General features: G+C 45.2%; 1 protein-coding gene across 1 annotated transcript; it reads left to right on the top strand.

Moving 5' to 3' along the window:
- Positions 1-99,907: 99,907 nt before the first annotated feature.
- ca10a (carbonic anhydrase Xa) lies at positions 99,908-255,084 on the top strand. Its single transcript, XM_080021764.1, has 9 exons — positions 99,908-100,162; positions 114,162-114,236; positions 161,743-161,885; positions 231,330-231,515; positions 241,899-241,994; positions 249,509-249,581; positions 251,032-251,186; positions 251,822-251,996; positions 254,955-255,084. Exons 1-9 carry the CDS (start codon positions 100,102-100,104, stop codon positions 254,975-254,977), a joined length of 987 nt encoding a protein of 328 aa, XP_079877890.1. The 5' UTR covers positions 99,908-100,101; the 3' UTR covers positions 254,978-255,084.
- Positions 255,085-288,358: the final 33,274 nt, after the last annotated feature.

Genomic DNA, 288,358 nt, shown 5'->3' with positions numbered 1-288,358 from the left:
ACGTTTCCTGGGGCTGATGTGTCGCCGAACGACATGCAGCACCCATTAGTGGAGTCAATCTGATCGCCCCGCCACGCTTATACGTAGGTAATAGTTAATCAATGCTTCAGGGCTGGAAACTGTTCCTCTCACTGGCAACAGACGGGCAAATACCAGTAGAGACGTAGAATACCCTTTACATAGGAGACCTGAGATTTGGGATGAGGATTAGATAAGAGCTTGGTGAGCCCTGCCCGGCCTCCTATTTCCCTCTGGAATGTCCCCGTAGCCAGGAAGCCAATGGTGAAGAGGACTTGCGACATGAGGTGGTCTCTGGTGGGAGTGAATTGTGGCTGCAGGAAATTACGTACAAAGAAGGACTTCTCTTGACAATTGAAACCGGTTGATCAGCCATTTATCACTCTCTGCAAACAGATCTTGGGAAAAGCTAAATAATCTGCTTGGAGATGAATGTGAATCCTTTGCATAGCCCTCATAAGTATATGCTGCTGGTTGACCAATGACCAGTAATGATCAATGAAGCCTAAATTAAAAAAAAAAACATGATAACCAGTGTCGAAACTTAATACGCATCAGATTGTTTAAAGTACTTAGTCTTATTTCTTTAATTGTATTTTATTTTATATTGAATATTAACCCATGTTTCCTTTCATGTTTAGTTCAACTTAGTCTTTTAATTTTTCTAGGACTTTGGGTCCTTTGTGATTTGTGCCCATGAGTGGTCTGAGGCTGTTCTAAATGTGTTCCGAAAGTAAGAACAAATTTGAGTAAGTGCATATTGATGAACTCCCAAATGTGGGTATTAGTTAGTAAATAGTGCCTGATGTATTTAATGCAGTGCTACAAACAAACAAAAGTTTGACCATGACTTGAACGATGCACAGTGGCTTTATTAAAACTATGCACGCTGTTTGTATTTTGAACATCTAATGCACAAGCTGAGTGCTCTGAGTGGTCTCCGTCAGGCACTATTTATTGTTTGGCTGAAAACACCGTCCGTGTTCTTGGATATTGTTTGCCAAGAATCAAAGCTTTGTTTGCACCCTGATTGACCCACTGCACTTGTGGAATAACAAGTCCAAATATGTTGACAATAAGGGATATTGTTTTCTTGCATTTTACCAGTAGCGCTGAGCTACAGCCTTGCCCACAATGGCATTCCTTTATTGGATCCGGGCATGTTGGTTTTCACATCCGTCCATGAATCCTCAGATAGCTGCGGCGCAATTTATGATGTGCCACAGATCAGAGGCTATATTGTCATGACTTACCTGTGGCAGAGCTTTGTTTTGTGCCCGCAGCTTCACTCCTCTGCCCCTGCACAAGTTATCTGTGCTGCTCAGTGTACTAGGAGAGGTATGGCTGGCAAATCAGCGCTCATCTAAACTGATGAGAGTCGACATGTAGAGAATTGATATAAAAAGGTTTTCCCTTCCTGTTGATTGTGACTCATTCAGATTGAGATCTAATGTACTGATTCTAATAGAATTGCTTTTCCATATGCAAAACCAGCCACCAAAACAAACTCATCAATTCATCAGCTTTAATTTGGCTTAATGGCTGGCCATTAGTGATACCAATCACTTTGCTCGCTTCTTCCTTGACTGTGATTCACTTTGTTGTTTTTACATATTTTCATATACACACACACACAAGCACACATTCATACATACACACTCACAGAAACACAAACACAAACTCTTACCCTCCCTTAAAATAGCAAGCAAACTTCCTTCCATTCTGTAAATTTACGATGAAAAGCATTGCATTAATGGGGGGCATGGAGGGAGTGTGTGGGTCTGCTCCTTCCATTTCTTTTAATGTGTGTGTGGGGGTCTCTGCCCACAGGTAGGGGTTTAGGGAGGGAGACAGTCATTTCTTTCCGTGGTTTGCGAACATGGCGATTTTTTTATTTTTTATTATAAGGATGAACAACAAGGCTCGCTTGCCACAAGTATAAATAATAATGATTTCTGGCGCAGGAGGAATGACGCTCCAATCTTGCTCCTGGTCGGCTGACCAGCCTGTGCGCCGATGCAAGACAGACAAACATTAAGAAAGTTCCCTGCCCTGAGTCGCCCGAATCAGCGGCGTGTGGGCGCTGATTCGGCCGATTCGAGGCATCTTGGCGGCCATGGGAAAGGGAATCGTGCTGTCATCTGCAGCCAGTGCTTGACCACGCCCCTTGGTCCGCCACAGTGTGGAAGGGAGGTAGAGGCGACAGGCCCGGCCGAGCCTCCCGTAGTGTGCAAGAGTCTGACATAACTTAACTAAACACCTTGAACAAAGGAATTATCCCGGCAACCTGCTGGAGAACCGCATAAAACACAGGATGAGTTAAAACAGTGCCCTGTGTAATTTGTATCTTAGCAGCTCGACTCGGCTCCCCCTTTCCATAAATCAGATTGAGGCAGATGATGTGAAATAACCACATTTCTATTCCCACGCCGCTCCAGGAAGCGGGCTGGATATTGCGCCTTATCTCTCAAACCACTTACGCTATCGTCGGTTAAATGCAATTTTCGACGGAACTGTCTTGTTATGCACGGTCGTAAATAGACAAACCATCAGTGTAATACAGTTCTACTGTTGTTGTCTTTGATAAGTAAATGTAAGTGTTTATGCAGATTTGTGGAAAGAGTCCATGTGATAAACCCAGTGCTCTGGTGGGTTTTAGACCCACAGCGCTGTAGAGGCCAAGCACATCCTTCTCAATGGACCATTTACAGCATGTGTCCTGCCGCCATTTGTATTCTCATGAGACCCATCAGTGATTATCTAAAGTACGTATTGAATTATGGAGATAGTTTGGCAATGGAGAGCATAAGCACCCTCAACTGTTATTGCACTGAAATTAGTATATTATGCCAAATTAGTTGGACCCTTAATGCTGGTATATTTTCTATATTTACAATTGAGGCTCCTAAGTGCCTATGAATTGGGAATAATTCCGATTAAGTATTGATCATTTTATAGTATGAGTATACACCCATCAGCCACAACATTAAAACCACTGACAGGTGAAGTGAATAACATTACTCATCTCATTCCAGTGGCACCTGTAAAGGGGTGGGATGTATTAGGCAGCAAGTGAACAGTCAGTTCTTGAAGTTGATGTGGTGGAAGCATGAAAAATGGGCAAACATTACGACTAGAGGTCACTAGACGACTGTGTCAGATCATCTTCAAAATGACAGGTCTTGTGAGGTGTACCCGGTATGCAGTGGTTAGTACCTACCAAAAGTGGAAGGCAGGACAAGGAAGGACAACCGGTGAACCAGGTACAGGTTCATAGGCGCCCATGGACTCATTAATGCACGTGGGGTTTGCTGAAATTGCTGAAAAACTTAATGCTGCTATGATAGAAAGATGCCAGAACACACAGTGCATTGCAGCTTGCTGTGTATGGGGCTGTGTAGCAGCAGACCGGTCAGAGTTACATGCTGATTGCTGTTCACCAGAATACAATTATATAATTCAAAGGAATACGGTGGCCTGGTCTGATGAACCCCATTTTCTTCTACATCATGGCCGGGGTTAGGGGCTGATGCGATTGAGCACCTGGGGGATGTGCTGGACACCTTCAAAGGTCTTGTGGAGTCCATGCCTCAAGGGGTCAGAGCTGTTTTGGCGGCACGTGGGAGAGCTACACAATATTAGTGGTTATTTGTGGTGGGTTTTAATGTTGTGGCTGATCGGTGTATAGCACTGTATAATCTTTCATCATGATGAAAGCCAGGTGTTTTTTTCTTAATAATACTTATATTACACTTATATTCCTATGATTGCAGTGTGTTGTGTGTGAAAAAAAATCCTGCACTGTAAATCATTAAAATGAGAGCCTTTCTCGAAATAATGACTTAGTATCTTAAAATAATTACTTAAAATCTCAAAATGATGACTTAGTATCTCAAAATAATGACGTAGTATCTCAAATTAATTGCTTATTATCTCAAAACAATTACTTCGGGCCAATCCCAATTCCCCCCTTGGCTCTATATCGATAGCCATGTTCCGTTTACACTGCCTCAGTGCGCAAAGCATTCTGGGATGTTTATTCTGCCAGTCCGTTTGAAGTCTGCATCTGAAAAGGCTCCATTTGGAGGGCTAGAATACCACTACCCGTCACCCATACAAGGTTGCGGAACAGAGGGGTACGGCCAAGTTGTAGGGTCAAGGAATTGGGATTGGCCCATAGTTTCTCAAAATGATGACTTAGTATCTCAAAATAATGAGAAACATTATCGAAATAATGACTTAATGAATCAAATAATGAATAGTGACTTGAAAATATTAGAAACTTGGAAAGTGAGATATACTGTATGCTATTGCTTTTGATTAATGCTTTTACCATTTTGATTGATTTTAATAATACTATAATATCAATAGCCTATAATAATTGCTAATGCAGATCTGTTCAGTGAAAGGTATTGTCCCACGATTTGAGCTGTGAACAAATACTAGGGATGGGTGGATTGATACTGTGGGATCGATATTTCGATCCTCACAAGCTACTCATTTGGTATCGATTCCTTTAAAAAAGTATAGATGATAAAATTCTATAAATAAATACAAAACGTGGATGACTGCATCACTTCCAAACGGTTTCAATAATTTTGTATAATGTTTATGCCAATAAAAAAAACACTATTTAAAGCCCTGGCATATTTAGCTGGCCCATGTCACATGACTGTGGTAACCTATGTGACACATGTTTTTATTTAATCATAGTATTTCTGTAAAATACTGGACTATTTTTTACACGTATTAGCACAAATATTTTAATGTAATTGTACTCATATTGACTTTTGTAATAAATTAGTTTGAAGTGTATTTTTCTTTTTTTTTTTTTTCTAAAAATTTCCATTATTTTAAAAAATCACATACTCATTTAGGAAATGATCGGTATCATTAAAATTGCAACAAAAGGTATTGGTATCATGTCGAATTTATAAGTTTGGTATCGCTCATCTCTTATAAATACCCCCTCCTGCAATGTGTTGCCTTTTGCACAAACTCAAATAAATAAAAGAAATATTGATAATAGTGCCACAAAAAAACATTTACAAAATATTTACAATACTTGGTATGCTTTGTATGTAGGAATCAATACAGGCAGCGTTTGTAGTAGATTGTGGTGACTAACTGATAACTGGTGACAAGAGCCAGTATCGAAAACCATTTACAAGGTGTGGATGGTATTCACTCAACCACAGTGCCTGCCTTTAAACACACACACACACACACACACACACACACACACACACACAGACATACACACACACACCATCACACCTGCTTCAAGTGCACCCCAGCACCCTCCCGGTTGCATTCCTCTCCTTTCCTCCCACATTGCTGACATAATTATGACAGGAAGAGGCCACGTGACCATTTGTATTTCCAGTTTTCCTGGACCTAATTCACTGTTTTTCAATACATATTGTCATCCAATGTTCATGTTTTTGTGTAAATGTTGTTTGTTTCTATGTTTGTTTGTCTCACCGTGGTGATTCTCCCCCTCTTGGAGTAGTGATCAGTTGTTTATAGACCCAAACATGATGAATAGTTCTTCAAAGAGAGGGTTTGGTGGTGGCTCTCCATAACCAAAAACTGTGCTCTTGTCATCCTGCAGGTCATCCACAGGACAGAGTTATTGCAGCACTTCTTGATGATTTAAGAATTAATAAAGAGTTGCAATGCAGGTTGAGAACTTGAACTCCACTTGTAATCAAACTGTCCTGAATGCAATAGCATACAAATACTCTGTGCTGTATGCCCAGCACGCTGACAGCACAGGTAAAAAAAAAAAAAAAAAAGGCAACAGGGTCATAAAATCTATATTATTTTTACCATTTATTTTATTTTATTTAGTTGTGTATGGATGTGTGGCGTTTTGAGAGAAAATACATCTATGGCAGATCCTACCGCTTTCTGCAGAGAGATGCATTTTTAAACACACATAAATGGAGGCTATATTTCAGAATCTGACACCAGACATATTTTTTACACAGATAAAGGTTCATATACACAGCCTTTTCTGATAACAAAAATCAATTATTAAGACGTGGCCTTTCTCGCATTTTGGAAAGAAACACTTCACCAATGAAGAGTTTCGTCATTATTTTGAGATAGTAAGTCATTTTTTTGCGAGACTAAGTCATTATTTTGAGATACTAAGTGTTGTGCATGTGGCCTATTTACAGAACTATGTTATTAATAAAAACACTGGAGAACGGAACTAAGTTTCCTCGCTCTTTTCTGGTGAAATCCAAACTGAGCACACGCATATAGATCAATACGCACCTAATAGCGCATGCAATGATGTGTTACCAAACCATAAAGTAGTAATTTATTTATAAACCCTCATCAATCCCACAAGGGGGAAATTCGCACTTTCTCTACCCATCCTAGTATCTGACGTATCTAGGAGCAGTGGGCTGCCATGTAGAGGCACCATTATAATGTAGGCTATACGTTACACTCCCCCCTTTTTATTTTAATAGTGCAACAACCATATTTTTCTTTTACGAGGGCACTAAACTAAACAAATATATTTACTTAGTAGCTTAATGATATCAAATTATAACAAAGTAACTTTACAATATAAAATTATAACAAGCCTTTTTTTTTACTTTTGGTCTAAGACCCATTTAGAACTCAAGTCTCTGGGGAGTTCTCCTCTGCCTTTTCGGATAATGTCTGTCCTGAAACCGTACATCTGGTTTGAGAAGATCCATGCGAGACCTCAGGTTCCTGTACAGAAACATCATCGCTGGAGTCTGATTAGTGGTTGCATGTATTGCATTATAATAGGCAAGGAGGAAGTTGTCTATCTTATGTTGCAGTGGTTGATGTTCACTGTCCATTGCTTTAATGGCTTTCTTGAATGTCTGCACAAATCTTTCTGCCAAGCCATTTTTCGATGGATGAGTTCTTGATTCACTGTTCTTCACAAAACTTAGAATTCCATTGTCCTTTGTCTATGCAGATTCGTTCTGGTATGCCATTCCTGGCGAATATGGTCCTCAGAACCGTGATGGTCTTTTCCAATGTGCTTGTCTTCATTTTGATGACCTCTGGCCATTTGGAATGTGCATCAACGACAATTAAAAAGATCGAGTCCGTGAATGGTGCAGCAAAGTCGATGTGCACTCGTTGCCATGGTGATGAGGGCCAATCCCATGGATGGAGAGGGGCTTGTGGTGGTGTGTTCTGGATCTTTTGACATCCAGAGCAGTTCTTGGTCAAGCCCTCAATCTGTTTATGGATTCCTGGCCACCACACATAGGCATTGGCAAGACTTTTCATCTTCACGGTACCCAGGTGCCCTTTGTGCAGTTCCTCCAGCACTCTGGTGTGTAGCTTGGGAGGAATCACAACTCATGAACCACACATTAGTGTTCCCCGACACACTGACAACTGCTCCTTCCTCGCTGAGAAAGCTGGAAACATTGATACGAGAGGTCAGTCAACAGAGTAAACTTTTGACCATACAGGTAATGAATTGAATTACTTGATTCCCCACACGAGGCTTAGGGCCTCTCTTTCAATCTGTGCGTAGTTGCGTTCAGCTGAAGTCAGCGTTCTTGAGGCAAAGGCAATTGGTCTCTCTGAGCCATCTGGAAACTTGTGCAACAACACAGCTCCAATCCCATGGGGTGAGGCATCACATGCCAGTTGGATTGGTAAGGATGGGTCAACGTGCACGAGCATGTGTCTTGAAGCGCTTTCTCACAGCTCTCAGTTCACGACCATTGGGTCCCTGTCTGTAACAGTGCATTTATTTGGTGTAGGACTATGGATCGGTTAGGCAAGAACTTGTGATAGTAGTTCACCAGTCCAAGATATGCTCTCATTTAAGAGACATATTGAGGTGGTGGTGCCTTAAGCACCGCTTCTATATTGTCTTTAGACATGTGTAAGCCATCATTGTTTATCACACGTCCACAGTATGAGATTTCCTCTTTGAAAAACTCACATTTTGTTGATTAGCTCTGAGCCAATCATTGCCGGTGACAATGGTGTCATCCAGGTAACACTCCCTGGAGTCCCTTGAATCCCCTGCAGGACCTGGTCCATTGCCCTTTGCCGGATTGCAGGGGCTGATGCTATCCCAAACACCAACCCGTTGTACTGGGAAAGTCCTTTGTGTATTTATTGTCAGGTATTTCTTGTATGCATCATCTATTTCCATTTGGAGATACTGTCTTCCTATTCCTTTCATGAACACTTCCTCAGAGTCAGCGAGTATTTGTGACAGTCTCTCAGGTGTGAAGTTGCTGCCCTCCTTAGCTGACACAAATAGTGCCTTGATGGCGTGCCAATCCAACTGGATTTTCCTGAGCCATTCACGTGCCAGCAACGGTGGTCCTCCATTTTTCAGTGCATATAGGTTCAGCTGCTGTGTTTCGTCTCTGTAGGTCACTGTCTCTTTAATTTTACCTTTGGGACGCACTCTCTGTCCTGTGTAAGTCTTTAGCAGTAGTTTAGTTCGTTTCAGAGGTATATGTGAAATCAATCGTTTGTTGTCGTGTACGTGTCTGTTAAAGCTGAGCCGGTGTCCAACTCCATTTTCAGTCTCACGCCTGCCACTTGTGGAGTGATCCATATTACTCTTCGATCATCTGTCTCTTTCACGCAGTGAAGTTGCAGAAAAGACAATTCACTTTTGTCTAAGCCATTTTCATCAGAAGTACTTTCTGTCATTCTTCTGTACATTTTCTATTTTCCTTTCAAGGGTTTCTCTGTATTTTGTCCTTTTTCTGCTGTTTACTAGCTTTGCATTCTCTTCCGATGTGGCCCTGTTTGCCACAGTTTCTGCATTCTTTGTTTTAAACCAACATTTATCGGGTTCATGTGACATGCTCCGACAACGGTAACATTTATGTCTTGAATTTCTATTCAGGGACATTTTATTTGTTGTATATTCCAGAGTTTTTTGTTCTATCTCTGAAGCACCCCGTGCTGCTGTTTCCATTGATATGTCTTCTCTAGTGTAAGGTCTTTTTCCCAAAGGAGCTTCTTCTTTCTGGTTTCACAGTGCATGCCACACACAATCCTGCCCCTCAATGCATCAGAAAGACCAGCTCCATATTGGCAATATTCTGATAATTTGTGGAATTCAGCACAATATTCAGAAATGCGGTCACTTTTGCTCCGATTCCATTTGTGAAATTTAAATCTTTCAGCAATGACCAGTGGTCTGGGGTTTGAATGCTGTCAGAGAGTGCCTACTATTTGCTTGAACGTTTTGTCAGATGGCTTTTCAGGGGTGAACAAGCTCCGTAGCAGCCCATATGTTTTTGCTCCCATAACACTGAGTAAGACACTGGTTTTCTTTTCATCCTTAATGCCGTTAGCATCACAATATAACTCCACTCTTTCAATGTAGGTTGCCCGGTCTTCAATGCCAATATCAAATGCTGTAATTGTTCCAATCATCGCCATCTTTGTTATGTTAATTTAGTCCAGTTTTTCTTGTTTTCTCTTTAGCTAGCTCCTTGCAAGTCACTGCACATTCCACTTGACTCACGTATCCTTTTGCTGGCGCAACGAGCGCACTCCGTCTAGATGTGTTTGTCGTTACTTTTCATCTCCTTTCTCTCTCCTTTTGTTGTTATCAACTGAAACACGGCGTTCCGATAAGATGTAGGTTCATAATTCTCATTGCCAATTCGTTGTGTATGTGGCCTATTTACACAGCTATGTTAATAAAAACACTGGAGAAGGGAACTAAGTTTTATGTTTTTTTACTGGTTGAATCCAAACTTAACACACACATACTGATCAATACACGCCTAATAGCGCATGCAACGATGTGTTACTAAAACATAAAATAGTCCCTTATTAAAATATAGGCTACACTTAGCCATTATTTTGAGATACTATTGTTATTATTTTGAGATACTAAGTCATTATTTTTTGATACTAATGTAAGTCATAATTTTGCGAGACTAGGTCATTATTTTGAGATACTAAGGCATTATTTCGAGAAAGTTTCTCATTATAATGGCTTACAGGATTTTTTTTCGTCACATTGGCGGAAAGGGGCCTCCATAGATAATAATAATAACAATAATGATTTAGCTGCAGGCAGCAGTATACGGGGTCCATTTCAGTTGTTTTAGGTACGTATTACAGTTTTCCTGGTTCTGTGAAACACAGTATAAGGTACAAAAGTTACAAACACCGTAGACTTACGACTGGACCAATCAAGCGCACTTACGTCACTGCATGTTGCTCTTCTGCCGTTCGGTTTCAATATCCCTGATGAAAAGTGTTTTAAGAATTACGACCGTTCCTGGATGAGGCAGTGCCGACACAAAAGAAAGGTCGGTTCCTCCAAGGTTTTTATAACTTCCTGCGGTGAGAAAACATGTCCTTTAAAGGATTTTAGTTTCTGGAGTTTTGTAAACAGGGCACGGGTTATAGTTTTCCGAGTTCCCTTTAAACGCAGGCCCAGCTCAAGCTGTCTGTCTAGAGCTGCTTTCACACATGAACTCCGGACAATGTCCAGATAATCAGGTCCAGATATTGTCCAGAGTTGCCCTTTCACACATGTAGCACACAATTGACAGACACTGAACAGAAAACAGAGATTGTCCGTGTCAAACGTGTTTTTCACCTACTGGAAATACTCTGTTTGGTTTTGGCCAGGGGCGGAGCCTGCGTAGAGTGTGCGGGTGACGCATGACGTCGCCAAGTTCTACAGGACACCTACCGACTTATCAGTAATAAAGAATAAAAGATAATAAAATAGAAAAAAAATGCAGAGCAATAACATTATGGATCCCTTATAATAATTATAATAATAATAAATAATGATAATGTTGAAAAAAATAACAATACTAAGAATACTAATACTACTGCTTCTAAAACAAATAAAGAAAATAATAATTAGGCGTCCAGCCCGCAGGGAAGGGAAGACCGTTGAGGCAATTTTATTAGTTTCAGGAGCATCCCACTTTGTGACTTCATCATCCAAAGTTATATAAATCAAAGCTTTGTCTCTTGGAACTCATTTGCTCCAGCGTCTTGCAAGTGACACCTAGACAGACAATTTGAGCCGATGCTCAAATTGCGTTTAAAGGAAACTTGAAAGACTGTAACTCCTGCTGCATTTTACAAAACCCGGAAATCGTTAATCGCTCACAGAAGGCGTCTTCGCACCACTGGAAGATCTAAAAACCTTTGGAGCAACTAGAGCTGGGTTAGGGTTAATTCTCACGATAAAATCTTTCATGATAGCAATGACAAATTTACGAGATTTGTTTTGGATACCATACCGATACCGCTACGTATCTTTCATGACTAAACTCAACCCCATGTATTGCTGCCTGCGACTACTGTTTATTTACTATTATTATTTGCTGTGTAGACTGCATACTGGAGTTGCCAATGTAGCGTTCAATTGAAACTTGGAAAATGAAGCTATATTTCTAATAATAATTATCAATGGTCATAATAATAATAATTATTATCTGACTGCTAGTACTACTAATACTACTACTACTACTAATAATAATAATAATTAATCAACATCAGCGAAGACTCCCTGCTACAGTACAGCAGGCATATGATTTTCTCTGCCTTGTCATTCTGTTCTATGTTTGAGGTGGTAATTTTCACATCAGTGTGTGTCAGCTGCAGAGGCTGCCTCCCACCAGGTTCCTTCCCTGGTTCCCTGGCGAGGTCCCTGCCTCCCCCACAGCAGGAATCGCTCACCATTAGCACTAAACTATTCATGCATCCAAGTTTTTGGGGAGATTTAACAAACGCTAGCTCCTCTGGCTTGCTTCTTGTATGTACAATATAAACCTTCACTCCACATCTGTGGGGGTCTAAAATTGAACAAGCTGCCGTTGTCGTTCTTTTCATTCACGTTGTCTAGTTTTTCCGTCTCTCTAGCTCTGACCCTCTATACCAGGGGTTCTCAAACTTTTTGGCTGGCGACCACAAAAAAATGTCAAAGTCTCTTGACCCCCGGCATTTTGACTCACCGATGTTAGATCTAACGACAGCATAGTTAAGTACACGTCCAAACCTCCATGTAGTTGGCATACCATGCGATTTGAATTTTACTAAGATTATTACCATTCGTGCTGCGTTCGTGCTGATTTGTGCCGTAAAAATTACAATTGGAGCAGCTATGGTTGTAAATATTTTTAACATATTTTATGAGCTGCTATGTAACTTTCCACCCCATCATCGTCCATATCACTCGGTAGGTGACCAAACGTCCTGATCTGGGTTGAGTTCCGCATTTTGACCAACTGTCCCCTGTCCAGACGGAATGTCCCACATTTTGATCAATCGAAGCTTGTAAATTGAAATATTTCTATCATATTGACATTTATTCCCATGCATGGTGTGCAGCAGCAGCTTTCCTGACAGCAAAGTGGCTCCTCTCCCCCTGCACTGTTGGACCTAGACAATAGTGGGAGAGTGAGTTGCTATGGTAACAGGGATGCACACACAGGTACGCACTCTGTCTTTCAAAGGGAAAATGTAGCCTACTGAAGTTATTCATCGTGCATCTATTGAATAATTTAACTGCGACAATTATTTCTGAAAATGTATTTTTATTTTGTGTAAAATTTGTGAATTAAAAAAAAACACATTTTCCCTTTTTTTGTGTATGTGCAGAAATCACCTGGCGACTCCGAGAAAACATTTGGCGAGCCCCTCGGGGGTTGGGACCCACAATTTGAGAACCCCTGCTCTATACCATCTCTTTATCTTTTTATATCGGCGAATGTATCTACTCTATTTTCACTCCATCTCCGATCGTCTCTTTGCCTTCAGGTTCGTCCTCATTGTCGTACTTGAGTGAAGCCGATTCCGAGGATTGTGACGCGGATTGTGTGATCGTCTCTCGCTCACCCGTCGCATTGTAAATCCGCAAATGGTGTCTTGTATCAGGACGTCCGCAGCTTTCCACCACACACGGAGGAGTAACACATAATAAAAACACACAGTTTGACTATTACATGTGCACTCTTGCGTGTGCGCGTATTCACCAACAGAAGCCCCACACCACATCCTTCTGTGAATTCTGTGGGAACTTACACTGATAACAGAAGAAAGGTGAGGGAGTAATGCTGCATTGAAGTCGAAACCGGTAAAAAAAGACACCTCCTAGGGAAAGTGTGAAGGAGTGAAGGAATGTTATGTTAACACACATTTTTTTAGCTTGTATCATTCACAAGCTTTGCCAAACAAATCCACATCAACTGCGGACGTCGATTTTTATCATTTTTTAACACGTTTAGCTCGGAAGCAGGACCTCGGAATGACTGATTTCCAATTTTTAACAAAATGCAGCATTTAAGATACACTGTAAAAAAATCCAAAACGGCTTTAAAACAATATGTAATTGAAAGAGTACTCAAGGTCCCCTGCCCCCACAGTCAGGGAATAGAAAACATTTGTAAACCCACTTTTTTATTTAACACATGCACCAAGAGAGAGTGAGATGTTTTATAAAATGAGAGCTCTGAAGGGAGTAGTAACATGCCTGGACAGGTGACGTTCACCTTTCGACGGATGAGGATGGCGATTTGAATTGACAGTGCAGACGTGCGTGCGCGTAGACTGAGAACCATGCATGTGTGTGTTTGTGCGTGCACGCCGTGGTTCCTGATTTTCCAGGACTCTAAACATCGTTAACTACTGACCACACCAGTGCTTAGCTTGTCAGGATGCATCGACTTTATCCGGTCACTCATGAATATTGTACCTCCATTATGTTAGCAGACATAGATTGCAGAGACAGAGCCAAACTACTGTATGTGTTGTGTATTTGTGTGTGTGTGTGTGTGTGTGTGTGTGTGTGTGTGTGTGTGTGTGTGTGTGTGTGTGTGTCTGTGTGTGTGTGTGTGTGTGTGTGTGTGCGTACGGCGTGCGTGCGTGTGTGTGAGTGTGCGCGGACGCGCATGCATTCTGGATGCTCACGCTTGCACGAGGGGTTCACGGAGGGACCCGAGTCCTTCAGAGTAGATCAGGGTCTCTCTGGCTGACGGGGCGTCCTGTCTCTGGGGTGGTGTATAATTCTCCTCCTCCACTCCTCCACTCCTTTAACCCACTCACTGCTCTACTTTATCCTCAAACACCTCAGGTGTGTTGAATGTTTCTGGGTTTTTTTTATTTTTTTATTTTTTATGGGGAATGTCCCTGTCTCTTTTTTGAGTGTCTGTGAGTAAGTCTGGTTGGCTCTGGCCCGGCCTGGTCTAAGAAGGTTACCAAATGAATAAGTAAGTGAGTAGCTTTATTTATGCAGCATATTCCGAAGTGGCTCATAAGTCATGAACCAAGAGAAAAATGGACAAAATATAATATAGCGAGCGAATAAAACATAATTCAAGGAGCAAGTAAAAAAGTGTGTTTCCAAAATGTGTATTTTAAGTGTGTTTTTTATGAATAAGAAAGACATTTAAGCGTCTAATTTTTTTGTGATTGTGGAATGGATCCAACTCACTGATAACTATGACGACTCCGACTCCTGCCGTCATTTCATTTCATTTCTCATCCTCGAGTGAGTTCCTCGCACTGTCCTAAAAATTGTAATTAGAATTAAATGAATGAATAAATTAATATTGATTAAAAAATTTTTATTCTGTCATTCTTCTTCCTATGTTCTTCTCCTTTCTTTTCAAAGAATACTATGAGTAAATAAACAAAATTAGAGTCCACCCCCACCCAAATCCCAATTAAACCCCTGGGTCTGAGAGATGGCCAGCAGCCCCTGCTCAGCACCGGCCGACCCCATTGTGAGATTCCTTGCATCTATACCAAAGTTGGCAAGAAATAACTCTACATATATATGCATTTCATCCTGCAGAAATTCCTTAAATATGAGTTTGTTGGACGATGAAGCAGCCCTGAAAATCAGACATGGCCGGGGCAGAGGAGCGTGCACAAGCGGAAGGAGAGCAACCCAGGGCGACCAGCTTTGGAATGAATCCTGCATCTGCCGAATAAAGCATTCAGTCAATCTGGCTTGCTGCTGGAGGGTACCCTCGCCTCATACCTGCCATTAAAACACAGCCATAATGATAAGACAATTAGGAGGCTAATTTCAATTACTGGGCCTTAATAGGTCATTAACAGCCGACAGGTAATGGTAATGATTACTGGAGGCACGCAAACAGAGTGACATAAACGCTTGTATAATTTAAATCCGGGTATTACAGACTCTTGGGCGTAATTAATGAAAGCGGGGCCGATTCAAACCACGCACAGTAAATTAACGGGAAATTACACCGGCCTGGTGACCCCCGCAAATCGAGCGAGGCAATGTGATGTTTTTCTCCCCATAGGTGGGAGTCCACATCTTTAACATATGAGCGAGGCAAAGCAAAAGTGGCAATCTCTTCTCTCTCTCTCTCTCTCTCTCTCTCTCTCTCTTCTCTCTCTCTCTCTTCTCTCCCTCTCTCTCTCTTTCGCTCCCTCTGTTTCCCTTCAGAGTGGACGTCTGCTTTAATTGAATATCGATTTGCTTGTTTCACTTTTGTTTCTGAACTCAACCTCGAAAAATGTAATTCGATATTTTTGCGCCCGGCACGGGCCACGCACGTCTGAGGAGGTTTGTCAAAAGGGCCGCCGACCCCCCGGAGTGATGGTTTTATTTCGGACGCAGGGCGCGAACGGGCGAACACACACACCAAACACAAACCCTGCTTTGACTTAAGCATGCAGCATAATGTGAGGGAGAAAGGGAGGGAGGGTGAAAAAAAGAGAGAAAGGAATTGGGACGGAGGAAGGGAAGATAGACGGAAAAAAAGGAAGAGAGACAGAATGAAGGAAAGTTAGGCACGGGGAGGGACGGGGGGAGGGAAGATAGAAGGAGGGAGGGAGGAAGGAAGGAAGGAAAGAAGACAGGGAGGAAACAGAAAGAAAGGAAGAATGGAGGGTGGGAGGGAAGGACGGAAAGTAGGGAAGAAATGGAGAGAGGGAGGGAAGGAAAACAGAAAGACAAGGGAAAGAAACTGAGGGAGGGAGGGAAATAATGAATGAAGGGAGGAATCACAAAGAAAGGAAGACATGGAAGGAGGGAGGGAAGGAAGGAAGGATGGATGGAAGGATGGAAGGAAGGAGAAAATGAAGAAAGGGGGTGGAGGGAGGTAGGGAAGGAAGGAAGGGAGGAAATGAAGCAAAACGGAAAGAAAGGAATGGGGAGGGAGTGAAGGAAAGAAAGGGGGCAAGGAAGGAAGGAAAGAAAGAAATAAGAAAGAAGGGGAGGGAGTGAAGGAAAGAAAGAGGCAAGGAAGGAAAGAAGGTGAGGGAGGGAGCATATTTAAACACAAAGCTTTCCGTCTCATAACGTGTTTGTTGAAGATTTAAAATGTGTTAATGTGTTTATCTGCTCAAGGATTTATAGAGAGCAAGAACAATTGAATTGAAATCGAAATCTAACATCGATTTACATAATATTCACTGTTTTATCAGTTTACCAACAGTATAATAACAATCTCCGTTATTTTTAATGCCCTTGCCACCCAAACAAAAAGGAGGTTCCCGAATCTGCGCTCTGTGATTATATGTAGAGACGTTTGGAGCGGGAGGGCCTCATCCCCGCAACGTGCTGCCGGTCGGCACCGGCGCTCCTGATTTGCGATTGGCTGTTTGTGTCACATGATTGTTTCTATGCTCTGTACGATTGGCAGTACATGTCACGTGTTTGAAGTGACGTATTTACCGAGGTTTACGAAGGCAATCAATTTTACGTTATTTAAGTGGTGACGTCTTTCCTTGGATTCAATTTTCAATAAGTTATGTTTCCATTAAATACACAAAAACATTGTGGTATTCCTGTGAGTAATTAGCATATCATTTTTCCGATGCCTTTCTGGATCTTGAACGCATCACATATACACACTTCGACTCTGTATGTGGATCGATTTGGATAAAAGTTGAACTACAAGAGGTTTGTGACATACCGGTTCAAACGAGAAGTGCCTGTGTTCATAACTTCTGCTGTTGTTCTGTTTCAGATAGTCTTACCCTGAACATTTTTGAGAAATGTTCCCGAGCAATTTAGAGAGGGGATCCAGCCTGCAGGATCCCATATTGATCCCCTATAATAATAATAATAATAATAATAATAATAATAATAATAATGATAATAATAATTATAATTATAATTATTATTATTATTATTATTATTATTATTATTATTATTATTATTATTATTATTATTATTATTATATATACAATAATAATAACTAATAAAGCTGCAGGCATTAATATACAGGGTCCAGTTTAGTTGTGTTAGGTACAATTTTTTATAAAAAAAACAAAAACAAACGGATCAGACAAAATGATCAGCACTTAGACGTAAATCCAGACGCAGCTCCGCCCACCCACACCCACCCCGACGCAATGTTATTAGTGAGTTAAGATCTCATCACTTTTTAGTGTAAATGTTGGATTTATGATATTCTTTCCATAATGCCGTGATCAGCATTTAAGTGCCTTTACATTTAATGTTTTTGAAATAAATTGTGTATAAATTGACATGTTTACTTTGAATGGAGTATCACATTTACATTTGGACCAATCCCTGTCCCCTTATTTATTTGTACACTTATCATGAATTTTCCTCTTCTGTCGTTTTAGTTTAAATACCACTCAAGAACGTGTTTTAACAATTACGGTCATTCCTGGATCATGCAGTGCGGACACAAAAGAAAGGGACGGTTCCACCAAAGGTTCTTAGAATCCTGCTGTGTGAAAACACCTTCTGTGACTGATTATAGTTTTCGGGGTTTTGTAAAACACAGCACGAGTTACAGTTTTCTGAGTTTCCTTTAACACAGCATCTGGACTTGGACATCAATTTTGGATGATGATGTCACAAAGTGGGCCGCTCCTAAAACTAATCAAATAGTCTCAATGCTCGTCTACCTCCATTAAAATGACAAGTTTTTATTATTTTCTGCTCTATATGGGGATCGATATGGATCAAAGAAGTCTGGAATGTCCTGGTTCTAGTGTGACATCAACCATGTTTGTACATATTGCCATTGTCGTGTTTCAGATACTTTTAGCCCAAAAATATTAAAAATAAAAACATCCCAGCATTAACAGCCCTGCGGGCTGGACCCCTAATAATAATAATAATAATAATAATAATCAGTGCATACATGTGCTTGTGCATGAATGCGTGGTACACTTAATCCCATGGCATAGAACTCCATTTGGCCCAGTTTTTCACGTCATTTAAAAGTGGAGGATCAGAACTTGAAAACAAAGTGTCACTTGTGTGAATCAAGCAAATATTTTCAAAGCTATGGCTTGTTAATGTAACAAGGATGTGGCAGACTGTGTTTCTGAGATAATCACCCTCAAAGTGTCCTCAAACACTTGGCTTCATTCAGCCAGCTCCCAGAATGCAAATGGGTTGAAGGACCCATCAACCTCAGTGGGTCATTTAATATATAAATGTGCGTATGCCAAATATCTTCAAAGTTCTTGGAGTTATTATGTGGGCTAATTCCAACCCTACCCCAGCACTTTCAGAGCCTGTTTGGGGTCTCTATTCATTTTCCTTTCGCCCCTGGCTGCATTTGCAGGTAAATTTGAGAATCTTGTCCATTGCTACGTGTTCATAATCTGCATCACCAACCTCAACATTCTGTTCCACGTCATCAATTTGTCGTAACAACAACGGGCGTGTCGTCAGTCTCCTCCGGTTGTTCTAGAAAATATTCCATATCATTGTAAAATTCTGGTTGATCACTGCTGTTTGAAATGTTCTCCATGTCCGGGATAGTGCCGATATCAGATTCAGCATCGCTGTCAATCTCGGCATCGCTGTCGGAGAACTGGCTATCATCGCGGAAAATGAAGTCCAGTACGCGCTGCTTACACTGACCTGGATCTATTGCACTGGTCAGATTAAGGTCTGCGATAAGATTTAAAGCTTCCTCCATCCGCTTCTAGTAATTTATAACAACACGGAGATGAAAATTTTCACAGACAAGTGAAACCGAAGGCTCCTCATCTTGTTTACAGAAGTGATTTCGGCTTTTCTCCTCTGTTGGTATACGCCACCTACACAACAATGTATCTGGGTGTGTGTATAAAACACGTAATATTTAAAGGTTGACTCTATCAAAATGGTTTCACATTGTGACTTCACATCACATGGAATATGGGCGGATGGTTTTCACCTGGACGGTCGCTTTAAAGGATTGATCGACGTTCACACTGTTCATCTCGGTAAGTTAACTGTGTTTCCCCATGCAGTCTAAAAATATTTAACTCGACAGTTTAACATTTATCTACTATTTATAAATCAAACTTGGTTTTGAAAATACATTGAGAGATAAAAAAAAAAAAAAAAAACACAAAGGAACACGAATCTGGAAAAACCAAATTTTACTTCTAGAAAGGTTTTTTCAACGATTTAGGCGCCTCCTGGTGATTTTAGAAATGCGCGACAAGTCGGGTTTCGCTGCGGTGGGTCACATATCCTCTATCATCGGTGACTATTTATTTCTATTCTATTAAGCAAAAGGAAAAAGAACCCGCCACCCGTCCTGTAGACTCATCCTATATTTAAAAAGTAAATCCTGCATCTCATTTTGAATCAATACACCATTTAAATCTACACTACGTAAAATAAAAATATAAAATAAAAATATTTGAATGAACAATTTAACCTGACAAAGATTTTACTGCGACTTAAATTTCAATGTTGCCAAGTGTGGGTGGGATCATGCATCTGTAATGTCTGTACAATATAGTTTGCAGTGCACGGACTGAAATAACACACCATTAAGGCAATGAATGAACAAATCTTTGAAAAAATAACTGTAGGAACAGTTCAGAACCTTTTCCGCAAGTCCTTTAGGTTCTTTCACCCATTCATCCGTGAATTAATTCTAGCAGTATCTATTGACGGAAGGCAAAGACTCAAGCAGAGACTTAATAATAATGGAAGAAGATGAAAATGCTCACATAGGTGTGCACCTTGGGGGTTGCGGGGTGTCCTCGCGCTCTCTGGGACTGGGCTATGCTCCTCAGGGCCAGGCGTGGCTGTTGCTCCGCGGGCTTCCGGCTCTTTTGGTGGGTCGGGGGGTCTTCTGCGGCTGCAGGGCGGGGTGCTTGGGGCTTTCCTGCAGGAGTGGGGTGTCTGTACGGCTGCGGGACTCAGGGGTGACTCTGGGGGCATTTCCGCTGCTTGGAGGTGCTATGATATAATACCAACCTTATACACCGGAACCAATTGGGACAAGTCCTGTACACTCATCGGTGAACACGCACACACACATACAGGCGGTCTCATCGTATGCACACACACACACCACATCACCTGCTTTGAACACTCCCCCTAACACCCTCTTGGTTACATTCCTCTCCTTTCCTCCCTCATTTACTGCCATCACTATGACAGGAAGAGGCCACATGCCCAGTTGTATTCAAGTTTTCCTGGACTTAATTGACCCTGTATTTTGATACATGTTGTCATCCGATGTTTATGTTTTTCCGTGTTCATGTTGTTTGGTTCTATGCTTATTTGTCTCACCCATGGTGATTCTCCCCCTCTTGGAGTAGTGATGAGTTGTTTATAGACCCGAACACAGTCAAATAGTTCTCCAAAGAGGGGGACTAGCGGTGGTTCTGTATAACAAAAAAGGTCGTCCACAGGACAAAAGTTATTGCAGCAGTTCTTCCTGAAGAGTCGCATTGCAGGTTGAGAACTTGAACACCACTTGCAGATTAACTCTGTCCTTGATGCAATAGCATACAAATACTCTGTGTTGTATGCCCAGCATGCTGACAGCAGAGGTTAAAAAAATGAAAAAAAAAAAAAAAAAGCTCACATACAGTTTTCTTATTGTCATCCTTCATTCTCATCGTGTGGAGTGTGAAAGTCACATGGTAGTCATTGAGTTAAGTTTTCATCAAGCTCAATATTTTGGGTTCTTAAACATCCAAACGTGCGCCTTGAACATGTCGGCCTGTCACTGAACATGGACGTGCAGCTCGCCAGGATGGGTTAAGTGCAGAGGCCTCATTTCACCGGCCACCATCCAAAGCATGTGCATGTGCGTGTGTGTGTAGTGTGGTGTGTTGTGTGATAATTAAAGATTCTTCTTCTTTCTTCTTCTTCTTCTTCTTCTTCTTCTTCTTCTTCTTCTCCTTCACTGCTTCAGCCTCATGTTTCAGGACCTTGGAGAGCTCTGCATTCTACTCCATTCAGCTCGCGAGATATAATTTCCTTTTGAAACACAAAAGAGGAACACTCTGAGAGACACACTCAGACATGAGCGTGTGCGTCAACTATATTTCTCAGATTTTACTCACTGAAAAACCTTTAAAATGCAGAAATTGGAGAATTTTTCTCGACACAACCTATGACAAAGCTATAATAATAAGCCATAAATAATCATCGTAGCACTTCACTCAGATGCTATTCTCGAAGCTGGTTTGGTGAGTAGCTATTTATACTTTTTTCAGTTTTGTCCGTTTTGTAAACACATTATGTGCTTACTTTGTGTTGGGTCTCTATGTATAGCAGCTGTTTGCTACAAATGTTTAGTGCTAAAAAAAAAAATCCATGCATCATAGGAATTGTTTTCTTATTTGTTTTTTAACACTCAGCGCAGGAGATGTTAATTTGCCACCAAATTGCTGAATGGAAATTCGATCAACTATCCAAGAGTGTTAGTATTGAGGAGCGTCGGGAAGCGCATCTTGCAGTGTCTTAGAGAGCCGAGGATGTGATGGCGTAAACCACAGGGCGGCTGATCACAGAGAACTTTAAGTCCTCCATCACCTGTATTGAGGCTTTTAAATCCATTGACATGTGTTTTTCATGACATAGCAGTGGCAGCAGAGGCTCATTACATACACCTTGTGTATGCAATGAGCCTTACATCTCATGGCATTGTAACTGGACACTTACTGAAAAAATAGGAAGCGGGGAAAATGGACGTCCACGTCCACTCTGGGTGGCTAAGAACCCGAAAAAATGTTTTTCGAGATTTCGAGCTGTTTTAAGCTGTTGCAAGGAAAATGTTGGCTTCACGCCTCAAGCCATTCTGAAGAAAAATCATTTCATTCATCTAACAGGTGCAAATGCACTTAACACACACACATGAGGGGAGCGGTGAAGACCACAAAAACACACACACACACACACACACACACACAGGGAGTGGTGACTGGAGAGATTCAGACACTGCGTTTCTCCCGTCCCAGACGTCCTTCCTCCAGGGGGCAGCCAGGAGCAGCGGGCAGCCCTCACTTGGATGGGGCCCCCGGGACCAATTCCAGGTGACCAATTTCCCATAATTAAGTTGAGAAATTGATCATCCCATACAGTTTATGTTTAGTCCAGAGTGTGACCTCTGCGGTCAGTTCATCACTTTACAATGGAACTACTGGTTCTTCGGGAGAAGTCAATGGCATTTAAGTGCCGTCTCCTCTCACTTCGCTGTTGAGATGCACTCGCGTCTTATTGTCTGACGTAAAAGACCGGAAGCCTGTTTCTATGTATTTCAATCACTTCTATTTCCTGACATAGATAAAACAAGCAGAGTTTATTACTTACCCTTGGTTAAGAAAAGGACATTTTTCCCCACGTTATTTGTATACTGTAATCTGGATGAGTTACTGAGACACGAGACAACCCATTGTATTTCTAATTGCCAATTCAGGAAGGTTCCCAAGCCAGATCCACGGCGCATGTGGAACCTCCCAGAGACTCTGGACTTGAAGGAGGCTCTGGGAACGGGGAAAGTGTTTCCCTACGTTGAACAGGCAGCCGCCAGATAATGAGCAGAGTGTAGGTGGCGGGGAAGCAGCGTCGGGTTATTTCTGGTACATTTCGTCTTGGTGTCTCTTTTGTCAACGTCCCACGACGTCAACAGACGGGTCGACCAGTTTACGGCAGAAGCCTGCTGTAAATGGCGGCTCATGGCAGAAACACGTCTCGGGTTTGCTCCACTGGGGTTCACTCGTGTGTTTCTCTAAAATCTGAAAAGGGTCTGTTTTACCACCGGGTGCTCTAGTGGTAAAACCAGCAAATGTCCGCTTTCCAAGCCTTCCACAGCAGGAGCTCGGATGTGGCGGCAGCGGCGATATAATGAGTCGTTTTAGGAAGGAGCGGAGGCCGAAAATTAACTGATTACGCCGGTGGCAGGACACAATTAGAGGGGGGAAATAATATCAACAACACAGAATAACAAATATGCCCCGTCCTCGGAAACGGCTCAGAGCAAATAATTACTGCTCTCGGTAATAAATTAGTTTTCTCCTTGTTAGAATCCGAGTCTGGGGCCAAACGAGGGAGGAATGCTTTGACAGGGGGAAATAAGCAGAAAGGCAAATATGATGGTAAGGTTTGCAGAGAGGGAACAAGTCGGAATATTGTTGGAAAGGTCGTCTTCAAAGCTGGATTTGTAACGTCTGGAACATGAAAACGATAGCGTTGATGTCTGTCTGAATGAAGCTGTAATTCAATGCCAGTGTCTCTACGGTGTGTTAGACCCCAATTTCTTCCTTGTAGCCTCGGGAAACCTGGGGGACCATAATGAGTCCACATGAGTCCACATCAGTTTTTTCTGCGGAGAAGTGAGATCTTTTTCTCGGGCGCCATACGCCTCTTTTGCGATCCGGTTTAGCCGTGGATGTTTCAGGGCCTGTGCTTTCTGATTTTATCTCAAAGAGGTGCTCTATCACCACTCGCAGCCCTTCCCTCGTCCATCTGTTTTCACATCCCGGAACACAGAGTCCTCAATGCTTCCTCATGAATTCTTAACCGGCTTCCAACCCTTACAAGCTTTTTTAAGTATTCATTTGAACATGGACCACAACATTCCATTAAAAGGGTTGAAAGGTAGTTAACGTAACGTAAGAGTACAACCTCTGCATGGCCTGTTTCGAAGGCTGGCCTGGTTGCCAGGCACAGCAGTCAAGTGAGTTCCCGTTTCGGCCAATTAACAATAAGAGACAATGTCTGGAGCGGTTGAGTGTTTCGTGTTGTGATTGGGGAGCATGAATTGTTAAACAGCCCTAGTGCATTGGGAGTGGAAGGGAGCGGACAAATGCGATCGCCGCGTCCGCCAGACATGCACTAATTCCAGTCTCCGCAATCAGGGGAGCTCATATTATCACCACATTGATCCAGGCCAGGGAGAAAGATGAGCGCCGACGCCCGGTTCCAGTTCTGACGGCTCTGTTAGCGCGGCGGCCCGGGTCGGACTCATCACAGCAGAGAAAACTAAAGACGACAGCGAGATGAGAATCAATTTTACATGATCATCACCCCTGATGATCCTGCGGGTAAAGGGCAATAAAAATATGAATGGGGCAATATAGATATACTGTATATGCTCGCGACTAGAACCACGCTGTGCACAGTGATTAGCGCCCTGTATGCTACTAGTCACATCAAATCATATCCAATACGTCGACAGGAGGAGTCCACTATTCCCCCCGGCGTATGCAGAGAGGCACAGTGGGGAACATGTTTAAAGTTGACACCGCGTGGCATGGAGTCACACTAGATGACCGTATTCTACTGTTCAGACAGAGGAGGTTTCTAACTTTTTTATTATACAAAATGCACGAGGAACAGCTTTTGTTTGGCTCAAAAACTTAACAAGGTTAACAACCTGGATGTAATGTGTGCAATGGAACGTTAGTATCATAGTGGGTTTGTTTATTTAATAAGCACTATGGATTTGGATTTTTAGAAGGAGTATTGTTTTTGTTGCCTTTCAGTGGCTTTCAACAAATAAATTATTTAAACAGTAGATCTTAGAATAATAATATTATACATATATATACATATATATATATATATATATATATATATATATAAATATATATATATATATATGTATATAAATTCAGTCTCATAAGTCAATAGATGGAGGACTCAATTTTCCTGAAATTCCCATTCGGTAATAAAATAGTTTTATCGTATATCATCTTATAATAACAATAATAATAATAATAAATAGAGCTGCAGGCGACAATACACAGGGTCCAGTTTAGTTGTGTTAGATACAAAATACAGCTCTCCCGATTCTGTGCAATGAAGCATGAGTTACAATTTTTAGAATTTTACGACCACTCGTGGTCGTAAAAACTCAACGGACCGTGGATTTATATTGAATTGGTTCATGATATCACAAAGAGACTGTGTTCTCAACGTAAAGCACGTTCTTCAATTTTCAGTGAGTTTTAAAAGTTCTATCAATATTTCCAGTGCAGTCCCATTGATAGAAATGTAGATCGGTATGAATCAAACTAAGACGGCAACACGTGTGCAACGTTCCCATTGTTGTTTGGGAAAGGAAGTGGGAAACATTTTGCCTCATTGGTTCCATCTCCAATAACGGTGCAGGGTTGCTCCTTCTGCTGGTGATCAAAGTGCTGCTCTATTACCTCCTGTATAATATCAACTGGTTGGAAACGTGTCCATAAACATCCCATGTTGTTGTTTATCACTTCATGTTTCATCAATATTTTCATCTTTTGAACTTAAATCTGCATTTTCAATATTATCAATGCACATAAATGTATTATTGTTGTTTGTGGTTCTTGGATCTTCTAACATTTTGGAAAGAGTAGTATTCCATTCATTGTTAAATTCGACATCCTTAAACCACTTGTTATGTATTCTCAAATAAGCCACGCGACTTTCGGCATCTGTAATAATAACAAAAACAACCTTTGTAATTACTTGGCATCACAATAATAATAAATACATGTTGTTTTATTAAATATAATAAATACTGGTTAGTTGTAATTACTTCTTTATTGTATTTTTTTTCTGTTAATAATGTACAATTGGAAAATTCAGTTGTAGAGATTACTTGTCTATAGGCATTCGAGTTATTATGGAAGAACTTGTCAATACTTAACACTTTCTGTCTTTTAATTTAAATCTGCTACATTTGGCCGTAGGAAACTGTTAATACATTAAGTTTCTCAGAAAACAACCTTATTTTTCTTACTTTAAACCAAATATTTTCATTGGTATAACTTACCTTGTGGTGTATAAGTACATCTGGAGTGTCCATGATGGTGAAATACCATGAAATACGAAAACTTGGTGTTTCTGTGAGTAGTTACCATTGCAGGGCTTTTATTTTTCGTTGGTTCTTGAACGCATCACTCAGTCGTAAATTCAAGTGGATTTGACTCGATGTGGCCACAAGCTTATGTGGATCGATTAGGAGGAAACTTGAACCACAAGGTGTTTGTGACATACAAGTTCAAACAAGACGTGACCGTGTTTGTAGCTTCTGCCGTTCTTCTGTTTCAAATAGTTTTGGATTTAAAGTTTTAGAGAATTTTCCCCGAACAATATTAATAGGGGCTGGACCCCTAATAATAATAATAAAATTATTATTATTATTATTATTATTATTATTATTATTATTATTAATAATAATAATAATTAATAATTAACAATTAATAATTAATAATTAATAATTAATAATTAATAATTAATAATTAATAATTAATAATTAATAATAATAATAATAATTATTATTATTATTATTATTAGAGTTCCCATGGAACATAGCATCAGTTCGTGCTGTTGCTTCTCTTTACACAACAATGTGTAAAAGTGTCTGTGTAAAAGTAGTACGATTTAAAGGTTGAACTCTATCAAAACGGTTTCATATTGTGACTTCACATTGCAAGGAATATGGATGAATGATCTTCACCTGGACTGTCGCTAGGATAGACATTAAAAATGATGAACCTATCCGTAAACAGACTTTTGTAGCTGCTGCTGCTATATAATTATAGAACCCAGAATCGCGAATGGGGCGCCGCCCCTTGCGGCCGCCTGCGCGAGCACCGAGTGTCGATTACGCACATTTGAGTATTTTTTGAGCTTATAGAGCTTGTGCGTAATCACTGGGTGTCTTGACATTTCACTGCATATATGTACGACCGTATGTATGTGACAAATAATCTCTTGAACGTAAACTTGAAACTTAAATAAGCATTACGCCTAAAACGATTTACAATTTTCAGAGTTTCCAATAAACGCAGCATCAGCTCACGTAATGACGCTGTGACGCTAGTTTTCCGAGCCCTGGTGACATGCAGATTTACTAACACAAGGACACATTTGCGTGTTGCGTGTTATGACCGTATCCTAAAATCTTAAATATATATATATATATATATATATATATATATATTATTTTTTTTTTTTTCCTTAATTTCCCCCTGGGATTAATAAATTATCTGATGTTATCTAATCATAATAATATGATAATAGGTTATCGAAGGATTTGTCTGTTCACTAATATGAGGCTGCCTAATTAGACAAATAGGCAAATAAGGTTACTTATAATCAGCTGTCAAGACAGAACATATTATAGAACACCTTTAACACGGACAGATTTTTCATCATGTCTGAATGACTCTTATCTGGGGCTGAAAATTGCTTCCTCGTTTTCTGTGGTTTGCCAGTATCCAGATAAATATTTATGACGGTGGCTGTTGGCCACGTGGGGTCAACACAGGCCATGGCCTGCTCTTCTGACAAGATTGTTCCAGTCACGATTATTCATCAGGTGAACAGCGGTAAATTATGAAGAAATGTATTCATGAGTTTACGCTGTTTCACGGTGCCAGAAGTGTGCAATTCTGGCATAAAATATTATTTTTTTTTTTTAAAGTGTAAAAATGAAGTAAAGTAATGAAGTAAAAGGTTGAACTTGGCGCGCAAATACGTTTGTCATAACCCCTCAAACAGGAAGTCAGATCAATGTGCCCGTCGGAGGAGGCAAATATTGCGAAGATCAATTCAGCTCTACACTGCGATGACACCGGTCCAGTTGCCCAAAGGACAAACAAGACCCGCTTTGAAAGAAGGTGCTGTAATCACCTCTAACACCTAGTATTCCTGCAGCTCATCCTGAAATACCACCATAATAGCTCCATTTCTGTCCCCAAGGTGCTGTTCTCCTGCTTCGCATAACCTGCGCTCCAATGCAGCCCACCGAGGCAATTTTACCTTTTTGGCAGTCGAATGGGTTTATGAATCCTAGCGGTATCATGGTAGTATATTTATTTATTATATTATATTCCTTGATTATAGCACATTAAATGTCACATCTGGTTGGCAATTTCCCTCTGGGGATGAATAAAGTGTGTCTCTCTAAGCGTGCTCTGTCCCTTTTCCAAGCCGGCTGGACGACAGCCCACTGGCAAGTCAAATAACTTTACTTAGTTCATGGAAATCTCCGATTTTACAAGTATTTTAGTTAAATTGAAGGCAACGATGGCTTACCTGCATTGTGGATTCCCTCACCAATCCCCTGGGTAATCTTCATCATTGTCAATTCATCAATTGATCCTTGAAAATATTGCCAAAAAAAATATACCTTTTCCGTATGCCTCATAGGCTGAAGCCCTGGGTCACGGTGCAGAGGTGAACTCGAATGGCTTCCCTTTATGGACTTGAGCAAATTATTTTTAACTGTCCCCGTACGATGGGAGCCCACCTGGCTGCTTGCCCGGTAATGAGAATCCAATAGAACCAATCAATGGAGCAATAATGGTTCTCACTGGCCCTGTAATTCTCAGATAATTGTACAATATACCAAGGGGAGTAGATTTGGCTGTTAGACAGAAAAAAAGAAAAAAAACACGGTATATTCTTCGCCTCCTATGTACACGCACAATACACATTATGTTGTAGGTACCTCCGTGCAGAGGCGTGCAAGCCCCTTCTGGCCAATCGCAGCGTAGTCCTGTATATTACCTCTGTGATGTAAGAAATGCTTCCCTCCAGATGTGTCGGGCTCCCATCTCAACCCACTTTGTTCAAGGGAAGAAAGAAAAGCAAAAACCGAAGCAAAAAGCTCGTTAAAAACAGATGACTTGGCTGCTCTATTGACTTTACATCTCCAACACGCTAAGGAGCATCAATCTCTGAACGCACATTGATGTTATTTTAATTTGCTGTGGCCTCCGCGCGCCGTCCCTCCTCTGCTCTGCAGTGCACAGAGAAATTAAAGGATTCATTAACCATGTCAGAGTTTTCGTCCGTGCTGTTTTTTTGCGGTTTTCAGAGCCGCAGCTGCCACACTAAGCCTCTGCAAAAGGGATACAAAAAACAAAAACATTCACATGGTGAAGGAATGGCGAATGCTAAATTCTTATAAGGACTCTAACGCTAGAGGCAGTACATCTTAAAGCGTATTATCCATATAAGCTTAAGGAACCCTAACCCTAACCCTTAATGTCTAATATGTTTCATGCAGAATAGTGGAAGGGTATAATATGGGGCATTCTCTCCTAGAGAGGGATCAACACCGCACCGCCTCTTCTTCCCGAGGCTGCAGAATTCGCAGAGTCGGCGGGAATGTCGTCTGTTTGGCTTCACCTGAGCCGGTGTGCTCCCTCAGGTAAGAAATACACGGCATATTTATTTATCTCCGTCAACCATAAGAGTGAACAAGGTGCTTCTCTTCATTGATCATTCCCAGGGAAAGGGCAGGTAAATATTTGATTCCTGGAGTAATGTTTGAGGCGTGACATTTTGCCAGTCAACTATTTTCTGTTTCATTAAGATGAACTTAGATGTGAAAAACCCACCCCTATATTGTAAACAAAGAGACTCGAAAGAGCCTAGATTAATATACTACATATAATGAAAGCCTTCATGGGGGCCTTTTGAAATATTTCTGAAAGAAAAACAAAAGAAAATGTACATCGTGCGAGAGGAAATCCACGCTGAGAGATTTACGGCGCCAACGATTCCCCGCTACCTTCCTCTAATATTCAGCGCCGATGGTGTCGGGCCAATTTAAAACGCTGCATGGCTCAAGAAAAAAAAATCCAAAAAAAACCCATCATCATTCGTCGCCTTCTCCCCGATCTCCTAACCTCCGTAATTGCATGAAAGTAATCGCTGTCCCACTCTCTCCAGCGAGCTAATGAGTGATGATCAAAGTGAAGTAATCACACAACACGGAGCCAGGCTGGGCCAGGCATCCAAACAGGATTAGGCACCAATTACAGAGCACCACGGGTCAGGCCTCCCTTTCGTTAAAACGGCCGGCAAAAACTCCTGTAATGAGACCAGCGTCCCACGCTGCGATTTAAAAATGTCTGGCACCTTGGCGCACCGGCGTGGTATTATTATTTTTTTTCCGGTGGTGCCATAGCACGCTCTGCTGCCACAGCGGTCGGCAACAGCTTTGCAAACCTATTTCTTCATTTCAATTCTAGCTTTTTTTTTCCATATTTGCTGCAGTAACAACAACAACAAGTACAAAAACAATATCAATAATTAGTGTTACAAAGGAAAGATGAATACAAATACGCACAAAGCAATCAACAATTAAAGATCATTTCAACAATGAAATGTTTTAAACCCTTTTAAATAAAACATAAAAAGCACCCTTCAGTGCAGTGGGCTTCCCTTACCAATTTCCCCCAATTGGTAAGGGAAGCCCCCCTGCACAGAAGTGGTGGAGCTGGGTAAAATATCGGGACTGGCAGACGGTTATTGAAACAGAGTTTGCAACCTGGGGTTTGCTGGGCGATTGGGCCGGTCGTCATTCACGCCCGTGAATGGATTGCTCAGTGAGCAGACGGATGGTCCAGTCAACCTTGAAGGAAACAGAGAGGCAGTGCAGCAAGCGGTGTTATATGGTTGCTCTATTTCTTCACTCTCAATTAGAACACACTGGAGCTACGGCCAGTGCTTCTGATGAAGAGTGAGTTGCAGTCGTCCCGCCTTACGGAGATGAATAAGCTGTGGGGGATTTTTGGCCCGTGAGGGGGTCTGCAACGTGGAGAAACGTCTGTTTTGCCGCCGTTCAGCTGTAGGAAATCAGTTTGAACCGGGCCTTCGTGTCCTCTAGGCTGGTTACGAGGTGTGCCGCATCTGCATATACAGAGCGTTCCCCATAAAGCGCAAAGTCATCAGCGTCACGTGAATAGCACAGCTACGGACAAAGGGGGCGGGGCAGAGGGTGTGCGGGGTCCGAGTGCTGACCCTTTTGTTCAAGCCAAAGTTTGAGAGACCGATGGTGACGTGGGGGTTGTTTTTGGGAAGTTTCCGACACCGTGCGCTGTTCATTTTGTCAAATCGATCACAATGGTTCAGATCTTTGACTTCACAACAAATGTGGACCCTGAGGCTAGACCCGTTGAGAGCCGGCGGTTTAGGAGGATGGTGTGGTCCAGGCTGGGCCCCGCAGCATCAGCCGCCGTCAGTCGGTCCTTTGTGACGCCGACCAGAGTGGAGCGGAGCCCTTCTGTGAGAGGCGGGTGTTTTTTGGGGATGGTTCTGAGGCCAAACCGTAAGTGAGATTGGAGATCAGGGCGGACTTCCTGAGAAGTGGGCGGACGACAGCCGTTAGAGGCGGACTGATTTGTCCGGAAAAAATGAGAATTAATTTGCTCCAATATCCGCGATTAGACGAACCGTCTGGGTTCACTCTGTACAGGACGTCGGCACTTAGAGGAGGTTAAGGACGACAGGGTAAACGGCGTCCCACTTTAGTTTGCGCCCTATCAGCGGTGTCACAGAAGCAAAAATGTAGCGGTGACAATTTTCTCTCAACCTCTGCATTCTTCGATTGAGAGGCATTCAATTTGAACGCGTGGAGCCGCGGCGACGGTCGGAGAAAAAGCCCTTCCACCGTGTGGTATCCTTTAGCAAAAGGATGGGAAGGTTGATTGCTTCTGTGTGTGTGTGTGTGTACCTTTCAAAAGGTTTTAGCGGGGGGGGTGCCGGTGGTAGCGGGGAAAGCGCACGGCCCTCACAAACCATCCTGCCGTCGGAGTTAAAGGTCCCTGCTGTCAGGCTCCCGAGTGAAAACCCAGCCGAAAAATAATACAGAAAACAAACACCGACAAAACACATTCTTAATGAAGACAATAGAGGGGGGAATGGCCCCTTTTTCATGAGCATAGAAACACCGAATCGAATAAGTACCTGCCAGACCCCTACACATTTTGTGTAACAACTACGCAATTCTTAGTTGGTTAAAATACGCAGGTACGAAGTGCCAGCTGAAACTACGCAAAAAAATATATATATATATTTATATATATTATTGTAATTTAATGACGGAAATCAATAAATCAATCAATACAAAACAATACCATACACTCATTGGGTGCATTGTTGAGATAAAATGGGAAATGGGAGCGTTATTATAAAAAACAAAAATGAGACCGCGATGTTAGCATGTAAAACGCGAGACGCACCGATCGGAATTGGTTGGTTTTCAGCGGCCGGTCAGTGTCGGATATATGTGTGTATGTCTGTGTCAAATGTACACACCTGTGCTCATGTACTGTACTCCTAAAATGACTCCGATACTCAAACCCGATACCAATGTAATGTAACGCAGTTGCGTAGTTGACGCTCAAAAAAGAGCGGTACTTCAAGGTAAACGAAGAAGATTAGATCAATTATTTATTTATCACCTGACAATATTCCAAAGTTTTGCAGACTGCGCATCTATCGCTGTCACGTCACAGTGGCTCTCAGATCGTGATGGAAGGTTTTTTGAGACTCGGTTCTTGGCGAGTCACTCAGTAAAACGAGTCGTTCCATTGGATTGAGTTGGTTTAACGCACGGTGAGTTAAGGAGGACTTCCAGTGAACGAGGGCGAGAAGAGTCGGCCATTTACTTAATTTGTTAATTTTTTTGTAATGATTGAAATTTATTTGCAAAGTATAATATGCTGTAAATGTATATTTGCATTTCAAGTTTGTACTGGACATTTCCATGTTAGTTTTATGTTGTGACCTACTAAAACTTAGAAAGAGTGACAGGTTGCATTATACTGAAACTTGGTGATTTTATTGGAACACAGGGACAGTTTCATGTTCTATTGTTGTTCCACAGTGAAAAATGAACAATAATAAACACACAGTGTCAAAATCAGCAATCTCACTATGAACTGAAAACTGCAGCGGTAGTCCCTACGTGCAGCCGTCCTATCACGTGAGCGGGATCGGATCATGCAAGGTATTTGCCACCCACGTGGAGCAGATCGGAAATCTGAATCTGACAGACTTGAAAAAAATCGGAATCGGAATCGGCCAAAAAAATTGCGATCAGTGCATCTCTAGTTGGGAAACATGTTCGGTAACTTTACGAGATAATGCATTTCAAGGGGTTTATCTTAATGACATGAATCTGTATACTGTATATATTTAGCCGTGGTAGCTCGCATATGAAGTAATTGTCCTCATTACGTGACGGCTACGGTGTGAATAACTAATTGAGAAATTTAGCTGCGGTAACTCAAACGCCACAGAGAGAACTCCCTGCTACACCACGGCGGTACTCTCAATATTTTTCCCGAGGTTGGCGGGTCTGGTACTGTGATAGGGGGATAAGACCTAATTAATCATGTTAATTAACGAAGAAAAAATTGTTCACAACAAAGGAATGCAGAAATACAAATGCCCCGCGCTCCATCCAATTATTTGGATATTCAGCACTCTGGAGGATGACATGGCAGTCTTGATGCGGACGATTTGCTTCCGTGTTGCTGCTAATGAGGCCACGGATGCAGGCTTTGGGCAAGGAAACACTAATGTTTTCTTTCTCATTCCAACCTTTTTTTATTATTTTTTCTTTCTCCCATTTCAAACCATGCAATGAAGTTCATTGCCGTTTAAGCCTGTCTTGAAGAATATTAACAGGGGTTGAGCGAGCGGGGGGGGGGTTACAGCTCGCGCGCGACCGCCGCTCGCGGGGTCCGCCGGCTCCGCCCGGAAAGCGTTCGGGTCGAGAGAGAGCTCCGTCGCCGCGTGAAAACACCACGCCCCCTGGTGGGCGGCAGATCCGTCATCAAAGTGGTTTGGACGTTGTCGCAATTGATGGGAGAATTGTGTTTGAGGCATGGGGTTTGTGGGCAGAATTGTGGTCACGCGGAGGCTCTCTGAATTGAAAACCGAGAAGTGTAGCCTTGGAAACCAGCCGGACAGAACATCATTTGACTCCCATCTCTTAGTAAAAAAGGAGCATGCTGTCTGAAGGCGGAGGCATATATAAAAAGAAGTTAGAACTTTTTGTCTTTTTTGTGATGATGTGTTTCCGACTGGTCCAAAGGCCATTGCATCATGGCAGGGGGACGGACTTCAACCTCCTTGTCGCTCTGGAAATAGTTTCCACGGAGTCACTCTGCGCTTCCCGGGCATGGAGTGACATATAAAGAAGTAAACCACGGTGTTCCGGGACCGCGTCTTTTGTCCCGACGTCTTTTAAAGTATTTCAAGTAAAGTATAAAAACCGGTCGCATTGGACGGCTCCTTTTTCCTGAAAAGAAGCACTTCAGTCCCTCTTTTCTCTTTTCCCTCCCTCTAACCTCCCTTCCACCCGTTCTCCGCTGTGTTCTTTGTTAACTCAAGTACAAAGAGGACCCAATCTGTCTCCGCTTGCGCCCATCTGTTCCCTCACTCACTGATTTCCATTTTTTTCCATCTCTGCTTACCGTCTCTTGATGTTCTTTTTGGGGAGGACGGAAATGGAAACCGTCGGGCTGTGTTGGAGGGAGATTGGATCCTTTCTGATATCGCTCGACGGGGAAAGCAGTGGTGGGCAGGAGTCCCGAGGAGAACCCCGCGTGGCAGGGGACCGGGGCCTTGCATCGGGTTTCAGGCCTCCGTCCCACCGCACCTCTCGCTTCACAGTTCTCCGATGGAATCGTGGTGGGAGGGTGTTGGCTAAATCCTTTAATCTGCTCGGGTCCTGCCTTCGCTGGCAGGTGGTATCGCGAAAAAGATCTCGACGAGGCGCCGGTTGCGTTCCAAATTTAACCAACGCCCTCGCCTGTGAGGGCATTTGTGAGACACCACGGGAAATCTGTTCCCGACTCGCAGCGTAATAGACGTTGGCTCGGCCCCCGGCGTAACGGGAGGGCGGGAGCTGGAGGATCTGCTTTCTATCGCTCAATGGCTGTTTGAGTCAGCAGAGATCTCTTCCACAGTTAGAGATCAAAGAGGCATCCATCCCACTGTACAGAACTTGGAGTGTTTTTGGACAAAAATAACATTATGTGGGCCACAGCCGCAGCCGTGAGGCGCTCTATCCTTTGGGCAAGGCACAAACAACACAGTGTGGGTTGGATGTGAAATTATTATTTGATAGAAACCTTCGGATCGCGGTGGAAGGAAATGTGTGCGGGGAAAACGTCAAATCCGAAGAAAAAAAACAACAGTAATAAGAATGTTTTGCGGTCTGGTTCAATTCGTAACGTTCTGTTCTTGCCGTTCTATGAGACGGAATTGTCCTTGGCTTGGGTCAGAAAGATCCCAAAACACTGAAACACAGTTGGAACTCGCAGTGAACTCCACTTGGACTTGCATGAGGAGTTTCAACTTACTTCATGTTTTAGTCCGATGTGTGTGTGTGTGTGTGTGTGTGTGTGTGTTGGAGACCAGGATTGGAGAAAATGTAGAGCGGGAAAAAAAATATATATTTCCCATTCCACACTTACCTGTAAAGGCAATCAGCCGTGCTGTATAGGTACTAAAGGGAAGATAGAGTTCTAAATACAGAAAACCTAAATATTACAATATTGCTTTATTAAAGATAACATTTTGCACAAAAATGCGTTGAGGAAAAAATATCGCACACATATATCTTACGTAACGAAACTCCGCCGGCCAAGTCCAATGCAAATAGTTATTTGTGTGCGTTCACGAGTTTTAAGGACAGCAACAGGAAGGCCTTCGTTCTCCGGACGGAGAACAAAGGGAGCGTGAGGCGCTTGTATCTCCAGAGATGGTGGCGCGGCCATTAGACCTCTTAAGTCCCCTCCCCGCCCTCCGCCTTTCAGCCGCGCTAATCCTGTTTCTTTGGCCCAGCGCGGTAGCAGGGCAGTATGTAGGCGTGATGCGGGGTTACGGCGCGAGGCCCGCGACGGGCGCCGCGCGCGGCAAAGGCGCTCCCGCGTGACGGCCCGTGTGTTCGTTCCTTAAGGAAGTGCCGTATTAACCTCCTGGGCGTTATGCAACGTGATACTCCCCAGCTGAGGAGACGTCTGATTTCATGCCGCCTCACGCGGTAACAAGTCTACGCAGCCGTTGAGGTTGAGGTTGACTAATTGATTTGGTGTTTATGTTCTGTCGGCAAAATTATAAAGCGCCGGGGCCCCGCTCTCCCTTCAAAGGCGTTAGGAATAAAGAAAAAAAAAAAAAAAGACTGGTAGAGCATGAAAGAAGGAGCGCAGAGAGGTATATTGATTATCCAGATGGAGCGCACGCTGCATAGGCCGGCGTTGCGCGGAAAAAACGGGGCGAGAGCCAACGCCAGTGTGTGGTTTTTTTTTTGTTTTTTTTGACGGACCTCGTGGTTGCAAACCAGCGGCCGAGAAATACTCTAATTAGTGACCCCCACTTGCTTTTATCTGGAACTCCTGCAAGTAGCCTTTTTCTTTTCCGGAACGGCCTCAGCGCGCAGAAACGCGAAAAGAAAGCGGAATCCTGCCCGGTGCCGCAGCGGCCGTGACGTCTTCGGCCGCGGGACGTTTGGGGGTTTATTTAGCCGGTCAGGCGTCCAAAGAAAAAAACAAAAAAAACGACGAGGCCGGTGCGATTTACGCGCTTGACGCCTTCCATTCAAAACCCGTCCTTTATGTCTCGGTGCGTCCCGAAGACAAAGCCGCCGAGATGTTTAGTCGGAGTTGGCGCCGATCCTTTTCAGGGCCTCGCTCATTCACGTGCGCCGCTCCCTCTTTCCCGTCCGGAGCGTCTCTCGCTTTGCTTGTTTCGTACGGATGAGCGATGAGCCCCCCTCCCCCTGCCGCCCTGCCCCCCTGCTTCAAAGCCGGCTAAGCGCTCGTCCCCATTTCGTCCGTCCATTTCAATGTGCTCAGCTATCAAGCGCCCGCTGTCATCTCGGAGCACCCACATCTCGCCTCCTCCCGTGTCACGGCCCCCTCGCGCTCTCCCCGCCAATTACCCACTTTTCTCTGGCGGGGAAGCCTCCGCATTCACTCCAAAGACCTGCTTTCTCAAGTGTCAAGGACGACGGTTCTCCACGACATTCCTCGGCGGAAATGTTTTCCTCTTTTTCCGGAAAAAGGAAAAAAAAGAAAAACCACATCGTATTCATTCAACTGCAGCGACGTTTGCATCGGCGGGAGAAGATCCCACGCCTTTAGGTTTTTCGACCTCAGACGCGATTTTTCTTTTTTTTTCTTTTAAGGGGCCGTCGCAAAAAAAAACAAAACCGAATTAGAAATCCTCAACGGCGAAGGACTGCGGGGCCGGGTGGAGCCGCCCCGACCCCCGTCCTTTCTTTCATCCTGGCAACTCTGAGACTTTGATTGAGCGGTCGCTGTTCAAACGGGCGCTTTCTGTTTCGAGGCAGTTTGGCTCTCGAATAATTCCGATTGTTTTGCCCCCGCAGCTCCTCTGCGCACCAGCAGGACTCTCTCGCGCACACACACACGCGCACACACACACACACACGAAGAAAAACACACACACAGGTGAAGAAACCCACTGGCCTCCCTCTCTCTCTCTCACCGACTTTCTCAAGGTTCCATTATTTTTGGGTGTGTGTTTGTGTGTGTGCGTGTGTGTGTGTGTGTGTGTGTGTCTGTGTGTGTGTGTGTCGCAGGAAATTACCAGCACAGTCATTTGTCCTCGGCCGCATGGAGAGCCATGGTTTTACATTGCAGATACGAGAAACAGAGATCTCATGTGTCGAGTGTCTCGGCTCGGGGTGGAGCAGGTAATCTATTTTCATCAACATGGAGATGGGGGGGGGGGGGGCAGGTAGGGCGGGGGCGACCCAGCTCGACTTTGGAGGGTTTTTTTAGGGGATTGAACATGCAATGCAGCGCAACCAAAATTGTGTTTCTGTTCAATTTAAAAAAAAAATGTGCCTGCCTGCCCGCCTGGCCTGCGAGTCTGTAGGTCGGTCTGTCTGTCTGTCTGTCTGTCTGTCTGTCTGGCGGAATTTTTACGCCTGTGGAAGGCACTGCAATCTCTTGCAAGAGCGACGCTGGAAGAAACATGTTTCCTGGAAAGCGACACGGTGGTTTTTTTGTTTTATTCATCGCGTATTTACGGAAGAGAAACTGCGCGGGGTGCGTGCGCCTCGCGGTAAAGTCGTAATGAGATACGTCTCCGAGATGTTGACAGTCTGGAAAAGCGCCGGGAGCCAGCTCGGCGACACGCGAGCCGTCTTCCACGTGTACGCCGACGCCGGGTTTTCGTGCAGCTTGGAATGTGTACGAGTTCAACGCAACTGAGAATAATGCGTGTGTGTGTGTGCGTGTGTGTGTGTGTGCTTGCATACGTGTGTGTTTTCCTGTGTATGTAGTTCTGTGTGTGTACAAAGGAAGGTGGGTGTACTTAAGCCAATTTTTCCACATCGTAGGCTCAGGTGTTTGCATAAATGGGTTTGGGTCAGCACTATGGTTGGGAGGTGGGTGAAGCTTTGTGTTTCCACATGGGGCTCGGGCTCCGTTACTCAGATTGATTAAAACGCAGACACGGATATCACCCTGGGGGTGAACGGGCGTAGCCGCCTTCACCAGGAACCCCAAAATAAGATGAGCGCGGGTCAGATGATGCTTATCGCCAGTGCAGTGCAGTCCAGTCCCTTCACAACACACAATGATTTGCCACCATCTCGAGAGTTTGCAGAGCTGTTTGCAGTGAGGAAACCCCGACCCCCAGGACTCAATTAGAGGGGCTCATTTTTTTTTTATTACAGCAACCGAGGGGAGGTTCCTTCTTGTGAATCCCTCAACCCTAATGTCTTCCACAATTGAGGCAAGTTGGTGGCAAGTCGTGCATCTGACAATCAAACCCCACAGACGGCTCCCACGCAAAGCAAAGCCTCAAGTTTCAAGCGAAACCAAAGAATAGAGAACATCCGTGAGTTCTACGGTACATCCGTGAGTTCGAGAAAAACATCCCGCCCGGGTGGAGGAGTCCCCCCCGCCCCCCCTGCTGTGCAGCAGCTCCTTGTTCGTCGTCGCTCCCTGTCTCGACTCCAGGAGCAGGTTGTAGTTCTGTGCACTTTTTTGCATCAACACAGCTACACGCGGGCTGACCTGAAAGCAGCCCTCACTGTCTGCTTCAGCAGCTACTGGCGACCTTTTGAGACTCGTTTCTCGCGGAGTCATTCAGTAAAAAGAGTGTAATAAGAAGGGTCGGCTCGGGTCTGGGCTGTGAATGGAATCCTTCTGAAAATCATTTATTTCTGAAGAAAGTATTTAAATCGGGGGGAAGAATATATACTTTAGCGTAATTCTCTCCAAATTGTTTACTTTGGCTGAGACATGGATACTTATTCACCTCAGATTATTTATTTTAGTGGAATGCAAATGCAATGCAATGTAAATAAAAAATGGGAATTATGCTGAAAGCCTTGAACCTTTCTCCCCCATTCATCATTACCCTCAGTAATTATTTTGAGAAGTGAGTTGAGTGGAAATTTAAGGAGCTTGTGGGGCTCGTTGCTCGGCTGCTTGAGGAGCATGTACAACTCGCAGCTTTCAGCTCTTTCGGCTCACATATAGAGTCGAGACTGTTTGCCTGGCTGCAGTCACCAAGTGTCAACGAACAAAAGAAAGGACTCTTTTGCCGGAGTGAATCCAAACTCATGAGCCATTAACAAGATTTGTTCGCTACGAACAAATCGTTCAAATCCAGAGACTCCAGCGGAGGATGCTGGGATGCCAAGTGACATCATGCAGCTCCCCGCTTCAGTGCAAGCCGGTTTTTGATTTCCAGCCTGCCAGGTTGCTGATGAGAAGTGGAAGGTCACATTTGTCATCGCTCCAGGGCTGCCCGGAGAGAAGCCCGAGCCCAGAAACCACTCACAGAGAGGGGAGGGACGGGGGCGGGGGAGGCTCATGCTGGCCGTGCACAAGCTCAAGGCTTGCACTCGCATTCCCAGCAGTGGGGGATGCGAGGCTCTCGCTGGTGCATGAACATGTGAATCCTGCTTTATTCATTATCCAATTATGCAGTGATTTGTTTTTTTGGGCAGTTCTCATGCCATATAAATAACTGTCTCTGCTCATTTCCAGTTGCTGAGTGGATGCAGTGGATTTTGTACCTGTCTGTCAGTTTTTGTGAAAGAGTAGAATGAGTCAGAATTTGTTATTTGTCAGCCTATAATGTGTATGTACTGTATTTGGAAGCACATTAGGCCATTGAAAATGTTTGATGAAAAATGGCCTCCGTATTCAAGATGCAAGGGTACAGTGGGCCCACAGCTCGGTATATATCACGGGTTTTGGGAATTTTTATCGGGTATCTTTATATTTAAGAAAAAACAACGTTTTAAATTTTAAAAAGTTAAAAGGTGTAAGGTGTTTTTATAGTAGTCTGCCATAAATTCTTAGTGTAAAGCTCTGTGTGTATGACTGTGGCAGAGGGGGGATACGGGGGTTTAAGTCCATTGGTGGGTTGTTATAATTTGCAATCAGATAAAGTTTATCGGATGGGGGGGTGGGGGGGTGGGGTAGCGGATAGTGGGTAATTGGCCCAGGTGTCGAGGGAACAGGTTTTCAGGGAGTGTGGAAGGAGAGGAGAGAGGGAAAGTGAGCTCCTAGTGCAAGTTAGTCATGGGAATTACGGCTCTTTAGAGGGAACCGGATCTTAAGGCTTTGTTTCCGAGAGCCGTTCAAAAGAAAGGCTCTTTGTTCTTTTTGTGTCTGTTGCCAATCTGCGTATTGGCAAATGGCATTAATAACATGTGAAAATATATGAAACCCTACCTAAGTATGTATATTTTATTCCTTTAATATGTATTTATTTATTTATTTGGATAATATTTTAAAGTTTCACAATAAAAAATGACTAAAACAAGTGCTATAGTGAGTTATTTTTGTGCAGAACAAGTATGAAACAATAATTTACAGTATTAGGAGATGGAAACCTAAACAAATTTGTCTGTAAAACTTGGCAAAAAAAAAATAACGGCTCATCTGCAAGACTCCCTTCTTCTCGTCGATGAGCCGTTCAAAAGAGCCGCTCAAAAGAGCCGCTCAAAAGAGCCGCTCAAAAGAACCGAACGTTCAGGAACGACTAGTGCGAGTGGAAGTGAGAGAAAGTGTCTGAAGAGAAGTTCGTAATAAAAAGGGATTATGACCATCACTGGGGGTTATTTTCTGACTGGCCACCTCAACCTTTGGGGAGTTGTAATATATGTTCGTTCTTTGTATATAAAATGGGTCTTGATGAATAAGCGAATCTGACAGCAGCTCTAGGTCTACTGTACGATGTTGCCTCACACAAAACACATGCAAAGTGATTGCACCCTTTACAAAAACATCTCTATGTAGTTTCTTGTGTTTCTATTAAAAGATAGACCTTTCACGCAAAAATAGAGAAATGCTGCGCAGCTCAGAGCAGACCCTGTGCAGCTGACTTGACCAGTGGAGCTGTAACAGTGTATTCAATAGGAAGTGTGCACTGATGGCACGCTGCTCCTGCCATGGCTACACCACATTCAGTGGACTTCTACCCTTATATCGTAATGCCGCAGTTCACATGTGCCTATTGAACCGTAGAGGGTTCAATAATATAGCGTGTAGCGGTGCATCCCTACTCTGTATTACTCCCGAGTAATGCATGAGACTGCAAGATATCGGACTGAATCTGTGACACTTTTTTCTGCTCTTTCCTGTGCCAGCCTTCTGACTACAAATGATGCTGTGGGGATGGGGGATTTAACCCGTGCTCATCGCCTGCTCAGATGAGCAACAGGTGCACAGCCACTCCTGATCTCGGGCCCAATTAACTAGACCCAAGACAGTTGTGGCTGCTTAAATCACACCACCCCCGCACCACAGACGCATTCAATCCCCTGCTGTTTATCTCAGACTGTTCTGGAAAAGTGAATGACTACTATTTTCATCAACAAACATGTTAGCAGCACAGAGCCATTTCCCAACAAAGCTGCTCCAAAGGTAAGTTTGTGTGCATTAAAGTATGACCCCTGTTGAGTGGGAAAGCCAAAGGGTGATTATTTAGCAGCTACTGTAGGGCTCAAAATACTGATGAAAGGCAGCTTGGTGGATGGTCTGGAACAATGAAAATGTAAAAAATGCGCTCAAATTGTGAACTTGCTGAAGGAATACAGTATTTGTATGCAACACATTCTTTCCCATTCATACAGTGCAAATGATGCATTGATTGTGGCATCCTCTTCAGCTGATTTATTTTTACACAGCGGAAGGAAAGCAGGGGGACTGACATTTCTCCCAAAGATGAAATGGACAGTTTTTCTTCACAAAAACGCACCTTTGTTCCATAATATGAGGGTTTTTCATCACTCTGTTGGTTTGTGATTGATTTTTTTTGAAAAGCAGAATTCTAAATGAGAACTCAGTTCATTTATGCAAAAAAGAAATTGGCAAAGAAATAATAATTTATTTATTTATTTTTGTAAATCAAGAACATAGCAGCCAATTCAGTGTTCGAGGCGAAAAAAACCAAAAACGAAGATAAATAAACCATGAATAATCTATTAAAAATAGACCATGAAAAGCATAGAACTCACATAGATAGGGAATTATAAATGTATGTTACACACAATAACAAAGTGTGTACCACTGAGCTGTATCAATCATTATATTATTCAACCAATATATAATATGTATGTACAATACATAAACTAGTCAATTTCAGCACTTCTGCCTTAGACTTTGCAAATACACACATTATTGTTATTAATGCATCAACCGTTCTATATGCTGGAAATCCCATTAGTTTCCCAGACGCAAATGTCAAGTCAATTTCTTAGACCGTAAATTCTTATAATGAAAATTTACATTTGTTGTAATTTCTAAACGCTTGCTTTCAAGGCAATGTTTTGCACGGGTGATTTACTCTTGAAAAGAGACCCTCTATTGTCCAATGAATGTCACAACATATCTCTTTTCATTTGGATGCATTTAATAAAGTCATTTTCACTGATATGTTTACTTTCTGTATTTGATTTTATTTTCTTTGTTGTGCAAGTTGAATTTACAGTCCAACGGGATTCAACACATTTTAATTTGCAAGTCCTTGTTGAAAAAGAGCTTTCTTTGAGTTCCATCTGGAACGTACTTAAGTACAAATAATATAAAACCTGTCACTGTACCACGGCAGTGGTAGGCACTGCAGAGTATTCATGAGTGAAGCCTCTCACCCATATGCCCAAGTTTAGAATAAAGCCGCCATTAATGGGAAACATTGACAAATCTAATTTTAATCTAACTTTGAAACAAGTGTTTACAGTTGTACACTGCATGAAATTGTCCTCACAACAGACCCCTATTACAACACTTCCCATGTACCTCAAATTTGGATTTTCAACTTACAAATAGGCATTGGTCAGGGTGTTTAATGTGACAACAATCAAGAAGGATTTAAAGATACAATCAGTAATATTTTGTTTGCTCTTTGTGTAATAGCTGCAGCAGTTCGCAAATCTTTTGGTCAGTGCCACTCACTCCACTGTTTCCTTGATGGCTGCTGAGATTTCAAGCTCTCAAAGTCTGGACTCCATGAGCAACGCTCCTTATTTCCCTGAACTGGTTTAATTTTGCGTTCCCTCAAGCAAGAAAATTTGGCTCCAAACGACCGATATAGTAAAAGCCTTGTCCTACGAGGGCTAAAGGGTGCATCACACCAAATCCGTAATCCGGCAGTCAGAGCCATCCCCCAGTGGCAGTCGGATGAACTGCGTCCGGGTTTTGCATCACAAAATACTATATCAGGGAAAACGAGAGAGCTTGTTTTTTTGCAGTACAGCAGCAAGTAGTTTGCTTAGCTGGATATTTCCCATGTTCCATGGCGTTTAAAACCGCAAGGTGCAAAGCGATTCTCATGGAGGAAAAGCACCAACTTTGGTTGGTGCTTTTCCTGGCAATATTGGTGTAGTTTCTACGGCTTCCTGTTTCTCCTAATAGTTCACTATACTGGTTTGAAGGAGAGTGTATAAACAAATGGTAGAATGACAGTTCTTTGGAAAACAGTGTCTCAAAGATTTGTGCACAGCATGGTGTGTTTTCCTGTTATTTTACAACTTTGTGCATCTTGAATCATCAGTTTGCAGCAGACCCCGCTATGCTCCGGATGCTTGAATCGCACAGAACATTTCTGCTGAACCTGTTTTAAAGGTGGTTTCATTCATAGCATCGCTATGCAGTGCCTGTACATTGCAGCAAGCAACAGCAGGCCCAAGGACGCGGCGAGAAGAGGAAAATAAATAAATAAATAAATTCACTTAAGAGAGAATGAGATGAATAAGATGTGAAAAGTGTGAGACATGTCCGATGAGAGGCCAGGAATTCGCCAGTAACATTTGAACTCTGAGACAAACTGTTGTGAAGCGAGAAAGTGCAATTTCTACATCTGTGCATAGGTGGAATTGTCGATTTCCACCCACAGCCTTTATTTGAAGTCTCTCCCTCCCAAACAGCAAACAACACAAGAGGCTACTCGCCCCTCTGATCTCAAGCCCTGTCCTGGATTTATCAACCAGTTGAAGGAAACGCAAACATTCAGACAGTTTTCTTAGCACTGTAATTCCCCCCTGACAAGGGCTTACAGTACAGTGTGCTGCTGATTGGAGCCTGATAGGTCTTAGCCACAGAAGATGATGGATTTTTCGATGGATGGATTTCCTGCGTGCAGTGGAAAGTCCAACAATCCAAATTGATTTGCTTTGTGTTTGACTTTAAAAGCATTTATTTATTTATTTGTGTTGCCCTTTTGATGTGTCCAAGGAGGAGCTAATACCAGGCAGACATCATCAAACAGAAAGACAAAGAGGAAATCTCACATGGTTGCCTCACTAGTGTATATGGTTGCCATGGTTACCGTGAAACAGGTAACCATGGCAACCATATACTGTTTTCAGAACCTAGTTCAGAGAGATAATTCACTCAACCCCCACATGTTTTTCAATGCCCCTGGTCCCTACAAGGATCATGCTACTTGTTGGTTTTATGGCAGGATTTTGGAGATTTCTCGCCGTCCCAGGGTGAGGCCGATGGAAATCATCAAGGATCGATTTTTGTGTTTTTTTTGCAATTGCTTTTTTCGGATACTTTTCTTAAAATATCAGTTTACGCAGTAGACTTGGAATAGCATGTGTTAATTTTTTATCAAATTTGTTCTACTTTCTTTCTTTATACTGTTCATTCAGACATTGAACTATAATAAGCAAACATTTAAAGAAAAATCATTTGTATAAGAAATGTATTAATCTCCCAATTTAGCACTCAAAACTTCAGTCATGGAATTTCTCTACAAATGTTTCTCAAGCATATCTTTTTTGTTGTAATTATGATTAATACTATTATGAATGAATACTGAAAAAAACACCAACAGAAAATTTGCCCCACTGAGTCACAGTGACTTTAATGTGAAATGTCATGCCACGCATTGAAATCCCCCCATCACTCCCAACAAATCCCAGTGAATATTCTCTGCCAAGTGTCTGATTAAAACAATAACTTGTCACAAATTTTAGAGGTATCGGGGTTATGCACGGCTCTTGTGGCCCTGCTGCGAAGTCGAAGAAATCTCAGCGGTCAGAGGAAAAAGAAAGAAAACTCTTGCCAGAAATCCAAAATCAATGTGTCAATATACAAGTTTCCTTTTTCGAATGTTTGGGTCATGGTTGTCATAAAGACCATCCTGGGTAGGTACGATAGATAGATTCCCAACACAGCCTCAATCTCAAACTCGAGGCTTCGGAGTTCGAAGGGTGACATCGTCCATTATTTTCCGACGGTCTGTGCTTCATACAGTGAGGTTGTTCCATCTGGGGCTATATTTAGTTGTTTCTGTCAAGCGAGGTCGCTATATTACGCCCTCGGTGTCACGCGGCCGCAGGAGGTTGGAGGTGGGATTAAAGGGTTCAATGTTTGTGAATGAAGATTTCCGCAGCGTCGTCATTGGGGTGTTTTTTTTTTTTCAGGTGGTTGTCTCTTACTCACATTTGCGCCCGCTTCCACCCACCTGTTGAAAAAAGAAAGCCCAGAATGAAATCGAATTGGTTTAAAAATGATCTGCCAAATGAAAGGAAAAAATAAAAAGTAAAATGCAGCAGAGGTTTTGTTCTGTTTTCTCTCGCCACGTTCACTATTTTATCATTACCATGGCAATGTGATTGTGTCTCATACTCAAGCAGCCATTTGAAAGGGCTGAAATTCAGAAGCTCTTGCTTAGCGAATCCCAGGACCTACCTTTGACAGAGAGAAAAAGGAAAAACAAGAAACCATCTCCGCTCTCCAGCCCAGGATTCGCGGGGAAGGCTGACTGACACCTTGAATTGAACATCGACAGGAAATCAATCTTATGTCAAAGTTGTGGCACTGGGGACAAATTGTTCATTTGAATTAACAAATGAATTCAACATCTGAGTGCCGTGTTTTTTTCTCCACGCATGGCGTTGTTGACCTTGAGGGATTGACCTATCTAGACCCTCAAGTTGATACTGTCAAAACATCATATGTTGTTTTCTCAATTTCCATGAAACAATGGATGCCAGATTGTACCATGTAGTGTGAGGACATGTTGGAGAGAGTGACGGAGAACATGTCCCCATCAAGCACGGTGCTTGTTTCGTTTCAAAAGGAAACGGGGTATAATGAAATTAATAACACACTGTCTTGGCACACAGATCACGGGCAAACCAACGCTGATGTGCCGTGAGCACAATCGGTACCGTCAGAGAGGGAGCAATCGTGGGGGCAGAACCAACTAGCGGGGCTATTTAAGATTGTGGGCTTTTCATGAAACATTGCTCCAGATGCCCACCCCTAACGAGGGCACTGTCGCCAACAGTCTATTACTTTAATAACTGAAAGTTGGGGGACAGGTGTCCCCTCCCTTCCAGCCCCTCTGCACACTACCCTCTTCATGTCTTCACATTATCTACATTTTCTAGACCTGTATGCGCTCAGTTCACAGGCAGTGACATTTCCCTAAATCGTGTTCAGCTCCTCATGACCCCATGACCCAATGAATGGTTTTCTATAAATGCCACGTTAATGTTCAGGACTATTAACACCCTCAATAAAGGGCTCAAGAATAACTTAAGGTTGAAAATAAAGTCCTGCTCTGTAACAATATTGTTTGAAGATGGGCCACATTGAACAAATTAAAAATCATACTTTACGCAATTAGTTCATTTCTTTATTTTCTTTTGCCTAAATTGAAATGATTGTATAGCCTCATTGAGCACGCTTTAATGATGATCAAAGCAATTCATATCTCATGCAGATGCCCAGAATGACTGATTCAGGCTCTGCCCAGTACTAGATGTGGGAGATTTAAGGAAAATACAGCCTCTGAGACATAAACCTTACAATAGCTGATGTATAACCTAATAACTGATTTCAAAAGGAGCACCGAGGACTAATGATTATAAGAGTCTCTTTCTTTCTTTCTTTATTTCTGTTGGATATAAATGGGCAGCACGGGAAGAATCGGCAGAAGCTTGACGACATACAGGATGACGTGGGAGGTCTGTATGCGTCATGTGGTGCAGAGCAAGTAAGTGGGTGGGATGACGAGAGAGAGAGAGAGAGAGAGAGAGAAAGAGATCACAGCTACCACAGGAAAATCACAGGTAAATGATGAGGGAATCATCCTGGAGCACAGCAACACCCCAAACACTTTTGAAAGTGTTCAATTTTCCGGTCAGTTTGTAAAACTCAAACTCCATACTGAGGCAGGCTGAGAGTAGACCAATCGTCATCTGGGCCGGATCTACTGACCCGTTCTTTCTGCTTTTCCAAATGGCCAGTTTTGCCATCCCTGTAACAGTGTTCGCCAGGACATGGACAGATTTGTTTGTCACAGTGTAAACCTCCCGGGGTAATCGTGGTGTCATGGTGGACCTTAAAAACCTGCCATGACTGCAGCACTGACTGATAGAAGGGAGTCAGCCCTGTTAAGTCCATCCCTTCGGTCAGCAGCAGGAACAGCTGCTTGTGATAAGAGAGGCGCCCCGCCCGCCTCAGCAGCACCTTCTCTGTGTCTAGCCAAGCAGTCCACAACTGTACAACAGCCTCTGTGTCGTTTGGAGGTGGAATGTTGTGACCTTGGATGCAATGTCAATGAGGCCTTGTCCCCCCTCCTGGACTGGCAGATAGAGGGCTTCTGCTCCAATCCAGTGCTGACCGGACTAGGAGAAGTTCACGATTGCCCTCCTCCAGCAGGCCTCTGGGTGGATGCAGAACGGTTAGTCTGTGCCATAAGGTCGTGGCAACCAAGTTATTAGCAACCAGTACCCTCCCCCTGTAGGACAACTGGGGTAGCAATCATTTCCACCTGGTCAGTCTGGCACACACCTTCTCCCCAACACCCTCCCAGTTCTGCATCTGGTACTGCTCCGAGCCCAAAAACATCCCCAAAACCTTCATTCTTCTCTTTTCCCACCCTAGGCCCCCTGGAGTCGTCTTTCCCTCCCACCTCCCCACCTGCAAGGCCTCACTTTTTTCCCAGTTTACCTTAGCAGACGAGGCTGTCTGATACATTCCTAAGCAAGCCACTAACCTCCGGACATCATACTGGTTGGTAATGAAAACATTTACATCGTCTGCGTAAGCAGAGATGGCCAGCGGCGGCCCTAGTGGTAGCCCCGTAGGGATAGCCCACTCAGCCTGTTTCTTAAAATGTGCAGAAGAGGTTGTATAGCAAGGGAGTTACACCAAACATTTCAAACCTCTCTCCTTTTCCATATTTAATATACACAATTATTATTATTACTTAATACAAAATAATGTATTACCTCTCGGGAAAAAAATACATATCTAGCCTTGCCATCTGTCCCTTAAAATAAAGTTGAAAGTTGAAACCTGCTCAACTTTCCTTGTCGCTGTGCATAGCTCCGCCCCCTTGTGGCTCCGCCCCCTGCATCCGGATGAAGCCGAGCTCCATTTGAAATGCATGGCGGCCTGTAGCTTTTCAGTCATGTCTGCCGGCGGTGCGACCCAAACTTTCAGGAGTGAGTGAATGAGTGAGGTAGTGAGTGAAGGAGAGATAGAAAGAAAGTCTGTGTGTGTTTGTGGTCTGGGAGTGTAGCGGAATTAATTTGCCAAAAACACCTAAATTATCCAGCAATTACTTATAATTGGACCATCACCTCGATTAATTTTAGGTCCTCATGTCTTAGATTAAAACAATATTAATCAAATCAATATTAGTCAAACAACCTGACGTCTCCATTGAGTCTCCATTTAGTCTCCATTTAGTCTCCATTTAGTCTCCATTTAGTCTCCATTTAGTGATTCTTGATTTACAAGGGCCTCAACTCAAAAGTCATCAGAACATTTCTGAGAAAAGCTCCACTGACTGAACTGGCAACACTACAGCACTAACCAATGATGGAAGGATGATGGGTGATGCGTAAAAAAAATAAAAATAAATATGAATGGAGTTGCCTTTAAAACACCAAAGATAAATAACTAAGCTTTTGTGATGCCGGAAGGTGTATTCCTTTCATTTCACAGGAACTAGACTAATTGTTTCCCCATTTGGCCTTGCATTGCGTTAACACAGTTAGCATGCAGCCCGTCGCTATCTCTGTTCTGGACACATGGGGATGATATGGGTATTTTGTCACGTCCTGCCTCCTCCTGACCCATGATGCATTGCAGCTCTTGTTCTTCTTGCACAGGCTGCATGAAACTGCTACAAGACGTTAGCTAAAACCAGGAAACCAGGATAATGGTGCTAGAAAAAGACAGAGTGTTGTGGTTAATTATTAACCCCCACATGACAAGAAACTGATTACATGTTATACACAACCACCAATATTCAAGTTATATATATTAAAAAAAAAACCTTTATAAATGTATGCAATAAACCCAAAAAAGGAAAGTCATTAAAAAAAACAAATACTTAAGTATTCTGCAAAAACAGACCTTAACAGAACACCAGCCAAATACAGTTGAAACAAAGAAATAGGCCAAGGTCATGAAAAGGAAATATTCCCATATATGGCATGGGTGTTCCAGGAACTGTGGGGAAAAAACTCTTCCAGGAAAGGAGAAGCTGAGAGTAACAGGACTGTGATTGGTTCACAACCACAAGACTGTGATTTGATCCTCGGGAACCACCCTCAAATGGAAAAACTGTTCAGTAACAAAATTGTAATTGGTTCACACCCCACAAGACTGATTGGCTCCCTGGGACACACCCCCAAGACTATGATTGGTTCCCGGCGCTGAAAGGGGCAGAACATGTCATTGGAGAAGAGAACATCTTGGGTATATAAGGAAGTCCAAGGAATCAGTTTGTGAGTCAGTTCCCGGAGCGCACTCAAAGTTAATTGCTGTGCTTGACGCTCAGATACACAATAAACTTTTTCACATCAGACTTTGCTTGGTTCCAGTGTTTTTTTCTCCCAAATATTTATGCCAGAGCAGATAGAAACATCGTCCAGAGATCCAGACTTTTCACTGGCCCAGGTTTGGACCTTTTTTGGTCACACCAAGAGATGCAGTTCAGGATACAGTCCCGATGTCGCCCTTAACTGGTGAGCTAGCTCTGAAAGAGTTGCTTAAGGATGATAATGCTCTCACTGTTATTTTTCCAAAACTTGACAAGACAAAGACAGTACTAAAGAAACAAACCAAACAAACAGCAGATAATACCTACTGACATAAGATCGGTGTCATGCCTAAAATGAAAGGGAAGATAAAGAAGCATAGAACTGCACTGTTATGCAGATCACTGGTTCACTCCACTCTGAAGACTGGGCTAGCGAGAGTAGCTAGCCAGAGTACCACTCCACACTCTGGACTAGACAGAGTGCGGCAGAGACCAGCATGGACCAGTTGAATTAGCCAGCCACCAACCCTACCGCTACAGAATATATTTGAACCACTGCTACCAGAGTCTACGGAGGACAACTTGCAGAAAAGTGATAAGAGACGGACCCTGAGGATCTCCCCAGGCAGGTGAGCTGGCCATGAGTCCACAGACATAAGCCCTAGGATCGCACCAGGCAGTCGAGCCGGACATGGGTCCACTATCTTGCTGCAGCAAGTGCCCAAACCAGACACTCTCATTGTGGGAGATTCTGCTATTAGGGACATATGCGGTCAGAAATTTAAAAAAATACTGCTTCCCAGGTGCAACAGTCAATTATATCAATCAGAAAATAACCACAATTATATCGGAAAGTTCAACAACTACTTGAGTCACTGTGCACACAGGTTTCAATGATATTCACAGATGATCAGAACTGAGAAAGAAGGATTTCACTGAACTCTTAGACACACTGGGCAAATTAGAAATTAAATCATTCATCAGTGGACCCCTTCCAGCGGTTGATAGGAGAACTAATGAGATTAGTCGTCTACTTGGACTGAACACATGGCTTTATAGAACCTGCAGTGAAAGAGGAAGGAACTTTATTGACAATTTTAATTTATTCTGGGGGACGCAAATATCTTTCAAAGCAGGTGGCCTACACCCATGTGCGGCATGGAACTGTTAAGGAACAATTTACAATTTTCTGCACTTCACCACCCATCTACCCCACGCCAGTCAAACACACAGCAGGCCAAATCCTCACATGTCAGACAACAGCCCTTGGAGAGAGACAACAACCCCCCCTTCACCCTCCCCCAGATCAAGGTCTTCTCCAAATCTATCCCTCTCCATCGCCTCCTCGCATTTTGGGTTCACCTGTGAAATGAAGGAACAGGAAATTGTTGGCACCAGACTCGCATTCGTGTCTATGATACCCAGCCCACGACCTTCATCACCCCAAAGACCAAGCAGACAGCCCCCACCACAAAATTAAGCAACGCATCAACAAATACCCAAGCGGTTGGCGTCGTTCATCATGGTATCTATAAAGAGAGCCTCTGTGCTCGAAATTTAGACTTGAAATGTGCTAGAGAAATTCTCAAATATCATTAACAGTAATACTAATTATTTTCAACTGTTGATAGGCTGACCAATCCCCAACACAAATACACCCTGAAATCCTTTCCACCCATAAGGGCAATAAGTTTGTGTGTTTTTTTACTAATAAAATTGAAGGCATTGGACAAGCCATCATTATTTCTGCTTCAAACAAAAATGTTGGATCACCACCATGTATATATAAAAGTAATGTGGCAACTATGACACGATTTAATATCATAGACTCCAAAACCCTTGAATGTTTTCGACTGCCTTGCAAAAGACAGACTGCAAATAGTCAACAGCTCTCTCAAATCAGGCAACTTTCCAAAAACATTGAAAACTGTAGCTTTTAAAGCCACTCTAAAAAACCAGAGCCTAGATGCTGCTATCATCAACAACTACAGACCTATATCAAATCAACCCTTCATTAGTAAAATCATTGAGAAAGTTGTCTTCCAGCAACTTGATTATTTCTTGGCCTCACTAGCTGCTATGACAACTTCCAGTCAGGTTTCGATCCCTCCACAGCACTGAGACTGCATTTATCCAAGTTGTAAATGATATTCTTCTTAACACTGACTCCAGCAAAATTTCAATATTGATGCCTTTCGACCTCAGTGCTGCATTCGCATTGTTGATCGCTCTATACTTTTGGACTTGTTGAGAAATTGGGTTGGGCTTTTCGACACAGTCTCAAGCTGGTTCAGGTCATAAACTTAAGATAGGAACTATTTTGTCTCCATTGGCAACTATGTATCTGAACTAACTAACATGACTTGTGGAGTCTCCCAAGGTTCAGTCCTAGGACCTTCTATATTCAACCTCTACATGCTCCCACCCTGCCTTATTATTGGAAATAATAATATTGATTACCATTATCATCGGACGATTCCCAAATCTATTTAGCTATATCACCAAATGACTATCGTCCTTTTGATCTGATGTGACAGTAGATTGAGCAAGTTAAGGACTGGATGTGTCAGAATTTCCTTCAACTAAACAAGGACAAAACTGAGATAATTGATTTCGGTGAAAAAAAAGGCTTGAAGTTATCTTAAACCTTGAGTCTCTATCCTTGAAAACCAAAAACCAAGCCAGAAATCTTGGTGTTATTATGGATTCAGATCTAAAATTCAACAGCAGCATCAAGTCTGTAACAAAATCGGCCTACTATCACCTTAAAAATATAGCAAAACTAAGAGGACTCATGTCCAAACAAGACTTGGAAAAACTTGTTCATGCCTTCATTACCATTAGGTTAGATTATTGTAGATTATGGTCTCTTTGCAGGTCTTCCTAATAAATGCTCTAGGCAGCTACAGCTTGTTCAGAATGCTGCTGCTAGAGTTCTAACTTCTTCTTCTTCTTCTTCTTCTTCTTCTTCTTCTTCTTCTTCTTCTCTTGGCTGCTAACAGAGCAGACCAAAAAGTTTGAACACATTACACCAATTCTAAAACCCTTACATTGGCTCCCAATATGTCAGAGAATTGATTTTAAATTACTGCTGCTTAACTATAAATCAATTAATGGTTTAAGGCCCAACTATATCACTAAAATGCTTTCGCTATATGTACAGTCTAGACTGCTAAGATCATCTGGGACCAGTCTGTTAAATGTTCCCGGGGTCAAAACTAAACATGGAAAAGCAGGATTTAGCTACTATGCAACAAATAGCTGGAATAAACTTCCTGAAGATTTGAGACTTGCTCCAGCCCTGACTTATTTTTAATCAAGACATTTATGCTTACCTTTGCTTTCTGCCAAAATGCGAACTACATCGCACTTCGATCTTTATTCTTCAAGTTTAAGTTAAAGAGATTATTTGTCGCATACATATATACAGTATATGGTCATACATATAATGCACTGAAATATCAAGACACCCAGTGATGACGCACAATAAGCTCTATAAGCTCAATCCTATAATCAAACAATATTCCTTTTTCTCCCCTGTGGGGGGGGGGGGGGGGTTGCCGAGGGTGCCTGAACACCTGCCCCTTTGCCCCTTGATGTCCATGGTGCCTTTTTATCAGGCCCTTTTTTTTTTAAGCGCCAATGGGCATTGAGGTAGCAGATTTTCTGGCATATGAAATGTATATTCATGAGGAACACGTCCTCAGGCCACCCATGATGGCGCACAACAGGGCACCCGTGAGCGCTCCGCTGTGTTTCCAAGTGTCTCCAAACAAAACAAATTAAAACAGTGTGCTCCGTTTAGAAAACTGTGTAACTGGGACACTTCCTCAGTCACTCACTTGCCTAGAGCGACAAAATGGCCAGAACCGGGGCTGGTTCCATGTGCCTTTTTATTCATATATTTTTAGTCCCGTTGGCCGCATGGAGTTTGGTTACGTTAGCATAGCTGCATGCTAGCAGGCCGTGTAGTGCCGACCAGGGCAGGAAGAGTCAGCAGGGGGCATCGGAGAGCTTGGAGTCCCACAGCCAGACAGTGGCCCTTTGAGGTGAGCAACTAGACAAACAGGACATTGTTTAGAAGAACATTTCAATGTGGAATTTACTCCAATGTAAACGCTTCTATATTATTACACAGTTAACGCGAATGGCCATGGTTTCAGTGTCTTTAGTGGACACGCCCCCAGCATCTCAGAGCAGAGGGAACTGCCTTTTTTTCCAAGATTTAGAAACCTAATTTTATGTACTTCGCAATTTTTTTAATCATTCAAATTTGGCTGGGTGGTTAATAACACACTGTTCTGTGGTGTGACAAACTCAGAACACAATTTTAGTTTCACTTTTACAGGTACTTTAAAGCTTTATCTGATAAGGATCTGGAGGAGATGGATGGATGGATGGATAGATAGATAGATAGATAGATAGCTAGATCATCCATATATACATATACATCCACTCTGTAAATAAAAGAATTGTGGCCATCAACGCTCTGTAACTCCACTCTTTATCTACCCCCCATTTTTCATTATTTTTTATTTCCCTCTCCGCTCTTATTGGCTTGTCACTGATCTTGCTCTGATCATACTACCGTGCCCTCACCAAGAGAAAAAACACTATCGCCAGCTTCAATGAAGAGTGGCCCTCTCCGGGGCCACCCCACCAACGTAAGGTTTGGGTTCTAATTCGAATATGAGGCGCTGAGGGGACGTCGCCTCAGCTAATCCCAGTGTTCAGGAACGGATCATTAGTTTTTGGAAGACAGGGCGAATACTTAAATAGCCCTGAGCCCTTAATTGCGTCTAGAAAAAGCAAAGGAGGAACCGTGGATTTTTGCGGGAGGGAGTGGACTATTAATGAGACGCTGCGACACTTGTCGGGTTTTAGGTGTCGGAGGAAGCTCGAGGCACGAGAAGGACAGAAGAGGAAGCGGCATCAGAGGAAGAGAAGTCAATGAGGAGACGAATAGGTGTGTTCTCGGCGTGGGGTCCGTCATTATCATAACCATGTGATCATGTGAGTCTTGGTTGAAGCAATATTAAATATTTAAATCTGTGTTCTACTCAGTTGGCTAAGCCCAGTGAGAATACAAACTGAAATGTCCCGTTGGAGGAATAATTCCAGAGGAAGAGTTCTGCAGTTCAGTCATTAGTTCAGGGTGTTCACACGTCCTGTCCCTCATCAGCTCATATCGCTTTGAAAGGAGATGTCTGCATCCATTGATAAGTTAGTGTTGGTTCATTGGCATAGTCATCCCCCACCCCCCGCATTACTTTTCCATCCCTCTTTCTATCACTCTTTCATCCCTCTTCCTATCGCTCTTCCCATCCCTCTTTCTATTCCTCTTCCTATCCCTTTTTCCATCCTTTTCCCATCCCTCTTTTTTTTTTTTTTTACCTGTGCTGTCAGCATGCTGAGCATACAACAATGAGTATTTGTATGCCATTGCATTCAGGAAAGAGTTAGTCTGCAAGTGGAGTTTAACTTCTCAACCTGCAATGCAGCTCTTTATTAATTCTTAAATCATCAAGAACTGCTGCAATAACTCTGTCCTGTGGATGACCTGTAGAATGACAAGAGCACAGTTTTTGGTTATGGAGAGCCACCACCAACCCCCCTCTTTGGAGAACTATTTATCATGTTTGGGTCTATAAACAACTGATCACTACTCCAAGACGGGGAGAGCCACCACGGGTGAGACAAATAAACATAGAACCAAACAACATTTACACAGGGGGAGGCCTGCCCAACCGCAGCCGACCAGGCGCTCCACCGAGCTTGAGCGCCAAGTGCCTATACACATAGCAGGCCGCCAGATATACAGGCCCTCCACCACCCCCAGCACCCGTAGAGCCCGCCGCAGAGAAGCCGCGCAGCAGGAGCAAAAGGCCGACCGCCGCCCCCCACACCCCAACCCACATCCACAAATAATCTCTTGAATTTGAACTTGAACAGCAACAAGTAGCCCCCCCAGGGGCCCTGGAAGATTCCAGCCCAGCCGGCAGGGGGGGCCCACCCGGCCGCTCCCCCCAGCCAGCCATCACATCGACCCGCCACATCGACCAACACCATCCCTCTTTCCAACCCTCTTCCCATCCCTCTTTCAATCCTTTCCATCCCTCTTCCCATCCCCTCTTTCTTTCCCCTCTAGGGATGATTGAAGTGATGGAATCATGGGAAGCCTCTTCTAAATATGCCCAATAAAAATTGAGTTTTATTTGGGCATAGTTGATGTAACGTCAGAACAGGGGGGAAATTAAATCCTGTTACGGTGTTGCCGAAAAAAAGAAGAAGAAATTTGTTAAGGTATTCTAATTTGAGATTACATTTGAAGGATTTGGCACGTGGAGGATTCAATGCATGTCCTGATGTAATGTTGGATAACTATTTGTGAATTTCCCGGATCCACCCACCGCATTTAGAGTAGATTCTATTCGGTTAATCCCGGAGTCTAACTGACATTTTCCGACCCAAATGCACTGCTGTTTCACAACACCCGTCTGTACGAGTGTTGTGAAACAGCAGACGGCAGAAATGATTGCAGATTTTTTTTTTTTTTTTTTTATCAGCGAGGTAAACATGTCTAAAGGCTTCGCTTCTAGTCACAGTTGACTTTTCTTTTGGTGAGAATTTAATTGAAAACTGCTTTTTATTTGTTTATTTCTGCAGATGTTGGTGGACCAACTTCCACATCTCCAAAGTCTTCAAGGTGAAGGGAGCCGAGAGGTGGTTACAGTAAGTCAGTGCCGGTTTACATAAGCGTCTTTTAAAACCCAATAAGAAAAAGCAAAAAATAGGGGGGGGTTTGCGAATCAGGAGAGACTTTTGAGGAAGAAATCATGGTAATGTTAGAGGCAGAGACAGATTAAATGGACAGATTGCGCTCAGCACAGGCATCGCAGTCCAAATATATTTTTTAATGGCCATTTAAGTACATTCCCGCTCACTTATTCATAGACCTTGTCACAAGTATTTCAATATGATGTGTAGGATTTGCAAAATAGGGGATGAATTGCTCAGATTTCAGATTTTTTTTAATCCCAAATAATTACATTTATATTTTTAAGATAGATAGATAGAAAATATAAATAAAAAACGTTCTACCCTAGAATCGAAATAGTATAGGGGCTCAAGTTGAGGAGAGAGGAGAGTGAGAATGCCCTGATTTATCGAGATGGATGAGGAGCTCAGACAATAGCTCTAATCCATATCCTTTCAGGGTTACCTTAACCTGCAGGACTGCTTGAACGCTGGGTAATGGCACCATGGCGGGTGCACAACAATATTGCATCTTACCTCTTGTTTTTTGTTTTGTTTTTCTTTTCATTTCAAGTGTCACTTCAGATGTCAAGGTGTGTAGCCATGGCAGTTCTCCCCAGTGAGCTCAGAGATACGGGATATGGGATTGGGACTTAAAACACTCACCTTGTTGTCTTCAGGTCCTTACATCATCATTACATCATTACTGCATCATTACTGCATTATTACTACCTGCATGCATCAATGGAGAAGAGTTTCACAAAATTCTATTTGGATTACATCCTTATAGCACCAAATATAAGCATGGAATCATATAGATATCTTGTAACAATATTGATAAAAAATATGGATTCCCTAATTTAATCCTGATACCGGTTCCCAAAATTTAAACAACACCACCCAATACGTAATTTGCAGTCATTTTGTTTTTTTTGTTTTTTTTTATGGTAGAGTGAGTAAACGAGTGTTTCGAGAGTATTATAAGAGCATACAATTTATATTTCAACTGACACTCGTGGATTTCTGAACCACTGTTTGACTTTTAGGGTCCGAGGCCTTGTGACCCCCCCTCCCCAAGTTCTAAGAAAACCCGTCTGGTCTTAAAAATTGGCAATCCAGATGATGTGATTGCATAAAGGTCACCGTATGTTTTTGTCTACACAACAATAAAGAGCAGCTGCTCCTTCTTCAAGCTGCGTGTGAAGTATCGGGAAAACTTACCAAAAAGAATTTCGAATAACCATTGAAAAGAAAAGGGGGGGAAATTATTTATCGCAAAGGGGAAGGACAACACATTCCAACGACTCAGAAAGCTCCTGAATCATGAAAAGTAAAGTACACAGCAGAAAAAAACACAGTAATACACTGCAAATATGCACGTCCACACTGAAAGAGATTGAGTAATGCCCTCGCTGAACTCTCACTGTGGAGGATATTTCACGGCATTACGGAGAAATGTATGAGAAATATAGCGAAGCAAAACCGGCCCAGTACACACACACACACACACACACACACACACACACACACACACACACACACACACACACACCTTCAAGAGCCTAACTGGTCCTAAAGTGCATTCATGCACAAATAAACTATGTCGTTCTATTGACAAAAACACATCCATATGTACACAAACACATACTTATATCTAGAGTACATACACGCATCCACACGTATATGCTCACATGCACAATACACATACACACACTTTTCTTTCTGCAGTACATTTAAATGCTATATCTTTCTACTGACACACACATATGTATACACACACACACACGTATAGGGACACAAACACACTCTCTCTCCCATTACAAGATGCTGCAGAGCTGGACGAACATGCCTGCCAGAAGTCAATTTTCCAAAGTTATAGACCCATTTCTCGACTGGTTCTTATTCAAGATCAAGTAGAACACATAAACATAATAAATCTCTGGAATGAGGGTGAAACCCTACCAACTCTATTTATTTTCACAATACAAAATATATTCAAGAGTCAAGGAATATGGGTACATGCAGATATCGACTTATCATCCCCACCCCCGCTCTAACATACAGTGAACACCCACCCCCACCCACATCCTCCCGTCCACACAAACAACCAAGAGGAGAAAACAGAACAGGAACACAAAAGACAAAACTAAACAAAACTAACCAGCTTTATCCTTTACTCATTTGGCATTTGAATTAACCAGTTTACAGATATGACACATACAGATTGTTCAGTAAAAGGATAGAGTTTCAAAATAACTAATAAACGGATACCAGGTTTTGTTAAACGTTTGGTGTGAGCCAGATACGGTATATCTGACCTTCTCTAATTTCAACATTGACGTCACCTCCTAAATCCACTGCATAAAGGATGGCATTTTTTTTTTGCCTTCTTATTAAACAAAATGAGCTAACGGGCCAGCGGAGAGCCCAATGCGATTGCATTTCTTTGGTGACCAAAGAGACCGTCCTCTGACTGGCCTATCCCAAAAATGGCAGCAAGGGGGTTAGGATTCAGTGTTATATTGCGTAGCGATGATAAACACTCAAAGATCAAGGACAAGAAGCTGCTTAGAGTTGGGCAGGATCAGAACATATGGCCTCGAGAGACTGGGGTATGATGGCACCTCGGACACCGGGCGGACAGATGCATAAACTTTGGACAATTTATCATTGGAAAAATGCCGGTGATGAAATATTCTGAATTGTATAAGATTCAGAGGCCGTTTCTCAATACCAAGTATGCAAAGTCGGGACTTTGCAGACTTGGTAGTTCAGACTTGGCAAGTTCGACTCGGGAGCACAGACTCCCGGGGATCAATACCATTACCACTGCTTGGTGTGAAATGCATTCGGGGATATTTGGCTGTCCCAAGTCCACACAAGTCACCACTGATGCATCCTCGATAAAATGGGCGGCGCAAGTTCACATCCGGGCATTTTGACTGGACTTGGCTGGATGTGTACTTTGAATTGGAACAGTACTTGAGCTGCGACTGATGATGTTTCACAAGTCCACAAGAACACAAGTACAGACAAGAACACAGATTGAGAAAGGGCCACAGACTAACAGAAAGATGAAGGTGAATCTGTGAAGTAATGGAGTCCCACGCCTCATCTGAGACTTCCTCTCCTACGTCTGATTCCCAAGCAGCCTTTGTGTTTTTCCCATGTAGGGGAATATATACGGTATTCTGTATCACACTCTGGAAATTAATCCTTTGTCATCTGTTTTAAGATTAAGAATGCGGTGTGCTGGGTCTTTCTGGGCGGGGTTGGGGGGTATGATGAAAAATGTTTGGAGGCAAAGCTGAAAGTATCGGAGAAATAAAAAGTGACTATATGGAATTTTATGGTCTTCCCACAGAGAACTGAATGATGGGAATGAATTATCATCCAATAAATCAATGAAAAAGACCAATCCACGTCTTTACCGGGACTTAAATGCCAAGTGTAATTGTAAAGGTGGAAAGAGGTGATTGAACGTTAACGGTTAAAACGGGTTAACGGATTGTTTGTGTGAAACCAAAGTTGTTTTTTAAATTGGGTCCAGATTTTAAGTGAGTTTGACACCCTGTGATTTAAATTGTACATTTTCGCATTCAAAGGTAGGAAAACTAGACTCTAGTTACATGGTTGACCATAGAGGCCCCTCCTTATCTGCAAATGTGGTGATCCAGTATGTCAGTTTAGAGATATTAGTTTACAAGTAGTAGTGTAAAAAGTTGGGTAGACCTACCCCACCTTCTGATTTGGACCGTTACAATCTCGCTGTTTTAATTCGAGAGTTCGATTTATTTCGAATGAAGGTAGAAATGAGACGATCTACTTGTTTAAAAAAAAAAATCGCCCAAAGAATTGGAATAATTTGAAACAAGTATAACTACTTAGGCAGAATTGTCATTTTGGCTGCGCCCCCGCAAGGGAGATGGGAAGGTTTGACCAACATTCTAGGTCTCCTTTGGTGTGCTCCGATAGTGACTTCAAATTATACTTAAAGAGTGCTTTCGAATGAACTTGTAACACATACTGGATTCATAGATAAGTGGAACATTCCTGTTCCACTTTCAAAAGGAAATCGGTTTTAAGTACTTTGCTTTGTGAGCTTGTTAACAGGAAAAAGTTGAGTTTTTGATTAGTTTGACGGATAGCCTGAAAGCCTTCCAAAAACTTTAAGGAGATCCAGGAGGTGAGGTATACAGTTAACTGGATTGGAAATAAAGAGGAGCAAGTCATCCACATACAGCAATCATTTTTGAGTGACTCCAACCCTTTCAAACGCGGGAATTCCTTGGTGGGATCGAATGGCAATAGCTTAGGGTTAAATCGCGATATCAAACAAATATAGGGATAGGCAGCAAACTTGCCCAGTCCCGATGTGAATGTAAAACAGTCAGATATGCTGGAACACCATTGGTACGCACAGAGGCCATATGGTTTAGGTATAGTATCTTCATCCAATAAGGATGAAGGTTGGCCCAAACCCAAATTTCAAATGCTTTCTCTGCATCAAGAGTAACAATTATTTCAGATTGGAATTCCGAATGGGCAGAGTACAAGACATTCATTAGGCGCCGCATTTCGTAGAAGGATTGTTGGCCAGAAATAAAACCTGTTTGACACTGATTGATAATAGTGGGCATTATTTATTCAAAATGGGGCGAAGGGGCCTTGATGACTTTCTTGTAATCTCAGCAGAGGAGGCTAATTGGTCTGTATAAGCCACATTCCAGGTTGTTGTTGTTGGTTTCTTTAATCCTTCTTCAATAGCAACGAGATTGTAGTTTTGGAGTTGGTTTGAGGCAACCTCGCTGAGGAAAGAGCTTGGTCACACATCTGTTTAAAGAAAGGGGTCAATTCGGTTGAGAATTCCTCGTAAAATTCCATGGGTAGCCAGTCTGGACCTGGTGTCTTCCCACTTTGCAAGGATTTAATCGCGTGCATGCTTTACTTTGGTGATATAGGATTATCTAAGGGATGTTTTTACGTCCGGAGTCAAGTTCAAGATATTATTTGTCACGTACATATACATACAGTCAAACATATATGCAGTGAAATGTCATGACACCCGCACAATAAGCTCTATAAGCTCTAAAAATACCAAAAAAAATACCAAAAAAGTGGGGATGTCTAAGGCGTCAAGAAATGAATTCACTCTGGATGATTCTGCATCAGAACGATATAAAGTGAAGTAGAACTGTTTCAACTGGTCATTTATAATCTGTGGATTAGTTGAAGTTGAATTTCGCCCTATACTGTATTCATCTTCGGTATAGCATGTCTAGCTGCTTCTTGCTTTCATTGATGTGCCAACAATTTGCTGCTTTTTCTCCATGTTCTTATAAAGCCTGTTTACATTTTAATAAATGCCTCTCTCTCTGTATGGTAGAGAGATCGCCAAATTTAGTCTAGAGTAAGAGCACTTTTGATTCTTATAGGCAGTGTATAAAATGACTTGCCCTCTAATATAGGCTTTCAAAGCCTCCCAAATTGTGCACTGTGACATTTCTGGGGTGTTGCTTAATTAAAGCACAAAGTAAATTTGTCGACCAAGAAATGTTTTGAACTTTTTTGCATGAGGGCAGAAGGGGATCTTAGCACCAACTATGTTCAAGTTCAAGTTCCATAGATTATTTGTCACATACATATAAATGCGGTTGCACATATATGCAGCGAAATGTCGTAACACCCGGTGATTACGCACAATAAGCTCTATAAGCTCTAAAAATACTAAAAATATTAAAATGTGGGTAATCCACACAAGGTGCAAGCGACCACAAGGGGCGGCGCCACAATCACGATTCTGGGTTCTATAATTACATAATAGAATAAATTGTCTGTGTTGTCCTCCTAAATGAAACTACTTGGAGGCGTTGTCTGGAAATATATTATCTAAGTATATCAATTTGGACTGGGCTATGATCTGATGTGACAATGCTGTGGTATTGACTGTTACAAACAAATGGCAGTAGTTTATTAGCCATCAGATAATATTCTATTCTTAAATAACCATGGTGAACAGGGGAGTAAAGGGAATATTGTTTGATTATAGGATTGTTTCTCCTCCATGGGCCAGAAAAAATGTATGCACATATAAAATAATTGATTAAAGATGCAGATTTGGATCAGGAGCTATTTAGTGTGTGTCTAGATCTATCTAACTGAGCATGAAGAACACAATTAAAGTCGCCTCTTAGTATTAATTGGTGAAATGTCAGGGAGATTTGCAATAAACTTTCAAAAGAATTGTGAATCATCCCAATTGGGTCCATATAAGTCGGCCAGGATGAAAGGAGTGTTATACAGTTTACCAGTTCCAATAACACATCGACGGTTGGTATTTCAAATAACATTGGTGGCATCAAATGAAAGCCCTTTTCTAAAAGTTTTCTAAAAGTTTTGTATGCTTGTGTTGTTGCTAAAAGTCTTGCTTGATGGTTGACCTTTAAATTAATTTCCTGAAGTATATGAGATTGTGGATAAGAGATTTTAAGTGAGCAAATATTTTATTACACTTTAATTGTTTATCCCTCTTATGTTCCAGTTAATGAATAATGGGCCACCTGGTTCTTTCTGGGGCATTATAGCCATATCTCAAATTCCTTGAACAATAACATATAGGCTGGTTTTAAATTTCAAATGTAACAGGATGCAGTTCACATTGTATTGTAGAATTGACAGAGTTGCGTGCAGGGAAATTACAATAAACAAATGACAAAAACAAAGAACAAAACCCCCGTTGACACCTGAGTTGGTCTTCCTCCAAGTACAGACCGCTCCACCCCACACAAGTTATGTAATAATAATAATAACAATAATAATAATAATAATAATAATAATAATAATAATAATAATAATAATAATACATTCAATTAAAAAAAAACAATATAAATAAATATGTAAATAAAAAAAACAGAAAGGAACAAATAAAAATCTCCCCTCAGTGTCCAGTAACCCACTTACCTGGAAGGAAAAAATAAAGAAAACCTCATGCTGGCCTGCTCATCAGAGAGCCATTGCCCAACAAAATCAAACAGTCAACATGCAAAAGTCTACCTCTCCAAGTAAAAATAAAGTCATCTGGCATATCAAATGTATGTTAGTTCTTAGTGTCCATAGTTCATTTTCTTAAAGAGATATAATAAAAAGCAAATTGTCAATGTAACAAGGAGAGGAAACCAAATATATTAACCAAAGTCTTCGACAACAGTCAGTTAAGAAAAATATTTAGATTTAGATGCTATGCCATGAAGCGTTTGTTGTTGTTGTTGTTGTTGTTGTTGTTGTTGTTGTTGTTGTGGTAAATGGATCCCTAACTTGCAGCTTTACCCAGAACGTCCACCTGAAAGTAGTGGAATTTAATCACGATAGGACTGGGTGGGTTGCCATCTCTACGCTTAGGCTGCAGGCTTCTATGAGCCAGATCCAGTGTTGGGGTGTAATCAAGGCCAAGCGAACCCTATAGCATCTTGGCAATTGCATACTCTGGCTGTAAAACGCGGAAGCCCTACTCCACGCCAATAATCCTGCAGTTGTCTCTCCGCTGCCTGGACTCCAGGCCATCAGTTTTGGCTACAAGCTGGTTTTCTTGGGGTGTCAGTGGTCCAGCAGCCAGATCTGAGTAGCTATTAGCCTCTAAAACCCTTTATAAACCCCAAGAGGAAATAATAATAATAATAATAATAATAATAATAATAATAATAATAATAATAATAATAATAATAATAATAATAATAATAATAATAATAATGTCATTGGTATTATTATTATTATTATTATTATTATTATTATTATTATTATTATTGTTGGTAGTAGTGGTGGTAGTAGTAGTAGTCATATAATAATAATGGGGCTCTAGTACAGTACTTGTAACAGTAGAAGTAGAAACTTTATGATTTAAGTATGTTGTTTTAGCACTTGAAGTAATGCTAATGTATTTTTAAACATAAACAGCACATAGCACAATGAGTAATATATTGTCTTTGAGTGTGTGATGTCCACATACACAAAGTGGATTGTATCTAATGTAATGTGTTTACATATTATCAAACTTTATTCAGAATTCCAAAAACACTGTGTTGATAAACTGCACTCTGACACGTATTTTAGTTTCTTAGTCTAAACTAAAAGTCTTTTTAGTCTTTTGCTCAGTTCGTACCTTTGCCACGCTCTACCTATTTTACCGTCAGGTGTTTGTTAATTCTGGTGTTCCCGCCCCCCTCAAGTATTGTAACGTCATAGCATTGTGATGACAGTGTGACAGTGTAACATGAGCATAAAAAAGCAGCCAATCAGAGACACACGGCGGCAGTTGGATCACACCACAGACTTGTACTAACATCTCCTTCCATCTGCCTTGTCATTGCACTTGAGAGAGGAGAATCTGTAAGTTTATTCATGTTATTTTTGTATGCATACAATGTGGGAGCGATGGCAATATATTAGGTTATTTGCATTTTGAGACCGATCATTAATCTACATACTTCTGGACTGTGCCACAGTTTCACATCGTTTCCATTAGTGAGACTTAAAGTCTGCTCATGTCTCCGGGTACATTTTGGCAGAATGTTTAGCTCGCTGCACAGCCACATACATCTTCACGTGGTGTGAAAAGTGAAAAGATTAATTTTACTTCAAGGCATCATATGGCCTGGAAATCCCGAGTCACTGCTGAGAACAAGGATGTCGGAACACCCTGGCTCCCCGGAACTCCAAATCTCCATGGAACACTCAGGTAGTCCAGCTTGGAGGAAGGACCAGGAGGCCCAGACGGCAGTGCAACAGTGACTGCAATTGACGAGTTCCTCATCAAGTGGCCCAACAAGTCCATCAAATCGTCCAACAGGATCCATCAGGTTCAGCAGGTCCACCAGGGCCAACGTCAGAACAGATGCACTGAGATGATGCTTGCATCGAGATGCAAGTGTCTATAGAGACCTCGACTTAGATAAGGATCCCCCCCCCCCCCCCCCCCATGCAACACAGTCTAGGGCTCAGATGGGACCTGTCCACCGACATCTTCACCTTCTGTGTAGCAGCCAATTAAAGAAACTTCACATGGCGCGGTGTGCTGTCAACCTTCAACAGTCTTTTTGACCCTACAGGATTCGCCAAACCTGTCAGCATTCAGGGCTGCGCTATCTTGAGAATGACTTACTACTGCTGTGACAAATGGCATACCCCGCTACCGGACAACAACCAGGAGGAGTGGCTGAGGTGGAGGAACTCACCACAAAATCTATAGGGGCTGAAGATCCCCAGGGGATCACTGCCAATCTCTAGAGCCTAGTAGAAAGACATGTGTATCTTCTGTGAAGCAATTGGTGCCGTTGCATACCTCAAGGTGACTAGCGTGGAAGGCCAGAGCGAGCTGGGGTTTATCTTGAGCCAGGTGAAGCTGACCCCAAAACCTGACCTTACTATCCCCAGACCCGCTCAATGCAACTGTACTAGCAGATGATTTTGAGGTGGCAACACCAGGTTTGACAGTGTCAAATTGTTCTCTGATAGCTGATGATTTTACGTCACAACAGTTAGGTTCACAACCGAGTCCAGTGCATCAGACAGTCCACACAGGCAAGCCAATGGCACTATGTTCCCATGGATCTAAACCCTGCTGACCAGGCTACAAGACCAATCCCAGCCAATCAGTTAGCCCTCTCCTGTTAAACGGACCTGCCTTCCTCACAAGACCCAAGAGAGCCAACCACCCAATGAAGGCTTTGACCTCATTAACCCAGAAACAATGTGGAGCTGTGCCCGAGTCTTTCAGCCAGGCATGGCAATGCGTGGTCTGAGGGTTTCTCTAGTTGTAGACCTCTCTCAAGAGCCATGGCCCGGCTCTTCAACTTTGTCCAGTCCTTCACCCAAGCATCTGAGAACAGCCCTTGTCACGACCAGGATGCCTGCAGCAAGCCCCTTTTCAAAGAACACCTTGACCAGGCGAAAGCTAGAATCATTCTCAGTTTGCAGACGGAAGTCCACAAAGAAGAAATCAGCTACATCCAAAGCTGAAAGCCCATTCCCAACCAAAGTCCAGTTAGCAAACTCTGCCCCTTAATCGACCCGCACAGCCTCCTTTGAGTCGGAGGTCGTCTGACAAAAGCAGAGATCGCTTCAGAGGAAGCCTACCCCACCCTGTACTGGTTCCTGGCAGGCACCACATCACCACATTTCTAATCAGACACTTCCATGAGCTAGTTCAGCACCAGGGCCAGCACTTCACAGAAAGGAGCGGTAAGGGCAGCTGGATTTTGGGTCGTTGGAGGGAAGCGATCATCGTTGGACGATAGTGACCCATCAGCAGCACAATCTACATCTGCCTGACCTGTCGCAAACTACATGGCAAGACAGAAGAGGAGAAGATGCCAGATTTACCTGCCGATTGCTTCGGCAATCGGCAGGTAGATCGGCCCTTTACATACGTAGGGCTAGATGCGCCATGTGTAACCTTTGGTTTGTTACTGCATGAAGAACACAAGGCCTGGCAAACAGAAAGTGGTGGGAAGTCATCTTCACATGCATGAGCTGACGTTCAGTACCCATTGAGGTGCTGGAGTCAATGGACGCATCCAGTTTCATTAATGTCTTCAGCGATTTTTCGCCATCAAAGGCCTTGTGAAGCAGATCAGGTCAGACTGCAGAATCAACATTGTGGGCCCCTGCAAAGAGTGCCAGATCGGCTCCTAGCAACAAGCAAGTTTGGAGCAATCTGACAAAGCATGGATGCACGTGGCAATTAAATACCCCACACTGTTTGCATATGGGCTGCAGCTTGGAGCGGAGGGTTTGAGCGAAGGGTTGGAGTCTCGGGCCTTATATTGGACGCCATGCTGCCCGCATGGGCCCGCAAAGCTGACCAATGAGGTCCTTTACAACATTAATTTCAGAAGTCACAGCGATAGTCAATGCCAGGCCATTAATAACAGTTTTCACAGACCCAGAGCACCCAACCATTCTCACTCTAGCTACTCTGCTTACCCAGAAGGTCAGTGCAGCCCTGTTACCTCCAGGCCAGTTCGATGAGGAGGATCTCTTCAGACGTCAGTTGCTACAAGTCCAGAGTCCAGGTCTGGACACCATCTAGGAAGAGTGGAAACGGGAATATATTGGCGAACCAGTAGGGATGCCACATCTGGAGAAGCGAAAGGCCAAACATGCAATAAGGGAACGTTGTCCTACTGCGGGACAACCAAGACAAAAATAACGGCTGTCCCCTGGCCCTCGTCATGAAGACCTTTCCCAGCGAGGATGGGAGGGTAAGGAAGATCGAGGTGCAGATGAGCAAGGATGGTGCAGCGAAGGCTGTTCCTTAGACCGTCTCGGAGATCGTTCCCTATGATGTAACATCTTATAGATGCCAGGCAGGGAGTTTTCTGGCCCCCTTAAAGTATTGCAACGTCATAGCATTGTGATGACTGTGTGACAAGCATACAAAAGCAGCCAGTCAAAGATACACGGAGGCAGTTGGATCACACCACAGACTTGTACTAATATCTCCTTCCATCTGCCTCGTCATTGCCCTTGAGAGAGCAAAATATGTATGTTTATTTGTGTTATTCCTGTATGCATACAGTGTAGAACCATGGTAATGTAAGTTATTCGTATTTTCATGGAGACCGATCGTTAATCTAACCTAATCGTTAATCATATCACTGAACCTCTGACAAGTCCGACTCCGACACTTCTCTCCCCAGTGCTCTGCATATTTTAAAACAAACTCAAAAGCAGTATGATTTGGCTCAAATTTGGCTCTTTTTTTTTATTTTTACTTTTTTCACTTTTGTTGCTGCTGTTCAGAAGATGAATGTCGTAGAGCCTTTTACAACTCTTTAGATCAGTGTGGCGGACAAAGGGGCATGGTCAAGCACTGGCCGCGGACGACAGCACGGTTCCCTTTTTCCTCGACCACCAAGCTGCCTTGAGTTGGCCGAAACAGCGCCCACACGGCGCTGATTGGTCCAAATCAAGGCAGGGAGTTTTCTTAATGTTTTGTCTGTCTTAGAGAGAGAAAGGGGCGCATGGCTCATGAGCAGCCCAGGAGTGGAATGCCAATCCTCCTGCGCCCAAGAGGACTATTCGTAACATTAATAATAGATCAGAGATATATATATTGTGGCCTGCGTGCCAGACACTGAACTGTACAATAAAGGTGAGGAGGGGGGAGCATGCTGTGATCTCGCGAGAAGCCGGAAGCTCACGTAGGTAGTGAGCGGAGACCCAACCATAACTAACGCACCGGTAGCCCCACCTCAGATAAAATAACGAAGTGAATTGCAAATTATATATATATATATATATATATATATATATATATATATAAAGAGGGAACACACGCAAAACCAAAGTGGAGGACCTCAAGGACTATATAATGATTTTTTTTTTTAACGCATACGTGATGGAAGACGACCAGGACCTCAATTATACCACAAAAAGGAAGCAACAGACACGGACGATCTCATACCGGGTGCCGTCGGGGTAAGTGTCTTGGATGACATTAACAAGAAGCTGACATGCTTAGTCCACTTCTCCGAGACATTACCGAGATCAAAGCCAGTCTTGATTTCGTGCACCGCACGGTCAGCAAGATGCAAAAAGACTACGCGGATCTAAAAACCTCCGCGAAGCATCTCACAGTGGAGATGGAAGTTGTAAAAAAATTAAATGAAATAATGAAAGAGACTATCCTGGATATTCAATCCAGAAGTATGCGGGACAACCTCATCTTTTCTGGGATCCCAGAGAACAACACCAAGTCCCCAGAAAATATGGTGAAAGTCTTTCTCCGCACCGCCCTAAAACTCCCGACGGACACTGTGAAGCAGATCACCTTTCACCGAGTTCATCGACTGGGACACCGTGTGGGGAACTGTCCCTGCCCCATCATTGCTCAGTTTGAACACTAGGACAAGCACAAGGAGCTGGTTAAAAGCTAAGGATGGGAGCTAAAAGGAACAGTGCTGGGCATGAACGATCAATTCCCCCGGGAGATCAATGACCGACGGAAGGTGCTGTATCCTGTCCTGAAGGAGAACCGGCAGAAGGGTAAACGCGTATCGATGGTTGCTGACAAATTATATATAGACAGTCTGATATACCGAGACTCCTCCACCACACCCTGGTTATTCTGATCATAATGTATGTATTCTTGTAATTCTGGTTATTATATACTGCAAGATTTAGGAATAGGCATGCAATCTATGTCAAGATTTAAAATACGCTTACACTCATTTCACTTTCCTAATTCCCCCTCCATACTTCTCTCATCATCTCACCTCCTTAATCCCTCTCTCCTTACTTCTCCTATCACTCTCACTTTATAATGTCTTTCACTTTATGTGTGTCTAATCCGGCAATGTTCTGTGTTTATCTTTGTCTACTTGTCATTTGTTTGTGTAGTTATGTATCCCTACAAACTTCCTACAATACTATGGTACTGAAAAGGAATATCAGGGAGGAAACCCCAGACTTACTGTATCTATGGGAATGGTAGTATAGCTATTGCCTTGGATGCACTGTGCCATCACCCCCTAACTAGCTTCATTGACACCCATTAAGTTTGTTAGTTGGAATGTGAGAGGCTTGGGCTCACCTGCTAAATGTAGCAAAATCCTAACTCACCTCACCAAGATGATCCCCAGCTTCTGACTACTGCAAGAAACCCACCTCACTGTATCTGAGCACCTCAAACTCAAAGCTAAATGGGTTAATCAGATGTTTTCCGCATCATACAACTCAAAAAAAAAAAAGGTGTATCTATATTGATCAATAAAAGTATCCCATATCAAAATAAAACCACAATATCCAACCCAGAAGGGCGTTTCAAAATGATTAATGGGATTTTAGGTAGCATCATATTAACAATAGCTCATATTTATGGCCCCAATAAGGATGACCCAAATTTCTTTCACAATATATTTTCAAAACTTTTAGAATTCTCTGAATCAATTGTCATATTGGGATTAGACTTTAACACAGTACTGGATCCAAATTCAGACCGTTCTCAAGCCAGAAATATTCCCTAATCCTGGCATTCGTCGGACACTATAAAACAATATATGAGTGATCTTGCTCTTGGGGATTGTTGGTGATCAAATAACCCACATTCTAGAGAATACACATATTATTCCCCACCCCACCAAGGTTTCTCTAGAATCAACTTTTTCTTGACAAGTGAGGTGTCTTGGATGTGTGGCATCCCAAGACAGCCCCATCGTATAAAATACATACTCAGAGACGGTGCCAATGTGACCTTCTTCACAGACACTCGAAGCTTGCGGATGACAGCGCATAAGAATTCTGAATTCCGTGAATCAGGCCAGTGCGGTTTATCCACAAACTCTTTTCAATAGACACCTGCATTTACCTATATGTGTGTACATTTAGTTATAACCAACATGATTGCTTGTTTTCACATATAGGATTACAGTAGTTCTCTTTCTGATATTGCGTTTGCAATTAGTTAGTAAGAGATTTGGCAACGGACTGACTATTCAAGACATTCACCTAATTAATGGAGTATTATTGATTTGATTGATCACATGCGGAAAAACTGATTTGATTTAAATACAGTTGAGTGCTGTGAATATTGGTTTCATTATCTGAGTATGGTTTACTTTGATTGAGGCTGTTTTAAGAGTGAACATTGATGTACATTTTGATAATTTAAGATAAATGAGTATGATCAGATGTATCAGATCTTGAACAAGTGAATTTGCTTTCGTAAGTGGGAAGCTATTGGTCTTCTTTGGGGTTGGTAAATTCAGTTGTTTTTGGTTGAGTGTGATTACACGGTGCCTTATAAATAATTTTTAAATAAATCACTTCGATTTTCAATAAAATAATTTGATACAAAAATTACAAAAGTATTCACTCCTATTGATGTAGTGCGAAAGAATCCCCTTTTTAAAGATATTGCAAAAATATCAGGAAAATGGAGCAAGCGGTGGCTTGACATTGAACAACTGTGGCCAGCTGAAGGAACTCTTAACCTGGATGTGATTAAAACAATGCAGGTGCTTGTGTCGACATATAAAGTAAATCAAAAGAAAGGAAAAAGAGGAAAGAGACGCACAGAGAAAAGACAAACTGAACTTGGCATTCCGCAGCTGTTCGTAAAGGAGGGACAGACATGGTTCAAAGCTGCAAAAGAAAAAAGAGAACAAAGTAGACAAGAAATAAAGAAAAATGAAAAGGAATTGATGGAGAAGATTACCGCACCCTTCTCACATACAGCATCTGTAAAGAAGCCCCCGCCCAATGAGAAGGAGGTGAAGTTCACTGATGTTTATCCCCAGCTCCCAGTGATTACAACGGAGGGCAACTATCTCTTCAAAGATGAGTATGAGCAAATAATAGAGATGGGCAAGGCTACAACAACCATGAAGATGTATCTGAGCTCCAACCGTTTGGGAAGCAGGCAACAAGTCAGAAGCCTGAAAATAGGAGAAGAGATTGTGAGTGACTCAGACGAAGCTATTGGAGGATACAACCCAGCAGTCAGACGGATGGAAAAGGAGCATGACCGGAAGGAAAAGGACCAGGAGACTCTCAGAAAACTCAACCAAATACAGTTGGTGGATAAAAAGAATGAGGAGAAGAAGGCCAAAGCGAAGGTCTATAGATGCGCAGAACAGAAGGTATTGGAGGTAGATAATGCACTGCAGCGCCCCCTAAGGGGAGCAGCCGAAAGAAGAGGATTCTTGGTGGTGGAATGAGGAAGTTAAGGAGCAGATATGACGATAAACACTGATGATTATCTTGATAAAGAGCGTGACATTGAGAAAAGTGTGCCACATATGACTTTAATGGTGGCTGAAGGATTTGAGCAGAAGCATATAGGAGAAAGGATGGAAGAAGCTACAGTATTGTCAAGAAAAAGTAGTTTATATGGGTCAAACAATAACCCATGGACACAGAAGCATGATTCTCGGATAAGGAAATTGTTGCATGCAATGATGAAGCCAAAGGAAATAGCTGTAGCTAAGTGTGCAGCAAAATGGACACGTCAAGGGTTACTCAAGGTAACAAAGCAGTGGTTGAGGCTGCAAAAGCAGTAACAGGAGTAAACAAAGCAGGTGAAGTTCTTCTTGTCACCCATGAGGTGGACTTGTAAGATAAAATCACGCTCAGAGATGTGATCTCGATGCAAGAAGCTGCGTCAGCCATAGATAAACAATTATGGTTGGACCAAGGGGCCACACAAGAGTCTACTGGTCTGTAGAGAAATCATGAAGGACTGATAGTAGCACCCCCGACCTACTAGGTCTGATGATTCAGGAAGCACATGGGTTAGCCCATGTTGCAAGGGGGGAGGTAAGAAGAAAAATCACGAAAGAGTATGGTTTTTGGGCACCGTACTTGCTTGAGCAAATTGATTATGTCATAGGCAGATGTACAATCGGTCTTAAAAACAATGTTCGGAGGGGTGGGAAGGTTCCACCCGGTCACATTCCAACTCCGACAGGTCCCATGCGTGAGTTGGTTGTGGATTTTGTTGACATGATAAGACCAGTAGGAGGTAAAAGATACATGTTAGTTGTCATGGATCGACTTTCACGGTGGACTGAAGCATGTCCAACCAAGCGTAAAGATGCTGAGTCAGTTGCCAAGCCAAGTTCTTGTGTCGTAGGGTCATAAGCTGGTGGGGACTTCCAGATCGCATATCTTCAGATAATGGGAAAGAGTCTGTGGATAAAACAGAAAAATTAATTCTGCAAAAATTGGGAATCAAACAATGTCTGGGAGCTGTTTATCATCAGCAAAGGTGTTTGTGAAAAAATGAATGGTATGCAGAAAAATCGCATTGTTAAAATCTGTCAGCATACAGGTCTGAATTGAGTAGAGGTGTGTAGTTAGGAGCTAACACAAGTAAAGAAATATCCATTCTGAATATCTGATTCCGTCAAATACTCAAGTCTATTTTTAACTGAGAAAATGCATGGACAAAGGGGGGAAAGGAAAATGTTAAGCATATATTGGAATAATGTTAAAGTGTAATGCAAAAGCGAAATGATTATACTGTATTTGATGTGTGTGCAAGAAATTGGCTGGTGAATTCTTCTATCAGGACCACTCTGAGGGTGGCTGTGTCCGGAGATCCTAACAGCCTAATGGACTTGAACACTCAAACAGGGACATTTTGAAATGGAGGATGAAAATGGACGACGGACCTTTAATGAGGACATCATGATCAGGAGTGTCGAGTGAAATATCATTAAAAGTGGATGGTGTTAAAAAGCGACAGTTCAATACATACATATGTGTTATGCAGGTTTTTATAATATTGGAGTTTGTTTATTACAATCTAACCTGTATTATTGATGAAAAGTCTGTCCTCTACAGCAGATATTTTTAGAAAGACATATTACTTTGATTTAGTATTGTTTTCTTTGAAGTTTTCTGTAACAGGGTGAAATTAATATATTTGGACCTCAGGTGTTTTCTTGTTTTGCGGGGTTTTGAGGGACATTTATGATAGGCAGGGATAGGTTCACTGGAGGGTCCAATGGGTTGACCAGCCTGACTTTGGACAAAATTTTAGATTTATTTCTGAGGTTCTGAATGTATGCATTTATATGTAACATCCTGTACAGTTTTCTAAACCCTTCTTCTTTGCGGTTAATTGATTTGGAGTGCAATAGGTGGTTGCCTGGGGCAGAGGAACCGTGAGAGAATTTTCCTGTCTTGATTGTTTGTTGAAAGAACTAAGAAAGGAAGCTGCCAGATGGGTTTTTCGCTCTCACACTCCACAAATTTATTGTATTTCTACTGCGGCTAAGCATGTTCAGAAGGGTATATTATAATCATTTTGTTTGTGGTATGTGTTTGTTTGTGTCTATTAAGCCAATTAACGTCGTAAGTTCAATGAGACTTTGTGAAGTTTCGAAGGAGGGAAATATGAGGTGTCTTAGAATGTGTGGCGTCCCAAGACAGCCCCATCGTATAAGATAATTATTAAGAGACGGTGCAAGGGGTCCTGAGAGAGAGAGCACATCACCAGGGGTCCTGGGTAGCCCCCCTCACCTCCCTTATCACCCCGGTGATAAGGGAGGTGAAATGTGACCTGTGACCTATGTAGGGGAACCAAATGGTCAATGTTGCCTTTGGGCAAGCATAAAAGACTCGCCCGAGTTTCATTCGGCAGAGAATCCTTCCGGCTCGGTTCTCTCCTGGATGTCCTAAGCAAGTCTGGTCTGATGCTGTTCTTTTGTAATAAACCCATTATTTTACTCAAGTCAGCGTCAGCGGTCACTCCTTCTTCATCAACACATCAAATTTATCAAGAAACGACACAAGTAACTCCGCACTGTCCAAAATCACTAATCCAGAAATCCACCCTATTGTAATTTCCGATCACGGGCCGATTAGTTTCAACCTGATAAATGAAACAAACCGGAACCCCCCCAGCAGGTGGCGGTTTAACACCTCACTTTTGACTGATAAAGAATTTAACCATTTCTTTTCAAGAGAATGGACTTCCTTCTTGTACTGAATGACTCGCCAGAAATATCCCCATCCTTACTTTGGGAAACAGCTAAGGCAGTTCTAAAAGGTAGCATTATTTAATTCTCCACTCACAAGAAAAAGAAAGGACAAGAATGCCAAAATAACCTTAAAAAGCAACTAAAGGAGTTGCACTCCCAACAAGCCCACTCATCTTCTGAGCAAATCCGAAATTACATCAGGACAATTACATCTCAACTTGAAACTATCATCAAAAGTCACAATTCCTTATGCAACGAACAAGAGCAAATTATTTTTAATTCAATGACAAATCATGCAATTTTCTGGCCAATCAATTGAAACGTGAAAGAGAAAAATCACTTTTTACAACCATCAAAGATTCACAGGGTAGAATAACATGCAAGACATCAATAACATATTTAGAGACTTTTATAAGAACCTATATCACTCGGATAATGAATCGAATATATCAAACATTCACTCACTCCTTCATGATAGTGACCTTCCTAAACTTTCAACGGAGCAGGCTACCACCTTAGATCAACCATTTACTCTTGAAGAACTCAGGAAAGCACTCTTCTCTATGCCCAACAGTAAATCACCTGGATCAGATGGCTACCCAGTGGAATTTTATAAACACTTCTGGCCACTTATCTCCCCATTTTTCATCAGAATGGTAACAGAGGTCAAGTCAACCTCCACAATGCCTCCACACATGAATACTGCTCTCATTTCGGTTATAAGTAAAACACTAACCAACAGAATTAATTCCATTTATAATTTACCCAGATCAAACAGGCTTTGTCAAAGACAGACACTCATCCAGCCTTATGCGTTGTTTATTCAGTCTGATGACCATATCTAAAAGGAACAACTTTAATACTATTATTGCCTCTTTGGATGCCGAAAAAGTATTTGATAGAGTTAATTGGACATATCTCTTTTCAATCCTCAACAAATTTGGCTTTGGAGAGTCCCTCATTCAATGGATCAGAATCCTTTACAAGTCTCCATCTGCTTCTGTCATCACCAATGGTTACACTTCACAGCATTTCACTCTACAACGCAGCACAAGACAAAGATATCCGCTCTCCCCTTTACTATTCACCACCTTTATTGAACCCCTCGCGGCGGTTATCTGTCAAAACAGTCATATTGTAGGCATACAAACAGGAAAATCTGTTCACAAAATCAGTTTGTATGCAGACGATATCCTGTTGTACATATGGAACCCAATATCATCCCTACCAGAGGTGTTCAATCTTATATCTAAATTCTCAGCTATCTCAGACTATTTAATAAATTAAAACCACAGTCTTACCACTCATTGGGGGGGACTGTAATGCTGCAACCCAGAAACTTCATTTAACCATCACAACGGGCAATATTAGATACCTTGGTATTGATATCTCCCCTAATCTATCAGATTTGTTTACCCTTAACTTCACTCCATTGCTCAAATCCATTGAAGAAGACCTAATTCGATGGAACAACGTACCCATCTCACTAATTGGTAGGATAGCAGCAGTGAAAATTAATATACTTCCAAAAATAAACTATATATTTTCAATGATCCCAGTGCAACCAACAGTACATTGTTTAATACTCTCAACTCAATAGTCAACAAATTTTATTGGAAAAACAAGAAACCGAGAATTAAACTAGCAACACTACAGAAAAACAAAAACTGTGGAGGCCAAGCAGCCCCAAATTTTAGATACAACTATCTAGCAAACCATCTTCAATTTATAATTAAATGGTTACAACCAGAGCAGCAATTGGTCCATGGATGGCGAGACATTGAACAATCTGAATGTCAAGAGTTATCATTATCAGATCTCCCATTCCTTACTGAATCTATAAGGAAACATTATTGCTTAAAAAACCCATTTATCGCAACAACTCTGTCAGCCTGGTGGAAATTCCTCAAACTCAGTGGTCAACTCTATCTCCAAACAAATTCACGCCAATCTGGCACAACCCAGATTTCTTGGTTAAAAACAGACCAATAATCTTTAGGTCTTGGCAAAGACAAGGAATTACTCATCTGTAACACATTTTTGAAAACAATTTGTTTATATCCTTCCCAACCTTAACCCAAATGTATAAATACAAATAATGTCGGTGGCCACGGCTTCCTTCAATTCCTTTAATTACAGCAGTCTCCAAAAGTTAAAATCAAACTGACAAACAACATCCTACAACCACCTGAAATGATTGAACATCTCACTCATACCGGTCACTTGAAAAATCCCTTTTCCAGAATATAAAAACTTTAATTAAAAACAGATGACACCTTATCCTTACCTACAATGAAATGGGAAAGAGACCTTGCTGTTCCCACTGATATCAACCTGTGGAAGCTTATTTGCAACAACACCTTTTCTATGCCTATATTTTGCAAAGAGCCCATATCACGGATCACAAAATGTTCAAAATGGGCTTTGTGGATGAAGACATTTGCTCTCACTGTTCCCTTGATACAAGAGATGACTACTTTCATGCCTTCTGGCTCTGTCCACCTATCCTAGCATTCTAAACCAACATCACCAATAAGCTATCAACCCTTCTGGGTCGAAGCATTCCATTCTCCCCTCCATCCTCAGTGGACTCACCACTGAAATACCACCAACCCATTTTGATCGCCTTAACAATGGCCAAGAAAACAATATTACTCAATTGGAAAAAGAGAGATAATCTCACCACATCCCAATGGTTGCAGTTACTAATAGATTACATCCCAATTGAAAAACTTTTGGCAATATCCCAAAACAATGTTGCTTCATTTAATAAAATATTGGTTACTTTTATCCCTGACATAACTCCATCATGTAATACTTGAGTCTTCCTAAGTCGGTGCAATGTCATTCTGCTTTGGGGCATGTGGGGGTCCTTCTGGTCTGCTGGGGCTCCGTGGTTGGGTGGATGCCTGGGCGGCTCTGGGGACATCTGTGGTGCGTGGGCCGGTGTTCTTGGGGGATCCTGGGTCCCCACGGGGGAGTTGGGTGGGCTGGGTGGTGACGCCCGCTCCTTCACCTTAGTTGAGCTGGCCTGTCTCCGGGGGTGGGGGGGGGGAACGTGCTCCTGGGGATTACCTGCAGCTGGCGTCCGTGTGTAGGTTCCGGGTATGGTTGTGGCTTCTGGGTCTCGGGTTGGGGGCGGGGGTGTGGGTCGCCGGCTCGGGTCTCGGGCCCTGCGGTCACCGGGTCGGCGCGCCGCTGGGGTCACCCGCCCTGCGGGCAGGGTGGCCGCACAGGGGCCCGGTAGGTGTCCGGGGGGAGGGGGTCTGCGTGGTTGCTCCCCGACCTGCTGCACCCCTGGATCGATCAGGTCGCGACTCACGCTCCTGCCCAAGCACGCTTCTCGTCCGTCCCAAAATTTTAATCCCACTCACATTAGCTTAGAACACATACACTGGCACACCAATCCTACTCTGAACAACATTCCATCGGGACAGGAGGGGTGCGAGTGATCCAGGTTTGACTTGCCTGAAGGACTTGCACCCCCAACTCTGCAATTATTAATTGCAATTACCAATAGCACACATTGAGCACTGGGGTTTGTTTTTTTTTCCAGGGTGGCCAGTTGCTGGCGGGTTGGTGTGGGGGCGTGGTTGGCTGGAGTCCTGACGGCTTGTGCCTGGTGGCTTGGGATGTGCTACGACTTGATGGGGCCTGTGGAGAGCGCCGCCGGGTGCCGTCCGGGGCCCCTGGGGGGACTGCTTGCCGTTGCGGGTTGTGGTGTGGGGGGCAGCTGTTGGCCTTTTGCAGCTGTTGGCGCAGCTTCTCTGCGGCAGGCGCCCCGGGGACTTGGGGTGGCGGAGGCCCTGTATAGTACCTGGTGACCTGCCGGCAACATCGAGGTGCCCCCAGCTGGGCACACGCTGCTACGTGTATGGACACTTGGCACTCGCCCCGGGCGGGGCATCTGGTTGGCTGCGGTGGTGCAGGCCTCCACCTTGTGCGGAGCGTGGGCGGGCATGGGGGTCCTGCCGGCCCGCTCGTGGGCGGCTCGGGCGGGGTGTCGGTCTGTCGCCGTGGGGCTGTGATCCAGGCCCGCGGTCCGTGCCTTGCGCCCATGGCTCGGGTTCTGTGCCTGCAGCTGCGTCTTGTGCCTGCATCCGGGGCTTGGTTATGTGTGTGCGCCGCTGGAGTGCAGGGTATCCTCATGCTCATGCCCCGGGCCCTCTGGCTTCGCTGGGGGCCCGGGGGTCTTCTGAGGCCACAGGGCAGGGTACCCGGGTATTTCCTGCAGCCGAAGGGTGTCCACAGGGCTGTGGAGTTTGGGGGGGGCTTCAGGGCCCCTTCAGCTGCTTGGAGGCGCCGCGACATAGTAGCGACCTTCTACCCCAGTCCCAATGGGGATAAGTCATGTACACTCAACAGGTGGACATCTTACACACACACACACACACACACACACACACACACACACACACACACACACACACACACTCACACACACGGGCACACACACACACACACACCTGCTTCAAGTGCACCCCAGCACCCTCCTGGTTGCATTCCTCTCCTTTTCTCCCTCATTTGCTGATAGGAAGAGGCCATGTGACCAGTTTTAGTTCCAGTTTTCCTGGACCTAATTCACTGTTTTTCAATACATGTTGTCATCCAGTGTTCATGTTTTTGTGTAAATGTTGTTTGTTTCTATGTTAATTTGTCTCACCATGGTGATCCTCCCCCCCTTGGAGTAGTGATCAGTTGTTTATAGACCCAAACATGATAAATAGTTCTCAAGAGGGGGGTTGGTGGTGGTTCTCCATAACCAAAAACTGTGCTCTTGTCATTCTACAGGTCATCGACAGGACAGAGTTATTGCAGCAGTTCTTGATGACTTAAGAATTAATATAGAGTTGCATTGCAGGTTGAGAACTTGAACTCCACTTGCAGACTAACTCTGTCCTGAATGCAATGGCATACAAATACTCTGGATGGAGAAAGAGCGGGAGTACCTCCGCTGCCAGTTGGGGCGTGTCCTCGCCAGAGTGAGCTACCTGGAGCACGCCGTGACCGGCTGCCGGCCTGTCACCGCCGACCGGGAGCCAGCCAGAGGTTCAGACCCACATCCGTCCCCAGGACCCAAGCGGGATTCGCCAGGTCCCAAGCCCGTGACGGTTCCCCGGATGAGCTACGTCCAGCGGATGAGCTTCTCTCTCCCTTTCTGTCTGCAGACCGATGCATGGAACAGAGGGCTGGGCTCAGTCCTGTCCCAGGAGGTTGAGGGGACTGAGTGTCCAGTGCTGCACCTCAGCCTAAAGCTCTCAGAGTGGGAGTCGAGGTACCTCGCCATCAAATGGGCAGTCGGTTCCCTCCACTACTACCTCCTGGGACGAGCTTTCACCCTCTGTTCGGACCACGCCCGCTGCAGTGGCTCCACCGCATGAAGGACACAAATGCCCGGATCTCCCGGTGATACCTAGCTCTCCAGCCCTTTAACTTCCGGGTGGTCTACAGGCCGGCGGCACAGATGGTCGTGGCTGACTTTCTCTCCCGCTCTGGGGGGGGTGGGAGGGGAGTCGGCTGTCAGCCGGCCAGACGGCTCCCCGGCCTCAGGCGGGCGGTGGGGGTATTTGGCGGACAAAGGGGCGTGGTCAAGCACCGGCTGCGGACGACAGCACGGTTCCCAGACACTGAACTAACAATAAATCGCAAGCTTGGTTGGCACACCACGGCAAGAAAGACTCCCACAATCAGGTATATACCAAGGTTGTGGATTAAGAGATATCTGGTATCTCTGATATCTGATATACTTTAAGACTAGTTTCATTTTTAATGTTTAACTACAAAAAATAAAAACACTCTGAATTAACATTTGAAAGGTCAAATGTTTTGAAATAAGAGGCTTTGAATTAAGATTTGAATGGCTGTGATAACTGGTTTGTTCTTGTCTTTTCTCCATTTTTAAACAGCTAAAAACACACAAACCAGATATTCATTTTACATAAACCTGGTATTGTATAAAGCAAAATTAAACCTTTCTTATAAATTCTAAGGTGGGTGCACAGTCTGTTGAATATACTATATTAATCGTATTCTTCTCATATTGTATACACTGTATAGAAAAATAGCATATAGCTATAGGAAATCCGACTTCACACTCAACTGTAGTATTTACATATATTGGAAATTATTGCATTAGGGCCATACGTAGAGGGCACATGATCAATGAAAAAGAATGAATTATGAATTTGTGGTATTTTACCCCAGCAGAGTACAATTTTACCTGTGTGTGTGTGTGTGTATGTGTATGTGTGTGTGTGTGTGTGTGTGTGTGTGTGTGTGTGTGTGTGTGTGTGTGTGTGTGTGTGTGTGTGTGAAATGAACTGGAACAGCTTTTTTTTACAAAAGACGCTCAATCGACCAGATCCTGCCCCTTGCACACCTGCCAGCTTTCACGTATTCTCCACAAAGTCATAAAAGTTAAAAGCCCCACTGTCTCTGTGTGGCTATATGTGTACTGTATTGTGTGTGTGTTAGTGAGTGCACCAGGTTAGTGGAGGTGGTAGCAGAGAAGTGTCCAGACATATATTGCCATCCTCCGCACAGCACAGACACTGACCATGAAATATGTGCACTTCAGAGGTATATCAGTCTCATGCTGTAGTGTGTGTGTGTGTGTGTGTGTGTGTGTGTGTGTGTGTGTGTGTGTGTGTGTGTGTGTGTGTGTGTGTGTGTGTGCGTGTGTGAGTGAGCAAGAGAGTGTTATGTAGTTCTTGGATTATGTCCTAATTTGTGTTAATGTAAGTGCCATGTGCTATGCAGGAAGCGTCATTTGCTGTAACATGGGATTAACACACATTTGGACAAAATCAAGTATTTTTGACAATGTGGTAATGTCTCCAGCAAGACCAGGACTTTTAGGTTTCTCTGCATTTTATTTAAATTTCTCCCAAATGAAGAGTTCACAATAGAAAATATTCAAATCAATAATGTGAATATTCATAAAAATTGGAATATTGATATATTAATCCAAAATATGAATATTAATTAAAAAAAATACAAATATTAATATTCATTAAAAAATAATATATAATCAATGTGAGCTACTATATCATTAGGCAAATGGCTAAGACACAAATAAATAAAATAAATCATTTTATGGGCTCCATGAAAACAAAAGCTGGTCACATTGAAGGTAAGGAACATTTAACCTTATTTATTGCATCTATTCTAATTTGGTAGATTCCTGCACTCTATGTGTAATGCTGTACAGTTCCTATTTTCTCAAAACGCATGTGGCATCGTCTTGACTCACATTGTATGTATCATTGACACGCATGTATTGTTTGCCAAACCACTCCAGTCCAACCATGGAATCTTAATGGGTCCTGTGAGTACTGTAATATCTCAAATCCAAAGACGTAACCAAATGATTGCGGGGTTATCTGGGTCCAAATGGCTGCGTGGTTACATGGGCTGTATGAATGATGGCCGACATGGCATTGTACAGGTGTTTGCCTTCATCTATATACAGTATCAATCAACCTCCATTGAATGAGCCAACAGTACAGTATAAGCGCATTATCCAGAGAAAATATCCTGACTACGTTAATAGAGAAATAGGACATTTAAGGTCAACTTCATTGTTCATTTGTTTTAAAATGTTGAGCTATTTAATGTTTTATTATGATAACAATCGATAATGGTAATGTAAAAGACTACTACGCAAACATTATACAAAGCCTTCACTTCAAAACTTCCATTTGAGTGGTCGCTATGTTCTATTTGACGGTGACCCGTCCTGGATTCAAGCTGTGTCCCAAGTCCCAACAGATATCTGTAAAACACTAAAATGGTTTCAACATCCACTACCAAAAAGTTTTCAACACAATTGAAATAATATTACAGTGCAAATATATATATATATATATATATATATATATATATATATATATATACTGTTTATAACAAGCACAAAAGAGCACCAAGCAGCTACACTTGCCCACTCACTCGCTGTGAATTGTGTGCTTTCAGGGGTGTGTGTGTGTGTGTGTGTGTGTGTGCGTGTGTGTGTGTGTGTGGGTGGGTGTGGGTGTGGGTGTGGGTGCGGGGCCGCGCTTCCTATAGGCGACGTTGTGCGTCGCCGTACCCGTACCTTGTTGAATGAAACATAAAAAGCCCCGTGCTTAACGGGGATGCTCTCTCAGTCTCTAACCACCCCCCACCCCACCATCTATCTTGCTCTGCATTATTGACACCATACCTAGTAGCCTATTAATGGTGAGAATCTAATTTTTTACCACTGGTTCCCACGGTAACTGCACGCCTATTTTCTATTTGGAGTGTGTGGTGTGGGGATGGTGTGTTTCAAGCAGCCACACCCGTCCTGGTTCTAGGTAATTAGGGCCCAGGATCAGAGTGCCTACATATCTGTTGCTCGTTGGTTGGTCTAACAAGCAACAGATAAAACCCCGGTCCCCACACACACTCAGGAGAGGAGCCCTTGTCATAACATATGTCCATCTGCTCTGGGGCTTGTTCTATCAAGCCCTATCTTCACTTTAAACTTGTGTTTTCTCAACCCCATCGTCTGTGTCTCTATGCCGGAGGGCCCTGAAACTGCCACACTGGCACCTGCACAAGGACTCTCCGGCACGGGAAGGGACACAGAAGGGCCGTCCGAAGATACCCTGGAGCCACCAGCAGCTCAACGGCGGCCCCAGCACCAACACTCTCCCGAATGGCAGCAGCAGCACCCAGGGGGTCTGGCAGAGGACCAGGGGAGAAGCAGCCGCAGCAACCACCACGGGTAAACCCATAAAGCTAGTTCCTCCGGCAAGCAGCCACCTCAGGGACCATCCAGCAGCCCAGCAACCAGGCCACCCCTGTAAGCAGCCCCTGCAACAACCAAGCCCTACCAAGCCTCCACCAGCCAACATAGCAGCTCGAGGTTCCAGAAGGGAGGAGGGGAGTCTGCATCATTGTCATGGGGAAGGGTCGCCGGAAGACAGTGCTGTTCCGGGGAACCAGGTCCCCTGGAAGGGGACCAGTTGATTTTATTTTTTGACATTTGTTGGTCTAAGGTATGGGAACCCTGTTTCAGAGTCTGTATTTCTATTTATGTAAACCCTGTGTCAGATTCCAGGCATTTTTTTCCTTTTTTTGTTCTCTGTTTGGGAGGGGGGGCAGGCTTCCGGCAAGCTTCTCCCTAGCCTCAGTTTGGTGTCTGTGGTATGTGGTGTGGGGATGGTGTGGTTTGTGCAGCCACACCTGCCCTGGGTCTAGATAATTGGGGTCCAGGATCAGAGTGGCTGCATACCTGTTGCTCGTAGGTTGGTCTAACGAGCAACAAGTTAAAACCTCCAGCCCCTCACACACTTGGGAGGGGGGGGGGCCTTGTCATGACATTCGTCCATCTGCTCTGGGGCTTCTTCTATCAAGCCCCCTCTCCACAATATACTTGTCTTTTCTCAACCCCATCGTCTGTGTCTGTGTGCCGGAGGGCCCTGAAACTGCCACACAGTAATAATGGGGAAAACAGGAGGTCTAATTGGCTGGAGGTGGCATTTAACGGAATAGCTACTAGCAGTAACAAGGTTCAAGATGTCATTATATGCTGATGAAGCTCCGTAGCTGAACCATCAGTTGTTGTACATGCTGTATACAAATAAATTGAAATACTATTTTTTTTTTCTTCCTGCCTCTAGTTTCCTCATATTTTGGCAGACTTATCTATCTTGGCTGCTGTAGGAAAATGGGTGCCATGTTTTCACTCCTGTATCGGACAAAACCAAATTCAAGAAATGTAACATTACAATATTTCCAGTTTGTGGTTAAAAAAAAGGGAAATTGAAATTATTGTGAAATTATGTCTCTTATGTCTCTAAACTATTCGGGTTTGATTGGTTTCACTTGTGTGAATATATGTTAAGGGCCAGGCCTGTAAATGAAATGCCAACATTGTACAATGTAACTGTTAGTTTGACATTCTAACCTATACCACCCCAAGTGACCTTTAGCCACAGATTGTACCAATTGTATTATGCTTCTTAATCCTAGATTATGCTCTTTGGGTTCTGAGGTTAAAAACAGATAATCTGCTTGCACTCTTTAATCAGACAAAATGTTTGGTATTAGGGTAGGTGACCCAGTTTAACGTGGTCTTGTGTCTTTTTCTCCATAGGAAATAGGTCGAAGTCACCTCATACTTCAACGTACGTGACAAGGAAAACCTTTTCATGGAAAGTACACACAAGCATGAGTGATATTGTTTTTTTTGTCTGAAACTTTGTTCTGGGGATACAATGAAAATTACATGTACAGGCTGATGACATGTTTGAGAATTTTTTTCTATGATTTCTGTGTCCAATGCAACGCTACTTTTTCGATGCAGTTTTGGAAATGTGTACATTTGTTTTTTAAATTGGAGTGTGATATGAGAAAGCCCATTGATTTTGTGGCAGAACTACTAATGAAACCACTCAGGTCCTCTGTTTCTATGGAGCACCCTTAAATACACACCACAGATGAACTGCCATGCTGGCGCCCAAATTACTTTTTTCCAGGCTCCCCGACACAGAGAGAGGCGATGATATTGAAGACAAACCATTTTATTGAAGAGAGTGGCAAGATCTTAGAAGCCAAAGCAGATGAAACGTTGTCATGACAAAGGTTGCCCCTCTTGTGTGTGGGGATGGATGATTTAACCCGTGCTCATCTATTGCAATGATGAACAACAGGTGCACAGCCACCCCTGATCCTGGGCCCAATTAACTAGACCCAAGACAGATGTGGCTGCTTAAATCACTCCACTCCCACACACATATAACTATAGATGATCTGCAACATCTAACGACACCCACAGTAAATGCCATTATTATATGGAGAACAACTTTCTGAAAACTATTAAATAACTCGAGTGTGTTGCAGTGCGATGGTAATTGACTAGAATACTATAGAATATCTTATTTGTCATTGTACAAGTAGGCTACAACGATATGAATCCTCCAACATGTTTAAATAAAGATGATACTATAAGATTTGTAACTGTTTTCAAAGTAATGCAGTGGAGAAGAATCTTTAATCATCACACAACACGCCACACTACAACACATGCTTACACACACATGCTTTGGATGGTGGCCGGTGAAATGTGGCCTCTGCATTTGACCCATCCTGGCTTGTCCTTCCTCTGGGGGGGCAGCCAGGAGCAGTGGGCAGCATTCGTCGACGCGCCCGGGGACTTTGTTCCATATGTCCATCGCTGGTCAGATGATGTGTGCATAATTTTTGGTGGGGGTCCTTACTGATGTTAGATGGAGGAATCCCCATGTGAGCACAGGGAGAAAGGGAGATAACCCGCCTGAGCACGGTGCCAACAACACCCCAGGTGGGAATCGAACGCAGGACCTTCTTGCTGTGAGGCAGCAGTGCAATGCACTGTGCCACCTATTTCCAGTCACAAAGAGTTTGTCTCTTAGAGAGAATTACTCATTAAAAATGCACTTAATGTTGTTTCAAGATAATATCATGTCAATTGAAAAAATATGCTTTAATGTTTGCTTTGTGCTTTTGAAAAGAAATGATCTGCTTATTAATCCAATTGAAATGTAAATGTAATCTTGTTACATAAACAACATATTGTATTGTAAACAAAGATGCCACGTATCAACTTTGAATGCAATATCTTCAATATATGTGAACAGAAATGGAGTTATGAAAATATATTTGAAATATGGATAATTTTGTATGTTTTGTAATACTTATTTAACTTGAATACAATGAAAAAAAAAAAGCACTTCTTCCCAGCTCTGTTTTAACTTCCAAGAATCAACCAATCCCGAGATCTAGTCCGAAAATTACTTGAATCTCATTTGATGAGGGATGTCAGGTAGTTGGTTAGCTAATGTGAGATAGCTTTGTAAACAAACAGAAGTTAAGGCAGCATTCCCCATGTGGCCGAGGACGGCCACCTCATCTCCTGATAAAGGCTGCAATGATGCATCCTAAAATGATCACCAGTGATAAAATGAAGTGCTGAGTGATAAACAGTGTCAAGTTGTTTCAGAGTGGTAGAGGCGCATATAGATGATGCCCTCATAGTCAAGTACTGACAGGAAAGTAGACTGTACTAAAAGCTTCCTATTTTTATGCAAAAAGCATAATCTATTTCTAAAAAAAGAACCCGCTTTTCACTCCTAAGCATGTATTTTGAAAGACAGCTTTTCATCAATCAATATACCAAGATACTTGGAGTGGAGCACTCTCCAAATTCAACGCCAAATATATTCAAAGTGCAAATATAGAGGTCAATTTCATTCAAGGTGCGTGATCTAGAGGATTGCATTTATTCAAGACAAGTTTAAGTTTTAATAATGAGCGCTGGATCTAATTAAAAGCTGTCTGCAAAATAGATAACACTTCCCCCAGAGTAGGACCAGATGAATACAGCACTTCAGCGTACAAATGTACCTTACAGCCATTATCAAAAGAGACAATGTTATTAATATACAATGTGAAAAGTAAGGGGCTCAAAATTTAACCCTGCGGTACACCTTTGGTGACCTTCAAAAAAGTAGATTGACTAGTCAGCAACAATACATTGGGTTATATTTGCGAGAGAGTTGGTAAAGCACTGGCAGGCATTCAGATATAGGCCAATAGAGGCGAGTCTGTCTATTAGAATTGAATGGTCAATCCCATCAAAAGCTTTTGAGAGGTCAACGAACCTTTTGAGAGGTCATCGAACAAAGCAGCACAGTGTTACCTACTGTCAAGAGCCCATACAATGTAATTTACAACAAAAGATGCAGCTGATACAGTACTGTGACCACATCTAAAACCAGACTAAAAGGTATTTAAAATGCAATTTCTACTCAGGAAGAAATAAAGCTGACAATAAACGAAAGATTCAAGGACCTTGGCTAAAGAAGATAGCTTAGAAATTGAGGTAGTTATTAGTAATGTAATTGGTAATTGGCTTTGGTAATCGGTAGTTATTAAGGTCCCTTCACTGTGTGTTTAGCCTGAACGCTGGCCAAGGAGGTCAGACGCACAAACGGTTCTTCCTTCTTCTTAACATCCTCACACAGGCTGTGGATGTCTTTAAAGACCGACTTCTCCCGAGCGGTGTGTCTGTGGACCAGGCACAGATAGTTCTCACAGCCCGACGAGGTAGTCATCGACGCCGGCATAGTTAGCAATGTGCTAAGCTAACAGGCTAACTAGCGCTAGCCGAGCACTAACCAAGCAAAAGTTCTGAAATCTGAAAAACAGTTCAGGCGAGGGTCAAAGCCAAAAAAATATGATTGTCATATCACAGTGTGAACATAACGAAATACGTAATTAGATTTCAGGTAAAGTTAGGAAGCTATTGAGTGTAATCTCACACGGACATAACTTGAGTATAATAGTACGTCTAAGATAAAATTCTAATGCCTATTTCAGTTTGCATTTACTTCAAATTATATATATTTTAATTAAATATCTTTCTTTGCACCAGTATTTACCGTAAGTAATATCCATTAACTAATCCACTTAATTGTTATGTGTTTGTAATTGACATGTAGATATCTTCACATGTTTTTTTTTTTGCTTATTTTTGCTTATCTCTGATTGTTAATTACTTTTTTTATGCCGTGTTCCCAATGATTTTCATTTTGAGTAGGTTTAATTTTTTCGAGGCGCGAAATGGTTCATTAAGCAGCAAAACACGTTGAATGCTTGATTTGTAATCAAAACACGAGCTGCTATGATTTGGAACCAGCTATAGAAAGAAAAGCACCGCAGTAAAATAAAACTGACTTAAAGGGGGCCTATTATGCTCCATTTTACACCTGTTAGTATAGGTCTCTGAGGTCCCCAAAACATGTTTTTTAGGGGTTTTTTTGCTGAAAATACCACTCAGATTATGCATTCGAGCCATTGTGACATGCCTCTGAACCTGGACTGTTACAAAACTGGTTGTTTCAGTGTGTGTAGCCTTGTGAATGAGCAGCCAAGCCCCTAGTTCTGAGCCAATGGGGTTTGATCACAAGTTTCTGGTTCTGCGAGCTCCAAGGCCTAATTATAAAGTTTGTTCCGACTTTTGTTGCCGTGCTCCGAGCTTGTGGGAGACACGAACATCGCACCGTGACTCTCACACGCGGGGATTTTTTGTTTCATGTTAACGTTGGAAAATAAAATAAAATAAATAAATACATTTGCATTAAAAACACACTATTTCAATTGGTTCGGAGAAAGGCACAGCGGATCGAATGGAGCAGATGACCGTATAAAGAAATCCGTGATGAGCTGACGTCAGCACAGTCAGCATGTGCTGAGAGTAGAAAAACTTTTGGAAACCGAGCCTTCAGAGAAGCCTGAGCGTTTTGTTCACAGCGATTACTTTATAATTAGTTTACCTCATTATTTGACACTTTGGCCACTCCTTATATGAACATCCAACATACTAACATTATTTATATGACAGAAAAAAGGAAAAGCATAATAGCATCATTTCCACTTTTTTTTCAACCTGTGCTGTCAGCATGCTGGGCATACAACACAGAGTAGTTGTGCCATTGCATCTAGGACAGAATTAGTCTGCAAGTGGAGTTTAACTTCTCAACCTGCAATGCCACTTTTAATTCATTCTCTAATCATCAAGAACTGCTGCATTAACTCTGTCCTGTGGACGACCTGTGGGGTGAAAAGAGCACAGCTTTTTGTTATACAAGACCGCCACCAATCCCCCTCTTTGGATAATGATTTCACCATTGGTCTATAAAAAAACTAATCATCATTACTTCTCCAAGAGGGGGGAACCACCACGGGGGAGACAAACAATCATAGAAACGACAAATAAATGTAAAAAGAAACAAACAAACATAGAACAAATGCAAACACAGAAACATCAGACGACAACATGTATCAACAAAATGGAATTCATTAAGTCCAGGAAAATTGGAATGGCAGTTCGGCACATGGCCTCTTCCTGTAATAGCCATGGCAGTAAATGAGGGACCATTTGGCGCTTGTGGCCAACCTCACCACAAGCCCAGAGGGCCTATAATAGGTCCCTTATATTGGACATGTTGGTGGTGTTAAATATGGCTTTTGGTGGGGTTTTTTTGGTTGGATAAATGGTTGCCCGTGACCACGGTTCTAGTTATGGGGGGTATTGGGGGGGGTCTGACCCCCTGAATTAAGAGTTGGACCCCCAAAACAAGTAAAAACAACAGGTCGGGGGGGGGGGGGGGGGGATTTGTAAACATTATAATATATTTCCGATATACATGCGGAATCTTCTAATACAGTTTCAGACACCCCTAAAGTGGACCATACCATTATGCTGAGAATCTCGCTCCGCAGAGTAGCTCCGCGGGGCCAGGGACTGCGATCCACAGCTCATATCAGAGTCATCTTTTTTCCAAACAAAGCAAGTGTTGTTTTTGTAAATGTTTTTGTTTTCCTCCTTATTCTAATCGAATGAAACAAAAAAAAAGACCTGTGCATAACCGTGAGTAACAGAAACATATTCTCATTCACTGCCCCCTCCCACCCCCACTGGAGAGAGAAGTTAAACCCCCTCAATTGTCATTGTATAATTCACACTCTGCCTGTGACAACGGTCGTTATCCGAAAACATTAACAGACAGCGGCCATTATTCATATCTGACCGCTGATTACCACTGTCGGCCAATCAAAATCGAGTATCCCACAGAGCTACAGTATATTATAATGTTTTATAACACCTACTGAAGCGTCGATGAGCAGTTTTCGTCACCGAGATCTCTCGTTTTCCCACCTAGATCTGTCAACAAAATAAAGAATAGTAACTTTATTGTTTGAATATTTCGTGGTTTCATGTGAACTTTTGATGAAAAACAAGGCTGGCTACAGGCGTGTTACAGCCAGATCTCAGGCACACAGGCGGGATCAACTTCCTGCTTGATGCAATCTTTCGGTGCTGCCCTGGGTAATGAAGCACCGTCTGTTTGCGGTGGCAAAGTGTCTGTCACGGCAAGTGGGAAGAACTCCGACCCCAGCAGAGTACAGCGTAATGAGACCTGGCCATAACCAAATTCATCATAATTAGCCCAAATTAAATCTATCAACATGTTGCATTTCTCCTCGTCTTCCATGCGACTAATCTTTCTCTCTGCCTTTCCATTCTCCATCTGTTTTGGAGACGCCATAGCCATTGAAGAAAAATCTAATCATTTTTCTGTCCTTAATGTCTTTTGATTTTCCCATTAGCAAGCCAGTCATTCTTCCTCACGGGCATGGGCATAATTAGTGTATTTCATCTGCATAAATTTGGCCTCTGAATCACAAAAAAAGCATGGCTACCTGCAATTATGAAACCCCCCTTGGCAATACAATGTCTAAAACATGAATGGCTCCTTATAATTTGATAACATTTTAAAACTACCAGATCTACAAGATGTTTTGTTTGTTATGTATTTATGAGTATAGGTATTTATGATTATAGGTATTTAATAAAACACATTAAACACATAGATACGGGCGCAATACAATGAGAGATTTCACCAAAAGCCTGTCTGAGCAGACGGCGCTGATCTGCTTTTTATAGGTGTCGACGAGAGTGAAAGGCAGGCACGGTGAATTTGATAAATAGATGTGGTGGGAAAACTGTTGGATGAAGAACAGACCAGGGAAAATGCGACACGGGGCGATGACGCGGCCGTAAGTCATTCGTTTCCAACGGGAGGTGACGACGATGAGCGAGGCACAGCGATCGCAGAAAGTTGAGCGGAGATCAACGTGAAGTTAATTAGCTGTGACGCAGGGGGAAACGTCCCGGCGTAATGCATTTCCGCCGGCCCGTCCGCTAATAAACCCTGAGCAAACCCTTGACTTTAGTGCCTACAAAACTTTTGCTGCAAAAATGGAGGAAAAGCTCATTGTTGCGGGAGCCGTTGCGTTTATCCGTACTTTATGATGTAACGCTGTGTTATTCATTCATAGAGACATCATTTTAAAATAAATGATGGAAGAAGATTTGGGAGGTAGTTGGGATCCCTGGTGAGTTTTATGACATGATGCACTGAATTAAAAATGTGAACGTCCAAATTTGATCTCTGTGGAGACTGTCCCCGTCGTTCCATATAGTTTGATTAAAAGCATTTTCCATGTACAATCTGTTGGTCAGAACGCATGGGAATATTTTTTGGTAAGTTAATCTGACAGGTATATAAAACAACTTGTATAATTTAAACTACTGCATTTGCGTTTGCACACTCAGAGAGAGACAGAAGGTTGCAATATTTTGTTATTGTATTTGTGTTGTATTTTTATCATTAGCTGAAGACTGCAAGAGAAAAGGGAAGGGACACACAGAAGGGAGAGAAAGAGAGGAGCAGGAGTGGTGCAGGGGCAGCGGGAAGACACTTGATTTGTGGGGTAATTGGGGTAACTGTCACTTGAAAATAAATATATTTGCAAACAACACATAAATATATGAATGCAGCTATGTATATGCACATTAATCTGTTTATAAACTGCTCTGGTGACTACTCAGCGATGAGTTGAACAGGAACGCCCACCAGCGACGCCGGTCCCTTCTGACACGGCTTCACCACGCCGCAGGGTATCCCCAGAATGTCAGAAGTGCTTCAACTCCCAGTATGACAGTGTTGAATCGATATTGACCTCTTCCCCATCTTACCGTGACATATAATAATTGTAAAACAGCCAAATTTGCGCAACATGTTTACCTGTAGGGGCATTGATATTAAAAACCTCGTCCATAATCGTATCTGGAATAAAATCTTTATGCAGCAATAGCATTTACTTTTAAACCCATCACTTGATACGACTTTTAGCAGCAAGTACAACTGCTTCTGTATCCAATTAGTTTATTAATAAATTAACTAATAAACAAATGAATTAATAATCTTTGAAAAAAACTATAATGGGGAAAAGAGTGTATTTCACAATGCTGACCAAACAGAACCTATTCATTCAGTCTGGTGAATATGAGCATACTATATCCCTAGTGCCAACAGAATATGCCATTGTGTGCTTTCCAGTATAAATAACCTCTGAAATCGCCCTTTAAAGCAGCTGCTTTTATAGCAAGGGCCTCATACAGGCAAAGAGATGCCGGATAGGACTTGATGGCTAAAAGCATTTTCGTAGCGAAGATACAGAGTCTGCAGGGGTGTACTTCTCTGATGTGGGAAAGTGGCCCTTGGAAGAAAAAAAAACCCACTGAGGGTACGGTATTGATTGTCCATCATTCTGTACCTCTCTCGGCTTTTGTTGCTCAAAACATCTCATGAGTCCAAGAGCAGAATGGAATGAGTGGAGCCGAAAATGCACAGTATTGTCCTTATACTTGAGCACCTTGTGGCTAATGCCGGGTGGTCAGAGAGTCATTGCAAAGTAAATAACAGGTGGAGGGAGATTTTGTGTTGAGGAAGGCTGTTTATTTTTTTTTTCAATTGGACTGGGGAGATTGCTGGATTGCTGGACTCCTGGACTTGCTGGAATTCACATCCCACCTTATGGAAGGGTTTCATCTGGCTCTCATTTTCCCTCAGAGAATATCTCAACAACAAATTGAATAGCTCAGAGGAAGATGAACAGTGTCTGAAACAGGTTCTTCAAATAGCTGCAGTCGATTTTGGAATGGACGAGGCGTGGAAAACCTTCCACAGGGACGCTGGCCCACGGCGACTGCAAAACCTGTCACAGCTGTGGTGGGTGGTTGGTAGCGGATGCCCGATCCAAATAGCTCAATCACATCTTGCATCACAGATGTTTAATTGGATTATAAACTGGTGAGTTTAAAAATTGCTGCATTAAGCCAAATTTGTTCCTTGGAAGTATTCCGGCGGTGAGTGGTAATGGTATCGTCACTGTGGCAAACGAGGGGCGCGTGGTTAAGCCACATCTGCAGGGGATGGGATTGGCTTGGCCGTGGCAGCGCAGCATTTCTGGGTCTGCCCAATCAGCCTCTTTAGCGCTGATTGGTCGGACCCGGCTGGGAGAGTCTTCTTATATGTTGTTCCGTCTTTCAGTGGAGAGCAGAGACGCAGGAGGTGAAAACACCTGCGGTCCGAAACACAACTACTAAAAACAAACTCTGCTCATACCTTTTATGTTATGTTCGGGGGGGGGAGGGTTGGGGGGTGCCGGGACCCTAAACCTGCCCAACGACCTGGAGGAGGCCGGCTGGGGCTCCGCCTCGCTCTAAAGGCGCCCCCAAGGCGACACTCACCCTCCTTGATTTTGAGTACGGATTGGCCAGGGTTTGACATGTTAATGAAGGAGGCTGGGGGACTGGGCCCACGGTCAATAGGGAGATGTGAGTGTTGCACAGCGCGCGGTGATGCTGAGGGTCGTTAGTGGTTGCAGCGGGGTCAGGAGCAGAAGAGTCCCCACCCGGTCCCAGTGGTCACCTCCACGGATGATTTTCTGCTGGAGCAGTTGCGGGACAATACCCTTCACTGGGCTGCTGAGGGGATGGTTAAAATCAAAGGCGTGTTGATGCACCCAGACGACACAACTAGTGGATAATGGCCCGCTTCTATGGACATTTGGGCAGATGTGCGCAAATGGTGCGCCGCGTGTCCCGCGTGCCAATTAGCCAATACTCTGGCTACACTAACTGCGCCGTTGAGGCCCCTTCCCCGAGTCGAGGTGCCGTTCAAAAGACTGCAGTACTTGCAGGTATATTTTTGTGTTAATCCTAGTGGTTTATGTAACCGGAAATCCCCGAAGCAGTGCCCCTGCGCAGTACTATGGCCAAAAGTGTGGCGCAAGCACTGTTTCAGGTCATCTCCCGAGTAGGGATTCCGAAGGAAATCCTGACCGACCAGAGCACTTCCATTTTGTCACATATATTTTATACGGACGCCCAATAACTTTACAAGTTCACAACTTTAAAAATTGAGCGGACGCCCAATACTGGGCATCCGCTCAATTTGGACCAGCGATTACCATTCCCAGACCGATGGCCTGGTGGAGCACTATAATAAAACGCTGAGAAACATGATTCAGGAGTTCGTTCACAAAGAGAGACATAATTGGGACTTGTGGTTGGACCGTCTATTGTTTGCGGTGTGAGAACTTACCCAGGCCTCCACGCGATTTTGTCCCTAATTAAAGAAAACTGGGAGGAGGGTCCTACCACCAGTAAGAACCAGATACAGTACGTTATGGACCTGAGAGCAAAGCTACATACGCTGCGACAACATTCAGGGGAGAATTTGCTCCAGGCCCAGGAATGGCAGCGGCGCTTATAGGACAGAGGGGCCCGACTCAGACAATATGCACCGGGAGACAGGGTGTTAGTGTTGCTCCCTACGTCCAGCTCAAAATTACTCGTCAAGTGGTAAGGGCCCTTCGTGGTCACACGGTAGATTGGGGAGGTCGATTATGAGGTTGAACGGTCAGACGGGGGTGGGGCGACGCAGATCTAACACATAAACCTCCTGAAGCAGTGGAAGGAGGCAGTGTCCATGTGTCTGGCCACCACCGTGATTGAGGGGGATAAGTTGGGGCCGGAGTTTAAAAAAAATGACCAACTCCACCCTGGCCCTTTCCAGTAACCATCTCTCGCCGGGCCAGAGCACGGATGTGGCCATGTTACAATGGCAGTTTTTTTTACTTCTTCTACCCCCTGCCGGCCCACATGTCCCTCATACACCACCATGCAGAGAGGACCCCAGGTGTGAGAGTCACTCTTGGCCGTATCGCCTGGCCAAACATAAACACAGTCGTGCAGGCAGATTTGAAGGCCATGCTGGTCATCGGGGTGATAGAGGAGTCTACAAGTGACTTGTGTAGTCCCAATGTGCTGGTAGGTAAGGCAGATGGGTTGGTCTGTTCTGTGTAGGCTACCGGAAGGTGAACACGGTTTCAAAGTTCGATGCGTATCCCATGCCCAGGGTTGACGAGCTCCTTGACCGCTTAGACATCTCTCAGTTTTTTACGACACTGGATTTAACTAAGTGCTAAGGGCAGATTCCCTTGTCGCAGATGGTGGTGGCCGACCTTCTCTCCCGCTCCGGGGGTGGGGGTAGTGTCGGGTGATGGGGGTATGTGGCAGACAAGGGTGGCGTGGTTAAGCCACGTCTGCAAGGGACGGGGCTGGCTTGGCCGTGGCGGCGCAGCTTTTCCGGGTCTGCCCAATCAGCCTCTTTAGTGCTGATCGGTTGGACCTGGCTGAGAGTCTTCTTAGACAGTTGTTCTGTCTTTTAGTGGAGAGCGGAGGCGCAGGACGCAGAAATGGCTGCGTTCCAGAACACAACCACTAAAAACAAACTTGAACGCCTTTTATGTTCCTGTCTCGCCAGTGAGCCGTTCTGTTACCCGTTTGAATCAACTCCACGCCATGTTGGCACTCTACTGCCCGAACAACTCTGTCCCTCTACCTAGACCTGTACATGTGGGTAAAGACTCTCACAGTCCTATTTCAACAACTCGAACCTTAGTCATTTGAGGTGGATGTTATTTCATCCGATGGTGCTGTACTTTTTTTTGTGAAATTGTGTACATATCAGCAGTTCACAGACCAATAGCTACGCTGCTTTATCAAATTCACCACAGTTGCCTTTAACTCGGTTTTTGAAAAAAATACAAAAAAAGGGATTTTTTTTTAATCTGACCGATTGCCACTTTAAAGAGCCCGATGTCACCATACAGCCGTCACCCCACTGCAGATCCGAGAACTCCATTGCATTCTTAGTTTCATTCAGCCAAGCCAAGGTTTTTTTGTCCAGACATGCAAATTCAGATGTTTCTGATCTCTGGCCCACTGCAAGCACATTTTCTTCTTTTACATTCGGTGAGGTCTCCAACCCCTTGACGCCTCAATCCGGTTATTTACACATCAAGCAGAGGGGCTTTTAACTTGATTCAGAGGATTTATTTCATGGAAAGATGCTTCCCTCGCATTTTCCTTCGTATTTCCAGCTAAAGTTGCATAACCGTGACGCGACACAGACAAAAAGACAAATTCAAAAGTTGGGCTTTCCTGTTGAGAAAGTTGAAAAAAGAGAGTCCACGTGTTTCACAAGGGCTCATTTAAATGGTGCGTTACCTGCTCTCTCTCTCTTTCCATCCCTTCCCATCACATTCTCTCTCTCGTCTTATCCTTTCTCTCCCTCTCTCCCTGTGATGTTCTCTCTCGACCCCTATCTGCTCCTCTACCTCTCCCACTCCTGCTCCCCTCTCTCCCCGCTGTACCTATCTCTCTCCCTTTCCCTCCCTCCATCCCTCCCCCTGCCTATCTCTCAGTAGGTTTCTCTCTCGACCCCTCCCTCTTCTTCTCTCTCCCTCCGTCCGCTCCCGTCCTCTATCTCTCTCTATGATTTTCTCTTTCTCGCTCTCTCTGTCCACCCCCTCCGTCTCTCTATCTATCTGTCTGTCTGTCCGTCTGTCTATCTATCTGTCCGTCTGTCTGTCCGTCTGTCTATCTATCTGTCCGTCTGTCTGCCTATCTGTCTGTCTATCTGTCCGTCTGTCCGTCTATCTGTCCGTCTGTCCGTCTGTCTGTCCGTCTGTCTATCTATCTGTCCGTCTGTCTGCCTATCTGTCTGTCTATCTGTCCGTCTGTCCGTCTATCTGTCCGTCTGTCCGTCTATCTGTCCGTCTGTCTGTCCGTCCATCTATCTATCTGTCTGTCCGTCTGTCTATCTATCTTTCCGTCCGTCTGTCTATCTATCTGTCCGTCTGTCTGTCCGTCTGTCTATCTATCTGTCTATCTGTCCGTCTGTCTGTCTATCTGTCTGTCTGTCTATCAGTCCATCTATCTATCTGTCTGTCCGTCTGTCTATCTATCTTTCCGTCTGTCTGTCTATCTATCTGTCTGTCCGTCCTTCTGTCTGTCCGTCCGTCTGTCCGTCTATCTATCTGTCCGTCCGTCCGTCTATCTATCTGTCTGTCCGTCTATCTGTCCGTCTGTCTATCTTTCTGTCTGTCCGTCCGTCTGTCTATCTTTCTGTCTGTCCGTCCGTCCGTCTGTCTATCTATCTGTCCGTCCATCTGTCTATCTTTCTGTCTGTCCGTCTATCTGTCTGTCTGTCCGTCTATCTATCTGTCCGTCCGTCCGTCTATCTATCTGTCTGTCCGTCTGTCTATCTTTCTGTCTGTCCGTCCGTCTGTCTATCTTTCTGTCTGTCCGTCCGTCCGTCTGTCTATCTATCTGTCCGTCCATCTGTCTATCTATCTGTCTCTCCGTCTATCTGTCTGTCTGTCCGTCCGTCCGTCTGTCTATCTATCTGTCCGTCCATCTGTCTATCTTTCTGTCTGTCCGTCTATCTGTCTGTCTGTCCGTCTATCTATCTGTCCGTCCGTCCGTCTATCTATCTGTCTGTCCGTCTATCTGTCCGTCTGTCTATCTTTCTGTCTGTCCGTCCGTCTGTCTATCTTTCTGTCTGTCCGTCCGTCCGTCTGTCTATCTATCTGTCCGTCCATCTGTCTATCTATCTGTCTCTCCGTCTATCTGTCTGTCTGCCCGTCTATCTGTCTGTCTGTCTGTCTGTCTATCTCAGCCCCCCCCCCCCCCCGTGAAATTAGGAGTCACGTGGTCATCCACCTGTGTGCCCGCATACGCGCCCGACTGCGCATGCCCCCCCCCCCCCCCCCCCGCTCAGTCCAACAGTGTGTGCGCGTGGAGACTCGCACTGAGCTCGTGGGTGCCTCGCGCCCGACTGCAGCAGCAACTCCCAGCGAACACTCTGAGCAGCGCCTGGTTGTTGTTTTGTTTTAATCTTTTTTTATTTTGTTTATACATATTTTAGTGTATATGATTACGGACCCCCCCCCCCCCCCCCCCTCTTAACCGTTGCCGTGTAGTCTATGCATTTAGTTGTGTTTTCGTTGTATTGGTTCATTTGAAGCCGCCCGTGTGGGAGTTCTCCACTGTCCCGTCGGGCTCTGTAAGTGCGTTTCAACTTTCGTGTCTCCCCCGCCTCGTTCGTGTTGTCCCCTCTAGTGGCAGTCCTCGGCGTTATGGGCGTTTTTCGGGTCGTGGCGTGTCGCGGCGTTTGTTCGCGTTCGTCCGCGTTTTAGAGACGCCGCCTTCCCGAACCCGGCGGTGAATCGACGGAAGCGCGCCCCCTCGCACCGCACTGTCCTTCTGACGCTGACGCCGAGTTCGTCCCCGTTAGAAGTTGCAGGCGCTTGTTTTTTTTTTTTTCCTCGTCGTTAATCCACAGATCAGAGCATTCCACCCGAATTTCTTTTTTTGTCTTTTTATTTATTATTATTATTATTATTTTTACTAACGATTGTCTGCCTCTCACCCCACCCCCCAGAAGCGGACCAGAGGGATGTCGGGCTGCGCGCCTGGTGCGACGGGACCGTAGCGGCGTGGATCTTCCGACTTTACGGCAAGGGCTCGTTCATTGGATTAAGGATATAGCGGAGCGATCCGACGCCTTTTCTCCAAGCTGCAACTTTCCCGGAGTCCACTCCCCTGGATTTGTACGTTTCGCGAAGAGGGGGGTCAAAGTGCGACTTTTCATTCCATTCCCGGGGTTTTTTTTTTTTTATCCCTGTCTGCTATGTGCCTGATGTGGAGATTACCTGGTGGAAGGTGTGGATCCCGCCTGGCTGTGCTCAGCATCTGCAAGTGATTGAGCTCCATTCTCCTACCTGAGCGTCATGTACCTGGGATGAAGACAGAGGATGGATATACTTTGGGAAATATTTATCATTCTCCAGGCAAATTTCATTGTCTGTATATCAGGTGAGTGGGTGTCCTTACAGCTTCGGTATAAAAAGGGTCGAATACATCAACTGGGCGGGAATTAAAGTTTTTTTTTGTTTTTCTTTCAAGATTAATTTCGTTAGGATGCCAGTGTCATTTGTGCTTTGAATTGGACTGGTCGCGTGGAAATAAAAGGGATAAGCTCGCGTGTATGTTTTCCAGGAATCTGTGCAAACGAGCGATGATCTGCAAAATGCTCAACCTATTATGCTCCTATTGTCCTGAAAATTAAATTAGTAACAAGTGACTGTGCCTCCTTAAAGGTCAATTTCAAATACTAAACAATAATGATCGCAATCCATTCGGATCAGTGTGCATGTGCAACGTCTTGTGAATGGGATCGTTTTGCACAATTAACCCGCCGTGCATTTGGGATGCAGTAACTGTCCGGAAAAACACGTGCGCGAATAACGGCGATTCCGAGGGAACGGAGCGCGCGTACGACGCGGGCGTGCCACCGGCGCGGCCCGGAGCCCAGCGCGTGTCGGTAACGCCGACGACCGAACTCGTTTTCCGTGCGCGGTCGACGACGCACCAGACCCCGTCCACATCCGTCCCGAACGGAGTTGCGCCCGCGTCAGCTGGGCGCCCGGCGAGCTCACGGCGGTGACGCGCGGATGCGGCGCTGCGACGTCACACGTCTCCCCGCCTTCCCCCTTGACTGCTGAGACGCCGCTCATACGCGATCAGCGCTTATCGATCAGCCCATCAGGAGATGCGGTTATTAATTGTGCTACGGTGGACCCCGGTGGGCGCCTGAGTTGTGTCCGCGGGTTTTACGCGGTGCTCCCATTGGAGTGAATCCACGTGAGGCCGTGGAGAGCTGCCCCTGTGGGACACGCGCGGAGTGCGCGTTGGAAACCGGAGTGACGTGCGTGTGCACCGTGGAGATATTGTCACGGTTGCGCGCATTTCCCCGTCACTGGGTGGATCCGCGACTCAATTGCTCGTCCGGCCCTCACCAGCCTGCTGGACTGGAAGGAGATTGGTGACCGGTTCCATAAACAGCGTTTTTTCTGTTTTTTTCTTCCCCCTCATAGGACCGAAGTGTTTTTCTTGCTCATATGCTTGAGATTTGACAATTGTATCTCCTCTGATTGCGTTTGCTCTTTGAAGCACAGTTTCAAGTTGTCCATGTCACCTGGGTAGTACTGAGGTGAAATGATGAGGTGAAATGATGAGGTGTTGTGGAGCCTCACTTACCAGAAAAATATGTAAATTAGTAATAGTCATAATAGCAAAAAGGAATAACATAAAATACAAATATTTTTACTTGATCAATTGAAAAAAAAAAAGACCATTTATAAAACATATATTTGTATATGTTCCCATCTTGAAAAATATAAATTATGTATTAAAGATTATGCAAATTAAAGAACCAAATTAAAGAACCTTTTTTTTTCTGATTAAGTCCTTTTTTTTTGCAAAAAGGACTCAATCAGTGCCACTATTCAGCACAAAATCCAAATACATTGAATTGGAGCCATTGTTTCAATCTAAAAATGTAGTTGTTTTTTTTCCAACTTAAAATTTGCACCTTAATTTCTCTACCAAGAAAGGAAGGAATCTCTGTCTGTATGTCCTTCGACTATTTCAATAACTGTTCATCCGATCAACTTCACGCTTGGTGGGTGTATTGCTGGGGACCCAAGGACGTGCGGTGTCAAATTTGGTGCAATATGAAGACACGACATGGGATATTGATTAATTTTCAATAAACCGCAAACAGCTAGTCAGCGGTGGGCGGGGCTTCCAGCGAGCTGGCGGGGCTTCGTGCCAGAGGCATCGTCCCATTCCCGCAGGCATGTGTGGTGCGGGCGCACGACACGTGTCATATTAATAAACTTTGAATGGCGAGTTTATCCAAAAGTGCGCCTCGAGTGAATTTCCCCGGTGGTTTCCGTTGCGACTTTCACAGACAGACATTTTTCGAACGGGCACTGTACTGTTGTGGTATTAACAGAACCTTAAAAAATTATAGTAATGTTTTTGAGTTGATCCAATGAGTCATTTCTTTTAGTGTGACAGAAGCATGTTGAAAGCAAGCTCTTGTAGTGGAGCGCAGCTTCAGACGAGCCATTTTCACTTATCCTTGATTACAGTGTCTAGTTTCCTTTAGCACTAAGCCCACTCTACCCTGGAGTGCCGCAAAAAGGCGTTTGAGCAAAGAAGTTTTACATTATGTGCCAGGTAAACAGTTTTGTCTGGCCCTCTCCATCTGTTCACCGCCGTTGAGTTGCCTTTTGCTGTCGACCCACTGAAGGCCTTCCTCCGAACGTCTTCTCAGCGGGGGAAAAAAAAAAAAAAATCCTCTGACAGCCCCAAAGCGATAAACTGGAACAGATATTATTCTGTTCTGCCTGTCAAAGCGTCGAATCCAAGTTGTCGGTTAGAATTGTGAGATGATTTTTGAATCATTTTTCCCCATCCAAACAATGCATTACACGTCCCCACAGGACGGACATGTTGTGCAGTATTTCCGTGCGGTAAAATCATCCTCCATCACGTCCCACTTTCCTCTTGCAGTCAGTGGCGGGCTGGGATCAAAACACAGCCTTGGCATTTGCAACAGAGCGGCCCTATGTTCAAACCCGACGCAAAAACCCCACCCAAATGGTAACATAAAATACTCACCGACCTCGCACCATCTGCGGGGTGAGCCTCGATCAGAAGGACACTTACAACGGCATGACTTTTTTTTTTTCCCTCCCCCTTGAGGAGAGCGAGAACACCTATTTGTGTGATGTACATCAAATCAAAGCAAATTTTGTTCTTTTTTTAAACACAAGTAAAAGCTATTTAAATGTTTGAAAAGCTGGCTTAATTTTCATTCTGTCCCCCGGAGGGAAGCTTACTGCATTTATTTTTGTTGTCCTCAATAATGATTATGCAGAGTGCTTATTTATTATACCGCTTTCCTGACATGAAAATGTGCCAACAGAAAGGCAATACAAACAATAACCTTTTTTTTTTTTTTGAATGATGATTTTCACGTTTCTTCCTGACAATGAAGGTTTGAAGCCAAGTCAATGGCTTTCAAGATAAACAAAACAGAACAAAGATGGACAGTGTTAGTGCTGGGACTGGGCGGGCCTAGAGTGCTGGGACTGGGCGGGCCTAGAGTGCTGGGACTGGGCGGGCCTAGAGTGCTGGGACTGGGCGGGCCTAGAGTGCTGGGACTGGGCGGGCCTAGAGTGCTGGGACTGGGCACGGGCAGAGTGCTGGGGCTGGGCTGGGCTGGGCTAGAGTGCTGGGACTGGGTGGACCTAGAGTGCTGGGACTGGGTGGACCTAGAGTGCTGGGACTGGGCGGGCCTAGAGTGCTGGGACTGGGCGGGCCTAGAGTGCTGGGACTGGGCACGGGCAGAGTGCTGGGACTGGGCGGGCCTAGAGTGCTGGGACTGGGCGGGCCTAGAGTGCTGGGACTGGGCGGGCCTAGAGTGCTGGGACTGGGCACGGGCAGAGTGCTGGGGCTGGGACTGGGCACGGCCAGACTGCTGGGGCTGGGCTGGGCAGGGCTAGAGTGCCGGGACCAGGCGGACCTAGAGTGCCGGGACCAGGCAGGGCAGACATAGGTTGTCCGGGCTGTGTGTAACAGGAAAGCAGGTAATTTGCACCCATAAAAGGATACAGTTGATTGGACATTTCAACAGTGGTCAATGATTGACAGAAAGGGGCTGCTGAGACACTACACACAAACCGGGCCCTTGAGCTACATACAAGCAAACCTGAACTCTTGGCTGCTTTGAGCATCTGGGACACAAGGGACACAAACAAGACTGCAGGGTAGTCTGTGAGTTGGACTGCTTGATGACATGGAACTAGACTGTGTGGTCAAGGAACTACATCACTAAGAAATAACCGTTGACTTGACTGAATTTCTGGAGCACGAGCAATCTGCGGTTCAGGTTTTTGGGGAGCTTGGTAGCACTGGCTGTGGGGCCACTCTGGCTAGGGTAGCGCAGGCTCCCTGCTTTCCAGGCTGGTAATCACACCATCGTCAAGTAAGTACAACTGACGATACCGCGACGATAGGACGCAGCCAATACACTTCTGCGCAGTTGATTCTCAGAACGTGTTAAATTTGTAAAGCCACATGGTGCCTGCAATATGCCGTCTTCACATGGTTCCCAGCCTTCCCTTGACTACAGATCCATCTGATCATGTCATGTGTGTTGAGCAGCTTAGAAAGAAAGAGAGAAATATGTTACTGTGCTGATCGCTCTGTCTTCTGACTTATCACTTCTGATAATTTCAAGTGTATCAGTCAGCTAGTGTGAGATAACCTTCATGTCGTAATTTGCAGTGATTATGTGTATCTGTGGGGGGGGGCAAAAACCAGCTAGTGAATGATAGGCAGACAAGGAAAGATGGACAGCGGAATATCGCAACAATGATGACACCAGGTTGTCATATTGCACATGTCATTATAAAGCGACCGACTCAAAAAGCATGGCATGGCTGCTGTGTAAGATAGCCACAGCCGTTTGTCCCAGTTTACTCAGCATCACACCAAGGCCCTGTCAGGGAAACCAAATCTCCAGCCACTAATCTGATAATCCTGTGTGTGTGTGTGTGTGTGTGTGTGTGTGTGTGTGTGTGTGTGTGTGTGTGTGTGTGTGTGTGTGTGTGTGTGTGTGTGTGTGTGTGTGTGTGTGTGTGTGTGTGTGTGTGTGTGTGTGTGTGGTTCTATACAGGGCACGGAGTGAGCCAACGTTTATTTAGCCTCAGACATCCCCACTCTTTCTGTTGGAGTGTAATTTGTGTTTTGCTATGATGCTCCCTCTTGTATAATCTATTACCACACCTTGCATTGCGATTTCGTGATCTCTGGTGTTGTCCGTTATACAGTATAGTGAGCCCTCTAATCCAACATGTCTTCCCAATATCATTGGACAATATAAATACAGATATATTTGAAGTATGGGAGGCTGCATATACTCCCCCACAGCGATTGGGCTGTTGGGAGGCATTGGCTCTACTAGGAAGGGGAGTAGCGCTTCGGTTAATTGCCGGTTTTTGACTGGGAAAATCTGTTGAAGTCCGACATATTTAAATCTCTCGGGTCCAGTGAAAATAATTCCCTCCGAGCACAATTTGAATAAGTTCCGGGTGGATCATTTCGATAAAGTCTGCAGATCTGTTAATTTCCTTCGCTCGGCAAGTTGCAACGTGAAGCCAATCAGTTTGGATGATCTAAAGCCGATCTGAAAGCGTCGCCTCTGACCAATCACGTTTGTCGACATAGAACTAAACCCCGAGATTCTAAGGGCCTGTGACTGACAGGGGCCTTAAAAATATAGCACATAGGGTGGGGCCCCAATGTGATATCTTTCATGGTGCCCAAAATCCCTGGCGGCGCCCCTGCTACTAGGTGCAGTTTGGCGGTCACCCAAAGATCCAACAAATTAAAATCTTTCTGTGCCATTGCAGCGCAGTTACGTAACACTTCTCTGCAAACACAGAGTTGACTAAACGCTCCTTAGGATCACAGTTAATCTCAAAAACGAGGCATAATCAAGTCTGTGTTGCAGATGTATGCGGTGGCATGGATGTCAGTGCAGAACAAACACAGCAGTGGTTTGGGCCGTTTAATTTTTGAGTGAATTTGTGTGCTTTCCACAGTAATTACCTGGTGCGTGCCAGACTCGGGCTTAATTCATCTCATCTATTCTGGGCTGTCCGTGTACGTGTTTCGAGAGAGGGAGGGTTGTGCTGCTATACAATGTAGTCAGCACAGTGTCTAGTCGCACAGAGAGGTACAGTTTTTTATGGCTCTCGGCTCAATAGGATCAGAGGCCCTAGAGGACAAAGGTACTCACCCACTTTAAGCCCCTTCAATTATTAATTGATGCTTCCCTTGCTCTGCTCAGCATTGTCCTTTTCCCTGCCTGCCTCTCTGAAAAGAAACTATGTAATGCACTTTGTTCTCATCCGGTACTCAGACTATAGCGGGGAGGGGAAAAAAAGGAAAAACACAGGCAAACTTTGTTAACAGACAGATGAGGGTGGGGGTGAGGTGGGTGGGGGGCAAAGTGTGTTCTGGCTGGCCTTGAGGTCAGATAGGGTATTATCAATAATTCCCCCCCAACCACAAATCGCTGGCTCGCCTGAATAAACTTCTAAATCACTCCTAATGAGATGCTGGGAAGAACACCGCCCTATTGGCCTTCAGTGTCTTGTTCTGGCTAAACAGTTTGGCCTTCTCTTATCTGATGTCCGATAATGTGACGATATTACAGTTCCTCTCGTCTTTTATCTTAAGCTTAGTTAATTAGCCTCGTTTTTAATTTTCCATTTTGACTTCCAAGCACAATTGACACGGAAGCTTCACCTGCGTGTGGAATAATAATGCATACTGTATGCGTATCGTGGTAGAGCCGCAGCGCTGTCCTAGGTCCTGCTTTCACCCCACTCTGGGCTCTCATGTGGCCGCCGCTCAGTGGCTGGTGTTCCTGCAGCCACCCGACAGAGATTAAGTCAGATTGGACGGCTCCCATGCAGGGCGTATTACCCGCTGCATATCAGATCTATTCACACACACTTGACGCTGAGGCGTATATATGCTGGCACAACAAGAAACCCACTTGTAAGGCGGGCGTGAACACACACACACACACACACACACACACACACACACACACAGCTGGAGCCATTAAAAGGAGGCATCAACTGGAGCTGGGTAAGAGATAATTGTCTCATAAGTCAGTAAGGCCAGCTGTTGGCAAGGTCAAGTTTGCTTTATGGACGCACATTGCCACTCTCAGCGTTGAGCATCTCTCTGGATATATTTTGTTCTTGCTCTGAGTTTATCTGTCTTTTTTTTCTGAGCACCTCGCCCTCCTTTTTCTTCTACCTTTAGTCCGTCAACCCTCTTACTTCTATTTCTATCTTTCCCTCCCTTTCTGCATGGTCGGATCCAGGGTCGCCTTTGCCCCACGAATGATGAATATTAATGGGAGAGGCTCGGATATCATAAGAAAACGAACGGTTTATTTACAGAAATGTACCGAGTGGTGGGTGGCATTGGTTGGCCGACCGCCGGCACACTCCAAAGCGTCTGGGTGAAACAGGCCTGCACTTTACTAAATGGGATTCGGGTCCAGTAAGAAGCTGCGGCCAACAAGATCACCCATCCTGCCTTTTCAGCGGGGAGGCTCCTTGATCCAAACCCACTGTCTTGGCACGTTTGAGAGTGGATGGAGGAATCTCCCAAACGGGTTTGGAGTGTTGTCGGAGCAACATAAAACACATTTAGAATTGGCAAAATATGTCCGTTTGGGTTGTTGTTCTTCGGCTTGCATTGCATGTGAAGGACGGAAGCTTTGGTCTCTTCACTCGGCCATTAAAGATGCCGCCACGTATACTGTCGATCTCGGCGTCCGAAAAAACTCATGGTCGCCGTGATCGTTTGAGAAGCTACGGCGAGCAGGCTGTTGCCGCCGTCTCCGCATATTCCTATTGGTGTGACAGAGTTTCCTCCTTTCTTCTCGCTGAAAAATCCCAACTGACTTTCAGAGCCGGAAACGGTCGATCGCGTGTGGAGCAGCTAAACACTGCCGACATCATGATGGCGGAAAGGAACTAAATGCGTTACCGGAACACGTACAATTAAAGGCACGCGCTTCAGCATGTTCCCCATAGTGTCTGATTCATTCTAAATGAGCTCCACCTCCCAAATCTTGTAACTGTAATACAAAACATGTCACTTTTCATCACATTTTACCCCCTGTTTGTTAAATGAGTTTTCTGTGGGAGGAATCCAAGCCAAAGTTCACTCTTGTTTTACAATAAGTTGTATTTCAGTGTGTAACTCACCTACCTTCAAATTTCCAGCAGAGTTCACCACATATAATTCACAATAATAATAATTTCAGGCGGTTCCGTTTTTTTTTGATTGCCGAGCTGAGGTGTAGATTACATTCACATATTATGTGAATAAATTTCACAATCAAAAACCAAAACCACCTCAAAATGTCCATAATTCCGTGCTCTCTGTACAGACTGCCTGTGAGGTATTATTGAAAATAGATTGAAACCAGTGGTTAAATCACTGACAATAGGTTAGCGTGCATGTGTGTGTGCCCGCGTGGGTGTGCACTCGCTAAAGACCGATGGCAGGCGGCACCGATGCTGCTGTAAATCAGTTATGGTCCATGCCTCCCAAGTACAGAAAGAAGTCCCCTTAGTTCAAATCTAGATTCACCGCTGGCGTTGGCTCCTTCGCTCCCGTGTTTGTTGTGGTTTCTACCTGGTGTTCCAGTTTCCTTCCGCAAGAAAAGACAGGCTTCCGCACAAACTCCTGCCATTGCCCTTGGCCAAGGCATTTGGCTCCAGATCTGGAGTTGGTCCCCGACGATGGGCTAAACCCATCCTAATTATTAGGACAGATTGGACGCAGAGGACAAACTCTGGGTTTATGTAAATGTCCTTGGCTGATAAAGTGATTCCTCGTCTTAAGGGCTTGTAAGTATACGGGACATCACAAAATTCTCACCGATTTTAATTGGTTTTCTGTCTGCCAGGAACGGAAGGGATCAAATTAGCATCCGAGAGGAAGGTGTGTGGCTTAATCCCTTGAGGTTTAAGCGAACCACAAGGTTTAAGCCATTGCACATGTGCAAGCCAGCCCCTCTAACATACATACATACATACATACATACATACATACACACACACACACACACACACACACACACACACACTACTAGTTTCACGATTGGCTTTTGGGAGCCCAAAACAATATATGGGATGAAAAATAATTGGACTCGCCAACAGACAAGATGTCCAGAAAAATACTACCTGTAAGATTTAAAGAATCCATTAGCATTTCTTTTTGTACATCCAGGTTGAAGCAGCGTGAGTCAGCTTTTGCAGAGTATACAAAAAGTAAAAAAAGCAAACTCATCCTACCAGTCCAATTGCGACATACACAGTTTGTGAAAAACACAAATGGAAAATAATAAATGGATTTGCTTGTGAACAAAAAGTTGCTGGATTACATTCACATTCTTTGTTCCATTGGCAAAATAATTACCCTTGAGACTTCCAATGAATTGAAGAGAGTTGGATAAACTTCTCTTTCAGATTGGCACCGAGTCAGACATTTTAAATACAATCAAATTCTAATATTTTGTATTTTAATTGATATTATAGCTAGAATCTACTCACTACCATCCTGATAATCACCAAGTTGAAATGATTCAAATTAAGCAGTTTGATTTCTGCTTTTACTGTTCAAAGTTCGAGTTTTCCAGACTGGAGAGGCATTCCCCACACACACACACACACACACACACACACCCTCGGCTGGTGTGGCCCCCCCACGCACATACCTATTGTGTGCGTCTCCTTTCATGGTTTGGAGGCATTTTCTTTCCGCTGATGTCAGTGTGTTTTTTTGGCCACCACTAAACACCGTGAGAAATGGGACGGCACTTGTGATGTTCTTCCTCTCCGGACCACGGGATGTAATTATACCTCCTCCGTAGGAGTCGTCACCAGCCCCTTCTCTCTATCCGCCGACGGTTACAGCGGACGCTCTCCGTGCCGGTGCTTTGACGAAGAATATATTTTCATTCAGGACACTTTCAAGAAAGGCAGCTCCGAGGGGTTAGGATGCAGATGCATATTTTTCATCGCCGTTGGAAGAAGTTGTGACAAAACAAAACGGAATGAATCATAGAACAATTAGAAGGATTTTAGCCTGGGGAAATATCACGGCTTAACAGTTTTACTTTATCGGATAATTTATTAAGCCTCTAGTGCTGACTTGACCATGAGATTATATTTGTATTTTTATTTGATTGTATTTGCCCCTATCATGGTATAAGCTCATAGTAATACTCAATGCACAAATAATTCACATCTACCTTATGAAGAAAAGCCATGCATTGACATCGAACATTGGAATATCAATAACTTGGTGGACAGTCCATTTTCGTCCACTCAGCAGATGGAAACTCACATCATTCACAATGTGTTTTTTTTGGCAGCATTTATAACGTTGGTTTAAAGCTCACCTGATGAAACCATAATGACAGGATCAAATAATTTTTGCAAAGTGTTTCAGGTTTTGATCAAACGTGACAGCTCTATACAACACACGCTCATCAGTCACCTGTGAAACCGGGGTTTGACAGCAGTAATAGTAAAACATTTGAAACTTGACTTGAATTGGGGGGAAAAAAAGGTCAACGCGAGGCTGAAAACTGTAGCTTCTGGTTTTCCTACTGTTTAGAAACCACTTTGATATATTGAGAGGCTGTTGGAAAAGGCAAGATGCAAAAGGGTATAATTAAAGAGATCACGTAACATTATTTTATTTACAAAAACAGTGGTGAGAATTGGGATCTTGATTCTGGGGGCGGCACGCCCTGAGACAGTGGTTCCATCTCCGTTCCACCACAGTCTCAACGCCATAAGACATTTGTATATACAATGATCCAACTATATCAACAGAGGCAATTTCCAGAGTCGCAGTTTGTTATTTTTCTCCTTAATGTGCAAATGCATGCTAGAGGCCCTTCGCACATTTCCCCTCGAGGTTTTTCTTTCTTTTTCTTTTGGTATAAATCCTGCCTAAAATTGGGGTGTACGCCATTTGTGGTGTACTGTACACACAGTTTATTTTTAAACGAGGATATCCCGGATTTGAATCAATCGCGCTACTAGGCATGGGACGACATGATTATCCTGGCCAAAATAAGTGTGATTCACGATATTATCCTGATAATCATCAAAATATGCTTAAAACTCTTAAAATGGCACTGAAACATACTGGAATCACTTTACCTTACACATTTTGTTAAACAGGACCTATCATGCTCCCTTTTACACAAGTTAATGTAGGTCTCTGAGGTCCCCAAAACATGTTTTTAAATTTTTTATTGCTGGAAATACCACATTCTAACATGCCTCTATACCATCCGGCTACGAAACGGGCTGTTTTTTAATGGGAGGAGCCACCCTCCTGAGGCCCCGAGTTCTGTGAACCAATGGGATTTGAGCATTGATTCTGGGTTTCGTTCTATTTATTCCGTAGCTTTCGCTGATTTCAACTTATCAGTACAGTTACTGATCAAATTCGAGGCGAGAGATAACCAACCCAGTAGCTGACTCTTAACTCATATTAGATCTACAAGGCCTCATTTAAAAGTTAGTTCCGACTTTCGTTGCCGAAAACAGCTGCGGGAAAACCGCTGTTTCATGTATTTCATTGTTTCATTTCCATTGTCTGCGTTTTCTTCACAGACAGTTAGTATTAAATCCTCTTTCTTTTAAAAGATTTGTTTGTTGAGTTACTCACAAGGGGGGCGGCTCTAATTCTGATGAGTCTCAATGCTGCGTTATACTGAGACACGTCGAAACGGGTCGTTTCAGGACATGTCTTCTGAATTACAACGCTCACAAAGTGTGTGTGTGTGTGTGTGTGTGTGTGTGTGTGTCCCACATCAGAGACCCAAATATATGGCCACAAGCACTAAAAAAGCAGGTAATCACAACGAGACACAAAATCCATTAATGAAAATAATCAACCTGATACCCAAGCATCCACAAGGTTCAATTAGTTATGTGTTGTAAATGAATAACCTGTCCTGTTTTCAGATCGCATGCATGAATGCAAATAAACTAAAACAATCAATCTTAAATAAGGTAATCATAAATTATAAGGTCTCCCTGCATAAATAAAGGATAAATAATAAAAAAAGGAAATGAGTGTCTTTTTAAATAAAATAAAGTCCAACTGGCATTGTGACAATAAATCAGGAAATTAATAGGAGTGTACGTTAATGAGCTACACAGCTTTTTCAAGTCACTCGTGAAGATGTTTACGCTCATGGGAGGATATTCACGATTATTCCGATAATGGAAATTCACCAAGATGAAATGATGTTGAGTGTTTTTTATCGTGACGAAAAATAAAATCGTACGTCACTTATACCTTATTTAACCTAATCGCTATCACACGGCTCGAAAAGGAACCAGCGGCACTCCGGGCCCTGAGGACCCACAGTTGAGATGTGGAATTTTGACTTGTGTGTGATTACCACCGTCACGATACAATAAAGAGGTACTGAATTGGCACATTGCAGCACTGAGAATGAGACACATTTTAAGAGAGAGTGAGAGAGAGAGAGAGAAGGAAGATCTGTATTGTTGTCAGCAGCTTGTAAGAGGATCATGTCCACAGGCTTTCCAAATCTCCTCCATATTATTACTTAAAGTCGCTGCGATCCCTCGAGTCCTGCTCTCGCATTCCAAAGCGCGCGCGTGCACACACACACACACGTGCACGCACACGCACGCATACAGTATATACAAGTCTCGCTATTGTTTGCGACCTAACCTCTTATTACTTTTTCCACTCCTGCCGCTCGGTCTTATAAGCCATTATGAAAGAGCCGTGAATGAGGAAGTGAGACATACTTTAACCATAACCGTTGTCCTCAATAAACGACAGAGCTGCTATGATGTCTGGGTTACTCTGGCGGTGTCTCTTCAGAGGCCCGCGCCTTCGTCACATGCAAAGAATATGCCTAAATATTTTCCCCTCTTACACAAATTCCAAAAACCCTTGATTTTCCCGGCAATACTCCGCCGGCCACGGCGGTGACTTAGATGCGCTCCGCTTGTCGTGGGGCGGTGTTTACTTTCAAGTTCACTTTACATTGGAAAGGGAAAAGCAATCTATCATTTTGTGAGACAAGTCAACAAACAGGATTGCAAAGAAGATCCTGTTATTTGCTTATTTATTTATTATCTTTGGGTCGGGCGAGTGATTTTCAGCCAACCGCCCCAGCGCACGCAGTCGCACACACACACAGAAATACACCGCAGCATCCCCCCAGCGTTTGGAGTGGAGATTACCCGAGAAGAAAATAGCATTTGTTTCGGACCCCCGTGGCCCTCCCGGTTGTGCGGCTCTGAAATTGAACCGCTCTCCGGGGCCGGCAGGGGGCAGGGCGTTGGGTTTTTAATGGCGAGGTGTTGGGCCAGTCCCGACTTCCATTAAAGACAGGCAAGGCACGGCCACCTCTAGCCCCCCTCCATTAAGCCTCGCTCCACGCAGCTGCCGAATGAACAAAAAGAAGTTGAGGTATAAGAAAAGCAATATCCCAGGGGCTTGGTGGGTTAGTCTTGGTCGCAACCCTCTTTTTTTTTTTTTTTTTGGTAGTGGGACCTTTACTCAGTCACCTCAATTATCCTGTAGCACCCTGCTCTAATCTGGGACTTTCCCCCGTAGTTCACTCAACATGACAGAATGCATTTCCATACTAATGCCTCGGGGGGGGTGTGTGTGTGTGTGTGTGTGTGTGCGCGCGCATACAGTATACAGCTGGTTCTATTATGCTGAAGGCCCTAGGAAAATACTGGATTTTGTTGATTTTTTTTTTTCTTTCAGTAGAAAACATAAAGGTTGCCTGGAGCCTATTTACTGGATGCTTTGTTTGAATTATTAATTTTATACAAATGACTGTGCATCCACGCAAATTGGTCCGTTGAATGACAAGGTAATTAAATAGGAAATTATGTGAAATTCACTACACAAACCCGGCGCCTTGATATCCTCAAGCAGATACGTGTTTTCACTTTTTGTTTCTTGCCCTGATTCAGACCAGGAGGTCCGCACCGAGTGCAACTCAAGGCTGCAGAGGGAATCAACTAGCCTCGCTCATGTAAAATGATAGAAATACACCCTCCAGCACCTCAAATGCTGATGTCATTTATACAATACACGTTGTGTCTTTATGACAGTGTAGTTAATTGGTTACCAGGTATGAACTGCGTTGTCTCACGCTCAGGGAATTACTGTCAACGAAAGTCAGCTGAACTGAACTGGCAACTGGTCAGTGCCGACACGTTGAGTTTCACCCATTTCCCACTTTTCCTGGTCAGGGTTGCACGGGCGGAGGGTGGGGGCTCAACGCTTGTCTGAACTGGGGATCTAACTGCTTCTCTTTCTGTGTTCCTCACAGCGCAGCCACATCCACCCAAAATCCATGATGGATGGTGGGCCTACAAGGAGGTGGTGCAGGGCAGCTTTGTTCCAGGTAAGGACACTAGCGTCGCGGTCTTTGAAAGAAACGCGCCTTTCTTCGCGGACTTTCGTCCACTATTGTGAAGGTGGAAATAGCAAACGTGCAGCACTTTTTTCCAGAAGCATCAAATGACAAGGTTTAATGAGAATCTGGTGAAATTGGACATGGTACCACCGTGAAACTATCTGGTATTTTGGTGTTGACCAGACGCCAAAGGGAATTCATTATCTGTCTTCCAAGTGGTGAAGGGGACTCATCGACTGCTCCTGTTTTCATTATTATTATTATTATTATTATTATTCATGGTAAAACTAGTGACTTCTTTACAAGCTGCGCCGAGATGAATAGCCGCCAAAAAAATGGCAGTTACTGTAATTGAGCGAACCAGGCGAAAACTTCCTGTGCATAACATTCCTCCATCACCGCCCCACCGCCTGCCTCGAAACCCAGAGATTTCTCGGGGAAACGCCGCCTGGTGTGCGTCGCTGCGGCTGTGTATACACTTTTAAGTGCACCGCGTTTGATCCTGGAGTTGGAGGCTCATTGCATATTTACGTTTTTTTGTCAGGCTACCTTGCCACCGGCAACATTTCTTTTTTTTTTTTTTTTTTTTTTTTTTTTTTTCCGTTCAGACAAGAGCTCTTTGCCCTTCTCGCGGTGTCAACGTTGTTTTCTCGCTTGATTGACTGACAGCAGCTCGCTGTTCTCTCCGAGCCCTTTCATCTCCTCTTGTATGTGCGTGTCAGGCCAATTATTTCCCCAGATTGTATTTTATTTCTTTCCCCTTTTTTCTGCAGAGGTGGAGTGGTTCTTGTGAAGCCTGCAGGTGCTTGTGTGTATCAGAGAGAGAGAGAGAGAGAGACTTTCTTTCTGTGCACACATGATGAAAGCGGTGTAGGCCGCATTGCTGCCGACCCTTTTACCTTTGGCCCGTCTGGTGTTTCAACCAGCCGGTCCTCGCTTTATTTCACCGAATCTAATTCTCGCTCACAAGTCCACACGGTGCCCTTCCCTTCGCTAACCACACTACCACGACAGCTGCAGCAGTAAAACACGGCTCATCGTCCTCCGATGGCTCGGTGCCACCGCACCGGCTCCGGTTAGTCTGATGGAGCAGTGGGTGAGGTTTTATCCTCTAGCACATTAAAGGAACAAGAAAGCCCATTCCCAATTCACATTCAATTCAAACAGTTAATATGCTTTTGGAGATGCAGCGGACCTATTCCTCCGACTAATATACTTTTTAGGGCCGATCGGAGTGTGACGGTTTTTCACTGCAATCTTAGCGGTTTACACACCGGCCTTTCACGTAGCTGAGGGTAAGTATCATCACTGCTATGTGTGCGATGGTGGTGTGAGTATTACCACGGCGTTGGGCTCTCCCTGGTTCTTGTGGTGGGTGGTGTGCCCTTGAAATTGCTGTCAGTAGAAAGATTGACTGTCTGTGTTATGAAACTGTGCTCCTGTTCTCGGTCAGCGCTGACCTTTGGAATTAATACTTAACCTTTCCGAGGTCCCCCCCAATTAGCTTCTGCATTTTATAAAGGTCAGATATGGGTTAAAGTTTAGTAGCAATTTCCATCCCCCACCTTCCGCTCACACAGAGGAAACAGGGCGTATACTGATTCTTGTTTGCCTGCCACTCATCTTATGCCTTTTTGCCTTTTTTTTTTTAATCTCTATTTTAATTCTTAAATAGTTTGAGGTGCATTCATATTGTATGTTTGTTGGTCATGAGTATGGGGGTTGGAAAGGAAGACATTTTAAACACAGTTCAAAAAGCAGAATTAGCACAGCGTCGGACAGGCAACAAAGCCTGTGTCATCGCTGCCTTTCGTATTCTTTCTCCTGTTCGTTTGCTCTCTTTTGAGCAGAGATTGCACCGTGACGACGAGGGGAAAAAAAACAAAACTGCTTAACTCTCCGGTTCAATCGCCCGGCCATCGACTTTTGGCCTCTGCTGGGCCTGCTTCTCTATTTCTTTCCTCCTTTATTCCGATGATCCTCTTTGTCGTCGCCCGTTGCCGTCTTTGTTTCTCTGTGTGTTGGTTGGTGCTGGGCCCTCCCCATGGTGGGTCCCACCCGGGGCTAGTTACAGGCCTGCACGGTCAGAGGGGGCTGGGGATGGTGGGAGAGAGGTTCCTTTATTTTCAGTACGTCATGTCACAGAAACTTGTTTATGAGGGAACCAAAAAACAACAAAATTAGAGACAAACCACTGGAAAATTGTCTCAACTAGGTACGCAGGGATCTGTATGAGACAGCTGTTCACTATAAGGACACCTCCCTTTGAGAGAGAGAGAGAGAGAGAGAGAGAGAGAGAGAGAGAGAGAGAGAGAGAGAGAGAGAGAGAGAGAGAGAGAGAGAGAGAGAGAGAGAGAGAGAGAGAGAGAGAGAGAGAGAGAGAGAGAGAGAGAGAGAGAGAGAGAGAGAGAGAGAGAGAGAGAGATCCATCCATCCATCCATCCTTGGGGTGGGGTTGATATATTTTGTAGTAACTTCCGAAATCATTTTTATCATGTAATAACTCCCAGTTAATAACACATTCCATAATAAGGTGGTAATTAAGTATTGTAGTAGCTACAAAAGTGAACATACATTAAGAATGCAATTTGGGTGTTATTACATATTCCTTATAGAAAGTTGCGTTGAAGATGTATTGCAAAATGTGGCTGTGATAATAATAAATGTGACATTTACAACATTTTCACAGGTTACTCCCAATGCGGCATTATGACATAATGTTTGATTACAAAGGCAAATGTTATGGTGAAGTGTCTTCCGTCTGGCTCATGACTGGGAGGACTTAAAGTCGCCTGAAGAATATGCCACCTCCGCAAGGCGGCGGCGGCAGCCTCCTGAGGTTCCGCAGTTCTCATGTCGTTCAGCGGGAGCGGGGAAAGTTGACCAGAAGATCAGTCCGTGTTTTGTTCCCCCTCTGTACCGCTCGATTTCACAGCGCCCGAGTGCGCGGCGCCTCGCTCATAACGAGCTCGCGCACAGTTTCGGGATTATTGTTGGGCTGTTAACAAAGCGTGAAGGATGGCGCTCTTAAACAAGTGCAAACATCAAATGTAATCGCGCGGCCCCCAGATCTTCTGACAGCGCGGCGCCGCACTCTGTCAAGGCTCGCGCTGCCGTCAAAACATTTTGTTTCCAGTCTCTTAAAACCGGGACGTGATTTTTATCCTGCCCCACAACCCCACACACACACATACACACACACACACACACACACCCCCCTTCCCGACACATCTTTCCTGGCACTTTCTTTGTATTTCAAGCACTTGTAGCTCCTCCAGCGGACTGTGAGGTGATTAACAAATTATTATTTTTTTACTAAGTTTACAGCTTACTGAAACAAGGAGAAAAGAGCCTTGTACCAATTACAATGTTTTTAGCCCTCGGTCGCTGCTTCCAAAAAGCAGCGTTGTGAAAAATCCCCTTGAAAAGCTTTTTTTTTTTTTTTTTTTTTCTTTTCTTTTCCTTAATACACCAGTTAAGCTCCCCCCAGAATCAATGGGGGACACTAATTGGCACGTTCTGTGTGTATGTCTGGCAGGTAAAGAGCTTCTTTCCAAGTGGCAGTCGGCTGATCGAAAACCAATTAAAGGAACACAAGATACTACCAAGAAGGGCTAAGGATGATTTGCGACCGGCAGGGTTTGTCTGGGGGTGAAAGGAGGAGGGGGGGAAAAAAAAAAAAAATGCAAATCCAATAATACTCCCTTGTCCTTGTTTCAAATGCGACTCAAAACGAACCCCCTCCCAACCCCGCTGCGCCGCCTTCATAAGTGGATGAAATGACATCCGCTTGAACGTAGGCCTGGCTGTTGTGGGAGCAGACACTCAATACAATGGTGTTTTGATGGCGTCCCTCACAAGACGGTGACGGTTCGTCAAGGCCGCCTCGGAAGAGCAAAGCAGATGCTGCTTCCTCGGTAGGGCTGCAGGATACGGGGTAAAATACGCATTGTGCGGTTGTGATATTGAATATTTTAGCGATCGTAGTCGGGGAAAAGTAAAACCTTCCTATAGAGGGAGGTCTGAGCGGAAAGAGGCAACGACGGGGATGCCACTGTAAAGGAAGGGGTCGATCCGCGCTGGTTTCTTTCTTTTTTGTGCAGAACATTTCTCCTTCCTCCGACTCCTCCTGGCTGTAGCTGGAGTGTTGGTATAGGTCGGCTGTGTTCCCCGAGTCCCCTGGAGAAGCCACTTCTTCCATATGCAACGTGCCAACAAACCACAGATGTACTACTGTCCCTTTTTGGCGCCAAATCTTCTTCTGGGACATTTTCACCTTCACCTGCACCGTCTGGCTCAAGTCCCCGTTTAATTTGAAAGAAAACCGCCCTGCTGTTTTCACAGCCCTTTGCGATGTGTTTATCGGGGAAAATTCATATAGCAGTAACAATAAAAAAAACATTGTGCAGCCCGATTTCTCAGCCCCTGACCGTCGGACTGAACAGGGTTTGCTAAACCTGTGGGGGATATACTTCATATACTTTATATCATCGTGCTGAAATGTTACACCCCGCTTCTGTGTTTTCCCACTTTGGTGCAGTGTCACCTTTCTGGAGGCTCTTTGTAGTTGAGCGCCCTTCTCACATGGACTCTGGAGCATATTTGATTGATCACTGCAGCATGATGTGAAATATTAATTCCCACCAGCAGTGGAAAATAAAGGTAACCCATAAGCGGTATTTTATAGCATTTAGTCTGCCGATGTGAGTTGCACGTATCAAAGGGAATGGGGTTTATTTCAAGAGCTTATTCAACAGCACACTGGTGATAACTGGCAAATACCACAGGGCGGTGCAAACCATGGACGCCAAGAATCCAACATTTTGAGATGACCCTTTTGGTAGATACTATCGTGCACGTGTTTTCGTCCCCTCAACCGTTATCTCTCACGCAAAACTCAGCTCGCCGACGCTCTGTGTTTGCGAGGTGAGCGACGTCAGTTGTGTGGTTGACGTCGGCAGATCGAGCGCGCGGATAGTGGCTCTAATTAAAATGCAGTAAAATAAATGAATCTTGAGAGAATACCTGTGGGACTGGATCCTCTAATTGTCAATCATAGAGAAGAATGGCCGCCCAAGGGACCCATTCGAGTTCTACAATGAGAAACCACACACACTCACTCACACAACTTGTGCATGTACCGAGCAATGCTGACACGCACGTCTGTGCACGTACACAAAGTGAATAATAATTCGAGGGATAAACACTACCTTTTCTGTTTTACAACAGTCGCTCCGGTGAGCCGCCTAATGCTTTTATTTGGGAGGATTTAGCAGGTTTATGCAGGATATCCATTAAAAAATCTTTTAGTCCCTTCCGTTAAATAATGTTTTGAGCAGATCGCGGGGAGAGGAATGCATACGTACCAGGCCGACGGAATGGTGATGGTTAAATATATAAATATTTTTATATATCCTTCAGCCAATTAAGAATGGTGCATTTCTAGTTTGAACATACTACACATAGCAGCTTTAAATATATCCACACACAGAATCATGCAAACACACACAGTGACAGCTGTGGGTATTAAGTGGCAGCATGATGGATGGGGTTCAGACAGGGTGCCCTCATAGCCTCCCCTTTATTTACCCTCCGCTGACTGATGGCAGAGAGGGATGCACAAGCAGAGAATGGAGATGGAGGAGAACCGGGGAGGAGAGAGAAGAACAGGGGAGGAGGAGTAGAGGAAAGGGATGAAAGTAGGCTGGATGATGGGGATGAGAGGCAAGGATGGACGGGCAACCCAGGGCTCCGGCGGGGGAAATGGACGAGGTCAAGGGCACTTGGATGAAGATTCTGAAGTGGGTTCTTCCTCTTTTTTTTTTTTTTTTCTTCCTTCTCCATTTTTGTTATTACTTTGCTTGGGAAACACTCTTAAGCCATAAAATAAATGCTTTAACAGCATAGCTGGCCGGTTTCCTTACATGGACCCCAGAGTGAACACTAAGAGCAGAAACCTTTCAAAACCCTATGTCTGATCACTCTGTGATGGTTAATAATACTAATAAGATCAATTAAGTGGTTCTTTTTTCATGAGATTACACAATTTCTTCATTTTCTCAAATGAAAGCTTTCCTCGGCTGTAGAGACGTATTCTTTTTTCCTTTACGGACCATCAGAGTAGTTCATTCTCAATTCACTTTTGTGCAAAGGCTTCAGCTTGTTTTCTCACGAGGCCTCTTTTTCTGCAGCTGCCCAGCAGGAGAGAGATTTCATCACACCTCACCCTGCCAAACATCGTAGTAAACAAACTGGGAACATTAATATTTAAGATTATATTCTCGCAAAGGATTGTGGGTGCGGCACTCTGCTCACGTCACATTTTTAAATTATCAGTTTTTAATCAGCACACGAACGACACTGAGTAATCTATATTCACCGCAATCGAATTTGCAGTGCACTACAATAAAAAGTAATAAATAAACAATGAAAAGCCTCAGACAAAATAAAAAGTATGTGTGTAGACGATAAAAATGAATATTAAATATTTATTCTGGAGTCAATGTGGTGATTAAAAAAGTTTTAATTGTCATGAAATCAATCGTGACAATGCTGTGTGTGTGTGTGTGTGTGTGTGTGTGTGTGTGTGTGTGTGTGTGTGTGTGTGTGTGTGTGTGTGTGTGTGTGTGTGTGTGTGTGTGTGTGTGTGTGTGTGTGTGTTTTTTCACGAGGGTCAGAGAATTTTTATTTTGAGTCTGACGCAAATATTTCATCAGATTTCAGCTTTGCTTCCTCAAGTTCCCCCTCGCAATGTGAGAGGAATATGTCGAGATCGCTCATGATTTTATTTTATGGACTTGATAGTTTCTTTCCAGTGGCACCTCTCAAGGGGTGGGAATATATAAGGCAGCAAGTGAACAGTCAGTTCTTGAAGTTGATGTGTTGGAAGCAAGAAAAATGGACAAATGGACGTAAGGAATTGCCAAATTGTGACGCTAGACGACTGGGTCAGAGCATCTCCAAAACAGCAGCTCTTGTGGGGTGTTCCCGGTATGCAGTGGTTAGTACCTACCACAAGAGGTCCAAGGAAGGACAACCGGTGACACGGGTCATGGCCGCCCAAGTCTCATTGATGCACGTGGGAAGTGAAGTTTAGCCTGTGTGGTTTCGATACCACAGAAGATCTACTGAAGCACAAATTAGTGAAAAAGTTAATTCTGCTATGATAGAAAGGTGTCAGAACACACAGTGCATCACAGCTTGCTGTGTATGGGGCTGCGTAGCAGCAGACCGGTCAGAGTGCCCATGCCAAAGCCCATGCCCCTGTCAAAGCGCCTACAATGGGCATGTGAGCGTCAGAACTGGATGTTGGAGCAATGGAAGAAGGTAGCCTGGTCTGATGAATCACGTCTTGCTTTACATCATGTGGATGGCCGGGTGCGTGTGCGCCGTTTACCTGGGGAAGAGATGGCACCAGGCTGCATTATGGGAAGAAGCAACCAGAAGAGGCAGTATGATGCCCAAATTCCCCAGATCTCAATGAGATCGAGCATCTGTTGGATGTGCTGGAGCAACAAGTCCACCTTGCAACTTATACCCTTTTCCCACTGCACCAAAAACCCGGTTACACTGGCTTACATACGGCAATTGTCACTAGTGGAAAAGGAAAAACCCGGGTTTCAGTCCCGGATCATATTACCCTGCATAAAAAACAGGTTTTAATCAGCTCCATCTCCGATCGGCTCGGATGTAGACAGGACACCTCGGTCGACATGCAAATTTTTGCCCCTTTACCGGCACGGTGCGTCGTGCGTTGATATTCCGGAGGCTGTCCAAGTCACTCCAGCATGGCCCCAAGCCGGTCCCTACTCCCTGCCATGGAAGGACCAGTGCGCGCACTCGTGCATGGAGTAGCCGTCCCCGGGTTGCTCCTTCTACTTTAGTGTTGGGTCGTTAATTACCCAGGTTTTTTTTAAACCTGGGTCAACCCGCTAATTTTGGTGTGAAAACGATATTACAGGTCTTAAAGGATCTGCTGCTAACGTGTTGGTGCCATATACCACAGGACACCTTCAGAGGTCTTGTGGAGTCCATGCCTCGATGGGTCAGAGCTGTTTTGGCGGCATGAGGGGGAGCTACACAATATTAGTGGTAATATGTTTGTATATTTGTGTATGTATGCGATGTTGAAAGCCCTTAAATCTGACTTAAGCAGCAGAGTCGTACTGGTGTAGCGTCTCCTATACTAGCAGCTCTGCTTGTCCTGCTGTTGTGTGGCTGTAGGATATGGAGATGAAGTGCCGTGTCTTCCCTCTCTCCATACCGTCCCGCACTTTGCTTATGGAGGCAAAATATTGGTGTGCGCGCTACGTGTAGGAGCCTGAGGAAAAGCCAGAGGAGACATTATGCAGAGTGGACCGGCAGACGCTGGATCCATCAAACACAGACGGATCAATGGAGGCTGAACACATAACAAACTATCACCCCCAACCAACTGGAGATGGTAAATTGATGATAAATTTGAAAAAAAAAAAAAGAAAAGGCAATGGTACCAGACTGTGTAAATTATTTTTAGAGTGAAGGAACTACTCATTCCATAAACCATTGGGAATGATACCTTTCCAACGACTTCCGACCTTAGCGATAGTTTTTATCGTGACTCTTCTTGAATTTAACCGTCATTATTACAGTGCTTATATTGTTTATAGTACTGAAGTCATGATTGCTCTGTGGTAAACCATGGCAGAGTTCAGCAGTCACAGTAACTCCCAAGCCAAGTGCGACGTCAGCGTTCCACCTGCACCCACAGTGACATTCGCGGGCGTGGTGAACATTTCCATGGTAACAACGAGCTCCACCAATCCGAGATGTCACCGTTACCCTTTAGGATTGTGGGTAGTGTCGTACTTCTCCATGACATCGGGGATAAAACATGTTTTTTTTCAAACCAGGTTGAGTTCATACAGACTTGGGGCTCCTACATATAGGAGACATGGGAGCATATTGCATCGTTCACAATCTCATAGCTCGTGGTCCGTCTACCTTGGATGGTTACGACATTATGGCTGATAATCAAAATCTCCATTCAGAATATGAACAGTGTCACGACTCACTCTGCACAGTTTATCCTGGATTAGGCAGAAGTATAGGTGCGTGGGGGGTTCACCAGTGCACACCGGTCGACAATCGATTTTCAGCACCTGGTAAAAGGCCGAGTGCAGGGTGTCGTCCGGCGACTGCTGGAGTGGGAAATCTGCCGTGGGGCTGTTCTCAGGAGCCAGTGTGCTCTCCCTTGGAGACCCCTCTGGCTCACTCAGCTCCACCGCATCGGACGACCCTGCATCTCCACTGAAGGTGTACAGAAATGTCATTATCTCTATCTGTTCAACCAACAAAATTATCCATATTCGGATAGAAGACCAGAAGTGGGCGTGACTTGTACGCGAAAGTCACGTTAAATCGGGCAAATCTCGTATTTTCCTAATATTCACCGGCAATGCAATTTTTGTGCCTTCAAAGCATCAAATTGATTTAATATTGCCATATAATTAATTCTGAAATATATTTTCACATCCTCATACTGTACTTTTCATCTCTCTCCCTCTCTCTCTCTCATTTTCATTTTTTAATCTTTAATTAAACTAGGTTTTATGAACTGTCTGAACCCCCCCCCCCTTTAACTGGGGGACATCACTCTCCTGGACACGACTCATTTACTAAAAGAGTGATTTTAACTCCCTGGTTTGAGCTACCCTCCCCCCACTGCAGCGTTTTGGGGCAGCGTCTTGATCCCAAAAAGTCTGTCGAGGACTTGAGGAAGAGCCAGCCCTGAACAGGCCCCATTGGTGAGATTGTGTAACATAAAAAAACGCAGGCTTTGCAATTTGAAAATAGCGTTGTGTTAAATTGTGATGTTGGTTGGAATTTTATTAATTGTTCAGGCCTAGTTGGGATTGACACCCTTTTTTAAATTAATTTATTTTTTTTATTTGTGAGTACTAACCTACCTGCACGCATTGTGCTTATACCAACCAGTAGCTGGCGCTGAGCCACGCTCACCATCTGTGATGCCACATTTGTAGAATAACGCTTGATTGATGTGTTACATTAAAGAACAGTCAAATATTTTAATTTACGGCTTAGAAAGCATCTTCTAGTGTGCGGTACCTTTTTTTTAACTCGTGCCATATGGCATATCTGTGTTAGAAAACTGGAGGCTACTCACTCAGTGGGGGCCTTGCTGTGGTCGGACCCTGAGGGCCCTGTAATGAGGGACGGGAGCTGTGGTGCAGCGTGACCCCCCCTCTCACCCCTGCCTCCGCGCACAAAAATCGCGCCGGATGGGAATTATCACACAGGAACGACAGCAGGAATATGCCCGGAATAGGCAGATAATGGCAGGCATTCTTCTCTCCACCTCCTCCTCTATTTTTTGTTTTCTCCATTTCCGTGTGTGTGTGTGTGTGTGTGTGTGTGTGTGTGTGTGTGTGTGTGTGTGTGTGTGTGTGTGTGTGTGTGTGTGTGTGTGTGTGTGTGTGTGTGTGTGTGTGTGTGTGTGTGAGATATATAACATGTAACAACAGGGTGTGAAGATGTGTGGGATGGTGTGATGTTAAATCCCGCAGCAGTTTCGAGATGGTGGCGGTGTTGAAGATTGGTGGAGGAAAGGGAGAGCGAGAGAGACAAGACGAGACCGGGATGTATTTTCATATTCATCTGTTGGGTCCTGATTATGAGTTGAAAATGGATTTAATTACATTAAATGCAACGGAAAATAGTCTTTTTTTTTTGGTAAATTGTGTGACTTTCATAGTTTAATGCGATAATAATACATTGCAGAAGAGCTAGTAGTGACAGAATTATGTCTAATTTGTGTTTTTGTTTTTTTGTTTGTTTCTGGAATTGGAATTTTGGAATTTCACTGGGAATGAAACTCCCGATCGCAAATTTTACAAAAACGCGCTCTACTCAACTCCTTGCAATCGAGTGCTTACGTAATAACTGCGACAGCTCCATCCCCCAACCTGTTGCTGGCGGTAACCTTGGTTACCGGCTGGCGAATTAAACACAGTCAGAGGAAAGTCTTAACGAGATAGCGGGTCGGGAAAAAATAATAAACCGTTCCGTCTTGTCTCGGAGCCGCGATTTCATTTTCGGCGTGTTTGTCCTGCCCATCTTTCTATTTTTCATATTCCCTCTCTGCTGTTTTCAACCAAAACTCAATGGACTCACAATTTTTTACAAAGTCGTCCGCTCACGAGACGTTGACTTGGGCGGAATTAATGGTGTTTTTCAACTCGCGCCGAGACAGATCGCTCCGCTTTGGGTTCGGGGCGGCTTTCACATAAAAGTTCTCCCTCCATCTTTCACGCGGCTTCCTCGCCGTAAACTTCCGAAGTCGGCGAGTGCCCTGCATAGCAATGTTGGCGCAAATCGATGGCGGCGCCAGGCAGGTGAGATTATGATATTATCTGCGAGCGGGCGATTGTACGTGAGTCCAAATCAATCACTCACCGGGCAGCTGCCAAGGGAAATGACTCAATTACGACGGCTGTCAAACGCGCTGTGGTCCAGTCAAATAATTTGTTCCCTTTTAACTCCGCCCCCCCCTCAAGAATACTAAACCACGGTTGAATTATATAGGCGTTTAAATGGATTGACACCGGAGTACAAGCGTTAAAATATCCGCCGCATCCTACTCTGAATATCCATCTGTAAAGGAGGAACAGAAACAAGGAACGGATTATCCCCAAAACGGTGTTTGTGGGGGGAAAAGGGATTATAATGATTTAAGAGACAAAAAAAACCAAAACGGAGTTCACCACAGTGTTCCATATGCGTACGCTGATAAATTAGTGGCGGCGGGTACTGATCTCTCTTCACACAGAAATTCCAGTAAAATGTAAAAACAAGTCAAATGTAAAAGCAATATTTACGGAAAGTATTTAGATACACTGAATGGTAGAGTAAGATAATAAACTGTTTACGTGTGCAGTGGTCAAGCAGCATATCCAAGGAGGTAGAATGGCAAAGGGTACTGATAAATGAATAAATTTTGAATATTTACAGTGGGTGAAAGAGGGAATTGACATGTATATGGCCACGACAAATTGATTCAGGAGTAGCTCCTTTTTCTTTTATTGTTTTTTTGTTGCCAAAAACAATTGTCTCAGAACTTTTCACGGCTTCGGACCAGACCATTTGTTTGCGCCGCCACGTCGGCATTACCTCTAAACGCTCTCTTCAGGACTTTGCATGCAGCCGGGAGGCAGCAGCCAGGCTTTAAGCGGTTGTTAGGAGCGCCTTGGGGAGACCGTGGGGGGGGGGGGGGGCGGCACTCGGGCAAAGGTTAACCTGGGTGATCTCACGTTCATTATCACCCCCGCTTCATTGGACCCAGTTTATACCCCGCCGGGTGCAGCCGGGGCTCAAACCTGGGAAGGGATCGGCGCCATGGCTGGCCTGATGTTAATTTCAGCCGGTGTTTAAATTGGTAAACAAATCTGAATCTGGGGAAGACCGCTAAGGGGGGGTGTGTGTGTGTGTGTGTGTGTGTGTGTGTGTGTGTGTGTGTGTGAGAAACCTGTCCATGCAAAACGTGTCTTTCCATTGAGAACATCACTTGATTTGCACTGACCCATTCAAGTGTGCGTGCTTGTGTGCGGAGGGGGAGGAAGGGCAAGATTGATGAATATTTCATTGGGATAAGCTGAAGCAGATTCAGGGGAGAGAGTTCAGGGTCGCTGCCTCGCCCTCCTCTCGTCTCGTACGATGAGGATTCCTTACAGCCGCTCTGTTCCCGAACCGCAGCGCCGTCGGCTCCTGCGGTTCGCCAAAGCCCCAAACCGACTTAGGCCGAGATTACGACGTTAAACTCGTTCCCACATATGCAGGTAGGATTGATTTGCACAGAGGGAGACACAATTTCTTAAAAGGGGACCTATTATGAAGTCACTTTTTCCAGTCCTTGTGCAAATACATTTGGGTCTCTGATGGAACTACTAACACACAAACTGTAATAAGACGATATAAGACGACCCAGCCAGTTTTTGTTTTTTTTGGGAGCAGTCTGAGGACAACAAAAAAGTATGCAGTACACAAGCCTGTAGGCTGCGGCCAGCGATCCGCCGTGCATTTCTCCAAACAAAACCAATAAAAAAATAGTGTTTTTATTGCAGACGTATTTATTTTATTTTATTTTTCCGATGCTTGCATAAACAAAAAAATTGTCGTCTGAGAGTCCGTGTCTCCCTCCAGCCTGGAGAACGGCAACAGAGTCAGAACAAACTTTTAAATAACTCATGACTGTAGTACAGTACTGTACTACAGTAAAATGAGTTAAAGAGGTTAAAGATCTTCACTCATATTACTGTACAGTAATATGAGTGAAGATTCAGCGACTGGGTTGTTTATTTCTTGCCTCATTTGTTCAGAAACGGATTTTGGTGGACTGATGAGGTGAAATCAGTGAATGTTTATGTACTTCCTACAACAACCTGGAACCTGTGCTCAAACGCCATTGGTTCACAGAACTAGGGGCCACAGGAGGGTGGTTCCACCCACAAAAAACAGCCCGTTTTGGAGCAGGACGGTATAGAGGCGTGTTTGAATGGCCAGAATGCATAATCCGAGTGGTATTTTCAGCGAAAAAAAATTTCAAAATTATGTTTTGGGGACCTCAGAGACCTATATTATCTCGTGTATAAAGGAGCATAATTGTTCCACTTTAAGAAGCACTTTCCGTAGCGGCAGCAAATTTAGTTTACTGGATAATATAGATCAACTGTTCTCAACCTATTCCACATCAAGGACTTTAATACGCATTCGGCAGAAGACTCCATTTGACACGATTTTTTTAAATTTGTCAGATATGATTTAGTCCAAAAATGCCATTCCTGTCCATACAATAGTTATATTGGAATTAGATTCAACTAATTGTCATTGCACAGAGTACAAGTACTGAGGCAACGGAATGCATTTCTCTGCATTTTACCATCCTAGTAACTGTCGTATCTAGGAGCAGTGAAACTATGATCAAAACACTCAAAGCACGTTGGACATCCTCTAATGGTGCTAACTTCTTGTAAATGAAGTCATTTTTAGATCATATTGTATTTTTTATATCTAATCATTTTGCTGGGGACCCCTCTAACCTCTTGAAGGACCCCAGACCCCACGTTCAGAACCACCGATGTAGATAGTGTAGAAAGGACAGCATATGAAGCCCAAAAAAGACAGACACCCCACCAACACAGTCCTATTTTAGAAAAGTTTAAATGTGCTATGGCAAGCAGTAATACAAGGGAGGGGAAAAATGTGTTTACACACCATGCGTTGTCAGACACGTTGGCAAGAAAACATAATTGGTGGTTTAACCACTCCTTTAGAGAAACTGAAGGAGAAACCTCCTGCCGAGCGCTCAGGAAGACACCCTCCCAATAAAGGAAGAATCAATGTGTTCCAAGGTTTCTCTGTCCAAATGTTGTGGCCCACTTCTTGTGGTGAAATGCAACGAAAATAATAGTTCTTTGGATGGCAGTTTAAATATTGCTCAGTGCACTCCCCTACTTCACGCCGCCTTGCATTGCTCTAACACGGTAATGATGCACGCTCACCGTCCCTGTAAAAAGCCTCTTTCGGGGGAAGCGGTGCTGGCTGCCGGCGGGGTTCGCCCTTGAGGTTCATCTTCCATGGGATCAGGTTTGGGGTCGCAGCGTTATTTGTCTTCAGTATGCATCCTGCTGCATTCATCACAAGCAAATGAACGCCTCATAAATCATTTCATTACCACAGGCTTATTAGAGAGGGGGGTGTGTGTGTGTGTGTGTGTGTGTGTGTGTGTGTGTGTGCGTGCGTGTGCGTGCGTGCGTGTGTCAAATCGCGTCCATGCTTTTTAATCTCCCTGCATAACTAATCGTTTATTTGAGTGTGGTGGTTTTTGTGTGTCTGTGTGTGCGAATGTGTGTTCATCCCCATGTACCCCTTCACTATTTCACATGTGTCGCTAGCGTGTCTGATCGGAGCATATGGCGCCGAGGAGCAGACGCTGATTTAATTGCGTATCGCGCACGTGCCGCGTCAAATGGCAAGGAGGGAGTCGGGGAAGGGATTCCTTTGTTTGCTTTGACTTCCCGTCGTGGAAAGCCTCATTTTTTGGGGCTGTGTGGATTCATTTATTTATTTATTTTCTTCTTTCAGTACTTCCGTTCTAACGTCGGAGTTTAAACTTTGTTTTGTTTTGCCTCTCGCTGCCATATGCTTGCTTTCCCCCCCGATACACACTTTCTCTGCATAATTTGTCTCAATCGTCAATAGTGCCGTTTTCCTTTGTTTTCTCTCCCTTGTTGTCTTTTCCTCCTCTCTTCCTTTTAAGACTCTTAACGGCCTGCTGCACACTCAACGGGCTGAGCCTCTTCATGCATACATTCATGTCTGGCGCAAACCCTGCAATGTCGACGGTGCAGAAATATTGGAACTTCGCTATGATCACGTCTGGGGGCCGCGTTGGAAATCAGAGACGTATTATCGCGTCAGATCAATATGGGCCGGCAGCAGCTGTACACCCGAAAGAGAGCGAGAGAGAGACGGTGAGGGAGGTAGAAAAGTGAGGTGAGAGATAAAAGGGGGAGGGAAGAGATAATTAGAGATAATGAGTCTGGTTTTTTTTTTCCCCGAACCGTTCCCCAAAGTCATCGATCCCTCTCTTATTCACCGGCAGAACTTCGAAGATTATGACGGATACAACCATTAGTTATGTGACCGGTTGAATTGGGGACGGTCGGTGCGGTGGGGGGGGCTTGGTGTCTGTCGAACTCTCTGTCCCCACTCCACAAACACACACGTAACGCAACACACACGCGTCCACGGAATTACAACAACCAAGATTCACCAACATTTCGCGCACACATCAACATAACCCCACTGTGTGTGTGCGTGCGCGTGCCGGGACCCTCAACTCCCAGTGTTTCCACCGCAGAGCAATAAGGTTCTGGGACTGCGACCTATCACTCAATGCGACTGTTCGGCAGGTCATGTAATTACATTTACATTACATTACATTACATTACATTACATTACATTACATTTAGTCATTTAGCAGACGCTTTTATCCAAAGCGACTTACAATTATTCAAACACCGACGGACGCAGCCATCAGGAGCAATTAGGGGTTAAGTGTCTTGCTCAAGGACACTACAGCATGCTAGCAGGAGGAGCCTGGGATCGAACCAGCGACCTTTGGATTACTAGACGACCAGCTCTACCTCCTGAGCTACCATCCCCTGTAATCCAATCTAAGTCTCTGCGTTCACGCCGAATGGCAGATGAAGTTACGACGCTGCGCGGAGGTTTGTAACCGCAGCTCACCGTCCTCTCGTCCTCTTTGTTTACATTGCACCGGAAGACGTCGAGATTCCCGATATTCACGCCCTTCTACTGTTCACCTTTCTGGTCCCTAAATTGCACAAGGGGAGGTCTTTCCGGGCCAACGGGTTTCCTGGTCTCCGACCTGGGCGAGGCTAATGGGTGTCCCGACGAGTTGCCGGCGGGATGGGCCTCCACACCACGGGTTGACACGGGCGTTGACACTCGGATGAGGTTCATTGTGTGTTGTGTTATTGTATTACTGTAGCCAAAATAATCAGCGCTCCCTACTGAGTCCAGAGAGAAGAGAGAATACCAAAGTAGATGTTTCAGAAGAACAGGTGTGTGTGTGTGTGTGTGTGTGTGTGTGTGTCCTTTCGCAGGAACTGCGATCTATTACTCATGGGACTGATCCACAGATCATGTAATCCAATCAAAGACATTCCAGTGCCATTCGGCGTGAATGCAGTGTCTTCGATTGGATTACATGATCTGTGGACCAGTCCCATGAGTGATATATCTGGTCCCTTCTCAGGGAGCCATACTTGCCAACCTAGTTCACAAGCTTATTAGGAGTGTGTGTGAGTGTGTGTGTGTGTGTGTGTGTGTGTGTTGAGGACCGGTCTCCGAATTGACGATTTTTTTTGCTTTCGAAGTGCACCAGGAGGGTGCACTTACCAGCAGGGCCCCAGACTAACTTTTCCACTGGTGTGACCAATTTTTCTCACTTTGTCGCACCAGCACATTATTTGGTGGCTTTTTCAATTAATGGAATTGAATGGTCTTGAGAATTAAACTCTGCAAATGGGGGGAATTTCCTCTTTTTAATAACACAGCAGAAACACCCGAAGGAGTGGGAACGTTCCCGTGGACACAGAGATTCATAGTTGTGTTTTTAGCAGAGCCAGTATACTGGAAACAGACCTTCGCCCACGCTGCGCCGAAAATGTCCAACAGCACACGTCGTTTACGTGTCATAACAACGAAGAGATGTTTCAAAGTTGTCTTGTGAAAGAATTACCTTTGTGGTTTTAAAAAAATTAATAAAAAGGTAAAGTGAAAATATAACCCAGGGCAAGACATTAACTCTAACCCGCCTGCTTGGTGCAAGTAAACTCTGTGTTCAGGCAAGTGCCATGCCTCGTGCGGTTTCGTTCCGATCGGGAAAGTGCAAAATAAATGCTCCGATACTTACACCCCATACCAAAGTCATTCGACGTGATCGCGTAATTGGCGCTCAAAAAAAGAGAGCGAAAGAAAGAAAATGTCTGCTGTTTGGAGGTACTAAACGAAGAACATAAAAATACTGAATGCAAGCTCTGCTCAGCCAGTACAATATTCCAAAGTTGTGCAGACTGGGTATCGCTGTCACTACAGCGGAGCGTCTGCTCTGGTTGTTCCTATTGATGAAAGGTTTGACTCTTTTTTGAGACTCTGTTCCTGACGAGTCACTCAGTAAAACGAGTCGTTCCATTTGATTCAGTTTGTTTAATGCACGGTGAGGGAAGGAGGACTCCAGTCAACGAGATTCAAGAGAGTCGACCATTTATTTGTTTGTTGTTTTTTTGCAATGATCGCAATTTATTTTGGGATGGCAAGTACCATATTAATATAATAGAAAGGTATATTTTCACTTCAAAGTGAAAGAGACTTTCATTTGAAGTTTGAACTGGATATTTCCATGTTACAGTGGTTACATGTTGTGTCCTAGGTTGAATTATACTGAAACTTGCTGACAGTCCCATATTCTATTTTAATGGAACTCTGTGACAATGTTATGTTCTATTTTTTCATTGGAACTCAGTGACGGCTTGGGGCTCGAATCACAACTCGAAGCGTGTGCGTTCTAATAATTTAAAGAAAAAGTGCTCTCCGACTCAATTCAATATGACATTTTACAATAGGCCCACCTGATTTGTCCACTGGGGAAGGCAGAACAGAGCAACCAGCTTGTGAGACGTGTCGCTTCTCAAGAAAAAAAGTCCCAGTACGCCAAAGATTAAAACGTAGAAGTGCCGGTACAGTGCTACATGTACCGGTGAGTACCGGCCCTCTGTGTAGTCACCGCGCTGAGTGGCACGGCATGTCCGCCCGCTGAGCACCGTTAATCAGCACCAGTGACGAATTTTAAATCTGACACCCCGTGTTTCCGTCCTCCATATGCCTGCTCACCAAAAACTTCTCTTTTCTCTGTGCAATCCGGAGCCCTGTTCCAGGTGTATGTACTCGGACCTCAATTTGGTGTGTGGGTGTGTGTTCGGGTGTGCGCGCACGTACTTCTGGAAAATGATGAATCACCTCAGGCCTCAGAGCGTCTCCAGAGAGTCGCATCCAGGGCAGGTGAACAACTTCTGAGTGATTGTGTGTGTGCGCCCACGTGTGTGTGTGTGTGTGTGTGTGTGTACACATCCCCGTGTAAGCCGAGTCACAAACTGCTGGCTGATGTTTCCTGGGTGTTTTAATAAGGCGACCCGGGTGGAGGCTGGCAGGTGGAGCTGCTTCCCTTGCGACACCTCGTCATGGGGAACGGAATAAAAAAGGAACCACTGTTCTGTCTGCTGGATTAGGTGTGTGTGTGTGTGTGTGTGTGTGTGCGTGTGCGCGCGCTGTTTTTATTAAATCACCAATATGCTCCTTTTCATGGTTGGTGTTGTGGGTGGGTGCGTTGGGGGTCGCTCTGCAGTCTAATGTGAATCAGACCATGCAGGGCTGATTCACATCACACACACACACCCCCCTGTCCTCCCTGACACCCCGTCCCCCGATTCATCCTATCCCCACACTCGCTCACTGAGCTGCATAAAATGTCTGTTGCTTTTTTTAAATTCAATTTATATAATTTAATTTATTATTATTTTTATTATTTTTATTTTGCAATTTAAATGAATTTGAGACAAATTGAGACATTTAGGGAAATCTCACTTTCCAATCGACTTGTGATCAATGGTGGAAGAAGTACTTGAATCTCCACCTGAAGTGAGGGTACTAATACCCTGACACAGGATGACCCTAGTACAAGTGCAACATTGGCATTTCTACCTCAATAAAATTAGATAGGTATTTGCTCTTAAATGTACTTAAAAGTATTCAAAGCTAAAATTCCCTGATACAGTATAACAAAGCCTATAATTCTTCATAAAGTACCTTTTTTTTGTATTGGTTCAGGGGACTGGCTTCTATTGGTTTGACTTGCTTTCCATAACGTTCATGTACCACTCGTCAGTGTAGAAGAGTGAAAAGTACAGATGTTTGCTTGGAAATGTATTGGAATAAAAGTCAAAAGTCTCTGAAGCTGAATATACTTTATATACAGTAAATATACAGGCAGACACTTCAAAAATGTTGTAAAGTACTTTGTTACTTTCCACCACTGCGTGCACATATAAACAGGACTAAGCTACGTTAACTTTTGACGCAAAATAGGATGGAAATCTACCGTGTTGAATAAAAGCCCCGTCAGATATTATCTTCCCGACAATGGTTGGGCGTTTGGTGGATATTTGTAGATATTGACGCCGCCCAAAAGAAAACAAAAACGTATAACATTGTCCTGGATGACACCTCTGCTTTTGCCTGACTGTAGCCTGCTCCGACTTTGATTCTCATCGTATCTGCATCAAAGCTGCTGCCGTGCTGTATCCAGATATTAAAGATGAGGAAAACACTTTACAAAGTGTGCGCTCGGAGCCCGTCAGAGGTTTCTTCAAACGCAGACGATGGGGGGGGAAAAAAAGGGAAAAACAAAACCATTTGCTCCGCACTTAAGACAAAGACGTCGGTGTGAGCAGAGCAGAGCGAGCGGGTTTGATATTTAATCATCGAGATCGGTCCCTTTGGTGTTGAACGTCTCTGAAGCCCAGGCTCCGCCCCCACCCACCCCCGCCCCCAACGAATCAGAAGCTTTCTTTTTTTTAAATTTCTGCCTTTATTCGGTAAGATCGTTACAGAAATTGGGGGGGAAAGAAAAAAAAAAATGGTGAGGCTTGAAACGGGATTTTTGAAGGTGGAGAATAAAGTATAAAAGAGGTTTGGGCACGCGGAGGAAAGTGCACAGACGGCAACAAATGAGCTCTCGTATAAACATTTGGGCGTGGGCGGAATGCTGAGCAACGCCGCCTGGATGTCCTCCCCGCCGTCGCTCCGCTTGTTAATTATAACGTCGCAGGGTTGCATAGTAAACAACGTGCGAGTGATTCAGAAAGCGCTCGGTTTTTCATGAATTTACTTTATCTTGAAACACAATACAATTTTTATCCAAGCGCTGTGACAAAAAAGAAAATAAATAATCCACTGATGGTGTAAATGATAGAATACCTTTTAGACCTTTAAAGTGCAGTGCTAAAAAAATTCAAGTTTGCAATGAAACACTTAATAATAATGGGGTTAAGTCTAATCGACTCCTCTGTTATTAACCACTCTCACCTCAAATGCGTCCAATAGAGCTCATGTTAAGGCTCTGTACGTTATGGCTCTGTTATGACCCAAACTTTCTTATTCTTGGGTCCGACTTCCGGAATCCGTTTCTCAAACTCATTTCTATTCATTCTCAACTCAATGGTGAGGAAATCGGCAAGATTGTGGCGCCGGGCTAACAGGCACGGCGCCGCCTGCACCCGGCCCCACGGAGCCCCGCGTCTCCCGGCACCCCCGGCAGCGCTCATCACAAATAAATGACTTCCTCGGCCGACGCTCAGGTGTTCGATTTTCCGAAAATCCCTTCCGCCACGGAAAGCCACTTTGTGATCCCGCATCCGTTGGGCGGCCGCCGTCCTGCCCCGTGGTGGCTCAAGGTGCAATCCTAATTGAAGGATTCACTCCCAGTCCTTAAATAGTAGTTTTGCCCTCCCTCACTCGAGATCCTACAAGACAAATTCACTTAAAGCCAAAATGACTGGAAAATTCTATATACGGTATGTTTCAGAGGGCGTTTGATCAGCGGTTCTCAACGCCGGCGTCCGGAGACCTCAAGGGGTCCTTCACGAGGTCCCAGGGGGTCCCCGGCAAAATGATGAATTGTTCAACTTGACCATGATTTAATTTACAAGATGTTATATCCCCTATACTGTAGACAGCTATGTCTACAGTATAGGGTGGGTGTCGTATAGGTTTGGACTAAATTAGGTCGTGGCCTATTGTATCTGAAATTGACGGCTATTTCTATGACAAAGGTTGGGAACCAGAGAGAGAACTAAAAGACACACGTAATGGGATGGAACGGGTGAAGCAGGATGTGGATTAGAGCCGTCTGTGCTCAACCTGTTCCCTCCACAAATCATTCCATCCACAAGTCCAGCCCCCCTCATGTGGCGTCTGCCACAGTGAGGTAACTGCGTTGTGAGTGATGGGTGGGGGGCCGGGGGGCTAAGTGTCGCCCGGACCCTTTGCACCTGATTTTTCCAGGTCACAGGGGCCCGCGGGATTACAAAAGCAATTGTACACCTATAGCCCTACATCAAGTGATTCGGCCAAGTCTGCGCTTCAGGCCATTAGCCATGGCCAGGCCATATGCCTCCAACATCCAAGACACACACACACACACACACACACACACACACACACACACACAGACACACTCAACGACCTATATGAGTGGCCTTTGCTCTGGTTGTCAATGTAGTTTGCAGCAGTACAACAAGCGCAATGTATACACATTGTATTGAAAATGCAAGATGGAAGTTCATGAAGCAATTCATTGGTTGTCAAATATTACCAATAATGGGTAAATTATCCCTGTATGAACCTAGATCCTCAAACGAGGAGCCGGGTTCATTCATATTCGCTGTAGTTTTATTATTATTATTTTTTTTTTACTTTACGTCAAGGGAGCTGATTCTTCTGGATTAATGATTATTCTTCTTTTTTTTTCTCGGATCCCCCTGTCATGCCGGCAACAGTGCCCCCACTCAGCACACAGCGTCCATTTCTAATGTGCTGGGGGACTTCTCAAGTGTGAAAAGCTGAAAATCAGAGAGAGAGAGAGAGAGAGAGAGAGAGATATTCCCAAATTGCCTCCAAAGCCCTTGTCTTTGAGTGTAAGTGAAATACCAGGAAGGGGCTCTAGGTGGAGAAGGGCGGAGCGTGGACCTCTGGGAAAAACAGTTGTTTTCCATTTCCTGTCACATGGTTTGGCATTGGCCAGCTGTCGCTGGATTTGCAGCGACAACCTTAAAATTGTGATTAATAACATTGGACGAATAGTTGTAATCAGACAACACTCGAATACTATGTGTTCTTTACCAATGCCACTTAAACTACACGCAACTATTTGCAGTCACACAGCCGGAAGTGCAACGTCATATTAGAGTTTTTCCCAAATTTTAAATGTAATGTATGCAACAAAACGGTACGTGTCAAAACACAGAAATGTTCCCGCTCGTGCCAAGCTGAGTTATCATTTACCATGCCCCCTTATTATCATCTACGCCTCCCCTCACAATGCATGCTGGGACTCCCGGCTCCCGGGGGTTGGAATGGGATGGGGTGGAAGGAGTGGCTCCTCCGCCCTCCCTCCATCCGGGTTCGCTTGGCATCGGGAGGGGAGAGAGAAAGAGATCCGCCCGTCATGAAGCCAGTTGATCAAAGACATCCTTCAAAAGGCAAACTGTGTTTCTGATTAAAGTCTTCAGGAATCTAATTTTACTGCCGAGATCAACAATGTAGCATTCAAGTCATGATTTACTGTGTGCCTGGTTGCCTTCAATTTCCTTTGATATATATTTGAGGGATACATATCCCAACATGTTTGATCAAACCCCTATCTAAAAGTTTAAGGGGATAGCGATGGGGGAAAAAAAGAAAAAATAGGCATTAAACTTATATTCCTTACTTGTTATTCATGCATAGACTCTAGCCTCTCGCCTCATTCATATCATACTTCAAATGCTTTAGCAACCAGGCCTCGGGGGTTGCGCTGGCGAGAAGGGGGAAGTTGAGACAGGAGAAATATTGCTCCGCGTTTCGGCTGTTCAATAATTATTTCGCAGGCAGCGGCGGAGTTGCCCAGGGGCTGATGAAAGACCGCTGGATCCCGGGGTCCTCCGAGTGCGGTGGGACTCCTTGAAAAACGCTCCCTTAATTGAGGCATCATGGGAAATCTGCCTCCTGGAAGCCGGGCCGTCGTCGTCGTCGTCGGCGTCGTCTCCGAGATCCACCCGTTGAAGCCTCGCTCGCCGGCCGCCTACTTCCGAGCGCACACACACAAATACACACAGATGCCCACACCGCTTGCGTAACCCGCCCATTACCTCCAGCACCTGTCTTGCTTTTCTCACAGATGGGTTTTTTTGCCTTTTTTTTGCATTATATTAGTTGAAATGCATAACAATCATTTCTCCCTATGCTGTTGTGGTGCCCTCATTAAATGCGAACGATTTCACTTCAATTTGACTCTGGGTTTTCTCAAGATTGATTGTTTACTCGGCAACGTTTTTGGTTCAGAGTGGTAGCTTTAATTTTTATATGTAACAAAAGAAAAATATTTCTGAAAAATATTTGATGACATATCGTATAGTCGTGTATAAAAAAAAAAAAAAAAAAAAAAAAAAGCGCACCGCTCTCCGCTCCAACTCGCAAACAAATTGGATTTTTTTATTTATTTTTTTTCCCCGCAAAATAAAACTTTTGGAACTTCGACATCTTTTCAGTGTTTGTTGTTCCTTGTCAGAATTTCACTTCAGCTTGCGCCAACTTCGATTCCAATTTACCCGTCACGAGAGACGGCAGCCGGAAGCGTGCCGTCGAAACCACTGAAGCTTTTCATAAACGTGCCACTTCCGAGCAGTGTCGCACGCCGGGCGAATCTGCTGGAACGAGTGGAAGTGTACTTAGGTTGAAAAGGAAGCAGCAGAGGGAGCTTTGTTTGGTGGAAGTGCATTTTCTTGCACATGGGTCGTTTTTTTTAGATGGCGCCTGTATCTATTTATATTGGGCCTTCTTGCTTTGTGTGGCAGATTTGTAAGGTTTTCTGTTATTCCAGCCCATCCCAAGGTGCTCGCGACCACTCCGGGAAAATACATGTTTATAGGTTTATTTTTATTTATTTATTTTTTCAAGAGGGCGTACAGTACACCCATGGTCCACTCCAAATGGGCCTGCGACCGTTTTGGATCAGTTCCTGCCCTTGGAGAACCGCTGCCTTGTCGGGTCTGTGCAAAGCTTCGGTGAAAGCGAGTTCACCGGCTCCGAATTACAGGGTTTTGTTGACTTAAGAACGTCAGGCGTCTAATAAAATTTTGCGGTGAAGGCGCTGGATGCGCACATCTGTTTGTATGTGGATGGATTCAGCTTGCTGAGCTAAGGGTTTTGTCACATAGTCCTCTCACGCATGGTCTGAATGCGGTTACCACAGAGTGAACCAGCTCAACATCCTCTTCTCTGAAAGCTGCAGAAGTGTCTTTGTATTTCTGTGTATGGTGGGCAGCTTAATATGATCTCAATTAAAGATTTGAAGAAGAGAAGAGGGTTTGTTCTTCTGACCATGCAGTCCCCCGCCTGCAGCATGTACAGCCAGAAGGCACATCAGTTTAGGGCTGTCAACAGTGACAACAACTTCTGAAAAACACGAGTTTGAACGTTATTACCACGAGGCAAAGTAAAAAAAATAAATTTAAAAAGTTAGTTTTAATTTTTTTTTTTTTTCCATATGTTGTCATGTATGAAAAGACCCAAAATGAACACTATAAGCGGACTACTTAGCAACTATATAACTATACTTTTGTATATATAATATAAAATATATAATATCTTTTACAATTTGACAAACCTTCGGGCTGTGTTATTATTACGCGTTAGGTCCACAGGAGGGCAAAGCAGTACGACACATAACTAGTGTAGGTACAATTTACAATTTTGCCGTTCACTGACCGAAGTACTTCCAAATGGGGCTTTTTGGATTGCTCGGGGTGCTAATCACTCTCTCCGCGGCCGAGCTGGCTTCCAAACTCTCTGCCGTGGTGCCGATGTTCAATTATTAGCTCTTTTCACCTCGACTCGGTTAGTGTCACCCAGCGTGGTCCGCACCACCCTAGTGACGCCACCGGGTCGAGACACGGACGGGCGTAGCAAAGCGCACGGAGCAGCGAACGGACAAAGCTCAATGCACTCACTCGCACAAAGAGGATGTATGTGGATGTATGCGTGTTACCTTTTATATAAAAAATAAATTTCTGCTGTCACACTGCATATTTTTTTTTCGGATGTTTATTTCAGATTCCAATGTCATTTTATTTTTATTTTTATTTTTTTATTTTACAATCCGAGTCGCTTGACAGCACTACAGCGTTTGCATTAAATCAATGTCTAGCAATCCTCATGGTACTAAAGAAGAAAGTAAAATGCGAAGCCGGGGGCGATGTGTTCACAGTGCACAAATAACTCCTCAAAACGAACCGAGGCAAAGTTTGCTTCACGTGTGAATGACGGTTGTGGGTGCGAGGCCCAAGAGAGCCCAGTGTGAAAATGCCCATGGGGTCCATCTATTTTCTTTTACCGTTTACGTTTCGTTTTCTACAAGCTCAAATGATAATTTGATTAAACCGATCAAGTCGGCGAGGATACTGTCGACTTCTAAAGGTCAAAGTCGTACTCTACGTCGCATGCCTGTGAGTGATGGGGACCACGGGAATCTATGGCTGTTTATTGGGGAGATATGTAAATCCGACTTGACTGATGATGTGACAACTCTTTAGGCATCCTCTTCAAATCCAATTTAGGGACCATGTGCTTGTTTCCAAGCATAACTGACACAAAATATCTGACTTAAAGCGTTATGCCTTCAAGCTATGGGTGGGGAAATTCATTTGTGGTAAAACATTAGCTTTGGAGTGCAGTTTGTGGATTCAGCCTGAAATAGCCTTATGAACCCATTAACGTCACACGTTGCATTGAGGCTTTTTGGATTCGCTGGTTTGAGTGTCGGTGTACGGGATAGTACATCTGGCAGGGAATGATGAGCTATGCAGTATACAGTACGTATTTCAAATCCGAGGACGGGAGTTACTACGCAAACAGATAATGGGCTGGTTATTCTTAGACCTGCTGTTCTTCCTGTTCAGGTTCTACTCTGTTGTCAAAAAAAATAGAAACAGATGAGACGCATGCCACCTCGTCAGCTGGAGGTGGGACATTGTTTCGTTGTTAGAAAAGGGAAGGATCAGAGTTTGAACCTGTGCTGTCAGCAGGCCCGGCATAACAACACAGGGTGTTTGCATTCAATTGCATCCAAGACAGTTAATCTCCAAGTTTCATTTGAATTTGCCTAAGTATTAAGAAAGGGAAGCTGCGGCTGAAATTTGGAAAGGCCAATGCCGTGGTGTTTAAAGGATTATTTGCATTAAAACAGTAGTAGGGAGCTCCTCAACACTCTTACTTTCATTAACCGGGAAGGGCCCAGCACGATGTTCTCAGGCATTAAATTGGGACATTTTTTATCCTTGGGCAATCTGGAGAAAGTCATCCATGCCTTTTATCTTCTCTCTGCAAACTCATTGCGACTGCTATTGCTTCCATCAAATGTTGCTTTACCATATGCATCGTATGGGACGCATAGCAGCAGAGGCCATTAAAATAAGCTGAGACAGAATGTAGGGCTGCACAGTTCTTTGATAAATTGGCCTGGAATTTTAGCTTCACGATTCTCACTCGCAACTCCTGAAACACATTTTTATGAATGAAACCTTTTTTATTGTATCCTTTTGTACATCACACAACACGTAAGTAAACACATTCTGCATGTCAAATACAATTAGAAGCAAAGCGGGCTAAACCACGTTTTTGAAAAGGAAAAGCTTGAAAACCACTTAAATCTAGAAATAAACTGTAGAGAATTTGACATGCAGTAAATGCCCCTTTTTTTTTTTTTTTTTTTAACCACAAAGACTGTTCTCACGCGTATTCCTCAACGTTTTGCATATAGAGGAGGCAACACAAGATCTAAAAAATGCGTGAAGGGATTGCATAGCGCTCAGATCTCCACTTTGCACAGCGGTGATGGCAGTAATGCCTTTTACACAATGATTGATTGAAGTGATTGGTTTGCGTCTAAGGGAGTTTCCGGGAACAGGGCTGCAGAACAATGAAGATGCCATTTTAGTTCCTGAAACGTCCTCCTTTTTCCAGACTAGGGTGTTCTAATTTAGACACATGCACTGCAATGGCCTCCAGGAGGGAGTTTTTCATTTCATCATCATATTCGTTTGGATTTGTTGTTAGATTCAGCGTAGGGGTGGCTTGATGCAAATGCCTACAAGTATTTGCCATTTACCATTTTAACTATATGGAGATTTGAATGCAGATTGCAATTGTAATGCATATACACAAGTGGCGTTGCTGAAATGTCAGTTTTATTTTTGTACTTTCCCTGCCTGTCTGGCTGTTTTAAGATTTGATTTTCGCTGTTTTCTAAAAATCCTGGCTGGGTCTGGTTTCTCATCACAGCACTGAGCTTCCAAGCCCCTGTGAAGGGAGTTGGAAGGGCCACAGTGTCTGTTTTCAGTATATAAGATTTTGCAATATTATATGTAATATAGAATACTGTAACTTTGTTTTACAGCATGGGAACACCTCCCTGCTGCGCTATTGACTCAAAGCAGTTTAGGGGGCATCTTCATTTTTAAAGTGTCAAGACCTCATCCTTCGCCCTGATGGCACTCCTAAAACGATGATTTAAGTGACGTGTTGGAAGATCTGTTCCCCTCTCTTGTTTGTGAGCTCCTCGTAAAGCTCTCTGATGGTCCTTTGCTGTTTTCAAATGACTGCGCTGTAATATCACCCTCTCCAGCTTAATCTCCCATACGCGGCTGAGAAAGCCATACCGAGCTGTTAAACCGAAGGTCAGAACTGACTCAGTGAAGCTCGGGTGAAGTGAATTGACAGCGCTGGGTCTCCTGATGTCGTCGAGGAAAATAGCCACGCGGAGCCATTTGGCTTCTGGTAAGTGGCTGAAACATTTGGATTGTGGACATTGTCTGGACACCGTTGTTGAAACTGGTTTAGAGAGGGCTGAGGTGTGTCCTTGGAGCTTGTGGTGACAAAATTCACAAGGCCATCTGAATCCTTGAGGGTCGTTTTTAGGGTAGTTATTACAGTGGTGATCTCTGTTGGCTGTGGGTAATATGGGTAAGGGTACTGAACCCTGTGGTGAACGAGAGGATGTGGCTCTGATGGTACCGCGCCAACCTGAATATAAAACGCACTGCCGTCTTTGGAGAAATGGCATATCCGAAGAACAATTTAAGGCGTGAGTCCAATATCCGTCAATTTCGGAACCATTAAATGGGGTTGGTTAAATGCAGTGGAAAAATCAACAGATTCTAATCTGGTGTAGTACATTGGGGGTTAGAGGTGTGAGAACGTACTAGGATGGCATCATCAACTCCGACATTCTTTTGGGTTCAAATGAACTGAGGCTGTACTCTGTACACGTTTTTTTCAGTGAAAGCATCAAACCCTCCTCACATTTCATGGTGACAGGCGCTAAAGCCACAGGTCCGCAGTCATTAGCTCCTGTTGGGTCGTTATTCAGGCACAGCGGATGTGATGGATGATGATGGACTTGGTAGGGCCGGCACCGTGTGCTCCTTGAGTGAACGATCAACTAGGATTGCAGTATGTGATTACTCGTTATTTGAACAAACAGCGGTATTCGGTTCACCTCCCTTTCCAGCGCCCAATCCCCGTCCCGCCCTCTTAACAATACATCACTGTTGGCCTGCGTTAACTGTAGAATCTCTGATGTTACATCATCCCGTTTCTCCTCCAAAGTCCTATTTGTCAAATCTCCTTTAAAAGGTGTTGAGAGACTCAGCAAAATGTCTGCAGTTTACCTCCGACTGTGAGCTGTGATGGCTCTGCTTTAATGAGAAAGCGGATAGACTGTGGCTGGGTCAGGCCTTTCCAAAGCATCTCTCATCCATACTCTCTGAACAGATTTTCAACTTTATTTTTCCTTTATGCCTCCTCTGTGCCTCTTCAGTTTGTTTGTAAAGTTTGGCTTGAATGACTTATTAACTCTGCCCTAGCCCCCGATTGAACGTCCCTTTTTTTCCTCAGTCAACATCCTTTCAAGGTCTTCTATTATGCTGTAGTTATTGTTGGGGAACACATTCACATTTTAGACTGGCACAATAGCTTATGCACGGGAATGTATATTCACTGCCTCCGCAGCCTCATCGAGGGCAGCTTTCCGGGAGAGCACCTCCCAATCCGTGCATTAAAACAATCTTTAAGGAAAACATAATTTGCATTCTCACCCTATTATTTTACATTTTTTATTGGCTTTTCCTTCCCTTTGAACAGGCTGCGTGGTGTTGTCATTGGCCGTGCTTAGTGGGGGCTTTTCAATTGGGCATACGTTCCTTCAGATCACCTAACACGGACAGTGGCAATTCAAATCTTATTCTGATTTCGGGTCGGATTCGGGTTTTTAACCACGGCTCTATTTGAAGATACAGCAATGTAAGGACACTGCCATTTCAGAGTGGCTTTGCGGGATTTGAATGTAACCGTGACAAAGAGAAACTGTACAGAATTCCCCGGCAATGATATAATTTGTCATCTTTCTTTTTTTTATAGTGCATGCTCCCGTCGCACCCTCGGTAACAACAACAGTGTTGCGTGCGAGCGGAATACCGACGCAAAGGGTGACCTTTTCCAGAGACTTAAAGGCAACAGAGGAGCCGTTCACTTGTAGCGTCTGGCGTGAGCTCCTCCACAATGGATCCCGGAGCCAAGTCAACATTTAGATGTGTAACAAGAGGAGGGGTCTCGTCTGTCCGCTCAGTATTCCCCGCGTAGCCCGGTCGCCAGAACCGGCCTCCGCTTCAGACGCACTACACAATGCGGCCTCGCAAAGCTCTACTCGGGAACCACGGGCCGGAGCAGACGGAGAGAAAGATAGAAAAAATAAAAATAAATTCTCGAGGACTCGTCTGCTTCTCCTCGCAGTATCGTACGTTACAGAATGGGAATCAGAATCGGTTTATTTGCTCGAGTACTTTTTCGCGCACAAGCAATTTGTCATGGGATAGCTGGTGTACTGTAGTGCAAAAAGTTAAATCATAAAAACCAGACGGCGTCGAAAAATAACGTTTTTCTTACATTAAAGGCTATGGCAAGGGCTAAGTGGCAGCAATGATTCAAGTATTGACTGGATATGAATATGGTTGGATATGTGTGTGGATGATAAATAAAAGGATAATAATAATAAACATAGCCGCAGGCAGCAATACACAGGGTTCAGTTTAGTCGTGTTTGGTATGTATTACAGTTTTCCAGGGTCTCGGAAACGCAGCACGACTTTTCAGAGTTTACGTTGAACGCCGTTTATGTTGATCTGCTCCCCCCGGTCTGTCGTCTCGTGGTTGCTCATCTCGCGGGGCAACCACTATGCGGTCCACACAGATTGACTTTGAAACAACCGTCCATGTTTTTCTGTAAACCAGAACTTCTCATTGTCAAAACTCAGGTGTTGTCCGTGGAAATAGAGCTGCACTCTCAGTGCGGGCGGCCGTTTGCTGCCGTGTCGGGGAGTGATGACGTAGTGACGGAAACCTGACTGTTTGATGTCATGTGGGGCAATGATGACGGAGTGAGGTGATGACACGGTGACGACTGACTGTGATTATTTAGGCTTTTCCGGGTCCTTGTTTTTTCCGATGCGTTTAGAGTCCATGAAATGCATCAAGGACTCCTACAGTTTGTATGTTACAGGCACAGCGCCGCATCGAACACAGGGATAGATGTGAACAGAATGCCCTCTCTTACAAAAATAGGATAAAATATCAATCGAAAAGCCGTTGTCAAGCAGCGAAGACAATACACAGACACCTACACACACGCAATCCTTAACCCCTATGGAGTGATGGAGTCTACGCCACGCAGCTCGCACAGTGCGAACAGAGCCACGACCTGCACATACATAAGGTAGTGGATGATGATGGTGTCTTACTCAACAAACTCATTTCTCTTCACCACCCGACCGTAAGTTTGACAGCCATGGCGTGTCGGCGATGGGCTACTTCCGGTCAACTTTCATCGGTCCTGTGGGCTGGACCCCTTAGAATAATAATAATAATAATAATCATAATCATCTTCTTCGGGCTGCTCCCGTTAGGGGTCGCCACAGTGGACCATCTGCCTCCAATTCCTTCTGTTCTATGCATCTTCCTCCCTTACACCAACCGCCTGCATGTCCTCCCTCATCACATCCATAAACCCTCTCTTTGGCCTTCCTCTTTTCCTCTTGCCTGCCAGCTCAGCTTCCTCTTGCCACTGCCCTGACAAAGAAACCACAGACTGCATATTGAAAACCTTGATTGATTTTATTAGATATTTTTGGGGACTGATTACCGCATTGGAGAGGAGAGCTAGTGGTGGAGCGTGCGTGCGTGTGTGTGTGTGTGGGGGGGGGGGGGGGGGGTGGAGCTGGGTGGAGCGTGAACATATGTAAGAGCTAGATTAGGTTCCATCAATGAGCCTGGCTGTTTTCAGTGAGGACACGACACCGCCGGAGATTATCTGAAGCTGAAATAGCTCACAATAATTAAAACGCTCTGACACGCACCCCCCCCCCCCCCCCCCCCGACACACACACACACACACACACACTCCTCGTCCTTCATAATTCTCCACAACCCGGTGGAGGGCGGGACACGCACGCAAGCGGGTGCTGCCGTTCAAGGGCGTGCACCCGAGCATTCATAGTCAAAGTCACCTCGCCGAACTGAGACTGTTTCACCACATGAGCGCACACACACGCACACACACACACACACACACACTCGTTCAATATGCGACGGAGGCGCTCGCAGCGGATTTAGCTTTTTAACAATTTCAGTACAGGGATAGCTTGAGGTAGTCTTTATCATGATGAACACAATGCAAGTACATGGTGAAGCAGATGTTCAGTGGCGCCATCCCAGGTTTGAAAAGAGATGGGTTTTTTCAAATGTAAATCCTTTAAACTGACAAACCGGGCGAGTGGTTTTTGCTCGTGTAATGCAGGCGCTAAAGCTTTTTTTTTTTTTTCGTCCGACGCTGTTTAAATAACCAGCGTCTCGTTACATATGACGCAGCTCCTGGCTCGCATGCAGCAACCCAACAGCTCTGCTCGCCTGTGGGGAGGGGGGCAGGAAGCCTTCCAAGGCCGCTGATTACATCAGCTGGATTTCAGCGCCGGGGTGTTGTCGTGCCCGGTTGCGTAACAACGCCCACTGAAAAGATTTGAATAGAAACTTTCAAGGAGGCTGGGAGGTCTGTGTGTCTTGCTGGTTGCTGAGATGGCCTTTCAAGGACAAAGTCGGGACCTTTCCGTCTCCAGCTCCACCGCCGTGCTGTTATATCTTACTGTAATTCTGTCGATCCGAGGCGTTCACCGCCGAGGATCAAAATTATTGCCTGACAGGACGCTGGGCTGCATTTGCAAATTGACGGCGAAATACAGGTGGTGGGAGGTGCATATGATCTAGTCCAACCCACGGATTTATTTGGTTGTAGTCGTCAGCACTGATTTCATGCGAAAATGAGCAAGTATACGTTCATGTCGGCTAATTGTTACCCTCCTGCGTGCCTCGTGAAACAACCAGTGTTCCAACAGCTTTTATAAATTTGTTGCAACAGACGACAGCCACGAAAAAAAAGGTTGTGATTAAAGACAAATTACGAGTCTCCTGCAGTCACTTGTCACGCTAACGTAGAAGCGTAGGAAGATATATGCATCAAAAATGTATTGGTGTTTCCTCCTATCTCAGTAACCACAGAGCTATGTTGGAGAACGCTGGCATCCTCTGCAGTTGCAGGCGATGGCAGTCATTGCAGAATTCAAGTTACAAACATCTGCCACTGATAGAAAGATACGTTCTTACAATACAAGACACGTCTTGTAATATAGCATTCACAATATGGCAAATTAAAATGTTTTTATTGACTATCCTTCAGTCTATTTATCCAAAAATGCAATTACTCACAATGTTTATTGGATGTATTATGGAGGAGGATAAGCGGGACTGTTTGAATCTTAACTACTCTTGAGATTCACAAGCTGGTTTAGCGCCATTCTAAATTAGGGCCGACACAGCCATTACTCCTAAATGCTCCGGTTAGGAGCTACTCTTGTTCTTCAGATGTTTAGTGAGTCCACCCCCGGGGCCAGCGGGTGCGACCCAGGACCCTGTGTCCCGCTGCCTGGTGTTGGTACACTTGGCGTCGGCGGCCGGGATTGCACTTACGCACAGCTGTCATCATCTCTCGCCTGCTAGGCATCCGGCCCAGATTTGACTCTCCACTTCAGAGCTGATTAGATTTTTTTTTTTTCTTCCACCCCTCTCTCCCTCCCCTCCTAATACCGCCTCCCCCTCTCTCTATCTCTCTCCCTCTTGCTGTATCTCTCTCACCATCGTAGGCACTGTATCTTCCCTGTCTTCCTTTAGTCCTCCATATGTTAAGCGTTGGAATGCACGTTCCGCTAACTCTTCCAATGCAATTCCAATCCAGTCCACGTGTCCGATCCATATGTTTCAATTGATTATAGTCATATGATACCTGCGTGCGTGCGTGCGTGCGTGCGTGCGTGCTTGCGTGCGTGCGTGCGTGCGTGTGTGTTGGACCCCATGTTATCTTCCGAATGACCTTTAACACGGCAGAGCCTGAGAAATCCAAAGAGCCATGTATGGAGACGTCCGCCAGTTTATCTCACGTCTCCCTCCCGTCACACTGAGCCACGGCCCCGCGGATCTGCAGCTATTTCCGTGATAAGGTAAAGCGGAGCCTTGGAACAGGGGTATACACGCAAACGCCGCTGAGCAAGCAGCTGACATATGCGCTTATTTAATATTTTGCAAACAATTCAATAGTCATTTGACTAAGGAGCAGGCGGCGGGGGAGGGGGCGGTGAAAAGACAAAATAAGACAAAATAGGTTTGGTAGTTTGCCCCCGCGTGTGTCGAGCTTCATAATGGCCATTGACTCGCCTGCTCAAGGCTGTTTAGCATTTAGAAGAGGTGCGCTGGAATCCCTGCGAGATGCGAGTCCCTCATGGTTGTTTAAGCATAAGTGAGCATAAAACAGTGACCAGATTAATGAGCGGCAAGTCGCCTCTCCACCGGCTCTCACACCCACACTGTCTTCACATGGAGTGTTCCAACACATTCCCGGTCGATGTAGGGTGATATAACACACTCCCCCTCTTCAACTCGTCTTTTTTCTGTTGAAAAACGGCGATGTAGATTAGAATGCCCGGGCTCCGAAAGAAGCGGCGCCCGGGGAATGCTTTTTCGACAAGACAAGGACACAAATGCCTGGTGAGCGCTGCGCGGAGCTGCGCGCCCTTGGTGTGTTGTAAATATTTTGTGTTTGGTCTTTCAATCCGAGGCTGTTGGGGAGTACATCGATTGCTGGAACAAAGGGGCACACGTGGATAGAAGTCGGGATCGCCAAGTTACTCGCGTCACGATGCCATCACAATCTATTTCCCACGATAACAAGGGAGTCGCGACGCAGGCGATAGTGCCTGTATGCAAGATAGATTCTCAACTCGAATCATATGCTATATTAATTCCCAATGGATCAATCGATATATGGAGTAAAATATATATACTGTAAGGCGCCCATGTATTAATTATGTATCGCGATTCGAGGAAGTATCACTATATATTGCAGTGTCTGTTTTGTTTTATTTATCCCAACCCACCCCAAGCCATTTTTCGTACGTTGGAGAGCAAAGATCTGTACTGGAACCGTTCCAAACACACTATGGTTATCCCATTCAATATATTTCAATGTAGACGTGGAGGAAGAGATGGGAGAAACCCGGCCTCTCCTCCCCGTCAGAGACCACTGAGTGGCCAAGGCTTTTGGCTCTGATGCTCTATCCATCATTACTATAGTGTGTGTGTGTGTGTGTGTGTGTGTGTGTGTGTGTGTGTGTGTGTGTGAGAAAAGGAAAAGAAGAGTAATGGTGAGAGACGCTGGCAGTTTTCTCATGCCGTCACCGCCTCGAAGCTCAGAAATGACACCCAGTCAATTTTCAGGAGACAGACGAGTTCTCTCTGAACATCGTCCCACTCCAAGATGAGTACTAACCCCCCTCCAAAAGAAAAGACACGTCTGGACCCTCATTGTCTGCCAGCACTAAGTTCCCTTTCTTTGACATGAAAGGGGACTCAATGATTTCTATTACAGGACTTTATTGGGCACTTATTTGAGAGATTAGCCTTAGTAATTCTCTCTCCCCCCCCCCCCCTTTTTTTTTTGAGTCGGAAAGTCATGTAATTCGGCCTCATTCTCTGCTCATGTACAAATGGATGGAGGAACAGAAAGAAAATAATGGGGTCATTAGGCTGGAAACCGGTCCTTCAATCAGTAACCACTTCAAAAAATGTGACGCTATTAAGGGACAGGTCTCTTTGCTTTTCTTCTGAATATCGCCCCAAAATCCCGGTGATTTCAGCTGCGACTTGGCAAAATCGCCGGGTCGCCCGACGCACGCCGAAGGAACGGCAAGCCTCCGATTGTTCAATCCGTCGGAACGGCTCCGTGGGACCGCGCTCCTGGATTTCCTTTGAACGTCTGGATTCTGTCACGGCAGATAACCACCCCGGGGACGCGCCGAGCGGAAGCTACTCAGGGGCTCTGGCAGCGAGTTAAAGTGGAACGCAGATCCAGGACGAAGGCGATGCCGCTGAAGCCGTGAGGGTGGACCGGCCCCGCCTTTTTATTTCTTCTATTTTTATTCCGGGCTTTTCTTGTACACTCTCTTTCAAGGGGGGGATGTACTGTACATTGCGTCCGCTGCGGGACCGGAGTGAGTGTCACTCTGCGTTTTAATCATTCGACTTCCTCGGGAGGCGGGCGGGATTCTCCCGCAGTGGAAAGTGCTGCCTAGTTAGGCCCAGAGAGCAGCCAAGGAGACTCAGCAGACCTGAAATAAAGAAAGGGAACAGGACGGAGAGAGATTACCCCATGTACAATTCCCCAGGGTTTAAAGCCTCACGAGCAGTCGGCGATGGTGGTACATGCTTGTCACACCCTGCAAGACCACAATGCAGTCAAACAGCAGAGCAGCCGTGACGGAAAAGGAGACGCCGAGATGTGGGGAAATTGGAGGGGAGGCAATTATTTCCTCAGCTGTTGCAGCTTGTCCCTTGTAATGTTATTTTACTTGGTTGCCTGAGTGTACGCTCTGTTGGTGTCCAAGCGAATATCTACAAAACTGCTGTTAAACAGGACCATTAAGCATTTGGCCCATTATGGTCACCTTCACCACAAGGGCGTCAAGACTGTTTTGAAATTGTAGCTGCGCGCAAAAGCCTGCTTATGCCAAGGACTGATTGGTTACACCGTGAGAGTTTTCACCTCAAAGTAACGATTACAGCTGTTTTTGCGCTTCACGCCCGCCTCTCTCACCGCGGGGGGTCGAGTTAGAAAAGCAAAAACACTCTGCAGTTGTCTTGGGAGCGAGGTGGGTATCAGCTGGCGGCCGACCACTGAAAAGAGCCCTTGAAAACGATCTGCCAGTAATTAGAAGAATCAAAGACCGACACCTTCCGTGTGCGAGTCTCCCTCCTCCTCTCTGCATTTTGTTTTTCTTCCTTCCCTCACTCACCCTCTGGCCTCTCTATCTCTCTCTCTCTCTCTCTCTACCTACTGTATCTCGTTTTGCCGCTCTCTTCCCCTCCATCTCGGAGGGATTAGAGCCTTTAGATGAATGAGAATTCTGATAAGCACATGCTCCTCATTCTGCGGGTGGCGAGGGGGCATTTGCCTGAGTAACTTCTTTCATTAACACCAGATCAGGTTTTTGGCTGTTCCCGGTAGAATACTTAGATGTCATTACGTCAAGAGGGACAGCACGGCTCGTGCTGAGCTCACTTTTTGTCAGGTCCTCTGCTTCGTCCTGTTTAATTTAATTCATTTCCTTTTTTCCACTCAGTGTGTTACTCTTACTCCATCATCTCCGTCCTCCTCTAGGAAAACTTTGCTGCTAATAATCTAGATGTCCAGTAAGTGCTGGTGGGCTAAGCAGTCTGTTAAAAATGATGCACTTTCCCAGAGTCACTGCATTTACCAGAGGGCTTAGTCGGTGGATCTCAATGGTGAACACTCATGGCTATATGTTGGCGTGAAGTTTCTGTTATAAATCCACCCCTTGTTGATTGAGTCACGACTATGTAGTAAAAACTATAGCCACTGTTGTGCAGTTGTTCTACTTAGTTCTGCAAACTGACCACATTTAGCAATTGGAAACCCTTCAAATATATAAATTGTTGTCTATGAAAACATAGGATTATGTAAAACAAATACTTGGTTGTCAGTTTCCTTTGCAGCACTATCAGCTTTGCGTGGCGTGTTCAGGGCCCTGCTGCACAGAGACACAGAAGACGATGTTGTAGACACCAGGTTATTGTAGAGAGAGGGCTAGTTGGAACAAGCTCAGGAGCAGATAGAACATGTCATGACAAGGGCTCCTCTCCTGAGTGTGTGTGGGGATGGGGATTTTACCTGTTGCTCGTTAGACCAACCAACGAGCAACAGGTATGCAGCCACTCTGATCCCAATCACCTTCCATCCAGGTCAGGTGTGGCTGCTCAACCAAACCATCCCCACACCACACTTTGGTTGTGTCTTACAGTTAATTTTGTTGATTTCACAGTGTATTGGCTTTAGAATAATGACCCCATCGAAATTTACATTCATTCCCTATAAGCCTCTATCACTATGCATTCGGACTGCCACTGGGTACGAACTCCAGGGAAAATGATAGATTTAGGGCAGTGTATCACAGGAAGTGTGTCAACCAGTGTGCAACAATTAGCGGAAATGGTGGATGGTGGAGCAATCTACTCCACATAGATCATAAACCCTTGAAAATAAAATGACTCATTGAAATCGGTTGAGAAATGTAAGTGTTATAGTGCTTTTCATCCAGAAAAACTGCAGCTCCTCCATTTACTTGTGTTTGTTTACAGGCCAGTCTTGCACGTTCCAATATCGCAGCAACGCACTGAAGCAGTCAATGCGGCAGCTATATATATATATATATATATATATATGTGTGTGTGTGTGTGTATGATTGCGCAACCAAAATATATCAAATTAAACTAGAATTGTGACAATTTAATTTGCCTCTTCAGCGAACACGCTTCTTTCTTCTCATTTCCAAAAGTGGTGTTGATCGCAGAGCGCTCTGAGGAAAACATAAAGTGATCCGGCTGTCTTTGCGACGGAGGCGCCATAGTGGTCTGTTATCCTTTTAACCTTTTTACAGTTTGGTTTAAAGCACCCCGTGGTCTAATTGTAGGCTGAAGCGCTGTCTCCACATACAGTCGAGGTTGAATGTTACGCACACGGTCATCCATACTGTCCTCAGATACTCCTAGAAGCCATTTCTGTGGCCATTTCTCTTCTGAAACGTGGTTTCTAAGCACTATGCAGTAGCTGAGTACACTTCAGTCAACAGGAGTAAGCCGGTGCGTCGCGGCTGGAGTTGGTGTTACAAACCACGTTGGCACGTGGACGTCACTAACCCCTTCGGGTTAAATGAAAAAGATTATCAATAAAATCAATCAGATAAGGTTGTCAATAAGATTGATAAAATACTATCTTATCTTATCTCAAACGTGGTTGACACCCGCTGAGGTGCTTCTTTCACTGGGAACTTTATTCACAAGCACAAAGTCAATGTATACTAGCAGTGTTATTATTGTAGGGCTGGGTCAGACAGAACAAGCTTCTTCCTCCCTCACTCCTCAGACCGGCAAACACCTTCCCGGTGACCTACCCAGTCCATGATGGCCCGCGTTGGCCCCCCCTCCACCCTACTCCCTCAAGGGCGTTCTGTATTTGTTATTCCGCCCCTCGGAGTGAAAGGTCTCTGCTGGCCGCCAGGTTGTATATCCTGGGCCATTAACAACCTGACAGGAGGGGTTAGTCTGACTGGCATGTTTATTGTTCTGGTGACCGGCCGCTGCTAATGAGGCCCTTACCCGCTCGCAGAATTAGCCCCGGCGTCGCGGCAAAAGCACATACGATTCATAGCAGGAGCGCCGAGATATTGGTGCCGAGCGCGAGTAGGACGGAGGAAAAAACACTTTGCCTTCTCTCACTATCTATCAGAGCACTTTCACTTGGCGTCGCTCTATGTGTCAAGTCTGAAAGGGGTTTCGCACCGGAACGCGGTCACTCTCCTGGTAAGAGCGATCCAGTCTTTTACCACCTGTTCCGCTAATTATCAGCAGTGCCGGTGTTGGCTTCATTAGGGACAGAGATACGCCTGATAACAGAAGGGTCTATTGATGGAGTGAGGTATGAGCGAGGTGCTAAACGTCCTCACTTACACCACAATGCCCAACAGATTAACCTCTCACGTTAGGACTAATTGCATCAACAAATCAAATGTAAGAGTGTGTTTTACCAATACCCCAATATCGACAGCCATTTCATCTTTGCAAACAACGAAGAACCATGAGTAATGTGGATATTATGACCAAGCAGGGAGAGGCAATGATTAGAACAGCTACAACATTCTTGGCCCAGAAAATTCCATTACTTTACTGTAATGCAGCCTCAAAGGCAACATTTAAGTAAATTAACGATATCATGACAACCAAAATACCAGACGATATCTAGTCTTTTATCACAATTTTGATATGATACAAATTTGGATGGCTGCATCACCGGCTGCACAGAGGTAACATACATAGCAGCATATTTGCAGTGTGTCTGACCTTATACACCATTAACATTCATAAGGCCCTAGACTACATGACATATAGGTTTTGCTTCTCATACCTTTATTATTATTAGGGATCCAGCCTGCCTGACACTGACATTGTTATTGTTTGGAATTTTATTATTGTTATTCTCCTTGGCATTTTTTGGGCTTAAGGTGTCTGGAACACGACAACACGACGCAGTTGAGGGCTTGTATGAACCGGGACGCCTCAGACATCTCGTGGTTCACGTTTCATCCATATGGATTAACATTCGAAAGCAGGGTTTTGTGACAAACTGATGAAATTTGACCGGAAGTTGCTGACCGTTCGTGCGTCGCCGACATGCCAAGGTTATTAAACTTGTGGTCGGGTGTTGGAGCGAGATGAGCTTGTGGAGCGGGACGACATTTTATCCTATTTTTTGTAAGAGAGGGCATTGTGTTCACATCTATCCCTGTGTCCCTCCCTACTTTTCCGGATTCGAGGAAGTCGTAACATACAAACTGTAGGAGTCCACGATGCGTTTCGATGAAATCATGACCGCGTCATTACCTCACTCATTCATCGATCCAAACCTCCAACGTGGCTAACTTTATGATTTATTCGACAAGCGATATACATTGTTGTTGTACTGTGTGTTGTACCAAAGATACACGTTAATGGAATCATTAAATATTATCTTCATCCAAATCTTAAGTTCATACCTCAAAAGATGAATGTTTATTTCTATTGCTGCGTTTGAGTCGTGGCTTGACCAGGGTGCTATAAATGCTCCCGCCATGTCGCTCCAGAGTGGGGAAGTTGAGCTCGCTTTTCTTCTTAAGCTGAGTTTAGTTTGTTCATTTATTTTCCTATCTATGTATGTTTATATCACTTTTTCCCGCATTTTGCTTTTTGCCCATTTATCTATCCTTTGGGACAATAAATACCACCTAATTATTTCACCCGACCTGTGTATCTCGTGCTTTGCTTGGTCCGACCCTCACACCGATATAGACGTGCTGCTCTAAGCGGTGGTGTGTTTCGAGTGTGTGTGTGTTACATAAACTATCTGTTTGACATTCTGAGTCTCCTAGTGTATTACAAAGTGTACACACTCGTCTTCTGGAAAGCTTCTTCTAATTCTCGCCGTGACATTAATGTCGTGGTTTGAATCCTCCTCCTCCTCCTCCTCCTCCTCCTCCAAGGAGCAAACAACCGAGCGAGGGGAAAACAGGGAGGCGTCGCCGCGGAGAGAGCGAGCTCCTCTTAGAGCCTTCATTATCATGAAGGCGTTGTTTGCCGTAGCTGCTTAAGCATGCATTTATGTCCGAACTGTGGGCGCCTCCTCTCGCCCCTCTCACTCCTCATGTTCTCTCCCTTCACGCTACACAAAGTTGTACTTCAACTGCGCATCAGCAATTAAAAAGGAAAGTGCTATTTATACTTTTCCTGGTGCTGTTCCAAGAAATTGATGTACTGTATGCATCTTTCAGTGATTGAGGGATGGACACACAGTGTGACATACACACACATACATACACACGTACATACATACACACACACACACACTGTGTGTTTTTCTGGGTTGCTGTGTATTTCTAATCGGTGAAGGGCACATTTCACTTCATTTAAGTTTCCAAACTCTATGGCTGAAGCTTTTCCTCCGTATCCAAGCATTTCCTCCGATTTAAGACTTTCCATCAAGGCTATCTCTGCATCTTGACATTTTTATTGTCATGTACATTCTCCTGCAGAGTGTGTGAGTGTGTGAGTGTGTGAGTGTGTGTGTGTGTGTGTGTGTGTTTGTGTGTGCCTTATTTTACTTTTATTTGCTTAGAGTAGATAAATATCACTTTCCACCCTCCAAGTCAATTTTGGATCACTGACAGCATGTGTAAATATGGTGTGTGTGATGGGAATATTTGATCTCAAACCAAGCTTATTGAGCAGTGGTAACCCAACACAATTTTCCTGGGAATTACCCTAATTACCAGTAAGATCAGATTTTTAGCCAGTTCTTTAGACATTGTACCCTCAACAGCTATCCGTATTTGAAGCGCATAGCCACAAACTTTACAGGTGACGCTGAGGTTTAGGTTACATTTCGAGGGCAGCACAGTGGAGTGGTACCGAACAAAAATGAATCAATTGTTGGTGAAGGCAAAAATGTGGTCGGGATGTTGCTGTAGTTGTGTGCTACACCTTTCACATTAATGTAATGAAAATGTTGCGTTGATCGTCACATCCGCTTCCAATATGAGCTGAATGGATAGCTGAGGGAGGCGCTGCAGTCTCTGCTTTATGCATGTATTTTCAGGCTGCAGGTCGTCAAATAGCTGCTCCGCTTCATGTTAAACGGACCAATCATGCTTATCCTGGTGATTTATTTGTTTCCACGGAGGAATGTATGTTGCAGACATAACTGCTAATTGGTACCTCGTATGTCCTTGATCAAAAATATAATATGGATGCATTTTATGGAGAAGTTACTGACTGTTCACCAAGACTGTTTTTTTTTCTCACCACCCTATTATTTAGTCATAGAATTTAATTAAAAAGCATGAATCAAAAGGAAATTTCAATTAATTTTTTTGCAGTGGTGCGGTTTGGCAAGAAAATGTAAAATACCAGTAGGCTACTTGGCATTAAGGCTTTGCTGTTCAATATTTCCTGATTTTTCTGAAATACGGCTACTCAATATTTAAGCAGCTGAGGCGCAGCCAAGCTACCCTGGTGATTAAAGTAGAAAGCTGAGACAAGATACAAGGAAAATTATCTTAACTAAGAAAGATGAACCAAATCGGACATTTTGTAACCATGATTAACATAGGAGAGAGTCAATGGTTTAAAAACATTTTTTTAAGATAGGTAGCCATTTAGCCATCCATTGAGTGTGTCCATCATGTGAACATATCTATGATCTTAATAATGAGGACCTTTTTGCCCTTCTTTTGTATTATTATAATATGCATCGCCAGTCTACTAACTAATACAATCACTGTATTATTGCTTGTGTCATATATTGCCAAGATATATTTATTTCTTTGTTGCAGTTATATTATCATAACTCACTCAGTGCAGTGCATCATTATCAGAGCAGAACGTTGCTTATCTCCTGGGGGGGGGGTGTGAGCAGCAAGATGTTAAGTCAAAAGGAGAGTAATTATTGAAGGGCCTAATTGAGCAGCGCATGTATCCTTGGACCTCATATCCGACCCTCGCCGAACCCCTGAACCATAATAAGCCGCCTGGGGTGAACCCCCCCCCCATCCCTCCCCCAACAACCCCCCCCACTCCGTGTCACGCAAAGTTTGCCGCGTAATTAGTCCGCAGGCGCCGGCTCCGTGGACCAAGCTGTGAGAATCTGCCATTAGAGAATCTACTCTCCAACTACCGTTGGATTCTTGGCGAGTAGAGAGTGAGGAATGATGGAGGATCAGAAACGAGGGGGAAGCAAGAAAGGCGGCGGGATTAGATGGAGGGATGTGGAAGCATGTAAGGTCCAGAGCAAATATTTGTATCTATCTTTTTCTATCTAATATCTCAAATGATATTTATAGTACTCAAATTGCACTAATAGCCGTGCAACACAAATTGCACAGCAGCTGATAGAACGTATAGATTGTCTATACTTTATTTTCTGTACAATTTTATATTCTTTATATTCTATTCTTTCTTAATCTATGGTCGAATATAGGTTTCTCTAACTACAGCTCACTTGATCCAAACGCTTGGCGGCTGTGACAATAGGAATTTCATGGGAGTCATGAGAGAAGACTTGGAAAAAAGAATTGATTGAACAATATGGCAACGTCGGCGAGGGGAGTCCTTCAATAGCTTTTTCATTTATTTATCTATCAAAGGTGGATGGATGGCATCCACCCCCAATTTAACCCCTGGCTAATGCCACAGAATCGATGCAGAGGTTCCTCTCGGGGCGGATCAACGTTGGTTTGGGAAACAAAGAGCTTTGGATCGAGGGGAACGGCCACTTAGTCTTCCTTCGTCTCCTCGCCCCCTATTCACTCACTTAAAATACACCCAGAACGCGGCTTCGCCATCTGCAGAAGGCCACGCCATATATCCACATCCACTTTTACTGCTTGCCAATAAGAAATGAAAGTAACTCTAATGCTTGCAGGCAGACCAAGTGATATATAGGAGTATTTCTGCTATAGGAGGGCCCCGGTAATTTATTGACAGCAGCGGTTGTGCGTCGGTCGGCGCTGAGTGATGTCCCCTGTCACCGGCGTCGCATTCGGGAATCTATCAAGGGCTAATAATTATTTGTACATTTACGACAAGGGCTCAGGCTTAATGGATCGATTCCCCTCGTGCTCCTATTCCCATTCGGGCCATGGATTTCCTGCCATTCCTATGAGGGATCTGGCGATGGAGAGAACGGGGTGGCCATTTCTCTCCGTCAGCCTCAATGTCTGTCTGTCCATCTGTTGCCCTGTCGGTTCCTCTTTCTCCTCCTCTCCTTCTGCGGCTCTCTTCTCCTCCCCTCCACCCCTCCAAGCCTCCCCCTCGGAGAGACATTCCCGGCCGGTCCAATATTACCTTCCGCGAGGGATGACTCAACAAAGCTCCAGTGTGTTTTTCATTCTCTTTCGCTCGTTTCGTGTTGCTCCATCAGACAGATCTGTTGGCTCAGATCTGGTACTTTGTCGGCTAATAATTTGTCAGCGAGCGTCGGCTGCTGTTTTACCTGAATGTGATAAGGCACTCGAGCTTGTGTCTAAAATGAAGCAACTTCACCAAGTGCACACGTGCGCGTCCATTAGTGCACGTCCGTAACCACAGTCCACCCCTATGGGATGTTTAATGCGGGCGGACCACAATGCTACATGCAAAGCTGGAATGGCTGTGTTTAACTTGATGCTATTGTTTAATACATAATATTTTTTTTATTTAAAAAATGTATATGTATGTATGTGTATGTATATCTATCTGTGTGTGTGTGTGTGTCTATATATATATATATATATATATATATATATATACATACATACACACACACACATACAGTTCCTACTGTGTCACTTTGAGCTTGTGGTTTTTATTTCAATATTACTTTGTATTTTGTAACAAGGTGTCATTGTGAGCACGTCTGGCATTTCATGTCAAAGACTGGGTGGGGAAAAATGGTTATTTTTAAAGTGATTTCTCTGTAAGTAGAACTCTTTGAGAGAGGCATAAAACTACACTAAACTTTCCCTGGCACAGCGTTGTTTCGTTCTTTGATATGAGTTCATTTGAATGATAGATGCACTTCAGAGAAAACACTGGACGGATGGCATCTAATCACCATATCACAGGTTAGAATTCAGATGAGGTCCTCTGCCGTCTGTTAGGCATTGTCTTGCTGCCATCCCTCCCCTCACTCGCCAACATACACTACTACGCTCCAACTACTGGTCTGGTTAATTTAAATGTATTTCATTAGTGAAGAGCTGAAGGATGTCAATGGACAACAGCGTGGACATTCATGTTCTCCATATGCAATATATATATAGTACAGTATATATACAATACATACAATATACAATATAAAATCTGTTCAAGTGAGGAATAATTGAACCCTAGTAGTTTAATGAGACTTAGAATTAGAGCTAGTCTAGTACTAATCATTAATTGAATCCTGTCATTTATACTTCATAGTGCAAAGTAGGACTGTACACATTGTAGCTCAACCAAAGTTGTCAGCAAATATCAGTTGTATTGGGCAAAGACTACAGGTTACAACTTCATGTTGTGACGAAGTACTTAGTGTTTTATAGATGTTACAAGATTCAATTCACGATTCAAGAGGTTTATTCGTCACATACATATACAGTACATACTGTATATTCATACATATATTCAGTGAAATATCCTTGCAACGCACCCGGAGATTATGCACAAAAGTTACTAAACCAAACATAATAGCTAACCTAATTCCTACCTAGCAACTAACTGAAACTAACGGATTCCTAAAACGTAATGCAGTAAGTGAATAGAATTATATTAATAAAATAAGACTCAAAACATAGTACAAAGTGGGGGTACAAAATAGAAGGGAATAGAGTTATGTATTCTCCTAACCGGGCTTGGCAAGAGATCGATGGGAGATTGGCACAGTCGCCTGCTCGGCCACGCCCACTAACCACGCCCCTGCCCCACTCCCCGGCCGAGGAGGTTTTTTTTGGTTTTTCTGTTAGTTTTTTGTTAAAAGACCCCTCGGACACTGATACGCGGTTTCCCAAATTAAGGCCGCAGACGAGGTGCAGTGATGAATATAGTGTCACCGTTTTCTCATGACTTTATCGCCCGGTGTCAGCGGTGATTTAGTGCTCCCTCTGTTGGGAAGGTGCAGCTCCCTCTCAGAGTCCTTAAGCGTAAACCCGCGCTGTCGAGGTTCTTGTTTGCTGTGATTCATCACGAATTTACATATTTTCACGTTAGGTTGGAAATCCTTTAAGGTGGAGTTTGCTTAGCCCGATCTAAGTGACTAATTTATGAGTGATACAATTTTCCTTAATGTTAAAGAAAAATCCTGCTTTAGGCTACGGCAGATATTGTTCCGGAACTGCGTTTTTTTTTTTTTATTATTAATTTATTTTTTATTTTTTCCTCTCCCTCTGCTGGAGTTGAGTGATAAGCCACGCTTCCCACTCCGAGCAGGATATGAGATCTTGGCGGGGACGCATACGTTTTTCCGCGAGGAGGCTGAGATGCCTATCCGCTCCACGTTCTCCCACTCCTGGTGACATTTCACGGTGTCACTTTTAGCCACGCGCTACTTGCCGCCACGCCCTCTGATTACAGTTTGCTCAGAGGAAATCTCATCTCTTCAGCATATCGCTCCTTCGGCTAATGGCTGTGACCCAAACGGGGAAGTCACCTCGGTCCCGGAGCCTCCCGTGGGCTTCGGCATAAACCATCAAGTCATACCGGAACTGTTCAAATGATACAGTAGATCTTGTACAGTCATGTATAGAACATTCAAAGCTCATGTTTGAAAATACTGTGCATTCATCGACCTGTGGGATATTGTGGTGTCAAAGCATCTTACATAAAAACAATAAGATATAGAATGATAAAAGAATAAAAAGGGTAAATAAAAAAAAATGGTATATACAGTCAACCTAACAATATATCGGAAAAATCTAAAAATAAACATTGAAGAATAAAATTTGGCAATACACAAAAAACAATCATAAACAATAAAACTAAACCTTAAAAAATAAACAATATACCTAAAGAATGTAAACAATACATTGCTGTTAATATCACCAATTAACATTCTGACAGGAATGAATCGACTGATCGTATGGAGCATCGGTCAAAAATAGGGAGCCATTCATATGTACTATCCCCATTCCTTGACTATAGAAGTGGACAACAGCGTTCGGCCGCATTTTAATGTTTGGTGTAGAAACGGCAGAGATTGCGGTTGGAGAGGTTCAAAGTGAAGCAGAAAAGCAGACTTCTAACCCTCCCCCGTGTCCTTCTGTTTCCAGTGCCGTCGTTCTGGGGCTTGGTGAACTCCGCCTGGAACCTGTGCTCCGTGGGGAAGAGGCAGTCGCCCATCAACATTGAGACCAGTCACATGATCTTCGACCCCTTCCTCACGCCCATCAAGCTCAACACCGGCGGACGCAAGGTAAGGGCGTGCACGCACGCACGCACGCACACACACACACACACACACTTTGGCAGATACAAAACTAACATTCAAGCATTCTTAACATGTAAACCCTCTCTCTCTCTCACACGCACTCACGCACACACACACACTAGGAGGGTAACCCTCAGGCTTTATCACAATATGATACCCATTAACAAGGCTTTGATATGATATTGAGCAATATTCTGCCAAGATATGGCATGATTGAACACCACAGCTCACATTCGATATGTAAGCTTAAAGGGGACCTATTATGCTTTTCCTTATTTTCTGTCATATATATATAAGGTTACAATGTCGGATGTTCGCTCGGGCTTCCAACCGCTCTGAACGCTCGGTTTTCCAAAGGTGTTTTTCTCCCTTGCACGAGCTGAGGTCAGCTCGTGACGAATTTCTTTTCATGGTCATCTGCTCCATCCGATCAGCTGTGCTTTTCTCCAAAGAAAACCAATTAAAACACTGTTTATATTGTATATGTATTTATTGTGTTTTATTGGTTCTACATTTCTATTGGTGTCGTGTCTCCCACAAGCCTGGAGCACGGCAAAGAAAGTCGGAACAAACTTTTAAATGAGGCCCCCTAGATCGAAAATCAATGATTCAGATTCAGCGACAGATAAGGTGAAATCAGTGAAAGTTGCAGAGTAAATGAAAGAGTCCGGAGTAAAGCTCAAACCACACTGAAACAGCCCGTTTTAAAATTCCGGGTTTAGAGGCATGTCAAAATGGCTAGAATGCATAATCTTAATGGTATTTTCTGCAAAAAAAAAAAAAAAATCAAAAACATGTTTTGGTGACCTCAGAAACTTAAATGTGTAAAAGGAGCATAATAGGTTCACTCAACATTTGCAAACAACAGGTTTAAACAGATTTTTTTTTTTTTACTTTATATTTAAAATGGTAATATTTATTTGCTGAATCTGAATACAAAAAGCACAGTTTCATTTCAAGCTATCTATGGCAGCAAATCCATGTATACCAGAACCCCAAACTCACACATGAGCTTTCTGGCATGCTGTGTGCAACACACACACACACACACACACACACACACGGAGTACATAATGTTTCCTCTGTTTGATGGATGCTGCTGCTTTGTTGATGTGCCTGTGTTTGTGTTGGCTGCTCTATCGACATGTTAAGGGCAGCCTCGCACAGCGGGGCGGCCATTGTCGGGCTTTGTTTTTTCAGCTGCGCTATTGTGCAGGTTTGGGAAGCATCTTAGCGGTGCATCACTGATCGATGCTTCCGACCACTGTTTCTGTCTGCAGACAAAGTAGGCTATTTGTTCCGAGGAAAGCTCTCCCGAGGAGATAACATGCAAAGCACTTTCTGAACCAATTCAACACCGCATTACGGTTCCAGACACCTGTGACTCAGGCGAACCTAAAAACCTTTTACATACATTAAGACCATATTTAAAGTGGAATGTTACATTGCATCTTTACAGCAAGGAGATTTTTTTTGTTTTTGTTTTGTATGAACCATCAGATCATGCCAAGGGCGGTACAGTATGTACAGTACATATGTCTGATTCCTTCCTAATTGGGATAACTTAGCAGATGGGCACAATCTGACGAGGTTCGAGGGTTAATGCTGTGGTTAGCTTTTGTTGTTGTGCGCCGGGCGGCGAGCACATGCCCAGCCATGGGCAGCGATGGGAAGCGGCGTCAAGCCGGCCCCGACGCAAAACATCCCGTGGCAGCAGAGACGACGTGAATCCCTGTTGGGTCAGCTTAATTGTCCCCCAGAATGGACTAAAAACAAAAAAGGGCGGGGGCAACTGGTCGAGGGGGGACAGCGGGGTGTGCATAGGTTTAAGCTCAAGCGTTAAGGAATAATGTTCTAGTCATGGAGATCCAAACACCGGGTGCGTTGATGTTTTTTGGACGGCGGTATTTATGTTGTTTTTCTTTCTATTGCTCACTTGTGTGTAGCTGATTTGGCAGGCTTGGGAGTCCCTGATTTATTGGACGACAGCCAAGCAAAAGCTAAGCACAACTTTCCCATTCATCACAGGAAAAGTTTATTGGTGCACAAAAGCCATTTTGGACTCTCTCTCTCCCTCTCTCTCACTGTCTCACTCTCCTGTTTCTCTGTCTCTTTCTGCAGAGGCCTAAATGTAATCTGTGTCTCCATCTCTCTGAGCACCTGAGCTGTCAGCTGGTGAACACGGCGCTGGCTTCACCTTGTCAGCGCCGATTCATCCCCGCTCTGTCTCTGGCTGTTTGGCAGCCAGTCAGCCTTGGCCGGGCGCTCGCAACAAAGAGCTGGTAAAAGAGCTTTCTCCCACGGCTCCGGTGCAGCCCCCGCACACTGCCTCAACACAGAAAGCCTAAGACCACTTTGGGTCCTGGGGAGCGAGGAGAGAGAGGGGTGGAAACGGCAGAGATTGTCCGGCCCACACAGAGGAGGGCAGGGAGACTGTACAACAGAGAGAATTAACAAAAGAGTGGGAGCGGGAGAGATGGAGAGATGCACCATCCATTTAATGGCTTTGTGTGCAGCCCTCTATGGCAGGCTAATGAATACTTAAAGGAAATTAAATTGATCTCGGAATGGAAATATTAATTAACGAAGGGGAGACATGCGTCAAGGTTATGCTCACCGGATTGCAGGAATCAGTTATTTAAATGTCGCCATTAATTGAATATTTACTCGCGTATAGATGAGCCGCAATTACTTTAAGAGATTCAAATGAATTTAATCACTTTGGCGCTGGGGAGGAAAAAAAATTGGAGAGGTCAATTTTGGAATTGGGTACATCCCTTCATTAAGCGGGATGCTTTATTTTTGGAATGTTGCTGATGAAATAGTGCTGGGCGTCTCTCATTAGTGCTCATTTTACAAATGCTTTTACAAAATGAATGCAATGGAATCATTTTGCGCTCTTGAACCGATTTTGGTTGCTCACCTCGGCGATGTGAGCAGACCGGGGTGCTTGCGTTTGTTTTGCGATAGCAAAAGAACAAAATTCATCCGCAATCAGCTCTTGTTTGTGCCCAGGACACTTGAGACACGTCCGGTCCAGATGTGGAGCGGTAGTCTGTACTGTAGTCCACAGCCGGCACGGGGACAAACTGGAGACAAGTTCTGAAAGTCTTCATGACAAAAATTGGGTGACAACCTCTTGACATTGTGGATTTTCTCCGCCTGCTTGCTGCGGCTTATCGGCCTGCTTCTAGAGGCCTCCTGTCTGTCCTCTGGAAGGCCAGCTCAACTTGACTGGGAGAAATGACCAGTGATTGCAGCAAGGAGCAAATCTTGCTGGCTTATTGTGTGTGTGTGTGTGTGTGTGTGTGTGTGTGTGTGTGTGTGTGTGTGTGTGTGTGTGTGTGTGTGTGTGTGTGTGTGTGTGTGTGTGTGTGTGTGTGTGTGTGTGTGTGTGCATCTGGAAATCCACACGCCGAGCGTTGGCTGCCATGAATCTGTCTGATTACAGGATTATGTAGAACAACAAACTGCAGGTACTTGGATGGCCGCTGCGTCTCCACCCTCGGGGGAGCTGAAGTTTCCCGTTTTCCTCAACCAGACAGACAGCCAGTCAGAGAGACAACCAATCAGATGGCCAGTCAGAGAGACAACCAATCAGATGGCCAGTCAGAGAGACAACCAATCAGATGGCCAGTCAGTGAGACGACCGATTGGATGAAAACCAGCCAGTGAGTTTTCTGTCTGTCGCTCTCTCTCTTTCTTGCTGCACATGGCTTTAATACCCTGTGTTGGATAGCAGGTGTTTGATATCACCCACAGTGCAGCTATCTGTGAAACTGTCTGCAGGCCAGGGGTGTCCAGCTCTACCACAGTGATTTGGCGTCCTTTCCAAGTCGGCTGGCTGTGGATGTTTGGAGATGGCTTGGGGGACGTGTGGCTCTCATAGCATCAATAATAATTTCGGTTGGGATCCATGGACAAGGCACAATATTCACAAGCTGTGTTGTGCATTGATGACGTTTCTGACATTATCTGGCTGACTTTTCAGCTACCGCAGTCATAACCTTGAAACATTGAAACCGTGGCGGACCAGGGGGGCGTGGGCAAGCTGCCGCCTTGACCGCCGGGAATGGGGCGAATCAAGCGGAGGAGCTCTCCCCTGGTTCGTCCGACCCCAGACCAGGAAGTTACTTCGGCTCTGTTTTTCCCCGCAGTGATGGGATTGGTGCGTTGGGGAGACGCACCGACAGAACTAAGCCCTGGACTTCTATATACGTTGATACATGTGTACATTTCTGTTATTTGCCGGTGAGCCTTTCTGTTTTCCCTTTTGGACCACGTTCTTCATTTTGTTTGGACTTATCAATAAAATACACACCGGACGGCCTTGTTTCCTGCCTACGCCAGACACCCCACTACAAAACCTTTAACCACTCTGAAGCAAATTTGCCTGTTCCTTTTACCACTAGCATCATGACATTTCAATACTACTTATTATTCAATACTACTTAGTGTACAATTGGTTTGTGATACCTCTCCACGGAAAGGGAGAGTGTCAGTGAATAACACAAGGGGGTTTAATGGGTATGACCATATATTTGAAGCACCGAATAGTTGGTCTCCGTTCCCCTAGCATATATATCTGTAGAGATAAAAACCTTGTATATTTAATAAAGGTGTATGTGCAACATCTTCAGCGCTGAGGCCTATCGCTTCATCTTTTCATATAAGCCCCACAGCTTGGAACCGTACACAGAAGGGTTTTGTTGCACAAATCACAGCAGTGCATCTTTGTTTGGGACACGAGCTGATAAAGACAGAGATGAAGGTTACAGGTGTTCACATGATAAGGTAGCATATCTACACACACATGCATGCACACACACACACACACACACACACACACACACACACATGCCCATACACACACACACACACACACAGTTCAGCCACAACATTAAAACCACTGACGGGTGAAGTGAATAACATGTCTCATCTCGTTCCAATGGCACCTCTCAAGGAGTGGGATATATTCGGCAGCAAGTGAACAGTCAGTTCTTGAAGTTGATGTGTTGGAAGCAGGAAAAATGGGCAAGCGTAAGGATCTGAGCCACGTTGACAAGAGCCAAATGGTGATGACTAGACAACTGGGTCAGAGCATCTCCAAAACAGCAGGTCTTGTGGGGTGTTCATGGTATACAGTGGTTAGTACCGACCAAAAGTGGACAATAAAAGGACAACCAGCGACAGGGTCATTGGGGCCCAAGGGCTCATTGATGCCTGTGGGGAGCAAAGTCTAGCCCGTCTGGTCCAATCCCACAGAAGAGATTCTGTAGCCCAAATTGCTGAAAAGGTTAATGCTGCTATGATAGAAAGGTGTCAGAACACACAGTGCACCACAGCCTGCTCCTTTTGGGGCTGTGTAGCAGAAGACCGGTCAGAGTGTCCATGCTGAACCCTGTCCACCGCCGAAAGCGCCTACAACGGGCACATGGGTGTCAGATACCACAGGACACCTTCAGAGGACTTGTGGAGCCCATGCCTCGACGGTTCAGAGCTGTTTTGGCGGAGCTACACAATATTAGTGGTGGTTTCTGTGTGTGTGTGTGTGTGTCATAGCTAGGGAAACGGGTCTGGGTTATACCAGTATTACTGTCCCAGGGAGGTGCAGTTAAGGCTCCAAGGTCACGAGCAGTGTACAATGTCTGCGGCTGCATCAGTTCCATGGTCGCAGTGCTCGTCCCTGTACTCGAGCTCAGGTCCATTCTCAAGTCCTCATTTTAAAGGACACTCTAAAGAACACATGACTGGTTCCAGAGTATTGCAGACTCTGAATGTTCTGTCATACAGGTCACAATCTGAACTCAGTCCCATCCCAGTTTTGTTATACAATCAAAGAGCATACATTGGGTATAAAATATTTAATCCTAATATCCAAAAAAGCCGAAATAAACACGAGAGTAAGGTCAGATTTTGGCCGCGGTGATGGTGGCAGACCGTCAGTGTATTCAATTTGACTTTGACTTTTTGACTTGACTCGTATCCGTCTCAGCCCCAGTTTTATCTAAGTCGTCCGTTGCTCTACACGTGGTGCTGCTTTGGGTGGTCTGTGCTGCTTGACTGGAGGACGAGAACCACGAGATGTGCTGGATCTTGGCTGTCTTCAAAGCGTCAGTGAAGAGAACTAAATTGGTTGTTTTGAAATTGAAAATAGGACAAAAAAAAATCGAATAAGCGCTCTCTCGCGCATGCTGCAACTTGTTGATATCCCTTTTTGCAGAGCTAGTAATGAGCCAGTGATGATTTCTTCAGGGATGAAGTCTTTATTAGCCTCCTGTCTTCTTTACTTAAGTTTTTTTCACAGTATCCAAAAGCGTCTTTTGGATAGTATCTTTTTTCTTATCCAAACCATTTATCAGTTTATCTACTACTGTGTGTGTGTTTGTGTGTGTGTGTGTGTGTGTGCTCATATCTGTCATCTTTTTACATGTCTATGCTACTCTAACTGGGTCACCTAGTGCCTGATACCTTTGTAATGTGTCAGACCCGTTTGGCCCGATCCTGAAAAGATCTTTCCCCCGCGGCGTAACTGATGAAGTTGCAGCAGCGCTCTTAGGGACTCTCTGTTGGTCTTCGCTCGCCGATGAAGACAGATTATTCAGCCTAACAAGGTTACCACCAGACTTCCACTGGAAGTTGGACGTGCGAGCCACTAATTAGGCTGCAGCTACCGGCGCGGCCTCCTCCACGGATGAGCTCTCATGAACACAGACATTCACACGTGCACGCAGATATGAACAGTGTGTATAGTCATCCGGGAGGTGGGGATGGGTGTGCGGCAACAGAGCTGGCAGCTGCTACGGTGCAGGCAGCTTGCTGACAAACTGGCAGATGAGAGCAAAAAGGATAACGGGGACGTGTGTGTGTGTGTGTGTGTGTGTGTGTGTGTGTGTGTGTGTGTCCGCCACATAAGTCAATCCATCCATCTACATTGTTCCTCGGGCATACGATGAGACGGAGGCTTCTGAAGAACAAACAGGGCTAAAGAAGCCATCTGGTCAGAGCACAAACCTACCGCCTTTATGGTTAAAATGTTCCGGGTGGAAGGCTTTGCCACACACTGATTGCTGTTGGCACATGACGATTGTCTTACAAATTAATTGAGATTATTGGGGGGCGGGGGTTTCATTGTTTTGCGATATCATAGTATAAGCCAGTAGTAGTGTAGTAATACACATCCAACCCATGAGAAAGAGGCTTTTATTAGGGGTTTCACCAACTAGTCAATTGCAGCCGAATATAAGGTGGCCCTGAGAGCTCAACGCACTGCAACTTAAGAAAACACATGCAAATAGACAAAACACAAGCAAGTTATGAAAAACAGAACCGCATTGCCAGAAAACACAACCGCATTGACAGAAAACACAACCGCAAAACCCCATTACGGAAGTGAGCCACACGATTACGGAAGTGGGCTGCACCAAGCTTCTTCCGGCTCCGTGACGGTGTGGTGAAGTTCGCGAACGATTTGAATCTTTTGGGTGAGGAGGGGGATTCGCTCACTTGTAACCGCAATCCCCGTGATTCTGAACCACGTTCGCTCAGCTGAACTGTCTGATGAACGGATCGTTCCGATTAGGTAGTTCCCCTAACTAATTTCTGGGGTACATGTGTCGCCAGCAGATATCCGGGCCTCGACTTCCTCTTCCTTGCGGCCGTCGTTGTTTCCAGTCCGATTAGCAACTTGAAACGCTAGGTTGGAGTTCAGAGACTACGTCTACGACGGGATTGTTTCACAAGTAGTAAATAGTAAATTAAAGAAAAGATAATAAAAAGTGAAATTGTCTTCAGACCGATAGCCGATGGGTTTATGAGATTGCCTAGAACTCCTCTCTCTGCGTCTTCCTTACATGATAGGTAAAAGACGAGTAGTCGACTACTATTGTGAAAAAATTGGCAATTAGTAAAAATCCGTCGTCGTGAAACCCCTAGCATTTATTGACATTGACATTGAACATTTGGTTAAGCAGTTCATTTTCCTCAACCAAATTGATGGAAACACACTTAATTACCTTTTTTTTTTTTTTTTTTTTTTTTTGTTGCAACAGTTCTCACGTTGGCTCGGAGAATTCCCTTGACATTTTGATTAAAAAAAAACAAAAGACGATAATCAGCTCAAATAATTGCGATGAAGCGATCATGTAATAAATGGAGACAGCTCTGGGCACTCCCCAAAGACACCTTCGGCAATGTGCTTCACCGTTAACCGCGCCATTGAATTCCACACGTGACACACGTACAATATGAATGCTGCCGTGGACGCTTCCAGGACCCTTTTGGCGGCGCATGCTGGTGGTCTTTAGGAAACCCCCCCCCCCCCTCCAAGGTTTCCGGCCGGTGTCCTCCCTCATACCGCGACGCTCCCTCAGAGGCCTGCACGCTTGCCATCTGAATCTACACGCTGGTTTTTCCACTACTTATGTCTCATCCATCACAGTAGCTGATGGCAAGCCCAAGGCTCCCACTCATATCCGTCATTGGAAACAAGATGGATGAGGGTCCACCTGCTCCATCATTCTTCTCCTCCACTCGTTCCCTCAGCTCGCCCCTCTTTCCTGCCTCCCTCACCTTTACTCCCCCTACTATCCACAGCCATTTTGCTCAGGCCTCTCAGCGCCTCGTTCATTGGAAGGCTCTGATGGTCTGGTAATTACACAAAGTGAAGACAGGGCATAATGGACAGTAATTTGGACACTATGGTTCCCTTTATTTATGTATTTATTTGTTTTGATATGTTTGGATCCTGCTCTGATCATCATGTATGACATGCTGTGTCACATTGGGTGGAATCACGAAAGGGCGCCAGCAAAATGACCCGGTCTGGTGTAGCTCTGGACAAAACGAGGACAGGGTACAAAAATTCTCCCAGTCTTCCTGCTCTGGCTTACCAGATTCCCTGTTTCGTCCATCGCCGATTTTCAATTTACTTCATCGTTGTCCGAAAAAACTTGACGTGCCTCCGGCAGAATTGGTACCAAGGTCACAACTGACGTGGTGAATAGCAATGCTTGTTTGGTCACAGGTTCATTATACGAAACTTTTTGTGTGCACTTGGAGCTATGTGTCCTCAAAACTGCTATATATATATATATATACAAATTGCTACCTGCCTGCAGCTCCGATCAGAGCGATCTTTTCTCCAAACAAAGCAAATAAAAACTCTAAATGGATTTAAGTTACTCAGTTTCCTGCTGCTACGGAGCAGATCACAGGTTGCTCCTGGAAAGAATCCCACCCGTGTTCTCACGGTCCGGTGGCAAAAAAAAAATACCCCGCCCGGCACGATCCGCGAGTGGACGGTTGGGGAACCTCTGCGCTGAGGGACATTCTGTCGGTGATGGTCCGGTTTATTTCGCCACATCTGCGGAATTTCTGGACGTTCTGGTCCGAGGCGCACTCTCCCTTGTGCACGCAGCGAAGCGCCGGAGGAGAGGGAGACGCGCCGGTGCGCTCATGCGTCTCCACCGCGGACGTTGCGCACGGTTACCGGGAATATTTCTCTCTAATGTGCGTTTGCTGTGCAACAAACTGGATGAGCTTATGTCGAACTATATTGGTTTTTTTTGTCGTTTCTTTGTAATATTCAAATTCTATTCGAATTTGGTTCCTGCAGCCCTAGTGCGAGGTGGGCGGCTACAGTGGGTGTTGAGGGATGCAGCGCAGCGGAGCCACCCACAGCTCTCCAAACTCCGGACCAAATTTCATGAAAGTCATTTTGGAGGCAGATGAGCTGCAGTCGACACCCCCCAGCGCACGCTGCATTTGTTTACCGGTGGATCTTGACACCCCCCCCCCCCCCCATATGGCGACCATGACATCTCCCAAAAAAAATACGGGGAGAATTGCGAACCTGCTTATGATTTCGAAGTTCAAAAGCAACACTCATTTCTATCGATTTTCGATTTTTGAATCGGAATCATGAGACCCCCTGATATAAAAATGAATATATTCTCTTCACCCCTTATTTACTGCCATAACTATGACAGGAAGAGGCCACGTGACCAGTGGTAGTTACAGTTTTCCTGGATCTAATTCACTGTTTTTCAATACATGTTGTCATCCAATGTTCATGTTTTTGTGTAAATGTTTGGTTCTGTTTATTTGTCTCACCGTGGTTATTCTCCCCGTCTTGGAGTAGTGATCAGTAGTTTATAGACCTAACATGATAAAGTTCTCCAAAGAGAGGGGGTTGGTGGTGGCTCTCCATAACCAAAAACTGTGCTTTTGTCATCCTGCAGGTCATCCACAGGACAGAGGTATTGCAGCAGTTCTTGACGATTTAATTAATAAAGAACTTGCAGGCTAACTCTGTCCTAGATTCAATGGCACAAATACTCTGTGTTGTATGCCCAGCATGCTGACAGCACAGGTTAGAAACAAACAAGTATAAATTCTCAGCACTTTTTTTTTTTTTTTTTCTTTTTCAAATCCAAGCTACATTTTCGCCATACACACTCGGTCCCAAACACACCGACGACATGACTTTTGGTGCACCTGGAGTTCCCCTGTGCAGCCTATCGCCGTTCAGAGCGGCTCGTGTAACCGCCCTGCGCAACTGTCTCACTGCGTTGCATCGAGCAATGTTGATGTCACAATGATACATTTGGCAACGTCACCGGAGCTGTAGCCATGCACTTCAGGGACTGACAACAGCGCCCAAAAGGGGATTAAATATGAACGCGCAACACAGCGTGGATTGCTAAAAATAATGTTTGAAATATCGAAGTGGCCTCGAGTCTCTACCCCCTCCCCCGCCCCCTTAAGGCAAGATAAAATATTGTACACACAGATTCATGGAGGTCGACTCCCTTTATAGGTTGCTTGACCGGAAGCGTGTCGGAAGCTTACTGTTTGGAGGGGCGTCTCTTACGGGAATGTGAAGCTCGAAATGGACGGACGTCCGTCGTTTGCTTCCCGGGCCGCACGTTTTTTTTTTTGTTTTTTTTTGGGACCAATGGCGTTCTTCCAAATGACTCGCTCTTCTCACACGTCGAAATGACAACTCGCCCCTGGCGTTTATGTACGCTTTCCCTTCCCCTGACGGCGTTAATGTAACCGCATCGGAGGCTCTCCTCACTTTCGCCTCCCCCTCCCGACAGTACCTTCTCTGCTGCATCATCTTTTCCCTTCAGCTTTTTACGTGGTTAGCGTGCTGTTGTTTTTACCCTCGCCATCAATTCAATATTTCTCCATCTACCGTGTCGGCTTTCGACGTAGATTGAAATGCATTACGGCGGAGCTCCAAAATCTGATTGTGCAAACCTGTTTTTTTTGGGTTTTTTTCCTCCGAAGCCTTTAATGCACTGGAGGAAACTGCTTGATAGATGACCGCTGATGCTTTTAACATCTCTGTGAGATGGTTTACAGGTAACTGGAAAGGCGTACTTTAAAGCATTCAAAGTGTGCGCATCCGCTGCTGACCTCCCTCTTCCATCTCAGAACCCGCCCTCCTCCCCCCCGATTAGCCTTGATTAAGTTGTAGATAACCGCCGTGCTCCTCAGCCCCCTATTTCTCCCTCCGACTCCCCTCGCTCCATCATTCTCAATGCTATTGTACCCTCTCTCTCTCTCTCTCCCCCTCAAAGTCTCTATTATTCCCTCCCTCCCGCCTTCTAATGATGCCGAACCAAAAGTTCCACCGCCGCCCTCCCCTTCCATTTGAGTGCGGGCCATTATGGCAGACAGTGAGTTAATGAACAGCAAATGGTAGAGGAGAGTGGCATTAATCATCCGCGGACCCTGCCTCCCGCTCTTATTATCATACCGCCTCTTTCATCTACCGATAACCTTTCGCCGCTCCAGCCGCACTCGCCTGCTTTTTATAAACCGTGAAAAGGGGAAGTTGAACAGGTTTTCCAAGTGGGACGATTTTGGCAGGAACGGGGGTGGGGGGTGGGGGGGTGCGGGGGGGTTCTCTCCGCTCACTTTCTTGTTTTTGATGGAGCGGATGGGGGGGGGGGGGGAAGCCTACTTGATCACTGAGGACTTCTTGTTCTCCTCAGAGCCCATTATTGGGCTCTGAGGCTTTGGAGCTGGATTTACTGTGTGTGTGTGTGTGTGTGTGTGTGTGTGTGTGTGTGTGTGTGTGTGTGTGTGTGTTCGTGTTCTAACAGCACAGAAACACATTATCACATGTCCCACTTCAGATCAGAGTGCCTCTCTCTCCGGGATGTGACGGTGTGAGATTTTGATGTTTCTGGATATAGTCTGAGGGTTTATTCATCAGGGTTTGTTGTGGTTGGTTGGTTTAGCGTGTGACACTATGGAGGGGAAAATGACACAAAACCATACACTTCATTGTAATACCCCTTTCCCACTGCTCCAAAAACCCGGTAACACCCGCTAACATCCGGTGTTTGTCATTAGTGGGGAAAGGTCACGACTGGGTTTCGGTCCCGGGTAAAATGACCCTGCAATAGACACAGGTTTTTATCGGCCCCACCTCTGTTTGGCTCGGACGTAAACAGGACCCCCGGGTCGACCCCCTGAATTTTGGCCCCTTTACCTGCGCGATGCCACATGAGTTGAAGTTCTGGACATTGGCGCTTTAATAGACAGGAATATACACTCACCGGCCACTTTATTGGGTACACCTTGCTGGTACCAGGTTGGACCCCCTTTTGCCTTCTGAACTGCCTTAATTCTTTGTGGCATAGATTCAACAAGGTGTTGGACACATTCCTCATAGATCTTGGTCCATATTGACACGATAGCATCACGCAGTTGATGCAGATTTGTCAGCTGCACATCCATGATGCCAATCCTCCCGTTCCACCACATTCCAAAGGTGCTCTATTGGATTGAGATCTGGTGACTGTGGAGGCCATTGACGTACAGTGAACTCATTGTCATGTTCAAGAAACCAGTTTGAGATGATTTGAGCTTTGTGACAAGGTGCATTATCCTGCTGGAAGTAGCCATCACAATCATCAGGCAATATTTTCTTTTTTTTGGACCATTCTCAGTAAACCCCGGCGATGGTTGTGCTTGAAAATCTCAGTAGGTCAGCAGTTTGTGAAATCCTCAGACCAGCTCGTCTGCCACCAACAACCATGCCACGTTCAAAGTCACTTAAATCCCCTTTGTTCCACCTATGTGGCCAGTGAGTGTATATATCATTTTGGTCATTTTATATTCGATTTTAGAATCCAAAATCATAAGTTAATTACTTCCCCCCCCCACACACACTTTTTTTGCCCCAGCTCCGGGCTCGGGCTCAGAACTGCCCCAGCACCGCCCCAAGCCCGTCTCTGAACCTGAGGAGTGTCTCCGCTCCCGGCCGCCGAAAGGACGGCTTGCGCACCCCGCTGCTGGTGCACAGGTGGATACTCTCGCTGAGTGATGAGCTGTTTTATTTTCCAAGTTTTACATTTTTATGTCGTGGTTTGTTTCAGTTGCTGCCTCTTCTCCTCCACACTGTCCCCCCCCCCCCCCCCATTCACGCTGGAACAACGACACGCCCCTTTTCCGACGGGTACGTGACGTCAAACGTGACGCACCAGGAAGAAACAGCGTTTCTCCTGGCATTGGGAAAAAAGGTGTCAGTTGCTTATTTTTTTTCCAGGGTTTAAAAACACCGGGTCAACCCGCTCATTTTGTGTAACAAAACAAAACAGTACAATTACACATTTTCGCCGAACATTCATTTGATCCTGCAAATAAAACACGCAGGCCTACTTTATCTTGAAAATATGCAGGTTGGAAAAAGTGGGCGCGTTTCAGAATTGGTTGCATGCTTCTTTGAAACTGCATATATTAATAATCCAACTTTTCAAGTATACTTTAGTGCCAGTGGGTGGACTGATGGTAAGCAACCATACAACCCGCTGTATATCAACCAGTTACAGGACAAATGTTATTTGTTTTGTATTCACACAAAATAAACGTGAATGATGATGGCGGTTCGGAGGACAGCACCGCAGGAAGCCTCTCCTGGTAGAGTTTGGCCCAGAAGCCCAGCTTAGCCGATGGGGCCCGATACATGACCCTGAGGTTCACCTGGAGCCGCAAACACTTGGCCTAACCCTAACCCTAACGCTCCGACACTTGCTCGTAATTGCGGTTTTCCCTGATCACTGTTGGAGCTTGAGGCTGGATAACCTTACCTCCAAAATTCTTACGGTTCGGAAAGCGTGACGTTTTTTTTGTTTTTTTTTATAAGTGTGGTTAACACTGGAACAGATAATCACATCGTCCATTCATTTGTTCTACCAAAAAAAAAAGCAGGTGTGGGTGTATGAAACACACACACACACACACACACACGGTGCAGCCCGCTAGCTCTCCATCTCTGGAGCCGGAAGGTGAAGGACGGGGTCAGGGAGGAAGCCACGGGGCAGACGTGCTCGCCGTGCTAATGATAACAAGACTGGACCTTGGCGCCTCATGTGCACGCCGCGGACAGAAAATCCACATCGCACGCCGCCGTCCCGCCTCGGCTCCTCCTCCGCGTCCTTGTTTGGCCCAAAACGCCATTGAGACTCGCCCGTTACTCCGCCTTTTTCTCTCTGTTCCATCACCGTCTGTGCCTTCTTCCCCCTCGCATTCTGCCCCTCTTTCTCACTTTCCACCCCTATCCATCCTTTTGTTTCTATTTCCGTCCGTCTCCCGCTGTTTCTCACCCTTTCTCTCCATATACAGTATGTCTATTTTTTTTGTACTCCTTTTTTAGCCCCACCCCCTCCCTAACTTCCTGTGGTGATCTGAATTGCTTCAGGACTATTTTGGCTTGTCTGCTTATCTGCCAATGGCTGGAACCATCAAAAATTAATGCATGAATCAATGCAATGCATGAAATGAATGAATATCCTTTTCCTTCTCCTCCTGTTTTTTTTTATTATTATTATTTTTTTATTTAATTCGATTTGTAAGAAAATGCACGATGCATGAGAGGATCGTCTCAGACGGGGTGATCTGAGATGAGTTAGCCAATGGTTGGCTTTGATAATCCTGCATCGGAAAGGACAAAAAACAGGAGCCACAGCCACGTTTTTATTTTCTTTTTCATTGTTGACCTTGTCAGTATCTCCTTTGTATTTAATGTTATATATTTGTTTCAGCGGCTGCACTGTGCACACCATGAACTCACACATTCAGTCCATAATATATTTGCATTTGATTTTGTTTTATTTTCCTAGAATCCCTCTGTACACAGCACTTCTCGGAACTACCCCTGCGTTGAGCTTTTTAGCACGGAAGAAAAAGGAGGAAAATATAGATGAATTGCGGCCGGGGCGCGCACACATATCGGTAGAGTGCTACTGTATAGTGAATGTAAAAGTAGTAGCGCAAAGATGAGGGCACTACATGCTCACACCCGCTGCCTCCCTCCCTCCCTCCCTCTCTCGCTCACACACACACACACACACACACACACAGACACACACACACACACTGAGACTGAGAAATCGTTCCTGTTCCTTGTCGCCCACTGAGATCAGAAACAAGCGTAGATTGTAGTGTCGGCCTGTAATCCTGCGGAGAGTCCCGGAGAAATGAGAGGCATCGCCTGGAAGCCACATCCGCGATGACAAATGAAGGGCAGCAAAGTAGGAAGGCAGGGAAGCGGGGAAGTTGAAACGCTATCCTGCTTCGGCCTCACGTCCTCCAAAGTGGAGGCTTATTTTTATCCTGTTAGCGGGGTTTTTTTTTTTTTTTTTTGTTTTTACTATTGTCAGATTCATCTCTCGCTGATGTTTCGGGTTCTTCCATCCATCTTCTTCCATCCAACAGGGAATGCAAAGTGGATAACCGTGCCTTTGATACTTCAGAGGTTGTGTAAAAAAATATTCTGTGTGTGCGTGCTTCTGTGTAGGTGTGTGTGTTATTTTTTTTTTTCTTTCAACAAGAACTTGTGTTGAGCCAGGAAACCGTGCTGTATGAGAAAATGCAAACACGGGCGGAATATCAACATATTAGCAGGAAATCGCCCTCTCCCACTCCCACCCTCTCAATGCTTTTCATGTGAGAGGAATCCATTCTGTGGACGGCGAGCGGTGCATGAAAGGTGTCAGCAGTTTTTGGTGGAGAACGGGCAACAGCTTCCTTTCTTTTCAGGCACGGATGAGACGATCACAAGGAAGATTTTTCTTCCCACTGTGCTGAGTGCTTGACTAGTCGTTCTGTATATTATTTTTTCATTTTTTGTCCCCCCCAACAGTAGTATATAGTCAATTCTATGTTATTCTGAAGCGCAGCTCTGTTCCACTGTAAGCAATTTAGGGATACTTTAGCTTTTGAAAATACCATCTGGTTTTGCACCTTCTGGCATAAAACCCAACCCTGCCGATGCAGCGCGGTGTGACTACTAAGGAGTTTAGGTGCCATTGGCAGCAATGATTATTCCACATTTGCACCATTTGCATGTCGTTCCGCAAAGAAAAGGAGCCAGGTCCCCGCTCTGCACTGAGGCTCGGGGTTATGTTGCAATTGGGCTTGTTTCACTTGCAGCCGCGCTAATTCATTTCAGCGCGTCGGTCTCTTTCCCGTCAATCCCAGAATAACACCTGGCCCGTACGCCAAGCGGAAAGGACCACATGTGTTCTGTTCTGACACAGTTCCGCCACGCGCTGTAGCGTACCTTCCGGTCGGTATCAGCTGTGGATTGAGCTCTGAGCATTCTGCTCCTTGTCTAATTAGATCAAATACAGAGGCAACTGTGTGTGTGTGTGTGTGTGTGTGTGTGTGTGTGTGTGTGTGTGTGTGTGTGTGTGTGTGTGTGTGTGTGTGTGTGTGTGTGTGTGTGTGTGTGTGTGTGTGTGTGTGTGTGTGGTGCCACCTTTGTTGAGAAGACGTTGGCACAATATCATAGATTGGTACAAAAAATACCAATACCATTCCTGTCTCTGGAGATTCTCTCTTTCGCTCTCGCTCATCTTCGCTTACACCTTGTCTCCCTTTCTTTCTTCTCGCTCGATCCCACGTCACCAACTCAACACAAAGTCTCCCCTTCTGTCTTGCCGTCCAATTCGTCTCCAACCCCTGCGGTGGCTCTCCCCTGCCACCCCACACAGTATGCGGAACCTAACTGGGGGCTAGTTGCGCTACGGTTGTTTTTCGGCGATGGGATCGATGTGGAAACGTGCGTCAACGGTGAAAACCTGAGTATTAAGAAAACGAGAAGCCGGTTTGAGTGTGCCGTGCATGCTGGCCGCATACAGCGGCTGCCTTGGTATAAAGAGAAAATGAAAACACCTGTCTCCTGTTTTCACCAAGCCTCCAGCTCCTCCCTCCCCCCGACTCCATGCGGCTTCCTGCGCTAATGACCCAGGTAGGGGGGAGGTGGCGGGGTGGCCAGGACCTTGTGGGGGACAGGCAAATGTGACCTTTACCAGACCTATCAGTCTCTCTGTCGCTCTTATCCGTCTCAGCGTCCCTCCACCGCAGCCGCTGCTTCTCTCTCTCTCTCTCTGTATTGTCCCCCGCGGTCTCCCTATCCATCTGTAGCCTCCGCCTGCGGGGGGCGGGCGGAGGGTGGGCAGCATTAGGGTTAGGGAAGTGGGTGGGCAGAAGAAGAGTAGTGTACAAAAGGTCATCAGTCACCCACCACGTACACACACACTGCAGCAAATTGCCTGGGTGGAAAGTTTGGATAACGATGGATGGATGCATGTATTAAAATCAAATCCGTACATACACTGTGTGCACCAGCATGGGGGAAAAACAAAACAAAACAGAATATTCATAACAATATAATATGTACAGTATTGCAATAGATGACTCATTCAAATATAAATATATATTTATACACACCACGTTCCAAATTATTATGCAAATTGGATTTAAGTGTCATAAACATTACATTTTTTGTTTTTCAATTAAACTCATGGATGGTATTGTGTCTCAGGGCTCTTTGGATCACTGAAATCAGTCTCAGACACCTGTGATAATTAGTTTGCCAGGTGAATTAAAGGAAAACTACTTAAGAAGGACGTTCCACATTATTAAGCAGGCCACAGGTTTCAAGCAATACGGGAAAAAAAAAGGAAAAGCGTCAAATAGTGCAATGCCTTGGACAAGGTATGAAAACATTAGATATTTCACGAAAACATAAGTGTGATCATCGTACTGTGAAGAGATTTGTGGCTGATTCAGAGCACAGACAGGTTCGTGCAGATAAAGACATAATGCGGATGGTTTCTGCCAGACAAATTGAAAAAGCAGCAAACAGGTATTTTAAGCTGCTGGTGCCTCTGGAGTCCTGTGAACCTCAAGGTGTAGGATCCTCCAGAGGTTTGCAGTTGTGCATAAACCTACTATTGGGCCACACCTAACCAACGCTCACAAGCAGAAACGGTTGCAATGGGCCCAGAAATACATGAAGACTCATTTTAAAAAAGTCTTGTTTACTGATGAGTGCCGTGCAACCCTGGATGGTCCAGATGGATGGAGTAGTGGACGGTTGGTGGGTGACCACCATGTCTCAACAAGGCTGCGACGTCAGCAAGGAGATGGCGGAGTCATGTTTTGGGCCGGAATCATGGGGAGAGAGCTGCTAGGCCCCTTTAGGGTCCTGAAGGTGTGAAAATGACCTCGGCAAAGTACATAGAGTTTCTGACTGACCACTTTCTTCCATGGTACAAAAAGAAGAACCGTGCCTTCCGTAGTAAAATCATCTTCATGCATGACAATGCACCATCTCATGCTGCAAAGAATACCTCTGTGTCATTGGCTGCTATGGGCATAAAAGGAGAGAAACTCATGGTGTGGCCCCCATCCTCCCCTGACCTCCACCCTTTTGAGAACCTTTGGAGCATCCTCCAGCAAAAGATCTATGAGGGTGGGAGGCAGTTTGCATCAAAACAGCAGCTCTGGGAGGCTATTCTGACATCATGCAAAGACATTCAAGCAGAAACTCTCCAAAAACTCACAATTTCAATGGATGCAAGAACAGTGAAGGTGATATGAAAGAAGGGTCCTATGTTAACATGTAACTTGGCCTGTTAAGATGTTTTTGATTGAAATAGCTTTTGATTTCAGTAAATATGTGCTGTCCTAGTGCTGCAAATTCAACAAATGAGCATTTTCAGTTCTTTACAAACAGAAAGCTGTGGTCAGTACACACACACACCCCACACACGTTCTTGTACTGGTATCAATGTGAGCTGGTTCGTGAGGATCCATGCCGCCGGTGCACTTCGAAACCAAAAGAATAGTCAATTCAGAGACTGGTCCTCACAGGTATAGTAGAACACACACAGACATCACATATAGGGTGAGAGGAAAATCTATGTTGTTCGGTTAATATCGTGATGTTTTAAACTGTCTGCAAATCAAATTTCCCTTGTGGGATGATAAAGACTTTAACTAAAATCCATTAGTTTCAGTGCCACTTATATTTTTGACCATTCTTTGTTCACTTTGACTCCCGAATCAAGGTTAACACTGTATCTATGCGAGCCAGAGAATTGTATTGATTTGGTTTTTCATTACATTACGTTTTGGCTCAATTGCTGCTTCTCAGCTTCTATAATCAAGCCCGGATCGACCATTTGGGCAATCTGGGTACGTGCCCCGGGGCCCCTCAGCGCAAAAGGGCCCTTTATGATCAGAGAATAAAAATGTATGCATATTTTTTATTTTTATTTTTTTTATGTCAGGCTCCACAGAAATATGACACAAAGCTTGACCCATTCTCTCATCATACGGCACCCGAAATCCATGAGATCATTGCGTCAGATCGATATAGGAGGAGGGGGAGGAGGAGATGTCGACCCCAGCTGTTTGCGTGTGCACGTGTACGCGCGCCCGCTTGTGTGTCTGACTCCAAAAACTAGGCGTAGCAGCACCCTATTAGCGCCGTGACTTCGCGCGCGGCCCTCTCTTTCTGACCCGCCTCCTCCTCTCCGGTTAACCCACGGCTGCCAACACCAATACTAACAAGCGCTCGTCTCCCCTCTCTCCTCCGCTGCTCCGTCCCTCCACAACAGAGGGCAGCCCTCGGGCCATTTGAAGGCCCGGCAACTTCACTCCATTAATTGCTGAGTGCTGCTGCTGTGCTCCCCCTCCCCGCCCGCCCGCCCCTCTCCTGCAGCTTCCCAACAGAGACACCCTCCTCGTAGTAACGGGCGGGGGAAACCCTCTCATCAGCCGCCCAGACCCGCCTTTCCGGCGTGGAGCATCTGTCACACTTAAGGTTAGAAAAGAGAAAAGAAATCCTTGAAAGCGCCAAACGCCATGGGGGAGGCGGCGCGGCGCCACCCCTCCGGCTGCATTTCCGCGCGTTAAAAGATTGATGAGCGGAGTGGCGAGAAAATAAGCAAAGCATATGATTTCCATTTGACTCCACGGGATTCTATTTTGGCCCTGGCAGGAAGCCCGGGGAGCGGCTGGGAGGGAGGAGCACTGACCTGGGTGTTTTTCTTCGGGCGCGGTTGTACGTTATAATGAAATCCATATTTCTATTTTTCTGTTGCCGCGGTGTTTTTGTCAAGTCAAGGCTGGTCAAGTGGTTTTTTTTGGGAGGGGAGTATTTATATATATATATTTTTAACTAAGCAATGTCACTCCCTTGTAACGATACAAAATAGGTCCAATCCTCTTTCCAAGAGATTTGACCACTTTCCATAATTCCAATGCCATGGAACAATCGGGTTTGTGTGCATGCAACCTTAAATCAATGCCCTGAGGCTGGAAAGCATCCAAAAATGTGATCGGAGTCCCTTTTTTTTTTTTTTTTATAATAGGCCAACATTGATAAGAGCCCAAAGTGGAAGAAAGACGAAGTGATCCCCTACTAAACTCGCTTTTCCTCTCTCTCTCTCTCTCTCCCTCTCCTCTGCTATCACCTTCTCCCAGATGTAATTTCTCTCTCCTTCGTCCTCCACAATGAGTTGCTGTGGGCACGCCTCCTTTTTCCTCCTCTTCGCCTCATCTCTCTTTCTCCGTTTCTCTTCTACCTGTCCATACCGGGTCTCCCACCTGTGCTATTGTGTGATGTGATTAAAATGTAAAATGGTGCAGACGCTGTGTGTATGTGTGTGTGTGTGTGTGTGTGTCGCCCCCGCTCCTCCATCATTCCCTTATTGCGATGGGCCTTGGCGGTTTTGTAGGCTGCACTCGGTGAAAAGGAGCGCAGGGGGAAGATTGAACGGCGCCGCGGTTGAGCACGCCATTTCCTCTAATGTATGGCGGTGCAGGGGCTATCAGGGAGATTAATTCGGGGTTTGGGCTGTTTGGAACGTCGACATTCATCCTCCACCAAAGTTCCTCATTCCCACCCATGCCAGGACTCTTTCTTTCTTTACCCCCCCCCAGCTATCAGCGCACGACGAGCTGTTATTTTTCTCGCTCCCTTGGCCTCTCTCTCTCTCTCTCTCTCTCTCTCTCTCTCTCTCTCTCTCTCCCTCTCTCTCCTCCCTTCCCCCTCTCTATTAATCGCTCCCTCTCTCTGGTTGTCTTCCCTGTTTGGCTGCTTGGGGGTGGGGGTGGTGGAACAGAAAGGGTGGGGTCTGCTGCCACCGAATAAGACTGGTCATCCTCAGCGGACGTGGGATAAAACACCAATAAAATGTAGAAGGGGTTGGATTGTCTTCGGCCGCAGGTGAGCCTATTGCTAAGTAAACAGATGAGAACGATATCGAAGGTATTTCTGTATAGGTCCCTCCGGAAGGGTTAACTTCAAAGACTCCCGTGAAATTCCCATTGAAGGAACGGCCAAAGGTTTTGTGTTCTACTGTGGCTAAGTTTGCCGTAGTCGGCGAAACCTAAGTTACGCCATTTTCGTTGGGCGACGATGACTGTTATTACGGTAATATCGCCATCACTCATTCTAGAGACGGAAAACCTTTCTCAATGGGTGTGCTGACAATAAAACTGGATTCCCCCAAGCCCAACATTTTTCCTGGTGCACTAAGATTCCTCCGGATATGTTTGACCTTTCATATAAAAGTCACTTGAATGGGTATTCAAAAAAATTTAATTGGGGTCCAATTGTTTTCCGCAGGAAGGTGTGCCTTGTTGTTGAAGGCTTGAGCCCATTCAGCCTCGGACGTTTGGGGTTCGGCGTCACGATGGAGCGCGGGGCGGGTTCTGCCGACGGGGGCGTCGGTTGCTCACAACGACATCACGATCACCACGACACTGGCCCAAGAGACCCCCCCCCCCCATAAAGAACCATTGCTTTCTGCTGTGCCAGCATCCTGTAAATTGTTTTGTTTTTTTTTTCCTCCCCTTCTCAAAAAAAAAGTTCAAGGTACACATATACTCAATTATTTTTTTATTTATTTTTTTATCCCCCTATGGTTTCAATTTGCGGCCATATTTTTTCGGGGTTGCTGACATGAGTGGGTGGTTGCATCAGGGCCCGGCAGCGGAGGCATTAGGTCTCCCCCCTCCCAGTCGCTTTCTTTCTCATCAATCAAGTGTTTGGGCTCTGCCAGGGAGGCACATGTTAACGGATTTCACAGTAAATCTCACTCAATATTGCCTCATACTCAGTAGGCCTTGTGCTCTCTCTCTCTCTCTCTCTCTCTCTCTCTCTCTCTCTCTCTCTGGAATATGGAAAAAAGCAAAAACAAGAACAGCAACATGATGCTGTGTTTGAAATTGTAATTGTGCATCTCAAGACAATGGAAGTACGTGTAGATGTGACAAAGGATTTTTATTTTTCTCAGAGAAAGCATTGGGGATGCCTCGCCCCGAAGGTCTGCTTTATAGAACCACACGCGCACAAGCACGCACAAGCGCGCGCGCACGCGCTTCTCTATATAAGAATGTCAGTGGATTTGGACGATTACGAAGCTGAATCCACCAGGCTGACACTGAGCCACTGAGTGAAAGTATAGACAGAAACGAGAACTAGAGAGAGAGATGGAAAGACACTCAAAAGGAGGAAAGATGGGTTAGTAACAGATTTTTATGAAAGAATCTAAATATATCCAGGCACATTTACATACACTTGGAATTTGTTCTGGTGAGGGTTGGCGTCTTTCTCCACATACAATTGGCATAAAAATAAAAATAAATGGCACAAAATGAACAAAAAAAGCTGAACAGTCTGAAAAAAGATGGAGGATAAAACGGAATATAAAGTGAAGGCAAATAAAAATTCTCAAATATAAAAAGAAATAGCCAAAAAAGAGAAAATAGGTCGGATATATAAAAAAATACAGAATATAGAAAATTGCGATGCACAGGATCCTTTGTCATGGTTATATTGGGTATACATTATAAATATAAATGGTGATAATGAACCCCTCCCCATACACACCCTCAACACAGTGTCCAAGGCCCCAACACCCCCGTCCCATGGGAGGGATGGAGGGAGGGAGGGAAGAGAGGGAGAGAGAGGAAAATCACCGCGGTGGGGGGCCGCGGGGATCAACATGGCTTACAGCAGCATAAGCGACTGTGACAGGCTAAATTGGGACATGAAGTTTGCAGTCTGCTTCAAAGAGCAGCGACAACAAAAGGCCCCACGTCGAGCTGTAAGTACAGCAGTAGGTGGGGGGGGGGACTCATTTATCCCCCTACCTCGCTCCAAACTGGCTACTAGATGATAGTTCAATGACCAAACTGTGTTTTGGCACTTCAGTCAGCACGCCCACGTTGCATCAGCCCTGATTGTTTTCCTGCTTTGTTTATTATAGGGATTGACCGTTGGATGAAGCCTTGGCGAGCAGCTAGTCTTCCTGGGCTCCACCCAACATTACACTGTGACACAATAAGATAACAATGTGCTGAGAAACCTTAAAATGATTCACTAGTTGCCCTGACTATGGTGAGACACAGATTCAGAAGCAGAAATATACTGTATACACCGATCAGCCACAACATTAAAGCCACTGACAGGGTGAAGTGAATAACATTGCTCATCTCGTTCCAATGGCACCGGTCAAGATGTGGGATATATCAGGCAACAAGTGAACAGTCAGTTCTTGAAGTTGATCTGTTGGAAGCAGGAAAAATGGGCAAGCGTAAGGATCTGAACCACTTTGACAAGAGTCAAATTGTGATGCTAAGATGACTGAGGCAGAGCATCTCCAAAACAGCCCGTCTGGTCCGATCACACAGAAGAGCTACTGTAGCACAAATTGCTGAAAAGGTTAAAGCTGCTCTGATAGAAATGTGTCAGAACACACAGTGCATCACAGCTTGCTGTGTATGGGGCTGTGTAGCTGCAGACCAGTCAGTGTCCATGCTGACCCCTGTCCACTGCCGAAAGCGTCTACAATGGGCACGTGACAGTCAGAATTGGACCATTGCGGTTATTAGTGGTGGTTTTAATGTGTGTGTGTGTGTGTGTGTGTTACTGATATTACACTGTACATACTGTAATAAGCTGTTGGTAGATAAAAATAATAAATATTCATAATTTATACTCTATATAGCCATAACAATCATTTATCCTGTGAATAGTATCGCATTTTGGATATTCTATATTTTTTTATATATCTGAGTGTTGTTTTTTGGTCGGGGCTATTTGTATATATTTTAACATTTTATTTTTATTTTGACTGATTACAATTACAGTGACTGATGATTACTAAAACTCACTTGGTCACCGGTGAGGACCTTCTTTAAAGAATGATGTTTTGAACATTTTCGCATTTTACTGTGCAAGGACGGTGCATTCGGCACGTGCCCACTTTGATCTGAAGCGCGGTTAATCGAAGGCTCGTGTGCAAACGCTTGCTTGACCTTATATACACCCCCCCCCCCCACACACACACACACACACACAGACACACACACACAGACAAAAGGCCTTTTTTGTTATCTCTTCCACACCAGTAAATTTTCTGGCCGTCTGTGTCTGGCCGAGTGTGTGTCCGTATGTGTCCCACAGGGAGATATTTTGACATTTTATTTCCTGTTTTTCAGTACTATTGTAATATTAAAATGTCTTGTACAATGTGAATTAATTATGATGGAGAACATGAGCTAAATTGTGCCTTTCTGAGATATGAAACATTATTCATTTCATAATTTGAAAAACGAGTTGTGATTACTCTGTTTAACAAGATAAAATTTGATTAGATACATGCTTTATTCATCCCTGGAATGAAACACAATCACAATAAAGTCATAAAAATAGAAAATAGAACAAATGTGGCCCTATACAATAAATGGCAATATACAATAAATAAACCCAAAAATCAAGAAATAAATAATGATCCAGTCAACCGCTCTATCAACAATTCTAGATTTAGAGGCAGGAAACTGTGCATCTGTCTACAGATGACAAGTTCAAAATGCCGAGTTCCTTATGCTGTGTGCGTGGGTGTGGTCTCTCTCCGTTCATAATAATGTGTCTAAATGGTCGGTGAGGACGAAGTAAAAGGGACATTTTTACGGGGAAGGTAGAAATGTCAAGCGTTCTTATCAAATCGCTCTCACGACTTGTTATGCGCAGCACGGCGAGGCCCGGCAGGGCCCGGCTCTACGGCAGCTGTTTCCACCCTGCGCCGCAGATGGAGCAACTTTTTCACGTGGCTGGGGCTGTGGAGCGAGTGGGAGATGCGGTGTGTCTCCGACTCCCAACACACACGTGCGCGTCCCAGATCCACGGCAGCCGTGACCTTGCCGCCGTAAAAGACACGGCGACGAGACAGATAATAGTCCCTCACCCGCACGCCCGCCCACCCACCCACGGCCCATCAAATCGGGCGGCGTGAGGCGGGGACAGGAGTAATGGCTTCCACGTAACGGAATCGTCTCTGCAACTCGCCGCCGCCGCTCCCCGGCTTCGGAAACGAGGTTTTGGAAATGTGAGAAGACGCCGCGCACCGTTCCCTCCTTTGTCGATCTATTGTTATGCTATTTATCGTTCCTTTTAAGTGGCTTTCTCCAGCACGGGGGTAACATAAGCTAGGACAGGTCCACTGGCCACTGCTCCCCTCCAAATGATAAATTGCAGCAATACGAGCCACAGAGTGCCTCTCTGCCGCTGCCTTTAAAGCTTTCATCTCGGATTTGGCACAAGTGCATGCTCGATAAACCAGACAACCATTAAAAACGTGTTTACTACGGGTTGCGTGACCGTAGTAAACGTACCTGGGCGCTGGCTCGCCAAGCCATGAGCAGATGGAGGGGGCAAATTTTTATTTTTATTTTTCTTGCGAGCAAATGCATTTCCTATTTAAATAGTAGGGGGTTTTTTTGGTTTCTTTCTGGGCCAGGTTTGTTTTCAATGCACCAATTTGAATTTTTCGGGGAAATTTAAACTTTTGGTTATCGCCGCCGAAGGTGAGGCATTATGTTAAACGTAGAGGCACTTTCGTCTGATTTTTCCTGATACACAATCTCAGGACTGTACGTGGGGACAGACAGAGCAGTTTGGGGGGTGGCGGGCCTCTTCTCTTCTCTTCTGGCCCGGATGACATTTTGGGCTCTGGTTGCCTGGCTGGTCAGCTGACACCTGGACAGACTGCAGTCCCAAAGGGGACGAGACAGAGATGAGAGTGCCCGGCCTCATCTCTCATCTCATATGCACACGTACGCCAGTGCACACAAATAATGGATTTCCATCTTGGGACCGTGCACAAACACTTCCAGGTGCATGCAAACACACAAATGGGCACAAACACACACACACACATACTCAACCACATGGGATGTACAACTCAAGACCACGCAGAAACACAAGTACACACACAATGGTGCACTCATCAAGATCGCATACACAATTTTCAGCTCCTGCGACAAGGTCGGTCAAGGTTGTCGAGTTGGTCAAGTTTTTTTGTTTTTTTTAATTGGACCTGGGCTTAAAGCTAAGTAAATAAGTCACGTATTTCAAGATGATGTTATTCACGTTACGTTGGATGTGAATTGTCATTTTTATTTTTGTTCGCACTTTGCAAACACTATACAAAGGGGGTCTGGTGTGGTTTAAGCAGCCACACCGGTCTTGGGTCTAGGTAATTGGGCCCGAGATCAGGGTGGCTGTTCACCTGTTGCCCGTTAGAGTAACCAACGAGCACCAGGTAAAACCCCCATCCCCACACACACCAGAGAGGAGCCCTTGTTATGGCAGGTGGTTCCATCTGCTCCGGGCGTGTTCCAGCTAGCCCACTCTCTACAATCAAACTGGTACTTTTCAACCCCATCGCCTACGTCTCTGTGTCGGAGGGCCCTGAAAACGCCACTCGGGTGGTGGGTGGCAGGCAGAACTGCCACATGGAGTTTCGAACTCTCGTTCAGGGAACATGGTAAATGTCCAGCTGAGCAATCTACTCGTTGGAAATAATTAGCTCTCCCAATTTCCCTTACATACTGTATTTTGTGATGCGAAACCCAGACATAGTTCACCCGGGGGCCACTAGGGGGAGAATCCGGCTGTCAGATACGATTACACATTCGATGTGAAGCCAGCCTAAGGGACAACCAGCAAAAGGCCACGCCAACCTGTCCGTCACCGATCTGTTTGTTTTCAATGTGTTGCCCATTTGACATTGTTTATATACTGTTCAGGCATGTTTTATCATTATTAGTACCACTGTTGCCATTGTGATCCTTGGTTAATATTTTTGTTATGACTGTATGTTTGCTTGAGCAATAAAAGGAATTTCTTTTTGGGGCCAAGATAGCCCTTTGAATACAATTGGGAGGTGGAGACGGGGAGAGGGAAAGACGGGGGCGAGCGAGATGGGGAGAGACAGGCGCGGTATTACAAAGGTCCATGACCAATCCCCGCTATGATTTGAGGGAGAAACGGGCGATGTCCACATCTAGGCCGCTTGATCCCCCCGCCACGCCGCCAGCCCGCCTCGCATCCTGATCCCAGAATCCCGCCGTAGTCCGCGGGGGGATTGCAGGACCCACGAGCGTGGAATTCGGCGGCGGATCCTCAGCAACGCGGTACACAGGCTTGACCCACACACCCCCCCCCCGTGCCGTGGAGCACGTTGGATGTTGGCTCTAGTGTCGAGGTTCATCGGCGCGGCTGAGAGGAACGCGGGCGTCCAGTGTGTTGGAACATCGCGCATTTGGCACATTCATCAAGGGCACGAGTCGAAAAACGTTAAAACCAGCCAAAAAAAACACAACAGCAGCAAACCCATCAAAGCAGCAACACAAAGCTATAAAAACTGCTTACACAAAGGGTTTATAACTCGGTGCTGTCAGGCGTGAACAGTCTAGTTTGTTTTAAGGATGGGTTTCAATTTGAGCCGTCCAAACTCGCAGCCTCACGCCACAAGGGTGGAAAGAGCGAGAGAGAGAGCGAGCAAGGGAGGGAGGGGGAGAGAGGATGGAGATGAAAGCCGGTGCTTCTAACCGTGTTAATAATTTACATTCATTCGCATTGACAACAAACAACACATCAACTGTGCCGCTACAAGGCGACGGAACGTTGGCCCCGCCTCAAAGCCTTTTACCCACACATAGGCCTCGATGCGTGCACGCACGCACGCACGCACACACACAGACACACACACACACACACACACACACTATTCTCCACTATTGTAAAAGTATTCAGGTCTTATTCGGCTGTATATTAGTATATTTAGTATATTAGTATATTATCTCCATATATAGCTGTGATGGAGTCGTACACTGTTTATTACGTCGGAAAAAGTACAAATACCCAAAACACATGATACACAAGATACAAGTATATACAGTAAGTACCTGCTGTTATGTGCGTAGAGTCTTTACAGCAAAGTGCTTTAGTACCAGCGTGGTTGTGATTAAACAGAGCCTATAATACGGCGTGAGGTGCTATCGGACCTTTTCATTCCGCAGATGGGTGCTCGTGCCTGTCTTGATCATTTTACAATATAAATACAGACGTCAATAATTCCCAATGACGAGGATACGAACGGTTTGATGGATCCAGACTCGGAATTTTTTTTCCCCACTCCTTATCTACACAAGTAACGCGCCTTGTGGGCCGAAAGGTGGTCGGGTGAGAGGATAAAGGTTGAAAAGTATAGACGTCAGTACGGATCAACCTGAAAAATGCACTCGACTACAGTAACTAATGTAAAGTAGTTGTACTTGCTTCCCCACTCTGATCTCATTAATGACTAATATGATGACACCCCAGCACACACACTCACACACAACTCCCACTAGCTGTTAGATTAGAATTAATAACTAATAACCCCCCCCATTAATATGATGTTTACAGCCCTGGTTAATCCCACCTCTTGAATTTCATAAAGGGCAGCCGGTAGTGTCATCAGTCATTTATCGGCGACGCCCTCGTGGCGACGGAGCGATTCCTCGGACGCTCATTTCGATAGGTTTTGAAAAGCGTTTAGTCGGCGCCGGAGCCCGTCACGTCCTTCGCGCCGACGGAGAAAAAGCAGATTTCGTGAAAGCGGGGGTTTCGGGAACGCTCGTCCGCCCTCCGACACTAATGAAACCGAATCTGAGGCGCTACATAATGTAAATAAAAAAATAATAAGTAAAAACATTCCACCTTACATGTCGCTGTGCAGTTCTGCGTATTCCATCGTGGCCTCTCTTTCCGCCTCCGCCGAGCCTTGTGGAATTAGGTAGAAATGGGAAAGTAATTAGCGGAGAATATGCACTCAGACCTCGGAGTAAAATGAAGGTCTTTGTACTGCTGCCTGCAAACCCGTGTGCGCGTGTGCGCGTGTGTGCGTGTGTGTGTGTGTGTGTGTGTGTGGCAGTACAAGGCCATGCGCATTAAGTGCGTAATAGCCAGACAGAGAAAATCCGAGAAGAAAGTAATGAGGCACACACACACGCGCGTTGACAGCCCGCTTTCAGTGATTTAATAAGACACACGCTCGGTTTCTAAAGTGCGAGGCCACAGACTGAACAAACACAAACACATCGCAGCGCCGCCGCCCGTGCACTCCATTCCTCATTCCACATTTTGAAGTTGCTTTGAGGAACTGCAGCGCGGAGATATTGTTTCAGCGCAGCTTGTCAAGGAAACTTTCACGGGAGAAATACCGCTGATTACCGTCGCACCTCGCTAACCCCGCGTTTTTGAATCCGACATTTTCCTGTGTAGCTTTGAAGCGTATTACACCAAGAAGCATATATATTTTTTTCTACTCCCGACAGCCTAACCGCACATCATTTGATTATTATTATTATTTTTTTTATGAGTTTGAATAATTCTATGCAGAACTCATTTTAGTTGTGGGCCGGGAGGTCTGAATGCCACTTCATGTTAACGCGGTTCTGTTTTCGTGGTCCGTGTGCATGTGCGTCTGTTCAGAAGCTGCCTTGGGCTGACGAAGATGGAATTTTTTTGTTTATTTGGGGGGGGGGGGCTTTTACCAGAGGTGGAAAATCCCAGGTTCAGAAAGTAAAAGTCCTTCCGTGTTTTAGCTCCAGGCTGATTTCACTCATTTCGACCTCTGAAAACCAGATTTGTGAATCATGCACAGTGCATGTTGTGTTTATCAGCTCTTATGCCTGGAAAAACAAGTTATAAAGTAAGGAATTTCAGGTGGAAGATGGAGAGTGAGGCGTGTCAATCCCTGTAACAATGGTGTTGCACTCCTGACTGGTGTTTTGAGGCTGAATGATACCCGGCTTCCATGGCGGTGGGACGGGCGGTGACGCTGTCGGCCCCCTCAAGTTGTAGAGAAGGCTTAGGTCGGCGGAGATTATGGAATTGGTGGCTCCCTCACTGGATTGATAAGTGGATGAATTGATTAGTGGGTGGGTGGATGCAGAGTCGGCGTTGAGATGGGTGTACAAATGAACAAATTGTCACAAGCAAAAAGGCTCGTTAGATTGAAAACAGCAGGTTAGCAACCGCAGGGAAATAAATCAGGTTTATCCTTTATAAGGATAAACGCACAATTTGCCAGGGCATTTCTCATTGTGAGCATCTCAAGGTTTTTAAGTTCTTGCAAGGACAATTACTTGTGCCGTTGCCTCTCAATTGCCCCTCCCCTCCTCTTCACACTCAAAGGAAGCTAAATTATCTGGCTTTATGAAATGCGGGATTTTATCTGAAATTTTCTTTTTTGCTTCCTCGCTGTCATTTTGTTTTTGTTTGTTTGTTTCATTACTTAAATCACGCCATTTTTCTTTCATTTTTTCCCTCGCCCTCTTCTCTCCTTCTTTGCCCTTCTCTATATCTCTTGATTTTCAGGTTCTACGCTTGTACTTAAGCCTGCATAGCCCTTCCACCTTGCCAAAGTCTGATAATGAGGTCATTTATCACAGCAATGGAGAGAAGGCCTCTTTTAATGCATGTGTTTTCACCTTCCTGGAAAAGACATGTTTTCAGACAAAATTGCTTTTCAAGGCCCTGATAGCGTTAATCCGCCCCAGAACAGTCATTTTGAAAACACCAGACGCCACTCCATCCCAGTTTGTCGAGTGCAAAAGCCATTAAAAGTTGGGAGTTGTAATGGCATTATGAGCGAATGAGAGGCCTCCGTCTGCCTCTGTCTCCCCCAGGACATCGCCCACAGCCTCTCACGCTCGCACTCACACAGCGAGTGTGAGAGGCCGCTCCCGCCGCAGCGTGCCTACCGGCCTTGTACACATGCGCATGCCAGCTATGAAATAATCATGCACCGGCACACACGCGAAACACACATGCACGCATATGCACCCACCCACACAGAATCACATACAAATTCACACAAATGGATTACCCACCCATTTGCACAGACCAACGCTGCTCTGGTGTAAACACATGTAAGGTGCTTAGAACATACACAGTAGACGGGTGAAATCTTGGTCACACTCTGCAAAAGCAGTGTGAGTAGAAATGGAAATGATGGAGGCTGTAAAGACCATCAAATTGTAGGACTTCATGACACATTTCATGTACAACTACAACCACTTGCATGTCGATATGCTGCAAGTATCATCCGACGTGCACTGGAGCCACTCTAGCGCTGGGGAACCAGGAGAACTGATTTGCAATTTGCTGGCGTGGCTGCCTGTGAAGATGCGGAACCATTGCAAACAACCAGCACAAATCATCAGTCATCATTGGTAATTCACTGTTTGTTCCCCGTTTTGGCATTAGACAATAGGCTTTGAGATATGATTGAGGCAAATTACTGGTCTAATATTAGAAAATGATTTGGAGTCGTTTCAAAAATTCTCCATTCAGCTAAAAGCTGAAATGCAGGCATGTTTGCAATGACAGAGATTTCTGAGTGATGCATGTGCATAGCTTACACACAAAATGTGGACTTTCAACTACACACTTGTAATTTTCTTTTCAGCTATTCAGACGCAAACACAAACAATGGGCTCCAGACAGACAGAGGTAAATGCAATACTCCTCACAAATAAAAAAAAAAAAATGGGAGAGTGACTGACTGGCAGGTGGAGCTGGAGAGGGGGGATCAATAGCAGCGCAGGAGACACAGGCACAGCTGTGTACTGGCCGGCATCCGGCCACCATCCTGGCGTCAGATCTTAATCCATAAAACTAGATGAACACTCTTGGCAAGCTGAACACAGAGGGGAGCGACAGGTACCTTCCCCATTCTTGATCTCCCCACTGGGCGCAAGAGGAGAAGGAAACCCTGGTGAAATTAATTTGAGAATCACTTCTGGCCACTAGATCGTCATTATAGAGATTATAGAGAGTCCGTGGTGCAATCAGTGGAAAGGCCTTAAAATTGTCACTTGGTGCACATGCAACCGTGCCACGTCTCTGGGTTTCGGAGCTAGAAGGCTTAGCAGAGCAAAGCAGACAACCTTTCTCCAGGAACTTCCTCCATCTCTTCCCATTCCAAGGCCAAGCTGAGAGATATGACCCCTCCAGCGGCTCCTGGGTCGGCCCCTGGGTCTCCTCCTAGTTGGTTGCCCGAGGTACACCTCCAAAGGGAAGCGTCCAGAAGGTGTCCGTACCATCTCAACACCTCAACCAGCCATAAGCTCCTGGTAGCAACAGGAAGAATAAGGCCCGAGATGCAGCCGGCCAGATTAGGGCGAGGGAGGGTGGGGTGATTCGGGAGGGCCTCAGAGGAGAACCCAATGCTCCTCCACATTTAGAGGAGCCGGTTGAGGTCATTCAGCATAAAGTTTGGAGTGTGTTTATAAATGGATATTTGATCCGTGTGGATGACCCAACCGCCACACTAGAGCTCCCCTCCATCCCTCACCCTGAAACTTTTACCTCGCTGTACTTCTCAGTTTTTGCTCCATTAGCCCCACTGCCATCATCCACACGTTCCTCACCTCGTGTGTGTGTGTGTGTGTGTGTGTGTGTGCGTGTGTGTGTGCGTGCGTGCGTGCGTGCGGCTGCATGTGTCGCCGTAGACGCACAGAGAGACAGGCTCATGTAATATTCAGCAGACCCGAGGCCCTCGCCGTGCACGGCGCTGGAAAAGAGGTGTCGGCCCTCATCTCGCCAGGTGACTGCCAGGGGAAGCGGCCATGGCCATAACCACTTTACCCCCTTTACAACCTCTTCCTCTCCTTTCCTCAGCGTTCTCTCTCTTGCTCACTCACTACCCCTTTATTCTCCTTCAGCTCTATCGACTGCTCATCTCCTGCGGCTCTCTCTTGCTCATATGCATACCTTGGTCAGTCAATCATTTTGTTGTTTATGCTTTTACCTTCAGGGATCTTTCCATAAGTCACCACCTCATTCCCAAAGCATCTTGGATACTCTTTTTTTTACATATCTTCCTCTCCCTACAACAAGACTCTACCCCATCGCTCCCCTGTCTGTTTGTCCTCAGCATGGTAGAATTAGCCTGTCTCCCTCAATCCCTTCACTTGATCCCGCAGGAAATGACAATGTTGCAGTCCACCGCCATTATTTCACAGATCAAAGCGCTGAAATTGAACCCGTCTCTACTGGAAGGAAAAAAAAAAAAGGAGTGGGGGGGGGGGGGAGTTGAGCTACCTTTGCATCAGCCTGCCAGAGGTGTGTGTGTGTGTGTGTGTGTGTGTGGGTGTGGGTGTATGGGTGGGTGTGGATGAGGGGCTGCCTGTGTTTGTGATTGTGTGTATGTGTACCTTCAAAGGGGTGTTCGTATGCACAAATGCTGGTGGGTCATGTCAGAGTTTTTCAATCCCAACACTCCCCCTGGTGGAGGCCCGAGCAGAAGCTGGAGACGACCAGCAACAGGTACGGCGTTGCTGCTGCACCGTGCTTTACCAGTCTCGGCCATTTGACTTTCTTGGCATGGGCCATAAAGACTGTGGCGTTATACAATCAAATGCGATCAAATAAAAGGATTTCATGAGACGGTGTGTTAGCTGTTTGTTTCATTGTGATATAATTTCACAAGGAGACGCCAACCTGCATATTATACCTGGGAATTACAGCGCAATTACATTAAAACAAAATGGATCTTTTGGATGCTGTGTGTGTATAAACGCCCACCATGTTAGAATAGGCCAGCATTATATTTCTAATCAACTGAGCCATCTGGACGCCTGTTAAAACAGCAGATCAGGGCCATTTACTGAGCAACGGGCTGCCATTGTCCCTGCAGTAGCGTTGGCTGCCAGTGGTTTTCATGAAGATTGGGAGACGCCTGCCCACAGAGAGAAGACAAAAACGACAAGTTTGTTCAAAAAAAAAAAAAAATGTTTACTGTTACAACAAGGAAGAGAAGGAGGAAATTATCTGTGATCTCTCAACAGCTGCTGCTGCAGGTGGAGTATGGGAGCAGACAGGGATGGGTGGGGAAGTGTCAAGTGCTATGGGGGTTTCAAGACTAGTGGATAATGTTCCTAAGACCCGCTACTTAGCAAGGGGCGTGCGTTTCTGTGTGTGTGCACGCGGAAGCATCGTGTGTTTGTAGGGCGGCGGTGATGGGGGGGCGGGGGGGGGCATCATGTCAGACAATGATGCGTGCGCTTCGGCATGCAAACGCACATGCAGGCTCCATGGTGTCAAACATCTGGGCGTCTTTTTGATGTGCCCAGGTGTAAGCGGAGGAACAGCTGCGCCGCCCTTCCCTCATCTCCTTCCTGAAAAGAAAAAAAAAGACAGAAAAGAATGATGAGTGGATCTGACAGGCTGAATGTCCCTTGTGATCTATGTCGACCCCCCCGTCTCTCTCTCTCTCTCTCTCTCTCTCTCTTCCCTTGTCTCCTTCTGTCTGTCTCTGTCCTTCTCTTTCTGTTTCCCGCCTCTCTGTCCTCCCTAGGCCATGGGAAGGGAGAGGAGATGGATGGAGAGATAGGGAGAATGGTTGAGGGAGATTGGTGCCGGGGTGGGATGGATGTAGGCAGATGGAGCAGCTCAGTAGGAAGATAAATGCCAACAAGTCCCCCCAAGGAGCCATTCCCATCAAAAGTGGGTGAGGTAGAAGGAGCGCAAACACGCCATAGTGTAAGTGGGTGGTCGGCCATATTGATGAAGGCTGCGACTGACTGCGTATCCTGCTACAGTTCAAGGCAAAGGGGAGAGAGAAGTGGCGGCGAGGGCAAGTGCAGCTGTACGTGGTGTGAGAACGTTTGTTAAACCCCCATAGCAACCAACCCCGGAAGCTGCAAATCTGGTCTGACTGGTGCTGCTCCGCTGCGAGTGGTCGTGTCTCCAGATCAAACCCGTCGCAGATCCACACAATGATCTACTGGATTAAAAATGGGCACCCTCATTTTGCGGCTGTGGCCCTACTCCAGTGCATGACAGACTTGATTATTACTGTAGTAGTTTACATAAGGGAGGAAGATGCGCAGAACCGAAGGCATTGGAGTCAGATGATCCGCTGTGGCGACCCTTAACGGGAGCAGCCCAAAGAAAAAGGAAGAAAGTAAGTTTACATAATTATTGGAAGTGACTTGCAATAAGTGGTTGAACCGACTGTTGATCACAGTCCTCGTCAGCAAAGCCTTCAAGTACTTGACATTAACGTAGTCAAATCACCGACAAAAGACAAAGCATACACCCGCACAGACATTTAAGCTTCTTTAAGGGTAGAAGCGGGATGGGGTCATTGCAGGTAGGGCCCAGATACAACCTGAAGAGATGCCTTCACTCTGGCAAAAGATGGATATCGATTCAGTCATTCTAACAGTAGAGCAGAGCTGGACCCACCACGCAGTGACTGGGAGGACCGACATTGGAGTCTCCGCGCGATGGCAAACCCATCGACCAAAGAGTGGAGGAGCAAAGTGAACAAAGAGCAGGTGAACAAATATATCGATAAAATGCAATATATTTGCCTTGGAACCAGTTTTGTGATCAATCTTGTATGGGGAAGTTACTGGAAGATCCCATGAACGTCCTACAGAAACAAAGGCTCTCGTAACTTGACGCTTTTGGGCAACTGAGAAGACGCACGCGATGATTTAAGGTCCTCACAGGCAATGTGGAGAAGGCAAATGACACCGTACGATCTCTCAGTGACTGCAGCGAATTGACATCAGAATCATGTTTGTATTACTATGTAATATGTTCTGTAATATGTTCAAGAGGTCATAAGGATTTCCCTTTTACAGCTCAGACTATGGTGTAACGGTGATTTCTTTCAGTATCTTTCATTCAAGTCCTACTTGCTGAAAGTGAGTAGAGGAGGCTTCATAAATACATTTCATGTCCCACTCCAAGGTACTCCTAGTCAAATTTTCAGTTTGATTCTTGAGAGTGATTGTCAGAGTTAGGCCACAATGTGCCGCCTACTTACCTCGCCGTCTTATTGACATTACATACAAATGGATCACAATTGGTGTATTTGTATGAAATGACATCACACCTCATGACTTCTTTATATCTTCAGATACTTAGTGAGGGAGGTAAGCGGCTGTAGAGAGGCAAGAAGGCAGGTCTGTAGCTCAGTCCGCCGCTGTGGATGCGCCCCCCCCCACACACACACACACACACACACACACACACACACACACACACACACAGGATGCATCTACACACCTCTAATCTAATTTACCAATCAGCCGGTGTAATTACGCCCTAAGATCTGCTCCGCCAAGCAAAATGGCTTCTGTCTTCTGCTCTGCTGGCGCAAATAAAACCACTAGCCCATCACTCCCAATGAACAGAGAGAGAGAGACGCATACAGGCAGTCAGGAGATCAAGAAGAAGTGGGGGAAGGGGAGCGGTGGAACAAATTAAAGCCTTTACCGATTAATCAGGAAGGCCTCAGTTGTGTGCTTCTTGTAATTAAGGAAGAGATTAATGATGATGCTAATATGTTGCGGTTGTAAAAGAGTTATGGATTATGAAATGCTGCGTACGGTGATTCCCTTACCCCCTGATTTTACATTTTGTGGACTGCACATTCTGGCTCCGTGATTCATTGAGCACGTCTTGCATGTATGTGCAGAGTTAATTCCCGCTACACATCCAGCCCTATGCTTCAAGAGAGGTCCAGCAATCTCTTTCAACTCCCATCCGCATTCGCCCACGGGCGGTGCTCCTCCCATACTCACTGATGTGGACTTTGTTTGGCCAAATATTCCCAATTCTCAACACCTCCCTCAATCGTTAGTGATAGATAGACAGCACTGGTGTCATCGTGCTGGTGATCCGAGTTGACTGAGCGAGATAAGGCTCGGAAGGACACCCGAGCGTACGCTGTTGTTCGGCCTGTCGCACGGAATAAAACCCGCCAGACGGTTGAGGTCACTTCAGCGACCGCAAAAGCCAGCCGCCGATCGAAGCTGCGGGCGGGGGCAGATGATATCTGCAGGGAATCGTTAGCAATCCTTTAAAATAGGGAGGATAATCTTTTCAGCGGGTACAGTCGCAGGTCAACTCTTATCAGACGCTGATCCTCGTAAGACCGCCGCCGTTGCGAGCCCGGACCCCCGTCATTGTCATCTTTGACGGACGGGAGTGCGACTCGGGATGGCGGTATGGCGTCGCTTCCACTTCTCCCACCTCTTCCTCCCTCTCCCTTTTACTCTCTATATGTCTCTCTCTCTCGCTCTCTTCCCCCCTCGTGCCGCCTCTCCTTTCTCGCAGCTGCCCCTGTCCTCCGTCAAGTTGGCTTGGCTCTGTCATCTCTCCTGCCAGGCAGATGTCTCATCCCTTGCCGCACCAGCTGCCAAGCACACACACACAAACACACACACACACACACACACACACACTCCACCTCTCCTCATCTGCTCCTCTTCCTCCTCTCATCGTGCACTTGTTTTTGGCGACCCCCAAACCTGCAACTGGTGACACTGTCAGCGCTCCACCTAGAAATGACAGTGTGGGAAATGGACGAGCGAGAGACACACACACACACACACACACACACACACACACACACTCCTGAAAGTAATCCTATGATGAAAAACAAAACAACTCGCACTCACCAAAGGCAGCGAGCGGAAACGACACGAGCGAAGTCACGTTGCCCCTGTCGCTCTCAGCGCGCTTGATATGGAAAACCAATATCCTGTGTATTTACCAAACTGTTTTTTTGAGGTCAAAATTTAATCGCGGCTTTGCCACCGCTTGATCACAGCGCGACTCGGTTTGGCCCCCCTCCCCTACTTGTTTCGGTGGGCTAGTAAATGAACCAGGTCCATCCTTAGGGTCTTTTAATCTCCAAGGGGAGCTGTCGGAACCCCCCATCAACCCCCACCCGGCCCAACACGGAGATTTGGATCTTGGGAGGAAGGAGCAGCCGCCGCAGCCATCGGTGGTGATGTCTCTGTCTATCAATTTGCCGCCACTAAACGACCCAGTGGGTTATTCATGCGTTGGCGGGGATAGGCGAGGTGTGATGAGGCGCGGGACGAAACGACCGAATCAATCTGCAAACACCACCCACCCACACCCACACACACGCACACACGCACGCACACACGCACCCTTCTCCTCATTTCCCAAAGCAGATAGGGTGTGTCATAAAATCCAACAACCTCCCTCTCTCTCTCTCTCTCTCTTTCCCCCCCTCCCCTCACCAACCAAAATGGATGAGACGGCAGATGCTCCAGTGCTGGTGAAACCTCTACATGGGGTGAGGTGGGGTGGGGAGGGGGTGGAGGGGGCCGGGTATTTTGGGCCTGCAATACCCTTGAAACGATCAGATTAACACTGCTGTCTGGATAGAGGTGGGGAGGTTTTTTGTTTTTTTTATCACGTAGTATTTAATAAATAAATAACAAAATAAATCTGTGTCACCGCAGTGTCAACATGGCGGCTTTTGGATTTGTTGCCGGGGGCAGGAGCGCTTACGGAGGCGTTTGAGCCGGCTTGGGGAGAAAATTGTTAACGGCGCCCCCGGTGGACGCCAGAACCTCCACTTGAAATCTATCTGTCTCCCTCTCAATTTATCTCTTTATTGTTACTTTATTTATGCCCGTACATTTATCTGTCTTAAATGATGTTGTTCTAATTTCCAGTGGTAGATTTGGAAATCACGCCTGGCACCGCTGCCAGTGGATTCTGGGAAATTCCCAGTCAGATCTCCATCAAGAAATGAGAGAAACGCTAATGATATCCTCCATATGTCGCAGAATTTAAAAAAGGGGGGGGGGCAGGGGGCTACGAGGTCTCACACATATGTCAACGTGCAGATCTGGAGTTTTCCCGTCGGGCTCCTTGTTACGTTCCACCTTTAAGCCACATCGTGACGCTTACGTAACGGACGCACGCGCCGGCGGGAACAGGCCGAACGATCGGAACAATCAGAGGGAGCGAGTAGTGCATCCGTGCGAGCCCACATGAGTCTAATTGGACGGGGCGGTGTTTGCGTTCCTGCACATTGTGTTAATGTACATTCCTCGCATATGTGCATCTCTCCCCCCCTGTCCTTGAGGGATTAGATAAGCAGCGGAAGCTTTTGGAGCCACGATCCCGGCTCAGCGTACAGCTATCGTTATGTATGAGATTCCACTGCTCGCCCGATGAGCGTCCGGTGAATACGCCCATTATTGTTGGCGACGCCGGCTTCCGTGTTGTATTGATCGACTGTGATTTGCGTCCCTGAGTGTCTTTTTTTTTTTTGTTTGTTTGTTTGTTTGTTTTTCCTCTCCCTTTGTTCTCTACGTATTGGAAGATGGGGGGGATATTATGGGTGTTTGGTTTTTTTTGGTTGGTGCGTTGGGGAAACATCAGCCGTGATATTCTTCATGCCATATGCTCTCGCAGGCTGATCTGCAGAATAGGCATGCTGGGATACGTTCTCATTACTGCTGCGGCAGCCGACGCGAGGCTGTTTGGCAACGCTCGGCGTCCGTGCGGACGCGCACTGTGCGTAGATCCACATATGCATCCGTTTGTGCTCCTGTTCGCTATTCCCGCATTTGTATATATGCGTGCGCCTGTGACAGTTTAACTCATGCACAGTGGATTCACGGCCCTTCCTCTCCTTCAAATCAGCCCACTGCTGCAAGGTCCCTAAATGTCATGAGCATTCACTGTGAAATTGCAATTAAGAACGTAATAAATAAGCGATCGCGAAACACTCTTCTCCGCGCCGCCAAACAGACATGGATGGACAGAGGGACGTGGAGCTAATTAAGATTTTATGATCAATTAGAGCCGTTTTAGCGGTCTGGGAGAAGAAACATTCTGCAGCCCAAATGACACAGGGACGGAGGAAAAGTCAGAAAATTAGTTCTCCGAGCGCTGCACTGCAAAAGGATAATGGCAAAAACTGAAGAAATAAACTACATTAAAAAAAAGATGAGTTAAATTTAAAAAAACAAAATTTTTTTTGCTAGCTGAATAACCCTAAGGAATAGATTCGCTATTTTTCAACCCGGGACATATTAAAATGTTTATTCCCATCCTTTATAATATTTATAAGTAACCTACCAATGTGCTGCAGCTTCTCACTGTGCTTAAACACAGCCCAACAAGTTCTAAACCTAAATAAAAAACATTAAATCTCAATAGTAGAGTGTTCGGCGAGGTTGTGCTATGCACAGTTATAAATGATGGGAACCAACATTTTAATAAGGCCCGGGTTGAAAAATGTCAACCCTATCCTTTCATACACACAACTCCAAGCCAGTCAATTTATATTGAAAGGGAGAGAATGAGATAAAAAGAAAAATATTTTTAAGGTTTCCCAGCCTTGCTTGGGCGGCGTGATCCCTTCTTTGTGTGTCTGCGGTGTGAGCGTGTTTGTGCATGGTTCAGTGGTAGAGCCCAGGGATTTGTTGGTCTAATATCAATACCGCCGTGTGTCAGACGAGAAATTGTCTGGGATTTTGGTTAACATAATATTGTGCTGTACAAAACTTAAATGTTGCCCTTCTCCCACTGTGTTTTAGAGGCTCTGCGTGACCATGCATGAAACTTGCTGCTCTTAAAAAAAAAAAAAAGATTCTGATCACACCAGTAGGACGAGCTCATGCATAACATAAACAGGACATCAGTCACTGGGGTCCTCCAGGGTTAACTTTCTAGCTTTCCGTGGGTGATAGATGGATGGATTGATGAATAGATTTGATGGATATATAGTAAGATGGATGAATGGATAGTAAGATCGATGTATAGGTGGGTAGATTGATAGATAGATGGGTGGATGGATGGCTGGGTGGATGGATAGTTAGATGGGTAGATGGATGGATGGATGGATGGATAGATAGATAGATAGATGGGTAGATGGATGATGGATAGTTAGATGGGTAGATGGATGGATAGATATATGGATGGATAGTTAGATGGGTAGATAGATGGATTGATTGATAGATAGATGGGTAGATGATGGATGGATAGTTAGATCGGTGTATAGATTGATAGATAAATAGATAGATGGGTAGTTAGATGGGTAGATTGATGGATGGATGTATAGTTTGATGGGCAGATTGATGGGTCGATGGATGGACAGATATATAAATGGATAGTTAGATGGGTAGATTGATAGATAGATGGGTAGATGGATATATGGGTAGATTGATGGGTAGATGGATTGATAGATATATGGATGGATAGTTAGATCGGTGTATAGATGGATAGATTGATAGATAGATAGATGGGTAGATGGATGGATAGTTAGATGGGTGTATAGATGGGTTGATTGATTGATTGATAGATAGATAGATGGGTAGATGATGGATGGATAGTTAGATGGGTAGATTGATGGGCAGATGGATGGATGGATAGTTAGATGTGTAGATGGATGGATAGATATATGGATGGATAGTTAGATGGGTGTATAGATGATAGATTGATAGATGGGTAGATGGATGGATGGATAGTTAGATGGGTAGATGGATGGGTGGATAATTAGATGGGTAGATGGATGGGTGGGTAGTTAGATTGGGAGATGGATGGGTGGATAGTTAGATTGGGAGATGGATGGGTGGATAGTTAGATGGGTAGATGGATGGGTGGGTAGTTCGATTGGGAGATGGATGGGTGGATAGTTAGATGGGTAGATGATGGATGAACAGATAGATCGATGGATAGACGATAGTTGGATGGGTAGATAGATGGATGGTTAGATGGATAGATAGATGGGTAGATGGATGGATAGTTAGATAGATGGATGGGTAGATAGATGCTAAACTGTGGAAAGATGATAGCGTCGTAACGTAAAACAGTTGTAAACGAAGGTTGTAGTTTTTTTGTTTTTTTTCCCTCTGTGTAGTTCTTGAGAATCGTGCTTAATTCCATCAATGCTTCGGAGTCGGCACTATATGGGCAAGTAATCTCTCTTTCACACACACACACACACACACGCGCGCGCTCACCACACCCTCTCTGCCTGAGCATCTCCGGCCAAGTTGCCGTGGGAAAGGGCTGCAGAGATCACCTGGCGGGATTTAGACGGGATGAGTGGTCCCGCCCCTCAACACCCTCCTCCTCCTCCCCCACCATGCCTTCCCCTCCTCCTCCTCCCCCACCATGCCTTCCCCTCCTCCTCCTCCTCCCCCATGCCTTCCCCGCTCCTCCCCCATGTCTGCCCCCCCCCCCCCCCATGTCTTCCCCTCCTCCTTCTCCAACATGCCTTTCCCTCCTCCTCCTCCATGTCTTCCCCTCCTCCTCCTCCTCCTCCCCCATGTCTTCTCTTGATTGTTTCTCCCTCTCAGATGACGACAAAGCAGGAGACAGGGTTTTGGAGACACGGGGAACGGCTGAAAGACAGACAGAAAGATGGATAATTGACAGAGAGGGGGTGGGGTGATTGGAGCGCGGTTCCTCCGAGGCTCATGACACTCGACCGTGATGCCTTTTAAGGTTAGAAAAGCCAGTGCATCGACAATTAGGGAAGAAACTCGGTGAACAGTGTTACCCTGCGAAGACCCACCCCAGGCGGAAGTGCAACCCCAGCCTCCATCAGCACCGGCCGTTCGGATCGAGGCTCTAAATTCCTCCCCCCCATCTGAAATTTTAACAAAACCAACAGGAATAATTGGATCACTCTGTCGCCCTCTCGGCCCAGCTCGCTTCCCCGGCGCGCTGCCGCCCCGGTCGTCTCGCTCAATATTACCAGCTGCCTCCCCTCCCATCCTCTCGCGCTTTATGTGAAATACATTTCCCGATACGTGTCGACATTTTATCTTTTTGGCGCCAGTGTACCGAGGACACAAGTAAGTTTCTGGAAAATGCTGCAGAGGCGGGGCGGGGGGAGTTGACGCTAACCAGTGTGACAGATTGGCCTCTAAATAGACTAATTGTAATAAGGCACTTTCCCCTTTTAAAAATAAATAAGGAGTAATGAGGCAGGGACACAGAGGACAATCCAGAGTGTAATGGCGTATGCCAGGCACCGGATGAGGCCTTCATTTATTTTTTTTTATTTTTTCTTTTTCCCCAAACGGGCCTGGGGACATGTCACATGCCGGGTACGACCTGATGGGAAGCCACAAAACCCAACGAGCTTGTTGCCACTGCTCTGATGCTGATCCGCCGCGTGCTAACAGCCGACGCTCGATTTGGTGAACGACTGGCTGGTGCTGCTTCTATAATACTGCCGTCGTCTGTTTTTTTTTTTTTTTTGGGATCCCCGCTCCGTGAGTCCAGCCGGCGCCTGCAGATGTTTGCCCCATTATAGTATCGCTCCTGAATTAGCCAGAGGCCCGCCGAATACGCTAAAGATGTATCTCACGGCACCGTGAGGCCGTTTCAGGCGTCGTCTTTCGGCCGACTTTGATCCAGTCGCACGCACGCACGCACGGAAGCACTTTGTTACTTTATCAGCGCAATTACGTGTCACCCGCACCAGGCTTGAGCAACGAGACGGAGCGGACCGTCTCGACTGGCGGCCGCCCTTGAACTCCAACGGCGGCCTGCGATTGCGATCGGAAAATAATAGGAAACGGACAAGAACATCCCGCAGCCGGGGAGAAGGGGAAAAAAAAAAAAAAAAAAAAAAAAAGCCTCAAAAACGTTGCCAAGCCCAATTAGTCGGCGGAACATCCAACCGTCTAATTACGCCCAATGAGCTGGCTCAGTGGATTATGAGATCAATTAGTTGTTATCAAAAATCACACGCCGCCACCGCCGCCGCGGAATGTCGACAGCGCCTTATCGTGTCACATCGGCGGCAGGGGTGAGGGAAGGGTGACGGGGAGGGAGGGGAAAACAGTTCAGATACTCGGGGAGGAATTGCAAAGGTGAAGGAAAATTAGAGCCGTGAACTGAGCTACGCATCCACATGTGCCATGAAGGAACGGGGAGAGGCTGTTATGTGCATCACCTGTGACACATTGAGAACACACTGAATGTATTATCGGGGTTTGATCTTTTACACCAAAATTTGCGGGGTTTCTTAAACCCCGGGTAAACCTGCTAATTTAATGCGATTGACGCCAGGAGAAATTCAGGTTTTTTTTGTTTGTTTTTTTTTTTTGGTGCGTCACGTTTGACGCGACGAACATGTCGGAAAAGGGGCGTGTCACGGTGCCAGTGTGATTGGGAGCAAAAGAGGAGAGGAGACAGCAACTCAAACAAACAACGACTACAGTAGAAGCAGCAGGGAGTATCGGCTGGATTGCGCACCGGTCCGTCGGCGGCGGAGACCTCCAGTTTGGAAGGCCGGCTTGGGGCGGAGCTGGCCGTGGCTCGGAGCCCGGGGGGGGAGCGTGGGGGGTTCTCCGCGAGAACAATCAGGTGCCATCGATTGCCATTGAAAATTCACCATGAAATGGACCCCGCACTTGATCACAGTTTGCTCATCGTTTATCATTGCTCCTCCCTGAAAACGCTGAGCCAGCGTCGCACCTAAAGCGCGGTGACGTGTGACGGGGCGGGAGAGACCCAAATGGACTCAAAGCTGTTCAGCTATTTTTTTTGTCATTAATTGATCGACAGATTCCAGTTTTCCCTGTGCGCGCACCGATTCACTTTCCTTTGCGTGAGGTCCAGCCGCGCAGTGCGTCACATTTGGAGGCGAGGGAAACATGGCACTGTTACCATTCTGTGTACAACTGAATGGAAATCAGAGAGAGAGAGAGAGCGAGAGCGAGCTAAAATCAATCTTGTGGTGGACTGGAAGCCCAGCATACAAATGAGGTTTCATTCAGTCTCTATCTGTTCTTTCTCTAGCATGCAAACACTCTCTGACACACACACTTGGTCTGAAAGCTCTTTCAAAAGGCAAAAAGCCGCCGATTCCACGAGTTCCGAGTTCGCGGGAGGAGGCCACGGGTTACTAAAAAAAATGACGCAGGAGAAACTATTCTTCGGCGTCTGCAGACTGACCGCGCACACCTCCCGACCGGGAACGCCGGTTACTGACGGTGATTCTCGATTCACCAACGCTCCCCGTCTGAAATGTAGAGGAGAGAGGTGACAGCGGAAGTTGAAGCGAAATAGAGAGCGCGTTCGGGGAGGGCTTGTAAGGAACGGCATTGAATCACTGTGTTTCTTTCCTAAATTAAATCAGCTTTAAAGAGCAAATGTCAGGCGAGCACTAGGAGCGGCAGAGTGGCGGGCATTGAAAAACCTTCAAGGTTTCCATCTCTTTCTTTCAACATTCCTCTCTCCATCCAGCTCTCTCTCTCTCTCCAAATACCTTTTCCTCTCTCTCTCTCTTGCTGTTCGTCGCCCTAAGGCACGACATTGGAGGAGTCTTTAATCATCTTTACTACCCACTCCATAATCCCCGCTAAGAGACTAATCCGCGATCTGCCACAATGGAGGCCCACCCCACAGAGTCGAGGGGAGCGAGAGAACAAGAGGGGGGGGAATCCTCCCCTCCCCCCGCCCCCCCATCTCTCCCCAAGGCTGGAGAAAAAGCCAAAGCAACAATTGCATTTGGGATTTTTGATTCCTCGCGTCCAGCTGCGTGGGATGCCGCTGCGTAAGCGCGATGGCTGGGGGAAAAAAACGCAACTTGTACGCGTCGTCCAGCGTGGGCGCGCACGACGTCTCCGCCGCTCTCCTTCTTTTTCACTTTCCTTTCCCCGCGTCCCATAAGTGGCGGGCGGGGCAGAGTGGGGGTGCCCTACGTGTCCTGTTTCCCCGCCGCCGAAGGGTCGACGTTGTCACGTTAAAGGGACCTCCGCCTCGTCGAGCCTCGATGGCCTGAGAGCAAAGCTCGGCCACCTCTCTCGCTCTCCCTCCCGCTCTCTCTCTCTCTCTCTCTCTCTCTCTCTCATCACAAGACACAGATGCATTATAACAGCTGTGCACTCCTCTATACTTCCTCCAGAATGGGGGGGAAAAAAAGAAAAGGTCCCTCTTCAAAGTTTAACCGTGTTTGGCTGCCGCTTCCAGAATGTCGCGGCTCCATCCATGCATATCATCCGGGTCGCCCTGGAGAGCGGCCTGTCATTGGTTGCCGTTGTACACATCTGGTGAGTAAGGGGGTCACATTCTGGGTGTGTGAATGAGTGTGTGGGTGTATGTGCGGAAGAAAATATCCCTCTTTTATTTAGCGCTGTGTGTGTGTGTGTGTGTGTGTGTGTGTGTGTCTGTGGGTGTGGGCTGACAGTGACAGCTGGCTGGTGCTTGGCACAGGGAGCGAAGCCAGCCGATGCAGCGTTGACAACACACGCATATACGCCCCAAATGTACACACACAACCACTTACACACACACAAATGCGCTAAATGCAATGATGCTTATCTAATGCGGGCCGCTCACCAGAGATAAAGGTGATAATGCGGCAGGATGAAATGTGTGAAAACATGTGTCCGGATACTCGCATAAAAAAGGAGGGTGGAAAAAACAAGGACGTTTGAACTCGGATAGCACCGGGCGCAATGTTTCCCCGGCTAACGGGGAACACTTCCACGGGTCCTTTGAAAGAGGGTCTGTAAATATTTCAACATTTTGATGGCGTTCCTGCCGAGGTGCCAAAAGGTTCTGCGGATACATGGCTTTTTGATGTTGTGTGTGTGTGTGTGTGTGTGTGTGTGTGTGTGTGTGTGTGTGTGTGTGTGTGTGTGTGTGCCCGCGCGCGCACGCACAGAGTTGCAGATGCGTTAAAGTCCTGTACTTCTCCGGCGCCTCTGACTCACCTCTCTCTATCCCCGACTCTCCTGTAAAGAAATGAAAATGTGAGAAAGAGAGAGAATCGGGAGCCGAACCATATTTCCCAGCGGCATCCGAGTGAGACTCGGTCTCTGTGTACTCTCCCTCCCTCTCTCTCGCTTGCTCCCTTTATTCATTCCCTCCCTCGCTCTGCTCTCCATCTATCTCCGAGTAGCCGTGACACACAAAATGGAGGCTGCATTAACTGCTTTCTTTGCGTCCTTGTGTTTTCAACACGTGGGAATGTGCGATTTCACTACGTTTGGCGGCGGGGGATTTTTTTTTTTTTTTTTAGGATGGCAGGGTAACAGTAAGGGTTGCCCGGTTACCCTCTGCAACCAGATCGAGTCAATTGGCATCCATTTTGTGACTTCTGGTTACCCCGTTTGGCAACCACTTTCTAACACAAAAAATAGGGACAGCAAAGCGCAAAATTTGCATCCCAAAATGAATACATTTGTTGTGGAAACTGTCAGCTACCCCCATGAATAAATTTCAGACCTTTTTTTTTTTTTTTTCACCATACATGTGTTTGCGTCCCTGTACAGTTTAACTGCAGCTAAACTTAAAACTAAAACGAGGTGTCAGGGGGGGAGAAAACTAACTGAAACAATTTTGTGTACTTCTAAAACAAACTTAAATAAAATTAAAAAAATATATACAGGAAATGTCTTTAGTTTTAGTCTTTTTTTCGAGTAAATTTGGTCAGATTTGTCGATGTATAGCTGTTACAATAATACCAGCTGTTGTCTTTGTAGACAGATAGCATTAATAATGAGCATGGCTCGTATGGAAAGACGCAAATTAGAATTTACCACTGTCAACAATGAGGCGACATACAGGACGGTTGAGATTCTTATTGTCTGTAGTGAACATATACATGTGGGTGTAAGAGAGAGAGACAGACGCAGGCTAAGCGTGATCAGGCCAAGTGTGACCAGAGGAGTTTGTGTAATCACAGCTCTGGTCCGTCTTGACGTTTCCTCCCCTCTGAAGATTCAAATTCCGTAAAGTATCAGATAAAACTGTAACTACAAAGAATTTTCTTTGGTTACTGTAATTGAGCTTTTAAACATTATTTTATGGCACATTTTCATTATTTAGCTGACGTATAACTGCATAGTATCTTAATTACTCCAAATATAAGGTGATAAAAATGGCAACCATATTTTCAGTTTCGGCAACCAGAAGCTGATGCCTGGTTGCCAGCCTGGCAACCACTTTTAAAAGATAGTGTTGAGCCCTGGGATGCTTTTAACGCCGGGTCCCAGCAAGTGTGTGTGTGTGTGTGTGCGCCTGCGTGTGTGTGTGTGTGTGTGTGTGTGTGTGTGTGGTTTGGTGATGGGGCTGGGGCTGGACTGCAGAAAGCCATGAGTTTCTTAAGTGCGTTTTATCCTTCACAGGGATTGATTTTGGTGTTATTCTCAGGCAGGTTTCAAGGGGTTCAAAGCCTACTTGGATGAAACGTGTGTGTGTGTGTGTGTGTGTGTGTGTGTGTGTGTGTGTGTGTGTGTGTGTGTGTGTGTGTGTGTGTGTGTGTGTGTGTGTGTGTGTGTGTGTGTGTGTGTGTGTGTGTGTGTGTGTGTCTACCCCACCGTCCATCCACACGCCAGAAGAAGAAGACACTGATGTTTCACTTTCCGATAGGTTGCCTGGAAGTAAAGTACAGGCGGAAGGGGGAGGTAGGGCGGGCATGCTGGGAAAGGATTGCAACTCATCCGAACGCCAATAAAAAGAGAGAGTGGCACCGTAATGGATTCAAAGTGAGGCTAGACGTAGATGGCGCTCGATAATGCCCGGAGTAGGATGGCAAAACAAGCTGAGCAAAATGGAACGCGGGGCAATGCGTCACCAAGCGTCCGGGAGTTCCGTTTGTTTCTTTTGATTGCGACATGAATCACGTCCTGACGTCGTCAATGGTGGCCAACATTGGACACCAGAAAATTTCTGTTAAAAACAAAAAAGTATAATAAAGAAAGAAGGAAAGTACGACTAAAACAGAGAAACTGTAAAAAAGCGGTAATTATCTTTACCATAATTAACATCTATTACTGTAATTTTACAAGAAATCTCCCAAGAATTCCATGAAATCTTTTACTTTTAACGTATATTAATTGTTAGAATAGAGTCATACACCTCTAAAAAACATAATTATCTTTAAAATTGATAAAGAAAAGCTTAATCTAAATCTAAGCCCATTTACATTTAAAACATAAAGAAAAACATGTTTTATTTTACTTTGCAAAAGCCCAAGTTAACTTGTCTGTCAGGAGTGTTGCAAAAAAAAACCAATTTTTTATTTTTTTTTAATTCAAACATGTTAATAAACTGTCTAAATAAATGCATTTTCTTTCTCTAAATGCACTCTAAGAAATAAAATGTGACATTTACGTTATTTAGTTATGTCAACCAGTCCCACGAAACTAGCTTTTAAGAAAAACCTCACCAAACCGTCAACTACTGTCAACCACCAAATTAAATGCTGCATCATATAGTTATCTTAAATTTACTAAACACAAATAAGATGTATTTATGTTGTAGGGTTTTGTTGATTGACATGACGCAATGTCATGTCATGAGGGGGGAGCGGAAAATCTCCGCTGTGCAACATCGTAGGCGCAATGCCAGGGGCTGCTGGGGGTGGAGTCACCCACGGGATCGGGTTGGCAGAAGTTCACCGTCCCCTTGAAGACGCCTTTTACTCCAGGTGTTTAATCCTAAAACAGCGTTTTATCCCAAACTCCGGGCTAATAGCTTAGCTTATTTTTTTTCTTTCAAGAAGTTTATTTGTCACATAAATATACATACATTCATAAATATATGCAGTGAAATGTCTTAATGTCTTAATGTATTTCACCACTGAAGCACGTTTCCGGTGTTTATATAGTGTTTGGGACGGGGCCATGCCAAGTATGACTGCTCTATGTCATCGGGTCCTGATTTAGCCCCGCCCCAAAAATCCGGACCACAAAAATGGTGGGAGACAGTTTAACGGTCTAACTCCACAATTCAGTACTACATCGTTCAGTCTTTTCACATGTTTTCAGCAATTACTCAAACATTATCCAAACAAATCAATGAATTCACTTTACAGGCACTTTAAGTCAATTCACTTAACCTGACTTGAAAAAATGTATATTCTGGTCGGACAGACATCTTTGGGACATGAAACAGTGAATCAAGTGCCAAACAAACAAACCCCGAGAAGTATAGACTTTTTTGAACAACTACTCACTCCAACTGCTTAGCAGTTTACACTTTAAACATTCAATAAATAATAAATGAAAGAGAAAATACAATAAGGACAAATATGTACAAATAATGACTTATCAAACTGCAAAAACCGCCCCCCCCCCCCCCACAAAAAAAGACAAATGCACATAACAGTGATTCAATGAAATACCCTTTAAAGTGCACTCATCCCACGCCTGAATAACTTGGTCTTTAACATGTCAAACATGGTAACATATAAAAAATGTCAACAATTACTAGAGTCAGAGGTGATGTCTTCAAATTACTTGGATTTTTTTTCCAGGACAAACCATCTAATAACGCAAAGATGTTACATTTCCACAACAAAAAAACAAAAAAAACTGAACCGAACTCTCTCAACTGAAAAAACAACAAATATTTAGCACATTTGTGACCCACCGCATACTTTAGGGTCATTTGGCGGCTTTTGACTTTTTTTTCCACGAACCATTTAAAAGAGGAGAATCAGAGCTTCCAAACAAGGTGTCACTTGTGCAACTCAAGCAAATATTTTTAAAGCTATGACTTGTTAATGACAAGGGTGTGGCTAATTAACATACTGCTGAATGGGCCAATCACTGCTTTGCTCTTGTGTTTTGAGGGAACGTCGAACAGCTCAACAACACACAACTAGTTTTGTTTTTTTTAAAAAGCTTTTATTTAACAGTAAGAACATACATGTTTTATAAAATTGGAATTATTTCATTTTATTTTTTAAATCAGCAACCTCAACGGACTTCATCACATCATCAATTTCTCCGGGTGTATCGTTGGTCTCCTCCGGTGGTTCTTGAAAATATTCCATTTCATCGTCATATTCAGGTTGAAATCCGCTGTTTGAAATGTTCTCCAAGTCCAGAGTAATATCAGATTCAGCGTTGCTGTTGGAGAACTGACTATCATCGCGGAAAATGAAGTCCACTATGCGCTGCTTAAACTGACTTCGATCTATCGTACTGGTCACATTAAGGTCAGCGATATGATTTAGATCTTCCTCCACCCGCTTCTCGTGATCCATAACAACACAGAGTTTTCACAGACAAGTGAAACCGGAGCCTCGTCTGGTTTACAGAAGTGACGTCAGTGACACGCCCCCTCCACAACGTTGTCTCCGTACGTGTGTGTAAAAGTAGTATGATTTAAAGGTTGAACTCTATCAAAACGGTTTCACATTGTGACTTCACGTCACATGGGCTATGCATGAATGATCTTCACCTGGACGCTCGCGTTAAAGGAAACTAACGATCGGTGTTGTTCAGCGCTGTTCCGCGTGTCGTTAAGTCAACTGCGTTTCCCCATGTAATCTAACGGGAATATTTAACTCCACGGTTTAACATTTTTCTACTTTTTTTAAATCAAACTCGGTTTTGAAAATACGTTGAGAGATAAAAAAAAAAAAAAAAACACAAGGGAACACGAATCTGGAAAAATCTAATTGTCCTTCAAGAAAGGTTTTTTCAACTTATTTGGCTGCTCCTGGCCATTTTAGAAATGCGCGAGAAGGCGGGTTTTACTGCGGTGGGTCACATTTGAGAGATGACTGACTTCTCTGCAAAAACTTTGATTTACTCTTCTACTAAAGGTAAATCAACAACAACAAAAAAAGCTGTATCGAATATAATACTGCTCAAGATAATAAACAACCACACAACTTTGTAAGTACTAGTAACTCCCATCACAAAGCTGCACCAGTTGTTTCCATGGTCAACAGTTTCCAAGTGTTTAACTGCAGTCTACGCACACCTCCAGCTCCATTCTTCTGCCGACCAAGTCATCTCCTGGGCTCTGCACCTTGATTTATTTTCTCCTTGCAACAGGATCAACATTCTCAAAATGGAATTACAGCATGGTATTAATGAAAATCTGTTTAAGAGAACTGGGCCTGCCACGTTTCATTTTCAGTATCAATCTTATTTCGAATTAATTTCATTTTCTTAATCGATTGACTATTAATTGTCACACAATAATAAAATTAGCAGTAACAATTTGGAAAAGTAACAATTTCCCAAAGCGTCGTCTTTTGTCCAACTAACAGTCCAAAACCCAAAGACGCTCGATTACGATGATATAAAAGAGAGAGTAGCAAATCCTTATATTTGAAAAGCTGGAACTGAATTATTGTTTGGTATTTTGGTTAAAAAAATGACAAGCACAATATTGCCAAAAATAGTTACCAATTACTTTGACCAACTGACAAATCCGATGAATGAAGTAATCCTTTCAACTCTTAATTAGAGAACTGAAAGATTTAAACTCGCATTGTCATCATTGGCCAAATCAAATCGGCACAACATGCAAATACACTTGGTGTTAAGTGACAACAGTTCTTACGAGACCCTGACCAAAAAAAAGTGGCGAGGCCACAAATGTCACACATCTTGGTCACAGTTCATTATAATCAACAAAAAAATGTTAGGGGATCTTTGTCAATATTGTTTGGTTATGTTATGATTTATGTAAAATAATATGTTAATATCGGCTGATAATACCAGATTAAATTAGTTTTTCTTTTGGCCCACGGTTCATACCGTGTGCTGCAACTTACCAAGTAGTTCCTTTATGAAGCTTTCAGGATTTTCATCGAGGTAGACACAAAGTGTTTTGACGTGTGTGTTTTGATTTTTGATTCTCATCGTGTTTCAACAGTGGGATCCTGTGGGAGGCAAACAAACCTTTCACAATCTAAACGCAACGATAGAGTATACAGAATGTGCTCATTTCAGCTACTTTATACACTGTTGGGGAGTTTATTCGACAGCGATGCATCATATTCTATAAGATCATCAAATGTTTGTAGTGTCGCTGTCCTGCGAGAGCCTCGCATCTCCAAAAAGTCAGCTTTTCAGGAGCTGAGAAAAACAGCCCCGTTTTCAGCTTTGTGACAATTCATTTTCCAGGTACTCCAAGGGGGCTTTAAAGGTGCAGTCTGTAGAGTTAACAGAACAGACTTGGCAGAAATGGAATATCATATTCACAAGTCTGTTTTAATTGGCGTATGATCCCATAAAAATAAGAATTGTGTTTTTGTCACCTTAGAATGAGCTGGTTTTATCCTCACAGGGAGCGGGTACGCTTCACGGAGGCCGCCGTGTTGCACCGCCATGTTTCTACAGTAGCCCAGAACGGACAAAGCGGACACCGGCTCTAGAGAGGTCCTTTGCCCAACATAGCAGCCTCCGTGGAGGAGGTGGTGGCCGCGAAACTCGCAATGGTCCCTCTCTAGAGCTAGTGGTGGCCTCCATGGAAGCGTACCCGCTCCCAACAGTATGCAGTTAAGAACAGCTCACTCTAAGGTAACAAAAACACAATTCTTATTTTCGTGGTATTGTACACTAATTAAAACATGCTTGTGAATATTATATTCCATTTCTGCTAAGTCTGTTCCGTAAATTCTAACACTGCACCTTTAAGTAAGTAGCAGAAATTCAGAATCAGGTTTATCGCCAAGTAGGCTCTCACATACAAGAATTTGCCTTGGCGTTTTGGTGCATAACAATAAACATAGTATTAAAAATAAAAAGCTAGTAGCAATAAAGTCAGGAATAAAATATAAATAATAAAAAAAAATCATACTCTTTTTTTTTTTTTTTTTTTACAGTGCACAGCCATCACTTCCACATTATCAAATATGTCAAAGTGAAACCACAATCACGTGCGCCCTCCCATTCATTGGGAGGGCATTCAACCGCCATCAGGGACGCTGGGGGATGCCGCCGAATATTGACCCGGCATTAGCGGCGTATTGACCCGGGCCATTTGGGAACGTCCCACAGATCACCGATGGGCGCCTCGGGGCATGATGAGAAGCTCATTGCTTGAACTCCCGTATGGAAGCATCTGCATTCGTAATCCGTAACCTAATTCGTTTCTCCGCCCGTTTGTCCGGGTTTTTCCTTTAATTTATCGTCCGTCTGTATATCCCAGAGTAAACGTAGGGGGAGGAGGTGTGCGAGAGAGAGGGAGAGAGGACGGCAACCGTTTCATTTCGGTTTTAATTCGTGTTCAAACAGATGTTGACCTGAATTATTTACTTTCACAGTTAAAACATTTTTGCGTTCCTTGACGACTGCCCGAGCGCGCGTCCGGTAAACCGCGGCGTCCCTTGATGTTTTCTGAAACCCAGGCTTTCATGTAATGCGTCTGAGGATTTTTTATTTTATTTTGTTTTTATGTTTTCTTTTCTTTCTTGATATTACCCTTTCCGTGCCGACGCGGAATCCATTATAAATGACTTGGCGTGATCACAAACGGAGCTGACGTAAGAGTGAAGAGGCCGCGCAGATGAATTCGCACCGACCCTTTTTGTTATGCCACAGGGTGTCATTTCTTTACTAAATATACCGTGTTCAGGTCTAAAATTAAAATGGCCGCACCTCCCCTGAAATCGAACCCGCACACAGTAGTCGTTCCCATGCCGGGGCTGTAAAACACCCTGTTTTTCGGCACCACCACTGCAGATGAATTGTATTACCTGAGGGTCTTATTTTATGTGAGAGCACCCGTGTTCGTACTCCGGGAATTCATTTGGATTATCGTTGCTTCCATTGGTGCCGGCATCCCTCCACTTTTATTCCGTGCCAATCAAATTCCTGCACACGATATATATATTTTTTTTCTATGAATCTGGGCAAAGCGTCGCACCGGAGGCCTCGATGAAAAGGAATAACGGACGGGCGAGAGGCGGGAGGGTGTGGGAGAGCCTGCACGGAGGCTCCGTCTGCGTTTCCTGGGAAACATGCGTCACGTGCAACTACCAACTCCTCGTGTTTCTGGGCGATAAGGAGTCCGGCGTCCAAAAAAGACCTTTGACCCCCGCCGATCCCGGCTTCGGTCGAAACAAGGCTTTGAAAACGTTCAGTTCCACCCCCCCCCCCCAACATGTAGTGATCTAGACTGCATTTTTCTACAAAGCAGCTTAGACTAATTACTTGGCAGTAACGAGGCCAAGTGTACATCATCATCGTAATCATCCTTCAAGAAGAACGAGTAGCATTACCACTCTCAAGTTATTTATTTTCGATAAGAGAAACAGATGAGGGGACGATTAGAAAGTGGTGCCGGGGGGGGTCTTTTTTTTTTTTTGAGGGGGGAAACGAGTTTGGATTAGGGCGGAGCAGCACAGCGCAGATCCGCACGCGCGCAACCTCTTTCATCTCTATGCGCGGAACTCATTCTGCCAGACGCTTCTCTCTCTCTCTCTCTCTCTCTCTCTCTCTCTCCCTCTCTCCTCGCCCGACTTAATCTGGCCTCCTCACCTGCTCCGTGATCCTGTAATCCTTTAAAAGGAGGTGTGCGCGCCGCGCTGGCCGACGCCGCTCGGCCCCCCCCGGGGAGAAGCGCTCTCCAAGAAAACAATCGCTCTCTTCTTTTTTGCGACTCCGCGCGTCCCCCGGAGCACCCGTGGTCCCGCAGACGCTTTCGTGCACTTCCCCCCCCCACCCTCCAGATGGCCGCTGACTGGCCGGCTGTCAGAAACTCTGCGGCGGTTCATGGTTGGAGCGTGGCTTCCCCCATCTTTACACAAATCCTTGGCGGATCACCGCCTCACCGCCAACAACTTAATAATTTGGGGGGGGGGGGGGGGGAGAGAGAGAGAGAGAGAGAGAGAGAGAGAGAGAGAGAGAGAGAGAGAGACTTATTTTAACACATCACATCATGAGGACAAGATTTAGTGCGATGTTTCTCTCTGACGTCGTCGCGCCGCTCTCCCTCCCTCCCTTATTAGATCACTGTGCCGCGGATGCGTTTAGTCATTTTTCCTTGTCACGCAGCTTGTTGATTAATTGTTGACAAAGCTCTCTGTGTTTTCGCAAGCTTGGGCTTTCTCCCAGTATGTCCGTGGGGAAAAAAAAATCCCGCTTTTTAACTCTATCCCTTTTCCTTGTTCAGTCCAGCTGGTAGCCCTTCCCTTTCAAACAGGAACTCCTAAGAGTGTGTCCCTAATCGTGCGGTAGAGTTTGGGTCGGTCCCCGCCCCGTAGCACTGCGGGGGCCCTCGATCGCCGGAGCGCTCGACTTGAAATACAGCCGCCGCCGTTTTCTCTCTCGGTCGTCTGCGGTCGGAATCCAGATCGTCGCGGGGGGAGAGCGATAAGATGGAGCGGCGCTGTATCTGCGGGGAGCGTTTCCCGTACGCACGGCTCCGCTTTGAAGCGCCGCCCGATGATAAGTAGTCTGCAACCTGGCCATCCCCTGCGGAATGCTGATGAGAGCACGGCGTCCAGAGACTCGGAGCGGAGAGAGCCGCCAGTGGCCGAAGCCTTCCGCCGCCGCTAATTCAATTTTATCCTCGACCCCGAGCGGCGGGGTGTGTTGAAGTGTTTATTTGTTGCCTGGGGTGGAGGGAAGCTGTCTGGTCCTCCACCAACAAACCCCACCCTGGCAAATGGTGGGGATCTGGGGGGCGGGTTCGCTTCTCCATATGCCACTGTGAATTCGCACACCTCAGCTCACCACACGTTTGGCTCGGTCTGTGCTTGCGTCACTGCTTGTATCGTGTGTGTGTGTGTGTGTGTGTGTAACATGGGTTATGCTCCTGTGAAGATGCACGTAAACATCTTTGCCGACCTTACGCGGTGAACGGAGGAACATCACTCGACGCACCCCTCGCTGTCATTTTTCCTCGGTGACGTGAGCGTGCGGGGCGGGGGGAGGACAACAAACCAAAAAAAAAAAAGCAGATGGCATTCTGGGAGGCCTTCCAGAGCGCCAGCCACTTCCTGCCGCGGCCCCACAGCGCTGTCATCTCGAGCTGGCATGGCCTCCATCTTAATCAGCGCCAGCAGACGGCCGAGGACGGCGGTGCGGTGCCCGCGGGTTTACGGGCGGTCGGAGAAGCCCGTCTTCTCCCGTTTACCTTATTTCCTCTTCCTATTCGGCGTTTCGTGCCCCAGACCCAGAGATCTGAGGAGGGGTGGTTAGAAAAATATTCAGGTAAGTTTGGATGGGATGTCAAGTTGGAAAGGAAAGGACTGCTGGATCCGAATAACCCTTATTCTGATAATGAACCATAGACATTATAGAAGGAAGGGTTATTCGTACAGCTCACTTCATACACAAGGTGTATGTTCAAAGTGCTTTACACAACACATTATAAACAAGCAAATTCAAATTAAAGCACAGAAATAAAACGTGAACAACAGATAAAGAGTTAAAACCTCGGGACCGGGCTGACTGCTCCTATCATAAGGACGCCGCATAGCATCTGGAGTAATCAGTAACTCCCCATCGTCCCACGTTATGGTATGTTATCTATATTTAGGAGCCGTTCAGCACCTTGTTTACGCTTTTATCTGTGCATTCATATCCCTCCTCCTCTGTGAAGTGCTGCACTCCGCTGCTCTACTGTTCCTCTGTACGTGTCGGGTTCAGGAATCTCGGGGGAAGCGCTTGTCATGTGACAAGCGAGAGGAGTTATGGTTTTAGGCGTTCGGGTGTACGTTCACACTGCCGCTACGATGTGGCCTGATTCTGGAGGGTTTATTTTGGTTCTCGCACGCAAATGACACGGATCATTCATAACGGCTTTGGAGTTATTTCTGTTGGGATCTGATAGAACTTCTTGGGAGCGTAAACAGCGGAACGTACCATAACATTATAAGATATGAGGATGAGGCCTCTTATTTCTCGATATGAGGCCTGACCCTCTTTGCCATCTGTTGGAAGAGACTTGATGCTGCATTTACTCCTTCATGTCATATATGCTACATGTGCATTAGGCCACATTGAGTGCGACAAGGATGATTAGCAGATTCTGTGTTATTATAAGTAAGTAACAGGTTTTAGACACCAACCCTTTTCAATAACTGCTGTATGTTAAGTAACTAAGTAAGTAACTATTAAATATTTTATATATTTATATTATAATATTATATTTATATTATATCTCCAGATTTTCATTTGTTACATTTTACATGCCGCACTGGCTGATGGGTAGCCAATAAGGACGAGTAGAGACTAGAGGGCGGCGCTAAGGTTGGAGGTCAAGGTATCATTCACAATTGTTTATGGGATGAATAGCTTCTTTTTATGTACACGGTCTTGTATCTTTTACCTTTTTTTCCATTTTCCGAATTGTTTTTTGCTCCAAATCAAATGTTTTAAGGCCATGATGCATCTGCTAGTTGGTTAGTTTGGTTCCAGGCTTAAGTCTTTGGTATTTTCTTAAACTTTTGAATAAACGTGAAATTCACTTCCTGAAATGGAGCAGTTCAAAAAGTGTGGACGGTCACTGTTGAGCTCTATAACCAGACAATGTTATAATATGTATAATACAAATACGAGGCTATATGTACAGTATATCATAAATAAATGCTGACATTTATATACATTTAAAGTATATCTACGTCATGAATGAAATTCACTCGCACCCCCGCAACCTTCCCGTGGTCATGGTGGCGTCATAAGGGACATGGTTAGTTTTAGTTTTTGTAGAGGTCTGGGGCAAAAATCTGGAAAAAATATCGGAGTATCCATACTACACCGCAAATACCCTGTATTTGTTGTTTTGACGTATAAATAACTACTAGAGGGTGCAAAATTAATTGGTTTAAATTTTGTTCTGTGTGACACGAAGAAAAAGTCGGACAATCGTGTTCCGGGACCCGATTCAATAGATAAATTTTCGTGACTCTGAGCACGAAAACGCGCGATACCAGGTTGGTCTTTCTCGAGAGAAAAGATGGAACATCTCCTTCTTGACGACGCTGCATCAACAGAGACAGACAAACGAATAAACACGCTCAGCTCGACAGCGAGGGAGACGGGTAGCGATAGAGACGCGCCGACAAACAGAGAGACAATCTAATGAACGTCATGGCGAGGCAACGGCAGTAATGGAAACCCTCCCTCGCCTCCCCTGGCGTGGCACGCTCCACCGGACGCCTCGCGGCACTCACAGGCAGATACCGTCTGCCGGGTGCAGGGCCATCGGGGGTGGGGGTAGATGAAAGGTTCAGCAGTTCTGGATATGGGGATCCGGGCACACGGGGAGAGCGGGTACGATTACGTCGCCACTACTCAAAACCTATAATCGCGAGTTAAAAAGGCGCGCTGGTGGAAAGTGGCCGAAAGTGAATGAGAGAAAAGAAAGGGGAAGGAAGAGGAGAACCTGGGGCCAGACTGTTGGAGCAACGGGGTGGGAAGACGGATTGATGCGAAGGTAAAAGGCGTTAGAGGTAGAAGGGGTGCGACGGAGCAAGACGTTCGTTCCGTTCCCACGGCGTTTATCTTCCCGCCTCAGAAGACCGACTGTAACTGATCTGCTGACAAATGTTGTAGAAACACGGCGAGGTTTATGTGCCTGCGCATGCCGCATAGAAGAACCTCTTAAATTCCTGTCTCCTATCTCCGCTTTATGTCGCCCCGCTCCGGCATCACGATTAGTTATCCTCTAACGCTTGTCTGGCGCAAAGGGTGGGGGGGGGTACCAAGAATATTAAGGCTGCGGCCAGCTTTAAAAGTTCAGGATAGTGGGGGCACCCCGGTGGCTCACCTGGTAGAGTGCGTACCACTTTCAAGGCCAAAGTCCTTGCCACAGCCGGCCCAGGCTCAAATCCAGCCTGAGGCCATCTGCTACATGCCATCCCCTCTCTCTCTCTCTCTCTCTCTCTTCCCTGCCCTTCCTGTCTGTCTATACTGTTAAATAAAACTTCATGGTTTATTTAACCCGGTTAAATGAAGCATGAAAAATGCAAAGTAAAAAACATTTTCCGAATGGTGCTGGTAAATAAAAATGCAACATAATCACAAATAAAAAATAAAACCACCGGTGTCCCAGTGGCATCACCAGATATTTTTCATGGGGGTGGCCAGAAAGCACCCAAAACCTAACCTGCCGTTAACGGCGAACAAACAACGTTCATTTGAACTCGTTCATTTTCAAATGTTTATTTGAGCTACAGGGAACCAGGGAGGGCGTGTGAGCGGAGCCGACCAGCGTTCGTCCCGCCTGCTTGGGTTGATGAACTCCACCAGCCGCCCATCAGATCTGGGGCGGCTGCGGGGGGGTGGGGGGGCAATGACGCGACCCCCTAGAATCGCAACCGCAGTGCCCTCCTGACCATAGTCGTCTAATGAATCTAATCCATCAAGTGGTTAAAGGTGGAGAGGGATGTTCTCCTGTTTTCCAAAAAAAAAAACGGCCTGGGAATATTCAACACAACCAAGAGCCTGCGGAAAAGCTATTTGTTAGTCTTATTGCGTTGCTTTTATGGGAAGAAAATGCCCTCTCTGGCACTTTGGAGATTGAAATGCCCGGCCAGTTTGAAGTGAAATGTGCCTTAAATGCAAGGCAAGGCAAAGATAATTCAGCTGACGATGCAGACTGGGGGGCCATAGTATAATATACTATATTATGTCGAGGTTCGGCTCGTTCACAAGCATTCACATTAGTGATTTCTGGGTTGAATATTGAGTCCTTTACCGAAGGGAGCATCATGGGCACCAAGGTTTTTTTTTTTTTTGTTTTGTTTGTTTTTTTCTTTTCGAGATTATTTGGAGAAATCATCTCGCAATCAGGTTGAGCGGGGAATCCGAGTAGATTTTTAGAAACCGGGCCCTCCGGGGGTGCAGGAGTCTGATTAAATTTGCGCACGTTTCACAGGCTGTAATTAATTGCCACTCACTCCATCTATCGATAGTACCGGTCCATTTTTTTAGTGTTGAGAAGCTTCCAGACGAGAGCTGTTAAATGTTCGAGGAGGGTTGCATGCCTGCTAATGCACGCTGTCATTTCCCCTTAATATGGCACCGCAGCACATGGAGGGGTTGAGAACTCCGTGGCACATGTTAATTACTGCATAATAGTTTAAGCGGAAATCACAGCAACCACGCAGTAGTAATAAGCCGTACAAATTTCTGATGGTTATTTTTTATTATGCAGTTTGTTTTTCTTTTTACTGTTCCATTGATGTACCCAAACGGGACTTTTCCAAAGTACCTTGATGGGAATACACTGTACTGTGTGGGGTTGGACCTACCATAGAATACAATTGTTTTGCAGTATTGATAAGCAAGTATCCACTGATTTTTATTAATAATAATGATACAGGGAGTTTTGTGCAATTTTAACAGGGCTTCATTTTTATTCCCCGGTGGTTTTCTCGTCTTGTCTCCGCCCGTCTCCGCCCAGCTTCTACTGTGAAGCGCCAACTCATTCAAAGATGGTGGAGAAAGGAGAGAGAGAGAGAGAGAAAAAAAACAGGCTTACTTTACCTGCCCAGAACTCACACAACCGTCCTATATTTAATTCATCAGTGGCTGGTGCCTCTTCCTCCCCATCCCCCTCTCCTCCCCACTCTCTCTCTCTCTCATACAATCTCTCCTCCTTTATCCACTACATCTGCGCACCTTGAATTAAAGAGGCCCGACCGTATATTTTAATCGAATACGTTATGGTTTCTCCATGATTCAGCGCTTCCCGCCGCAGGTCGGAGGAGAACATATTAAAAACCGGAGGATTCCTATAGCACGGCTTTCACGCTGGCTGGCTAATGTATTCATCGTTCATTATCTCCGTCTCGCTGTTGGCCTCGCTTACGGTGCCTGACAGTAAGCACAGGGCCCATGACAAATGAAAACTTTTTCTTTCTTTCTTTTTTTTTAATGCTTGGGTGTCCTTATTTCCGTTAACATCGTTTCGTGTCAGACTAATAGCGGCACGTACAGTGCAGAGCAGCGGGTGCTTTGTTCTATAGATCCCTGCTCTCCTTGCTGGGGTTTTCTCATTACGCACATGCCCCCCCGCCCCCCTCCCTCGTCTTTTTCCTATTAGCTCATAGCACATAACCAAACCCCCACGACAGACAGCGATCTCTTTTATGACTTGTTTACTTTCGCGGAGCTATTACCCCTAATGCGCCCTTGGATCATGACTACCAGTGGTAAGAGGGCCGGCGCTCGCTGCAATTGCCCTTTCAAGCACCTTTAATTTGTAGAGGCTGTTCTGGACAAATTAAAAGCATGCTTAGGGCACTCGTACAAATTCAGTAATATCAGCGGGGTGAGCGGGGGAAAGGATGTGGAGCGTTATAGGAAGCGTAGGAACTGGAGACGCCATTGATGGATGCGGGGCTTTTTTTAATTTCGCCCTTAACAACACATGGAGGAAGGGAATCCCTTTGGGAAGCTTGCAATGGAAGCCAGGCTGCTTATCATGTGTGCGTGGACTCCGCCGGCTTTCTCTCGCTCACACACACACACACACACACACACACACACACACACACACAAAGCGGTATCGATGGTTTGTAAAGACATCGAGAAAAATCTTTGAAAATTTTTACTTGGGAATATGTTGACTTAAGCACTAATTAGAATACAACTAAATCAGGAGATGCATGAGGAGCATGTAAATAATGTCTACACACGTGTATATACTGTATATCATGCAAATCAACATATATATACACACACACACACACACACACACACACCAGGGTTTCCATTCGAAAGAATTGGTGCCGGTCAATGTGTCCTGGAAGATTTCAATGTCCCGGACGAATGTGAGAGATTCCGGTCAAGTATTTTCTGTGTTTATTGAGCTTAAAAACTATTGATAAGCAGGCTTTATAGAGAATGACATCATCAAGGCACGTAGATGTTTAATATTTTTTATTGAATATTAAAAATAAAATAAGTCCCGTCAGTTAACGGCATTTTGAAAATTATTTATGTAACTATTATTAAATGAAAATTATGAATATTTCTACTTGAAATCATAATAATAATAAGTAACAAGTGCAGCCACTTTAATTAACATTTCACTCAAATTCAATTTTGATAAAATCAAAAACATAATAAATATGCCAAGTAGGTCTAAATAAATAGTTTAAGTTTATTAAATATATTTAAATTTAATGTTTGTGGTGTGGCACATCTTGGTTGGGACATCCGGTCATCATATTTTACACAATGGATATTTACTGTCTGCTGTGGGTCGGAACTTAAATATATAAAAAAACTGTGGCGGCTGTGTCCGCCCCCTGTGTGTTTTACAAGCGCAACCTGTCTGGAGGGAGGGGGGCGGCACTTAGTTCTATATCGACAAATGTGATTGGTCAGAGGGGAAGCTTTCAGATCAGCGTTAGATCATCCAAACTGATTGGCTTCCTGTTGCAACTTGCCGAGTGTGGAAATGAACAGATCTGCAGACTTTTTTTTTTTTTAATCTAAATGATCCACCCGGTACTAATTCAAATTGTGCTTGGGGGGAATTATTTTCACCGGACATCGGAGATTTAAATATGTTGGACTTCAACAGATTTTCCCGGTCAAAAACCGTCAATTACCAGATAACGGAAACTCTGATATAAACACGGATCAGCCACAACATTAAAGCCACTGACAGGTGAAGTGAATAACATGGCTCATCTCGTTCCAATGGCACCTGTCAAGGGGTGGGATATATTAGGCAGCAAGTGAGCAGTCAGTTCTTGATGTTGATGTGTTGGAAGCAGGAAAAATGGGAAAGCGTAAGGATCTGAGCCACTTTGACAAGAGCTAAATTGTGACGCTAGACGACTGGGTCAGAGCATCTCCAAAACAGCAGGTCTTGTGGGGTGTTCCTGCAGTGGTTAGTACCGACCAAAAGTGGTCCAACGAAGGACAACCGGTGAACCAGCGACAGGTTCATGGGCACTCAAGGCTCATTGATGCGCTTGGGGAGCAAAGTGTAGCCCGTCTGGTCCGATCCCACAGAAGAGCTACTGGAGCACAAATTGCTGAAAAGGTTCATGCTGCTATGATAGAAAGGTGTCAGAACACACAGTGCATCGCAGAGTGCCCCTGCTGACCCCTGTCCACCACCGAAAGCACCTACAATAGGCATGCGAGCGTCAAAACTGGACCATGGAGCAATGGAAGAAGGTGGCCTGGTCTGATGAATCACGTTTTCTTCTACATCATGTGGATGGCCGGGGTTAGGGTCCGATCTGATCGAGCATCTGTGGGATGTGCTGGAACAACAAGCCCGATCCATGGGGGCCCCACCTCGCAACTTACTGGACACCTTACTTACAAGGATCTACTGCTAACGTCTTGGCGCCAGATACCACAGAACACCTTCAGAGGACTTGTGGAGTCCATGCCTCAGCCGTTGTTATAGGGCACATGCGCAGTCTGTTCAACATCTCCATGGGAAGGCACAGGGCTACAGTGCCTTTCTGCGTAAATGTACGTTATGAATGGAGACTTCATATTATTTCTTAAGTATGTGCTTGGTGGATTGAACAAGTTCACATCACTTGACGGCATCACGTTGTGGCAGTTTCGCCTACCACACGCCACCCAAGTGGCGTTTTCAGGGCCCTCCGGCACAGAGACACAGGAGATGGGAGGATATAAACACCAGTTTATTGCAGAGAGAAGGCAAGGTGGAATTTGCCCAGGAGCAGTGTGTCATGACAGGGCTCCTCTCCTGAGTGTGTGTGGGGATGGAGGTTTTACCTGTTGCTGGTTAGACCAACCAACGAGCAACAAGTATGCAGCCACTCTGATATCAATCACCTAGAGCGAGGCTTCCATTAAAAAAACACTGATGCTTTTAAGTGACTGGAGACACCTGGGCTTGTAAATCTTCCCTGAACGAAGGGGCAGGAGTTTTTCCACCGAGTGGAACACCAAAAAGTACTGGCTGCTTTGGGTGACGTACATACAGTACTTGTGGTTATCGGTGTGTTGACACCAGACTTGAGGGCTTCACGGCTCCCAAAATACAGAACCGAACCCATTTGGACCTGGGACATTTGTCCTGAGGTCCGATTAGAGCTAACCATTAAAAAATGTATTAATACCTGGACCCATTTTTCCCTAGATATTACAGAACCCACCCAATGCATATCTGAGATGATAATAAAACCTGGACCTGAACCAAGTGCGGGACCCGGGTCAGGTCCTGGTGGTCGGGTGCTGGTTGACCCGGGAAGACCTCAACCCCAGACCACTACTGGTCTGATGGTCAAGTTTGCATTGTTGACTTCCACTGTGGATGACGTCTGTATTGACGTGGATTGTTTGCTGCTGGATCTAGAACTGGATGAATAAATGATGAATTGCAAGCGGTTGGACAATGATGCTGCGTAACTAAATAAAATCAATCTATGCTGTATTATTTTTTTGCTGCCTACCAAGACTGAGCACTTATGGCACGTTAGTGCTTTCTGTTGCTGACAGGGAGTGGATGTTGTTTGTAACTTGGGATGGACAGTTTTTTGGCAGTATAAATAGATTTGTGTGTGTATGTATATATGTACATATATACAGTATACTGTATGTATATACAGTATGTGTCTGTATATATGTATATATATATATATATGTGTGTGTGTATAGTATGTATGGGGGATCCTGTTTCAATGAGGTGTGTGATCAAATAGGTCGTCTGTCATGTCTTTTTATCGTTATAGTTTTTTTCGCTCTTGATTTGGGTGTTGGCTTGATGTGTAGATGTCAGTTCCCATCGTCTGGCATAGTTCACTTGGGATGAAGGATTGTTCTGCTGGCAGGAGGTGTGTGTGTGTGTGTGTGTGTGTGTGTGTGTGTGTGTGTGTGTGTGTGTGTGTGTGTGTGTGTGTGTGTGTGTGTGTGTGTGTGTGTGTGTGTGTGTGTGTGTGTGTGTGTGTGTGTGCGCGTCCAATTAGCCCGATGTCTGTGATGGTGAGAGCCCTTGTCAGAGAGCTGCACTCGTATATAACATTTGACTAAAGGAATTAAAGTGCACCAAGGCATTAAGTCATCTGATATTTGGATTCATTAATATAAATGGACACCGAGACGTGGGATGAGTTGATGAGCGGAGGTTTTTACGTAAGCGCGGCATCCCGTCATCGCAACGTTACTTGGCTTCTCTGATGAGCTGCAATTGCTCCGGTAAACAAAGAACGCAGCCGATAAACAATACGCTTGCTCCCCATAACTATTTTAATCCCTTTTTCAGTTCGAATTATTTTATCACCCAACAAATACTGGCGCCGTTATTAAATAAGGACACTAGAATATCGCAATTTTGTTTCGTTGGCAACCTTTCCACCGCGCTGGTTTGTCTGGTAATTTTGGCACTTACCTAAATAGGCCGTGGTTTGATCTGTTTAATGGTTTTCGACATCATGTTAGTGATTTGTTTGCTGATAACATTCTGCTTTCACAGAGGTGTGACTATTCAAAGTATTTATGCATCAACCGGGATGACAAAACACCACTTGGATTTCCACTCGATCCGACCGCGTTCAGCGATTTGATTCGGTCGCGCCACGCGGAGAGAGCAATGTTCTGCAGTTCTCGGAAGAAGCCGGTCGTGTATACAAACTTTCCTGTCTTTGCCGGAACGTTATCTGGACCGGCGTGACGATCACGTAGTTTCTTAGGTCTGTGGGGTGAGACGAGCAAGACCAAGAAAGGAGGACGAAAAGTAGAAGCAGCACTTTTAGATAATAGACGCTTGGGAAAGCGATACTTTCTTCCACGCCTACTATGCTGCTCTCGTTGATCTCAGAAGATGAAAGGGCGCGCCCTCGCGTCGCCCGTACCGTCGGAGATGCGGTGTGCAAATGGCGCCCCAATCGCTCCCTCTCTGCGCCCCAGCCGCCTATCTTGCCTTTAGGTAGAGCCAGTCCACCACCCCCCACCCCACCCCCCGCACGCCACTGCTGGCAAATAGTCGAGTCGGGTACAGCCATGAAAATGGCTCGTGATCGTCTAAAAACACACTGTTTCTATTTGTTTTGTTTGGAGAAACAGGGAACGCAGAGCTCACAGTTCCGCAGCTTGTGCGGAGGTGCCAGATAAAATCGAATAGGTGCCGGTCCCTCTCTGGGATGGCCCTGGAACGTGTTCCGGCAGAATCCGGCACAGATTTAGCCCTGCTGCTCACGTTCCCTTAGCGATGGCTAGGTATGTCAAGTTTAGTGTTAAAGGCAAACGCGATTACTTTCCCGCCACACTTCGCTACCCCTGTTTCTTGGCCGACGTCTGGCCATTACCCTGACACGGGCAATCAGCCTGAAAGACTAATATTGACTAAGGATTGGGGGGGGGGGCGACGACTTGTCATCCTGGGCGCTCACAGTTGGCTACACAACGTGCGATGCACTTCGTGTGGAGATAAGCCAAGAGAGGCACTCAATATGCGCTCCACACCTTGTTTCCCAGGCTTCATAATTATCTTCGAGGCGCGGTAATCCTGCGTCTTTGCAATTGCGGTGCAATTTCGTCCTGCTATCTCATGGTGTCTGTCATTACCTGAGTGTACTTTTTTTCTTCTTTTTTTAAGAGATTGTAGAAGAGCGACTCACACACATACACACTCAATGGGGAGGGAGGGAGTTCAAGAGCATGAATAGGAGTTGAGAAGGTGTGGTCTGGATGGGTTTGTGGAGGGGTCTGGTTGGGGTCTTGAAGGGGTCTGCATTGGGGTCTTGCATGGATTTTGGAGGGGTCTGGGTGGGGTCTTGGAGAGATCTGGATGGGGTCTTGGAGGGATCTTGGAAGGTTCCGTGTGGGGTCTTGCAGGGGTGTAGATGGGATCCTGGAGCTCATGGAGCCCCCGCTTCAGTCCACTTGTCCCAGTTTTGTTTTCCCCTACCTTTTCTTTCATGCATTGCTTTTGTTTTCCAATTTGACATGTCTCTCTACTCAAGCACCTGCTTATCTTGCTTTGCATCTCTTTTTCTCTCTCCTCCCTACCTCCGTCCCTCTCCTTTTAAATCATTTATTTTTCAAAGGTTCTATAAAATATTTACAGTGTGTGGGCAGAGTTCTTTCTCTGGGAATTTGGGGCATTTTGAAAGCCAGTGATGAAAAGGGAGTGAGGGATAGACGGGAAGAAGGAAAGAGATGGAGCTTGGAAATCACACGGGGGGGTTGAAAGACTAGGTGGAAGAGTGAGAAAGGAGAGCGATAGGAGCTTGCTGAGGCTCATCCAAAGCCGTGCCTGGAATGGGAATGGGCTTGGCTTTAAAAGTGTCTCCCGAATATAAATAAATAAACACAACCGCAGATGTTCCTCCTCCGTGAGGCTTCTTAGCCTTCGTAGCAGAGGGGTTTTGCAACACCTGTTGTGCTGAATGTTCGTCCATGCTTGAGCAAACTAAAATAAAACCAGCTCGGGGACCTATGCGGCATAGTTCAGGGGGTGGGCTTGAGCGGAGAATACCAGGCCTGGAAGGATGAGGGGCATTTCCTCCTATAAAGAGTCCGGTGCAGACTGCCTGTTTCGAGAGCTTGCAGACTGGCACTGATCAACAACATTTGGAAACTCTCAGTGCTATGCATCATGGTTAATTTATACAATGAGCAATTTAAATATCACTCATCGTACCTTTAACACTCACTGTGATAGAAAAGATACGGTTGTTGCTTGGTTGTTACTATGGCAACATAGTCATTTTCAAAACCTTTCCATCGTCCCCAACGCTCCCTTATGAAACGCAATTGGAGTAAATCTTTGTAAGGCACCGTCATGTGAAGTAATCCCTGTGGCACGCTGATCAATACGACAGTACCTTCCTATCACTCTACCTCGATCAAATATCACAGTTCTATTATAGGGTGGATAAGGTAGGGGTCACAATGCACCTGTTGGGAAAACAGCATCTATAAGTGATTCTCAAGCTTTTTCGTATTGACGAGCCTCAATTTGATACACGTTAGGCCACGGATACGATTTTGTCTCTGAGACCCCAATGGGAGTCTGTACTCCAGTTATGGAGATGACAGTAAAACTAGGATCAATACATCCATTATCATTCAGCATTCTCTGATGCTGCTAACGTCTCATAAATCAAATAACTGTGAACTGTGTGTAATTACTAATCACTTTGCTAAGGAACCCCTTGAAGGACCCCTGTTAAGAAAAAACACAGGTATAGGGCATTGGTTTCATGCCATTTGGCATCAAGAATCTCATCTAACGCAGTTTCATCATAACAGAGGACTGCTGTTGTTCACTCCCAAAACCTCCATCTTGTCCTTTTCCAGGTGGGCGGGACAATGTACAACACGGGCCGCCACGTCTCCCTGCGGCTGGACAAGGAGCATCTGGTGAACATCTCCGGTGGGCCCATGACGTACAGCCACCGCCTGGAGGAGATCCGGCTACACTTTGGCAGCGAGGACGGCCAGGGATCGGAGCACCTGCTAAATGGACAGGCCTTCTCCGGAGAGGTGTGTTTCAGTGGTTTTGTGAGCTTGGTTTTCGTGTGTGTATGTGCGCGTGCGTGTGTGCCTGTGGCTGTTTGTTGTGGGTGTCTGCTGCGTGTGCATGTCTTCCCGCTGGTGTGTCAGCGTGCAGGCGTTTCGGTGGAGAGGTCGGAGAACTCTGTATTATAGACCAGGCTTAGTCTCGCCTGCCGAGCTTGTCTCTCCACACCTCGCTTCACTTCATTTCATTGCTGTGCCAGCAACAGGAGAGAACTCCGCCGTAAGCTGTTTGTCAGACCAAATTTGCAAGGGGGGGGTTAAGAAAAATATCCGCTGGCATTGATGTTTTTAGCTTCCATCGTCTCGGAATCCAGTCCGCCAATCGTTTCGTTTAACACAATGTGTCACAGAGATGTGTGATTTAAGGAGACCGTCTGTTGCACACACGACTGCGTTAAATTAGAAACTCCATCAATTATCCTCAGTGACAGTTTGTCCGTCAGAAACAATATCTGTATTTATTTATATTTTAACATAAAGAGGTATTTATCCCACACGCACAAAACCAGGCAGGCAGCGTTTTCTTGTGGGTTTTGAAGAGCCAAGCAGCTGCCACCGCTTTCATTTGTTGTCACTTCCATCGCCACGTTCCACCATCGCCTTTATTATTAATTACCAATTTGTGTGGCAACAAAATAATTGCTACCCTGACAGGCAAATTTATTATAATCAATGATAATCGTTTGTCCCCCAACGGAGAGCCTTTTGTTCTGGTATTTGAAATTGTTATTGACACAAAGGGAAGATTTTTATGTTTTTTTGATTTCGTGATTTTATGAAAGTGACACGACCCGGGCCGGAGAAGGTTTGGACAATGAAAACCCATCAAAAAGCAGAGTTCAAATACAGTCCCTGCCTCTGAGCTGAAGGGAGTTATGGGATTAGCGTCAAAATACTTCCGATATCTGTTCATGTAGATTCCAAGATTCAAGAGGTCACAAGGTTTATTCGTCACATACATATACATACTTCCATACATATATGCAGTGAAATGTCAATTCAATGCACACAATAGCTACCTAAAAAAAATTCTACTTGACCAACTAACTGATTCCTAAAAGACAATGCAGTAATGTGAATAAAGTGAGGTAGTAGTGTGTGTGGAGATATACAGTACAGTATACAACAGTACGGCAGAGCAATACACAACACCGAACAGAACAGCAATACAGCCCAGTATGCAATAACCCAGAACAGTGATACAGTATGCAGTACAGTATGCAGCGTACAGTTAGGCAGTGGAGCCTAATTGTGTGACTCAGTGAGGACCCCTGGTGATTTCAGCGTTAACAGTTCTAATGGCTTGCGAGAAGAAACTCTGTCTCAGTCTCTCTGTTCTCACTGTATGACTGCGGAGGCGCTTGCCCGACCGCAGCAGCTGGTTGTTGGGGTGGTGAGGATCCTTCATGATCCTGCGGGCTCGGCTACTACACCTCCTGGTGTATAAGTCCTGCAGGGAGGGGAGGGTAGTTCCAGTGGTACGTTGAGCTGAACGCACCACCCTCTGCAGGGCCCGCCTGTCCTGAGCAGTACAGTTCCCAAACCAGGCTGTGATGTTTGTTGCCTGTCAGGATGCTCTCCAATGCTCCACAGTAGAAGGACTTGAGGATCCTCACCAAGACCCGGAATTTCCTCAGCTGCCTGAGGTGGTAAAGACGCTGCCTCGCCTTTCTCACCAGAGTGTCTGTTTTTAAAGTCCATGTTAAATCCATGTTTACTTCCCTCGTCACCACCAATTCTCGCACGATCAGAGGCCTGTAAACGGGAACCAGCAAAATTGTGGCGTGATCTGATTTCCCGAAAGCAGGGAGCGAGACGGTCTTGTATCTTCTTGTAAGGTGTGTAGCAATGGTCCAAAGTTCTATCTCCCCTGGTGGCACACGCGATGTGTTGGTTGAAATTAGGCAGAACTTTTTTAAGGTTTGCCTTGTTAAAGTCCCCAGTCACCACCACAGCCGCGTCGGGATGTTTGCTTTGAAATCGGCACAACACATCATACAGGTCCGACGGTGCTATGTCCGTGTCCGCTTGCGGTGGAACATAAACGGCTGTAATGGTGACCGTGCTGAATTCCCGGGGGAGATAAAATGGACGGCATAAGATGGTCAGCTGTTCCAGGTTCGGCGAGCAGGAGCGGGAGAGAGTCCTGATGTTGTTGCTGGGGCACCAGCGGTTGTTTACCATGAGGCAGATGCCTCCACCTTTGGATCTCGCAAGCCATAAGAACTGTCAATGCTGACCTCACCAGGGGTCCTCACTGAGCCACACACATATGCTCCACTACCTTACTGTACTGTATGTAGCATACTGTACTACATACTGTGTCACTGTCCAGGGTTGTTCGGTGTTACCGTATTGCTGCGCTGTACTGTTGTATACTGTGGTGTATATCTCAAAAACACTACCTCACTTTATTCACATGCCACTTTAATGCACATATCTGTATATACATAATTAGCCTATCCCATATACATAAGTCTATCCCATTTACATAAGCCTATTCCCTTATCTATTTTATTTTATTTTATTCTATATATTTTGATTTTATTCTATAGTATTAGACTTACTGCATTACATTTTAGGAATCAGTTAGCTGGTCAAGTAGAAATTCTTAGGTAGCTACTGTGTTCAGTCTAGAACATATTGTGTGTAATCACCGGGTGCGTTGCATTCACATTTCACCGCATTTATGTATGAAAGTATGTATATGTATGTGACGAATAAACCTCTTGAATCTTGAATCTAGTCGGTTTCGGCAAGTAGTGCTTCAGCCTTCAGGAAGTCCATAGAAATACCATAAACATGTTCCTTGAAAATGATGCAAAGGGGGGAGGGACACAATTAACTCTGCCGCTGGAAATGAAAAAGGTAGGAGAGCTTTACATCCCTCCATCCCCTCCGTACGAGTGTATGAAGGTCCTTGCATTGTTCCTTGACCGGCTGTGAGGGATACAATTAATGCAGAGATGCACTGCACAGTGAATTTAAAACCAGCTGAGTTGGGAGCGTGCGTTCGCCTTCCATCCGAACAAAGCTTCACGCAGAGCGAGACGCTTGAGTCTGAGTCCTTTGGCACTGCGATAGACCTCCGAGGTGATGGGAGTCTGGACCGGGTGATGGACCGCACCAGAGATTTGACTCCTGTAGGAGCCTCCTGTGTGGCCCGCAGGTGATCACTGAAATAAGTTTAATATCAATATCCCCACACCGTCCTTCCTGCCTCCTTATCCATCTCCACGAAGCGACAGGCTTCATAGAAATGTGCCCAGCCGCCGATGCAGTGCAACAATCAGTCAGGATCTGCCTGCCTGTATATATTATAACAGTGATTGATGGGTCGGCGGATTCGATTCATTCATATGTCCGTTTTCTGTTGGTTTTGGGAGAACCTAAACGCATTTTTTCTAATTATTATTGAGCTTGTCTCCGGAGAAGGGTATGGGGCTGGGAAGAAGGTGCGTCTGATCGGCACTGTGTCCAACGCCGCCCACCACAACTGCCGAGCCTCACAAATTGATTGTGAGACTCATGCCTATCAAGCAGTTCATACGCTCACATGCCACATTTATTTCCTTCTTTCTTCCTAATCTCACTCCGAAACTCTTGGTGAAACTTGGCAGCCCTGCTGCCCACTAAGAAAAAATCACGGCTGAAACGTGAAAAAATGTGTGATCGCTGACTGACTGATGAAACACAATTGTTTGGGGTTAGGGGGTTTTGTCTTGACTGAAACATTAATACCTGTGTGCCTGTAAGCTGTCGGGCGCACGCGCGTATGCAAGGCAGCCCTCTCTGCTGAAAATACGTTCCCGCGCGCACGCATTCACATGTGTCTTGGGTGATCTGATCACAAGTGGACAGCTCTATAGCTGTCTACACCTGGCATTGGAATGTGTCCACATGCGTCTTGAGTGATCGGGTCTCGCTTCCTCGCTCTATACAGTACGCAAATAAACACGTACATCATTTCCGTTTGCAAAGATAAAATGCGAAGACCTTGGCACGCAGGGTAGTACTCTGTTGGTATCGGTATCACTTTAAGGTACTGGTAGGGGTATCGTAAGTTCTGGAATTTTCAGGCCTTTATTTTTTGGTTTCATTGAGACCGCCTGCATCCCAGTCGCTACACTCGACAGCGTGTAATACAACACGAGCAATGACGGTTGTGCAACACATTGCTTTTCAAGAGGAGTTGTTCTTGTTTTAGTTTTCTTTAGTTGCTTTTGGGTTGTTTTTTTTTGGCCTGCTCCTCTCCCGCACTTCGTTCCTCAATCATGGAGCTGGCAACAAAAAAAAACTTCCTCCTTAAAACATCCGCAGCCCACCACCACATATTCACGGAGCCAAAGCCGCGGCTTCAAGGTTCGCCAAGATGAAATGGAAAATATGGAGAACTGTCGCTCTCTTTCACTCCATCTGTTTTTCTCTCTCTTTCTGTCTGTCTGTCTCTCTCCCTCTCGCCCTCGTCTGCAAATGAGTGGTGGCTGTGCATGTCCTTGAAACAAGAACAAAGAGAAAAATATTAAAACTTAAAAAGCAAAACATCCCTGTGAAATGGCAGCCTGTGGGAGGATGTGGAGCGAAATGAGAGATGTGGGGGGGTTCAGCATTAACACTCCAAAGAATTTGTGTCTAAAAAAACCCCCAATATATCTTCTAACTCATCTTGCTCTTTATTTTCTGCCTTTTCCCAACTACCCTAGTAAAGGCTTTTTAAGTGTGTGTGTGTGTGTGTGTGTGTGTGTGTGTGTGTGTGTGTGTGTGTGTGTGTGTGTGTGTGTGTGTGTGTGTGTGTGTGTGTGTGTGTGTGTGTGTGTGAGAGCCTGTATGTGTGTGAGCCTGTGTGTGTGTGCTGTAACGGTTTGATTGTTATTGTTCAGGGGTCTTACACGCTTCCACCATCGCGGGCATTCCAACACCTCGGGGTTAATTTATGCTCCGCTCCCTAGAGCTGATTCACAGTCAAATCTGCAAATGAAACACCTTGGTTTTTTAATAAGTGCTAAAATATTCCAAATATTGTTCCCTCTCCAGGTTCCCTGTATTTTTAATTTTTTTTTTTTTTCATCTAATCACAGGAGACCTAGCTGTCCTCTTCCCTGTGCTAAAATGAAGTCTAAGGTTACTGTTACCCAACTTTAAACACTTTAATCCCTTAATTGAAATGTGAAGCATGTGGGTTGTTTATGCGGTAGGTGTCGTGTGAGGAATCTTTGATGACACCACGACACGGAACGTAGACAACATGGAAATGTGAGCTACAGTATGTATGTGCGGACGCTTTCCAGTAGTCTGGCCCACGACCCAAAATGAGAGACACCGCAGCACCGATGCAAGCATTTGCGTCTATAACCTGCCTACGATGCAGCATTTTACACCAAAGACCCCTTGTGTAAAGTCAGCGAGCCAATGAATTTCACCGTCTATCCACAAATAAGCTTTTGGATCATGGTGTTATGTAAGGAAGGAAGCATTGGAATTGCTTCGTTTCAACATAGTTGTTGGCTAATTAGTGTAACCATACGGACCTTGTTTTCTTGGTTGCATTGATTTTTCTCTGCAATATTCTCCCATACAGCATTTCATTCACAGCAAAAAGATTATGTGGATTTATAATTATTTCCTTTCTGGCTACATCCTCTTGATAGTATTATGTTCTTGCTCTGAGTCACATTGCACTTGACATGGTTTCGATAGGAGGTCCAAGTAAATCAGCTGCTAAACTTAGGAACAGCTGCAGTCGCGATAATTGTCCTTTTGCGCACAGTAAAATTCCGTGCTTGTTCTCAGTAAAACTCGCCCGCTTAATCCGCTTTACGCTACCACTGGGCATTATGAAATGGGGGGTCGGTTTGAGTGAATGGATTCCACCTGGAGGGACTTGATGTCTTGATTGGCGATCATCTGTCGTTGCGATGAAATTAAACGGCAGACACACTTAAAAAGGGATGATTAAGATGTGCATTATGGATTCAAGATTCAAGAGGTTTATTTGTCACATACACATACGAGCATACATGTATGTAGAGAAATGTCATTGCAACGCACCCAGAGATTATGCACAATAAGTACTAACTGACACAATAGATAACTAAGTAACTAACTAACTAAACCAGCTGAACTAACTGAACATAATGCAGTTAGTGAATAGAGTAAAATAAGATAGAATAAAATAAGAGTAAAAAGGTAATATTCTGTGTGGGAATACAAAATAGAAATAAGAGGAATACACTGTTATGTGTATACAGAGCTGTGCAGTAAAGTGGCATGTGAATAAAGAGAGGTAGTGTGTGTTGAGATACATAGTACAGTTATTACAACAGTACGGCACAGCATGCAGTTCAGTAAAGCAGTGGGGGCTGTGTGTGTGTGTTTCAGTAAGGACCCCTGGTGAGTTCAACATTGACAGTCCTTGTGGCTTGCGGAAAGAACCTCAGTCTCTCTGTTCTCACTGTATGACTGGAGGCGCTTGCCCGACCGCAGCAGCTGGAACAGTCCGTTGTTGGGGTGGTGAGGATCCTTCATGATCCTGCGGGCTCTGCTACTACACCTCCTGGTGTATAAGTCCTGCAGGGAGGGGAGGGTATTTCCAGTGGTACGTTGAGCTGAACGCACCACCCTCTGCAGGGCCCGCCTGTCCTGAGCAGTACAGTTCCCAAACCAGGCAGTGATGTTGCCTGTCAGGATGCTCTCCACCGCTCCACAGTAGAAGGACTTGAGGATCCTCACCGAGGAATTTCTTCAGCTGCCTGAGGTGGGAAAGACGCGGCCTTGCCTTTCTCACCAGAGTGTCTGTAAAGTCCATGTTCTCTGTGATGTGGACTCCCAGGTACTTGAAGCTGCTCACCCTGTCGACAGAAGTCCCATTAATCACCAAAGGTGCGTGCGTCCTCGGTTGTAATCCCCTCCTAAAGTCTACAATCAGCTCCTTAGTTTTGCTGACGTTCAGGAGGAGGCTGTTGTCCTGGCACCAGAGTGACAGTTCAGCCACCTCCTTACGGTAGGCCGTCTCGTCGTCGTCATTGATCAGGCCCACCACAATGGTGTATTCAGCAAACTTGATGATGGTGTTGGAGCTGGACCTGGCCACACCGTCATGTGTGTACAGGGAATACAGAAGGGGGCTGAGAACCCAGCCCTGGGGGGATCCTGTGTTCAGGGTGAGGGAGCTGGACATGTGCCTCCCCACTCTAACCACCTGGAGCCTGGTTGTGAGGAGTCCAGGATCCAGGCACATATTATAGATAATGAGTATAAGGAGATTGAGTGAGTATTACATATAAGAAATCAGCTATGTTTAATACTAATCTTGTGAAGTGTAAGAATGTGATCACCATAAGCAACCATTCCAAGCTCCTTTAAATCCCTGTCAATCAACACAACTTCTGTGTGGATTTGTCTGAATAGACCTGCACATTAGAAACTCACACTGAGGTAATATCACCATGGCAGATTATCACTTATGCAGTACAGCTTTTTATTTTTTCATCCGCAAATGATTATCATTAGCCACTAAACTGCACACTTCACCCTCGTCGCGATGCTCTAATTTGAGAAGGGCTTGTCGGTTAAATCTACATCTAACGCTGACATGTTGCCCGTAATGAAGGAAAGAACAATTCAAATACCAGAATTAAGTACTCACAACCGCAATAATTTGAATTAGTCGATTAGTCACTCAAACTGGCGACCCGGGCTTTGTGATAATGTTTAATAACTGATACCGCATCTGTCATGAGAGGTACAGTAGGTAGGACAACAGGTAGATAGGTTGGTATGTGGTAGGATTGATGTAGGTAGGTAGGCAGGTAAGTGGGAAGTTTGGTTGTAAGGTAGGGGCGGTAGGAAGTTTGATAGGAAGTTAGGCAGAAAGGTTGATAGGTAGGTAGATATATAGCCGGGTATGTAGGTGGGTAGTCTTGGTCTTTGTGATTGTGCCAATAAAGGTAGATTGATTGATAGCCGGGTAGGTAGGTTGATGGATAGGGTTGGTAGGTTAGTAGATGGATGGATGCGTTTGTTAGCTTTATGAGAACTCACTTATATCCATGTGAAGGAGGGGAGCCAGGATGGAGAGCCAGGCACCGAGAGAGTCAGTTCCAGCTCATCGCTCCCCGTTAGCGCCGCACACCTCTCTTCCACTATCGACAAACTGTCGTCATATTTCCCTACATCCCCCGGGAGCCAGGCCACCCATCACCACATAAAGAGGCTTCATACCGCTGTTATGCCACCCCCCACCATCACCTTTGGCAATGTATTCACTGCGGTTTCAATATCACTCCCATCCATTGCTGGCAAGGCCGCCTGAGCATCCTGCGTGTCTGGCAAACATCACTTAGGAATTCATTGTGGAAAGGGTGGGGGGGGCGGGGACAAGCTTACAAACCCACAGAACAGCCGCTGTCTCTTCAGACTGCTTGACAACTACATGTACGTCTTCCGCCAATTAGCAAGTGGACAGAAACTTGCTGCCTTGCCAGGGAAGTTAAAGGAGTAATTGGGCCTGGCAGATTGCAGGCGATCTCAATGAAAATCTTTGCTGTTTGAGGCGTTTCGCTGAGAAAAAAATACAAGGCAGTGACCAGTGGAAACAGTCTTCAAATCAGCCTTGCCAGTTCCTCTGCCAGATTCGTACCAAATGGTATAACATATATACTGTATATATATCCGTTTGCACGAGTGGGCTTCTGTCTTTTTGTCTCTGGGTGTGCATCCATCCATCAAAGGGGGCTGGTGTGGCATACTGCTTATCAAACTGAGGGTCCTTTATATGAAAAAGGTCAAGCATCACTGCTCCATATAATGTCCTTGTCTCTGATCTGTTGAGGTTGGCGTGCCTCTAGCTCTATGTATGTAATGGTCAGGAATTGTTGATGCAGCTCTTCAGTGAACACACAGAAAATGTGGTAAATATTGAGGTGCTGTGGGGTTCAATTGGTCTCTACCCTCTGGAGCGCCTCTCAAGCGCAGCTTTGTCTTTACTCTGGCTCTATTTATTAACTTGATTTTAATGAGCTCCCGCATCCACCGACTCCTTCTGTCTCTTTCCATACGCCTGCCTTCCCCATCTCTTCAAGGGTCCTTCTTTTTATCCATCTTGGTGTTTTTCCATTTTCCTCTCCGTTGCATTTGGCAGCCGTGGCCCATCTTTTCTTCAGACGCCACGCTGGTCGCACTATTACCCAACACTGACCAAAGTGTCTCCAGTTTGTCGTAGAGGCAGCATGAGGGCGTTCTTTTTGGCAGAAGAACCCTCATCAGATCAACCCCATCACGCCCTTCCTCCCTCGCCTGCGTTTAGTTTGCATTTATAGACGTTCTGTCGCACCACCCCAACCCCCTCTTCATAATTACTCTCCTCTTTGCATTTGTTAATTTAATTCCTTCTCATATTGCGCGTGCCAATCTTTCTGCTGGGGAACAGGGAGTGAGAAGTTATAGATCCAGAGAGAGAGAGAGCAATGTGAAAGTCGTTTGCTTCGCTGTGGGCTTGCATTTGGACCCCTCATTGTGTTTAAGCACCTTTCTGACTTCCCATTAATTTTGCCTCAGCCTGAGAGTTTCCTGGACTGTTGTGGGGGCGCGCTAATGATATAACTCACCATTTTATTTATCTTTCTCTCATTCAGAAGTCAAGGCTCAGTGACAGTACCACCGAAGGCATAATTAAATGTGATGGGAGAAAAGAAATAAAGCAGTGAATGAAATTCTGTCTCCTTCCTGTATGGTCAATCGGCATCCGTGGACTTGACCGCAGGCCGTTATCTGAATATACAGTATATCTAAGCACCTTGGACTCCCACGCTCCACCTCAGCAGCTTTTCATTTTTACAAGTCAGAAGTTCTGCAGAAACCTGCAATGTGTAAACATCATTAAGGTGCTTGAATATTGAAGCTGGAACAGCTGGAGCAGGTGAACCATCTGTTTCAGCTGAAAGCACACCTATCACCTCAGGCACTATAGTGGGGGGTTTTTTTTTAGAGCCCTCAGACGACACGGACTGTAGCTTTTGCCAGAACGGCGAGGGTCCAACAGTACCCATTTTTCCACACATCCTCCCTGCTCCTTCTCTTGTAAGATTTTCTCTTCGCACCCCAACAGAAAAGCAGGAAAAGGTGCAGCATTCTGATCACCGATCACTGGTCCTATGAGATCCAATCTATGCCAAAACGTTTGATCCATAATCAATATCTCCTGTTAAATCTATTTCACGTTACCACGGGGGGGAGGGGCGGAAGGGGCGGTTCAAGTGCCGAGCAGGGTTTTCGCGTCTAGAGGGAAATTGCAAGACGTGGACGTGGTTCTATTCCCGTGAGTTCAACGTGATGTTCTTTGTTTTCCAGGTTCAACTGATCCACTACAATCACGAGCTTTACACAAACTACACAGAGGCAGCTAAGAGCCCAAACGGACTGGTCATAGTGTCCATATTCATGAAGGTGAGTTTCATTTCACAGTGCATGTGCATGTGCAGTTGTATTCACTAGAGCCTGCTTTTGGGAAGGATCTCACATTTAGATATTATTTTGATTCAAGTTCAAGAGATTATTTGTCACATACGTGTACATACAGTCATACATATATGCAGTGAAATGTCATGACACCCGGTAATTACACACAATAAGCTCTATAAGCTCTAAAACTACTAAAAAATACCAAAATGTGCGTAATCGACACAAGGTGCTCGCTCAGGCAGCCGCAAGGGGAGGCGCCACAATCGCGATTCTGGGTCCTATAATTATATAATAGAATTAATTGACTGTGTTGTATTTAATATACATTTAAATCCTCCTAAATGAAACTTAGCTGAACTTACGTACCTCCAGCACCGACAGACTCTAATATGATTCTATATATATATAGCCATATATTATTGTATATATTATTACATTATATACATAATGAGAATTGCGACCGACTTTTCAGTGTACCATGTGATGTCTATTAAAAAATTGTCATGGATCAAATTCTACATGTTCAATATGGAAATTTGATATTTAAATTCCACTGGCAATAACTTTCAGTACGTATGGAATGTTTCATAGAATCTTTTTTTTACTGTATATAAATGTATTTACTAGAGTTCATTGCACATTGTGTTCAAAACAAAAAGCTAATAAAAAAATATATAAAGAAAAATTTTGCCTTAAAGATAGTTTTTCAAAATATAAAAATTATATACCTAACTGTCAGTAGTAGGAATATTTAATTTGTACAAAAATGGTTGCATAAGCTACAAGCAAAGTATTAATATTGCAATTTGCTAAATCGATTCATTCGAATGAAACGATTTAGGAATTGAATCGTACTTTATATTAACCCCATTATTTACAGTACCTAATGTGATATTGCATACAAACCACAGTATCTCTGTTAACGTGTATATACACCGATCAGCCACAACGTTAGAACCACTGACAGGTCCACTGACCAATGGCACCTGTCAAGGGGTGGGATATATTAGGCAGCAAGTGAACAGTCAGTTCTTGAAGTTGATGTGTTGGAAGCAGGAAAAAAGCGTAAGGATCTGAGCCACTTTGACAAGAGCCAAATTGTAATGCTAGACGACTGTGTCAGAGCATCTCCAAAACAGCAGGTCTTGTGGGGTGTTGCTGGTATGCAGTGGTTAGTACCTACCAAAAGTGGTCCAAGGAAGGACAACCGGTGAACCGGTGACAGGTTCATGGGCGGCCAAAGGCTCACTGATTAAGAGCAAAGTCTAGCCCGTCTGGTTCGATCCCACAGAACAGCTACTGTAGCATAAATTGGTGAAAAAGTTCATGCTGTTAGGATAGAAAGGTGTCAGAACACACAGTGCACCACAGCTTGCTGTGTATGGGGCTGTGTAATAGCAGACCAGTCAGAGTGCCCATGCTGACCCCTGTCCATCGCCGAAAGCGTCTACAATGGACACGGGAGCGTCAGAACTGGACCATGGAGCAATGGAAGAAGGTGGCCTGGTCTGATGATTCACGTTTTCTTCTACATCATGTGGATGGCCGGGGTTAGGGTCCGATCCGATTGAGCATCTGTGGGATGTGCTGGATCAACTTACAGGACTTAAAGGATCTGCTGCTAACGTGTTGGTGCCAGATGCCACAAGACACCTTCAGAGGTGGCTCCCCCTCGCGGTACGAGGGGGAGCCACACAATATAAGTGGTTATTAGTGGTGGTTTTAATGTTGTGGCCGATCGGTGTATATTGTTTGTATGTGTTGTTTGTTTAATACTGCAGCGAGTTTCATTCCTTTCCTCCAAGATTGAGTTTATTTTCAAGGATTCCGGCTTCATCACCACGCACATTGTACACACATTGCACATCCACGTTGACCTTGTTAGAGGAATTCAGACAAACAGAGCTGCTCACAGGCGTGATATTGTGGTTTCAGGGCAAAACGTACAACCGTGGGGGCCGAGACATACTTATCAGTTCATAAACGAGTACAATTCTTTAAAGGCGAGTCCTTTCGAGGCATTGGCAAAGTTTTGTTGGCGGCCTCGGCCACCCCTGACACAAGTCACCTTTCATCACACAGGCGCTCAGTGCAACCGCACACTAACAGATTTGTTATCTTTGTTTGAGTCTTTAAAAAAAAAGCCGTCCCAGAATCTAAATGAGCCTTCATCTCTTTGGACGCCCCCCCCCCCCTCCCCTCCCTCTTCCTTCCCTCTATCTCACTGTGAATTGAAGCTTGGAAATATACGGCATGAGAAAACCGGCGGCTCAGGAACAATTAGCGATCCAATTATCCCGGCGTAAGTGAAACAGTGTGTTCCCCGACTCTGTCAGCTCAGTGCAGGAGCAAAATAAAAAAATTAAAAAAAGGTGGCGGCAATAACCCCCCCCCCACCCTTAATCCTCCATCTCCACACACACACACACGCACTTCTTGAATGAGCAGCTTGGAGATCAGAGGTGCCGCGAACGTCCGCGACACCGCGAGGACTAAGGAAGTTAAGTTCAGCTGCTAACTGTTAATTAGGTCCCCACTGTCAGCGGTGCTGTCACTTCGACACCAGAGGAGATTCTCTTCTCGGTTCGTGGCGCCACTTCTCCTCCGTCCGTCCGTCCGTCCCATCCCCCGCCGCTGAAAGTGTGGGGGCGGGGTGTGAGGGGTGTCGCTCAGGGCCCGGTACTCGGACCCCACACCGGTGGGCGTTTCGCGATGGCCCGGCCGAGTGGCGAATCACGGCCCGGAACGCGGCACGCGAGTTGGACACGGGCGGGGAATCTTATCAACTCCACGAGCTATCAATGTCATTATGTAAAACCGTGTGCGACTGACAATCCAAATTAACGAAACACAGGGATTCTAGCGAAGTGTATCATCATCACCGCAGCACTGCCACGTATTATTAGATGACCGAAATTGTCTTTCTGGAGAGTCGTTGCAGCGATGCTCACGCGGCGAGCGATGCGGTTCAGAGACGGAGCGACCAGCTAGAAAATCACTGCGATAAATGCCTGCCAGGCAGAGCCAGGCCCCATGCTAGATAAAGAAACATGGCCCTGAGAGGGGAAAACCGTCCTTGCCACGCAGACAGAAATACATTGCCAGGACTTGAGTTTTTATTCTCGCACAGTCCCAATGCCCGTAGTTGAGACTCATGGGCAACAACACTGAAGCAGAGAGCCAGTGCTTAGCCACACCCCGCACGCAGATCTCTCTTGATGTTATTCCGGCTTTGTGACTTATTTTGTCTGCGGCCCCCCCGTTTGTTTTCATATCGCCACACACTGCGCTCTCATTTGGGTGAGTTAGCACGGCTCGCTTCTCTGGACATAGCGCCCCCGGGGGCCGTCGGGGGCCTCAGTTTGGGAGACGACAGCAGTGCCGGAGGGAAACAAAACATACAATGTAGTTAGCGGTAAAGCAACCCAGTCTCACACGCTTTCATGCTCATAGTCACGAAAATGTATCTCTTGAATCGTGTCCAGGAGTACGAATATCCGACTTTGTTTGTACTACACAGAACAAAATTCAAGCCAATTCGTTTGAATGGGGAGATTGTATTCGACTTTGGAAGAAGGGGGCATGGGGAAGGGGAGGGCACAGATACACACACTAATACCGTTTTCACACCAAAATTGGCGGATCGAGGTTTTTTAAACCCGCTAAAAATAGGTGATTGACAACTTCCCCATTGCCAGGAGAAATACCGTTTTTTTTTCTGGTGTCACGTTCGACGTCACAAACATGTCGGAAAAGGGGCGGTAATGGTTCCAGTGTGATTGGAAACAAAACATTAGAGGAGACGGCAACTTTAACAAACTATGTAAAACTGTAAAACTTGTCAAAAAAGTTTTTTGAGCCTTAATAATCGGGTCATTCATGAATGACCCAACACAAGACTAGAAGCAGCATGGAGCTCCGGCAGGATACTGCGCAGCGGTCCTTCAGTGGCGGAGCGTAGGTGCCGGCATGGGGCAATGCTGGGGTGACTCGGAAGCGTGGGGGTTATCCGCTGTGCACCCCACACTCAAAACATTTCATGGTCCCCCATGCGGGGAAAAAATTCAATAACTTCTGATTTTGATTTTGGATTCTAAATGGGATATGAAATGATCGAATGACACACGGATATTATTGTCTATTAACGCGCCAACATTGGAACTTAACACCGCATCGCATTGTGCCAGTAAAGGGGCCAAAATTAGCGGGTCAACCAGGGTGTCCTGTTCACATCAGAGCCGATCAGAGGTGGAGCCGATTAAAACCCGTGTCTATTGCAGTGTCATTTGACCCAGGACTGAAACCCGGGAATTTCCTTTCCCACTGATGACAAATGCCAGATGTTAGTGGGTGTTACCGGGTTTTTGGTGAAGTGGGAAAGGGGTATAAAACAAACCTGACGAAAGTACGCCACTGTGGGGAGGTGGTGGGGTTTAAAACATCCATGCTACCCCCAATGGATGTTTTGGGTTTAAATTTCCTGGGTGGGTTTTGCTTTTTCTCTGAATGGTCTATTAAATCAAAAGTTGGGAGAGGATAGAAAATAGAAATAAAAATTATAACCCATCAGCCAGTGCGGTAAACATTTCCATGGTTACAGCGAGCGCCACAATCAGAAACATTGCTGTTACACTTAGGATTATGGGTAGTGTAGTCTCCATGACATCACAAATAAAATGTTTTTCTTAAAACAAGGTTGGCATCATTTGGACTTGTGGCTTCTACAGGAGCAAATACAAATGATTATATCCATTGCATAATACTTACGCTACTATTTATAAACATTTGAAACATAACATTAACCCTAATCCTTTAAACTACAAAAACTACAACTCTGCACCATTTTGTAATGCATCTTGATGCAATTGCCTTATAGGTAAGGTAGTTATATTAAGAAAACCTACAAATGACTGAATTTATAGGTAAAAAAAAACGAAAACAACATGCATGTGTTAGTAGGGGTTAATTTGGTCGGTGAATATACCTGCCTTTTACATATGCCCTGACATAAGCCCTGAATTACATGTGAGGCCTTTTCAGTGGCAGCCCCGGTTGACACTAGCTAAAAGTCCAGAGCTGTCCAAAACAGTTTCCCTTTTTTGCTTTTAAGTACTGAGATATAGGGCTTCAAAGGTGACCTCTGGTTGGTGTTCAAAGGTCAATATCTCAGTTTAGGGTCCACTGAAATATCTCAAACTAACATATGATAGAAAAGAAGAGAAAAGAAGAGAAAAGAAGAAAATCCAACCCTGCCATAGCAGGGGGGTGCCAAGTGTGGATTCAAAGAGCATTTACACTCTAAATTGAATCAAATCAGATTTTTTTTTATTTTTATTTATATATATTTTTTATTTTTTTACTTTGTGGAAGGACAAGACCACAATTTTGGAAAGGTCTCTTCTTGTCCTGCAGAACTCAGGAGGGACTGCAGGGCCTTTTCTGCTGCTTGGAGGTGCTACAATATAATACCGACCTCATACACCAGAACTAATTGGGACCCGTGCACACACTTCACACACACACACACACACACACACACACACACACACACACACACATTATTTATGTTTTGTCAATGCACGTTGTCGTCTGATGTTTCTATTTTTACGTTTCATGTTTTTCCTTGTACATGTTGTGGTTTGGCGCTATGTTTATCTTTCTCACCCATGGAGGTTCCCCCCTCTTGGAGAAGTAATGATGATTAGTTGTTTAAAGACCAAAACATGGTAAGATCGTTCTCCAAAGAGGGGGATTGGTGGCGGTCTTGTATAATGAAAAGCTGTGTTCTTGTCATCCCACAGGTCGTCCACAGGACAGAGTTATAGAAAGCAGTTCTTGATGATTAAAGAAGGGATAAAAAGTGGCATGTCAGGTTGAGAAGTTCAACCTCCCTTGCAGACTAACTCTGTCCTGGATGCAATAGGCATGCAACACAAATACTCTGTGTTGTATGCCCAGCATTTTGACAGCACGGGTTCCAAAAAATAAGGAAAAATAAATCTCCCCATTCAAATGAATGAAATTCCGTGATGTGTGGCACGAAAAAGGTCAGACACTTGTACTCCGGGACACGATTCAATAGATCAATATTTTCCTGACTATGAGCCTGAAAAACCGTGAGACCAGGTTGGGTAAACATCATTGTAAGTCTATTATAACACCAGCTTGTTTATTAACTTGCTGTATTTTGTTTACACATACTGTTTATGTTAATGTTGTTTTTACACTTATTAAGTATTTCAGGGGCTACAAAAGTTCATGATAAATAAGTAATAATTCTAAAAATTAAAACAACATAGCAGTGTTTGTTATTTAAAGTGAATCCATGTTTTTACTACATGGAACTACGGTGCAAACAACACTTTACCAAGATGCAGAAACCGCTATTTACACTAACTGTGCTCTTTACACAAAGTAATGACTGAATCAAACAAAACACATGCATTATGGAATAGCTTATTACAAAATGTGGAAAAAACAATTTATTACATTTTGGGAAGTTAATACAGAACGCGGTGCTACTACATGATGCCTTGTTCCAGTCATTATAGAAGAAACAAATAACATTCCACAGGATCCTATTACACATCACTAACACTTTGCTAATCGGTTCCTGCGAGAAGAGGGGGAAACGGAATCGAAATTGTCTTTAGCCCCTCAGGTGCCTTTCTGAGAAACTAAAGAGAAAAAAAATTGAATCTCAGAGAGAAAGGGGGGTGGGGGTGTGAGTGGCTGGTACCTGCGGAGAACCGGGAACAGGTCAGGGAGTAAGTAATTTCAGTCGCAGCGATGGAGGGAGGGAGGGCTGGACTGACTGACCGCGGCGAAAGACATCTCGGCAATTATAGTTGTGAAAAGCGCAGTGAGGGACGGATGGAGACAAGTACAGAGCCAAGTCAGAGGGGCGGTGGTGGGGTGCAGTACATGCATTTTTCGGCCATTAGTGAGTAGGTTATCGTTGTGGTGGTGGTGGTGGCGGGGGACGGGCTAGGACTTTGCAGTAGCTCCACATCTTTTGGTAACTGCACGCCGCGTCAGGGAGGCGAGGTCTCCCCTGACAGCGAGATCCCCAGGGTCTCGGGACGGACGACTGCGTCTTGCCCCCGCTGGCCCGGAACGTTGCTCCCTCGGCTTCGCTTTGAACTTAGGCTTCTCTTGGCTTTGGCGCCTGGGCGGCTCACCTGTTAGAGCACATACAGTTTTGCAGGGCTAAAAAGTCCTTGCTGCAGCCATTTGTTGCATTTCCTCTCCTCTCTCTCTCTTTATACTGTCGAATAAAGCATGAAAAATGCACAAAAAAAAAAAAAAGGCTTGGCTCTTGGCCTTATTAAAAATTATTATTTGGATCCAGTCCATGCGATGCACAAGAGGGAGATTTCCCAGGCAATACATTATTCTCAATCTATTGTGGGGGCTCCTGTGCTTTATTTTTCTTCCTTTTATTTTAATTCAAAGTCACTCTCTGTCTCTCTCTTTCTTTTTATCGCTTCCACTCACAGATTGCAGAAACATCCAACTCGTTCCTGAACCGAATGCTGAACAGAGATACCATCACAAGAATAACATATAAAAGTAAGTGCCGATTCACGCCTGCCTAATGGGCCTCGGACACCCAACTGAATCATTTTTTTTTTCCCCCTGTGCCCTGTTCCCCTTTTGTAACATAATAAAAAAAGCATCAAAGAGATCAATTCATTAAAAAAAATGGTAAATACAGGCCCCACAGAATCTGAGACGTTAAATAGAATTCTGAAGATGGTGCAGACCACAGAGTAGCGGGGCTCTCTATGAGTAAACAGTCCACAGCTTCGCTCTACCGAAAAAAAGCCATAGTATAGCCAGGGTGGAGGGGGGGGGGGTTGGTTGTGTGGAAATCGCCCAGGGCGGGCGGAAAAAAAGGGCCCAATAATTGGATTAATGGTGCAGTGAATAAACACAGTGACCCCTCGTGACCAGGAGGGGTCTCCACGGTGCAGGCGGAGCTCCAGGCGAGGGGCTGGGGAGGGCGGGGTTGGTGCTCTGTCCTCTGAGTCCATCCGGAGGGTTAGGAGGCAGCATGGGCTCTGACAGCTGTCAAAGCTCAGATGCACTCACACACACTGGCATGTGTATGTGTGCGCGCGCCCGCACACACACACACACACATATATAGTGGCCTCTATCTCACGAGTCCTCAGTCATAGCCCCCTCACAACCGGCATGTTTGACACACACACACACACACACACACACACACACACACACATTTTCCCATGCATGTAAGGGCATGCGCGCACACACACACATTCGTACACACCACACAAACAGAATTATGAATGCCAACCAGGCATGAAAGATTTTTCCCCCGTGCAGTTTTCAGAAGCAAGCTGTAGCTGAAAAGAATCTACAAAGAATGCTGCTTAGCGATTCTCAGGTCTCTATTTGGGTGTTTTTCCTCACCTTTGGTGTATTGTTTTTTTGTTTTTTGTTTTTTGTTTTTTTTCGGAGGGAGGGGGTTAATGTCATCCTGCAGTGTGGGCGTGCGGGAGACGCGCCGCTGAATACTGATGGGGAAAAGCAGCGTGGCGGCTTCTAGAGCGCCACCGCCAGCTCATCACCACGGGCCGAGCGAGCGTCGCACCGCTGTCCATTTGTGTGTGTGTGTGTGTGTGAGAGAGAGAGAGAGAGAGGGAGGGAGAGAGACAGACAGAGAGAGATGTCTCTAATTACTGTCCCCGACAGGGGAAAGGGTTCGGGGGGAAAAAGGGGGGCTTTTTTTCTTCTTTATTTTACGCCACCATCAGGCAGCATGCTAAATGATATGTGAAATGAGAACCGAGGCTGTTTAAGGATTTGGGCTGCGATGCGTGGCGGGTTTCTTTATGTAGTGGGGGTTGGGGGAGTAAATCACATCAGATATGTTAACAGAAAGACACGCAGTGTATTCAATAAACCAACCAACATTAGCCAAACTAACGTGGCTTTAAGCGTCTGAGCGACGTCCTACACTGCCGATCTGAGCTCTTCGGAACTCTTCCCCCAGACGACGCCTACTTACTGACGGGCCTGAACATCGAGGAGATTTACCCCGAAACAAAGAGTTTCATCACGTACGACGGCTCCATGACCATCCCGCCCTGCTTCGAGACGGCCACGTGGATCCTGATGAACAAGCCGGTGTACATCACACGGATGCAGGTGAGCCCCAGCGATCGCCAACAGGGCGGCCATGTTGGCGCACAATTATCCGTGGTAGCTTCGAAAGGTTGAGATGTCGTTCGGTCCCCTCGCCGTTTAACACTGCATCAGAAATTGTATTTCTAACAAACGGCATCGCGGATTGGCGAGTTTTTTTGCCGTTTTGCCACTGATACTATCACAAACTTGTACTACGACCAGTATCGCCTGACTTACTACAGGTCTTGTGAGCAGAAAAGGCACGGACACAGACTTTTTCTTATTCGGGGGACATATTTGCGCCAAACTTTGACCATCTGCAGAAAGAACAGAGCTGAGTCTCGGACCGGATCGAACTGGGAACATAGGAAGCCATGCATTGTATCTAAGTGTCCTACATCCATACTGAACCGCATTGACAGTAACTGTGAGTTTTCCCGACACCTAGTCACTTTTCTCAGTGCCTTTCCATCAGGCTTTGATTTCATAGTTTTCCTTCCCCAGTTCTACGGTTCTAGTAATCCCCTCCGGTATAAGCCTACAGCAGGCGGGAGAGAAAAAAACCCCGACCCCTGGTGGTCGGGCCTTTCATGTTTATGTCCTCACGTCGTCATCCTTAGCGTCTTTCCCTCCCGCTCTTCCCCTGTCGCTCCCAGATGCACTCCTTACGGCTGCTCAGCCAGAACCAGCCGTCTCAGATCTTCCTGAGCATGAGTGACAACGTGCGCCCCGTGCAGCCGCTCAACAACCGCTGCATCCGCACCAACATCAACTTCAGCATGCAGGGCAAGGACTGCCCCAACAACAGGGCTCAGAAGCTCCAGTACCGAGGTGGGCAGAACATCTCCGCGGGATAGAGATCCACATTATGTTGTTATTGCACACAAACTCATCCGTATCCTCTCACCTGAGCTCCGTGGTCTCACCGCCTCAAACCAACGACCACTGGTGTTTCTTTATTTTAACCCGAGAATGCATATAATGCATGCATGATGTTTAAGAAAAATGACCGGGATGATGTCCTTTCAAACTAAAATATTTTAATCATCTAAAGTTCTAGGAATTCCATAATTAAGGTGTTGGTTATGTGAACTCATTTTTACTCAGCTACTTTGGAGCCGGGTCGTTTTTGACCGAACATATGCCTTCTATGGGGGCGGCCAAGTTGCTCATGCATTCTAGGGTTACAGACACGATGCATGATTTTAATGAAACCCACGACATTTCTTCCTGATACGCATAAACCAGGGGTTTTGACAACCGGAGGTCATTGGGTTTGTGAATTCCGCTGGGGGGGGTGGGGGGGGGGCTTGCTGCAGTTTCAGCACTGTACAGAAAGTGACGTCAAGTCAAGCTCTATAGGTTTCCATAGTGGAAAGGAAACAAACACATCGTAGCCATCGGGACTTTTTCGATCTTGCTCCAGGTGTGATGGCTGACTCTTTAAGCTCAGCTGAAGCTATTGAAGATCGAGGAAGATCTGCAGAGAGTCTGCAGGCAAGATAAGAGAGAAGTGACCCTGCCTTTCAAAGTGCTGTGATGTCTCTCACAACAAGTAGCCGCTGTTTGGTAAAACCGGCATAGAGCTTAGTGATTAAAAGGTGCAGTCCCGTTACCACAGACGTGACCGAGGTCACTTCATTTGTCAGTGGATGCGGGTGTAGCAGGTTAGATATTCATCGGTGCGATAGTTTTGACATGGAGCGCACTGATCCCTTGAAAACCGGTGCTTTAGAATTGTATTTTAATATCTAAGTCATACCATTCGCAGTTAAAAATTCAGTATAATTATTAAAAAAAAAAATGTTTTTACAATTCTGCGGAGACGGATGTGACGGCTCTTTCCCTGCGTTGTTTGAACTGAAGTGGTTGGAGCAGGAACATGTAATGAGGCCACCTGCTCTGTTTGCTGAACATCAATCCTCTTTAACTGCATTTAATTTGGGCAATTTGTGCATTTAAAGGAAGAAAAGAAACAAAGGAGCCGGTGAAGGGAAAAAAAAAAAAAAAAAGAAGCCTCGGAGGAGGACAGGGAAGAATGTAACACCTGTTTAATGTGACCCAGATACATCTGCATGTGCCGACGCTGAGGAACGGTGCTACAGCTTCACAGGCCAGATGCTAATGGCCGTCCCGCACACTCACACACACACGCACACGCACACGCACGCACAGCTTGTTTGCACAGCCTGTGTTTACCAGTTCCTCTCCACTGTTTCAGTCAACACAACAGGGCACAAATTGTGACTCAAAATGCTAAAATCTTTACCCCTACACCATAAATGCACTGAGGGCACGTGGGAGCCATAGCACCCCAACACACATACACACACACACATTCCTATTATTCGTTTTGTTTTATTCAGGATTCACTCTACTGTAAATGACAGATAGTCAGATATTCAGATTCTCTCTCCCTCTCTCTCTCTCTCTGTCCCTCCCCCTCCCCCTCCCTGCTCCGCTCCGCTCTCCTCGCCTCTGGGATGGAATTTCTCATTCTGTGCAGCAGTTGTTGAGAGATTTAAACTCTCCCCGCCAACCTCAAACCCTCCCGATGGCTAAACAAGAACACACGCACGCACACACACACACACACACACACACCAGTTTCATGCCCAAACATTTGCCTCTTCTCTCCCTCTTTTGCCCCAGAGAGCAGGAAGGGAGAAAAGCGGAGCTGCGCACCTAATTTGTTTTTGTTGAGAGATGTAAATACCTTCAAGGTGATAATTGTCTGGAGGCAAAATCAAAAAAAGGGGGAGCATCTCCTATTGGCTCGGTTTAGGTCAACCATTGGGGTGAGGGGCAACACAAGCGACTCCTCCCTCCCCGAACGAGAAGATGTTGTGGGCGAGTTGAATGCGAAATGCGGGAGGTCTGGCGAGCACGGGGGCGGACCGCGCATGTGTTACAACACGAAGGGCACCAGCAAAGAGAATGCAAAGCAATGTTGTGTTTTGGTATTCAGTCCTCCGTCAATTAATGCCGCAATTTCGGAGTTCCGCGAGGGGAACAAACGCAGTTGATTAGATATGGAGGCGTGGCGCACGTCATTGAAATGATGGCAATTGAGGTCTTTAAATGTGCAGATGAAGCACGAGTCACAGGCCTGCGATTTTCAACCTGTGTCCCATGGCCCCCTAGTGATCCGACGAGTGTGCGGCATGGAGGCCGCCAAATATTAATGTTTGTGTTTTTGTTTTTTTTATCGATAAATATTAAACTAAAGTCATTGTTTTTCTCTCAAAAAAAAAGTGCGATATGCCAATAAATAGGAGCTAAAATAAACCTACCGTGTTCTTTTTCGTCGGTTGTGGGCCGAAAACTTTTTTTATTTTTTATTTTTTTCCAAATGGAACTTGAGTCAGAAAAGGTTGGGTACAGCTGTCACGGGCAGATTTCACATGACCAGCACCATTTTTTAGAAACCGATTCCAATATTTACCCTTTTCATGACACCTCCTTGTTCCTGAACTACCTTGGGGCTGGAGGCTGTCGCTCAGAACACATTACTCCCCCTAAACAGTCTGACTCTCCTTTACCCGCCACCCGCTCCTCACGCACTCCAGCCCATTCAAGCCGTTCAGCTGGAGTGCCGGTTCCTTTTCAAAGCAAAGCTGTATTAAACCGCGAGCGGGGGGGGGCAACTGACTAATACCATGTGGACAGCGGCGGGAAGCTTCTGACAATTGGTAGGGGAGCAAAACAGAGCGCCACACGGTGCACCGTGGAGCGAAATAAGAAAAAGAAAATCAGCCTGCTCACTCCTGTCCTTCTCCTCTGTTCCAGTGAACGAGTGGCTGCTGAAGTAGCGCCCACCCCCCCACCCCACACCCCGCCTCCCCCCACCCCTCCCTCAGATGAGTGTCAAGATGGACGGACGGACGGACGGAAGGACGGATGGAAGGACGGACGGCCGCAGGCGTTGATGGAAGCGAGGCTGGCGAGACGAGGAGGAAGGAGAGGCGATGCCGAGACAGCCGTAACGGGGGGTGGAGGGGGCGGGTGGTCGGGGCGTTAGGGGGGCCGCATCTCATCTAAGATTACTTCATGGCATTGTATAAAGGGTTTAAAAAAAATAAAATAAAAGAAAGAAAGCTGCGGTGGACGTCGAGACTTTGCGCCGCGAGCAAAGAGCCTGTTTTTCCACACAGCGAGAGCCGTCGGGGAAGCCCACCACGCGCTGACGCGCTTCTCCGTCGATCTACACGAACGTTTTGATACCAATTCTGTTTTCGTTGTTTTGTTTCTTTTGGTTGTTTGGGGCGAAAAGGAAAAAATGTAAGAAAAAAAGATTAAACACACCAAAAAACACCCCCCAACCCACCCCCCGCCCCGGCAAAATATGGAAGCATTTACTTAATGGCCTCCGTACCCAGTCGGACAGCGCCGGGCCTTTGTAAATAAAGATTACCGCCATAGACGAGACACTGAAAAGGACTTTGTCACTGACAACCCACCCCACCCATCCACACCCCACCCCCACCCCCACCCTTCAATACTGGCACATACAAGATGAAACTGGTCGGCGAGGGTCTCGCCGGGCCCGTCATCGGTGTCACCGAAAAGGCATGCAACCCCCCGAGAGGGATGACCCACAGCCTTGTCCTGTCATCCTCAGACGGAAGGAGAAAACCGCCTCACGGGAAACGAGCGACGTACTCATCGGCATTTTCTTTGGGGCGGGGCCCGATCGCGTCCCGGCCTTGTTTGTACATATTATAACTATTCAATTACTGCTGAGAAATGAATATGTGAAGAAAAGTTACAAGACAAAAAAATGTTTCAAAAGATGCTAAGAGGATTTAAAAAAGGAAGAAAAAAAAGATAAAAAGAGATTAAAGAGAAAAAAAAAAAAAAAAAAGTTGATCATTTTAAGAAGCTTGGCGCACTTTGAATTCTGAGGCAGTTCCGAGTCTGAGCTGTTGCCTTTTTTCTGTTTTATTGTTTACAAATGGTCATACACTGTGTTTGAGTAATGTTATCAGCCCAATAAATGTGTACTGTTCCATATTTAAACTTGCTGATTATGTCAGTGCTCCTTCTTAAAAGACATCGCCCTTAAATCACCCTCCGGGGTGGGGGGGGGGGGGGGGGGGTTGATCCACAACGAGATATCTCCGACCGGCAGCACGGTGTTTTACCAGTGCCCTGCCTCGCGGGAACCAGAGAACTATCTGCCATTTGATCTGGATACGGCATTCTAATCCAGCCTCACCCCTGGATTACTCACGTCGCCTGTTTTGCGCCTCCTCCGACCGTCGCTTATCAGCTTCACAAAAGAGGTTTGGGGGGCTTCTCGCCTCAGACCGCTGGGGTGGGAGGAAGCTGCCGATCCGGTCGGGATACTGGGCGGGGGGGGGGGGGGGGGGGCGGGCAACAGCCGCTGCTGATAAAGATACACAGCCAGGCCATTTGGCGGAAACCACACACACACACGAAAAAATCCTGATGCTCTGCCCTGTGATAGATTTTCAATCCAGTGTGTGAGCCACTCAATCGTGTGTGTGTGTGTGTGTGTGTGTGTGTGTGTGTGTGTGTGTTCCGTGTTCCCCTCAACTGGCCTCTGCTACATTGATCCCTCTCTCCTACTCCTCCTTCATTATCTCCCGATCAATTCAGGATGCCCCGTCTTCTAGCTCTGATGCCGGGAGAAATACTGCCTCAAAGTGTGTGTGTGTGTGTGTGTGTGTGTGTGTGTGCGCGCGCGCGCGCGTCTTATCAGTTTTTTTGGGGTTTTTTTTTTACCGATCTGTAATGAAAAGATAGTGAAGGGGACGACTGAGGAGAGTTCTCAGAGGCAGCCAGTAGCCAAGGTTATGGATGCCATTATTCTACCTGATCTATCAGAGGCGGGATGAAGCCCAACTCAGAGCACAGGTAATAAATACTACCGAATCCACGCGCGCGGTCCAGATGCGGTAGATCTCTCTGGACCTGGCCGCTGCCTGGCCCTGCCAAATCGGATGAATGTTATGAGGCAGGTGAAACAGGCGCACTCAGATGTTCAGGGGGACATTTAATGGCACTCCATTAATAACAGCATAATAAGGCTACGTCGTGCGGGGAGGAGGGCTGGAGTCCAACAGCTGCTGGGCCAAATCAAAAATGTGTGTGTGTGTGTGTGTGTGTGTGTGTGTGTGTTTGCGTTTGTGTGTGTGTTTCAATCTACCTTGCTTCTGGAGTGAAAAATAAAAGCCCTCCCAACCCCCCAAAGATGTTTTCCGCCTTAATACAATTAAGAGACGTCTGGACGCGGATCTTTTCTCAATTGTTGATTCACCTCGGCCATAACACACACACACACACACACACACACATACGGTGGTCAACGTTCCCCCGCGCAACAAATCGTCTTCAACACCTTCCAGAGCGGCTCCGTCTGAGGCACTTGAGGTTTGGCGAGTTTGTTCAAAATTAAAAACCGCGACCGAGGCGTGGAGCAACGCAGAGATTTCCCCCGAAGGACGACGCCCACGTATATGAGCCAACGCACGCGGCGGCTCGTCGGCCATGTTCTAAAAAGGGCCCTACACAATTCACCTTTAACGTAGAATAACGTATCGTCTTTTTTTTTTTTTTTTTTTACACCGCATGCTAACTGGCCCTGCTCGCAACGTGCCGTCACGCCAGATGTTAATTGATTTTAGCCGTTGATGTATTACGCTCCCGCTGCGACCGTGCCTCCGTTCATCCCCCGTGACGGCATTGTTTATCGCCTGCGAGCGTGACCAGCGCGGGCTGCACGCGGAGTCGTGCGCGGTGGGAGGGGGGGGGTGATAATCCACGGCGTGCGACAATCGCACCCGACGTCAGGCGGCGACCCCGGGAAAACACGAACCGGATGTCCTGCGTGGTCGTGGGGAGTCCCTGACCGGTTCCCCAATGCTGCATTTTATTTTATTTTTTTCCGGGTTTCCGCTGCGTCCCGAATGAACTGAGATTTGAGGTTTGACCCCTGTGGCCCCTCATCCCTGTGTCCCCGCATCACAAAGTTGTGATGCGGGGACACCATAGGTGTTTTCTATGTTCCCACAAACATAACGCCCGGCAAATGACCGGTTGACTGAGTGACTACCCAATTGGTGAATAGAAGGGGTGTCCAGTTTTCGTTTATGCAGCGGTCCGACATCAACCGGAGCCTGGTTTGTTGGTAAGCACGGCTTCACAGACGGATAAGAACCGATCTGCATTTGGGTTTGGAAGGTTGGTTACCGACCGAGCCAGTGAAGAACCGATTAACCATTCAGCCAAGTCACTCACTCAGTGATGGAGCCATCCACTGATCTCGGCGTTCCCAGCGGTGCGATGCAGGAAACGGGGGCCGGGGGAACGTAGAGACGCGCCGCGGCGACAGATTTGAACTGAGCAGAAGTTAAGGCACCAGTCCCAGCTCCGGCGCCGAGCCTCCCCCCGGTCCTTCCGCCGAGCCTCCCCCCGGTCCTTCCGTCCAAAACGGCGCTGCGGCGCGTCGGGTTTGCACGCATCGTTGGTTACTCTGCGCCACATGTGGAGCGACGCGCGGGCAACGTCCCCTTGGGAAAGGGCGCGACATTCCGAAATCGGAAAACTGAGAATTAAGTTTTGGGGGTTTTTTTGTTATTGTTTTTTTGTCAGCCGCCGCTTGTTGTTTGACGCCGAAACGCACACCCCCTATTGCTACCTTCTCCATAATTAACTGTCGCAGGTTGTGGCTGTAAGTAGGCGGGAGCGGCGGTGGTGGTTGCCAGGCTGGAGGAGCTGCTGCTGCTTAAACAAATCTGGAGGGTTTTTGAACTCCGACGTGCCGGGTAACGGACACCGCACACACACATACACGTGCGCGCAGTGAGTACACCCCAGAGTTCACGAGCAAGGAGGTTGTGTTATTCTGTTTGTGCCCCGTAACTGCCCTCGACAATATGTGTGAACAAGTGACGAGGAGGGAGGGTCCGCCGCCATGAGAGGGGCGAGGGGCCGGACCCTCGACATAAACATAAATAAACTGGCTGCTGGTATCGCCTCGGTCTCCCTCTCTCTCCTTCTCTGCCGCTCACTCGCTTCAGTTTTATTAGCCGACAGATGGGGCATTATTCTCCCCCTCTGTTTGGATGACTTCATCCCACAACCAAGGGCTCGGCGCCGCAGGTGTGCGTTTGCCTCCGAATCTCTCACCGTGCGCCCCATTGCTCTAAGTCGCTCCCTTCCTTTTTCCCCTCGTTGTTCGGTGCCATTGTTCATCTTCCCTCCACCCTGGAAGGCGGCACGGCCTCGGAACGCTCGGCTCCGTCCGCCGAGGCTGGTGCCGTCTAAACTTCCCGCTCTGGCTCCCGGTTCTCCCCTTTGTTTCTCGCGATTTATTCCTCCGCCCTGACTCTCGCCGCGCGTCCTGTGCTCGGGCGCGAGGCCGCCAGGTGAAGTCCTTGCGTTTTTAATGCCGTGTTTTTAGCACCGCGGCACATGGGAGTCTCGGCGTAAGCCGCAGTGACTCTGGAAAGGAACTCTCGGAGCCATTAGCAATTAAAGGTAAGCCTTTCCAAAGCAGCCCGCAGAGGCTCCGAGGTGCCGCGGCCTTCTAACCGTCACATTAGAATGCTGCACCTCGCATGCTGAAGCAGGTCCTCAGTTTAAAAAGAGGAGTGTTTAGAACGTCGACATTGGGGATCAATTTGAGCAAAATATAGTGTTGAATTGTAGCTTGAGTGTTATATAATACAGGTACCCCTCACTTAACCACCTACCTGTTTAACGACTGTTCTGACTTAGGACCAGCTCTCTGACCAGTCTGTATTCTACACTGCGTACAATACCACGCTGTCTCAGCGCCAAGCATCTCATCACACATCCTTTATATATACTCACCCTTTATATATACTCACCCTTTATATACTATATATACTATATATACTATATCAACTATATACACTTCATACACTATACACCCTATATATACTATATACACTATATATATACTATATACAGTATACACTATATATACTATATATAATTTATACACTATACACACTATATATACTATATACACAATATATACTATACACAAGATATATACTATATACACTAAATATAGTATATACTATTTATACTATTCTTTATATACTATATACACTATATATACTCTATATACTATATACGCTATACATATTATATACATTATATATACTATATACACTATATTATATGCACAGTATATATCTCATCTTATCACCGTTCTCAGTCTGTCAGTATTCACTACGCTAGCATTCGCTATTGCCACATGCCCTTACCATGAAATAACAATATATACACATTATATAATATATACATTATATATACTATATACACTATACTATATACACTATATATACTATATACACAATATATACTATACACATTATATATACTGTATAGACTGTATCTACATATACACTATATACAGTATATACTATGTACACCATATATACTATACAGTATATACTATACTATATACACTATATATACACTATATATACACTATACATTATATATACTGTATACACTATACTTTACGTACTATATGCACTGTATAAATCTCATCGGCTCAGTCACGGCTCAGTCTGTCACGTCCTTACCGTGAAATAACACTAGATACACTATATACATTATATATACTAAATACACTATTTACACTGTATATACTATATACACTATATATACTTTATATATTTTAAACACCATATATACTATATAAACTGTATACATCATCACCGTTCTCAGTCTCGTTCCTGCAGTCTCAGTATTCACTAGCATTCTCAAAGGCCACGCCCCCTTACCGTGAAATAACACACGCTATATACATGCGTGCAGTGTATATAGTATATACACTTTATATTATATATACTGTATATACTATATACACTGCATGCATGTATATAGCGTTCTCAACGGCCACGCCCCCTTACCGTGAAATAACACGGCTTCTCGACCAGTTCACCTTAACGACCTGGTTGGGTGAGGAGTACCTGTATTGTAGTTCAGCATCGCAGTGTGTGGCATGGTGTCAGGTAACACAGCAGGCATAAACAAACAACGACAGAAAGAGAACCTCCAAAACCCCGTCATCTCTGTTCGAGGTTAACATTTCTAAATGTTGAAGAAGAATGGCCGAGTTTCCGCCGGGCTGGCAGCGTGATATTGTTTTGCGACGCCCTTTTCTGTCGTGTTTTTTTCTTTCTTCAAATCCAATTAACTGAAGAGGAAGCGAGCGCTGCTGTTCCTCGCTACATCAATTATTCATTGTGTGTGTGTGTGTGTGTGTGTGTGTGTGTGTGGGGGGGGGGCTGCATTCTGGGAGAGCGGGGAGGAATATTAAAGACCTCCGAAGAGGACGGACGCCCCAGATGTGTAATGTTGTCCTCATCCAGGACAACTGGACCTGTCCTGAGCACCACCACCACCACCACCACCCGCTCGCCCCCCCCCAGCCCCGTTCCACCCTGAGTAAACAATCTGCAGTTTCACTGAGGTCTTGCCGGTGACTTTCATTAACAGCTGGCGGAGCGGAGCGGCAACTTGGATGCAAAGCGTTTCCCAATTTCCGAGCGTATTCGACTGCCTGGATCGCGGAATCGGGAAGTACTTGTCGGCGTACAAGGTATTCGTACGAGGAGTCCGAATCGTTTCGTTTTTTTGGTTTGTTTTTTTTTTTTCCCTCTCGCCGGAACATTAAACTAGAAACTCGGGAGGTGGAGAGAACAGGATTGGATTTGAGAACTGTGAAAGGCAGAACGCCCGAGCGGCCGCCGACCTCCGCCGCCGCTTTATTTTGTGCCGGGATGTGCTGGGAGCAACAAAGAGGAAGGGAGCCCGAGCGGTTTGTTTTCAACGAAGCGCCAGTGAAGCATGTGACGTGCGCTTCCTGCGGAGTCGGGCCGGGTTCAGGTCGAGCTCGGGCCGGGTCACTGCCGCGGAGTGGCTACTGCTGGCTCCGACACACTGATGTGGCAACGTAATTTATTAGGGTGCAACATTTACTGTGTGTGTGCGTGTGTGATGTGGATGTGTCAGGGTGGTTTGGTTTCGCTCTATAAAGGTTGATCGTTGACCTCAAAGGTTCCTGCAACTCGGTATGTAAGTGAATTCATATCTAAGCCGGAATTCAATTTCATAAAGTTCACTTCCTCCTAATTCTGACACATGGAATTCACTTTAAGGATCACAATGTTAACGACCCCGTCACACCTTTCAACAATGGGGAACATATTTTGCCATATTCGGCAGAGCAGAAAATGCCAATATAGGTGGCGTTATCACTGCAGAAAGATCAAATTGATATAAATTTCTTCTTTTTGGTGATACTGTCCATAAGGACTACGCAGCTGAGACCCCGTACAGAGCAGATGTTTATGAACAAAAATGCATTTTAATTTCACCTGGACTTTGAAGCCTTGGCCGTTTATAAGAAAAGCAAACCAGGACTGTAAAACTGAAATGTTGGTTCATGATTGTCATCTTTCTTCTGTTTTTATTTTTATTTTATTATTATTTGAACCTTTTTTTGTAACAATTGTAATATTTAATACAATTTTCTAAATATTTCTTTCTTCACTAATTATATAAACTTACCCTCGTATATTTTATATTTCTATTTATTATTATTAGTAGTATTACTTATAATCTATGAAATTATTATTAATGTTGTTGTTGTTGTTATTATTATCATCATTATTATTGTAAATTTCTCTTTTTATCGAGTTATTTATTCTTTCGATTGATATATAAATATATTTAAAAAGGTTTTATTCCCAAAGCCTGGTCTGGCAGGGGGGCCTTTTAAAAAAAATAAAAATAAATAAAATAAAAAATTTGGGAACCCCTGTTCTAGGAAACCTTAAATACTCCAAATAATGGGGGGAGTTTCCCCTCCTTTAAATCCTCCTGCAGATATATCAGGATAACAGGAAAGGAGAAGTGATCTTTTTTCCTCTCTCTCTCTCTCTCTTTTTTTTTTTTTTTTGGATGGGCGGGGGTGCAGCAACGCGTGTCGCTAGCTCACCGAATCTGATCCGTCGAGCGATTACCGGCTTGACCAGACAAACATTGAAATGACAATTACAGCCGAAGAGAGACGGAATCATCGTGAAGGCGAGGATCAGAGTGGTGGCGTGGAACCAACAGGGACAACGGTGGTGTGTGTGTGTGTGTGTGTGTGTGTGTGTGTGTGTGTGTGTGTGTGTGTGTGTGTGTGTGTGTGTGTGTGAGAAAGAAAGCGTCTGCCTGTTTGTACGCATGTATAGCGCCGGCGGCATCAATCCAAACAAAATCCGAGTAGCGCAGATCAAACATATTGTAAATGTCACGCCAGCGAAGCAGCCTCTCGTAATGACCGTCTCGCTGTATGCTATCGTTTCAAGCAGACGTCTTTGCCTGAAGACTGAACTTCATTTGCAAGCCTTTAAAGATGTCCTCCCAAGGACAGTGGGGCAGGTATAATTGACCCGTCTTAATGTCAGGTTTGGAAATGTGACGCGTGGGACACTCCGTCGAATGAAAGGTTTTAAGGCAGAGGCGAAGTCAAACCCAGTCGGCTGCTGTTTCTTTTCTGGGAATGGAATCATCTATTGGCGTCTGCGTGGGGCCGCCCTCGACCTTGACGGGGTTGGTGTTTTTTTTGTTTTTTTTTTGTTTTGTTTTTTCTCCCCCAAACAATCCAACTGCGATGGAGACTTCTTTTTTTTTTTTTCTTTTTTACTTTCCCGGACAAAACTACGGCGTCGGCACCAATCCCGAGTCAGCGGATTGTTTTTTTTTTTTTTCGCCTCTTTACGAAGGGCCGGGATTTACCCCTGGGCCCCCGCTGGTCGCAGAGCTGCATTAATGCATAAGTATCGAGGCCCTTTGCCCCCGAAGCGGTCGGCGGTTTCCAAGCGCTTCTCCGTGGGAGGCTGCTGTGTGCTGGTAGGAGCGGGGCATTGCGTTTGCTGTGTCTTCTGGTCTGGTGGGGGGGGGGGGGGGGGAAAGCAAGTAAAGCGAAGCGATAACTCACGCTGAGGTGCTGAAACGCTTCAAAATTGTTGCCGTCGGGCCGGCTTTTCGCCATGGCGGTCAAATGGCCATTGCAGGAAACAGCTGCCTTGGGATCGCCGGAAGTTTGTGTGTTTGTCGGTGTAAGCACATGGAGAACCTTTTATTTTTAACATTCCTAATGTTTTTGGGTTTTTTAAACTCCACCCCTCCCTATACCCCCCCCCCCCCCCGTAATCTCCAATCATTCCTAATTGTCAGCAAATCCACAGTTTCTACCCCCAGTCTAATCTCAGTCCAACAGTGAGTGCATTATGTTATTACAGGAGGAGCGGTTGCTTTACCTGTCCGTGACCCGGCTCCGGCCTCAAACCAGAGCTGTTTTTTTCCCCGCGTAGCTGGACCGCGGCGGTTTCGACTCAAACACACGCACACGCGCACACCCCGGGTTCGCCCCATTAGGATATTGCAACCGAATCAGGTTGGCGGGGGGCGTCGAGCAGACGGGTCGCCGGGTTCGCACCGGGACAGCCGCCGCCGGCAATGTTAAGGTGAGTGAACTCCCGGGAGGAACCCGTAGGGGGCGACGAGGAGGAGGAGAAGTGGCAGGGGTCCTCTTGCGACTCAGATGTCACTGGCTGGCTCCGCCCTCTCAAATCTATCGATTGGTGTCATAGGAAGAGATAAGAGGGTATTAGCGAAGGGGCGTCGTCAATAAAGGGAGGTATTATCCATGATCCCCCGGGGGAAAATCTCTCCCTCTCTCTCTCTCTCTCTCTCTCAGGCAGTGCAGTGTCTCTCTCGACGTGTCCTCACATAATGAGACGTCTCCATTTTCAATTGGAGGGTCTTCAGAGCGAGGCAGGGTGTCTCCCGTTCGATCAGCCGGCGGGAGGGGCGGGACGACGGGGAAAAGGGGGAACGACGTGAACAATCAAGAGCAACAAAACGCCCACAGAGCACAGAAACCCTGGGCTGTGGGAAACCAATTATCATCTCGATGACTTCGAGACGCCGTTTGAAGGGGAGGGCGGGGGGCGCAGAAACGATTCCGCGCGGGGATCGGTTCGATCGTTTGATTTCCACGCCCGGCGTTTTCATGTTGCCCTTTGGTGTTCCCGTCGAGCCTCTTCTCTCCGTTTAACCGCCGCCTCAGATAAGACGCGGCGAGAGATCTTGTCGCAACGCCGGCGATCCGGAGCGCCGAGCGGCGGCTCCTTAAAGAACACTCCCAGCCGGCGGTACTCCAGTGGAGCTCTATTTCGGGTCAAACCGACAACAAAAAGGCTGTATTTTCTCGAAAGCGGAGTTTGATAGAGGTCTTGCCACAGCTGGTTGTGTCTTCATCTCTCTCTCGCGCTCTCTCTCTCACTGCAGTTCCTCACATGGCCACCAGCAAGAAATGAACCAAGTCCAGATTTGGGCGGCCAATTAAGATCGCACCTTAATGTGACGTGATGTTAATGTGGCAAAATGATAAAGATAAAGTCGGAAAGAAAAAAAAGAATCCTAATTAATTCAGGACATGTATGTATTGGTACTCTGAAGTGAATGTAAAATCTTAAACCTGGTCCCTGAAGACATTTCACTGCATATATGTATGAATGTATGTGTATGTATGTACAAATAAACCTCTTGAATCTATGGTTAAAATGTGGCTTCATGCCATTAAGCAGGAGTATTATTCATAAATCAATAAAAACAAATCTATGTCTTATACCCCTCTACTTTGGGTCATATCTACTGTAGCTTATATAACCTCCAGTTTGTGGTATAGTTTTGAAAGTCTCATTGGCTCTTGTCTCTTGGCTCATTATGCCTGAGCCGCCAGATTTCTGGAATTTTCCGCCTAAATTAATTCATAAAAAAAAAATCGATTAAAATTTCATTTTCATTTTGATGAATGGTAGTTCCCATGGTGCCCTACAACTGGGTGAAATTTCATTCATCAATTTTGACGGACGTCAAAGGTGTTGAACTCTTTTAGCCTTAAGGAATGTCCCCTAGTGTCCTTTGAAGGGCTACATCTAAATACATCTGGGTATATTTCATTTTATTTTATTTCAATGTGCCACACGGATGAGAGTTCACAACTCTCCGTCGTCTAGATTGTGGGTCGTTCCTCGTTCCCAAACTGCTTTCCGCCCTCCCGCCTTTCCGCTCTCATGCCGTGTTCGTGGCTGCATTTTTGCGAGGCGATGTTTACGTGTCCCGGGGAAAGCCAATTAAAAGATAGCCTGTAGCTGGGTTGCGTGCCTTGAAAATGCATAATGCATCCTGAATGTATTTGCGCTCACCTTGTAGATTATCCTGTGATGCATGTGATTTAGCGGTTCAATTCCACCGCATGTTCACGCACTTCCCTCCCGGGGGCTGAGGGGTGCCGTCGGTACCGCCCAGCAGCCCGACGACTGCCCGACGGAGGCCTTGACTGACAAAGTATTTCTCACAAGTAGATTCCCATTCGGTAACTGTACTGGGGGGGGTTTTGTTTTGTTCACATACACACACACACACAACCCAACCCAACCCAAATGTTGTTCCATAGTGGGAATTACAGAGTAATTACATAGTAGTAATGGTTAACCTGACGGTCAATAAAAACCTGACGCAGAAGGGAAGCTCTCTCTCACACACATACACAAGCCAAACAATACACACACACACAGACACACACACGCATACACACACACTCACTCACACCTCACTTTAAAAATGGAGCGTTCCCAGCTGTGCTCTGTCTGTATTTTATTCATGTCCGTCTCTCTCTTTTTGCACCTGGACAGTTTTTTTGTTTTTTTTTTGCAGGTTGCGCAAAGTGACACCAGCGGAATCTCCTCAGCTCCTCGGGGAACGTTAAATCAATGTTGGAGTTCAGCGGCTCACATGAAGCGTCGCGAGTTGAAACGAGGTGCTTGAGGCCGTTGGTCAGGGACCACCTCGGCCGTTGAGTAGCTCCACGTAGCTCGGTTGACGACGTCATCACGGCACTTCAGCTGCCGTTCCAACAGCATTTTCCTGTGTGTTCGGCCGTGGGAATAAGCGTATTAAAACGCTCTGCGTATTAAAAAAAAAAAAAAAAAAAACATCAACAATGCAAATGGGGCTCTTTAAAATAAACATTCGGTACTTGTGAGCGGTGAACGCTATCCATGACGATGGTCTAAAAGCAAAATGCAAATGAGTCCGATTTTAAGCGGAGATGATTCGCAACTATTTATAATCTCTGCGCGCAGGAGATGGATAAATGGTTATGCATCAAAAATACATCCAATCATAGTTCCATTTAAAGCAGCAAACGTCAAATTTTTTTTTTCATGTTCTTATTTGTGCTCGTCATGAGGACGCAAGATGCATCCCTTAAATAACTCTGCTCTTTTGGGATGCTGGGAGGTGTTTTTCACTAACACGCACACACACACACGGACGAAATTGGAGGAAATTCCTTTAAAGTGTAGGTGGGGAGGGGCTTTAAATATACAGTGTAGATTTATACCAATAAATCAAATCATTTGAAAGTGTACCAAAGAAAAAACAAAATCACACCGAATCCTTATCTCAAGCTTTCCAATAATGGTGTCCTATCGCCACCGGCCACAGGGGTGGAGGAGGAGGAGGACGATGACGACGACGACTACGACCACGACGATGATGACGAAACGCGGCAACGCAACGGAAATGCCTCCTGTATAGAGAGAGAGAGAGAGATTCACTATATGGACAGCTCCCTTTGTAGCCCAGACTTCCTCCTTTGTACAGTTTACCTCCTGAGAGAGGTACACTGTGTTTAGGTGTGTGTGTGTGTGTGTGTGTGAGATGTACAGTGTGTCTTTAGGTGTGTGTGTATTTTTTGTGTGGGTGTACCCCTTTGGGTGAGGTTCCAGGAGTGCTGGGGAAAGTGACAGAAAAAAAGGGAGACGAGACCACGCCAGACAAACTAAAATAAATCCAATGAAATATGCAGGCGAGGAGAAAAACAGCACCTTGACCTCCTTTCACTCCCGCCCCTCCCGCGTCCGCCGGGACGACTGAGGGGGACGAAGCGGTAGCGAGGGAAAGAGGGAAACCCAGAGCGGGGAAAAGACGACGAGAGAGCCGTTTCCCCGGAGGCGAGCAGGGAGGCCTTGAGCGCACGGCGACATCAGGCAGACAGACAGGTGACACCAGGCTCCCCCCCGCGTGTGCGCGCGTCTGTCTGCCACGCGGTCCGTCCGTCCGTCCGTCCGTCCCTCCGGTCCCTCACAGGGCAAAACGGAACGGCAGGGAGACGCACGTGGCTCCCCGTGTTTCCCTCCCTCCGCCCGTCTGTCTCCCTGTCTGTTGCGTTCATATTTACAATCGCTTTCCATCCGACGCGACCTACAACAAGTACATTTGTGAACGGAGCGAACCTCCGAGTCGTCTGCGGCACATCCCTCAATAAGAACAAGCAGCAGCCGGAGCGACGGAGTCAGATAAGGCGTTTGTTATTAGAATAACACAAACTGGCGGCGGGGGGACGGCGGGTTCCAAAACGGAAGCGGGGCTCGGCTCAGACGAAATGTCTCTCGGTCTATTACTCACTGTCTTCCCCGAGTGCTTTATCTATTTTCTTGTTCTTCTTCTTTTTTTTTTTTTGTCTGTTTTTATCGCTTATCCGCCCGCCGCCCCGTTCTCTGTCGGTTCCCATTCTTCATTTTCTCCGCTTTTCGGGCCGTTTAGTCGCCACAGCGGGAAGTCGTACAGGCGTCAGGAAATACAGATTTAGAAAAAATAAATGAATCAAAAAATCAAAAGAAGGGGTGAAGCTTCACCGTGTTAAATTCTGCCTCTAGTCCAAGTGAGTGCGTGTTGTTGGCGCTTATTCATAAGTTCCCGGAAACGTCAACAGAAATCAAGACACAGGTAACAAACAATTCCCTTCAGAGGAAATTGTTAGGATTACAATTATTATTACTATTAGAATTATCGGGGACATCGAAGGCGTTACCCGGCATACCCAGCTGCACCCGCCCGAAGCGCCACCTCTCTTGTCGGAGAAACGTCGAAGTTCCAAGCAGCCCCAGGGTTGGCTTTCCAAATATCGATTTTAAATCGATTTCTTTTTTTTTTAAATGCATTTTCAGATCGGTTTGTCTCGTAATTCAACCCGAACCCCGGACGCAAAGTTTTGTTCTTTGACCGGAGCAGGATTTCCATCCCTCTCGGAATCGCTCGGTACGGCTCGACGCCCTGGCGCCCGACGCGGCAGATTTGAGCCATTGAGACGTTCTTTTTCGGGGCCGTCGTTCAAAGTTTCTACCGTCCAGCTCCATTCGACAAACCGGATTGGAAGTGGAAGTGGCGACGCGGTGGCGTGACGGTTCAGACGCCGCCGTCACAGGATCACGTCCTCCTTTTTTCCGTCCGAATCCCGTTCCTTGAATCAAATGATCGGAGGAGTCGTACAAAGCTTGATCAGACTGGAAAGAGCTAAGACGTCGGGGGGGAACTGAAGTATCGGAGGACTTAAGAGCTTTGATGCCAGGTGACATTATGAAAAAACGCCCCATGGAGGTGATCCGGTGCCCTGGTGGTTCGGGCGCTGCCTTCCAGTGCTGCGGTTGGCCGGTTCAAAGCCTCAGTTTTTTCCATACCGAGTCTTGTTCCTGAAGTCAAATCATTGGAGCAGACGACCGAGCGCCTGAAGAGCCGGCGGCTCAAAGAACATTTCAGCGTTGGACGACGCCGGGCGAGCTTCTCAAAGGCGGCAACGCAAGCAAAAAAAAAAAAAAAAGAAGCGCCCAGAGTGCAAAGGGGCGAAGAAAACACACTGGTGTGCCGTGAAAAATGTCAAATTCCACTTGAAAATGAATAACTAATGAGAATGATCTCTTGTGTTGCAACATCAAAATTGCAATGCTGTACTAATTCACTATTTCCGGCTCTGTGCCTGTCGGAAGGGGGTCAAGTTTAACCCTGAAAATGAGAACAATGAGCAGGTCATAATGATAATCAGTTGATTTATTTTATTTTTTTTGTGGTTAACGGGGTACTGGTGCGCTGTCGGTTTATTTCATTGCCATGGCAGAAAAAGGTTTTGGGAAGCGTTGCTCTCGGGGTTAAGGCCGACGAGCACTACACAGCCTCTCAAACAAACCTGGTTGTTCTCTCCTCGGAAGAACAATGCTGAAAATGGGCGGAGATTCCTCTTCACTCTGAGAAAACATTCCTCCACCAGAGGACGTCTGCACGACAACTTTGACCACCCCTCGAACTTCCAAAATAGCCGGCCGGTATTTAAATAAGACGTTGACAGAGTGGCGCCGCCTAAATATTTCTTCTCCTCCGCCGTCCCTCCACCCACCTCCCGAAGTTAATGGCAACGTGACGGCGAGGCGAGCCCGAACACAAGCATCGTGTCGCGCCGCTGTCAGGGCCAAGGATAAATGTGCGGTGTTTGGGATTGGCTTCACACTCAGGTGCTCCGATCTGATTCAAAGGCGGGCGTCTGATAAGCGGCGTACACTGTATTCGGCATCCTGCAAATGTTATCTCCCCGACTTAAGGTAATTGATTTTTATGGGCGCGGGCGTGGCGCAGAATACCTGGCACCCGGAAACCCTTTTGTGGCGCGTCGCCGTCCCATCTCGCGCCGCTCGGCTTTTAAAAAGGGATGATTGCACGGCGTGCGTGCGTGTGTACGTGCTTTCAGCGGTATCATGAAACACTCTTTGGGATCCGGGCGGAGAATATTGTGCCGTGACGATCCTGATCAAGGTCCTTGTGTCACCTTCCCGCGTGAGTAGACTTTATCGTTGCACAAAGAACAATTTGAAAACGATGCCATCGGAGGCGGGTCTGACTTGCCCCCTCCTTTGGAAAAACGAACCTCTCACCCGCAGCAGTAGACGGGTGGCATCAAAACATGGAGGGAGGGAGGGGGAACCTCTACACCGTGTTCCAAATTATTATGCAAATTGGATTGAAGTGTCATAAACATTACATTTTTTGTTTTTCAATTAAACTCATGGATGGTATTGTGTCTCAGGGCTCTTTGGATCACTGAAATCAGTCTCAGCCACCTGTGATAATTAGTTTGCCAGGTGAGCCCAATTAAAGGAAAACTACTTAAGAAGGACGTTCCACATTGTTAAGCAGGCCACAGGTTTCAAGCAATATGGGAAAGAAAAAGGAAAAGCGTCAAATAGTGCAATGCCTTGTACAAGGTATTAAAACATTAGATATTTCACGAAAACGTAAGCGTGATCATCGTACTGTGAAGAGATTTGTGGCTGATTCAGAGCACAGACTGGTTTGTGCAGATAAAGAAATAATGAGGAAGGTTTCTGCAAGACAAATTCATGGGATTAAGAGAGCAGCTGCTAAAATGCCATTACAATGCAGCAAACAGGTATTTGAAGCTGCTGGTGCCTCTGGAGTCCTGCGAACCTCAAGGTGTAGGATCCTCCAGAGGTTTGCAGTTGTGCATAAACCTACTACTGGGCCACCCCTAACCAACGCTCACAAGCAGAAACAGTTGCAGTGGGCCCAGAAATACATGAAGACAAATTTTCAAACAGTCTTGTTTACTGATGAGTGCCGTGCAACGCTGGATGGTGCAGATGGAGGGAGTAGTGGACGGTTGGTGGATGACCCTCATGTCTCAACAAGGCTGCGACGTCAGCAAGGAGGTGGCTGAGTCATGTTTTGGGCCGGAATCATGGGGAGAGAGCTGCTAGGCCCCTTTAGGGTCCTGAAGGTGTGAAAATGACCTCTGCAAAGTACATAGAGTTTCTGACTGACCACTTTCTTCCATGGTACAAAAAGAAGAACCGTGCCTTCCGTGGTAAAATCATCTTCATGCATGACAATGCACCATCTCATGCTGCAAAGAATACCTCTGTGTCATTGGCTGCTATGGGCATAAAAGGAGAGAAACTCATGGTGTGGCCCCCATCCTCCCCTGACCTCCACCCTATTGAGAACCTTTGGAGCATCCTCAAGCTAAAGATCTATGAGGGTGGGAGGCAGTTTGCTTTAAAACAGCAGCTCTGGGAGGCTATTCTGACATCATGCAAAGACATTCAAGCAGAAACTCTCCAAAAACTCACAAGTTCAATGGATGCAAGAACTGTGAAGGTGATATCAAAGAAGGGTCCTATGTTAACGGTAGCTTTTGATTTCAGTAAATATGACCTCCTAGTGCTGCAAATTCAACAAATGACCATTTTCAGTTCTTTACAACCTATAAAATGTTTTGAAACTCTGCTGTGCATAATAATTTGGAACAGTGCATTTTGAGTTTTTTAGTAAAAAAAAAATACTGTTATCATTTGGAGGTTTGTTAAATAACATTCGAATTTTACCCGAACGGTTGATGATTTGAAAATTATACTGACTGTCATTTGCATCGACTATTTAGGAAAATCCGAGATTTGCATAATCATTTGGAACGCGGTGTAGATGGTTTACTGAGAGAAGACTTCCCACACATTTCCCTTTTGTCAGCAAGTTCTGCCTCCAGCAGGCAGACAACGGGGGGTCCTGCTAACAGTCAGACGTACAAATCCAAAATGTCTTCCAGACACCCTACTATTAGACCATTTTTCTATCTCTATTCCTCAATATCACAAACATTTCTCAGCCCACAGTCAGGGCCAGTGACGACGCAGAGACGCCGCATTAGAGGTCAAGGTCAGTGTTGCATGGAGGGCTTTTCTGATCCAAGAAACAACATTCAACTCCCAATGGTTATTTGGCCAAACTCAGATATACAATACAGATACTCCTCACTGAGCAGCCGAGTTGCGTTCCTACGACCAGTTTGTTAGGTGAACTGGTCGATAAACAAGGAGCCATGTTATTGGACGGTAAGGGGGCGTGGCCATTTAGAATGCTATATACATGCATGCAGTGTATATAGTGTATACAGTATATACAGTATATACATATAGTGTATATAGTATATATCGTGTATACATATAGTGTATATATTATATATAAAGTGTATATAGTGTTATTTCATTGTAAGGGGGCGTGGCCATTGAGAACGCTAGTATAGTGAATACTTACAGACTGTGGGAACATGACAGAACGGTGATGAGATGTATCCAGTGTATATAGTGTATATAGTAGATATAGTGTATAAAGTATACATAGTGTATGTAGTGTGTATATATAGTGTACATAGTATATATAGTATCTATAGTGTATATGGTATATACGGTAAATATATTATATATAGTGAATGTAGTATATACTGTATAGTGTATATAGTGTGTATAGTATATAAAGAATATATAGTGTAGATAGTGTATATAGTATATATAGTGTATATAGTGTGCATAGTATATAAATAATATATTCACCGTATTCCAAATGATTATGCAAATGATATTTTTCTCTGAATTTCCTCAATATTTGATGCAAATGTATAATTTTCAAGTCAGGTTAGGTATATTAGGTATAATTTGAATGTTATTGAACAAACCTCCCAATGAAAACTCAAATTGCAAATGATCCAAAATCCAAATTATTATGCACAAGAGTTTCAAAACATTTTATAGGTTGTAGAGGTCATATTTACTGAAATCAAAAGCTATTTCAATGAAAAATATCTTAACAGGCCAAGTTACATGTAAACAATTAATAACAATTCTTGCATCCATTGAACTTGTGAGTTTTTTTGAGAGTTTCTGCTTGAATGTCTTTGCAGGATGTCAGAATAGCCTCCCAGAGCTGCTGTTTTGATGCAAACTGCCTCCCACCCTCATAGATCTTTAGCTTGAGGATGACCGCTAGTTGCAAATGACAGTCAGTATAATTTTCAAGTCATCAACCATTAGGGTATAAATCGAATGTTATTGAACAAACCTCCCAGTGATAACAGTATTTTTTTTCAAAAATAAAATACTCAAAATGCACTGTTCCAAATTATTATTCAAGTTCAACAGAGTTTTAAAATATTTTATAGGTTGTAGAGGGTCATATTTACTGAAATGACCTCTGCAAAAGCTCAATGAAAAACATCTTAACAGGCCAAGTTACATGTTAACATAGGACCCTTCTTTTATATCACCTTCACAGTTCTTGCATCCATTGAACTTGTGAGTTTCTGCTTGAATGTCTTTGTATGATGTCAGAATAGCCTCCCAGAGCTGCTGTTTTGATGCAGACTGCCTCCCACCCTCATAGATCTTTAGCTTGAGGATGCTCCAAAGGTTCTCAATAGGGTTGAGGTCAGGGGAGGATGGGGGCCACACCATGAGTTTCTCTCCTTTTATGCCCATAGCAGCCAATGACACAGAGGTATTGTTTGCAGCATGAGATGGTGCATTGTCATGCATGAAGATGATTTTACCACGGAAGGCACGGTTCTTCTTTTTGTACCATGGAAGAAAGTGGTCAGTCAGAAACTCTATGTACTTTGCAGAGGTCATTTTCACACCTTCAGGGACCCTAAAGGGGCCTAGCAGCTCTCTCCCCATGATTCCGGCCCAAAACATGACTCCGCCACCTCCTTGCTGACGTCGCAGCCTTGTTGGGACATGATGGTCATCCACCAACCGTCCACTACTCCATCCATCTGGACCATCCAGGGTTGCACGGCACTCATCAGTAAACAAGACTTTTTGAAAATGAGTCTTCATGTATTTCTGGGCCCATTGCAACCGTTTCTGCTTGTGAGCATTGGTTAGGTGTGGCCCAGTAGTAGGTTTATGCACAACTGCAAGACTCTGGAGGATCCTACACCTTGAGGTTCAAATACCTGTTTGCTGCATTGTAATGGCATTTTAGCAGCTGCTCTCTTAATCCTATGAATTTGTCTGGCAGAAACCTTCCTCATTATGTCTTTATCTGCACCAACCCGTCTGTGCTCTGAATCAGCCACAAATCTCTTCACAGTACGATGATCACACTTATGTTTTTGTGAAATAGCTAATGTTTTAATACCTTGTACAAGGCATTGCACTATTTGACGCTTTTCCTTTTTCCTTCCCATGTTGCTTGAAACCTGTGGCCTGCTTAATAATGTGGAACGTCCTTCTTAAGTAGTTTTCCTTTAATTGGGCTCACCTGGCAAACTAATTATCACAGGTGTCTGAGACTGATTTCACTGATCCAAAGAGCCCTGAGACACAATACCATCCATGAGTTTAATTGAAAAACAAAAAATGTAATGTTTATGACACTTCAATCCAATTTGCATAATAATTTGGAACGCGGTAGTGTGGATAGTGTATATAGTATATATAGTGTATATAGTGTATATAGTGTGTATAGTGTATAAAGAATATATATTGTATATAGTGTGTATAGTTTATATAGAATATAAAGGGTGATGCGCGATGAGATGCTTGACTCAGAGACGCCGTGGTATTGTATGTAGCGTACAATACAGACTGGTCAGAGAGCTGAAGTCAGAACGGTGGTTAAACAGGTAGGTTGTTAAGTCAGGACCTGTAGTTATCTACAGTGATCAGCAAATTGAACGTGAGACAGTTTTGACACCACTTATATGTCAATTCTGTGTTGATAGAAACCCACTGTTCTATCTACGGAAGATGTCCTCAAAATGGCAGAATGACATCCATACCAGAAAATGTTTTGTTTTTTTCAAATATTTATCACAATTTTAACACAAACACAAGAAACTTTTGCTTTTGGTATTCTATCAAATATGAAACAGTTCATCACATTACAGACAAATGTGAAGGAACAAAAAGAAGATTTGTTTATATAACTTATTGAGGTTTGCTGCTGACTCACTAATCAGTTTTAACGTTTTACTGCATTCATGTTTTTCATCTCCATTGCCGCTGTAGATTTAAAGATAGATTCGATTTTGCTCAATGCAACGTATAGACTGGATTTATCCCGAACTAATCTGAAGTCTAAAAAATCAACAGTCCAACAGATAAATGCAGTGCTGTTCCAAAAACTGAAGCTTTTTTTTTTTTTTTTTTTGCTTTATTTAAAACCTCCACCTGCAGAGGAAGCTTGTGCCTGGATGTGACATGCATTTACCTGATCTCTCTCTCTCTCTCTCTCTCTCTCTCTCTCTCTCTCTCTCTCTCTCTCTCGCCCCACCGTGACGGCGCTCTCTTGGGAGGGAGTGACCTGCGGGGTGAGGCGGCGACGGCGAGGCGCAGCACTTCCATCAGCGCTGGGTTCAGCCTCATTTTCATCCCTGATTGGAGCTTTTACTCGGGCCTCCACTCCAATCATCTGGAGGAGATACAATAGGTGCCTGTCTGGACCCCAAGCCTTAACTTACACCCTCAAGTGTGTGTGTGTGTGTGTGTGTGTGTGTGTGTGTGTGTGTGTGTGTGTGTGTGTGTGTGCGTGGGCGGGAGCATGTGTGCGTGCAAGCGAAAGAGCCTATATGTGCGTCCACGCTCCGAGAATATATTACCATCCCCTCCCCTGCATTAGTGTGTATTTTTATTACTATTCATAATTCTGCCGATATTGACACAGTGATAAGCTGAATTGAGTTTATGAGGCTTCTCCTCTGAGATGGATCTCCAGCGCGGACCTCTGGCAGAGTCAGCAGAATAAGATCCAAACTAATCACATTTTAATGGATCTCCCAGTCCCTGGGTCGCAGGGAGTAGAATAAAGCATGGCCTGGAGCGGCTTTGGACAACCCCGACTCCCTTTCACCCCCGAACGCTTCTGACGAGCTCGACCCGGGAACCGGGGGTTGACTAGAAGTGTCCACCACTTGCCATGGGCTTTGATTAATTATTCATGGGCTCATTGGGCAGCCCTTCAGTAATATCCATTGCATCAACCTGAGCCGCCCCACTTAATGCCTCACCAGGCTTCAGCGCCGAGAGGTCCACGGTGCGGTGGAAACGTGATCTGTTTGTTGCTCCGGGGCTCTTGTGTTGTTGCGTAGGGAGTGCTTCGCCGCCCCTCCATCTGACAGAACCCACGTGAATCAATTTGGCCAAAACAAGAATGTTGGTAACGCGCAAACTCTTAAAGTGAGACAAATGACAACAGAGCAAATTATGCATCCGCTTTAATGGAAGTTTGAAAATATACTTGTCACGGTTCGACAGTTTGCCTCCGCTGATTTTATTACCTCTGAGCCAAAGCGCTATTGAGCTAAAAACTGAAATTCAACATTAGCATTGACAGGTGCCATCTCCAGAGAGGGCTGAGGGAGGCGTGGGTCAAAATTGCATTATGGGATTTTTGTCCATAGCTAAAAAGGTCTGGATTGACAGAAGCTATAGCTATTATTCTTTCTTTAATTGTTGCTTTGTCTTCGCTACCTGGGAACCTGCCAGACGTTTTAGTGTCACTTTTGGTCTGAGCCCACTCCTAATCCAGTAACCTTTAGAGACGCAGGCTGTCGGGTATGCCGAGGGATAATTTGTCCACGTCACATGCATTGCAGACGGTGGGCCCGGGCGAGAAGTCGGTGCGGAAAAAAGGGCAGACAGTGGGTAATTGAGTGGGTGGGACTTTGTTTGTTTCTGGGTTTCTCTCTCTCTCTCTCTCTCTCTCTCTCTCTCTCTCTCTCACCGGCCTTTAGCTTCCATTTTTCCTTTTCTTTTTAATTCCTTAAAAAACATTGTGACTTTTTTTTTTTTTTTTTTTTTTTTAACCCCATAATAACTCCCAGACCCAGACCTCGGTAAGAATATTAAAAAAAAGTAGAAGACGGCGCTCCGGCATCTCGATTCCGAATAAAATGTAATTTATTGATGGTCACGGACATGTTTCCCTCTCCCCTCTGCAAGAGCTTTTGCCTCAGGGAAAAATACATTAACAATCTCCCATCAGCGCAGGTCAGAGAACCTTCACCGCGTGGCACGTTACGCAATGACTTTTCTTAGGGTTTCCGTTGTAAACCCAGAATTTAAAATGGGTTTTCTTTTTTCCTGGGATGAGTTAGGTCCTTCCACATGGCGTCGTAGGGGGGCTGTGAATTTATGTGGGTTTTACTTTATTTTTTTTTTTTTTCATATGAACTCTGTCTGAGACAAAAGTCTGAAACTGTCACAGGTTCAAGTGCTTATTGTTCCATCCAAGTCGTGGCCCTTGAATCAAACGGTTGGAGCACACGGCTAACCTTTATTGGACTCAACGGCACGAAGCGATAAGTCATTTAAAAGCGCCTGGGGACCAAGGCCCACCTGGCGGCACGATGGTGCTGTAATCACACGTCCGCGGATGTCAGGCAGACGACCGCTTCGACCCCCGCCCTCTGCCCCGGGAGCCGGGATCCCGACAACAAATCCAGCGTCCGGGGAGGATGGCGCTGGGGGGTGTTTTTCCGAGAAGAAAGCCGTGCGCAGCCGCGTTTCTGAAACACATCACAACTGACTGTTGTAGACAGCGTTGACTGTAAGGAGGAGTCCAGGCGAACAAAGCAATGCAGTCATGTTCATCTGAATGTGGATGAGTGAATACCTGGTCTTGTCTTTATCTGTCATAGAGACAATGGGTGTTTGCATGAACGCTGCTAATTTAGTGACCATCCGTCATAGTTCCGACCTAGAAGCTGAAATATCGCTGGCGAACAAAGATGTGCAACAAACAGCCCGTCTCTAACTCTATAACAGTCAGTTGTGATGTGCGGCGAAACTGCAGCCGCGCACGGCTTTCCTCTCATCGCATAAACCCCCGAGAGCATATAACACCATCACGCTACCGGGTCGCCTTCCCGCTCAGCCTTCAGGTCTCCGGGCGCGCCTGCGTTGCCGGCTTTCAAAAAGCTCGTCTCGCATCAAACCCCGAAGCCCTCCGACAGAGAGGCAGCGCCGTGCTGCTTCCCTCCGTGTCCTGTTCCTTCAGTCAAATGATTGGTCGCTGCATGAGAGGGTCGATGTCGGAGGTCGTGAGGATTTCGATGCCAGGTGACTTGTGTCTTTGCCCCCGCCGAGTCTAAAGGCTTCGCCGTGTACTCCAACCATTTGATTCGAGGAACGCGGCTCGGATGGAAAAATTCTTGACAAAAGCCCGTGAGGGCGGCGCTTGAACCCCCGTGCAACCAGGTTGCCTTCACCTTCAGCCGTGGTCTGGTGCTTTAAAGCCTGCACACGTGCTGCCAGCTTTTTCAGAAGAGCACCTGGCATCAAAGACTCCAGTCATCCAACGACCTGTCTCTTTGCAGACATAGATGGAAAAAAAAATCGTGACTTCACCTTGTGACATCAGTGCTGGAAGCCGGTGTCCACACCGCCGCGGCACCGGGCCTCCTTCGCCCTCAGCCTCGGTCTCCCGGGCGCTTTTAAAACACGCCCTCGGGGCGCTGCCTTTCCAAAGCTCTGTTGGCATCTAACCCCCAAGTCCTCCCACAGTGACTTATCTCTCCAGAGAGACTTACCGGCTGATGTTGTCTCCCCCAGTCATCTGATTTACAAAAAAAAACACAATGGCTTTGACTTGACTTGACTGTGACAGCGGCACTCAATGGCAGCATCGCAACCCATCGCACCACAGAGTCCTGCTGGGTGTCAACTTCCCGGAGATGGTGAATTGCTTTCCTGTCCTTAAACTGTTATACACCCTACTGCACATTTACTGTATGTCAGGGTTAGACAGACAGACAGACAGACAGATTCGTATTTTGTGAATGAATGAAGGAATTTGCCCATTACCTGTTTATATCATATGGTGTATATATACAGAAATCAGGTATAAAACGGAAATTGATATGGATGCAAAAAAAGAATAACATAAATAAAAATAAATAACAAACAAGAAGGAAAAAAGAAAGAAAAACAATTCAGTTTTTTCTACTTATCCCAAATAAGCAGTCACAATTTACATACATGAGGAAGTTGACATGATAGAATGTGGACAGAATATGTGTAGAATATGTGTCTTGAACATGCTATTTGGAATTATATATTCATGAGCTAACAGAAACCAATACAATTTCCGATAAAAGAGCTTGAGCACTTCCTGTCCAGTATAGAGATCCCCTCAGCGGCTCTGGGTTCGGGCGTCACGGCCTCTTGTTTGGGACTCGGGGCTCTCGGCTCTCTTCGTTCCGTATCAGAGTCTCAGTTCAGCCCGTGAGCGGCTGCAGTTAGAGTAGAAAACAAAACAAGCAAATTACTCTTTCTGGAGTGACTCCCTACTCCCGAGTCATTTAATATAGTATTTAAAATACTATATTCATAATCTTGTCCCATTGTCTTCTTGAAACTGAGTGAAGAGCATTTGAATGGTTCATTTGAATGGTTCATTTGAATGGTTCGTTCAGACTAGATTCTAAAGACTAAATTGAAGGAGATTACACCCCAAAGTAAGATTAAACCCATTTAACAGATGGAAATATAATTGACTAAGGGTGCAGCCTACCTTGTTTTTTGAACAGCGGTTCCCAGTATCATTTAATGTAGATGCTAGGTAAGCAGCTTTTCTACTAATAGAGAGGACAAAGGAGTGGAATGTCCATTTTTAGGTTGTGAAAATCCAACGCCGCATTTTTTTTTAATGGAAAAAAATGTGATTATCAGTCACCCTCTTCCTCCCTCACACACCTTTTCTCAGTTTGTGAAGACCCGGAATTAACAACACGCACACACACAGACACACACACACACACACACACACACACACACACTTTACTTTACTCCCCGTGGCTTCTCTTCCACACCCACTTATTCTCTCTCTCTCTCTCTCTTGCTCACACTCCGGGCCCGTCCTCCACCGCCTGGGTTCCTCCAGCGGACCCTGAAATAATTCATCAGCGTCTTCGTCTCAGGGACCTGATCCACAAATAACGTTTCTCCCCGCCGCCCCCCGCCGCGCGCAAACATCACGACGGTACGGGCGCCAATCATCTGGGAAATTGATCTTCCCCCGTACTAACATAGACGCGCCGTGTGTTGTCGGCCTTGTTCAGAGACGGAGCGCCGTTGATTCAGCGCAAACACCGTGTTTTAAAAAACAACACAGAGTAAGTTGGCTGTTTGGTACCCATTCCAAAAACCCTCCCTCCCCGAATTCGGCCTGGGTCTGCTGCCTTTAAACTCATCGCTTTTGTTTTTTCCCTGCTGTTGAAGAGCCCTTTCACGAGTCAGGGACCACACTACAACAAAAAGATTGAGTTTGTTGCTTTAAAGGCGACCTATTGTGCTTTTTCTTATTTTCTGTCATATAAATAATGCTACTAATGTGGGATGTTCATTTTAGGCGTGGCCAAAGTGTCAAATAATGAGGTAAACTGATGACAACGTATTCCTTCATTCCATATTCCTGATTCTTTCATACGGTCATCCGCTCCATCCGGTCCGCTGTGCCGTTCTCCAAACAAAACCAATAAAAAAAGTGTGGTTTTTTTTATTGTAGATCTATTAATTTTATTTGAGTTTGATTTTGGTGGATTGATAAGGAGAAATCACTGGAAACCCGGAAGCCATGCTCAAACCCAATTGGCTCACAGAACTCGTGACCTCGGGAGGCTGAAACAGAGCGTCAGGAACACAATGTATTTAGAGGCACGTTAGAATGGCTCGGATGCATAACCTGAGTGGCATTTTCAGCAAAATTAAAAAAAAAACCCTCAAAATCATGTTTTGGGGACCTCAGAGACATATATTAACTTGCTTAAAAAGGAGCAAATTACGGTAGTTCCACTTTAGTTGACAATAGGAAGCAAGAAATCTAGATTTGATGGAATGGACATGATGGTGACGAGTGACAGGCAAGCTGGTGAAGAATTGACCACCAGGAGTCTTGATTGGGATGGGGGAAGGAGTCTTCAGGACGGCAAGCCTCGGCCATGCCTTCTGATGCCCCTGGTGGAGAAATGGAGGAGAGAGAGAGAGAGAGAGAGAGAGAGAGGAGAGAGAGAGAGAGAGAGAGAGAGAGAGAGAGAGAGAGAGAGAGAGAGAGAGAGAGAGAGAGAGAGAGAGAGAGAGAGAGAGAGAGAGACTTTTAAGGTTGCTTTCTCTTCAGTAAGTCATGTCACAACAGCAGAAACCTGATTATGAAGGAACCAATAAACAACAAGAGAGACAGAGAGAGAGAGAGCTGGAGAGCAAAAAAAGCAGAACAACCTAATGTCATGTGGATCTGACAGTGTGACAAAGGGTCGTGGTCCCTTCTCCCGTACTTTAGTTATTCTAACTCTGTACAAAGTTGCATCAAGCGATATCCCTGCTCGTCAAACTGAGGACAGTCTGTGCGTGAGTCATCAAGTGGCTGGTGAAGGGAGTCTAAATTATGATATATCAAAAAGATTATTAGATATTTGTGGATTATGTGTTATGACACAGTTTTTCCTTCTGGGCCAACATCGGTCGATGAAATTAAGTTCTCGGTTTGTTTACATCAATTTCCGTCTCTTTGCATTTACCTCAATGCAGCTTTAATGAAATAAAAAAATAAGCGAGTGTAAAAGTTGCACTGCGTTATCTATGCATGTTGTGTATAATTCTAGGTTTGTGTCTTTGAATGCATACACGCGTGGTCCCTCCAGTGTGTGTGTGTGTGTGTCCGTGCATGCGTGCGCAGGTGTGCGCGTGCGTGTGCGCGGGTGTGTTAGAACTCCCAGCCGCTGCACAGACTGAAACCCAAACAGTAGAAGCAGTAAGATTTTCAGCATTTTTCATTTTTCTTTTTGTTTTGCGTTTGATGCTAATTTGTGCAGTGCCGCCACCGATTTCCCGTCGTCTCAACCTCATATTGCTCAGACTAATGTCTCCCGGTTGAATGAGGCGTCGCAGCGGGGCTCAGCACTTAAGAGCAGGCTGTGACATTTCAAGTCGTTTTTTTTTTCCTTCGCCGGGAACAAAGTCACTTAGTAAGAAAGAAGAAGGGTAAAGGGGGGGATCAAAAATAAAACTTTATGTGAGTCTCGCGCTTCTACAGAGATAATCAATCGACAGATTCCTGCAATCACTGTCTCCAACCTGAAAAGCCAACGTGTTGAGTTAAGAGTCACCGTTTCTTCAACTTCTTTGCACGATATGAGTTTGTACGCAACATCCTACTAGTGTTGTCGCATGGACAACGGCACATATTAATTAATAACCCAAAGCAATATGTATCCGGTCCAAAAGGGGCTTAGTGGCACTGTCCTCATGCCGTTTACCTTCCAACGGTTCCAATGGAGGGGACACACGGCGTCCTTCAGAATAATGCATTGGGAACTCAGGTAAAGAGCTCTTTTTGGTATTAAAATTAAAGTAAGGGTATTGAGTCACGGGTATTAACCCACTGGGAGGGTGAAATTTGCACACAGCGTGCAGCCATGGAATTTGGGACGGAATTAGCGTTAATTGGATTTGAGGCTTCTGCTCATAACCTTTTTCCTGTAAGCGCGAGCGGGAAACAAGGACTGTTTGCCGGGTAAATTTCACATCGGCAGGCGGCCGCCGTACGAAACAGAAAGCCGAGGCCAGGAACGAGCTCAGCGGAGATCACGGCGGCGGCGGCTCTAACGCCCTAATTGGCTCCCCTCTGACAATTCCCCATTGGCTGTGAGCTCACCCAACTCCTCCTCGGCGTGAGCAAAATAACAGGTAACAAAATAAAATAACAAGGTGAGGGCCGCCAAAACCGAATTCAGAGACTCCGCATGGCATTAATATTCTGAATCAGAGGTGCTTTCTTAGCGGGGTTATCGGCTGAGTCGCCAGAATATCCCGCAGAATCTCCGGGAAACGAGCGGGATTTTGTGTTTTGTGGTTTGTAAAGATAAACGCCAGGAAGCCACCGTGCGACGCGAGTGACAATCTGGGATGAGTGGACGAGCAGAATGGGGTTTGTAGGATTGTGACAAAACACATTTTTACTTCATGTTCGTCACACCCAGATTTCTTCTGCAGAACTCTCTGGCTCGAGTGAGGTTTCGGCCACTTGTCGAGTCTGTAAAGTTCGTTTTTAAAAGGTTTGTATTTAAAATATTTTATTTCATGCAGAATCTCCGCAGAAAAGCCCATAGTAATGACTTCATCACTGAAGCTTCTCTTATCTGGTCTGCTGCGTGAAACAATCTTTTGATAATCATCAGTTCTATTTCACATAGGGTCTTCCCTCATGCTTCATCCTTATTGGCTTCCTACATGTGGAACTTACTGAAAATTTTAATGTACCCACAGCCTCAGCTGTGGGTACATTAAACGCTACCGCTACCGTTATGTTTGGAGCGGGGAAAGAGGAACCAGTGCATGATCCGTCCAATCCCCCTGTCTCCTCTTCACCGGGTGGATCCACCAACGGCTCATCCACCGTATCCCGAGTGGGTTGCCCCGTGGATGAGTTAGATGATCAATCGTCTCCTTGGCGGCAGAGGTTAGTGTACCGATGGTCCGTCTGCTCTGCAATGATTTCCCGGGGCTGATTCGCTCAGCAGCGGCAAGGCGGGGCACCTGGGTATGCGGAGAAGAGCTTCAAGTGCGGGGCACAATCAGCGGCAGCGGCCAACATCACCCTCCTCAGCACTTCCCTTGTCACCTTGATGGCGGGCAGAGGGATGCTGTCTCCGGAGGAGATGGATGAGGCAACAAGGGCCTCCGGAGCCATTCTTCACCTGACTCAAGCCCAGGCGGTATCGGTGGAGAGAGCCATGACGTGGGCCACACAGACCCAGCGTGCGCTGTGGCTGAACCTGACCACTCTCCCAGAGTCGGAAAAAATGAAGCTCATAATGGGCAGCTAGCCAGTGATTCTATGCCGGCTGATCAAGCGTCTCCGCCACACAGAGGAGGAGAGGGCCCACTTGGGCCGCCATGTCCTCTTGGCCGACCAGCACCGTCACCCTCCGCGGGCCAACCAAGCCAACCGACAAGCCGAGCAGACAATCGCCAATGTTGGCCACTGCAAGGAACAGCCAGACCGGCATCTTCAATCCAGAGCAGCGGGTGCCGGGAGGACCCCTCATAAAAAAAAGAATGATGTGAAAACGGTTTATTATAATAAACAAAAATACCTCTCCAATAAAGAGGAAAAATCGTATGACACCCTACCACCCCTGCCTTTTTTGAGCCATGGTGCAGGTATACAGGAGTGCAGTTTTTCTACAGGCTCCAGACGGTGCCCCAGGTTGGCCACCGTCTTGCCCTCAGCTCTTCCTGCCAAAAGGGAAACTAATGAGACCTGAGTCAGCCACAGGTAAGCCACCGAATTTCTCCAGGGCAGTCGCTGATTCTGCGGGGCAGCTTATTACTTGCCTGATTACCAGAAAATGTGCCCGTGATGTTACCACCAACAACTTGATTATGGAGGCACTAGGGCCAGTTCTTCAGGTTTTATTGCCCCACTAGACCCAAACAGGGCTCCCCACTCCTGGCACATTGCAACCCCTCCGATGGCGGTTCTATGCCCCCCACTCTCCCGGCTGAGCGAGATGAGAACTGTGTGGCCGAGTATCAACGCTGTTCTCATCTACAGTACGTCTGCAGTCACCAGGCGAGCCCCCTCCCTTTTGGGCAGGGCCCCCCTTGGGCAAGACAGGCACACTCTCTGCGGCTGTGAGGGAGGCTTATGGCTAAAAGGGAGTTTATGGACTTCAAGCCCCCTACTTGGATGCATCACCACTCTCTCTGTACTACCCTGAGTGGCATCTCAGGTGCTCGCTAACACTATGGCGAGACAGAATACTGAGACGTGGTTACTCGCCGCAGAGAGTGATCAAATCCCATGAGGATGACTGCCTTATCAGAGGAGATAGCGGCACTTCTAAAGAAGGGAGCCACATTGGTCGCTCCACCAGCGAACAGCCGGACAAGCATTTATTCCCACTACTTCATGACTCCCAAAAAGGCAGGAGTGAGGCGAGTGAGACCTGGATTGAGAATGCCCAGTTCCGACTATATCCACAGTTGCGTCTCTGACGGGATGGGGAGGAATGTGCCACCACTTCCCAGTAAGGGGGGAGTGGCTGAATCCCCCATCCGAATGCATAAACGTGTTTGAATTTAACACAGTCCTTCTGCCGCTTAAACAGTTCGCCTCTTCAACGTTCTAGTCAGGGAAGACAATCAACCAGCGGCGGCTTATAGCAGCCGACAGGGTGGAGTGAGGTCGTGAATCTATCGCTCATTGGCCATACTGAGGCACTGGGTGCCAGCTCCCTACATTCCTGGAAAACAGAATGTAGGGGCTGATCTGATGTCCCGCGGGGGTCCACCAGAGAGCGAGTGGTGCCCAAACCCAGACATACACCGCGTTCCAAATTATTATGCAAATTGGATTTAAGTGCATTACATTTTTTGTTTTTCAATTAAACTCATGGATGGTATTGTGTCTCAGGGCTCTTTGGATCACTGAAATCAATCTCAGACACCTGTGATAATTAGTTTGCCAGGTGAGCCCAATTAAAGGAAAACTACTTAAGAAGGACGTTACACATTGTTAAGCAGGCCACAGGTTTCAAGCAATATGGGAAAGAAAAAGGAAAAGCATCAAATAGTGCAATGCCTTGTACAAGGTATGAAAACATTAGATATTTCACACAAACGTTAAGTGTGATCATCGTACTGTGAAGAGATTTGTGGCTGATCCAGAGCACAGACATAATGAGGAAGGTTTCTGCCAGACAAATTAATCGGATCAAGAGAGCAGCTGCTAAAATGCCATTACAAAGCAGCAAACAGGTATTTGAAGCTGCTGGTGCCTCTGGAGTCCCGCAACATCAAGGTGTAGGATCCTCCAGAGGTTTGCAGTTGTGCATAAACCTACTACTGGGCCACACCTAACCAATGCTCACAAGCAGAAACAGTTGCAGTGGGCACAGAAATACATGAAGACTCATTTTCAAACAGTCTTTACTTGTTTACTGATGAGTGCCGTGCAACCCTGGATGGTGCAGATGGATGGAGTAGTGGACGGTTGGTGGATGGCCACCAACAAGGCTGCGACATCAGCAAGGAGGTGGCGGAGTCATGTTTTGGGCTGAAATCATGGGGAGAGAGCTGCTAGGCCCCTTTAGGGTCCCTGAAGGTGTGAAAATGACCTCTGCAAAGTACATAGAGTTTCTGACTGACCACTTTCTTCCATGGTACAAAAAGAAGAACCGTGCCTTCCGTGGTAAAATCATCTTCATGCATGACAATGCACCATCTCATGCTGCAAACAATTCCTCTGTGTCATTGGCTGCTATGGGCATAAAAGGAGAGAAACTCATGGTGTGGCCCCCATCCTCCCCTGACCTCCACCCTATTGAGAACCTTTGGAGCATCCACAAGCTCAAGATCTATGAGGGTGGGAGGCAGTTTGAATCAAAACAGCAGCTCTGGGAGGCTATTCTGACATCATGCAAAGACATTCAAGCAGAAACTCACAAGTTCAATGGATGCAAGAACTGTGAAGGTGATATAAAAGAAGGGTCCTTTGTTAACATGTAACTTGGCCTGTTAAGATGTTTTTCATTGAGCTTTTGATTTCAGTAAATATGACCCTCTACAACCTATAAAATATTTTGAAACTCTGTTAAACTAGAATAATGATTTGGAACAGTGCATTTTGAGTTTTTTATTTTTGAAAAAAAATACTGTTATCACTGGGAGGTTTGTTCAATAAAATTCGAATTATACCCTAATGGTTGATGACTTGAAAATTATACTGACGGTCATTTGCAACTATTTAGGAAAATCAGAGAAAAATATCATTTGCATAATCATTTGGAATTCGGTGTAGCTCGGCAGATCTGAGAAGCACAGGTCGACCTGTTTTCAACCAAGTAGAACACCCAGTGTCCACTCTCTCCCTTCACCGCCAGAACGAACCGCCATTGGAAGTGGACATATTCGCTCACGCCCCCTGGCCTCCCGAACTGCTGTACGTGTTCCCTCCGATCCACCTCATAGACTGCCTGCTAATGAGAGTGAGAACGGAAAGAGCATGCCTCGTAGCATCCTAGTAGCCCCAAAGCGCACATCCGCACCTTGATTCCTGGAGCTGGTCCAGACTTGGCAGACCAACCATGGCTGCCACCATGGAACCACCCAGGACCCTGGGTGCCATCTCTCAGGCAAAAGGAATGATAAAACAGTGCCCGATTTTCAGTCACCCACTGGTGGCCACTACCTCACTACCTCACTTCACTCACATGCACCTTAATGCACATATCTGTATATACAAAATTGCCTATTCCATATACATTAGCATATTCCCTTTATCTATTCATTTTTATTTTATTTTATCTTATTGTATTTTATTTTATTCTATATATTTTTATTTTATTCCATTAGTATTCGACGTACTGTATTACGTTTTAGGAATCATTTAGTTGGTCTATTAGAAAGAAATCTTTCCCGAGGACATATTGTGTGTTA

Source organism: Zeus faber (assembly GCF_960531495.2).
Source record: "Zeus faber genome assembly, chromosome: 20".
Lineage (NCBI taxonomy): Eukaryota > Metazoa > Chordata > Actinopteri > Zeiformes > Zeidae > Zeus > Zeus faber.
This window is presented reverse-complemented; position numbering and strand designations above follow the sequence as displayed.

Bases quoted from the DNA above. Each gene is read 5' to 3' on its own strand.
- ca10a (XM_080021764.1), top strand. From the start codon at position 100,102: ATGGATATACTTTGGGAAATATTTATCATTCTCCAGGCAAATTTCATT. The intron at 114,237-161,742 runs GTAAGGACACTA...TTCTGTTTCCAG, and splicing joins GCAGGGCAGCTTTGTTCCAG to TGCCGTCGTTCTGGGGCTTG. The intron at 231,516-241,898 runs GTGTGTTTCAGT...TTTGTTTTCCAG, and splicing joins GACAGGCCTTCTCCGGAGAG to GTTCAACTGATCCACTACAA.